Source organism: Pteronotus mesoamericanus, unplaced genomic scaffold (assembly GCF_021234165.1).
Source record: "Pteronotus mesoamericanus isolate MK-2021 breed Mesoamerican mustached bat unplaced genomic scaffold, CSHL_Meso_final contig_202, whole genome shotgun sequence".
Classification (NCBI taxonomy): domain Eukaryota; kingdom Metazoa; phylum Chordata; class Mammalia; order Chiroptera; family Mormoopidae; genus Pteronotus; species Pteronotus mesoamericanus.
The window spans coordinates 5,434,228-5,678,020 of NW_026555086.1; the positions used below are offsets into that span (position 1 = coordinate 5,434,228).

General features: G+C 40.6%; 3 protein-coding genes, 1 non-coding gene and 2 pseudogenes across 14 annotated transcripts; 4 read left to right on the forward strand and 2 right to left on the reverse strand.

The window, feature by feature from the left end:
* Window positions 1-61,070: 61,070 nt before the first annotated feature.
* On the forward strand, window positions 61,071-174,426 carry CHD9 (chromodomain helicase DNA binding protein 9). 7 transcript variants are annotated; one of them, XM_054570331.1, is made up of 40 exons: window positions 67,424-67,500; window positions 74,314-74,359; window positions 76,256-77,874; window positions 98,354-98,685; window positions 108,528-108,639; window positions 112,235-112,381; window positions 113,283-113,351; window positions 113,435-113,490; window positions 114,130-114,247; window positions 116,255-116,341; window positions 116,545-116,682; window positions 118,651-118,772; window positions 121,903-122,146; window positions 126,078-126,254; window positions 128,010-128,153; window positions 128,268-128,523; window positions 129,589-129,799; window positions 131,645-131,840; window positions 133,734-133,901; window positions 134,577-134,756; window positions 135,483-135,593; window positions 136,748-136,944; window positions 137,399-137,598; window positions 142,329-142,488; window positions 142,924-143,013; window positions 145,958-146,061; window positions 146,546-146,663; window positions 147,272-147,329; window positions 150,093-150,135; window positions 151,251-151,470; window positions 153,917-154,119; window positions 156,229-157,137; window positions 158,304-158,467; window positions 159,215-159,487; window positions 160,221-160,389; window positions 162,608-162,747; window positions 163,036-163,257; window positions 165,883-166,011; window positions 168,741-168,845; window positions 170,986-174,426. In XM_054570331.1, the coding sequence occupies exons 3-40, from the start codon at window positions 76,417-76,419 to the stop codon at window positions 171,877-171,879; spliced, it is 8,724 nt and encodes a 2,907-aa protein (XP_054426306.1). In that variant the 5' UTR covers window positions 67,424-67,500; window positions 74,314-74,359; window positions 76,256-76,416; the 3' UTR covers window positions 171,880-174,426. The 7 variants fall into 7 exon arrangements, with proteins under 7 accessions (XP_054426307.1, XP_054426308.1, XP_054426305.1 ...); XM_054570332.1 differs by lacking the exons at window positions 67,424-67,500; window positions 74,314-74,359 and adding an exon at window positions 61,071-61,122 and having other exon boundaries at window positions 158,307-158,467; XM_054570333.1 differs by lacking the exons at window positions 67,424-67,500; window positions 74,314-74,359 and adding an exon at window positions 61,071-61,122 and having other exon boundaries at window positions 158,307-158,467; window positions 159,215-159,439.
* LOC129068241 (uncharacterized) lies at window positions 105,401-105,499 on the forward strand (annotated as a pseudogene).
* A 4,934-nt stretch (window positions 174,427-179,360) lies between the features above and the next one.
* Window positions 179,361-238,247, forward strand: RBL2 (RB transcriptional corepressor like 2). Of its 3 annotated transcripts, none has more exons than XM_054570337.1 (23): window positions 179,361-179,698; window positions 181,819-181,949; window positions 183,327-183,527; window positions 184,354-184,418; window positions 187,541-187,669; window positions 191,032-191,192; window positions 191,286-191,350; window positions 192,451-192,637; window positions 195,468-195,622; window positions 197,624-197,733; window positions 198,426-198,529; window positions 200,646-200,783; window positions 201,838-202,002; window positions 202,511-202,622; window positions 203,796-204,065; window positions 204,274-204,554; window positions 204,642-204,818; window positions 208,245-208,316; window positions 208,904-209,006; window positions 209,603-209,808; window positions 210,413-210,577; window positions 215,744-215,915; window positions 237,691-238,247. In XM_054570337.1, the coding sequence occupies exons 1-22, from the start codon at window positions 179,459-179,461 to the stop codon at window positions 215,912-215,914; spliced, it is 3,408 nt and encodes a 1,135-aa protein (XP_054426312.1). In that variant the 5' UTR covers window positions 179,361-179,458; the 3' UTR covers window position 215,915; window positions 237,691-238,247. The 3 variants fall into 3 exon arrangements, with proteins under 3 accessions (XP_054426312.1, XP_054426314.1, XP_054426313.1); XM_054570339.1 differs by lacking the exon at window positions 237,691-238,247 and adding an exon at window positions 218,047-219,355; XM_054570338.1 differs by lacking the exon at window positions 237,691-238,247 and adding an exon at window positions 216,059-216,684.
* Window positions 188,288-189,774, forward strand: LOC129068213 (isocitrate dehydrogenase [NADP], mitochondrial-like; annotated as a pseudogene).
* On the reverse strand, window positions 217,121-226,595 carry AKTIP (AKT interacting protein). Of its 3 annotated transcripts, none has more exons than XM_054570341.1 (10): window positions 226,505-226,595; window positions 223,979-224,089; window positions 222,350-222,555; window positions 220,154-220,218; window positions 219,964-220,064; window positions 219,423-219,511; window positions 219,249-219,347; window positions 219,049-219,156; window positions 218,206-218,266; window positions 217,121-218,042 (listed from the first exon to the last, which is right to left on the reverse strand). In XM_054570341.1, exons 2-10 carry the CDS (start codon window positions 224,018-224,020, stop codon window positions 217,935-217,937), a joined length of 879 nt encoding a protein of 292 aa, XP_054426316.1. In that variant the 5' UTR covers window positions 224,021-224,089; window positions 226,505-226,595; the 3' UTR covers window positions 217,121-217,934. The 3 variants fall into 3 exon arrangements, with proteins under 3 accessions (XP_054426316.1, XP_054426317.1, XP_054426315.1); XM_054570342.1 differs by lacking the exon at window positions 226,505-226,595 and adding an exon at window positions 226,045-226,064; XM_054570340.1 differs by having other exon boundaries at window positions 217,122-218,042; window positions 226,480-226,595.
* On the reverse strand, window positions 221,249-221,414 carry LOC129068242 (small Cajal body-specific RNA 1). Its single transcript, XR_008528918.1, has one exon. It is a non-coding gene; the product is annotated as a small Cajal body-specific RNA 1 (non-coding RNA).
* Window positions 238,248-243,793: the final 5,546 nt, after the last annotated feature.

Consider the following 243,793-nt stretch of genomic DNA (forward strand, 5'->3'; position numbering starts at 1 on the left):
TCAAAAATGACAGAAACCCAATTCAAACCACTCTCAGCAGAAAAAAAAAAAAAGGAAAAATGAGACCGTATTGGTTTGTGTGAACCATCTAGGGCAAGGGTGTCCAACCTTGTGGCGGCCCTGGGCCACACTGGAAGAAGTAGAGTTGTCTTGGGCCACACACTGGAGACACAAACACTAACAAAAACTGATGAGCAAAAAAAAAAAAGTCCGTACATAATTTTCATGCTATCCGCCACCACAGATGAACAAAAAGCCCTCCCATAATAACCCTAATTCTGCAGCGGCCCTTTTGATAATCTTTTAAAATCATCAAGCAGGTCCCAAGTTCGTGATCACTAATATAGAAGATGTACATATCTAAGTAATTAAACTTAGTTTAAAACTTAGTAATAAAACTAAGTAATGTTTTAAGTAAATTTACGATTTTGCGTTGGGCCGCATTCATAGCCATCCTGGGCCACATGCGGCCCCTGACCTAGGGGTATGGTAGCTTCTGGCATGGCCGAATCCAGTTGCCCAAAGAAGTTCATCAGGAATGTGTCTCTCCTTCTCTCATCTGCAGCTTTATTCTCAAACAGGCCCTTCCCAGGAATGGAAAAATTGCTACTAACAGGTTCCAGGCTTACCTCCTACAATTTTATTTACTCTAAAAGGAAGAGAATACTTCTCTCCTAATCGCTTCAACAAACAGTTTAAGGGAAGACCCATTGAACTGTTTCAGGTCAGAATGAGACAGGCAACTATTCCCTTACCCCTTCAGTTCTGGCTGGTCAAATAATTCAAACAGCACATCAGATTAACAGGAGAAAAATCAAAATTTGAATGTGTATTCATGGGGGAACTCACATAACAATGAAAATTCCAAAGATAGTGAGGCAACACAGGGTACATTAGACATTTTTGGACAAAGGAAAAAACAGGGGACATGAATCAGGACAAGTGGCACTGGGAAACCGAGACAGATAGTTAAAGGGGCAAGCTGTTTACAGCGATCTAGTACATCACAAAATCCTGCTTTCCCTAACCAAGGACACTTAAGAGTAGATGGCTTAGACCGTGTCTGGTTGGCTCATTTGGTTGGAATGTAGTCCCAATAGGCCGAGGCTGAGGGTTTGATCCCCAGTTGGGGCAAAAACAAGGGTCCGCCAATGAATGCGTAAATGAGTGGAACAACAAATCAATTTCTCTCTCTCTCTCTCTCTCTCTCTCTCTCTTTCTTTCAGTCTCTCTCCCCCCCTTTCTTTTCTATAAAATCAATATTTTTTTTTTAAAAAAAGAGTAAATGGGTTATGCTTCTCCCCAACCAGAGGGTAAGTAACAAATCACCCTACTCAAGGAGATAGATAGCAGAAATCCAATTAGTGCCATTTGTGCCAATCACACCCAAACATGGATGAAGTTAAGGGAATAAATCTCATTTTGGCACATCAGCATAGAGCTGACAAATATTCTATTGAGATCCTCCCCTAAGACCTCCCCTATACCCCCAGCCTTTAATACCCTCAAGACAAGGACCCCGGGCTGGCTCTTCCTCCCAGGAGCACGCCCTTGCCTTTCTTCCCTCCCAGGCGGGCATCTCCTAAACTCTAAGGGTCCCCATGAGACTTGCAACCAGGGGAGCAGTGGGCACCTCAGCTCATCCTGGGCTCGCCCCCTGACCCTGTCTCCCAGGCCCCCTCTTCTCTGACCTCTCAGTGGCCCCACCTGGGCTCTCCTGTGGCTTCTTTTATCCCAAGTTCTTCTTTATTTCATTATCCCCAGATTTAATAAATACTCTCAAAATCACCTGGACAGGCAGGCCAGCCTGAGACGGGCCTGCTCCAGCTCCAGTTCCTTTCTGGGAATAGTATAACTGAAAAACCCAAGGGAAGAGGTAAACGGATACAAATATAGATGATTGATTGATGATTGATAGATAGATAGATAGACAAGAAAAGAAGGAAAGAAAGCCCTACAGATGGAAATAGAGAGAAGATAGGTGTATAGATAAGTTCACTAGCAAACCAACTTCCTCTTCCAGGACTCTGGGCAATGGGCTGGAGCAGTGACTTTCACTTTACGGGCAGAGTCTACGCACGCCTGTCTTTAGAGAGGTTCCCGCTGTATTTGAGAGAACATAATTCTGGCCACTTTCACCAGGGGCTCAAGCCTCAGAGGGAAACAGATGAGTGACACAGGGCCCATGGAACAATCAGAATCTCCTTAAAGAGAAACTGGGTGCTCTTTCCCTTTACAGATTAACCCCCTGGCACATTCCAGCAGGCCTGCCCCAGCTGGAGGCAGATGAAGAATCCTGTTTCTCAAAGCCCTCGGAGAGCTTGCATTTAATTACATACGCATTTTACATCATCCCAGGAAGGAGCGAAAAGAAGAGCGAAAAGAAAACCGAAAAGAAAACCGCCCTGTTTCTGAACTTCTAAGGACCTGGAGCCTCCTTAACTTGATTGTCTAAGAAGCTGAGTGAGGTCTGGCCCTCAGAGGGTGAAACGAGCAAGCACCACCCTGCCTGGAAGCCTCACCCCCAGCTGAGAACTTTTCCCAAAAGCCCTGAGCAGGGACAGCGTGAGCAGCTTCACATCAGACCCAGTCCTGTTTGGCAGGGTGAATTTCCATTAGGAATGAGGAGGAAGAAAAACAGAATTGTCTTCAAAAAAAAACTGTAAGCAGTTACCAGGGCTTGGCCTAGCCCCAGTGAGCTGTAGAAAGAGGCCGCAAACTTCCTGACCGCCAGCTGCAAGCCCAGGCGGGTTTCCTGGCCCGCGGAAAGTGCGCCACCCCCAGGGAGAGCCGGGCTCTGGGCCAGCCCGGGGGGCCCCAACCCCCGCTTGCTTGCGGGCTGCGCTGAAGCCAAAAGAAGCTTTGTAGTCAGTGTTCAGGCTGTGTCACTTGCTGCCTGTCCTCCCTTCTTTCCTCCCCTTGATCCCAGCTGTCTTGTCATCTCAGAACAATCGTACTCGCTTTCTGGGGTCTTATGGCTAAAAAGAAGGGTCCTTTCGCAGAGCTGGCTGCCTCGCTCTTCCTCCCCTCCGACCGCAATAAAAATAAAACGCAACCCCCCACCAATGCATCACCCCACCTGCAGCTGGATGACTCCTAGCTGACCAGTCGCCTACGTCTCTGCAGGCAGGTAGGTTCGAACGAGCAAAGAGAACAGGTTCTCCTGAACAGACCAAAGCTTTGCCACCTGAAGCTGCCTTCAGGGGATATTGATTTTATGCTGTTTATTAACAAGCAAGACTCAGAATTTTTCAGCCCCTCTCCCCCTTTCCTGCCCAAGAGATTCCAACAGAGAAACCTACTACAGGAGGGAGACCTTAGGAGGCTGTCTTGGCCTAATTTGAATTAAGTTTGGTGACTGGAGGGCTTCAGACCAGGGCCTGTTTGCTAGGCGCACCCAGGGCTCCCCCTTGTTTCTGAGTTGGCCGGCGAGGATCTTCCTGCGGAGATGTGCCCCTCTCCCTCAACTACCTGTAAATTGCCCATTCTCACTTCTGAAATCTAACACCCTGTCCCATTCCCCCCTCCGCCTTCCTCTTTTGTCCAAAAAATATCTCATAGACCCAAAGCCGCCTCCCTGTCTTGGAGATTTTCATGGGATGAGCATGCCCATGTGAATGTGCATGTATTAACTTTTGATTTTTCTCCTGTCAACTTGGTTTTTAGCCCAGTCTAGAAGAGATTAGAAGGTGGGGAGGGAAAGCATAAAAACATTTTAGCACACACACCCCCCCGCAAAGTCCTCACTAGGCACAAGCTGTACCGGGAGCTGAATTCCCAGTACACAGGGGAGACCCCTCCTCCACCCCCAACTTGACACAGGACCCAGAGGTGGCGAACAGCACGCGTCCAGGGGCCCTGCCGCTGGGGGTCACACCCGCCGGGAAGGTCCCCAGGCCTGGCTGGCCGTACTCAGGTGAGTCCCTTAACCTCGTGGTGCCTCAACTTCCTCACCTGTGAAATGGGGGTGGCTGTGGGGGCGCCGCCGAACCCCCATGCAGAGGCCCCAGCACGGAGCCCAGCACCCTGGACAGGCACCCACGACCCCCCCCCCGACTTCCGTGCTCTTCCTCGCACCCCCTTCCCTGCCGATCCCCTCAGCTCAGACCCCCGGGGCCTCTTCAGATGTTCTGTCTCATCCTTTATTTGCAAACATGTCTGTTGGGTTTCAAATGAAAATGCTTTTGAGTCGAATTAAACACAAAACACATGCGGGGGGTGCGGGGGATGAGAGGCTGACAGACATGTTAGTAAACAGCGAAATATTTTCGGAGGCTGGATGCAGAGCTCAGATGCTGGAGGGTTCGAACTGACAGATTTTTGATATGAGGAGACACACGAATATTAGCAGAGGGACATTTTCATGGGGATTCAAAACCACCAGGAACACACATCTTGCCTCCCTTGTCCCACCAGCCCCTGGAGCTCCGCTCGCTGAACAGTCCCGGCCTTGTCACCTCCCATTGACATGGTCACAGCTGAAGCTGCTTGTTCCCATAATTCATTACTAATTCTCCAACTTAAATATTAGATTATTCCTGCAAACAGCTTGGGGCGAGCTAAACACAGAACCTCCCTGTTAGGGACATTGGCCATTCAGCCAGCTTTTCAGAAAAAGAGAAAAGCCACACCCCCGGTTCAGGGTGACGACCGCAGAGCTTTCCTGGTTCTGACAGGGAGGCCGATGGGCTCACCGGACAGTCACAGCCCAGCCACCAACAGTCCCTGGATCCAGAACAGTCTCCTCCGGGCTCTTCCGCTTCCAGGAGCTGCAGGCAATCCCAGGACGGGTGGTCTGCTCTGGTCCTCTTGCTCGGAGAGCTGGGGAGATGGGGTTCCTCAGGGCCTCACCTTCCTCCCAAGCCCGCAGAACAAGCCTGCGAGGGAAGGGGATTTCTGGGGGACGGGCTTTCTCTCTCCCCTCCCCCTCTTCAGGGCTTCTCGGGACGGGGCCTGTCTCGGGCTTCAGGGGCCAGTTCCAGGAACGAGGGGACGCATCTCAGCTCTGAGGCTCAGGGGCTCCGTCCTTCAGGGGGGCGTCTTTGCTGTCTACTCCATCAGCGCCGGCCTCCAGGTTTGGCTCTTCTCCTGAGGGCGGCTCTCCGGGTGTCCGGGGCTCCCCCGCCACCGTGGCGGTCTTGCTGGAGTGGCAGCCCATCTCAGTTGGACGCAGTGGGCAAAGGCCCTGGGATGTGCCCCGAGAGGCAAGGCCTGTGTGGCTGGTCCTCAGGGACCAGGGTTAAATAACTTCCTGGGAGCACTGTTGAAAGAGAACCGGCTCGGTTGCTATGGTCACAGGGGACGCAGGGCCCAGTTTGCATAAAGAGCCCCCAGGGGCCCGCCCCACCTGTGGGGTGGGCAGGGCCTGGAGCGCTGCCCTTCCGGGCTGACCCAGCTAGCTGCACCCTCGTGCCACAGAAAGAATTCCCTTTTGTGTAACCTTTAGCTTCTTTGCAGATGACAACCTCCCACCTAGCTACCTGTAAACAGCAGCCCTTTTCTTTGCACGTAAAGAAAGCCTTGTTACTATGCAACTGGTCATGGCTACTTTCCCCGTCTAGGGTCACATTCAGCTCCAGGACTCACAGAGGCCCTGGGTGGAGGCTGTCCCCTTCCCTAGAATGTCAGCTCCACCCAAGGAGTCCTAAAACCATGGACGCCAGGGGTTACCCAAACATGCAGGTGACTAAAAGAACTAGCAGAGCCCCGATTGCCGTGGCTCAGTTGGTTGGGCGTCATCCTGCAAAGCGAAAGACCTAGCAGGTATTGCATGCTTCTCTGTGCCAAGCACAATGTATGTTCATGTGTGCTTGGGGCAACCTTCCTGAATCCTCATTTAACAGAAGGAGACACTGAGGCACAGAGACTGGACTGGGTAGTTTGTTTACGGGAGTTACTAACAGTCAGGAAATTGCAGATCTGGGATTTGAACCCAAGTCAGTCCTGTGGATTCCCTTCTCCCTGTGACTATGCTAATCTTGCCTCCTTTAAAGGCCCCATCACGCAATCGTCACACAGCAGCACAGGTACTATCAGCTGGTTAGACCTGTCGTTGCTCTTTGAATCTGAGACGGGTGCGTCGAGGTTTTCAAAGCTGTAAACGAATGATCTCTGATGCAAATGCTTCTTGAGTGAAGCTTGCAGGTTGTGCACAGCAGTCAAAGGTGACATCAGCCTTAGCCAGGCAGCTCAGCCAGTTAGAGCATCGTCCCGAGATGCCAAGGTAGTGGGTATGATCCCCAGCCAGGACACGTGCAAAGATTGATATAAGCAAATGCATAAATAAATGGAATAACAGGTTGATGTTTCTCCCTCCCTCCCTCTCTCTCTCTTCCCCCCCCCCCCGAGTCTATAAAAAAAATTATTTAAAAAGAAAGTGAGATGGACTCCCATCCGCTTCTGGAGGGCGGTGCACGCCGGCCTCTGCCCCTACACAAAGTCTTCACGTCCTCCTCACACTCAAACAGTCCTACAAGGAAGTATTGTTAATTTCACCTTAAAGGCAAAGCCACCGAGTCCACAGTGTTCAGGGCCAGTTGCCTGCGGTCACTGCCTGCTAAGCAGCCAGCTCAGGATGCTGTCTCCAAGGCCTGTGACCTCCAGCCTCCCCCTCTCACGCCACCTCCACTGCCTCTGGTTACTGTGGGTCCCCTCCTGGACCTGACCACTCAGTGGTCTGCAAGAACGAGGGTACAACTCCCCTAGGAAATCACCTTTCTTCAAATGGACGTCTCACCCAATGAGCTGGCAAAGCAACAATTAGACGTTATGACGCTGTCAATTTACCTCTCCTATATGAACACCAAAATACAATTTAGAGGTGTCGGGGTACCTTTCAATTAAGAAGCCCTACTTGGGGCAAATCCTCATGTGGCTGTTGGGAACCTAGGGCAACAACTCTCTTGTGAAGTTTCCAACTTGACTGTGTCATCCCAAGGCAGCCAGCAAGAGGCAGGCAGCAGGGGCCCAAGGAGCCCGGGGAGACCCTCAGGCTGGGCCTGGGTCAGGTTAGAGGCGCGGTCGAGGGGGAGCAGAGGGGGGTCCTTTGCTAAGTGAACCTCATGAGAAGCCTCGCCCTCCCTGGGACCCGTGACAGAATTTGCAGTTCCCCGTGTAAGATTAAAACATGAGCCCCTTCTTCCAATATTACTAAGACTCTCAAGATGATAACATCAGATTTTCAATGAAACGCAGGGCCCACAGAGCCAGCCCGGCCCGCTCCAAACCTCTTCCTCGACCCTCCCAGAAGTAGACTTGCTCCTGCTGAGGGCTGTTAGTGGCCAGAGGCTGCGCTGGCTCTGCCCAGGGGACGTTGCCCTGAGGATAGAGTGAGGCCAGAAGCAAGACAAGAAAAGAGAAACGGCAGGCGGGGGGAGACAACCCAAAGATGATGAAACCTCAAACATATCTGCCGCTTGGAACAGCTTCCTCAGCTAATACTACCTGCAGAACATACACACAAAACCATTAACAGAAAAGCACCCCAGGAGCACTACTGACAACGCCATGCGTCGGCAAGGCCGCGGGGCGGCAGGAGCCCTCTGCTGGCGGGAATGCAGCGCAGTGCGGCCTCTTGGGAAAAAGAGTTCGCCAGTTGCTTAAACGTTCCCTTACCGTAGAATGTCTGCCTGTGTCAATCAGCTCAGGCATGGCCGTAACCAAATACTGCAGACTGTGGGGCATCACACCACGGGCGTTCACGTTCTCCCAGGCCTGGAGGCTAGAAGTCCCCGTTCAATGGGCTGGAAAACTTGGTTCCTGCTGAGTGCTCTCCTCCTGGTTTGCAGACAGCCAACTTCTGGAAGCCTTTCTCCTCTGTGCTCACACAGAGCGCTCTGGTATCCCTTCCTCCTCTTTTAAGGATGCCAGCTCAGTAAGATTAGGGCCCCACCATTCTGACCTGATTTAACCTTATTACCACCTTAAAAGCCCTACCTCCAAATGCAGTCCCTTTGAGGACTGGGGCTTCTGCATGTCAATTTTGGGGCTGGCGGACACGTTCAGTCCCTAACTCTACCCAAGGGAAAGGAAACCTATGTCGGCACAAATACTTGTACATGACTATTCTGAGCACCTCTGTTAATAATCAAAAACTGGAAACCACCCAAAGGTGAGTAGAGAAATAGACTATGGTACATTCACACAAAGGAATACTACTCGGCAATAAAAAGAGACAAACTATTGATACGGGCAACACATATGATGGATTTCAAAGACATTATGTTGAGGGGAAAAAAGGTTACCTCTCAAAAGGTTACCTACTGTTTGATTGCATTTATGGGACATTCTCCAAAAGACAAAACTGTAAGGATGGCAAACAAAATGTGAGCTAAAGCAGGCGTTTGGTGTTCAGTATTCTAACTGTGGCGGAGTTACACAAAGCTATGTGTGTGCTGCAACTCATCGAACCGGTCGCCAAAATTGTAAAAAGTCAAATGTACTGAATACTAACTTAAGAAAAGCTTTTAAAATTCTACAGATCATTCAAACAAAAATATAAATAAAAGCTGTTTGCCAGGAGCCTAGGGGCTTATTTTGCCATCTGGTCCTAGCTTTTAAGATCATTTAAAATGTTTTCTCTCCTGCTTCTCATGCAAACAAACAAGCACACCTGCCCCTAATTTAGCTCAACAGCTGTTTGTTGAGCCACATGATACAAGGTTCCATTTTGGGTGTTGTGCAGTTTCCCGACTCTCCCTGAATTAAATGAAGGAGACCTGGACACAGAGACAGAAAGGGCTGTGTGCACAGGGTCACCTTATGGCTATGACTATAGAGCAAGAGAGCAGCCGGCCCAAGGAACCCTACAGAGAGAGAGCCGGGTGCACAAACACCTGACCTCGCTCTCCTCCCTCCCTCTGGCCTCTCCTGGAGCTCCCATTGGCCAAGTCCAATATGAAGGCAGTGGGCACAGAAGGCTTTGGTCTTGCCCACCAGCCTCCCAAGAAGCAGAGAGTGAAGCGGGAGAGTGGATATGAAGAACCAAGCAAGGCTTCTCTCACAATCCATGTGGATCCTGCTCTCCAGGGACATAAGATTTGCTGGGGGAGGCAAATCTTCACAGGGAATTAAACCATGAGGCAGGACGCGGTTAAGTTCTTTTTCAAAAAATTTATTTATTGTTTTAGAGGAGAGAAAGATTGAGATAGAGAGAGAGAAACAATGAAGACTTCGCTGTACTAGCCAGCGGGTGTGCTAGACGCTGCTGAGTGAGCATGTGTATTGCGTGGCCGTCGCATTCAAAATGACTGAGCAAGTAGAGCAACGACATGAATCTGCGTCATATTTTATGTTAAGCTTGAACATTCCTCTGCAGAAACTATTCAGACGTTTCAGAAGGCCGCAGCTATGGGCAACTGGTGATTGGCAGCTTCATCATGACAACGTGCCCGCTCACGCATCACGTCTTGTGCAGTTTTTTTGTAAAACATCAACTCACCCAGATGGCTCAGCCCTCCTACAGCCCAGATTTGGTGCCCTGCGACTTCTGGCTTTTCCTAAAACTAAAATCACCTTTGAAAGGGAAGAGATTTCAGACCGTTGATGAGATTCAGGAAAATACAATAGGACAGCTGATGGTGACTGGGAGACCTGTGTGAGGTCCCAAAGTGCCTACTTTGAAGGGGACTGAGGGGTCATTGTCCTGTGTACAATGTTTCTTATATCTTCTTCAATAAATGTCTCTGTTTTTCATATCCCATGGCTAGATACCTGCTGGACAGACCTCATATACAAGACAGTCACCCTGCTAGGACAGCTTACAACATCTGGCAGGGGCTGCAATACCACTCATAACCATGAAGTGACAGACTTACTTTTGCCATTCATAGATACACTGTGATCCCAAAAGTCAAGTTGCCATTCCATCCACAGGGCCAGCCTCATAAGACCAAGTGCCGTTCCTGGGATGGACCCCAGCCTCTCTCCTCCTGGTCTTTTTCGCGTTCCTGCCTCCTTCCTTCGCTGCCCCTCCTTCCGCCGGGTCCTGATGCCACCGGGCCCGTGGAGCCCCCACTTTTAGCTCCATCCACTTTGGACAAGAGAGTATCCCCACACTTCTTAACAGACCATCAATCTAGAAGATAACTAGGCCCTTTCCTATTAAAAATAGGTTACATCTCATACCCTAAACATGAACTTATTTTTAAAAATTCTCTTTCTGAAGGAAAGGATGGAAAGGGCAAGAGACATAAAAATGGGAATCGCTTGTTCACCTGCCCCATATCTGAAACACAGTGTCCTGTACACGGCAGTTGCTCAATAAGCAGTAGCAAAGGGCTCAAAGGCAGGTGTGACACAGGCAGGCCACCCAGATTCAAGTCCTTGGCCACACCTAACTCTTTCACCTCGGACAAATTACATAAGCACAATAAGTCTCAGTTTCCTCATCTATAAAATGGGAAAGATAATAGTACCTATTTCATAAGATGACTGTGAGGCTTCAACTGAATAGGCAGCCTCCAGTTCTTAGTGCCCAATATATTACTAATAACAATAATAGTTATTATTGTTGATGACCTTACTTCGACCTGTCAAACACAAGGCTGTCCCTCAAGGAGATCACCTATTTCCTTGGCGAACCTACAGAGAAAACAAACATGTTGATCCCTGTGGTTTCCAAAACACTGTGATCAATGGAGTGAGCAAAATGCTAGGAGAACTCAGAGGACAAAGTCTTCCGGAAGCCTTTACCCTCATCAGGTGATGCCTGATATCGGGATCCTGGAGGTGGCAATCCAGGACTTTGCCCAGGTGTGCTTTGCGCACAGTGTGTGGGGGCGGCAGAAGGGGGCTTTTGCTGTGGCTGGAGCAAACGCAGTCTGAAAGGGACTCAGAGACACTTGGAAGTGACGGAACGGGAAGTGCACCTGTCAACTGGTACTCGCCACGGGCTGTCGGCATTTCCCTGACCTATTCACCATGACCAGGGCACTAGCCTGCCGTGAGGAGGCTGGGGCTCGCCTGTCTCGTGCACACAGACACGCACAGATAGCATAGGAGACACAGACACACAGCACAGACACGTTGCCCTTTACCCTTCTGGGCACTGCCCACAGATGATTCCTCTCCTCCCTCCTCCCCTGCCCTCGTTTGACCAGATTACACCGGTACAGAGAGACCAGAACTGAAGTAGGCAAGCACACAGGTGGGGGCGGGAGGGTTGCCCAGGCCTCATTTGCACACTGTCTCTAATCTTTCCGCTGGTCATGTTCTCAATGTCACCCTAGAGATGAACTCCCAGGACGCAAAGGAGGCACCCCCACAGGGCTCTGCAAAACTTGTATCCCACCAAAAGGCCACTCTGCCTTTGGTGCCCTATAAATTGACTTTCTTAAGATTTTATTTCTTTTATTTATTTTTTTTAGAGAGGGGGAAAAGAAGGGAGAAAGAGAGGGAGACAAACATCAATGTGTGGTTGCCCCTTGCAAGCCCCCAACTGGGGACCTGGCCAGCAACCCAGACATGTGCCCCATCCAGGAATCAAAACAGTGACCTTTCAGTCCGCATGCCAGCGTTCAATCCACCAAGCAACACCAGTCAGGGCTGAATTGATTTTTTAAAACTGTGACTCCTGTATTTATCCTGTGAAAAGCTCAACTGCATTGCATTTGTGTGTGTTAAAAGTGTTCATTTGTTACATTAAATTCCGAACGTAGCAAAAACAGACATTTTGGAGTGTTTTGGTTTTTCATTGTATCCCTTGTTTGTAGAAAAATGTCTGGGTCATAGTAGCTATTCAGTTACCATTTGTTACACAAAGAAATAAATAAAATGTAAATACTTGACAGGGTCCACCATTTTTGCAATAATGTTGTGGCATGTCCTCATTAAAAAGATTAAAAACAAGACAAAGTAAAACAAACAAACAAAAAACATTGGAAGGCTCAAGAAAAGGAGGTGGGTGAGGGTTCCCAGGGCTCTGAAGAAGCATGACAGTGGGACACCCCTGGACGCTGCACCTCACTGTCACCTGAATCTTCAGTAGTTAATAGGTTCTCAGCTTCTCAGCTAAAGGCAGTTCTAACACCCTTCCCCCACCTACTCCCCACAACGACTAAGGGGGTGGCTACTGGCATTTAGCGGCAGGGAGTCAGGGATGCTAAATGTCCGTGCTAAATGTTCGCTCCAGCGAAATAAAAGTCCGTGGTGCCCAGGCGAGAAGCATTACCTGGGTTGCCAAATCCTAAGGGACCCGTGTCTCCGGACTCCACACAGGGTCTGACTGAATGTTTGTTTAGCGGAGATCAGCCAGAGACGGGAGGGCACAGGGTAGGAGGGCGGAGTGGGGGTGGGGGTGGGGGTAGGGGTAGGGGTGGGGTGGAGGGAGGGAGGGAGAGGCAAGGGGAAAGTGTTGCTGGCAGGGAAAACGCCTCCCTGGCTTGAGAGAAACCCAGTCCTTTGCGTGTTCTCATGTTCCCTGCATATTCCAAAGAAAGGCGGTGCCAAACTGGGGTGCACTGAAAACTTGTAGATGAAAGGCAGGGTCCCAGCGTCCAGCCAGGAAAATCCCAGGATGGATCCCAGGCCAGGACCAGGACCTGGCTGCCCCTCCGTGCCCCCCAGAGAAAGCGGCAAGTCCCGGTCCCAGGGCCCTCCGGAGGGTGATGGTGCTCCAGCCCCGCTGAGATTTGCGCCGGGGGTTCCTGGCTTGCGGGAAAACCACCCACGTGGGAAGCGAAGGCTGCCTCTCAGCCCCGGACGGGGCGCTCGCCTCCTGGCCCCAGTCCCCGCACGGCCGCGCCGTGGCCACTAGGTGGCGCTGCGCTCCAGCGGGCGCCTCACGGCGCAGGGGGAGACGACAGCGGAGCCCAGCGACAGATCCAACCTGAGCCTCAGGATTCCGGGGACGGGAGCGCAGCGCCGGCAGCCAAGGTAGGATCTCTGAGCCCCGGGCGTTTCCCTTGAACTTGGTCGGGGTGGGCAGCGTGGCGGCCGCCGAGCGCTGCGTGCGGTCGGCCGCGGGAACGAGGAAAGTCGGAGCGGCCGCACGTGCTGCTGCGGACCGGGACCCGGAGACCGCAGTCTCCAAGCTGGGCCTAGGGGCAGGGCGAGCGCCAGGTCGCTGCACGCGCGCCCCGAGCGCCGAGCGCCGAGCCCTGGAAGGGGAACACAGGTCCTGGTGCTAGGGCGACTCCAGCTGCGTGCTGGCAAGGTCCAAAGCCCGTTTCTCAAACTTGGCTGCACACTGGACTCGCTTGGGGATTATTTTTTAAAAAGTCTGGCGCCCCAGAGACTCACAGGTAAGCGGCCTGGGTCCAGGCCTGGGCATCTGGATATGTAAACGCTTCCAAGCGATTCCCAGCGGCAGCCACGTGTGACGACCCTTGATGGAGAGGGTTGGAGAAAACCCCAGGACGTTTGTGGTAGCCCAGAATGCTGATTCTTCGTCTTTCCTTCTTCTTCTTCTTGAATGTGCCTTTTAAGCAGGAAATATCTCCGCCGTCTTTGAGCTGTCAAACCCAAGATAACAAACCTACACCCTCCCGCCCAACAGGGCTGGTTTGAAAGGGCTGAACTTGAAAGTGGGTAGAGAGCAGACAGACACTGGTGTAGGATAAGAGAGGAGCCTCGTGGCGGAGCGTGTGGCGGGGTGTCTCCTTATCCTGATCCCTCAGGAGTTCAGGGGGCCGGCTGGCGCTGCCCTCATCATTTTGGTTAATGTTGCTGAGCAGTCAGAGCAAGGGCTGTTATTGCTAACAAAAGGGACCCCGCGTATTTCTACTACAGCAAAGCGGTGACCAGCGTGGGCTTCGTATCTCCAGGGCCAGCCCTTCCTTTTTTGACCTTCCAGAACTCCCTCAACCACCCTTACCCCATCTGCAAAATGGGTATGCCAGTATGAAATTCTTAGAGTTGGTGTGGGAATTGTTAGCAAGAAAAGGTCATGTGTGCTCAGGGCGTACCTGTGCCAGGTACTGTGCTACATGCTTTCTATGTATCGTCACGTTGACTCCCCACCGTGACCTACGAGGTAGGACTATAATTACCGCATTGAGGCGCAGAGAAGCCAAAGAACTTGCTCAGGGTTGCATAATATTAAGAGGCAGAACCTGTATTTGAACCCAGGCAGTCTGACTCCAGAGCCTTGTACAAAAGCACCGGAACCTGCTCTTTGCCTTGTTGATGGAGGGACCACAGAGTGCACTCAGCACAAGGCAGGCTCCTGTGCGGTGTGTTCTCCGCCACACTAGCTCTCACTGCTGCCAATGAAGTGCTTCCCCCAGACTGACCCATTTGTTCATTCTAAATGCACTGGCCACTGGGAGCCCATTCCCTGCCCGGCAGTCTGCCAGAGGCTAGAGATAAAATGGTACAAACAAACAAACAAAAGACAAAAACAAAGGGAAACCAGCCCTCAGGGAACTCACACTCCGGAGAGAGAGAGAAAACGTCCAGAGGACCCTCCTTGCCCCCAGATTCTGTATTTACAAATTCTCTGAGTTGCTAAAACATAATTGTAACCCCCGAGTTAGTATCCGCAGCACTTTCAGTCATTCATGGGTGTGCGTAGAGTGGCAACAAACTTGAGTCCCCCAACACGCATGTCCCCAGCTGAAGTTCAAATGGGATGACAGTCTGCCTTCTCTCTCATATAGTACACGTCCTTGTAGTCTGTTTAGCGCCCTTGTTTTCACTTTTTGGGTACTTTTTGGTGCTTTGGCTGTTTTAAATCGCCCCTGGGTGCAATGCTGTGCAGTGTCTCTCAGCGCAAGGAGGCAGAGATATGTCTCACAGGGGAATCCGCGTGAGGTGAGCTTTGTTCAGGCGTGAGTGGTAGTTGTGTTGGCTGTGAGTTCAATGGGAATGCAGGAACAATATATATTAAACAAGGTGCCTTTAAACAGAAAGACACCTAAAAAAAGGCTAGGTATTGATCTGTTGATGACAATGTGACCCGAGGCTTGCAGAAACCTAACTCAGTATTTTCCCTAAGAGCGATGCATGATGGTTCATTCATTATTTGCTAATTCCGTGTTCGCGTCTACTGTCCAAAACAGAGCTGCGAGGAATGATGAGACTCGCTGGTTGCTAGGCATTGCCGCGTGTACAACGAGAGTCCAGCATGATGATGGAGAGGCTTGCGGAAGGGGCCTGCCGTAGGTTGAGGGGTCGGAAAGGCTAAGGAGCAGCCAGGTGGGGGTGGGGTGGGGAAAGAGTGTCTCAAGGAGAAGAAGCAGCATGTGCAAAGGCCCAGAGAGAGCCAGAAGCTTCGCAAGGCCAGGGAGCTCAAGGGAAGCAGACGCAGGGAGTATGGTGGGAGCGCAGGCACAATAATACAATAATATTCTGAAGGGAGCAGCTGGGGCCAGGCGGCACTGTGCTCTGTGGACAGCTCTCATTTCATCCAATTAGCACAGCCACCCTGGCAGGCTGGGCTGGATCATTTCCGCCTTCGACAGATGATGCAATTGATGCTCCATGCACTTAAATGACTTGCCCATAGGCTGCTGGTAGGCAGCAACCCTACCCTCTCATCTTAATCTAATGTTCTGAGTGTTGATCAGAGATCTCAGGGCATGGCTGTGGGCTGGAGGTTTGGTTTGGTTTGGTTGGTTTGGGCTGGAATGCGTAAGTAAGGGCCTGCTGAAGCTATCAGGCGGAGATGGAATCACCTGGATGGGCTTCGGGCATAGTGTGGAGGAGGAAATTTCTCATGTCTTTTTAAAATAGAATTATTTCTGGTAAAAACATGAATGCCTTAGCAAAACAGTCCTACATACCTGCAGGGGCCGGGATGAACGAGGGTGGTCACGAAAATGCAGGAAAAGGAAATGTGAAGGTCTCTTCCAAACTACCCGCTGAGTCCTAGGCAGGGCAGTGGGGCTCTCTGTCCATGGAGCAACCAGGTCCCAACCTGCCCCTTGTCCCTGCGGGATAATGATCTTGTTCAGGGGCCGGTAAACTGTTTATCTAAGGGGCTGAATAGGAGATGTTTTGAGCTCTGTGGACCACACGGTTTCAGCTGCAAATATTCAAGGCCGCCGCTGTAGGGTAAAAGCAGCCACAGACCTACGGAAACAAGTGGGTGTTGCTGGGTTTCAATAAAACTTTATTTAAGGACACTGATATTTGGGTTTCATATCACTTTTCTGGGTCACAAAATGCTATTCTTCTTTCAATTTGTATCAGCCATTTAAAACCACAAACACTGTTCTTAGCTCACAGAATGTATACAAACAGGCTGTGGTCCATAGTTTGCTGACTTGATCTAGAATCGTGGGACCCGAGGGCCAGAAAAATATGAAAGGAATGCCCATCTGGTTGGCTACCCGGGCCTTCAGTCTCCCCTGAACGTTCGCAGCCGCTTGCCGAATGCCCCAAGGACACAGAACTGGCTCACCGGGCAGCTCCTCCCGGTGTCAGAAGTGTAGGCTGTGCCACAGTTGGAGTTGCCCCGAATGCAGATCATGAGGGTTTGGGTGCCAAAAAGTTGTTTGGGAGGTGACCCCAGAAAGCTCAGTGAGAGTGACGTGAACCCGGGAAGGCAGGGAAGCCAGTAAAAAATGTCGATGAGTGAGTTACCACTAGGGCTCCTGGGCTCTGTCCCTCTGAGGACCCTTGCAGAGGTTGTGTGACGCCCAAAGAGGCAAGGAAGCTGAGCTATGTCCTGGACTCCCATCCCTTGTTGATGGCAGGTCACTACACACACACACACACACACACACACACACACTTCCGGTCTGCTCTGCCCGCTCCCTGGAGTGAACTTCCCAGGGCCAGAAAATGCCTTCACACAGAAAGATGGGGGAGGCAGCCAGTGCACCCGGAAACGGGAGGCGACCTCCGGGGGTTGCCCGTGAGTACAGGTGGGCTACGGAGCATGTCTGGTGGCTTTCTAGGGTGCTGTGTCACTGGGGGCTCTATGAGATGACTTGCTGTGGCATAGAGTCCTGGCACCAAAGCACATGGCGTCACAGACAGGTAGAAAGGACAGGCACCCCCTTTTAAACCATCTCTTTGATTCTCCCGCTCCAGCCACAGCTGCTGGGTCCCCGGCACAGGGCCCCAGCCACACTGGCCTTTCACTTCCTTGAACTTGCAGACTCTTCCTTCTGACTACAGTCAACAAAAGGAGTCTCCGTGAAGGGCTAGAATGTTCCCGTAAGACTTGCTTGTCTTCCTCTTTACAGAAGAGGCAGCAGTCCCCAAACTCCGGGCATTGAACAGACAACAGCAGCTCAAATTCAATAACATTGTTTTGTTTTATGTTTATTTTTACAGTTGTCACCTATACAGGGCAAGCATTGCTGGCTTTGCACTTACAATAACAATATAAAGTTGTTTTTTAAAAAATGAAGTTTATATAAATAATGTGTCTATTTAAAATACCCTATGGGGAACCATGGGTGAGAAGATTTGAAATAAGGGGGTGTTCTGGGGCTCCCGAGGGGTCCTGGGGCCCTGGCTAGCTCTGGCTCTCTGTCTTCTTCCCCGAGGACGCCTGGATGATGCTGCTGCAGCTGCCTGCGTTTCCCGATAGACGGTATTTTGGATGGGAGGGAACTCAGGGCGCAGCCTAGGGTCAGGCTGGCCGGGCAGAGGGTGGCAGGGTTATTCTTTGGGTGTTCTGGAGGGCACAGGCGCGGAGGCAGAAGCCTGCCATTCTTCCAAAGTTGCGTAGCTTTTGTATCTTCCGTTGCTTTAGTTTGTAAACTAACCCCATAGAAATAACATAACTAAAAACTACCAGGGGGAACCTTCACTGATTGGTTTAAGAGATTAAAGCTGGAACTAAAGAGTTAAAGAGTTTAGCCTTAATTGATAGAGCAAAATGACTAATTCTTGTGGAAAGCGGTTATTCAAAATCGTGAAGCTTTTGAATACAGATTCCTTTCCTTTATCACCAAAAAAAAAAAAACCCGCTTGATTTCACTCATATGTGGAATCTAAAGAACAATATAAGCGAACAAACAAGACAGAAACAGACTCACAGAGACAGAGAACAGACTGATGGTTGCCAGAGGGAGAGGGTATTGGAGAGGAGGGCAAAAAAGGATGAAGGGTTTAAGAAATATCAACTCATCATTACAAAGCAGTCATGAGTTGAGGGGTCCCGGCCAGGTAGCGCTCTTGTTTAGAGTGCTCTCCCAGGGCTCCGAGGTTAAGGTTTTGATCCTCAGTCAGGGCACACACACAAGAATCAGCCAACGACGCATCAGTAAGTGGAACAACAAATGGACGTTTTTCTTTCTCTCTCTAAAGAACAATAGGCATGGGGATGTAAAGTACATCATAGAGAATATAGTCGATAATATTGTAATAACCACGTACGGTGGGTATTGGAAACGGTGGGGGGATCACTTTGTAAAGTACGATTGTCTTAACCACCACGCTGTATGCCTAACGCGAATACAGGATGATGCCGAGGTGCGAGCTGTAACTGAAAAATAAAATTAGACAGGCAATGTGTGAAAAATATTAAATAACAGTAAAGGTGGCATGAGGACATAGTAAAAAGTAATAGTCGTCACCCTTATTGAGCCCTTGCTGTGTGCTGTTCTAAGCACTTTACAGGTGTGATTCAATTCCTCCTCGCCACAACCGCATGGGTTAAGTGCTGTTGGAGGGAAGTTAAGTCCCAGTATCAGCTGAGAGACAGGCGCAGGGAAGTCCCATACCTAACCGGCCCACACTTCCTGGCCAGCCAATGGGCAGCGCCGGGGAGGGAACCCAGGTGGCCCTGCTCCTGAATCTGTGTTCTGCACCTCAGGGTTCCACTGTTTCTCATACATTTGAAAAAGGAAAAAAAGAAGTGAAGGTGCTATTTGAATTAGAGGAAAAGAGCCTTCAGAGGTTCCCCTTTTTTTCTAGCCAAAATGTCTCCCCGGATCCCCTGCCTGTCGGTTCAGGGTCTCCTGTGGAGCCCTGGAGAAGACATCCGTTCCCTTGTGTCGCTCCTGTCCTTTGATACTTGAGGACAGGGACCGCTGGCCCTCGCGGACCCTCGTGGATTAAACAGCGCCAGTTTCTTCTGCTTGTTTTTGGTGTCTTTCCCCAAGCGCCGCATTTCTTTCTTCCTTGTCCTTTCTTACTCAACAGAACTTAAAAGTTATTTTTGTTGTAGCTTTTTTTTTTTTCAGGCCTCCCACAGCTCATTCCGGGCTGAGGGTAAATGGCTGTGGTTGGAGTGATTGACGTGGCAAAGAGCAGCTAGAGAGTGGTGTCCAGAGAGAGGCTGGTGACAGAGAGAAGCCCTCCCAGCCAGCCTCCCCGGGCTGGAGGCTGGCAATGCTCAGGCTCGGTGGGCTGGGGACGGGCTGGGGACGGAGCACGTGTTGCTAATCAGGCTGAAAGGAACAGACTAACCAAATTCACAGGAGCCCGGTGAGGAAGCCAGACCACAAATATATTAAATCACGAAGAGACAAGCACTGCGAAGCAGCCTGGAAACTTTTGTGTCAGCTTGTCAGCATATTCTCCCCCTCCACAGCAAAGTCCACATGGAAAGCCAGATTCTAGCTAGAAGGCTGGTATGCATGGAATCAAAACAAGGTGAGCAAGAGGAATGATTTGAATAGTCAGGATAGGCTAAGATTTCTATATCCTCTGAGGGATCCAAGAGTCCAGAAAGGCAGCAGCTTGCTGGTCTAATTCCCCGTCCCTGCGCTCATAGTAGACATGACTAATCCATTACCACACCTTTGCCTTCCTGCTGTGCCCTGGACCAACCTTGAGATTCTTATCGTGAGAGTATTGTGGCCCTGAGGGGTATGGCTCAGTTGGGCACCATCCCACAAAGCGAAGGGTCACTGGTTCGATTCCCAGTCAGGGCACATGCCTGGGTGGTGGGTTCAGTCTCTGGGGAAGCAACAGAGCCACATTTTTCTCACACTGCTGTTTCTCTCCCTCTCTTTCTCCCTCCCTTCCTTTCTCTCTAAAAATAAATAAATAAAAATCTTTCAAAAATAAAAATAAAAGAAGAGCATTCTGGGAAGCCCTGGCCAGCCCTCTGAGCTGCCTCTAGTGCTCAGTTGTCCAGAACTCCTACTACTCTGGACAACACGGGGCACAAAGTAGACACTCCGAGACCCCCTCTTCTGCTTTTCTCTGCGCTCCTCTCCACCTGATATTCCTTTCGCTTATGTTAATATAATTGGCTGGGTTGGTTGTTGTTTTTTTTTTTTTAATTCATTGTGAAGTCTTGATTGGATTTCCAGGCCTTCCTCTTCCTGCTTTGTCCAGAGGCACATCCTGTCCTGTCCTTAAGAACTTTTGCAGATCAATAATCACGGACGTCATGTGTGCATTCTGCCGATCTTTCTCCCCACCTTGTGGGGTGACTTGCTGTGTTCCTCCCAGTAACAACTTCTTGCAGCCAAGAAGCGGTTTGCTGGAATGTTTCGTTCCTGTATAGAACTGGTTGGGTCACAATTGGAACCGGTGACTACTGTTATCATCCAGGTACGCCTGAGGTCTGGGGGACCCGGGCCACGAGAGGAAGCTGAAGATACCACATGCAACAAATCCTTGAGTTTCTGCCTGTGAGCATGGGATATGCTTAACTGAAGAGCTAAGAGTCTTGTTATTCTGGAGCAAACAGACCTTTTGGCAGCCTTAAAAAATGTACATTTTGTATGTGACCTCTCTTCCCACCCATATAAAGGACCTTGACATCCTTAAAAGAAGGTCAAACGCATGCAGAGAATCCGCGGCCCCTGCGGCCACTGAGGGACGGGACGCCCCCTTGAGTTTCTCAAGAGGAAAAGCAGGTCCTGGGCTGAGGGGGCTGCCCCGTCAGGCAGGGGGACCCGGTTCTCCCGCCAGGGAGGCTGCCCTCTGATAAGCCAGGCGCAGTCTCTAACGTCAGGGAGTCTGACATAGGCGAGGCACACGCTGTCCTTGGTGTGACCTGTCTTCCTCCCACAAGGTACAGCTGGATGTGCTGATCCTCAGCCCATCGACAGGCAGGGAGGGGGCCGGCTTCATTCATACCTGTTACACCTGCACAAATGCACACCAGAGGGCCAGGGGGCCGAGGGGCAACCCAGGAATTTGTTTGTTTTCAATAGACTGGTTTTGGGTTTTTTTTAACAATTTAGATTTACAGAAAAATTGAAATGATCATAGAGTTCCCATACATCCCACACCGAGTTTCTCCTAGTATCAACAAATCCATTTGTTATGATTAACCAACCAATATACTGATGCAGTATTAGTAACTAAAGTGTATTCAGATTTCCTCGGTGTTTATCCAATGTCCTTTTTCTGGTCCAGGATCACACATCACACTTAGTTGTCATGTCTCCCCCTCGGGTTCTGTTGGCTGTGCCAGCGTATCGGGAGTTTTCTGTTTTTGATGACCTTGGCAGGTTGAAGGAGGGGTCAGGTGCACTGGAGAACGCCCCACTCCTGGAACTTGGCTGGTACGGTGCTCATGGTCGGCCTGGGGGTATGAATTTGGGAGAGGCAGACCGCAGAAGTAAGGTGCCGTTTTCATCACATCATCTCAAGCATCCGCGCTATCAACAGGACTTACCGCTGTTGACGCTGACCTTGATCACCTGACAGAGGTAGTGTTTGTCAGGTTTTTCCACTGTGAAGTTACTTTATTCCCAGGTCCATGCTGTTCTCTTGGAAGGAAGTCACTGTGTACAGCCCACGCTTAAGGGAGTGGAGAGTTCTATTCCCCCTCCTTTTGAGTAGAGTATCTACGTAATTTATCTGGAATTCTTCTGCATGGGAGATTTGGCTCGTCTCTCTCATTTATTATTCTTTTTATTTATAATAGTATAGACTCATGGATTTTATTTTAGACTCTGGGTTATAATCCAATACTGCTTTATTTTTTTTATTGCTCAAATTATTCCGGCTTTGGCCACTAGGAATGGGGTTTGTTTTAAACCAGCTCCTGAGGTGCTCCGTGGACGTGTCAGTGTTTGGGAGCCATGCAGGCCTGGGTTCACGTCCCAGCTCCACCAGCTGCTGGCCATGGTGTGTTCTTGCCAAGTCACTTAATCGCTTGGGCCTCAGTTTTCTCAGCTGGAAATGGAGCTAGTGTTTCTACCTAACACTTAGGGTCATTGAATGAGATGCACATAACAAATCCCCTATAAATAGAAGTTATTATTATTAGTTTGGCATGTAAATTCCTTCTGGATCTGGTTCCAGAAGGTTGCAAATCAAATCTGGGTTTGCCTTTACAAGACTTACCTTCCCGGAGGACAGGCTCCCCTGGCCGATGTGTCTGCCCCCTGCCACCTTCCCCCCGCCCCGGTCTCCTCCTCTCCCCTGCCAACCCAGCGTCCTCTCCCAACTCCTGACGCTCAGTCAGACCACACTCCAGCCACACAAACGACCACCTAGAGTGCCCGCCACCGGTTCACACATCTGCACATCCTCATTTCCTCAACCCCCTTAAACACCACTTCCTCTGCGACGTCGCCCAACAGCCAAGCAAGAAGTCTCCTGTCCCCCGAACGACCAGAGCACCTGCCTAGCCCACTCTTGCCTGACAGCGCTTATCACTTCAGACCCTGCTGCAAGCAAGGCGCCCTGTCCGCCTCCTCCCCACCACAGTCCTTGGCTTTGTTCAACACTATCCCGCCTCCACACGCTGGGCTCCCCACACCCATCTGCGGTCTCGTTTGCACCTGCGGTAAGTTTCAACGAGACAAAGGAAGTCGGGGAAAGGCCGTGGCCTGGGTGCCGCCCGGGCCTCACTGGATAGAGAGGGCGGAGCACTTGGGGGGGGGGGGCTGTGAGCGGCTGACCCTGGCCCATCTCCGCACGTGTGTGTTTATAGAAATATAAATAAAAACATTTCTATTTTTATATATTTGATTATGGTAAAATAGCCATATATACTTACATATATTCAATTATGGTAAAATATGCATGGCATAAAATTTACCATTTTAACCATTTTCTTAAAGAGCTTTTAAAAATATTTTATTTATTTTTGGAGAGAGAGGATGGGAAGGAGAAAGAGAGGGAGAGAATCATCATTGTGTGGTTGTGTCTTGCACACCCCCAACTGGGGACCTGGCCTGCATCCTAGATATGTGCCCTGCCTGGGAATCGAACCGGTGACCCTTTGGTTTGCAGGCCAGCACCCCACACCAGCCAGGGCCATTTTAACCATCTTTAAATGTTCAGTGGCAGCAAGTATACACTTACATTGTTGTACAAACAACCATCCATCCATCTCCAAAACTTTTCATCTTCCTAAGGTGGAACTCCATGCTCATTAAACAGTGGGTTTAATTGTTTAATTAATTTTCATGTCCACCCTGTTCCCTCCTTCCTCCAGACTCTGGCAACCATCATTCTACTTTTTGTCTGTATGATTTTGACTTCTTTGGGTACCTTACATATGCGGCATTGTATAATATTTGTCTGTATGTGACTGGCTTATTTCACTTAGTATAATGTCTTTAAGGTTCACCTGTGTTGTAACTTGGGACGGGATTTTCTTCCTTTTTAAGGCTAACATCTTATTGTATGCGTATACAGCATTCAGTTTATTCTTTCACCTGTTGGTGGACACTTTGGGTTGCTTCCACCTTTGGTTATGTGAATAATACTGTAAGGAACACAGGTGTACAAATATCCCTGCTTTTAATTTTACGGGGTATATACCCAAAGCAGAATTACTGGATCATGAGATAATTATATATTTTATATCCTGAGCCATTACCATATCATTTTCCGCTGTGGCTGCACCATTGTACATTCCCACCAGCAATGTGCAAAGATTTCTATTTCCCCACATCCTTGCCAACACTTGTTTTCTGTTTGTTTAATACTAACTAGTCTGATAGGATGGCTTTGTGATTTCGATTTGTGTTCTCCTAATAACAAGTGATGGTGAGCATCTTTTCAGGTGCTTAGTGGCCAGCTGTATATCTTCTTTGGAGAAATGGCTATCGTGTTCTTTGCCCAGTTTTTAATTGAATTCAGTTGTTTGTTCTTTTGATGTTGAGTTGTTGGAGTTCTTTATATATTCTGGCTATTAATTCCATATCAGATATATGATTTGCAAATATTGTCTTTCATTCTGCCTTTCCACTCTGTTGATATGTCCTTGGATACACAAAAGTTGGTTTTTTTAAAATTTTGATGAAGTTCAATTTATATAGATTTTTTTTTTGTTTTTGTTACCTGTGCTTTTGGTGTCATATCCAAGAAATCATTGCCAAATCCAGTGTCTTGAGCATTTGTTTCTATTATGTTTTCTCAGAAGGGTTTATAGTTTTAGATCTTAGGTTTAGGTCTTTGATCCAATTTAGGTTATTTTTGTATAAGGTATAAAGTAAGGTCCAGCTTTATTCTTTTGCATATGGATATGCAGTTTTCCCAGCACCATTTGTTGAAAAAACTGCCCTTTCACTATTGAATGGTTTTGGCACCCTGCTGAAAATCATTTGACAACATATGCAAAGGTTTCTTTCTAGGCTCTCCATTCTATTCTGTTGGTCCACATGTCTACCTATATACCAAATACACAGTGTTTGGAAAGCTCTACCTTTGTAGTAAGTTTGAAATAAGAAAGCTTGAGTCCTCCCACTTTGTTCTTCCTTTGCAAGACTGTTTTGAGTCTTTGGGTTTCTTGAAATTTCATATGAATTTTAGTATGGATTTTTCTATATTTGCAAAAATATATAATTGGGATAGAGATTGCATTGAATCAGTAGATCACTATGAATAGTGCTGACATCTTCATATTAAATCTTCCAGTCCATGAACATGGGATGCCTTTCCATTTATTTATATTCTTAAAAATTTCTCTCAGCAATGTTTTGCAATTTTCAGTGTTCAGGTCCTTGTTATTTGATCTCTCTTCCACTTTTTGAACCTCCTGCCATATTTAAAAAATAACAAAATATATATAACAAGACAAAAGAAATACAAAATACGATACTAGAATGCTGGCCAATTTAATTATATGACCCTCTCAGTGTTTCTTGGGGACAGCCTATATAAACGTGAATAGGATTATATGGTGTCCCAAGCCTAACTTTCAGTCCCTTCATGCATGTGAGGTCCCCCTGTCCACTCACCCCCACTGTGATGGGAGGAAAGGGCCTGGTGATTTCTCTTACTGGCCTAAGAGTGGGCACAGCATAATATTTCCTCCAGTGGGTGCTGCTGAGAGATCCAGCAAAAGCCTGAAGGCGACAAAGTCCTGATCAAAGCATCTCCCCAGACTGTGATGCGGAGAACATCAGACCCCTTTGAGGCCTCAGGTTAGAAAACCTCAGAGCCCAGGGTCATGGCGACTTCCCACCTGGAGCAGAAACAGCCACGCAGCGGAGCAGATGGAAGCAGACAGCCAGCAGACTCTCTCCCAGGCTTGCCAACCCATGGGGATTTTGCTGGCTCTGGTTCTGGGCCACAGCAGTCTCAGTCTGAGGGGCTGTGTGAGGACAAAAGGTGAGGGAGCACAAAGTGTGAGGTTCCAGCCCCTGCGCAGGTATTTCCCATAACCCCTTGGATTGCTCCTCAACGGCAGGTCTTTCCCCTTCCGTCATTCAACCAGCTCAGGGCTTCCTTGACCTGTCAGTGAAACTCCATTCTTTTGCAGGCATTGGGTTTATTTTGCTGCTTCTTTTTTTTTTTTTTCTTTCTTTTTTTTTTTTTGACCTCTGGGAACACACACACACATGCATGCATGCACGCACACACACACACACCATTCTGTATCACTCCAAATACAGAGTTTATAGGCTGGAGCGTCTGGAGACACAGTCTGCCTCCTTTTCTCTCTTCTTCCTTCCTCTTCCTCCTCCTCTCTGATAAGCCTGTGGCTGTCTTGTTGCCAGCCAGAAGCCCCCTCTGTCACTGGGCCACTGTTCCACTCCAGCTGCTGCTCCTGCAGGTCCCAGCCAACTCCTATTTCCATAGCAACTGAAACTCATTTTTCCATCCCTGCATTTCCACTTTGGAAAGGAAACCCATAATAGTCTTTTAAAAGGAAAAAAAAAAAATACTGAGCTACATCTGGTGCAGTCAACTTGGGCTGGAGAGAATTCTCCCGACTCCCTTGAGCCCCCAAAGACCCTCCCTTACTTCCCTCTGCCCACCTCCCCACGGCTCCTGGCTCAGAAGCAGGTTTGAGGAGAAGTCTGTGTGGGTCCTCTCTCTCTTTAAATTAATGCAAGATGACCCTGTGCTCTGCCAACCCAAGACAGGGAGGAGGTTAGAGACTCAATTCCATTGCATCAGGTGATGCTAACCTGCGTCATCAGGGGTGTCTGTTTATTTACCGTCCTCCTCCCCAGCGAGGCCAGAGGTTGCCTGACTATGTCATTATGTCATCTCTGAAGATGAGGCTTCCCGTCTCCAACACTCCAGACAGCAGATTTGAGCAAGATTTGATGACTGCAATTCCGTGTGGTGGCCTGGACGGCATCACACACACGACAGCCAAGGAATGTGACGTCAGGGGGCCTGGGAAAGTTCTCCCCTCTCCCGTCTCCTGAAGACTTTCCTTACTGACCTGGCCCCTCCCTGGTGTCTGAAATGCCAGTACTGGCTGAGATGCCATGAGGCTCACAGGCCACTTGCCATTAAAAATGGAGAGTGTGTGCTAAGTTGGGGCAGCTTGCACGCTTCTACCCCTAGCACAGTGGCCTGCACATAGTAAGCGCTCAATGAATGTTTGTTGGGTTGAGTTAGTCGTCACATTCCGAGGTTCGACACCTAACTCTCCAGTCTGACATCTGGCCAGCAACACTGCTGGAACTGAACTCTGGCGAGGCACATTTTGGCAAAAAGGGATTTCAAAAATTTACTATGAAGCACTGAATAAAAAAAAAAAATCATCCTCCTCCTCTCAACCAGCCCGCAGCGCCATGGGTAGAGATGACTGCGAGTCACATGCACAATGCAGGAATCAGTTTCTGGTATAGCAGCTGGTTCCTACGGCTGCTCAAAACACAATGTGTGATAGGAAAACAAGGAGTGTCATCAAACACCTCCGAGGAGGAGCCACTGTTTGTCTAAACATGGGTCTTTATCTACAACACGCCCTCCCCACCCCCGCCTGCTGTCCACGTGAGCTGGGCTTTCTGAGTTACTGGGGATGTGCTTTTGAACGCCATGTGGGGGAGGAGCCCCCACGGTCTGTTCAGCTCTGGCTATGAAAAATACAAGCTGCGTTTGACTGAATGACAAAAAGAAATCTGTTGAGCCAGGAAGCGTAGTAAATACCGTGACTCTGTGCAAATGTGCACAGCCCGAACAGCTTTTTCCAGTCTGGAAAAATGAAGAGATTTGTCTGTGCAAAACCAGCCAAGTCCCCACCCCTCCTCCCTCTCCACCCTCCACCCCCACCGCCTGGCAAGGCCTCCCACCCTGCCCCAGACATTCAGTCATCAGCTTTCATCCTTTGTGACTTGCTCTGCCCCAGGAAATAGCATTGCCCAGGCTCCTGGGAGCTACGCCACCAGCCTCTCCCAAGCGTCTTTGAGGGACTGGGTTCACCGGTCCTCAGGGTCCTCAGTCCTCGGTCCTCAGTCCTCGCTGACATGGCTCACAGCAGCATTGTGCAGGGGGTGAAGCAAGTGCCTGGTGTCTTCTCTTCCCTTGCTCGCTCCCTCCTTTCTCCTCCCCTCCAGTCGTTCCCCTTTTGCTTTGAGAGAACTTTGATCTCATCCCTACTTTCATAAGACAGTGTTGAGAGGGAAGACTTGCAAAAGGTCAGGGTTTCGCAGTATTTGCTTTAGGCCAGTGCAGGGGGTGGAAGTGGAATGGGAACTCTCCCAGTGACTCAAAGAAGCCAGGCCCAGGACAACCTTCGATGGGTTCAGTTTCTAAATGGGAGGGACTTTCAGCAAAAAGCTGGGTCTGCATCTTGTCTCGAAGATACATTTGCATAGCAACTATGCAGTTTTTTCTTCGGTGGTATGTTTGGGGGAGATCGGGGTCGGGGGCAGCAAACGGCAGCCCACTGGAGCACAGCACGGAGGCAGCATATTCAGCCTACAGGTCTGTGGATGGGAAGGACGCTGGGACTGAGGTCGGAAGCAATGGCTTTGAACCCTGGCCCCTATGAGCCGGGAGAACAGCGGCTGTGTTGTTCATCGGTATGTCAGCAGTGCCAGCACCAGCCTGCCAGCAGCAGGTGCTCCGTTTCTGTTTGCTGAGTCAGTGAATGAATGAATGAAGGTATGAATGGGCCTCTAACCTTGGATGCACTTCCTCTTTGACCCTCAGTTTCCTCCTCCGCGAGAAAAATAATATTAAAAAAAAAAAACAAAAAAAACTAACACCCTGCCTAGTTCACTGGTCAGTGTGTGCGCGTGTGTGTGTGCCTGCATGTACATGTGAGAGAGAGAGAGAAAGAGGACAAAAGTATGGATGTTCCTTGTGCTCTGTAAATTATAATTTAAAAGTCAGTTTGTCTTGGGTTCTATGCTTCGCTCTAATGTTTGTGTCCTTTATCAGGAGGAAGGGCTATATTTCACAGTGTCCCCTGCATACTTAGTTCTCCACCCTATATTCTGAGTTTCCTAAGGGCAGAAGAGCATTTTCAATGCTTTTATAACTGAGCGGTTTAAATCTGAGAACAACGATTTTTTTAAGGTTCTCAGCCTTGGCTTAATGGTGACTGCCATGTTGGTCCTGTTAAAAAACAAAATGCAGCTGAGTAAACTTGAAGATCTAATTGGCTTTATTCAACAACTTATGAATTGGGCAGCATCTGGCCTAGGAAGCAGAAAGGAGCTCCCAGGAGCTGAAGAAAATGGAAGGCTTTTGCAGGCAGAAGAGGGAGCAAAAAGGAAGTTCTGACCAAGATTGGATCGTTTGGGAAGGTCACCTTCCTTTGGGGTGAGGGCTGGGGTCTACCATGCAAGTGACCTCACTAGTGCCAAGCAGGTAATTCCAGAGGGACTGGTTAAAGGTCGCATTGCTGAGATAGGCTGCAACTGCAGTTAAGTCTCGGTTTGCTGAAGCGGGACTTAGCAGAAGTGTCTCCATTTTGGGCTGTTTCTTCTCTAACAGCCCCACACTTGGCTCCAGAACTCACCTGAAGTCCTCCGCAGGATGGAACTTGCCTGAGCTCAGACCGCAGATTTTATCAAACGCTAGAGGGAACGCAACCTCCAGGTCTTCGTCCGTGCTGTTCCTTCTGCCCGAGACACTCGCTTTTCCTTTTCCTTGTCCACTTCCCGCTCATCCTCCGGGTCTGAGGCCTCCCTTCCTCCAGGAGAGGTTCCCCCACGCCTCTCCTCCTGGGCCCCCAGGCCCACTCCCCTCTCCACGTGCTTACCCCACTGAATCGCAGTTGGCCATCCACTTGTCTGTGCCCCTCTTAAACTGTGGGCCCCCTGGGGACCAGGATGGGGTGTTTCTTGTTCACTGATGGAATCCCAGTGCATGTCACAGTGCCAGACACTGAGCAGGGGCTGAATAAGTACATATGGATTCAATGGAGAGCAACAGTGTGTTGGGGAGATGGAAGGGAGAAAGAGACTGGGGTCAAAAAGGGTCTCTTAAGAGACTGTTGTAATTACTGAAGTATAGATACAATACTTCTCCTTCTACCAAGATGGCTTGCAACAAACTAAGCATACAAATGACACACGCCCGAAGGTTCATACTCACACTCTCCTGGCGGTAGCCACTTGTGCAATGCACTTTCTCTTCCTCTGAAATGTCTCCTGTGTGTTCATCCCCTCCCACTCGCCTTTCCCACTCTGTCTGTGGGGAACTGCAAGAGTGAGAGAGCCTAACTGGTGGGCTCCAGGTCACGTCAGGGGAAACAATTTGGTTATCATACCTTGGCCTGAAACCTCCCTTCATCTCTTTCTACACTCTGTGCCACAACTGTAGGGAAATTCTATTTATTTTTATTATGTACAATTCAGGAAGGCACCTGAACTTTTAAAAATAGCTGAGTGCTTGGTTCCACCAGCGCATCAGGGTCCTGCCAAGGGAATGTGTTTTTTGGCAAATTGCTCCCAACCCTATGCCTTAGTTTCCCTCTTCTCTCTCTCTCTCTCTCTCTCTCTCTCTCTCTCTCTCTCTCTCTCTCAGTGATGAGGAACAGAAGCTGTCCTTGAAGCACACCATGTTTTGGGGGGAGTTATAAAGGAGCTACTCAACCACACAGAGTTACTGGTCATGATTTTGTTGAGTATGAAAGAAAAGAAGAGCTCTGGCCAGGTAGCTCAGCTGGTTAGAGCATCATCACAATAGGCCAAGGTTGCGGGTTCAATCCTCGGTCAGGGCACAGAAAAGAATCAATCAATGAACACATGGATGGGTGGAGCAACAGATCAATGTTATTCTCTTTCTATCTCCCTTCCTCTTTCTCTAAAATCAATTTTAAAAGAAATTTTAAACCCTGGCTGGTGTGGCTCAGTAGATCAAGCGCTAGCCTGCAAACCAAAGGGTTGCAGGTTCGATTCCCAGTCAGGGCACATGCCTGGGTTGTGGACCAGGTCCTCAGTGAGGGGAACATGAAATGCATGCACACATTGATGTTTCTTTCCCTCTCTTTTTCCCTCTTCCTCTCTCTCTAAAAATAAATAATTTTTTAAAATAATTTTTAAAAAAATATAAAGGAAAAGTACAGGTCACTTGATTCTTGGATGGGCAGGTGAATTTTAAGTTGTTTGGAAGGTGGCCAGAGGCTGAAGTGACACCTTGGCCTTATCCAGAGGCAAAGTTCTCAGCTGGCCACATGAACTGGCCTTGGAGAAGAGGGGATGGGAGGGTTGTTGGTAAGGGCCCAACCGGCAGCAGACACAGCATGATAAAGTGACAGAGGCAGCGAGCGGCCCTACTTCCTTGAAGGCCTTTCCCTCTGGGCCTTCATCTGCCCTGCCCCCGGCCCCTGGGCCTGGCACTGACTCCATCATGGTTGCAAACGGGGGTTGCACTCGGACTGCTAGGCAAATTTAATTTTGCTCATAACGTCAGCCTTTGCAATGTTTCTCATTTACATCTGTCCCCAAATTGGGAGACTTCATGTACATCTCATATCTGTACGTATTCGGAAACGTGGATGATCTGGCAGGCCGGGGGTCACATTCTTCCCCAACAATAAGAAGCCAGTGGCAAGTGGCTGCTGCCCCTTTCAGGGAGGACTTGCTCTCTCCAGTCCCCAGCGCTTCCTACCAGCCTTGGCTCCTCAGGCTGAGACCAGTGTCAGCTGCCTTCTGTCAACTTACCCACCTGCTCAGGCCATTTGTGTTACCTGCTGGGTCCCAGAAGGCACCTGTAGGTCTGTGGCCTCTACCTGGACGAGGACCTGCTGTCCCCCAGGCCCTTGGTGACGCATCAGACAGCCTTGCCTTCCTGCTGCCGGGTGATGGTTATGTGCCCAGGAGTTCAGGACTGAGGGCTGGGCTTCTTCAGCCTCTAAGGGTTGCATGGGCCTGATCATGAAGAAATACGAGGCCACAGGCTAAGGGGCAGGCACAAACCTGTCCCTCCCTTTCCAGATAACACCCTCCCACTTCAGCAGAGACCTTCTGGGAATCATGCCTGTGACTTTCTCTTTTTTCTCTTCCATTAGTGACTTTCAAGAAGGACATTGCAGACAGCTAAAGAAGGCGGCGGCCCTGTCGCAGGCCTCCTACAGGATCAGTTTTTGGGGGGTGGGGATCGGGGCTTTCCTGCGATTTGTTCTCGCACCTGGCGAGCTTTGATCTCCCAGGTTCCTGAGGTGCGTTCTCCTTAGGAAGGAATCAGGCCTCACTTAAACTTGATCATGGAAATCACGGTTCTCCTTGCCCTTCTTTCATAAATAAGGAAATTGGAACAGAGCTACGAGAGGCTTTTTCATGCACTTTAGGAAAGAATGAGCAATGGAAAAAGGAAATTGAGAGCTTTGGGGAGTTTATAGCCGAGGAGCAATTGAGTTTGAAATAGGAGCTGGGAATCCATATGTCGGGGAGGAAAGAAAAGAAAAGAACAGCCACACGCACAGAGCTTCAAGGGTAAGGGAGGAAACAGTTATGGGAAAGGGGGCAGGGAAGCCCACGTGGGTCTCCCTTTATCAGACCCACATGTTCAGGCACCAGTTCTCAGGATGCCCATGAAAGGGTCCAGAGCCTGCTGAGCTAGGCTCAGCATTTCCTTAGCTACGCGGGAGCACATGAAGTTGGTGGCTGGGAGCTTTCCACGGTGCACTCAGGAACTCCCTGAGGCCCTCCTTGGGTCTGTGCCACACCAGTCAGTCTCGGCTGCCTCCAGGCGAGACTTGGACGTGGGCAGGGTGGGCTCGGCTGGTACCCAGCCCTGCCTGTCAGCCCTCGTCCAGCAAGGGCTGCCTCACCTGCTTCTGCTGCCCCTTGCACCTGGCTAACCTTGGGTTCAGGAGTTGGAAGCCCCAGGCTCCACTCTCAGATCTCCCTGGCACAAAGGACTCAGCTTCCCTGACCCTCAGTTTTACCAGCTTTAAAATGGGGAGAAAACATCTGTGAGGTGCATGTAAGATACGCATAAAGGGCCTTGCAACGAATAAAACATGAAACGTGTTTTTAAAATTACTCATCACACTTTTAAAAATCACTATGGGAAATTTCAAACATACACTCGAGTAGGCAAAATAAACCCTATGCAGGCATAAGCTGGTTCTCCTTGCCCTTCTCAACAATGATCAACTCACAGCCAATTTTAATTTCATCTGTATCTCCACCCACTTTTCCCTGTACTGCATTATTTTGAAGCAAATCCCAGATAACTGTATTGTTTTGTCCCATCTTCAGACTTCTATGGCTGACCTGCTCACTCTGTCAGTTGAAACTTTCCCAGTCCTCAGCTGTCCCTGTTCTCCTTCCATGGTGTCACATCCACCGTCCCTACCATGCACCTGCTGCCCCAAGGCCATTGTTCCTACGAAACTGCCATGACTGATAGTGGCTCAGGTTCTAAGCTCTGATGCAAGGCCTGAGATATATTTGCTTTTTACCAGAACCCAGTATCTTGAGAGAAAAGAGTGGGGCTCTAACAGGGGGACACCGAAACATCAGTCCCTGGAAGGAGGAGAAGTTATCGGACAATTTTGAGACCCCCAGGCCCTTGGCATTGAGTGTAAGCCGTATGAGAGTTGACAGAGCTCCTCCTCCTCCTCTTGGCGTTTTCCCTCCAGACAGAGGACACGCAGGGCAGAGAAGGATGTCTTCCGTCAGCCGTGGCCACAGGGGTATCAGGGCACTTCCTTCCTGTCTGCTGCTCTGCTGCTCACTGAAGTGTGCAGTGGACCTGTGAGTATGAGGCTCAAGTTCATTCCCACGTCCTTGCGGAGCAGACTCCAATCCCGCCTCCACTGCCGACATTGCATGGCTCCCCTCTGCCTCCAGCTCTCTTCGTCATCCATGAAGTGGGAGAGCAGCAATTCTTGCCTCATAGTTGTTGGAAAGATTGAGGTAGTGCCGCATCTGTTAGGATTTTCTTAGTAGCAAGGGACAGAAAGTCCAGCCTAAGATGCCTTTGATTTAAAAGAGAATTTGGGGTCTCACCCTAAGCTGAAAAGTCCAGGGGTCCTGGTAAGAGGGTTCTGCACCCAATTTCCAATGTGGGCAGAAGGGGGAGGGGTTTCGTATCACCAAGGAATTCTCTGAGGCACCAGCTGGGTGTTCTACACCTCAACTCAATTCTGACACTGTCGACCTGGAGAAAGTGTCAGATCGTACAGGTTAAGGGCTCAGTCCCACAACACTGCACTACCCCACCCCCGCCCCAAACACACACAGTTCACAAGCCAATTGCAAGTTCGGGTTGTCACCTGTGCATGTGCCCGATCAGCTATAAATCAGAGGTTCCCGCGATCCCCACCTTGGGTTGGATTAATTTGCTAGAGTGGCTCACAGAACTCAGAAACTTGTCACTTACTAGATTACCGGTTTATTATGAAAGGATATACCTCTGGAATGGCCAGAGGATAGAGATGCAGAGGGCAAGGTGTGGGGGAAGGCAGAGGAGCGTCCACACCTTCCCAGATCTCCGCGTGTCCCAGCTCTCTGAAGGCCTTGGTTTTGAGTTTTTATAGAGAAGGCTCTATCCTGCAGCACGCGTGATCAAGTCATTGGCCATTGGCTACCGAACTTCGCCTCCAGCCCCTCCCCTCCCTGGAGGTGGAGGGGTGGGATGGGATTAAAAGTTTCAACCCTCTAGTCACCTGAAAGTCTCCTGGAAGCCAACCCCATCCTTCAGTGCTTTCCAAAAGTCACCTTATTAACATAAGGTGGGTTTGGAGAGCTTGAACCAGGAACTGTGGATGAACGTCAAATGTACATTTCTTATTATAAATCACAACATCACAAGTAGACATGGCTGGGTTCAGGGTTCAAATGTCAACAACAGAACTGGGTTTCTCTCCATGTTTTGGGTTTCAACTGTATTTGAGGGGTTCCTGTTGTAACAAGATAACAGTGACAGTTTTAGCCCCCAAAACCTTTCAGGGTCTCCGGAAAGAATGTCGTTCTCCGAAGGCCTAGCAGAAGTCTCAGGGATCACATGACCTGCCCCGGAGCAATCGCTGTGGTCAAGGAAATGAGAGGCACTTCTTTGCTTCCTCAGTTGTCATTGATCTACCTGGACTGAGGGGTTGGGGAAGGGCCAGTGCCTTAGAGGGAAACTGCAGAGGGGGTTGAGCATGGCCACCAAAATGAAGGTGGAACCGTGCAGGTGACAGAACGGAAGATGCTGGCTCTAAAGACTTAGTACGTCTGTGCGGACATTACTGAAGCGCATGAAACGGTAATTCCCTTTCTATCTCGTGGAGGATTTTTTATTTGTTTTCAACTAAGCTCCACGTATTTAATCTCATACTAGTCCTGGAAGGCAGAGTACAGGTATTGCGTTCCCATTTTATAGAGGAAGAAATCAAAGCACAGAGCAGGTAAGGACTGTGCCCCTGGTCACACAGCAAAGGAACATGGCTGTGGCCTTGAGGCCCCCAGAAACGTGCTGGCTCTGCTTTTCCTGGCCGGCACACTGGGACTGGGCACCGGGAGACACGGGGCATGGGTTCGGGCCTGCCATGGGGTTCGAATCCGCTGCTGGGGTTTGCCCCGGAATAAACTGTCTAGCCTGGCAGCAGCCGGGGTGGGCCAACCACTCGTCGCTGATGGCCTGGCAGGTGGTGAGGGAAAGAGCTGGCACGCAGGCCTAGACACTGCCACGCAGGCCAAGACGCTGCCACCTCAGGATCACCCTCGTGACTGATTGATTCCCTTTGCACTGAGAAGCTGGGTACATGACATGGTTTTTCTGTTCCCAGAAAATAATCCCAGTCCAAATAAAAAAGGGGAGGGAGGAGGCAATGTTAGTTGTAGGGCTGACTTTTCCCAAGGGACGTTGGTCCAGGAGCCAAGAGTGTCCTTTGCCAAAATGGAAAGAGAGCAGAATCCTTGGGTCGGACGGGGGTGGTTTGGCCGGAGCTCTCAGGATCCTCCCGAGTGGGAGTGCTGGGATCTCCAAAGAGCTTTCCAAAAACCAGCACCTCCCCCAACCCCACCCCGCATCCAGGTTCCGAACATGTTGACAAAGAGGCACAGGAATGGCAGAGCGCCAGAGCTCCACCTGAGTGACCGCTAGAGCCAGCTAGCGTGGCGGCCGTCGCTTAGTGGGAGAACAGGACTGGCTTCCTGGCCGAGCTGGAAGGCCTGAGCGGAGCAGATCCCCCTGGACGGCCTTCCCACGGTTTCCAATCAGATAAGTCATTCCATTGCCATGGGCAGTGAGAGTAAAGACAAAAGGCGTGTTTAGGGAAAGTCCCTCCTCGTGGAAACCAGAAGCTGGGAAAACATGTGACCTTGGCCAGTTATTCGTCTCTCTGGGCAGCAGCCTCTTCTTGGGCAAAACGGGCAGAATAACAGTAGCTCCCTCCCAGGGAGGCAGTGAGTGGGAATTCCAGGGGATAATGGGTGTGACAGCTCTGGCACGTAGTGATCACTCAGGAGAAGCTGGCTGCGTCTGTGTACAGGCCGCGTTCGTGGCAGGTGGCCTTGCTTTTCCCTCCAGCACGAAGCCCAGGGCCTTGGGTCGCGCTGTGCTTGTGTGCCTATTGCTCTTTCTCTCCAGCTGTAAAAATTCATGAGGATGTGGGGGGCGGGGGGCGGGGGGGGGGGGGGGGCGGCAGGCAGTGGCTTTTCGGTTCTTGGCTTCTTCCCAGGTTGTGTTCTCCCACTTGGGGGTAGGGGGATGGCAGACATCCTCTTCACAGCGGTGAGCGCCACCTCCCCACCCCCATGCCCTGTTCCAGCAGAGCCTGGCTCAAAGTTCAAAGCCAAGGTGGCTTTGTTGAGTAATTCGGTGACACTGCCCGCCTGCCTGCCATCTAAGGGTGTCTCACTCCCACACACCCATTTGCTGAGCATCTGCTGCCCTGTGTTTTGTGGTGTGGAGGCTGGGAACAGGCACGCCGCCCCAGCTGACCGCGGCGAGGCTGGGCTTCCTTCCTTTCCGCGCTGCCCTTGGGCTCTCCGGCTCACACTCGGCCCCCTCAGTGAGGTTTCAGATCCGCTCCGCTCCCAGGCTGGTTGGCGCTGACTACATCTGGATTCACACCAACCCCTTCCTCCTGGGGGTTCAGAGTGTTCTTGGAAGGAAGCCTGGGAGGGGAAAGGCCTTCCCCAGCATTCCCCATCCAGTGGTTGGCTGACAGCAGCGGACCGAGCTGCCAAGAGCTGTGGAGTCAGGCAGCCCTGAGTTCAAATCCCTGTGTGACCTTGGGCAAGCTGCTCTCTCTGCTTCAGTTTCCTCATCTGTGAAAAATGTGACAGTCACAGGATCTGCCCCATGGGATTGGGGCCAGGGTTCGATGAGGTGCTAACTGTGGAACACGCACCCCAAGTCTGCACACCGGGTGTGCTTGAGAGATGGCAGGCCTTGGCCATCACTGGGGGATCCCCCCTTCCTGTGGGTGCACTCATGGGTCAGGGGCTGAGCGCCACCTTCTTTGGCCCACCCTGCCTCCCAGGTTCACCCCCTTCTGTGGTTACCTAATGTGACACACTCTTGGGATGGTATGCAAACTCCCTTTGGGTGAGGACTCTGTCTCATTTGTCTTGTAACTGCCATGCTTAGTATGGTGTCTGGCAAAGCACTCAACGTTTGGAGTAAATAAGTGACAAGCAAAGGAGCAAGGGAGTGCCTGGTGGGTAGCATCTGTTCCAGAACTTTCTGAACTCTGTCTAAGCTGTTCTTCTTGCCCCCTTTTCCCCTCCCGCCCTCCCTCCCTCTCTTCCTTCTTTCCTTCCTTCCTTCCCCCCTCCCTCCCTCCCTCTCTTCCTCTCCCTCCATCCTTCCTTCCTTTTGACCTTCCATCTTCAGACCTTCCCTTCTTTTTTCTAAGTGGAAATAGCTGCCTTCCTTCCTTTCCGTGTGCTATCCAAGCTGCCAGAACATCCCTTGAGAGCCCTTCACCCAGCCTGAGAGCTGCAATTCCTCTTTCAAATTGAGTCTGTCCCCTGACTCATTCATTAAAATGCATAGGGCATGTGACCAAACTGCATAATGAGCCTCTCCCGAGGAAGGCTCCCAGGCAGGGAGATGCTGCCAACTGCAAAGGCAAATACTTCCCCCCCAGCCGCTGCTCGGGCTCATTGGCCGGCGTGCCCTTGGAAGGCCCCCCCCCCGCCACCCCCGTCCAGTAAATCAGCCAAGCCCTGGAGAGCTGCAGCCTGGCTCAGGCTGTGCAGTCTTGGAGGCTGTGTTGCTTTGGAGAGTCCAGCCCATGACCTTTTTTGCAACCTTCCCCCAACCCTGCTTCGTGGAGTTGTTCATTTATTGAAATATACTTTTACCGACACAAGTAACATCTGAGTATATTTTTATAAAAATCCAAACAGAAAAAAGGCAAGCCCCTGTGATAACTCCCCAGTACTGTGACCCCTACCCCTCTTACCATGTAGCTCTTGACCTTCCAGGGACCTTTGGCTGCTCTGTAACAGTCCCCCCTCCCCTGACCATGCCCCAGTGAAGGGGACTTGTGGGCCCAAACGCCCTTTCCCCCTCCTGAGGCCCTACATCAGTTCTCAACAGAACAGTCAACATGCATTATGGACCCTTTCTCAGCCCCGTTCCTAGCAACTCCCCCCATGCCCTGCGTGACCCCCGCTCACCCGGCGCCCTCCCCACCCCCCAGTTAACCTCATCCCTACCAAAGAGCCCTACGGTCCACATTTAGGAAGCAGATCCTTCTTTTATCAACCAGATCCTTCCCTAATTAGAAATGTAGGTTTCACTGTCTTCCGGAGGCATCTGCCCTTTCATATTGGAGTCTTGAAGGGTGACAAGGGTGTCAAAATCCAGGGATTTTTACGCGGTCTCCAGCGCACAAGTGACACAGGAAGGCCACCTGTGCTCCACATCGGGTTGGCGAGCCTCTCTGACCCCGCTCATTCGTACCATGTGGGCAACAACCTGTTCTGCCAGCTGTGTGGCCTTGGGGAAATCACTAAGTTCCCCGAACCCCATGGACCCCCCTGCAGAATGGCAGTAACACTGGAACCTCCTTCCCTGAGTTGCTGTGCAGCGTAAATGGAATTATCTATGTAAAGCCTTTAGCACTATGCCTGGCACACAGCAAAGGTGCAGTTAATGTTAGTAATTATCATCATCATCATCATCATTTTTACTCCAATCTGTAATGCTCCATTCATTCAAGGGTGTCTTTATTGAGCACCTACTATGTGCCAGGTGTGTCCTTGGTTGTGGGCATCGAGCAGCAAAGGGAACACCCAGGGTTCCTGCCCCACCCTGGGGGGGCTAATGTTCTCATATGAACGAGCTGCACCTTTCTGTGTGAGGAGCCTTTTGTTCTCCAGTCTGTCCTGTGGTCCTCACTAATGCCCTGAAGTCGGGCAAAGACAGTGGTAGGATTGTCCCGACTATAGAGAGAGAAAGCTGAGGTTAGTCGATTCATAGAAACCGCCCAGCTGCCCTTCAGACTCCAGTTTCTGCGGTGATCGTTCTGGGTGTGGGGGTGAGGGGCCTGTCAGTCCGCCCCGCCCCCACCGAGCCCTGCCCCTGCCCCCGCCCCCTGCAGGGGCACAAAGAGAGCTGGGACTGCTGTCCACAGGCCTCTGAGAGGCCCAGTTAGGTCCGTTCACCGCTTCAACCCCTGGGCCTAACCCAGAGCTCCCCTGCCTGGGGGTGCCGGCCTCAGGGGCCCGTGGACCCCGGCCGTGGCGGCAGGCAGCTCAGCCGTCTGAGAGCACTCCCCTGGCCTCCCCACAGAGCTGGAGAGAGGACGGCTAAGACCAGGGGCTCAGTGACCCGTCTCTGGGCGGCGCCCAGAGCTCCCAGCTAGAACGAGGTTCTCTGGCCACGCCCAGCATCACCCCAGTCAGGACTGGGTGGGGTAGGGCTGGTCTCGTGTGAGAACAGCACACCCAAGAACTGGAGGTCTGTCCCAGGGGAAGTGGCCGGGCCGGGCCTGGCAAAGACCCAGGGAGAGGGCACTGAGGGCCAGCAGTGCTCAGAGAGACCCATGAGCGGAACAGGGCTCCGCCGCGGGCATTACCCCCAACCCCAGTCGGTGGCAGGTCACCACGCCCCTCCGCCCACAGGTTTCCAGCTGCGCAGCAGCCCATGACGACAGGGCCTGCACTTTGGGCTCTACTCTGCCCAGTCCTGGTGGGAACACACACACCCTGTCCTTGCCAGCATCTCTCTTCCACCCTTTCTCTTGACAAGCCCGCACCAGTCCCGCAAGGAGAGGTTCGTTTCCTTTTCTATTGAATCCAAGCACCCAGGATTGTTCATAATCTTTGATTCATGGCATTCCTACCCCTCAGCTGGACTTTGTGCAACATGCACCTGGTTGTTTTTTATTTATCTGTTTACGTGTTTATGTACAATACAGTAAATGCTTGTGATCGTAGCCCTCGATTCATCCCACGTGGGCCTGCCTTTCCCAACCATTTGCCTCCCTCGCTCCATCTTGAATCTCGAGTTTACCATTCCTTCGCTTTTCTTAAAAAAAAAAAAAAGTATTTCATATGTTTTTCTAAAAGGCATATTGTTGAGGTTTTCTTGTTTTTACCTTACTTAAGAGAGCAGCCTGCTGTGTGCAGCCTTCTGGAATATACTTTTTTCTCATACTGTCATATTGGTAACATTCATCCGTTCCGCAGCATAGAGCTATGGTCCGTTTGTTTTCACTGCGGTACCGTAGTTCGCGCTATTGTGTTCCGCATGTATTTACTTGTTCTCCTGTCAGTGAGCATTTGGGTTGTGATCAGCTTTCCACCATTTTGAATGTGCTGAGCTGAACATTCTTGCGCATGTCTCCTGGAAAACAATAGGAACATAGCAGTTTATAATCCCGCCAGCAACAAACATACAGGTCCCTTTGATCCACATTCTTTCCCGCCCCTGGCATTACCAGACTTTTGCATTGTTTTCCAACTGAAGAGTCATTAAATAGTGCCTCACTGTGGTCTGTTCCTTTACATCAGTTTCCCAAGTGTGGTTTACAAGGGTCCCGGGGCCATGGCGATGACCCCATACATGACTGCCAAGTCTCTCCCAATTGGGACCATGTCACTGCCTTGTTCCGCTCTGGGTCCCCAGTACCCAGCACGATGCTCGATACCTGATCATTCCCATCATTGTCATCATAATAACAACAATAACAATAAAGAATGCTTATGGAGTGCTTACTAAGTGCCAGGTGCTAGGCTAACTAACACCTTTACTTTTACTAGCTCATTTAATCATTCCAGAAACCCTCTAAGGCAGCTCTACATTACCCGCATATAAAAGATGGGGAATTGACCTTAGGTATCTTTCCCAGAATCACACGCGTGCGGCAAATGAGGGAGCCGGCTGAACCCGGGCCCCTGATGCCCTAACCTTATCCACTTTATCTAGGCGTCTAATAAACCCTGGTAGGAGGTGCCTTTGCCCGCCTACAACCAGGGCAGGGTCACATGTCATGACACTTTCACCTTTCATTGTCTATCAAATATATATACAATGTACGTACACTTTGGCTATAAACAAAGCTTAGAGGATTTTCATAGTTTTACTCTCTAGTCAAATGTAATTCATGTCATTTATAGGCAGTTATAATTCCTTAGTAATCATACAGACTTGAGAGCTCTCATTGTGAGAGAAAGCTAACCTACAGGTTGTTCTCAAATGTCATGAGATGTTTGTGAGTTCCTTCTTTACGGACAGTCCCCTTAACCCTGCTTTCTCTTTCCCTCTTATCAAGCTTCTTTCTAATATACCGTATATTTTGCTTATTATTGTGTCTATTACTGATTCAAAAGGGCAGGAATATTTGTCCGCTTAGTTCTGTCTGTCTGGGATTGGTTTAGCGCTTGTGTATCCCTAGTGCCTAAAATTGGGCCTGGGACAAGGAAGCAGCTCAACAAGTAATTGTTGAGTGAATGGAATGAAGGTATGCTTCCAGGAAGAAAGGAAGGAAGGAAGGAAGGAAGGAAAGAAGATAATGAACCAGTGACTCCTAAATTGAATAGTTAATGAAGATTGGATGTATTATTTTAATTTTCTGGTTTCCATTTTCATTTTGAAGCCAGTTATTTTTTTCATGTTTTGGGTTTCAAATATTTCTCTAGGCCCGAGGTTTTGTGTCTGTATGTCTAAAGTATGGAACAGTCCCAACGATCCAAAACAATGTTTTGTTGCCTTTCTGTATCTCTTAAAAACCGCCATCAGCAATGAGGAGGCTGCCTCCGATAAGCCTGGCAATGAGGCAGGAGGTATTCAAAACAAAACAGAACACTCCTGGCAGCTATCGTAGAGCAATTTTTCTAGAATCTACATCAGTGTCCAGGTCCAGCTCACCCGAGGACACGTGCCAAACATCTGACAAGTGCAACCAGCCCGAACCCCTGGCTGTTATTCTCATTTCCAAACTGGGGTGCACGAGGTAAAGGCGGGGATCAGGAGCCGTGCCTTCTCAGCAAGCGTCTGGCTCCGTTCTCAGAGCCCAGAGCCCAGAGCCGGGCCAAGCGAGTAATTATAGCTTCCCTCTGTGGTGCACCGGGCAGGAGGCTGGTTTAATAAAGGAAGCCTGCTGTCTGTCTGCAGCCTGGCTCTGACTCAGGGAACCAGGGAGTCCCAGAAGCGCTACCCCCAGAGGGCGGTGAGCAGCTGGGAGGTGGGCGGCGAGGGTGGCCGGCGCGCAAGGGCCAGAGGCCCGAGGTTCAGGAAACTCCCTGCTTGGCCTGGAGGAACCTGCAGCTGGAGCCAGAGGAAGTGAGGCCCAGACCAGCAGCTGCTGTTCTAGCAACTGCAGCCACTGCCGCACCCTTGAAAGGAGGCCCCTGCCGTGCGGAGACGTAAAATAAAATGGGTTAGTCACTTTTATATTCAAAATGGGTTGGGGGGGAAAGAAAAAGGAATTACCTCGCCTAGGGATGGCTGTGCTTGGTACGATACAGCAGTGGCTTTGGTTTCTTTGAGGGGGGGCTGGGTGGATGGAGTGAGGAGCGATCTGTTCGTGTGATTTCCCCCTGTGTCGGGGGAGGCCGCTAATTAGGTCTTTCCAGCCACAGAGACAGTTTGACCTGGGCGTGGCTTCAGCTTCACTGAGGGTGACAGCCACTCCGGAGTGCATTTGTATTCCACCTTCGGTAGGTCATCGGAGGTCATTTAATCCTTCCTCCCGTCTCCAGCAGCTTCTTCCCTTGACAGTCTGCCAGACAGAATCAACTTGGCCTCCTCCTCCAGGCCCTGTGGGCCAGGAGATTCCGGTCCCCACCCCTTCCCTTCCCGCTGAGTCACCCACCTCCCAGTCAGGTGATCCTCCCCTGGGCCCTTCTGAGAGCACCTTGACCTATATTCCGAACTCTCCATTACAGCCGACTCGAATTGTCCTGAGAGGGCCCGCCAGGCCAGCGGGCGTGGGGGTATGGAGTGTGCTGCTGGCCCCCCAGGCAGCGGGAGGGGGCGCTGCCCTCTGAGAACACCACCAGACAGGCCTGGAAATGGAAAGTTGGGAGTCTGGAGGCCGAGGGGGGGGGAGGGGGTGGCGAGTTGAGTCAGCTGGGAATGCTGACAGCCACTGGGAGACACAGGCTTCCCCCCTCCTGCCCCAGGCTCCGTGGCTCCGTGCCAGGCCCTGACTGAGCAGGCTGCTGGGGACAGCAGTGAAGGGCAGGCGCGATCCTGCCTCCAGGGCTGGCTGATATTGCTGCCCACAGGAAGAGGAGAGGTGAGAAACCCTGCTAATCATGGGATAAATCTAGATGGCTCATCCCTACCGGGACCTGCCCCGTCCGTCCACCAAGGAGCAAGTTCCTAGCCCAACAGTGTCCACAGAATGACCTCCGCTTAGGCCGTCTGTGGGTTCTTTGTGCAGTTGCTTCCTGTGTAGTCTGAGTCTTCTGGACATGAGGGTAATGAGGGTGTGCGGAGAAGAGAGTTCAAAGGGAGGTGTTCAAAATTAAATTTTCAGCCTCATCCTTGGGCTTCAAGCCTGTAACTGAAGATTAGTTAATATAGCCTGTTGAATCAGACAGGGCTCTGAACTCGGCATCAGGATTCAAAGCCTAGCTTTCCCAGTTAGTAGCTCTGTTTCCTTGGCCAAGTCACTGTAAACCTCAGTCCCCAACCTGTCTTATGGGGATTTTATTTTATTTTATTTTACTTTTAGATTTTATTTATATATTTCTTCAGAGAGGGGAAGGGAGGGAGAAAGAGAGGGAAATATCCCTATGTGGTTGCCTCTTGTGCGCCCCCTACTGGGAGCCTGGCCCACAACCCAGGCCTGTGTGACCATTTGGGTCACTGGTGCTCAACCCACTGAGCCACATCAGCCAGGGATGTCTTAGGGGGATTTTAATAAAACAACCCTATATCACGTGTCCTGAACGTTCGATCAGGTGATGTGGGTAAAAGTATTATATTAATTATATTTAATTATGCATGACTATAGGATATTCTTTTCTGTAGATTGTTAAGTCCCTCCTCCTGTCTGAGAGGATTACTTTATTTGCTGAACATCCCAAGCACAGAGGAGCCTGTCTCTGGGTGTGTGTCTAGATGGAAAGAGAGAACTGTGGCCTCTGGCTGCATTCTGGTCTACCAAGTCTAACAGGAGGCCCCACACAGCACGTTTACGTACCTATCAGCCACAGGTTACTTGTACATCTCTTTAGTTCTTTCCATCAAGAAGAGCTGTGCATTTATCATCATTTGGATAAAAATCTGCAGATCGGAGTAAAGTCCAGTTTTCTTTTTTTGTCTTTTTCTTTATTTTTTTATTTATTTACTTTTGGAGAGAGGGAAAGGGAGGGAAAGAGAGGGTGAGAAACATCAATGCGCGAGACCCATCCATTGGCTGCCTCCCACACGACCCCAACCAGACAGGCCTGCAACCCAGGCATGCGCCCTTTCTGAGAATCAAACTGGTGACCCCTCAGCTCGTAGGCTGGTGCTCCATCCGCTGGGCCACACCAGCCAGAGCAAGTCCAGTTTTCAAATCAGAATGTAAAACTTATGAGGTTAACTGCCAGGTGCACCATCGGTGCAGGTGGGATGGGTGGAAGGGTAGCAGGCAGGAAGAGGTGGAGGGAAGAAGGAAATAAGGTAACTTCAGGAGCAGAGTTGGATTTATCAGGAAGCTAATTAGTTTTAAGCCTCTGAGTCCTTTACTTGAGCGCATCTCTTCCAAAGCCTGGTACCTAATTTTTCATTCATGCCTTCCCCCCAGTATTGTATACACTCCAGGCCCTGCCACACCTAGATCTGCTCCTGGATGGGGAGCTCTTGGAGAGACTCAACCCTTGTTCTGGTTTAAGATTCAGAAGCACAAAAGAAATGCAAGAAGTGCGGGAATGTGGCATTTGCGTTTCACCTGCAGTTTGGGGGAAGAGCCACAGTAGTCCAGGCAAGGCCAAGGCCCTAAGGAAGAAGGAAAGAAGGAGGAGCCCAGGGAAGTGCAGGATTATTGTGCCCACTCCAGCTGACTTCCGGAACCCACTCCGGCACGGGGGCTCTTCAGTTTCCCGGTTTCAACCTGGTTGCGCGGCACAGCGCAGGGCAGTGAGAAACGCAGCGGCTGGAGGTCTGGACCTCTCGCTGGTCCTGGCTCATCCTCTCTAGTCTCCTTTTCTGTCGTTGTTGTTGTTTTCTTTATTTTATTTTATTTTTATTTTTTTAAAAATGAGTTTAGGGAGAGAGAAACATCGACTTCTTGTATGTACTTTGAACCAACTGAGCCACGTGGCCAGGGCTGGCTGGCTGGTGGCTTGCTTGCTTTATTTATTTATTTGATTGTTTGTTTGTTTGTTTGTTTAGATTTTAATCCTTAATATCTAACATTACTGCTTTAAGGAATTCTCTTCCCTCAACCAGGAATAGAATGCTAATTATATGAAAATATATGTGTAAAAAGGGTCATTTTCCTGGGGGTGGAGGGGAAAGCAGTGACTTGTAGAATATTCAAGTGTTTTCTTTTCATTATAATTAAAGTCTTGGTCATCTCATTTATGAACCCTGTAACTTACATACTTAAACGTTATTAGACAACCACTCGTTGGGTGGCTTTGGCAGAGTTAATTAACCTCTTTGGGCCTATATTTCTCTACATTTAAGATAATGGTAGGTGATTTCAGAGTGCTTCCCGTGAACTGTCCTGTCTACCAATGTATTTCCATGAGTACCGTGAGTACCATGCCGAATAATAGTCATTGTTATGTTAATAGCAAAAATTTACATAGTGCTTATGGATGAGAACACTGAAGTACAGAGATGTTACCCCATTTCCCCAGGTCATCCTGGCAGCAAGTGGCAGAGCTGTGAGGCAGGCCCCGGCAGTCTGGCTCCAGCATTCCCCTTCCTCCGTCACTATGCTCTTAATAAATAAATATATTTTCTAAGTTAATAGACTATTTTTAGAATGGTTTTAGATTTATGGAAAAAACTGAGCAGGTAATACAGAGAGTTTGAGGAATGAAGCGAATCAAGAAATGAATGTCTCTTGATTGAGAGAGACCATGATTCATTATCCAAGGTACGCAGGAAGAGAACTCATCTCTTCCCTGAAGTGTGTGACCAGCATGTTATATAGGTTATTCCATTTAATTCTCAGAATATCTCGTTAAGCAGGTGGCACTAAGTAAGGCTCAGAGAGGCCAAGAGACACACCCTAGGTCACACAACAAATGAAGAGTTGAAAGTTCTGATATGTCTAATCCTAAAGATCACAGTTGCCACTCGGAAAACGGCATAATTATCATCAAAATGTAATTTGTCTTGTCATTATTAATCTAACATTTGTCTCTAGTACCTTGTAGTTTTAAAAATGTTTTGTATGCATTTTTATCTTTTGGGACTCACTACAGCCCAGGAAGGTAAGAGAGGCAGCAGTTATGATTCTGTTTTATAGAGGAGGCTACTCAGGCTTAGAAAATTAAGATCAGCCCTGGCTGGTGTGGCTCAGTCAATTGAGTGCCCGCCAACCAAACCAAAGGGTCATCAGTTCGTTTCCCAGTCTGGTCACATGCCTTGGTTGTGGGGCCAAGCCCCCAGTGAGGGGCATGCGAGAGGCAACCGCACATTGATGTTTTTCTCCCTCCCTTCCCCTCTATCTAAAAATAAATAAATAAAACCTTTTAAAAGATTAAGATCGTATGGTAAGTGTGGATGTAGAATGAGGACTGAAACACACATGTTGGTTTCCCCTCCTTCTCATTAAGCATCTATCCTTTATGAACCACCTCACTGAACTCCCTCATTGAACTCTGACTCTTGTTAAACCCACACAGAGGAAACACTTGGTTATGAGTCCTCAAGGGACTGCCCCTCTTCCCAGGGGTTGGGCCGAGAGAAGCCTTCCAAGATCTAAACCTTGCCTGCATATAAGACCTTCCCTGCCTGTTCAGCATTTTATCTGCTCTGTGTCCAGAGCGTGGAGGAAAGGGTTAACTGTGACATTTTCTTCTCTCCCCACATATTTTTTTTTAAAGACTTTATTTATTTATTTTTAGAGATAGGGGAAGGGAGGGAGAAGGAGAGAGAGAGAGAGAGAAACATCGGTGTGTGGTTGCCTCTTGCACGCCCCCAACTGGGGACCTGGCCTGAAACTCAGGCATGTGTCCTGGCTGGGAATCGAACTGGTGACCCTTTGGTTCACAGGTTGGCACTCAGGCACTGCGCCACGCCAGCCAGGGCTCTCCCCATGTATTTAACCAATAGAGGGAGGGCTTGGCCCTTTTTGGTGGGAGCAGGCTGTGTCAAATTCTGATGGCACAGTCAGGAACTGCATGGCCCATGTCAGAAACCCGCTTTAGGAAGGCAGCAAACAAGGATTTCCACTCACCCTCCGCTCTCGGGCAACTATAAACCATACCTCGTGTGAAGCAAGCAAATGATCTTTGGCATTTGCCCTTCCTCCACAGCCTCTTCTGAGGTGCCCAACTCATGAGCCCAAAGCAGCATCATTTTCCTTTTTAACTGATATTATTTAGAAGAAAAATTTCAGAACTACAGAAATGGTGCAGGAAGGTTACAATGAACTCTCTTTTCTCTGCCCCCTCCCCCAGATTGAGAAGAGTGTAATTAATTTTTTAAATTATATTTCATTTTGTTTCTCTTTAAAGTATGAGTTTTGTTTCTTTGGGTAGGAATTACATTTGTCTGGTTCAAAATTCCAAAGGGTAGTCAGGGAGAAGTCTCCTCCAAACCTTGTTCCCTATTATCCAGTGCCCTTTTTTAGAAGAAGCCACTGACTGATTCAGTTTCATGTGTTCCCTTTCAGAGGTATTTCATGGGTATACAAGGAAATATAGTTGTATGTGTATATACTTGTTTTACTTTTTCCCCCTCATGATAGCATACTCTATTATTCCATACCTTGGGTTTCTTATTTGACATAATTCTAATTTTCATCTTTAAAATATGGTTTTATTGTATTCCGTTGTATAGGTGTTCCAAAACTTGATTAACTGGGCCTCCCAGATGGTCATGTTGGTTGTTTCCAAACTTTTGTCATTCCTGGCGGTATTGCAATAAATAGCCTTGTATGTGTGTTGTGCGATAGGATAGCTTGCAGCTTTTTGTAGAGACCAGAATTGAGATTCTCCTGTGAGACTGTGTCCAGGAAGTTTCATTAAGTTCAGGTACTTAGAAGGTGGGTCATTCCTTGTCTCTATTATACAGGGTCTGGCAGAAGTAAGGCCTGCTTGAGTGTGGTTGGTAGGGAATAGTACAGGTGTAATAATTTATCGTTTTAATTTGAACATTTCATCTAAAGTGTCACATGATGTGCTTGAGTGTGATACTGTTATGTTACAGAATTACATGTCTATGATTTTGTAGTAAAATATTTTGTAATCAAAAAAGGGTGTTATTTGTGCTGGACCCTGTATCTAGATAGTCCTTCGATCTGGGGGCTGGTAACCTAATCTTTCATCCCCTGGGTCTTAAAATTTTCACTGGTAATATTTCTGGTCACAGTGGTGACAAGAACTTCCCTCACTAGGTTATTTTCTGGTGTTGAAATGGTCTGTTTCTTACTGTTCTGCTGGGTCAATACAAATAGCAGATGTGTTGGCACCATGAGCCTAAACTTACCTGGGATCCATTAGTCACCATGTGTTCTGACCTTGGTGCCAGGTTAGAACACTTGAACTAGAAAGTCCAGGCTTCATAATCTGTGTATTTGGGAAATAAATCAAAGTTTCCCGAGTGTACTGCTTGATGAAGCCAAAGAACCATAGTAAAAATGTATAAATACCACCTCCACCACCACCAAAAACCCGATAAACGGCTCTTTCTGCAGCTGGGAGGCAGAGCTGCAGAAGGAAGGAGCCAAGAACAGCCTCTGCTTCTTTTTCAAATGAGGTCTTACTGCATGTATTTACGAGGAAACATTTCAGATAAGACCTAAACTCCATCGTTGTTAGCTTAGAGGGAAAGTGGAAAGGTTTTTAACCCAAAGGTGCAAAAGCTACACTACATGCGCGTGTGCACACACACACACACCCCACCACATCATACAATTTACATATGGTATGGTTACACCACAGCATTTTGAGGAAAAAAAGTCATCTTATATTCAACTCCTGCTTCCCAGATGGGCTACCCTACATCTATTCTAGATTCAAAAGGAGGCAAAGGAGAAGAATTTATCTCATCCTTGAAAAGACAAGGGTGGGCAAAAGTAGGCTGATAATGATAATAAAGAAAGAACACAAGAATAAACTCTGTTTTGTGTATTCACAATGGTAGACCTACTTTTGCCCACCCTGGTATTCAGGAAAGGATATATGTATATTCTTTCCAAAAGGTCCATATACATAAAGGAAAGACATCGAAACTTCTGAGCTCCTTTCCAGCTCTAAAATATGTAGCCATTCTTATCATCCAGAACTTCTACTTTGTAAATTAAAGTAGCTATCTCTACTTTGTAAGTGAAATAAAGTTCACTTACGAGCCCTGGCCAGTGTGGCTGTTAATCACTGAGTAATGATTGCCCTGGGGCTGGGCACTAATTTATTTATTTTTAGAGAGAGGGGAAGGGAAGGAGAGAGAGGGAGAGAAACATTGATGTGAGAAGTTGCATCTAGTACACGCCACCACCAGGGACCAAACCGGCAACCCAGGCAAGTGCCCTGACTGGGAATCCAACCAGCGACTTTTCACTTTGTGGGCCTGATGCCCCACAACTGAGCCACACCAGTCAGGGCCAAGTTCATTTCTTTAACAGACCTTTATTGAGTGTCTACCAATGACCAGGTGCTGCTATAGCACTGAAATTGTGGTGGACAGATAGAAATCCTTATCCCACAGAGCTTATGGTCTAGTAAAGACAGCGGGAAATAAAGACATGAGACATAGTATATCATGATACTAAGTAATGTTGAGAAAAATAAGTCAGAGAACACAATTGAGAGAGAGGAGGGCCACCCACAGCCTCACTGAGAAAGTAGCATTTGAACAAAGTCCTGGAAGAGGAAAGGTGACTTAATGGTGGCTCTTCAGGTAAAGGAAATAAACCTCCTCTTCTTGTATAAGGAGGGTAAGACTTTTGCTACCCTTCAAATGTTCTTTTCACCCACTAATCAGGAGCCCTAAACTTCTGTTATGAGTAACACACACATGTAAGTTAAAATGCTAAAATAAAAATATACAGTTATCAACTCTTAAAGGCTTTGTGCGCACCTGTTTGGTGTTTTTGGGAGCCTCCAGGAGAGAGGAGAGGAAGGGGAGGAGGGGGAGCTCACAGACGGTGGCAAGTGCAGGGAGGGAGCATGCGCCCTGAGGGTGGAGGGCCCCAGCCGAGAGCAGCTGAACCACACCTTGAGCATGTCTCCTACCTGCCAGCAGCGTCCAGTCCTGGGGATGATCGGGGGCTCTCGGCCCCTTCCTCGTAACCCTAGTGCTGAGTGACAGTCTGGGGATGAGGGAAACAGCCTGCTGTGGGGTGTACAATGCATCTCCTCAGGGCTTCCAGGGTGTTGGGGAAGTGCTGGAGACAGTGGTACCACGGGGGAGGCCGGAAAGACAGTCTGGGGTCCGTGGCTCTATCAGTCTAGGGTTAACTTAACAGCCCTCAGGAAAGCAGAGGCGTCAGGACGCTCGGGAAGTTTCCTCCTTCATCAGTGCAAGAGAGCAGCATTATTTGGGATGATATTCACCTCATCTTTTGAAATTCCATAGTACCCCCTCCTGCCCCCCGCCCCGTCCCCATCTGTATCCTAGGTTTGTTTACTTTTGTTCTGGTAAGTTCAATTCTCGAAAATGCTTCTAGAGACATAAATGTTTTAGACCATGTGTCACAGACTCAAATGCTTACAGGGAAACGACAATAACAGACACAAGCAGATGCAAACTCGTGGGGACTGGGACCAACAGGGCAGGGCTGGCCTCGCCTCATCTCCTGGAACTGTTACCTGTTGGGTGTGAGAGTTCAACGCCCCTAGAATCTCACTTTTCAACTGAAGCTGGAAACCCACATTTTTAGGCAGAATCTTCTGATTTTTAAATGTTGGCAACTACTTCAAGACAGGTGGATGCGGTGTGTAGGCTAGTGCAGGTATGGTATGGCATGGTAGTTCTGGTATGAACAGGTAGTTTGGTTCATTATGGAACATGATAGTAGGAAAGGTAGGCAAAGGAAGGACATCTGATCAACCTGACAGTTTGAGAAGGTAAATATTTTAGGAAGCGGGCCTCTGCCAAGTTGACCCCTTTGCCAAGGTCCTGCCTCCTGTGTTTAGCCAATGGGTTATTCTGGAAAAAACTAGCAACATTCATATAGTCCTGGTGGAGGAGCTAAAAAGCGCTGAACTGAGAAATCACAGGCCTAGCCGATTCCCTTACATACTCACTGTGCAGCCTTTTATAAATCTCTCAGCCCCTCTGGATTTAATTTCCTCATCTGCAGAATGAGAGGCTGGACTTCAGGGGCTTCAAAATGTGCCCCTCCAAGCTCAGGAAGTCTTCCGAGATACCTCTGAGGGGTGGGGCAGGGTGAGGCAGGGCGGGACCCCAGGGCTTTCAGAAAGGCAGCTCAGCTTTCTGTTCTGTGCCCCCCTCCCCTTTGGGGGCTTCTGCTTTTCTGTTTTAAATCTTGAACTTCTGCCAAAAAAAAAAAAATCTCTTTGAAGAAAGAGTTTCCTCACTTTCAAAAAAAGTTTCAAAATCACTGAATTAGTTCATCAGCTCTAGTGTTATTATAAAGGTTTGCAAACTCTAGGAAACCTACAGCTAATCTGTATAATAGTCTTTTCTGCTTTTGCCTACTGATGCTTGTCTGGTTAGAACTGCAGCTAGTTCCAACCTCAGGCATAAATCAAATCAACAAGTACCCAGCAAATATTATGGGAAGATTCTGATACATGAACCGGTTCAATAGCTTGTTTGGGGGGATTTTCTTTCTTTGTTTTGGCGAACAGATGTGTTCATTTTGTGATATACTGCTCATATACAATACACTATAGTCATATTTGCTTCTTAAAAACCTTTCCTGATTCATGTGATCTGAGAAATTATATTAACATTTCACCATAATCTGCAACTTCCTACTTGAACAAATCTGAAAATCACTCAACTGACTTTTAAAAATTAGTTTTATATATGTATGTGTGTATATATATATATATATATATATATATATAAAGTCAGCACAAACTAGGTTATCAATAAACTAGGATATATGTATATATCTATCTATCTATATATATCATATCTAAGCTTCAGATTATTAACCCTGCAAAGGAGATCTTTTTGTCTTAGTGTATATTTTACTAATAAATAAGGAAAGTAAGGCTAGGTGAGGTTAAAGACTCACCTGGGCTGAGTAGGATGCTAACGCTGTCCCAGCCTGTGTTCTCTCCCAGATAACCTCTCAGGTTGCTTCTAGCCTGGAGACATTAAGAGGCAGGAATCCTCCTGTTTTAAGTTGTCCTACCATCCATTGCAAAACTGCTTTCAACTTTCAACTCTCTGGCTCCTCTTTTCTATTCACAACCTTGAATGGTAACTTGTTAACTCACAGTTTGTTGCCCTAATCTTGACTGAGAGAGGGCCTCTGAGTTTAAGGAGTCCCTTCCGTGACCTAGACCTCTCCCGTGCAAAATGAAAGAACTTTAGATCTGGGGGTGGAAATGGGCTTTGGGGAATGAATAAGTGGACTTTTCCATGTTCTGTCTGCATGCGGCTGAGCTGTTTCCACTGAAGCAAAGGAAATTGCTTTACCTGTTTTCTGGTCTACCTACTGTCTGGTCTAAGGGGTTTAGTTTCCTTAGTGGTGGGTATATGCCAGGAGTGTGTTACCAAGCAAGTCTTGATTGTGGACAGTTTTTTGTTCAGCACTTTGCTGGGTATATAGTATACCCTAGGTTGATATTTCTAATTACGGTAACCACTGAAATTGTTTTTTGTTTATTAATTGAAAGTTGACCTACAAGCCCTGGCTAGTGTGGCTCAGTTGGTTGGAGTGTCAGCCTGTCCCCGAAGGGTTGCAGATTTGGTTCCCGGTCTGTGTGTATACAGGAGGCAACTGATTAATGTTTCTCACATTGATGTTTTTCCCTTTCCCTTATTTTCTCTCTAAAAGCAATGAAAAGAAGTCCTCAGGTGAGGCTAAAAAAAATAAAAAATAAGTTCACTTACAAGACAGAAAACCAGTAATGTTCTTTCTTAAAAAAGAGTTAATTTATTTTTAGAGAGAGGGAAAGAGAAGGAGAAAGAGAGGGAGAGAAATATCGACATGTGAGAGAGACATTGACCAGCTGCCTCACACATGCACCCCACTCGGGTACTGGGCCTGCATCCCAGGCATGTATCCTGACTGGGAATCGAACCAGCAACTCTTCACCTTGTAGAACGATGCTCAACCAACTGAGCCACACCAGTCAAAGCAAGAACAGTAATTTTCATTTGCATGCTGTAGCATTTTTAGAGAATATTTGTGAATGTATAAGAAACAACAACATGAGGCAGGTGCCCTAGGTATTAGGATTCTCATTCCACAGGTAAGAAAAATTGCTGACCATTCATTTATTTGGCAAGTGGTAGAGCCTGGACTATGACTTGGGTGTTTCTACCTCATCCTGTGTCCTCTCCATTTTACTATAATCATAGTCATTTAGCATTTCAAACTGGAGGGGAAACCAATTGACTTTCATCATGAACCTAGTTTTTGTTAACATTTCTGATGGCGACTTTATTTATTTATTTATTTATTTATTTATTTTATTTATAGAGAAAGGGGAAGAGAAGGAGAAAGAGAGGGAGAGAAACCTCAGTGTATGATTGCCTCTTGTGCGTCCCCTACTGGAGTCCTGGCCCACAACCCAGGCGTGCGCCCTGACTGGGAATTGAACCGGCAACCCTTTGGTTTGGTGCTCAATCCACTTAGCCACACCAGCCAGGACTCTGATGGTGATTTTGAAAAAATAATTTAAAAAAACCCAACGCTTTATTAATGACAGAGTTTGAAAAAAATCAATAATCATTATTTTCCCTTAAAAAAAAAATAGAGATTCAAGTTATAAATAAGACCTTAAAGCTTAGAGTTTGTCATAACCAAAAAGGCAGCGTTTCTGAGCCTACCACAACTTGGCCTGTCTCCTGCAGGGAAGATGGATTTTTGTATTCTACTCTCTTCTGGGAGCATTGCTTTTTGTTTGCTTTGCAGCTCAGATACTTTGATTGATTGATTGTCTCTAACTTCCACATCTAAATAAAGGTGTTTGTTGATGACTTTTTTTTTTTTTTAACTAAGGAAGAAAGAAGTGTGCTGGTATTTCCCCCATTTAGTTTGAGGTTTTCCGAACAGGTACTGACAGATGAACCTAGTTATTCGAATGCATTTTCTTGTTCCTGAGAGGTTACTTTTTCATCTGGTTTGCACATACTTCTGGCTCTTTTGTGATAAAGAAGCAGATATATAAAAGCCACAAGAGTAGTCTGAAGAATGCTTTGGGTTGCCCCAGACAGAGGTGACAGAGGGAAGGACTCACCCAGAGGAAGGACTCACCTAGAGGATAAGAACTTGGCAGTCAGGTCACTATTCTGTCCTGTGTTGCTAAAAGCTCACCCACCTTGGCTGCACAAGCAAAGACCTTCTAAACAAACTGGTGCCTGAGACCCGTCACCCCTAGGTCAGGGTAGGATCTCAGCAAATGTGATTTGTAAGTTTCCCGGGTGATTCTAACATGCAGGAAGACTTGAGAATCTCTGAGAGAGGCTCCCCGTGACTTGTGCAAAACCAGGCAGGATAACCCCAAACAACAGCAGTTCTTTCTGCCGGCACATTGCAGGTGTGCTGGGTAAGCATTCAGTGTAAGATACACACTTACTAGCACCTCTGTGCGACATGCTGGGGATACTTTCAGGATCCAGACTGAGCCTGTGCCTGCCTCCAGGTGCTTTCTTTCAAGTGTGCGGAGACAAATAATAACACACAAACAGGCCCGTGATGAGTGTTAAGAAGGAAATAAGCAGCCATTATAGGTCAAGGAAGGCCTCTCTGAGCAGCAGCTGTTTTTCGGCAAGATTCACAGGAGCCAATGATAAGGCAGAAGGACTAGAAGGCAAACAGGTCTGGAGACAGGAGAGTGGTTGGTGTGTTTGAGGAACAGAAAAGACTGCAGTCACTTTCATTTATCTAGAAATAGGAGGGGCAGCGAGTGAAGCAAGCGAGAACCTGACACCTCGAATAGTTTACACAAATTACTCAGTGTGTTCTTGCCAAGGAGTTACGCTCCAAAAAAGAAAACACCGAGAGGTAGCCACCAGTGGGCTGAGCAAAGGGGGCTCCACAAGATTTGCCAAAACTGCTGACGATGAGAAGTTAGGCAGTCCTATGAGACGCTGAAATAAACCATGAAAAGGAGAAAAATCAATGACCTATTTGATCTGCAGAGGACTTGGCCTAATTCCTGAGTCTTTTATCTTGTTACTGACCATGACTTGAACACAGCCTATCGGTATGGATGAGCTGGCCTCATTTTGGAAGACATTCAGCTCTCTGACATACAATTTTTGAGGCTTCTACCTAACCAAACTTTCTGGAAGGTGGATTGTTTGCCAAACATCTCTAATAGTGGAGAAGTCATATCTGTGCCTATAGGAGACCTAAAAATGTCTATGATTTGCTTGTTTTCAGAAACACAGGCCTAGTTCCTTTCCTTGTTGTCACAAGAGACTTCTACTTAAATTGGACAAAGTCACTAACTGCTTAACATCTAATGGTAACTGGGGAGTGGGGGGCGGGGGAGATGGAGGAAGCTATACTGATTCATTTTCAGTGAAATTTTCTAAGGTTCCTGTGCTTTTAAATTTAAAAAAAAATTTTTTTTCAATCATATATCCTGGAATTAATTTTCTTGGTTTGGCATGTCGTTGCTCATCCTACATAAAACAAACCATGGGGTTCAATGCAAAGAAAAAAATATATAATTAGTATGCATTCTCAGCCAAAATGTCCAAGCATCCCAATAACTCCCCAAATGCTTTAAATATGAGATATATCCTGCTAAAATGGGAGTCTTTTAAAAGATGACCTTAATAAGAAATTAAGTCCTTCTTAGGCAGTCCATACCAGGCAAGGAAAAACTCACCTGGCTAGTACAAAAAAAGAAAAAAAGGACTAGGATAGTTGCTAAGGTATTTGTTTTATTTCTATCAACAATACATGAGCTTTAGAAGCTCTTCCCAAGGCATAAGTAGGAGTGTGAAGTCTGGACAGTGGGTCCATGGAAAGATGGTGACCAAATTATAGTCATGCCTATAACTAATGAGGAAAAAACAAGTCAAGAAATATTCAGAGGAAACCTGGTGCAATTTTCTCCTTTTTGAAGCTTAAACAGGACAAGATGGATTTAAATTGCACCAGGATGGATTTCTTCTTGAAATAAGAGGCCCCTAATGTCTAGAACACAAACCAGTTGATTAGAAAAATACATGTCTATAGTTTCCATCAGTTTGTAGGCTACATGGTATAGATGGTTTTTAAAAATACAACAATTATACTACCTGAAAATTAAGGCTATTACCAAAATTAATAAAAATAATTAATTTGTGGATATTGACATCACAAAATACTTTGCCATGAGGCCAAAGGGCCCTGTCTATCTTGTTCATTGTTGTATTCCCAAAATCTAGAACTCTACCTGACTCATCACAGATATGCTAACTATTTGTGGATAAATCTATTCATTAAGCAGCAGCTGCATTTCATGAATTTGATTCCTTTTTAGGTGTGACTTCTCCAAGAGCGCTGATATGATGCAAAGAGAAGCAGAGGTGCAAAGAGAGGGGTGGGGTGCTCAGGGAAGTCTTATCAAGGTAAACAACAAAAACCTTTTTCCTGAAGATCTTTTAAAGATTAGGATGAGCAACTGTTTATAAAAGCAGACCAGTGGAAAATAGGAACTGTGAAGCAGGATCGCGCTTTGAAGTACATTCCTGGCTAAAAGCAGGGGATAAACTAGATAAAACTTGGAAACTCTAAGATCTGTCCCTGATTAAATAGGCCTAAGAGTAGGAGTCTGAGAAACGGCTGCTTGGCTGAACAGATCCTTTGGCTGTTGTTATGATCAGCAGCCTCTAGATTTGAAAACAGTGCTGAACATGCTTTTAAGTGATCTTTGAGGTGCTTTAAGCCACAGATGAAAGCCTACCTATAGCTCCTTTTACTCTTTGCTTGAACAAGAGCCTAAAAAGGAAGGCTAAAGAGCTTTCTAGTGATATCCCCCACTCCTGTTCTAAAAAGAACTTACATTCTTCACTGGTTACTAGACCGTATCACATACTCGATTTGCAAATATTGTCTGTCGTTCTGCAGGTGTGCCTTTCTCTACACTTTCTTAATGGCGTCCTTTGATGCACAGAAGGTTTTCTGTTTTGATGTTCAATTTATCTATTTTTTCTTTGGTTGCTTGAGTAAACACTTTTAATTTTAATGAAGTCCAATTTATTTGCATTTTCTTATATTTTGTGTCACACATAAGAAATCATTGCCTAACCCAAGATTCTGAAGATTACTCCCATGTTTTCTTCTTAAAGTTTTACAGTTTTACCTCTTACATTTAGGTCTATGGTCCCTCTTGATTTATTGTGTATGGCATGAGGTAGAAGTCTTACTTTATTCTCCAGCACTTGTATATCCAGTTGCTTTTCTTGATTTAAATGCCTTGGCACACTTGCTGAAAATCATTTGACCATAGCCAGTACTATACTGTTTTGATTACTGTAGTGTTGTAGTAAGTTTTGAAATAAGGAACTACGAGTCCTCCAACTTTCTTCTTTTCCAATGTTATTTTGACCACTCTGTGGGCATCACTTCTGCAGGTCTCACGGAGGTAGGGTCTAATCTTTGGTTTTACAATTTTAGGATTTTCTTTTTTAAAAAAGACTTTATTTATTTATTTTTAGAGAGGGAAAGGGAAGGAGAAAGGGAGAGAAACATCAGTGTGTGATTACCTCTCACGATGCAGCCCCCCAGGCCCCCAGCCCCCCAGCCCCCCCACCCCCCCACCCCCCACCCCCCCACCCCCCACCCCCCACCCCCACCCCCGCCCAGGACCTGGCCTGCAACCCAGGCTTTTGCCCTGACTTGGAATTGAACCAGTGAACCTTTGGTTCACAGGCCAATGCTCAATACACTGAGCCACACCAGCCAGGGCCAGCTTTAGAATCTTGATTATACCATTCCCTCCCCCGAAATAAACAAGTATCAGAGCACTGGTTCATTTTCTCAAACTTGCAAAATGCCAAGTTTGAGGTATACATTTTGGGATATTCCTTTTCTGATTACTTCAATCAAAATTCCTTTACAGGAAGTTTCTCTGTACATGGTGCCAAATTAAATACTAAAAGGTTGCTTGATACAAATGAAGTTGGAAACTAAGGCTAAAGCAGGGATATAGTATAATGGTTAAGACTTAGAGGTTTTAGGTCCAACTAGTTCTAGGTTTAAATCCCATCTCTGCCACTGAATGGTTATGTAACCAGGGCATGACTTGGGACCCTCTTCACCTATAACATGGAAAAAATAATCCCTTTCTTATACAGTGGTTGTGAAGGTAAAATGAAATACCAAGGAAGCCTTAACCTAGTGCCTGGGACTAGTTAGATTTCAGTAAATGGTACCTATGGGGTATACTTGCAAGTGCTTTATTCAGGGTGTGGGGAGCCAGTCTCTGTCATAGCACAGGCTGCCTAGGGACCTGGAGAACATAGCTACCACCTGACTATAGATGCTCCATTGCCTGATGGGAAATTTCGCCAGTGTTGCTAGATTCTGTTGTTGATGATATAGAATCTTGTCAACTGAAATTTCAGAGTAGCATTTGCTGGTCCAGCCTGTAAATTCTGGGATTTAGAGCCACCTTTGCAACAGCTTCTCAAGGGAGGTGCATATCCAGAAAACTGTTACCAAGAATATCACTAAGATTTAAGAAATAAGGGAAAATCAGTCACTGAGCAGTCCAAATAATGCTGCAGAAACTTATGTCCTTAACCCACAGGAGAACCCCACAGAAAACCTTCACTTAAAACCTAAGAGTCTAAACTAATAAAAGTTTATTTAAGTTCATAACAGAATAGAAACATTAAAAAAAAAGGATTTTTAGGTAGAAAACTAGAGAAGTGTCAGCCCAATAGTGATGAAAGAGACACATGCAAAAACAAAACAAAACAATAGCCAAATATTAGTTTAAAATGATGAAAACAGCCTTCTAGAGGCCATTGATTATGGAGGACAAATAGATCTACATATTTTTTGAGTGCATTCATTGATCATGATAGAACACCCCAATGCTTATAATGATGATGATCCTTAATCACCAAGTTTGAGTAATTTTCAAAGGGCTGTATTCAAAAATACATTATTTTTCTTGAGGAGAAAAGTCCCCTAAAATAGCTAAAGATTTCATTTATATGGGATAGCTTCTTCTCTTAAGGTGCCAGATAAATGAAATGTTTCTGGCCTTCATTTGGACTCAACAGGTTAAATTTGCAAACTAAAGCAGCATTTAAATAAGTAGTATAGGGAGCTGTTTCTGTGCATTCTTATCCTAGCGTGTGGTTGTTACTAAGTATCCTTGAGGGAGATCAAAGCTGCAATTGTAACTTCTCTCTCAGCGGGGTTTCCTCCCAGCCCTTTCTCTATCACAGTTAAATAGAGTGGTGTCATCTACTCTGGAGGGCCATCCTGGGGAACAGAAAAAAAAACAAAAAAATGAAATTATTGGAAGCTGATTCCCATTCCATTCTGGCCAGGCTTAACTGAGCACAGTAACATTGCTGTCGGCTTCTTTGTGGAGACTGAAATTCAGGGGGTTTCTTGTCAGCTGTACAGGTGAATTTGAAATATCGCCCAGGCTAGATCGGACTCGGTAAACACTTTCACACGAACTTAAGGTAGGCTGATTGAAGTTCCGACATTCCATTATTGCCTCTCTCTCTCTCTCTCATGCTAATATGGATTTTCAAGTTTTAATTAAGTACCAAAGCCAGGTCAGGGCCTGAAAGACAGGCCCATAGAGCTGTAGAGCTGGAAGGCTTTTTAGAAAATGTGTCCTGTTTCTTCATTTCACAGAAGGGAAAACCGAGGCCTTGGCACACGTTAGGATTTAATGTAGGTCACCCAGCTGATTCGTGACAGAGGGAGAGGGAACCCAGCTGTCCCCACGCCTTCAGAGAGCAGTGGTTTTCCAGTACGCCCCCTGCTCCTAGACCAGAGTCGCTCTCTTCCTCTTGTTTTTTCTCTCTTCATTTGTTCTTTCTCTGCCTTCATAGGTGTGCAATTCAGGACAAGGGGAAGGCGAGGCTTCGGCCCCGGCTCTCCAGCCCTTGACCTGCCGGCTATGTCTGTGTCTAGGTCCGGGCTGGGGGCTGGGTCTCCCCATAGCCTGGTGCCTGTGCACGGCAGGTGCTGGGCACCTAAACTGAATACCCGCATCATAGCAGCGGCAATGTCCTCACTCTTGCTTTCACAGCACAGGCGAGTCACTAAGGTCCCCTAGCGAAAGGACAACGTGGGGTCGAATCCACGGCTGTTTGCAAAGAGGCTCTGGACCCCTTCGTGGTTCCTCAGCGGACACGGGCTGGCGGGGAGATGCCCGGCGTGTGAATGACCTCGGGATCGGTGCCGATCCCGCCACGGGCCAGCTCTGTCCGGGGCGTGCCTGCTGGGCCTGACGTGGCGGCGGGGCCGCGGGCAGGGGAGAGGCCGCCGGGAGGGCGCGGCCTGACGTGGCGGCCGCGGCGGGGTGGCAAGGGGAACCCGGGCCGCTGCACTGCCCCGAGCTCCGGCCAGAGGGCGCCCGGCCCCCACATTTCCCCGCCCCGAGGCCGCCAGGGTTCCAGGAGTAACCGCTCCGGCGATTGGGTCTGTGGAGCAGCGGTGCCATGTTGGAGCAGGGCGACGACCCCGCCTCCTGCCGCCCTCCGCCTCGTGTCGGGCCGGGTCGTGATGGGTGGGGAGCGGAGAAGAGGATCCTCCCTCCCCGGTCGCCCGACTCGACTGGAACGCCGGAGGGAGCTGCAGCGGTCACGGCCGCCCCTCGGGGTGCGGGCCAATCAGCTGCGCGGGCACAAATATGCAAATAAGGTGCCGGTGCTGCCGGAGTGCTGCTCGCAGGGGCTGGTGGGGTCGCGCCGGGGGAGTGCACTGGGCCAATCAGGAGGGTGCGTGGCGGCGCGGGGGAGGCGGTGCCCCTTCACTCCTCCCTCCTCTCCCTCCCGGCCCCGCGCTGACAGGGGGGCCTGGCCGCGCCGCCGGTAAGTGCCACCGCCGCCCGTCGCTGCCACCCGTCGCCCCAGGCGAGGGGAGGGAGCCCGGGGGCACCACGGGGCAGTGGCCGCTGCTCAACTGGTGGGGAGTGGCGGGGGCGGGTTCTGTCAGCCGGGTGGTCGCCGGAGGCCGCCCCCGCCCGGCCAGCCGCGCGTGTCAGTCTCGGTCGAGGCGGGGGGCGGCGGGGGCGCCTCAGCCATGGCGAAGCCCGAGAGCCGGCGGGCGGCGGTGAGTACGTGCCGCCGCCGCTTGGCCGAGGTTGGGGGGTGGGGGGTCGGGGCAGGCCGGGCCGCGCCGCCGGACCAGAGGGGCCCGCGCCCGGGGACGGGAGGGCGCGCCGGGAGGCCGGGGAGGGGGCGCTGCCCGCACGTGCGGCCCAGCCAGCCCGCGGCCCGCCCCGCGCCTGTCATGGCTGCGGGCTGCTGCCCCCGCCCCGCAGCCCGCAGCCCCCGGGGTCGGGACCCGGCCGCTGTGCCTGTTGCGTCGGGAGGAGGTGAGGACAGGGTGGGCAGGGTACCCCTTCCCCGCCCCGTGTGAGGTCGGGGCCTCCCCGTCCCTCCCGAAAGCCGGGCTTCCCTCCATCCTGCAGCCTCTTCCCCCGCCCGCCTCCTTTCTCGCCTTCGTGACTCATGACAGGGCGTCCCGGGCGAGCGCTGGGTGCCCCCTTGCGCGGGACGCCCCCGGCGCTTCCCCAGGCCTTGCGTCCCGGGTTACGACCTCGCTGCCTTCTCTGTGATCCTTCACCCCGAGGGCCTCTCCACGTCTGCAGCGGCCCGACCCGCCGCGGCTGCCGCTCTCTTGGGCTCCGGGTGTGGGACGTGATGGGTGGTTCCAGGGCTCTCTTCGCGGACATCCATCCTGAAGCCAAGAACGACCCGGAAAGCCTGGGTGTCTCACTGGCATGTCGCAGTCACCAGCTCAGTGCTTTCTGTTTGTTCCTTTTTCTTTCTTTGGTTTTGTTTTGTCCTTTTTCTTTCAAGAAAAATAAAACTTCAGAACAAAGTAGACAAGAACTTTTTTTTTTTTTTTTAAGTCTGAGTCTGGGATTTGACACTAATGTGACTTTCATTTATGTGAACTACTCGTAACTACCTCAATTCCCCCGCATTAAATAAAGTTGATCTTCATTAACAAAATCACTATGACAATTTAGTTTTTCAGTTTTGCATGCTACTTTTCACCTTTTTCTGATTTCCAATCTCCAGTTCTACTTAACCAGCTATGATCTTGAACAGAAAAGAGGGTTTGTCTTGTGTAACGTTACCCCGCTCAACTCTGTGCATGATTGTACAAGTACTTTTTAAAAGGAGTACTAGTTCTAGAAACACACGCCTGTATAGAAGAAGGTGAACGTAAGGGGGGATTCCACGTTGAAGAGGGAGGGCTGTGGAGTGTTTGTGGGTGGTGGTTTTGCAATGCAGACGGATGAACGTAGTGTTTCTTATTTTCTGTTGGATTTACAGAACTTGAATTTAAATGTGACTTTTTCCTAATAGCAGGTAGCAAGCACATATGATGGATAATTGATGAATATTTTTAAATGAAAAATATCTATTGCTCCAAGCAGGCTTGGCCTTTGTTTATATTCCAAGACTTTTCTGTTTCTGTTCCTTTTGCTAGGACACTTCACATTAAATTGCTATAGTGTATTACAAAGCGTTCGTCTTAGACCTTGGGAAGTTTCCTTTGAATTACTGATCATGTAATATAGTCATGTAATTTTCTGGGAAGAACAGTTGCTCCCAGATTTAGTTCTGGCAGCTTTGTCATTTTTGAAAACTTTTTAGGAGAGTGGCTGTTGTAGAGTTAAAAAACAAAAACCTTGTTATTGATTAACTAGAAAAAGATGATGTCCTAAGGACATAGGAAATAGCATTAGGAAAAAACACTGTGCTTGTGTAACCAGTAAAGCAGGGATGTCCAACCCGCGACCCATGGGCCGCATGTGGCCCAGGATGGCTATGAATGTAGCCCAACACAAAATCATAAATTTACTTAAAGCCTTATGAGATTTTGTGTGTGTGTGTGTGTGTGTGATTGCGTGTTACAGTGTATTTAACGTATGGCCCAATACAACTCCTCTCCCAGTGTGGTCCAGAGATGCCAAATGGTTGGATACCCCTGCTTAAAGCCTTCTTGGACGGGGTGCTTTTTGGAGGCTGAGGGAACTTTCTCCTTACCTTTTTAGTTCCTGTGGCTGGTCATATAACTCAAACAACATACAGAAGATTAACATAAGAAAATCAAGTTCTAATAGCACATGGGAAAGACACATAAGCATGAAAATTTCCAAAGACAGTGAGGCAAATATTTTGGACAAGGGAGAAGTGGGGGGAGGCATCTGGAATTTCAAAGGGAAATGGGCAATTCACAGGTAGCTCAGAAAGTGGCAAACACATTCTTTCTAGGCAGCTCAAACAATGGGAGAGGGGAATCTAGTGAACAGATTTTTGCAGGGATCTCTCCTCTCTACCCATACTTAATTCATATGTGCTAAAGTGAATATGCGAAGGGATTTATGCTAAGGTTCCCTTCCTGAAGGTTTTTTTTTTTAAATCTTAATCTCTTAAAGAGGGAAAGGGGGAGGTAAAAAACTCTACCTGAACTTGTTAGGTTTGTTTTCAGTTCTAAATAATGTGCATGCCAGGGTGGCACGTCCTGGGGAGATTCTTCTGCCCCCCAGCCCCACACTGTGTAGCTGTAGTCAAGTTTCTTAACCTCTGTGAACCTTAGGTGGGTTTTTTTTTCCTTCAGTTTTGCAAATTCATTGATTCTCAGTATTCCATGCAACATGCACTCTGAAATACAAAAAATTGTATCCGGACTGAAGTGTAAGAAAAGGTAGATGTTTTAAAACAAATTGTGTGTGTGTGTGTGTGTGTATTTGGCCTTACTTGAAAAGGTTGTTTCTAAAAGAATAACCTCAAGTTGGCAGGTATGGTTAAAGATAGAAAACGGTGTTGTCAATGGAAAAGCCCATGATGAGATTAATGAAATAATAAATACCTAGAAACTTTTAAATCCAAACCCCTTACCTAATGTAACAATGTCTTCTATAGGGCTTAAACTAGACCTTGGCACTTCACCTATGGAAACAAGTTAGAACTGAAGGGAAGAGTTTAATATAGACATTTAAGAGGCAGGAACTGAAGTAGCATTACAGATTTAGTAGTGAAATCTATCAAAGCTTCTGTCAGTTGTAAAATAAAAACTTGGATACGTGTGAACACTTTAGATTTTCTAAAGGGTTAAATATTAATCACTGATGTAATAGGAGGAAAAGATGAAATCCTGGAGAGGTCAGAGACTGTAAAGGAAAAATAAATAGGACTGAAATTAATAGATCTGCTGGGGATATTTCATCAGGTATCAATATAGGGAAGAACATAGGTGAGAATACAAAAACTTGAGATGGATGGTTAGAGTGAACATGTATTAAGAAAAATAATAGAGCATGTTGTCAGATATGTTTGAAAACTTTAAAGATTGTTTTCCTGAGGAATCCTGAGAGATTTATGGAGACTGGAGAGATGGAATGATTTTTTTTTCTTTGTAACCTTTTAAATGTTTTGTAGCTATTGTGGCCTTAACATGATTAACATGTCTTAACACAATATAGATTTCCTACTTGATAGATTTAGCTTTTTTACTTACTTATTTTGTGAATATAAATTGCCACATTCCAGTTTTATAGCTTACCTTCTGACACTTTGTATTGCTCTTTGCTTTCTTATTTGGACTTCGCTCTCCTGAATTCCACCTCTCCGAATTTTACCAGTCTGGGGATACTCAGGTCAAATTCTACCTTGTGAATAAAATCATCTCTTGTCATTGTAACCCTTAAGGATTTCTCCTTCCCATGAGATCATAGCATTATTACTCGTCTCACTTATTTGACATGTACAACTTCTTGACATTCTTTCTATTGCATTGCCTTAAAGTTTGCAGGAACACTTTTTGCTGTCCCTTAAAAAGCTGGTCGAGTGACAGTAGGAGACCTAGAGAAGGAGAAGCTACTTTCAGCTGTGATTTGTTCTCTGGACTCCAGGTTATTCATATCTATTCATTCATTAAAAAGACTTATTAGCAAATTCCTTTATTAATCAATTTATTATATGTAATATAACATTTTAAGTGAATTCTGTCTGTGTAGAGTCTACAGTTTAATCATGGAAATTGATAATGAACAAATAAATACACCAATATAAAATTACAACTTGGGATGAATTCAATAAAGGAAGGTAACAGGGTGCTATGAGGGAGAAAGATGGGTGGAATTTTAGATCGGGTGGTAAGAAAAGGCCTCTATCAGGTGGTGGTATTTATGTCAGATGGTAAAGAAGAAGAAGCCAGACAGGGAAAGTTTTCTGGAGGAGAGAAAAATATGTATGAAGGCAAGAAGCACTTGCTATATTTGAAGAAATGAAAGAAGATTGGGGTGGCAGGAGCATAGTAATAGAGGAAAACCACGGAAGATGAAATGAGGTAGGTAGGGAACAGGCTGTATAAGACTTGGGTTTTACTAATGAAGGACATTACAATCATTGAAGATTTTGCAGCAAAAGGAGTAATATACTTTAAATTTTGAAAGTATTGCTCTGAGGTTCGATTGGAGAAAAGCAGGAGTGAAAGCAGACATTGAACTATTACAGTTGTTGAAGTAAGATACGATGCTAGCTAGAACTAGGGTAGCATACCTACAGATGAAGGAAAGGGATACGTGTATGTAAGTGTAATTTGATTTGATATAAAGAGAAAGAGGATAGAGGAATGGCGGGGAAATGGCAACTTCATGTGTTAGAGGAAAGGTGTCAAAAATGACCTTCCGGTTCCTGGCTTGAGGAACTAGATAGAGGATGATGAGATTTACTGAGATGAAGAAAGTGGGAAATAATGTTTGGCAAGAAAGCAAGTTTTGAATACTATCCCCAGACAAGTGCATCAGAAAGTGGGGACTGCCTTTATCTGAGTGACAGGTGCCTCAGGATAACACCATTCTATGACATATTCGTAGTGTGTGTTTTGAGAGGAAGAAGCAAGCTTCATATTTATGTTAGAAGAATTGGTAGATGAAATGGTGTTATCATTTAACACTGCATTTCAGTTTCTAAAAGTTTGTGAATATTAAGATAAATTATATTAGACGTGAAGGTTTGGGGAAAAATTAACTTGAATTTAGTAGTCGATGGGTTTACCTATTATTTGGGTGGTAATGCGGAATACAAAAATCTTACAGTTTTGATGTTCTCAGGAAAGGAGCACCCTTTACAGTCATTAACTTGTAGGCAGCCTGATATTAAACTTATCATTTTTAATGAGACTTCTGATGCTTATGAGTGAAAATTATAGCTCAGGTAATTAGTTGCTATTATTTATTGGCTACAGATACAGATGTTTGTTATAATTTGGCATTATTAGCTGAAGTTAACTAACTAACTGTTAAGACTTTTTATTATACTTAAAGGTTTTTTTTTTTAAACTAGTAATTTTAAACATTGTTATTGTGACAAAGGGGCATGGTTTGAAATCTGAAAAAAAGAAAAGATTATTTTTCTTGTCCAGTGGTCATTTCAGTTTAATTTACCTGACTAAGCAGCGGCAGTATAAAGCATATTAAATTTTATTCTATTGGAAATCAATGGCTGTGCATCTGAAAGATAACTGCTAATGTATCTTGTTAGTTCCTTTTATAAGAAGAAGGAAATAATGGTTGGGATAATGATTAGGTGTCATATATTTTGCATAAAGTTTGTCTTAAAATTTTGTGCTTTATCACAGTTTGAGAAAATTAAAAATCATTCATTTCTCCCCCCTATGGAATTAATGGACTAGAATTCAATCTATTTCTATATGTGTATTTTTCAGTTATGTTATCTTTGCAGTCTTTGTCTTTAAAAAGGCAATTGAAAATTTTTCTTTTATTCCTGGAACTGGGCAGCTTTACCTAACACAAATCTAGTATTAGGAAATATTTTACTTCAGAATTTAGTGAATTCACTGCATATCCAAATATAAGATTACTCTTATGACTTTTGTGTTGAAATCAGTAGTATACAGAGTTTAATTATGTACTTTCAGAGACCAGTCTAAATTTGTTTACCAATATTTTTATGAGTGACATATACTCTAAATGGTGATTTATAAATATTTACTTATATGCTTCATCTTATTCAAGTTAACTTTTTAAAATTTAAGGTATAATGGACCTTCAGAAACATAAATCATAAGAACATATGACTTATTAACAAGTAAACACATCTCTGAAACCCCCCTGCCCAGATCAAGGGTATAATATTGCTCTTGGTACCCTGGAAGACCTCCTCATAGTCCTTTCCAGTTACCATACTATTTCAGCCTTCCCAGAGGTAAGCATTATGCTGCCTCCTAAAACCAGTCGTTTTTCTGTTTTTTAATTTTATGGAAATGGGATTGTGTATGTGCTCTTTTGCTTTATATTTTATTTGATATTAATGTGTGTTTTTCCACCCAGGACAATTCATTCTCATTGCTATTAACTCTAAGGTATGATGGACATGTTTTCAGTTTTGGGCTGTTATGAATAATACTAATATGATCATTCCTGTTCTTGTTTCTTGGTGCACATGTGGAGTGTATATTACTATAAGTGGAAAAGCTGGACATAGGTTTGCGTATGTTCAACTTTAGCAATAATGCCATATAGCTTTCTAAATTTGTTCCAGCATACACCCCTTTTATCAGTACTTGAGAGCTCTGATTCCTCTATATTCAGTTATGTGGTTTGATTAAAATACCACTGTATTTGAAAAATCTTGTGCCCTATTTTATTTTTATTTTTAGAGTGAGGGAAAGTTGGGGAGAGAGAGGGAAAGAAACACTGATGTGAGAGAGAAACATTGATCCATTGCATCTCTTGCTGCTTCTACATGCCCTGATGGGACTGAACCCACAGCCTAGCCATTTTCCCTGACTGGGAATTGAACTTTTGACTTTTCACCTTGCAGAATGATGACCAACCAGCTGAGCCACATGGTCAGGGCTTGTGCTCTTATTCTTAATTTCAAAAATTGAATATTTAATGATGATAGCTATTTCTGCATGGATGAGACAAAAGATTTTCAGTTCAAAAATGAGTACCCATGTTGTTTGTGACTTTTGAATTACAGCAGTTTTATATTCTCAAGGTTATAGTCCAACAAGAGACACTGTATTTTCTTGATCCTTAAAAATGTTTGGTTTTATAAAACAGAGTTAATAGTACACTATTTTAGAGGGTATGGTTTGGAAAGAAGAAAATGTGTATCTATAACTTCATCAAAGACATCTTGAAGGAAACAGATGCTTTTGGTCAGAGACTTCAAGGAGGGCAATTAGATGCTACATGGTCTCATTAAAGTAGTGGGGAAATTGGGCTTTATATCTTTATTTTATACCAGTATTAAGAAAAAAGTAAAGGAGTAAATTAATAGTAGTCAAAGGAAAATGGAATTGGGTTTCTTAAGGAATTGAATGTAAAATCACATTTTAGAGAATATGTTGAGGAAGATATGTCAATATTTGACTGAATTTGAAATGCTAAGTAAGTTGATGATAGAAAGAGATCACGGTATAGAAACTGGTATCTATTAAATCATCTTAAATAAGAAAATCAAAAAGCCATAGGAAAGAAAGCCCAAGATAGTGTAGTGTCTTAGAGGCTAAGAGAATATCCAGAAGGCAGAGGGGTTACTTGAACTGAGTTTGGAAAACGTTTAAACAGCCTTGTACTATGGGCCAAGCAGGGTGGTAGGTGGTACCTGAAATGAGTAAGTCATAGGCCTTTTTCTTTTGAGCATTCAAAGGCTAATAGTATATGATAGATGGAGATGCATAGATGATTGGAGGCTTCGTACAGAAGATAGCATTTGAGTTTAGCTTCTGCTTTGCTTAGTAATGGCAGGTGTTTCTTAGTGGTCATAGATGGATTCAGAGAATATTCAGATTTGTCTAGAAGATTATTATTCGTATTAGAAAGTATAGTTGCAGTGATTTTATGGTGTCAGAAACTAAAGTACAAAAGGCTAATAGACAAATGGGTTTTTGGAAAATGGAGGCAGTGGATCACTTATTTTCACTATTTGTCATTGATCAGAAGGCTAGACATAAAATGGTTATGCTTGTTCAGTTTTGTTCAGGTAGGGGAGGACTGCTGATACCTAAAGGTAGAAGGGAAGCAGGCAATTCCAAAAGGATGATTGAGAGAGATGGGATGTGTGTGGGTCTAAGACCTTCAAAGGGTAGATGGAATGGTATTAAAAAGTGAAAGATTGGTCTTTGGAGAAGAGTCCTGCATCCTCTTCTGTGAAAAACTGGAAGAAAAAGGGAGAGATGCAAAGGCAAATACATGGATTCTACAAAGACAATTGGTGAAATTGCAATTGGAAAGCCTGAGAAGGCAGTGAGGCAAAATTGTCCTGAGGTGAGAATGGGGAAGTTAGGATTGAAGGCCTTGGGAGAGAGAACATAAAATAACTGCAAAGAGATAGCCTAGACATGGGGGGAAATTAGTGTAAACATTTGTAAGCAAAAGCAAGGACCACATTGAAGGTCAAGGTTAACATTAACCTTGTATTAAGATACTAGGCATATAATAAATGTTACAAGCATTCAGAAAATAAAACTGAATTGGACTGAGGCCTGGGAGATAAAATCTCAATGGTTATGTGAATATAGTATGGTGGGCTGAGTGAGTGGAAAGGGTTGGAGATTATTAGCAAAAGCACCTGACTGAGGAGATCTGGAGAAGCTGAGCAGTAATGGGAGGAGTTGAATGAATGACTGACTGTGGGCTCTTGGGAAGTCAGAAAATACATAAGTCTGAGAGAAAAAGCAACATTTCTTAGGCACCTAACTATGGTGTAGGAACTTCTAATGTATTGGGTTAACCCAAAAGCTTGTGTGTTCTTATCTGTAAGATGGCTCTAGTAGCATTTAGTTGCCTTTAACTTCATTTGAAACAAATTTGTTAGATTGTATTGTGACGGTTGTCATATCAGCATGCATTAAAAAAAAAATCAGAATTGGTGAATTTTTGTGTAGCCATGTTAAGATTGAAGATGGAAGAAAAACAACATTTTTGGCATATTATGCTTTATTACTTCGATAAAGGTAAAAAACATAACTGAAATGGAAAAAAGTATTTGTGCAGTGTATGAAGAAGTCTCTGTGACTGGTGGGACCTATCAAAAGTGGTTTATGAAGTTTCGTGCTGGGGATTCCTCACTGGATGATGCTCCACGGTCCAGTAGACCAGTTGAAGTTGATAGTGATCAAGTCAAGACATTAATTGAGAACATTTAATCATCATTCTACCATGTGCGAGATAGTCTACATACTCAAAATATCCAAATAAATAAAGTTATTGGTGAAATGAAAAGTGTGTCTTTTATTTTATGAAAAAAGTAAATGGACTCTTTGGCCAACTCAGTATTTCCAAACCCTGCAAAAACCCTTCAAGCTAAATGGTGATAATCAAGCTGGTCTCAGTTTTTAGTGTATTTAAAACTTTGGAAACTTTCAAATTTAGATCAATTTCTTATTTTTCATATTAATTGAAAATTATTTTGCTTTAGAATATATATTTATACTTAATTTAGTTGTGCATATAATTCAGGACTATTTCAGTTAAACGACTTGGCCTGATTCAGTAGCAACTGAGGAAACTTGTAATCTATTTTCAGTATCAGCCAAAAACTAATTGTCCTCAAACATTTTTTACCAAGAATAGAGGTGACACTGTGTTTTAAAGATTTTCATTTCTGTGAGAGTCAAAGTAAAACTAAATTAAATGTGAATGCCAACAATATGTAAGTAATTGAATTTAGTAAATGGCTATCTGCATAGGGAGATGTTAATATAAGCATTAGATGGTTGCTATTTAGATGAGTAGTTTTCAGTTCTTTTAACCAAGGAATCCTTTGTTTTTTAAAAATCCTATTTGAAAGCTCAATTTGTAAAATAAGAATATTCAGGGTGGAATCTTTTATTGGGGAGGAAATGGGGATAGGGAGGTCTAAAGCCTCTCTTCCTTTGCTGACAGTGAAAGAAGCACAATTTGAAAACAGTGTTTACACATTGGTTGATATAGATTATTTACAATGCTTCTGTAATACCAGTACTGTTACGATCTCCATTTCACAGGTGAAGAAACTGGCCTTCAAAATGACTAAGTGATTTATGGAAGATTACACAGTTAATATGAGATAGAGCTAGGATTCCAACCTAACCAGTCTGTTTTCAGAACCTGTACTTTTAACTACTTTGCTTATAGGGCCCTTTGTAGGGTGACTTACCAATGAAAGCAGGATTCTTTGGGGGATAATGGAATTAAACTTTAAATTGCATCACTGAGCCATTTGTGTGTGTGTGTGTGTGTGTGTGTGTGTGTGTGTGAAAATATAACAATTTACTGTTAACATTTTAAAGAATACAGGTCAGTGGGGGAATTCTTAAAGTAATAAAATTGAAATGTTGCTTAAAAGCATGCTTTGGAGTCTTAACTTTTGGAATAACTATTAAAGATCAAGAGGTTTTGTTTTGTTTTATGTTATAAAATTTTTTAATTCTTGAAAACATTGGAGTATTCACTATCTGCCAGAAATTACACTAGTAGATGTTAGGGATACAACGAGGAGTGAGAATCAACCACTGCACTTGTCACGTTCAGTAGGGAGAACAGATAAGTAGACCAAGAATAATAGCACAGTGTGCAAGGTGTGGAATACAAAAATGATTGCTTACCATTTTGAGGGTCGGTGGGTGGGTGTGTGGGGGTGTGTGTGTGTGTGTACAGGCTTCTGAGAGATGGTAGAACTTATAGAGGTTAAGTGTAATCTCAAAGACGGCACTTTATCAAATGAAGGAAGGTCGGTGATGGGAAGTGATGTTGTAGGCATTGAGAACTTCCTGTACATATTAATGAAGATGTGAGAAAATTGGGTGAATTTAGAAACAGGCCTCACTTGAGAAAGTTACTTTTGAGAAAAGGATGGAATGAAATGAAGTTAGAGTGTACACAGCAAGTGCAAAAGTCTTGAGGAAGGAGCATGCCTTGGCTCTGTGTGTGTGTGTGTGTGTGTGTGTGTGTGTGTGAAGCTGTAACAGAAAATTTGCCATTTTAACCATTAAGTGTACAATTCAGTGGTATTTCCACTTACAGTGTTAAGCAATCATCACCACTATCTGTTTTGAAAGTTTCTAAATTTTTTCATGACCCCAAACAGAGACTCTACTTATTAAATAACTCCTTACTTTCTCTTCTCCCTAGTCCCTGGTAACCTCTAATCTTTGTCTCTATGAATTTGCCTATTCTAGATATTTCATAGAAGAGGAATTGTACAATATTTTTCATTTGTGTCTGCTTCTTGTATTTAGAAATGATTTATTCATGGCTCACCCAAGTTGTAGCATGTGTCATCAGAACTGCATCCCCTCTTTGTGGTTAGATAATCCATTTTATGTATATACCAGATTTTGTTTATTCATCGGTTGATAGACACTTGGATTATTTTCAGCTTTTGGCTCTTGTGAATGAACATTTGTGTATAAATATCTGAGCCCCTGTTTTTAATTTTTCGGGGTGTATAGTGTATACCTAGGCATAGAAATGCTGGGTTACATGGTACTTCTATGTTTAACTTTTTGAGGAACCGCCACTCCTTCCCACAGTGGCTGTACCATTTTCCATTTCTCCAGCAACATGTATGGGTTTCAGTTTCTAAATATCCTCCCCAACATTTGTTATTTTTCATTTTTTATAGCATCCCTAGTAGGTATGAAATGACACCTCATTGTGATTTTCGTTTATATTTCCCTAATGACAGATGATGAGTTTTCATGTGTTTATTGACTGTTTTTCTATATCTTCTTTGGAGAAATGTGTATTAAAGTCTTTTGTCCATTTTAAAGTTGGGTTGTTTGTCTTTATAGGACTGAATTGTGAGAGTTCTTTATAAATGCCGGATATTAAATCTTTATCAGATATGATTTGCAAATATTTTCTCCCATTTCCATCTTGTCTTTTCATTCTCTTGATAGTGTCCTTTGATGCACAACTTTTTAATTTTTGCGCATTCTAATTTATGTCTTTTCTCTTGTCCCCATGCTTTTGGTGTTATATCTAAGAAACCATTGCCAAATCAGTCATAAAGATTTGCCCTATGTTTTCTTCTGAGAGTTTAATAAGGGTTAGATTCTGTGTTCCTTAGATTGCATATGTATTTTATCATGAGTTTTTCATTTCTACAAAAACATCATTGGGATTTTGATTAGAACTGCACTGAATCTGTAGATTGCTTTCGATATTATGGTTGTCTTGACAGTATTAAGTCTTCCAATCCATGTACACAGAATGTAATACCTTTCATTTATTTGCATGTGCTCTAATTCCATTTAGCAATGTTTTGTTGTCATCAGTGTCCGTATCTTGTCCTTCATTAAATTTATCCCTAAATATGTTATTCTTTTAATACTATTGTAAATGAATTGTCTTCTTAAATTTCCTTTTTGGAATGTTGATTGCTTTCTTATAGAAATACAGCTGATTTTTCCACATAGATTTATATCTCACAGTTTTGGTGAATTTATTTATTAGCTCCAACCATTTGTGTGTGTGTATTTATAGTTTTCTAATAGATCTGTGATCTTTGAATAGAGAGAGTTGTACTTCTTCCTTTCAAATATGGCTGCATTTTACTTATATGTTACCTGTTTTTTTTCTGGCTGGATCTCTAGGACTATATTGAATAAAGTAGTGAAAGTGTCTTGTTCCTGATCTTGAGGCAGAAGCTTTCATTCTTTTACCATTGAGTTTGGTGTTAGCTGTAAGTTTTTCACACATGGGCTTTATCATGCTGAGGAAGTTCCTTTTTTTCCTTTTACTGAGTGTTTTAATCAGGAAGGGTGTTAGATTTTGTTGTCCTGCTTTTTCTGCATCTAAAGATGTTTTAAAAAGGTATTTCATTAATTATAAAATAAAAATTTGAAGTGGTATAATGTCATGGTTTAATTGGCAGCATTTTTTTTCTTTTTATCAATTAATTGATGATCCTTATATTTTGCATATTGGATTTGATAACTTCCATTGTATTTCTTTTGATTTTCCTTTTGCTAATCATTATTATACAAAAACAGAGACATTGCTTTCCTTATTAATGCCTTAGGTATACAGAGATGTTCCCTAGTCTAGAGTCTGAAGATGAATAAAAGGTATGCTTCAGAGAAGTGATTTAACCTACATTATTATTATTATTTTATTATTATTATTAGGCTACTCTTTTTTTAGTTCAGACTGCATAGCTGTCCATCTGCTTGGTCTCACAATTATAAAATCTGAAAAAATTCTTTTATGTATTTCACATTTTCTGAAATCATATTTGTTAAAGCTCTTCGATACCATTGTGATTGATAAGTTCATTTCTAGGTTAAATTAATATAGATTTTTATAGTTTTTACTCCTAAGGATTTTTCAGAAGTATTTCTCCAGCCCTGGCTGGTGTGGTGGCCCAGTGGATAGAATTCCAGCCTGTGAACCAAAGGGTTGCTGGTTCAATTCCCAGTCAGGGCACATGCCTGTGTTGTGGGCCAGGTCCCCAGTAGGGGGTGTGTGAGAGGCAACCACACATTGGTATTTCTCTCCCTCTCTTTCTCCCTGCTTTCACCTCTGTCTAAAAATAAATAAATAAAATCTTTTTTTTTTAAAGTGTTTCTCCATTTAAATAGCAGCCATTTTGTTCAGGAAATTTACATTTCTTAATATAAACCTCAAAAATAAGAGCTATGAAAAAGAGTCTTAGGCCTTTGCTATTTTTTTAATAAGCTAATATGTAGATGAGCAATAACCTTCATTTGTAGTTTTCTAAACGAGACAGTGGGAGACAAAACCCTAAATACCTTTGTTAAAAATGTTTGGAATGATACAAGCCTGTAACAAAATTGGCTGGCCATTTTATATTAGCAAGTAATCTATTAGATCCTTCCCACACATATCGATTATGTGTGTATGTATAAAAGTACTTATTTTTTCTCTTGAGACTATCGTAAGACTAGTTTATTGCTTAACTCAAGTTTCTGTTTGTTTTTGCCTCACTTGATTGTCACTACACATTTATTTGCATAGTTTAGTAACTATAATAAACACGTGTTCATTCCAAGTGATTTAATTGGGGGGAATTTAGTGGCAGTGTAGTGAATATAACTACTGACAGGAAGGTGTTTGGTTTTGCTACATGGATGTCTAAATTAGTTGGCTGTCCAGAAGGCTGATCTTTCATGGTAGGTGAGCAAGAGGACCATGGTAGCAATATGTAGGGACATCCCAATATATCACATGTCTGTCTTGTTTGTCAGTTTATTAGATGGCTACCTTTTTAAAAAGATTTTATTTATTTATTTTTAGACAGAGGGGAAGAGAGCAAGAGAAACGTCAACGTGAGAGAGAAACATCAATTGGTTGTCTCTCACATGCGCCCCCACCAGGGACTGAACCCACAATGCAGGCATGTGCTCTGATCAAGAATCAAACTGGCAACCTTTTGCTTTGTGGAATGATGCCCAACCAACTGAGCCACACTGGTCAGGCTAGATGGCTAACTTTTATTTCATTTGGGTCAGCTTATCATGACCCCATGTAGTTGTTCTCTTGAATCATTTTTACATGTCGTATGAAGTAATAGACTTATCGGCTCAAGAGGCCTAGAGAAAAAGACTATAATGCTAATTTGAGAGGATCTCATGTCAACTTTCATAAAAAGACATAACTTTGAAGTGTAGTACGTATCTATTTTATACATTCAAGAGGTGCTGGGGAGTGATGGCCATTTCATGGTTTGGGATGGAGTCTGACATACCATTCTCAAGTTAAGTTTACATTCCGTTATAGTATATGAACTTCAGAATAAAGTAGTGTAAATTATTACTCTTAAATGCATATAGCCACGTCCCCTGCACCAGCATTTTTTAATTGTAGAAAATAATGAGCTATTTACAATAAATTATCCTACCAGACAATGCACTCTGAAGATGTTTTTTAAATCATATATAAACTTTATAGAACTTAAATGAGTACTCATTATTAAACTTCAATTGCTTTTCTTATTTTTCTAGGATTCTGACACTTCATGACATGTCATTATCTAGAGCGTGATGAACATTGACCAGTTTCGGATTAGTTGATGACCTTTGGAAATGATCCAAAAATATCTTCTACCGAGAAGCTGAATATACATTTGGAGTGAACAGTCCAGATTGTTACTGAATTTTTCAAGATGACAGATCCAATGATGGACTTTTTTGATGATGCCAATCTTTTTAGTGAGACCTTAGAGGGTTTGTCAGATGATGCATTTGTACAACCAGGACCTGTTTCACTAGTTGATGAATTGAACTTGGGTGCAGAATTTGAACCTTTACACATAGACTCATTGAACCATGTTCAGGGTACTCCAACACATCAGAAAATGACTGATTATGAACAGATAAATCAGTTTGATTCAATGAAATTTCATCAAGTTAATCAGTCTTTTGGTAGCCCAGCAGAACATGTGCTCTCTCCACACTCTCAGTTTAATTGTTCTCCCATCCACCCCCAAAACCAACCCAATGGTTTATTTCCAGATGTAGCAGATGGCAGTCCAATGTGGGGCCATCACACAGCTTCTAGCATTACAAATCAAAATGGGTCTCCTTTTCACCAACAAGGACATTCTCACTCTATGCATCAAAATAAAAGCTTTGTGGCACACCATGACTTTGCCTTATTTCAGGCCAATGAACAACACACACAGTGTACTTCACTGCGATCACAACAAAACAGAAATAATCTTAACCCAGGGCAAAATTCTCTTAGCCAGTCCAAAAATTTTATGGATGTTAATGTTTCTGGTCCACACAGAGTCAGTGTCAACCACCCACCACAGATTACTAATGCATCTACTTCACAACAGTCTCTTTTGATGCAACAATTTTCTCAAACATCAAATCCGTCAGCACACTTTCTCAAGTGTAGCAATCGGCAAGAAGGAAATTTTAATGGACCTTCTCCAAATATGACTTCTTGTTCTGTCAGTAATTCACAGCAGTTTTCTTCACATTATTCCTTTTCTAGTAATCATGTATCACCAAATAGTCTTCTTCAGTCCTCAGCAGTTCTTGCACCCAATCACACAAATCAGACTTTATCTGATTTTACTGGAAGTAATTCCTTTTCACCTCATAGGGGAATCAAGCAAGAATCTACTCAGCATATGCTAAATCCCAATACATCATTGAATTCAAATAATTTCCAAATGTTGCATTCATCACATCCTCAGGGTAATTACAGCAATTCAAAATTATCTCCTGTGCACATGAACTTCCCAGATCCTGTTGACTCAGGAACTCAAATGGGCCATTTCAATGATCATGTAGAAACTAATGGCTTCTCATCTTTAGAAGAGAATTTACTTCATCAAGTGGAGTCCCAAACTGAGCCATTCACAGGACTTGACCCAGAAGACCTCCTTCAGGAGGGTCTCCTTCCCCAGTTTGATGAATCAACATTTGGGCAAGATAATACAGGTCATGTTTTAGATCATGACCTTGATCGGCACTTTACTTCACATCTCGTAACAAGGCCTTCTGACATGGCTCAAACTCAGTTTCATACTCAGGCTCGGAGTTGGCATTCATCGCTTTCTAATCATCAGCATTTACATGACAGAAATCGCCTATGTTTACAGCGACAGGTATGTAGCTCTTATTTTGGTGGTTTGGGGTAGGGTGGGCTTTTCACTGAATCAGTTTTACATGACACAAATCAAAATTGGTCAGACAATACTATTAAATGAATATGCTTATTTTGACGTAGATTTCTGTTGCTGAGACAGTCTTATTTGAAAGTGATTCATGGACGTGCTCAAAGCCATGGACTTTTTACATTTAGAAAATTTTAAGGTTTTAAGACCTTGGAAACTTTCGGTTCTCAGGCTGCTAATCAATCCACTGAGCCATACCAGCCAGGGCTAACCTTTGGAACTTTGACTTATGATTTCCTTTAACAGAAAGATTACAAAACAAATGAAAACTTAACCATAATTAAAATGAACACAATAGATTGGGAACATTTTATTGCATACATAATGGACACAGGATTAATATTCCTATGAAAAGCTCATGCAAACTTTTAAGAGCTCAGTTGATAACTAAAGCAATATAAGCTGAAATTCACAAAAGAATAAAATTTGGAAAAGACTATGCACCTTTAATAATTGCAGCATGGTTTTATTTTCACCTAAGAGAAAAAATACTTTAAATGTAAATACTGAATGCTGGTAAATTTATGGTGAAATTGGAACTTAGAAAGGAATTGGGCAGTATATTTGAGTGCAAAATAGTTTATTACAATAATCCAAACAACAAAAGTAATATACACAAAGATATTTATCTTAAAGGGACAACTGATGACAGCATAGTCTATTATCATATCCATATTAAATTTAAATTAGGCATTAAAAAGGTTGAGGACTAACACTAAGAATATGTTGATAATAGAGTAAAAGCATAATTCAAAATTAAAATCATAGTGAAGTGGTTAAGAGTGAAGGCTCTGGTACCACACCACTTGGGTTAGAATCTTGACTCCTCCTATCACTTAGTAGCTGTGTGATTTTAGCCATTTATATAATTTCTATGTGTCACTTGCTTCATCTTTAAATGTGGAATAAAAATAGGATCTACTAGGGCTTTGTAAGTTAAAACATGTAACATTGCTTAGAACTGTGCCTAGTATATTGTAAACACTTAATAAATGTTTTCATAATTGTATTTTTAATATGCATGAAAATGTGCTTGTGAAAAATATCAAAAGGAAATGGATTAGTGTAGTGAAATTACGCTTTTCTTTCGTTTTCTATAGTTTTTGTCATGAGACTATATTACTTTATATACTGTAAGACTGTATTTGATATCATACTTTATCATTTCCCTGAAATCTTTTTAAATTAAGGATTCATAGTACTTCAGTACCTTGGTTACCTGTGAGATTGGGTGAACAATGAAATATGCCACAGTTCTTGAAATTAAATATTTAGGGACCATTTTCTCATTTCAAAGACTTGAAGTATTTGAAAAAGATAAAATCTTTATCCTTTCCTTTGGGTTGATTTTAGTTCTGTTTCAAATGGTATTTTCATTACATTTTTAAAAATGTCTAGATAGATTTTAAGATACTTAAAAGGCACTTGTAAACCCTTTCTCTCCCCTTCTTTTTGTGGCCTGAGTAGATTATGATTGTGCTCCCTCTGCTGGAAGAGGATCTAGCATCTTAGTTGGACTCTGGGAAAAACCTCTACATTTGAGTGTAGCGCCATCTATTCACATTATACATGTAGATTTCCGACTGATTTGACTAATCAATTTGTATGGCATATAATTGAAGTTAAGAAACCTGAAATTTATTAACTTATTTCTTTTTTAATTTTAATTTTTATTGAATTTATTGGGTGATATTGGTTGACAAAATTATATAGGTTTCAGATGTACAATTCTACAACACATTATCTGTACACTGTATTGTGTGTTCACTACTCCAATATTAGCTTCTCTCTATTTTTCTAAGGCCTTGTCTTCCTTTAAATTTTTTTTTAATTCATGGTTTTTAAAACATTCTGGCTTTAAAAAGAAGACTCCCTTTAATAGATTTGAAATGAATGGAAGACAATTATAAATAACTGAAGTAGTCCCTAACACTAGTATAGACAGCAGGGACTGAGAGAAGTTCTTTCCAGGCCCATCCGGAGCAACCTTTCCCAAGTCCTCTTATTCTGCACTGATAGATCTAGGCGGCTTTAATTAAATCTCACCTTTTTGTTTCTGAGTTTATTACGTGTTCAAGATTCTGATAAAGGGCAGTCCGTTTAGAATACTTTTTTGACTTACTGGGAGTCTGTTCTCAAGTTTCGTATTGTTTGTATTAAGAGTGGTATTTGGGAGTTGCTGATTGTGGGAGTAAAGAGGAGAAATGGATTGGTAGAGGAGGTAGGGGATTATTACTCTGATTATGATGATTGTGGATTGCATATAGCTTTTACATGCACTGAATTAGTGGTTACATGTCCTAAATATATGAAATTCAAATGATTTAATGTGTGTAATGTATGACAAATTTTGGCAGAACATACAAGTTTTGTGCCTGTGTCCTTTTTGGCATGTTATGGATGGTAATGGTTACTACATAGTCCAAATGTTATATTAACGAGTTCTTGTATTAGTATGGTGCTTCCCCAGCTTCTAACGGGGAAAAGAAAACCCTTTTTTTAGGTTAAAAAAAACTTTTAATTGCAGTAATTTCATTTCAGACTAAATTAACATTATTAAATATGTATAGAAGTTAAAAGATTAAAAATAATAAAGTGGCAGAATTTTTGGTTTATCAACATTTAACAAATGACATATTTGTTATAGCCAAAACAATATACAGGGTGGGACAAAAGTAGGTTTACAGAAGTAGGTTTGTATAGAAAATAATAAACAATAAATAATAACAAAAATAAACTGTTCTGTGTACTCACAACTGTAAACCTACTTTAGCTACACTCTGTATTCTTTAGTCTGTTGTTTGAAAATTCATGGGAAGCACTCTATTTAGACTTACAGAAAACTTCAGTTAGAATTTTGGGTATGTAAAGAATACTTCTAATTCTTGCTATTTCTTATTCCTCAATGGAGATAGCACAGTTGTTGATATAATAATTTCAGGTGTCTTAGAGTACCCTGATGTCTTTTGTCAATTACAATAATAGTGAATATTGCTGAGAACATTTCTTATATAATTGACTCTAGAATATTACCACATAAAAAAGAGAAGAAAATAAGTGAGATGATACAAGTGTTTCTAAATGTAACTGCTTAGAAAACATAATAGAGAAAATATTAGCTTATTTTTATCTCTAATTTTTATTTTATTTTATTTTGTTTTTTTAATAAAGATTTTATTTATTTTATTTTTAGACAGAGATGAAGGGAGGGAGAAAGAGGGAGAGAAACATCAATGTGTGGTTGCCTCTTGGACACACCCTACTGAGGACCTGGGCTGCAACCCAGGCATGTGCCCTGACTGGGAATTGAACTAGTGACTGTTTCCCTTTGGTTTGTAGGCCGGTGCTCCGTCTACTGAGCCACACCAGCTAGGGATCTAATTTTTAAAGCAAAGGAATTTTGAGAGGTTAATAGTATAAACTTTTCATTGGTCTCTTATTAAAATACTTTCTGCTATTTCATATTGTAAATTTTTTTTTATTTTCATGTTTATTTGTGAAGTGGAAACATCATGGAGCACTATAATCTCAATGTTTATAAATTAAATTTAATATAAAGTTCTATAGCTATGAAAAATACTGTGGGATAGCTGAAATAGCAATCAAAACAGGAAATAGATTTGAAGAATTTAAAACAAAAAACCCAGGAAATAGAATTTTGGGATGTACATAATTATTTATAATTCCTTGTTGGCTTTTGTTCTCTAATGAATTTATTACTTTATTTACTACCACGGAGCACATTTTAACATATTAGTTTTTTCTGAAAAAAATTAATACATGATTATTATTTAAAAAATGGACCATATGAAGACAAACAAATGAAAAATAAGTTACTTGTAAGATCACTACCAAAAGATAATACTGTTGACATTTTAGTGTGTAGTCGACATTTTTACTTTTCCAGTGAGATTTGTTGTCTCTCTCTCTCTCTTCTCTCCTCCACCTAACATACTTTTGCACTTTTAAGAAACAAAGTTAGGATCATATAATGCTGCTTGGCAAACTTTTTTTTTAATGTTCCAATTAATATGTTGCAGATATTTTTCATGTCATTAAATATTTTTCCAAAAATAATTTTGAATGGCTGAATAGTTTGCCATTGTAAGGTTACTAACGTGCCATATAAAAGTAAGATTATTACTGAGATCCGGAACAATCTGAATCAAGATAATTAAAATACTTTTAAACTTTTCTTACATATATGACCATAATAATTCAATTTAAAGTAGGTACACAGTAACTGCAAAAATTATAACACTTAGAACACTTAGCTTGTGCCAAGCACTGTTCTAAATACTTAACATATATTAACACTTTGATTCCTCATAATTGTTCTTTCATTTGGATATGGTTATTTCCTTCAATTTTCATGGGAGGAGACTGAGGTAGGGAGAACGTATCCCAATTCATACAGCCAGTGTGTAGACAGCCAGAGAATTCAAAGCACATTTGACTCCATTATATATATTCTTAACCACTTTTGCAATACTTCCAAGTACGTTAATGCATTGTAATATATAATATACTAAATGACTTTTCCGTACTCACCCTGCCCCTTTCTCAAAAATCTACCTTACTGATGAGGCAAAATCTTGCTTTAGAACCTTTAAATGGAGAAGATTAGGCATCTCATATTTCCCGGCTATAATGGCAAGTGGCTTATCTATTACCAGAGGAAGAAACAACCCCAAAACATAACAAAAATAAAAAGTAAGCTGAAATAGCTATTGCCTCCAAAATTGTTTTGACATTTTTTATATGGTTGTCTTTAATATGATGAAAACTAATGCCCAAAAAGTAAACCTGATAATTATCTTCAAATGTTTGAAAGAATTTAGAGATCAGAATGAGATGTACCAAGTGGAAGTCATAGATAAACAGATTGTCATACAGTATAAGGAAGAAGAAATAAAGTGCTTTCACTGGAGGTAGGGAGATAGAATGACTCAGATAGTTCACAGGAGGAATTCTTACAATGGATGGAAAATAGGCTATATTGGTAGGTTTGTCTTGATTCTTAAGAATCCATGGTTGTAATTTTGGATTTAAATGTATGCACATATCATTCACATTGCCTGTTTAGCTCCTAAGTGACGATTACAAATAATGAAGATAAAGAAATAGGACAAATTCTCTACTGTCAAACAATGTCAAGGAATTATTTATTATAGATGAATAAATTTTTCAGATGCTTAAAATACATTCTATTAAGTAGCAAAACCTTTGATTATATGGCTCTTTTTTTTGCTCCAGAAGGTAATGATGATGATAGAATGCTCAGTTAGGAAAAGATAAAGAGAAATCTTAGATTTTTTAAAATAGCTAAGTCTTATATGTTCAGATTTGTGATGCTATTCTTATACCTCCAGGAATTACCGTCACCTAAGTAAGAATCTGTTGGAACACATTAGATATCTGAAAATTATCTTAAACATAGCTAATTTTGTGTGTAATTATTTTTAAAAAGAGAAGAAAATCTATGTAAAACTAAAGAAAGCAATTTGTTATTCTATTCTCATACCCATTGAACTTGGAGGATCCCAAGCTCTTTGCTAGTTCTTTTTTTATGTCATAATTTTTCCTAAGTCAAAAAAGCAACAGATTTATGAACAATTTAAGACCTTGTTAACTCACTTGTACCTAGACAAAAAGGAAGAGAAAAACTACCTAAGTAATACTTAGATTGCCCCCTTAAATAATTAAAATTCTTATAAAGTACTACCCCTCTATTTATCCATATTTGTTTAAGTCTTCATGTGTTTGGCATGATGTTGCTTATAAGAATTTTCAGAATTCTTAGTTGTCTAAGCCAAAATACAAAATAGAAATTCTGTATAGGAATTAACCTTTTGGTTGCTTTTTCTTTTTCAGTTAAAAAGGGGTAGTTTTTGGTTTTGACATTTCTGTCAAATCTTCTGGATTAAAATGTTCTATCTGAACTGGGAAATTTGTGGAATATTAACTAGTTCTAATGATCTTTATGAAATTATGTACTACTGTATTATAGAAGAGTTGAGCTCTGCACTGCCTGCCAGGGATCAGAGTAACAGAAACTCTGGTTCTTAACAGTAGCTTTAAGGCTATCGATCTGTAACATGCATACTTAACAGTGAGAGGTGGACAGGAAGTAAGATCCAGGGATGGGAAGGGGCATTAGTTGGTGAGAAATTTGTGGATTAGTGCAGTATGCAAAGAGCATGACATTCAAGCCGAACTTCAAAGTAGGTCTAACAAAATTCTGTTGTCTTTGATTGATGAAGTGTACTCCCAGATCCCTTCCGAACTCTCAGTCATTTCCTTATCATTATAATTTCTGAAATTGAAAATAATGTGTTAGGGGCTACTGAGCCATCAAACTTTATTCCTATAATGGTAACATGAATATAAAATTTCTTTGGAATACTTGTATGGGTGATCAGGTTTCTTTGGGTAATTGGACTGAAATGATTTTAAATTAAGGAAATATTTTAATACAATAAGATGTGGGTAATATATGGAAAAATAGAGTAAGCACATAGGAGGCTTGGACTGCAGTTTTCAGTTTAATAAAATCCACAAATTTCCCAGTTCAGATAGAACATTTTAATCCAGAAGATTTTACAAATGTCAAAACCAAAAACTAGCCCATTTTAATTGAAAAAGAAAAAGCAACCAAAAGGTTAATTCCTATACAGAATTTCTATTTTGTATTTTGGCTTAGACAACTAAGAATTCTGAAAATTCTTATAAGCAGCATCATGCCAACTCTGCAAATAATACCTTGCAGATTTATTATGCAAGTAACACCTACCAATCATGCAAGAACATTCTTTAAAGCGAGGTGTTTCCTACCTGAATATATGTTTGTATATGTGAAAAACAGTACAAATTTACTTTGACCATTTAATGAAATCATAGAATTTTAGAGCCGGACAAGATTTTACTCTATTCCCATATATAAAAAGCAGAAATGGCGTTGGAGAGGTCGTGGCCTACTTGCTGCCACATAACTAGTTAGCCGATTCCCTTTACAGCTTAAACTCTATAGTAGTGTTGAAGGGTGATCAGAAATGAGAGTAATACCACACTATGGTCAGACACATTTAATATATGCTCTGTTGTAAAATACTGTTATAACTGGTTGTCTCCAAATTGAGAAATAGTTTTTTCAGAGTTTGTTGTTGGTGTTGTTGTTGTTGGTGTTGTTGTTTTGGGGGGTTTTTTGGGTTTCTTTTTTGCATGTGTAGCTTTCAGTGTCTTAAGGTTGAACTATATCTTTAGGGTTAAAAAATATGCCATTATTTAATCTGTCAAATGTAAGTTTAAACTGTATATGTGAATGATTGAATTTTATGTTATATCTGTGTTTTGGAAATGTTGCATTTTACTGCTTTTGGTTGTTCAGTATTTACTAAATGTCTACCAGGAGTAAGAGATAATGCTGGGCACTGAGTTTGCAAAATGAGTAAAATGAGACCCTTACCCTTTGAAGAACTCAGACTGAAAATTGTCTTCCTTCCCCATTGGTCTATATTAGAATTTCAGAGCTGTTCTCTTTGCATTTCTGATTCAATTTCAAATGACAGTGGTTTCCAGCATTTTCACTTAGCCCTCCAGCTTAGTGATTTGGGATGAGTGATTTACAAACAAAAAATTAATTTCCTTGACCCATCTATTTAAAGAAAATTCTCCTAAGTTTCTGGATTAGTTCTTTGTTTCATAATGTGTTGGTAGTCTGTAGCTCTTTGATTCTTCATATACATATTATATTTGTACACGTAATATACAACTAAGGTTCAATTGCTTTTGTAAATGGCAGAGCCAAGAAAGCAGAGCCTTTTCTTATAAGCTTCTAATCCACTTTAATTTATTACAAACTAAATCTATCGTCTGTGTCATTTCTGAGACTGATTTTACTGATTTATTTTCCCCCCTCAATATAGTTGATATTTTCTGATGTTTTGCATGCTAGAAAATTTTTGAATCGGTGGCAGACATTGTGAATTTTACTTTGTTGAGTGATGAAAAGTTTTATATTCCTATAAATATTCTTGAGTTTTGATTTGGAACATAGTGAAGTTGCTTGGAAATTGGTTTATCTTTATAAGATCTATTTTTAAGCTTTGTTAGGCTGAACTAGAGCAGTCTGTATTCTAGGGCTAATTTTCCCTCAGTAGTGACACAATAGCCACATGAGTTCTCTGTCCAGTGCCTGTGAAGTACAAGGTGGAAAGATGGACTATTCTAGGCCCTAGTGCGATATTGGCTGCTTTCAGGTGGTTTATTTCTGGGCCTTGGGGAATGGTAGTGCTGTTCAATAACTTATCTAAAGCCTCCAGAGGGGCCCTTCTGAAGATCTCTGAAGGTCTTTCCTGTGAAACTCCCTTCTCTCCAGACCTTTCCCTGCATACTAGCCTCTTTGGCTTGTCTGGATTTCCAGCTGTCTCTTCAGCTCAGGGGTGCTGTGAGATTTCCACTTGGGTTCTTCTTCTCCCTGTCCTGCGGCTTAGAAACACACCCCTTGCCGGCCTTGCTCATCTGTTGCCCTTCTTTCAGGGATCACTGTCATGGGTTGCCTGGTGTCCAATGTCTAAACACTATTGTTTTGCATTTTACCTGATTTTTCAGTAGTTTCAAGAATGAGGGTAAATCTAGTTCCTGTTGCTCTATCTTGGCCTTACTTGGAAGAGTTATAACACCATGTTCATGACTGCATAATAATTTTTAATGCAGAAGACTGTAATTTACTTAACCAGTTTATTCTTTTTGGGTACTATGATGAACATCTTTGTATAATAAATTGTGTACCCATGATTAGACAGAGTCTTAGAAAATCAAGGTAAATGTACAAACTTTCCTTCGAAGGTTTGTACAATTATGAATAATAAAAGTACAAAAACTGCCCATAAATATTCAGCAGTTATCCTCATGTTTATGGCTTTACATGTATTTTCTCATTTAATCTTCAAAACAACTCTGAGGTAGATTTTACTATCCTTTTTACAGGTGAGAACTTGAAGGATAAGATGGTTAAGTAGCTTGCTCAGGGTCATACTGCTAGTAAATGGCAGACCAGGGACTCAGATACAGACAGCAGGACTCTGGGGCCCACACTGCCCTCTGTGGCCTGAGAACAGTGATTTTGCAAACCGGTGTGCCACAGGAACTTCTGTGGCATGCAATACCTGACTGCTTAGTCAGGGGCACTGACCTCTTTCCCCTTAGACTGTCAATTAAAAAAACAACCAACACATCAATAGCTGTCTGGAGTGAATGAGTCAAAATTAAACCTATTTTTTGGTCAGTCTGGGAAAAAATATAATATATTCTGGTATGCCCCAGAATTTTCATAATTAGTTTGTGTGTGCCATGAAATGAAAAAGGTTGACATTTACTGCCTTAGAGTATGGGAATATTGAAAACGGAAGTGACCTGTAGCCATGTATCAGTTACTTATTGCTATTGTAATAGTCTATCACAAATTCGGTATCTTCAAAGAACACAATTTCATTATCTTACAGTCCTAGAAGTCAGAAATCTGAAACCGGTTTCACTGGGCAAACATCAGGGTATTGGCAGGGATGTATCCCTTTCTAGAAGCTCCAGGAGAGAATTCCTTTTCTTGCTTTTGCCAGTTTATGGAGGCTGCCCACATTGTGTGGCTTGGGGCCCCTTCAAACGTCGCCTCCAGCCATGGTTGGTACAGAGTCCTCCTCTCATTGCATGACTCTATTATGCCCCCCGCTCCCCTGACTTACAAGGACACTTGAGATTACATTGTACCCAAGGACAATCTACCACAAGCCATGAAGCCAATTAGAAGATATTTAAAGAATTAATTAATAAAGACCGGTTTTTATGACTTTTTGACCTCACATTATAAAAAACATGTTTGAGTGTCTTAGAAGAAAAATAATTTCTGCTCAGTCTCCTCTCTCTGCTTCTCGTGCTAAGAATTATTTAGTGGTTTAGAGTAAAATTATTCAAGTGGGGCTATTTGAAACTTATGGTTCCAGATTTTTCAATAATGTATGAGTATACTTAAATGATTTAAATAAGCTCAACAATTTTTGAAAAAAACAACAAAATTTTCACTTATTCAACAATTATTTAGTAGCCCCAGCCCTATTCCAGGCATTGCACTGGGTACTTTTAATATGTTATCAGATTTTATCCTCAAAATAATCTTATGTTGTTACTGGTGATATCTTAATTTATAAATGAAAAAAAACTGGATTCAAGGTACAATAGCTTGTAAGTCGCAGACCTAAGACTTGAACACAGATTTGAGAAAAATAAGTATTGAGAAAAGATAAAAAAAGTCATGATTTTGTTATATATAATCCAATGTTTTTACTTGTTTTAATAGTAATATTGATTATAAAATAATTTTATACAATTTCAAGTTAAATCCATAAGTCATCTTAGATATTGGAATATTGAGGAAATCAGTACTTCTTTGAAAAAATCAGATAATCTGATTTACAAAGTGTTAACTATATTTCATTTTGTAAAAATGCTATTGACTTTATTGCACTATATCATGTGCTTTCAGCACTTTCTTAATGTTACTCATGTGGTTGTATCACTTACTGAATTGAACCATAATGACTCAAAAGTTGAATTCATGACTTTCTGTCAACAGACAAATGAGCTGTTTATGAAGGAGAGGAATTAGGTAGTTTTCATCTTTGTTTTTGGCATTAGTCATTTGTTTCTCAGTTCCAGTGTTGGACAAAATAAATCTTTTGAAAGTCAGCTTTTACATGTAAGTCTCTTTGATTAAGTGGGAAAAGCACTGAATTTGGAGTCAAGGGAACTGGGTTCAAGTCCTGACCCTGTCATCTACTATCATAGTAATCTTAGACAAGTTACCTTAACCTAGTCAGTTCTCTCATCTGTAATATGCATATATCTATATTGCTGGCATTGCTGATTAATAAATGTGATAATGAACAATGAATTTAAGAGTGCTTTGCCATAGCAGGTATGGCTCAGTGGCCTGAACGAATGCTGGCCTGTGAACTGAGGGGTCACCGGTTCGATTCTCAGTCAGGGCACATGCCTGGGTTGCGGGCCATGTCCCCAGTTGGGGGGGTGGGGTGTGAGAGGCAACTGCACACTGGTGTTTCTCTCCCTCTCTGTCTCCCCCACTTCCCCTCTGTCTAAAAATAAATAAATAAAATCTTTAAAAAAAGTGTTTTATAAATTGTAAAGTCAGTTTATTGTTTAATAGTAATTTTTTACTCTGTTTTGTTTTTAAATTTTTAGAACTAGAAGAAGCTTTAATCATTAATCAAGTTTTAAAAAGTTAACAGTTTGTAGAGGCCCAGATATAAAGTTTATATAGCTTTTTAGTGACATGGTCTAAAAGAGATTCCTTAATCTCATGTCATTTTTTAAATTCTTTTCTTACATAACTGTTTCTTAACTTGCATTTATGTAGGCTTGCCCTAAATTTGTGGGTCCCAGGAAAACAGTACAAATGGAAGCTCTTATACATAAAATCAGTAAAGTCTTAAAGAAGGATATGTTCTCTTCTTCTTCTTTGACAAAGAACACAGGCTTGATTTTAGAATTCTTAGACTTTCTGGAGTTCCACATCCAGAGTGTGGCAGAAGTGGGCCACTCCACATTCCATTTTCACCCTGGTTCCATCCTGCACCTCCAGAGGTCTCATGAATGCATGTAAACTTCTCAGCCTACATACCCAAGCTCCACCTTTCCCTCTCCTTCTCTCTGGCCTAAGCATGCACATACGGGCAATATGTGTTCCTTGCCAAACAAGGAGTTCCTTGAGAGAACAAACCTAGGGAATAGAGGTCGGCATCCTCTGCAAGTGGAAGTGAGGCAGTTTTAGGTAGAGAATTCTTCTGGCGCGCATGTTCTAGGAAAGGGGAGGGGTAGTACACCCTTTTGACGCACTGGGGAGTGGTGTGGCAGAGGACCCAGATTCCTTAAATTGTGCAGCCCAAGGAGGGGACCCCTCTTGCCTGATCTGAAGGAAACTTTTCTTTTAAGCAGTGGCACAGATTTGTGAAGTTAGTTGGTGAAAGCCGGTCATTTAGTGAGGGTTATGGATAGCCTGTCAATGATGAGAATGATTTTCTCTCCATGGAAGTCATAATCGCTGCCTAATCAATTAGGTTCACTTTCTACCAGTTCAAATATTATTGCTTTATGAAATACTTTAGGAGTTTGTGGATGACTGTATAGTTTAGAATAGTCTTAAAAACAAAACTATGTTCTTGGAATTCCAGACATGAAAGTGAAAATGTCCTGTGAATGCATTTTGTGTCTTGCCAGTCATGAGCTGTTAATTACTATGGCAGTGACCAAGACAAGCTATTTTTTTGTTTTTAATGAAAAATATTTAGTATCTAGAAAAGTAAATAAAATGAAATAAGTAAATAAAAGAATAGTAAATAAATGTCCTTTCATTTCAATAGTTGTTAACATGTTGCCACATTTGCTTTATTTTTATTTATAGATGAATACACAGGTTTGTTTTTGGCTATATGATTTGAAGGTAAATTGCACTCATCATGAGAATTTACCTCTAAATGCTTCATCATCGATCTCCTAAGAAAGAGGAGATTCTTTTAACCACTGTCACACCCAGGATAATAATTCCATGTATCATCTAAAATCTAATTCATATGTTAGCTCCCCTTTATCCATAATTTGACTTTCTACAGTTTCAGTTCTGCGGTCAACCTTGGTCCAAAAATGTTAAATAGAAAACTCCAGAAATAAATACTGTGTTTTCCATGTATAATGCATACTTTTTTGCCCAAATTTTTAAGGGAAAAATAAGGATGCTCATTATACCAATTCTGTATCTATGTAAATGTTTTTAATTCTCTTATTTATGCTTATGAGTTAAAAGTGTAACTCTAGAAAGCAATAATGATATCCATATACAAAGTAATACCCTGGAATATGACAGTAGGTTTTATTTCTAAATGTAAATAAGTAAAAAATGGAATTAAAAAATTAAAAAGAGTTTTTTTTCCCCCTGAAAGTTTAGGCCAAAAACGTGGGTGCGCATTATACATGGCAAAATATGTTAGTTCATTAGTTTCAAATTGCACACCATTTGGAGTAGTACTATCAGATCTCTCGCAGGCCCACTCTGTCCCACCTTGTGGGACTTACATCATCCTTTGCAAAGCTGAAACCCAAATATAAATGATGGAACTGGGATTAAAACCCAGGGCTGACTGACTCCAAAGCCCGTTTCCTTAGTCACACCATTATGTCACGAGTAGCTTTCAATACCACTGGTAATTTAGGGACTGATGAATTCAACAAATTTAGTGTTGTCACTCAGTAGTGAACTTGGGTGCGGTATTGTGGTTTTAAAAATACACTTTTATCTGGATGCAAAAGGTGAACTTTTGAACAATACATCATTGAAAAAGCCACACAAACTGATATAAAATAGCAGGTTAAATATTATATATTTTAATATCATGTATGGCTAAATAAAAAAATTTGTCATGTATTCAGATATAGTTATTGAAATCATTTACTGACCTTAAATCTAAAAATTTGATCCTATTACTTTTCTATACATAATCATTTCTTGCTTCCCTAATTCTTTCAGTGTAATGTCCAGGTATTTTAGCATGACTTATGACACTTCTGATGATCTAACCCATTGCTTTTCAGTCTTTATTGCTTATCATTTTTCCAACATGCATCTAGTTTTCTTGTCATGCTAATCATCATTTCATCTGTAAATATTTCAGTTTATGTATCTAATATGCAAAGATTATAGTATTTAAAACTGCACAATCAGTTTGTCACCTAAAAATAACAATAATTCCTCCATAATCATATATCCAAAGTTAAAATTTCCTTAGTAGTTTAATAAATGTATTTTTACAGTTAAATTGTTCACATCAATATCAAAAGAAGGACCAGATATTACAATTGATTGATGGGTATTTTAAGTGTACCTCTTTTTTCTCCTATTTTCTCATATTTAGTCTTAAGTCTCTTTTAGTCTGTAGTTCCCCTTCTTTGTTTTGTTTCTTACAATTTTTTTTGCTAAGGAAACTGAGTCATTTGTAGAGTTTCCCACATTCTGGATGTTGCGGATTACATCCCCATGGTATCTTCTAACAAGTTCCTTTCTCTGTGTTTCCTGTAAGTCATATAATAATTTTTATTTTTAAAAATACAGAACTTTTATGAATGTCTACTGTTTGCCTGAACAGCTGTGTGGGTGATTAAGATAAAGGCAATACTTTTCATAGTATTACCTTTTTAATGTAAAATTCAAGATTTATGACACTAAAAAAAATTAACGTCATGTTAGCTACAAGTAGAAACCTGGGTACTGCACACATCACAAGACGAAAGTAAGCCTTTTATTGTGAGCATGGCGGTTTACAGGTGTGAAGAAAGTGAAGTAAAGTAATTGCTTCACTTTAATCAAAAACTATGAAAACAAATCTAAGGGTAAAACTCAGAAGAAGATTGACAGGTTATAATATGCTCTTGGAACAATTTTTGCCCTTTTTTTTCTTTAAAAGCAAGTCTTTATTGGTAGCTTGTGGGGGAAAAATTATATGTAATAAATAAAAACCAAAATAAGTCACTGCACTAATGTTTGATACATTCCTGAAATTAACTACAAATTTATTGTTTTTGGAAGTTGGTTTAATGTGAATTTTTAAGTAGATAATTATTATGATTCTTCCTGAGATTAAAAACTAGCACGCTGGCTTACTATAAACAATTTAAGGGAACTAAAATACCTTATAAGTTAGCTTTATAATATCAAATTACTATGAAATACTTTGCGTTTGACTGCAGAGCTTTTAACCCTTTCCTTTTACTACTCTTTCTTGGTACTCATCTTACACATTCTGGTGGTTTCTTTTTGTTTTCCATCATTAGATCCTCTTCATCTGCTAGCTCCTTAAACTTGGTCTTTTGGGGTTTCACTAGTGGTTCTTTTTGTTACGTCCTCCACATTGTGTGCTCAGTGTTTGCCCCGCCTATTCTGTTTTATTTTTTCTTCCAATGGAACCTTCATCTACTTCATCCCAGTCCTGAAGCCCATGAATCCTGTCTCCTGAGAAAGGCTGAAAGATTTTTGGCTACACTGCAGTTTTATCTATGTTGTTGAAAATTCCTTGTTCTCTGTTTTATTCTTACTAAGGAATTATATCTGTTTTATTATTTGAGACCTTTTAATCCTTCATATTGTTTGAAAAATATGTATATACTTTTTTCCCAACAGAGGAACCTACGCTCTATAGTAGATGTAATCATTCCCCCCTTCTTTTTGGAAGTTTACAATTTCCACTTAAGTCCATACACTGGTGATTCAATAATTTTAAGTATTTGTAAACAAGTATTTAAAATAGATGAATTCGCTAATGCAGGTGTGTGGCAGGGAGTAGGTGGGAAAATTATTTCACCAGAAGGGACGAGACCTGAGTCCCCACTCAGATTTTAACACCTTTAATTTCTTGCCAAAATTTCTTTGCTCCCTTTTCTCATGAAGGGAAAGAGGAAAGCAGGTGGTATGAAAACTTTCTAATTTTGTAAGAGTTAACGTTTGTAAGGGCTAGATGCCATCCTTTGTCATTCTGTTTTGTTTTACTTTTTAATGCTTGTCTGGATCCACTAAATTTATATCACATCTTGCTATTAGGCCATGACCTGTAGTTTAAAAAACACTCATACCATAAATCCTTGAGTTTCCTCAATATTGAAATATGTCCAGGTCTTCTCTATATTCCTCATGGTTGTTATCAAAATAATTAATATAGTACATGATACCATCTTTATGTTTTGCTATAATTTCTTTTTCTTAGAAATTTTGGACGTGCTATTAATATATGTGCCTTTTCCCTTTTTATTTTTTTCTTATTTAGCATATAGGCTCTTTGGGACCAAGGGCTTTGCCTTTATTTTTCATTTAAAAAAAAAACACTGGTATTTTGAGACTGACAAACTCGAGAAAAATCACAAGTGAAATAAAAGATATTCTTTCACTTTGTAAAGAATTGGAGAGTAGAGTGCAAGGCTGATGGTCCATCACTCGCAGAGACTTTCATATATTTTCTGTGGATAAGGGAGAGTATTTCCCTACATAACTGCAATGTAATCATAACAAGTGAGAAATTAATTCAACGGGGCTGTTGGGACTGAGAGGAGGAAAACAAAACTAAATACAACTAAGTAGCTTTGACAGAATTTGATGAGTGCTCATATATGGGAAAAAAGAGACTGTAACTTTGAAAAAACCTTTTTGTATGTCATATGTATGTGTGAATTGGGAAGTGATCTACATATAGTTACTTAACTAAATTAGTTAACACCTCATCATTGATGTTCTGTGGGAACATAGTTTTAAAATATTGTATTCTAATAGAAGAAATATTTGATCATAGACTGTTGTCTACTGTTAAGATTTAATGTTAAATAATTAGGATTTTGTGTCAAATGATAGACTCTACTGGAAAGTTTTGTAACAGTGAGATATTTTGGAAATCGTTCTACATTCTGTGGATATAGTATCAGTGAGTTAAGGGTATTGAATGAGAACAGCATAAAAATCCATGTCTTATATTCCTACCCTGACTTCTCTGACATTCTAGTTCCAAATTTCCTGTTACTGGAGCTCTCCATTTCAAACTCAGTGTGAAAAGAATTAAACTTGTCATGTACCCTTCGTCAACTAGATTTCCTGTTTCTTTTACCTTCCGTACCAATACTTATTCTAGAAACCCAATATTGACTCTTTCTGCTCTTCAACCATACCCCTCTGTATCTAGTTGATTTCTACATCTTGGAAAGGGAAAAATCCTAAAGTTCATCCTAGCTTTATTGCTAGTATCTCTGCAATTTTGAGAACGTCGCTTTCTTTTGCGTTCAAATTAATCCTTGTAAATTATAGTATTTGAACCAAATATGATAGAATGGTTAAGAGCAATGCTTTCCATAATGAGGCTCTCTGCCTATTTTTTTCTTCTTTTTCTCATTTGAGGACATACTCATTAATTTTTTAGAGAGGGTGGAAGCAGGAGCAGGGAGAGAAAGAGAGGGAGAAAGAAACATCGATGTGAGAGCAACATTGATTGGTGGTTTCCGGCACACACCCCAAACAGATCAAACCCACCATCTGGGCAGGGACCCTTACCACAAACTGATTCGGTGATTTAGGCAGCTTAGGTGTACAAGACAAAGCTCCAGCCCACCGATCCACTCTGGCCAGAGCAAGGCTCCCAGCCTTTTAATCCCTGCTTCATCTTTCAGGTAGCTTTATGATCATGGGCCAGTCCCTCCTCAGCTATGACAATGAGAATAACAGTAGTCCATCTCTTACAGGATTGTTTTGAAGGTTGAGTTACTATATATGTAATATTAGTAATAGTGCCTGGCACACAGTAAGGACTAAATAAGTGTTAGCTCTTATTATTGTTATCATTATTATTTTTTGTTTGCTCTTAGGGTTGTTCTCTCATTTTGTAATTCTCCTCTAAGAGCATGTCTCTCATTTGTCTCCATTATCACTATAACCCTATTATCATTCAGGATTAAATTGGTTATTCTGTGTAAAATGCTTAGAATACCGCTGGGCACTTAATACAGTAAGCACTTGATAAGCATTAGCCCTTATTATTGGTTATTGTGATTTTTTACATAGATGACCTCTCAGGTCATTCAGATCCTGTCCTTGCCATTAGTCGTCAATCCTCTGCCTTTAATGTTCTCCTCTGCTGTCCAGATTGGTCTTTCTGGTACACTGTTCATATAATGTTACTGTTTTAAAAAACCCAATTTTATTTATTTATTTTTAGAGAGGGAGGAAGGAGGGAAGAAAGGGAGAGAAACATCGACTGGTTGGTTGCCTCTTGCATGCCCCTACTGGGGACCTGGCCTGCAACCCAGGCATGTGCCCTGACCAGGAATCCAACTGACGATCTTTCAATTCACATACTGGGGCTCACCCCACTAAGCCACACCAGCCAGGGCATGTTACTCTGTTTTGAGATTTTTGATGCCTAAAAGGAAAAAAAATTAAAGGATTGTTTGATAGCGGTATCAGATGACTTGCCAAGACCAAGTGAAAAAAAATAGATAAATAAAAGAGGTAAACTTCAATTTTGAAGCAGTGAAAATTATGTTTTAGCAATTTAAAGGCACTGCTTATATTTTTATGGAAGGAAAAGTTGTGGACTTGTTACGTACTTATTTTTTAGTAAGGAACTAAAACTAGAATTTTATCTGAAAAATTCAGTTAAAATAGAATATGAGAAATAAAGATCAGAAAGATTTTATGAGATTTTTATTTTAGGAAAATTAATTAATGTATTCAAGTCTAAGGAGAATGTTAAGTGTAGTTAGTAATTCCTTATAGCAGCTCTCGTGTGTTCATTTAAAAATTCTTTTTAGAATTTAAGTGAAAATAACTTCTCTATTTTAAAATTAACATTGTTAGCTTATTGTTAGAAGAATCATAAGAGACCTTATCTAATTTCTTAAAGAGAAGTCACTTGTTTTGTGTTCATTTGCATGACCTGCTCTTTAACCCTTTGCTTACCTTCAGCTATTTTTATATTTTGAATATTGTAGAGTACCATGGGGAAAAGTGTTGTTCTCCAGGAAAAATTTGAGTTGGATTTGGTTTTTTAATACTAATAGCTACATAAAGCTACTTCACCACCGTTTTAGTTTTCAGGTGATTTTTAAAAGTTAGGTTTTTAATGTATATTTTTAAACACTTGGCTGCAGGAAATGGCAGAGTGAGAGTTAATGTGCTACATGGAGGGAAGAACAGTCCATTGGGGGTTAAATTGCAGAGTCTAATGGAATAATAACTGGTAGCACCATCTGCTGGCCTACTTCCGCAGAAGGAGTCAGTATTTTTAACGACATCTCTAATATTCATGCTGATGCATTTTGATGCTTTGTGCATTCATTTCTTTCTGTGCTTTGTTGGAATCTGGCTATCTGCTTATAGCTGTTGAGGGAACTCAGCTTTTTACGAGGAGTTTACAGCCTTTTTCACATCTAAATAGGATGAACAGTGGAGATAAACTTGCCAAGGCAGAAATGTGTTGATCAATCACAATGTGTGTTTGTGGAGGGTTGTGCATCTCTTGGTTGCAGCTTGCTAAATAGGCCATTTAGGAATCTTCTTTCAATGCTTTTTTCTTGAGCACTGCCTGGGGTGGTGAAAAAGCAGAGGGCAAGCCTTTGTCTGACGCCAAAAATGTCTTCAGTGAAGAGGCCAAGAGGAAGGGTAAGTGAAAGCCTGAATGAGTGGGAGGAGGAGGGGTTCTTTGGGCTAAAAGGCTAATGGGATTGAATAACCTTCCTTATTACTGGCTGCTGCTGCGGGAGTCGTACTGCATCGCCATCTTGAGCTTGTTGCTGTTTTCTCGAGTCTTGGTTATTTGTTGTAGCCTGTAGGCCTTAAGGTGGCATTTTAGTGAGCGATTCTAAACCCTCCTTCCTCCCCCAGTGCCGCAGCACTGCTCTGAAACCTTTGATGAGGCAGGTATAGAAAAGATATCCAGTGAAGTACACTGGAATCAGCATGAAAATGTGTTTGGAAATTCCTGGTGGTTTTTTCCTTTGCTATAGTCAGAGGCATGTTTACGGGTAAGAACATAACAAAACTGTGATCTAAGTATATGTGGATGAATGCGTGTTTGAAAAGGATATTTAAAAAATGCTGTTGATCTGCTTCCTGTGATATTGCTAAAATATTAATAATTTTAACGGAAAACTATAAAACTTGTTTCTTTTTCAGAATTGCTTGAGCAAAATAATTATGATATACAAAGAGAAAAAAACATTTAACTCTTTCACAGAAAAACTAAAACTTTCTCTAATTTTAAGTATGGGAATGTCTGTTTACTAACTAGCTATGTTGCTGCATAGATTGCACATTAAAATGATTTTAATGAGTTCAGGCTCTAGTTCTAGTTTCTTGTAAAGCAGAGGATTTATTATCTAAAAATCATAATAAACTATAAAGAGTAGTCATCTTATATTAAAATTGCTATTTTGAATATTAATAATTTTCAGAGTCCTGAAGTGAAGAAAAAATACCTTTTTTAATATTTCTAAATATTTACAGGATAAAATTTGAATCGGCCGTATTTACAGGGCAATATTTGAATCAACTAACTAATCAAGAATGCTATGAAAATACCAGTGAATCTATATTGTCCTTCTTAAAACTTCATTTTTAAAAGCAGTAGTTGAGCTTTTTATTTTATACCTACACTAATTTCTAGACTAGCAAAATGTTTTGATTTTAAATTTGTAACACTCACATATTTGGTCGTGTATTTTACTTCTTTAAGCCTAATTTAAAATTTTCAGATGTTTATGTTAATTTTTTTTTTATGTACTCTGGTATGTTGTATAAACAATATTTCGGTTTCTTTAGCCTCCATCTTCCAAGAAGAATGATGGTTCTGGGACATATACTAAGTTGCAGAATACCCAGGTGAGGATCATGTCTGAGAAGAAGCAGAGAAAAAAGGTGGAATCAGAAAGCAAGCAAGAAAAGGCCAATCGGATAATATCAGAGGCCATAGCCAAAGCAAAGGAGCGTGGGGAGCGCAATATTCCACGAGTCATGAGCCCTGAAAACTTTCCTAGTGCTTCAGTTGAAGGAAGAGAGGAAAAGAGAGGTCGAAGGATGAAAGCCAAGCCAAAGGACAAAGAGAGCAAAAAAACAAGAACTTGTTCTAAGTTAAAAGAGAAGACAAAAATTGGGTAAGTTGGTTGAATCAAATTTAATTCCTTTGTTATGTGTGCCGTGTTTACTCCCCCTTTGGAGTTTTCATCGCTTAGATACTATGTATACTCTGTTTCTTTTTTGAATGAATTAGATAATATTCCAAGATCTAAATTTTACCATCCTGTGAACATTGCTTTTCTTTTTTACATTAATATTAGTAAAAAGAATTTAAAAGGAAAATGTTTTATATGTGTGTGTGTATGTGTGTGTGTATATATAAAACAGAAAAAGAAAAACTAACAAAACCAAACCCCCCATATAACTGTTCATTTCAAATTTACTTTCTTTACAGAACATGCATTACATTGTTTTATAAGATTTTTTAACCTCTTAGTTGTACTCCACTGGGCATCTTGTACTTTGAAAACGTAAAATACAATATTGTCTCATAACCTTGGACTAAATGGAATGGCAAGAAAACTAAGATTACTTTAGTCACTGATAAGCAGCCCTTTACTCTCACGGCCCTTCTGATTTAATCCATGTAGTAAAGAGGCCAAGGGAGGATTAATGTTCCAGGAGAATTATAAGGACAAAGAATTGCTCTAGGAGGATACATGAATCCTAGGTATTTTTATTTTACAAATTATCCAATACTGTTTCAAAAAATAAAATGTAATAAATGTTATTTGTTCTATATGTATGTTTGTTTTGCAGGTAAGGGTAAAAACCTAAGGCCAGTGTAGATTAGAATTGTTTTTATAGGAATATTTGGTTATTTTGTAACCTTTGTATGAAATATTAGGTAAAGTATTTAGTCTTCTTTTTTTCCACACAAGAAAGTACCCAATGAAGAAAGAATTCCCCTATAATGAAAATCTTCATTTCCTTTAGAAGTTATTAATACACTATGTAGATATTCAGAACTAAAACAGTTTTATAAAAAAAATTAATTCTCAGCATTTTAAATGTAACCACCAAACTGAATTATAGTGTTAGGTCCTGATGCCTTTCTGTCCGTATCATTAAATAACATGGTTTCTCTTGCAATAATAGAGCAATAATTAATATTATTGATTTTGTATTTTATTTGCAGACAGCTAAAATGCAATTTGAAAGATAATTTTCTACTCATATTTAAAGGTTTTGCTATGAAAAAGTGTCTTATTTTTCCAGTATTATGTCTAATTTTAATTTATGAAACCCTGTATTTAATCTTTTAATGTATTGAAAGTTAACAATTAAAGTAAGAGATATAGACAAAGTACTATATTTTTGAAACTAGTAAAAAACAACACATAAAACGAGGAAATTTGTAGGTAAACTTGAAAAGTTACAGCAAGTTTAAATCTGGGGGTTGGGGGATCACTAGAGACAACAGACAGCAGAAGTGAATTCGTTTCAAGGAAAGAAAACAACATACATCAGGGGAAATCAGAAATAATTAAATTATAGTAGAGAAACAGATTTTTGAAAGATGTAAATTAATAGGGAAGGAACAGTGATTTATTGCAGCCGAGTATCTGATTCATTCTGTGATGTATTTTTGTTAGAAATAGGTTATTAACAAGAAATTATTTTAATACACAGCATTGGTCAATTTAATATTTGTTGCAGAGATAGCATTCATGAGAAAATAAGGTGATAATTGTACTGGAAAGATATATATATTAATATTACTGATTATATATGTTAGATATCTGGCAGTATATTGAGTAGTTGATAAAACTATTGATAAGACTGTCTGATAGAGCACTTTATAAATTGTAGGCAGGTAAGTAAAATTGAAGCTTGCCTTATATTGTTATTAAGCTGTTAGAATAAAACAATTCCTTGGTCATCTTTTATCAGACAAAGGTTATTGTCATTTTGGCAGAAAATGTATACTTGGAAATGAAATCCATATACAACCTAGAGTTGCTATATTAGTCATTAGAAATATTTTATGTCTGTGCTTTCCAATAAGCCACTACATTTCATAATTTTGAATTTGCCAAGTTTTTAATTTCTGTGTGAGTCATCATTTAAATAGCTTAGTTGCATCATTTTAATTAATAGCATTTTGTGATGTAGTAAACATTTTCTTGTAAAATTTTGGATGACTAGGGTTGTTGCTAATCTCAAATGATTGATATCAGTTAAATTAAAGGGAATATATTCTGGAACTTAACTGTCAATAACAATGTGAAACAAAAATTTTAAAAGTAACTAAATGTGTAAATAAGTTGTAGTTGACACATAGTCAGAGTTGGTGTTTATTTAACACACATGTTTGATTTGATGTACTCTAGGAAGACTAATCTGAAGAAAACCAACAATGCCTCTGTCACCTATAGATTAAATGTTTTAACCATACAGGGAGTAGAGTGTCCTTTTCAGAGTGCTTTGATATAGTCTCACTTAATCTTTACAGCACTTCTGTGAGTTAGATTGGGCATGCAGTATCATAATGTGGTTAAATTCTTTGGCTTTGGAGCCAGTTGCATTTGTTCAAATTCCAGTTTTGTTGCTTAGAAGAATTGTGATCCTGAACAAATACCTAACCTCCTTCACCTTTAGTTTTTTGTACATGAAAATGAGGATAATGATAATACTTGCCTTCTAGTATTATTTTGAGGATAAAATGACTTAATAACATTTAAAGTAAACAGAACAGTACCTGTAATATATTAGATAAATGTTAGCTATTGTTACTTTTTGAAAACATACACAGCATATAGCTGTGTAAGGAAAAATGCAAGGCCCGGAGCCACACCCCTTCTTCTAGCCTGGGTTCTCTCTTCAGTAAGGCTCTGTTCCTAAATAAGATCAGTTAAAAAAAATCAGACAAACAAAAACAAAAACAGTTGCTACATGTTAAGAGGGATAACAGGTTAACTTATTATTTTTTTTAAAGATTTATCTTTAGAGAGAAGGGAAGAGAGGGAGAGAAGCATAATGTGGGACAGAAGCATTGATCCCTTGCTTCTTGCATGTGCCTTGACCTGGAATCCAACTGGCGACCGTTTGCCTTGCAGGATGATGCTCAGCCAACTGAGCCACACTAGTCAGAGCAATAGGTTGACTTATTAATGGCTTTTTTCATATGAACATGCCTGTGTTTGTCAGGTTAGCTAGAGGAGCATTTAGTACAGTTAAATTTTGTTTGAAATATGCCTGAAGTTTGAAAAACTTCATATGTCCATAGTTATGTGGAAGGGTATGGGTTGAAATAGAAGGGGCAGGTATAAAATAAATAGGTGGGATAGGAAATAACTCTTTTCTACTGTAATATTTTCATGATCTTGGTAGTCAGGTTCTTACAGGCTGCCTTTCAAGTGGAATAGCAGGAATTTATTAAGTAATAGTAGGCACATAAGAGATGCTCCATGAAAAGAATGGAATGAATTTTATAGAATGAATGCATGAGTAAAGGAGTGGAAGTTTAAATATTAAAAGATAACAAATGGTTGAATTTGATTTGTTAAATCAAGAAATGGAAATGGCAAGCTAATCCTTCATGAAACCACAGGGATATAACTATGGCTTAGTAATAGTAAAAAGTTAAATTCTAAAATAAAATTTATTCTGAGGCTTCCAGTAGAATTGTCTTAAGCCTATTCAGTTTTAGATTATGTAATAGAATATTACATGATGAAACATTTTTAAATACATGGTTCATAACTTTGACAGTTAAATTATGTTTCCATGTTGTCAGTTAGAATTTACTTCCTCTATGTTATAGATTATCAGATATAAGTGGAATGTTTTTGATACTTAATTTTCTTGTGGCCCTCTAAATTTAATCAGTAATGATCTTTCTTAATTAAAGTTTTCGTGAATTTATTGATAATTATTCTATTATAGTACTGTTAGTTATCAGGTGCTAGAAGTAGCTTTTCTCTTTAGTTAAAGCAGAAACATCTAAATTAGGAAATACTTAACAAACTCAAGTAGAAATTAATGATGTTATAAAGAAAAACAATGAAATACTGAACTGAATAATCTCAAAATTATATTGCACCCTTTTTGGCTATAGTCATTTTTGAACCCCCAAAAGGGAAGAAGGAAAATAACATTGGTTAATTAACACATTTTTTAATTAACTACCATCATATACATATATGTGTGTGTGTGTAGTTTTTAAATGGAACTAACATGTATGTTCACATATATATCTATAGAGGGGCATTTAGTCTAAATAAAATATGAGGAAAATAATGATAATAAAATCTGAGGGAAAAATAAGATGAATTCAGAAATTAGAAATTATCACTTTATACTTAATGTTAATAAAGTGATAAATGAGATCCTGATTGCAAGTACTCAAGATAACAGGAATTTAGTATCTATTAGGGTAAAGGGTAAATGCAGTAGTTACTTAATTGTTTCTTGGCATATGATAAAAACAGTTTGAAAAAAATGTGTATAAGTTTATTACGTATTTTTAATAATCATATGCCATTAGTATAGTCTGTGTAAGTACTATAATTTTTAAATTCCCAACAGATAAAATGTTTCATTGATTTCATTCCTAACAACTAAACTTAAACTCAGTGAAAATCTGAAACGGGGGAAGAGAGGAAAAGGGGACTAAATGGTAATAGAAAAAAATATAATAAAGGTTATATATTTTTAAAAATCCTGAAACATATTCATCTACAGAAAATGTTGATATATACATTATTAGTATACATTTAATTAAGATTCATCGTTCCATTTTTAAGATGTATACCTTTACATAAATTATATTTGTAAGGTTTATCATTAGCAAACAGTGTGCTTTATTTCATTGAATCTAAGATGCCATTGATTATGACAGTTATTTTATGTGTTACTAATAAAGAAAAAATATTACCAACTAAGACTATGGTATATTGTTGATTATTAGATGAATTTTGATATCATAGATGTTAATATGTGAAAAAATGTGTATTTTAGAAGCACTGAGGTGAAGTAGTTGATTTTAATGTTCCTTTTGTCAATAATTTTGAACATAAACACCATTTTCTTTTTTAAAGAGAAAATGTTTTTAAGAATGAAAATTGAACTGTGCTAATACTGAATGCCAACACAATTGAAAATAAAATTAAAAAAAGAATTAAACTGTGCTGATACATATGTATAGACAATGATTAATCCTCAGCAACTTTATATGGAACAACTAAGTAATGATGTCCAACCTTAAACAGGAAGTAATTTATAATCCAAGTTACCCAAAACTTACAATATAATGTTAATTTCACAAATTTAAGGTTAACTAAAATACAGAGCCCTTTTAAATCTCGATTGTTTTTTTTCAGATGAATTTAAGCTGGAGTCTGAGTTGAACCTGAAGCAGGAGTAAACTTACCAAATAAAATGTTTCTTTAAAAAAAAGTTTATATTTGATAACTCCTAAAATAGTCCCAGCGTTTTTCACTTGGCTTGCAAACAAATTATAATGTGCATGTATTTTTGCTTGTTCCTTCACTTATGATAAATTGGATGCATTAATTACAACAAATGGACTAATTGGATAAGATTCATTGTTTGTCCAATTATTGCAATGAGACAAGCAACAGGGAGCAATTACAGATTGACACTGTAAACTGCAGCTTGTGATACAGACTTTACTAATAACATGTGGGCAGGAGTTAGATGAGTGCATAAATTACATCTGAAAATCAAATACAGATATCAAGTATAAACATAGAGGTTTTCTGGTGCCTTAGACTTATCAAATGAATTAACATTTCAAATTTATATTTAGTTTGTAATTTTCCTTTGCTGTCTGAAACAAGGTATGTTTTGATATTTAATTTTTATAGTAGCCTGAACTTGTGTTCCTGAAGTTTGCTAACATACCTCTTTAATGTTTTAACAAACCAAAACTTGCATGAAGCCTTTATTATTAATATAATCTGTGGTGTATTTTTGGTTTCTTTTGGTGATATTTTTAGCAATAGGAAACTATCAGTTTATTTCAAGACTATATCAATGAAATTTTATTAGAATTAATACAGTAAACTCTTTGTGATTCATGATGGAAGACTGGAATGTTCTTTGGTAATTTGGTATTTTACTTGTATATTTGTGGGGTTTTTTACTTTTGGATCATCTGATTTCCTTCAGATAACATTTATGGCTATCATCTGTCATTGTAAAGGCAATAGAGATTTCTGGTTGTTGAAAAAACTTTAACCTTAATAATCCACTAAAAGATAATATAGTTTCATATTTTTCTTTATTCATTAAACCATGCTTATTGATAACAATATCTGTTGACTGGTTAAACTACAGTGTCATTTTAAAATTAGATTTTAAATGCAATATACAGATTATTTGTCATAGAAATGTATACTTTTAACTTATATCATCTCATTAACTAATTTCATCTGAATAAATTTAATTAGAAAATAAATAACATCCACTTAAAAATCAAATCAGTAAGATATGTTGGAAATAGTAGACTAGGAATAAAGAGACCATATTGTCTTTTACTAAACTGGTGACTTTGGCAGTTTATTTCGTCATTTAGAGTTGAAGTGTTTCTACTAGGTTAGTGGCATTAATATCTGCCTTGCTTATTTAAGAGTTTTTCTCAGGGTCACCTGAGATATTGTAGGCAAAAGCACTTTCATATTTTAAGTGTTCTATAAATACTAGTTTTCTTATCCTGAATGTTTGTTCCTAGAACATTCTACACTAACTATCCTGAGCAAATTGTTCTCAAATCTGGTGGTGCATCAGAATCCCTTAGGGAATTTTTTAGAAGTCTGATTGGATCTCACCTGCTAGATCAGATAACTGGAGGCAAAGGAATATGGGCTTGGAGAAGTCTGGGGCCAGGTTGCTTTCTGTAGGCTCAAGATCAACCATCCCACATAGAAAGAAAAAAAAAAAAGAATAGATTAAATTAAATCTTCCAGGGACAGTATGTAAAGGAAAGCAGGCTGGAGACAGATCTTTGAGAAATACCAAAGTTTAAGAGTTGTCAAGGACTAAATCCTGCTGAAAACCAATATACTAACAGTAGGTGGAGAAAGAGGAACCAAAGAAGTTTAGCAAGAACCAGAAGAATAAACATAGTGTCATGGAGCCAAGGGTGCAGAGAAGGAAAAGGTGATTAATTATATGTTGGTAAATAAAAATTTAAATTTCCTTTGGATTTGGCATTACAAAAGTCATTTGTGGCCTTACACCTCAGGAATTTCAGGCTTTTTGGAGAGAGGTATTGATTTCTATCTCTATTCTTACTATCAGTGTGACTTAGAACAAGTTATATAACTTCTCTAAGCTTCAGCTTCCTTTTATATAGAATAATAATCATTTGCCTCAGATTGTAGGAACATCAAAGTGAGATAAATGTATGTAAAGTTCAGATTATAGTGGTTGAGAAATGAAACTGAAACAGTCAGAGATGATTTTTTTTTGACAACTATGGATGAGATGAAGGAAGGATGAGATCATGTGGTGTCTAATAATACATATGACCTCAAGGGAGTTTTTAATTTTGGGAAGGAAACCAGAGTAAGGAAAGGACCAGAAGAGAGAGGAAATGGCCAATGAAAGTGGTTAGAGGGAATGAAGTGTAACTGTGGTTGGTTCCTTAATATCTTTTTGCACTTTTATTTCCTGGTTCCAACATGAGCTATATTTTTACCCTTTATTTACTTCACATACTCAGGAGAGTGCACCTGCGACAACAAGTAAGAATTAGTCTGTTAAAGGTGGTAATTATACCAATACAACAATAACCTGCAAATAAATCATTCTAGAATTTTTCTTGTCTCACATGTAACCATCTAGTCAGTAACCAAAACCTACTGGTTATGCTTCCAAAATAAAAAATTGTCCTTTTTTTTTTTTAATCACTTCACCATGGCCCTACCTTGCACTTTTCATCGCTCACTTGAATTGTCATTTGTCTTATCCCTGGTTTCCTTGCCTTGCATTTCACTTCCTTCTGGGTGCATTGCTCTCTTATTTAAGATTCTTGTGCCTCTCTCCCAGTTTTATTGAGATATAATTGGCACGTAACATTGTATTAGTTTAAGGTGTACAACATTTGATATATGTATATATTGTGAAATTGTTATCATAAGTTTAGTAAACATCATGTCACATAGTTAAAATTTTTTTCTTGTGATGAGAACTTTTAAGATTTACTCTCAGCAACTTTCAAATATACAATACAGTATCATTAACTATAGTTTCACTCCCGGCACTTCCTCTTTTAAAATCTCATATTTTTTATTTGCTTTTTAAAAAAAATACTCATTTGATGTTATCTCAGTGCCATTTGTTATTAGTGGTCAATAAGACAGATCCTTCTTAAATTCTTGCCCTATGGAGCTTAAAAACTAGCCTTCAATCACAACATTAACTCCTTGTGTGCCAGCAAGGCCTTCCAGGACCTTTGCCCTGTGTTGCTCGTCTGTTTTCTTCCTCCTGCAGTCCTCTCCGTATTCCTGACACGCTCTCTTCACTGCTTATTCCCATTCTTCTGTGGTGTCCCCACCCTACCTGGACTGGACCCTACCTCTTTTTTTTACTACCTATTGAACTCCCTTTTGTCATTCAAATCTCGGATTTCAGACTTCACTTTTTCTCTAAAGCCTCCTTTACTCTTCAGTAAACATAAGCACTTCTTCCTTTATGTTCACATTACATTCAGTGCTTAGTTCCATTTTAGCATTTTAACTGTGATTATATTCTAATAATACTTTAAAGTTAGGAACTCTTTCTACTTTCTCTTTAAATTCTAGAACCTAAGACAGTGCCTGGAATATAACAATTAGACATAGTCATCTTTAGTTGAGAAATTACTATGTGTCATGACTTTGCTAAGATGTGCCCTACGTTGTCCCCCTTAGTTCTCAACAGTAGAGGTAGCTGCTATAATATCCCTATTTTTTAGGCAAAGAACTAAGGCTAAAAGAGATCACATAATTTGCCCCGTGTTTCACAAATTGGTCAACGATAGAATCAGGTTTCAAGTCTGTACAATATAATTTCAAGTGCATGCTCTTAACTTCCAAGTTCTCCCACATGAATAAATAATCATTGAAAATTCCAAATTTTCAGTGTTTGGAATATAGATAATCTAAAATAGAATTTTCCTTATTAACAATTAGCATGGTTTGTGAATAACACAGTACTTTAAGATCATGTCCTCCCATCTGTTGAACCACATTAGGAAATGTGGGAGCTCTATACTTCTACCTCTGATCAGGAGTGAAAAAGGAAAAACTCACTTTCATTTAAGATGTTTGTATTTCATGTGTGTATGTAATGTGTAAATATCAATGTACATATATATGTACATACATATGAGAGAGAAAAATAGGCAGCCTGTTAATATTAAAAAAACAAAAAAGTCCTTACTCCTTAGGAATTTATAGTACATCTAAGATAAGCCTTAACATAAATGAAATTGTTAAAGAACAACTAATTTTTAAAGTGTTTTATATAAAGGAAAACTTACTATAGGTGGGATTTGAGGACATTAAGTGTAATTTGAATTTAGTAAGAGGTAGAAGGGGAAAAAACCCTCATTTCAAATCTACAAGATAGCAAAATAAATGAATTATTTTCATTATAAAATACTTATATGCAGTTATATGAAGTGACATTTTCTCCCATAAAATTTTTGAGCCTAAGAAACAACTGATAGAACTTGACTACCTTTCTATGCTTAAAAGTACGTCAAGTAAATATTAATTAGTGTTTGCTCCAGTAGAATACAGTTTTTGTCTTGAAAATGTCATTATGGATTTTATGATAATTATCACCTTTGGTTGAACATTTAAGTGATGTAAAATGGCATAAAGCTTATCATAGCAATCTTAATTTGACTGAAAATGAAAAAATGTGAAAAGATCTTACTTACTGTGTACTCTTCCTATTGAAACAGCAAACTCATTATTACATTGGGTAAGAAACAAAAAAGAAAGAATGAGTCTTCAGATGAAATATCTGATGCAGAGCAGATGCCACAGCGTACATGCAAAGAGGAAGACTCTCAAGTGAGTATTAAATTTTTTTCTGAGATATGAAGCACTGGTAGAATTATTTAGATAGCATAATATTGCTGTATAGGTATTTATACTGTAGCTTAGTAGTAAAAATACATATTATTGTATAGCAGAACTTATATGACAACATTACTACAATATGCTCCTAGCAGTATTACAATAGAATGTTAGACCTGGGGCGAATTTACATATCCTCTCAAACCCCTCATTTTTCAGATAATGAACCTGAAGCCCAAGAGTTTAAGTAGCAATCCAAAGTCCCTGCTGGCTTTGAGCATGGAGAAGTATCTAGCGCTCCCCTGTGCTTACAGAGTGATTTTGAATGAACTTAATGATGGAGATACTAATTTTTAAAATCACCTACAATGATAGAACAAATGAACTGAATCATTCATAGATATAATTCCTTTGGTCTTCTTCTGTCAAAGAGAAAAATAAACATTTGTATTAAAAATCCCCTAATGTAGACAAAAATACTGTGCTTTTTGCTTTTTTTTGAATAGGTGGATATTTAAAATAACCTTGTAAAGTTATAAAAATATATATATATAGTGAAGGTCATAATAATTCAGGCCACCCTCTGCTCTCTAATAACTAAAGTATTGCTCTAGGCCGTAGGGGTGGTGGCAGTTGTTGAATGATGGGGCCAGAAAGCCCCTGAATGGCCTTTCTTCTTCCTCATGCAGCTTCTTATCCCATGGGGGAGTAGTGGCTCCAGGCTCCTGGGCTGCTGCGGGAGTTGAGGTAAGGGCAGTGACTGAAGCGCCTCATATTTACATGGCCTGGCTTTTTCTTCACATGTGATCCTTAGGTAAACTTACAGTTAACTTATTCAACATGAGAAAATATAGTTTCATTTTTACTAGAATAATGCTGGCCATTTTTACCATTATGTAATAACCAAGCAGTGAAACGGTAGACTAGGTTAACACACGTATTTCTTCCATACCTTTCGCTAGAGTGTTAGTTTCCTTTCATATGTGTTGCTTTAACACAAAAAACAATTAAATGGGAAAGGAAGGAAATATTTTCTAGTAAACACTTATAAATCTATATTATTGCTATATTCCAATGTATCATTGTGTAAATTGTGGAGAGATCCATACAGCTCTCAACTCTTCAGCCGGTGGATATGAAGGCTTAAAAAGTAACTCATGTTTAAGATTTGGAGTCAAGTGGAAATCTAAAAATATAAATATGATATTTGATTTTTTTACCTTCAATCTCAAATAGAGTACTTCAGTAGTCTGACTATATTTAGACTTAATTTATTTAAAAACCCTGAGCAGATTATATTAGGATTATAGGAAACAAGTAATATGATATCATAGTGAAGTCATTTAAAAGGATAATATTCCTGAATTATGTTATGTATAGGACTATAGACTGATCTGTTGTAGCCATTAAGACATAAGAAGAAAAAAGCTAGAAAAAAGAAATTTGAAGAAAGAATTTGTCATTATTTTAAATTATGGTTTGAAAAACATTATGGAGGAAGAAAGCCAGAAAAATCACATTAGCCAAAAATGGGGACATCAAATTAGTTTTTATATTTTTAAAGTAGTAGAGCTAATGTAGAACAAAGACAGATAATTGATGAGAGTAACACCTTGTTTGGATTTGCCTGATATGTATATAATCTAGTATAATATAGTTTATGATAAAATTAGCTGTAATCTTATAACTCAGACATAATTTTTTAGATTAATGAGGTCTTCATAGGATTAGAGAGCAGTTTATAAGTGGCCCTCATTCTCTCTTGGGAGGAATTACCCAAATGTGTACTTCTGTTAGTTCAGTGGATTCTTTCAAGCCACTTATTTACTGTTTACTAAAGACTAAGTGAAGCCTTTCAAAGTACTAATAAATGCATTAAGTGACTAGAAAGGGAACTAATGCTGAAAATTCCTTACAGAACCTTCTAAATGTATACTGGGTTATTCTAAACTTCATTATTGAGCAGATTTGTGCCAAGCGAGACATGACATTGATAATACATGTTACTATTAGAATAATAAATGTCTCATCGGTTATTAATTAATACTATTCTTAAACATTAACACTGTATGATGCCCAAAATAGAAGCCTAAATATCCCTTCAGCCTACTATTAAATTAGAGAATCTTAGTATTTTTTCCCCCAGGAAATAATAAATATTTCGTATCTTTCACAACAGGAGGTAGGAAAATTGGGTTTCTAGAAGTCCTTATAATTATTATATGCTACCTTCCTGTCTCTGATATTAACAAAAGAGGTACCTTGAGTTTTGAAATGTAAATAAATGTCTTCTTGGACAGGAGATGGTAACTGAGGCACAGAGTTGTCTACTGCACTTGGCTGAGCTAACTCACCATATCGGTTGCTCTTTCTCTAAATGTAGCACTAGTCTCGAGAAAGAGGCAGAGGCGTGCTAAAGGCCACTGGATGCAAATAAGTTTGTCCCCATACTGCTCATGATTCAGCCATTTTTGCCATGGCTATGGGAGTATGAAAGACCTACCAAATTGAAGACACTGTCAGAAATCAAAAGGAGAACACGTGGTATATTTGCTAGTTATATTTTGGGAGGGTATCTTGGAAATTACTAAATATACAAAAGAAAATGAAATAGAAAAAGAAAGAAGGGATAGATTTACCAGATATTGGGCAATGGAGAAGCTGGCTGAGATGCCTCCCACCCACAAGATGTAGGGAGGCAAAAAAATACAAACCTAAGTCCTTTGGGATTTTCATGTAAATGTGAGAGTTCGTTTTTTATAGTGGGGACATCAATTATTAGATATTTAGGGAGGTAAGTAAAGCCATGTGTATTTGACACCTAATTTAAAATGATAGATTATTTAAGAATTATGTAATACTTATTTAAAGGTTTATTTCTATTTGTGATAGTGATGTTCTTTATTGTTAAGGAAAGGTAGTAAAGTTAGTAAAACACTTGTTCCTCCTTCGTTCACATTTAATTATTTCATTGATTTACTACTTTATTTTGTGTATTTTTAAAAACATTTTATGTTATTCTGTTTTAAATATAACTTCATTAATTTCATGACAAATATTATTTAATTTCTTCTTCTAGCTTTAGGCCCCTGACTAATTATTTAACCAGTATTCATCTACTGGACTTTTTAGGTTTTGGGCAAAAACTGTGAAGGTGTTAATAGTTTAATATATGCGTTGCCTGAGGTGTGAAATAGTTAAATAAAACAGATACCTTTTTACTCTTCTTAATAATAGCTTCTAAAGAAAAGTAATAAAGTAATTACTAATTACTAATAAAATATATTTTGCCTAAGCCATGGCAGTTAAATAATACAAAATCTTTTCGTTCTTAACAATTTCTAAAGAAAAGCAATGAAGATATTACTAATTCTTGTTATTTGAAGCTTTAGTAAGTAAATCTAAAGATTGTAAGCCTGTGGCCAAGGGCGAATGATAATCATCCTTTAATTAAATGGAAGAACGAGGAAAGATGAATGTATCATACAATTTTGAAAATATAATGTACAAAACTGCCACACTGGAGTAATTATTTTAAAATCTTCCCTTTAAAATGTCATATATATATGATCCTTGTGGTTCATTACAGAAAAGAAGATCAAATCGACAAATTAAAAGGAAGAAATATGCAGAAGACGGAGAGGGGAAACAATCTGAAGAAGAGGTTAAAGGCTCTATGAAAATAAAAAAGAATTCAGCTCCTTTACCTGGTGAACAGCCTTTACAATTATTTGTGGTAAGACAACTTTGGGACTACGATGACAAAACATTTTAAACCAATGTAAATTCTTTAGAATACTTTCATTATTTTTCCTCCTAAAACCTGCTGCAACTTTTCTGCCTGGATTCCATATTGTAGTTAACAGAACCGTTAATCATTCAAATCAGAGAGCTAAGGATTAATTCACCTCCCAAATATATATTCTGAAACTCCTCCAAACTCCGTCCTTTCTGCAGAATATTTCTAAGTTAGAAGCCTGATGATAGTACATTTCTGCTGACATTTCTAATAGTTTCGTAAGTCTTACAGAAATAACTATGTGTTCTTAACACAGCATATGAAATTCTTTGTATGGATTTTCTAGCCGTATCTTCTGCCACTTCTTTACAAGTGGTCTTTCCACTGGTTTTATGGCCATGGTGCCCAAATGCCCTATTTTGACACCTCTGTTATTGCATATGCTTTATGCATTGCAATATGTCCTGTTTTTGTCCTGTTTGTAGGACAGTTTTTTAAATGTCCCTTATCTAGATTGTGAACAACCACGATTTACTCAGTGAGGTGGCACCTTGGGCAAGTACTTAACCTTCTCTATGCCTGAGGTTCCAAATCTGTAAAATGAAGGTGATAATGGCACCTACCTCATAGTGTGGTGTCAAGGATTATATTAGTTAATATACACAAAGTGCTCAGAATAATGCTTGTTACATTAAAAAGCACTATGTGTTCACTGTGATGAGGCACATGATTTTGAGGACAGTGACAATAATTCTTGTTTCTATTTGTGTGTTTCTAACATTTGCTGCCTGACACATGTGCTATGTAAATGTTAAATTTTCATGTATTCATAAACACATGAGATGAAACCTGAAGGAAGTTTCAGAATGTGCCATTATTTTTCCCTCCCTTCCTTTAGGAGAATCCAAGTGAAGAAGATGCTGCAATTGTGGACAAAATATTATCTTTTAGAATTGTGAAAAAGGAAGTAAGTGATGGCACATTACATTTTATACTTTATATTCAATAGTCTGATAATAAAAATTGTAATTATTGATTTTATTTTCTTAGATATCACCTGGAGTGATGATTGATACAGAAGAATTTTTTGTAAAATACAAGAATTAGTAAGTATTTCAGTTAGAAAAATAATAGAAGGATATTAATTTAAGTATAAATTAATATATTGAATATTTAACTATATTAAGTTAAATTGATTTTTACCTGCATTGTAAAAGTTTTATTTATTATTTCATGAAATTAACCATTTAAAATGAGAAGACTGAAAACCGTTTATGTTAAAATTGAATTATTTTTCAGAACACAATTATTAACATCAAAATGCAGGAATCTATAAAATATGCTTTTACAAATTAAAGAACATTATTTGTTACATTGTATTTTTGAACATTTCCAAATTTTATTATTTCAGTGAAAATGATTTAAATAAAATTACATTGGTTTCAAAACATGTTACCTTTCTGATCATGCCAAAACTATTATAATGAAGAAATAAACTATGAATCATATCTCGTTACCCATGTGATTCAGTGTACCATTCCGTTAATAACAACTTGTAAACCGTAGACTACAATCTAGGGTATAGTGATCACCATGTCTATTGACATTAAATGAAAGGATGAACTACCTATTTATAAAGTGAAAGATAATATTTTGCATTGAATTTTATGATTAAAAATAAATCTAAAACAACAAACCATGGTTTTCTGTATTATTCTAATATGTTGCCTTTATAAAAATTATAGCTCCTATCTTCACTGTGAATGGGCCACAGAACAGCAGCTTTTGAAAGATAAAAGGATCCAGCAGAAAATCAAACGATTCAAATTGAGACAAGCACAAAGATCACACTTTTTTGCAGACGTAAGAAAAAAATAAATGAAACGGTTGAATTCTAAACACATGTAGTATTATTTATTAAAACTTTAAGTATTTTTATATTGTTTCTTAAGCTATAAACTTTAATACTGACTACAAATGCTACCTACATAGAGTATTTTTCCCTTTTCCCAAATTTAGCCTGAAAAATAGCTGAAACAGGAACACAGATAATTCATAATATTTTATATTAGTATGTATTTCAGTAGAGTTGAATGTGAGTGTGTTGATACCTCAGAATTTATCAAACGAAGTTAGTCTAGTAATGGTAATGTAGCAAATAAATGGAAAATAAGATTTTTCAGTACATGAAATATATTGCATATTTTCCATACCAGCTTTCAATGTACGAACAGGACATCATTAGAAAAATTCACTTACCTTTCCAGGCTTTACTAAATAGTCTGCTAAATCGTCCTTTCCTTCTCTAATTTTTTTCTTTCAATAGACATTTTTAAGAGCAGTTTTAAATTTAAATTTTTAAAAAACTTTTTAATTGGAAACATTCTTAGACTTTTTATTTTGAACAATGAAGTTGTCAAAATTATACAATGATTTTGCATGTACATTTAAACTAGATTCCCTAAATGTTAACATTTTACCATTTTTGCTTTATCATTCACGTTCGTTCTCTCGCTATGTGCCTTTTTCACATGCATATACATTTTTTCTAAACCTTTTGAAAGTAAGTAGCAAACACTTCAGTATTTATTTTCTAAAAACATTTTCTTATATGTATAATAACAGTATAATTAACATTGATGTACTACTATCTCAGCTGTAGACTTTATTTATATTTCATTAATTGTTCCACAAGTATTTTAATAACAAAAAGTGTGTGTGCTTATTCTGGTTCAAAATCCAATCCAATATCACACATTGTATTTAGTTGTCATGTCTGTTTTAATCAATCTTACTTTGTTTCTCATTATTTGGACAATTTTGAAGAGTATAGGTGATTTATTTTATAGAATGTCCATAAATTTTGAGTTTTGTGAAGTTTTCCTCAGGATTTAGGTCATGCATTTTTTTTTTAAATCCTCACCTGAGGACATGCTTATTGATTTTAAAGAGAGGGAAACATCAGTGTGAGAGAGAAACATCAATTAATTGCTTCTCCTATGTGCCCTGACTGGGAATTGAACCTGCTACCTTTTGGCTGACGGGATGGTGTTCCAGCCAACTGAGCCACACAGGGCAGGTCATGGATTTCTTAAGAGACTGTCAAAAAAACGATGCAGTATTCTCTGTGAATCATAGCAGGATGCACGTTATACCTATTTCAGTAGTATACTTTACAAGTTAGATGTGATGAAGCAGTGAGAATGAGGAAGAAGGAACCAATTTGAGTTATAGTTAGGTAGAATCTGTATGAATTGATGACTTGTTTAGATGTAGGAGATTAAAAAAGGAGAAGAAAGCTAAGATGACTTCTCCATTTCTGGCTTGTGTAACTGGGAGGAGGGCATTGATAGGGTGCTGTTATCATTAATCCAGAGAGAAATTACAGCAAGAAGTATAGATTGAAAAAATAAATGGGTGCAGTTGAGTTTAGGTAGCTGAACTAGAGAGTCTGCATTGTTAGGTAAGTGCTTGAGCACATCAAAGGGTGTTGGATACAACCAAAGATGAACCTGCAGGTGGAATGATTGGTCTTCAACTCTTAAACCTGAGCAAAGAGGTAAAAGAAAGGAACAGAAGCTGCTTTTTGGAAAATTTTAAAGAACATATCTTCTGGAGTAATTTACTTACCTGGAGTACCTTATTTTTTAGTGTTTTTTGGTTGGATTTATTATATAGAATATGATGTTTCATAATATAGACAAATATCCTAGATATCTTTTGGAACTTAAAATGGAAGTATTCTAATAAAGGGAAATTTAACTGAAATCAAACTTCTGTGTTTGTTCTATAGTGAATAACTAGTACATTTGTCTTTATTTCACTTTTATCTTTATATTTTTGTCAAATATTGTTATTTTTTAATTTTAGATGGAAGAAGAACCATTTAACCCAGACTACGTTGAAGTAGACAGAGTATTAGAAGTCTCTTTTTGTGAAGATAAAGATACTGGTGAGGTAAATATTTGGTAAAAAGATTTTTTAAGTAAGTAAGAAAAACCTAAAATTTTCTGATGTTAAAATGTATAATTTTTTAAAATTTAATCATCTAAAATTACAGTGTTTCCTCAGTTTTTATTGATGTAGCTTAATAAATATATTTGAACTACTTCTAACTATTCTTTTTCAAAGTGGTAAAATGAAAAAAATTCTTCTTACAGCCTGTTATTTACTACTTAGTAAAGTGGTGCTCACTACCATATGAAGACAGTACCTGGGAACTAAAAGAAGATGTAGACCTCGCAAAAATAGAAGAGTTTGAACAATTGCAAGCTTCAAGACCTGACACAAGACACTTGGTATGAACATATGTTACCAAACTTCATAAAATCTTAGCACTTATTTATTCAGAGGGTTTAATATAATCTTTGAATTTTTAGTTTAGTTTTTGGTATACAATTAATACTGTATTTTAAAAATGCTACTTAGTACCATATGTGTATATTAATTTAGTTAATCCTCCATTAGTGAATATTACAGTTTTTGCTATTATAAACAATGCTACATTGAACAGTGAGCCCTTGTACAAGTTCACATAAGACAAATCAGAATTGTAACTGTTTGGTCAGAGCATATGTGCATCTAAACTTTTGATGAGTATGTCCTTCCACATTTCTCCCTGGACAAGTTTTGAATATTTTTACTTCATCTATGAATATAAAAACTTCCCACTACACTTCTCTCAGGTCACTTAAAAATATTACAAATATCAGTTTCAGCTCTAAGCAGAGTTATTAATGCTCTACTATTTTTCCATGACTAACTAAATAGTTCACCTACTTCCATAGTAGCTTTATTTTTATAACCTTTTGTACAGAATATTGTTAAAGACCTATGGAAATTAGGTACATTGATTACTTATTGGCTACATGCAACTCTTCCCTGCTCAGAAAACAAAAAGAAACAAACAAACAAAAAGAAAGCCTTGAGTAGGTTATTGATATTTTTAGAACAGAAACTGTAGAATTCTATAAGGCTATGGCAAGGTGTGATATTGCTAATAATTATATAATCTCTTTCATTTCTTTTTTAAAAGTATATTTTATTGATTGTGCTATTACAGTTGACTCATTTTTTTCCCCCCTTTATTCCCCTATGCCCTGTACCCCCTCCGTCTAGCACTCCCCCCTTAGTTCACGTCCATGGGTCGTACATATAAGTTCTTTCTTTTGCATCTCCATTTCCTATGCTATTCTTAACCTCCCCCATCTGTTGTACCTACCATTTTTGTTGTCATGTGATTCAAGTTTGGAGATCCAACCAAAAGAAGTTCACAAAAAGGAGATATTATGATTTTATTAAATATTTTGGCCTGTCCTCTTTCAAATAGAATTTGGTCATAGAAATTTGATACTTCATTGAAGAGGGAGTTTATACATTAAAAGACAGGAACAGATTACTTGGGGATTAACACTGGAGTAAGGAAGGCTGCATGGAAAATTTGGAGATGTGATATAAGAAAAAGAGATGAATTCATTAGTCCATGGAAGAGATCATATTGTTTTTATAATAATTTTGGGGGGTATTCTTATATTCTGGTCTTATCTTCCAGTTATAGTCCGTCTATTATTAAGGGAACAGCTTTTCACCTCCATTTTTATTGACTTCTGTATGTGTTCTTGAACTAGGAAACAAAAGCATTAACTAGTTCAGGTGGGAGTGGATCAAGGGGGTGGAAATGATGTCTCGAGTACAGTGTTGAGTAGCGGTGACAGCGGGCATCGTTGCCTCTTCCTGGTCTTAGGGAAAAAGCATGCCATCTTTAACCATTACATATGATGCTAGCTTGGGCTTTTTTTTATAGATGCATCTTATCAGTTTGAGGAAGTTCCCTTCTGTTCAAAATTTAAAGAGAGTTTTTATGAGGAATAGATGTTGGATTTTTCAAATCCCTTTTCTGCATCTATTGAGATTATCATATTTTTGTTTTTCAGTCTGCTGACCAACATGGGTTAATTTTGAAATTTAAACCCTCTCTATTTTTGGGATGGTCACATACTATTAGATCCCATTTGCTGAAATTTCGTGATGTATTATTGCATCTCTGTTCTTGATTGATGTTGGTCTGTAGTTTTCTTGTAATGTCTTTGAATTCGGTATCGCTCATAGAATAAGCATGCCTTTTCAGTTTTCTGAAAGTTTGTTCAGAACTAATTTGTTTTTAGATGCTTGTCAAATTTCATCATAATGCCATGTAATGTTCTGCATTGCTTGTGAGATGTACAGAAATGAAAAAAACATCATTCATTCCTTGTTTTTCCATTAAGGATCGTCCTCCCTCTAATCTTTGGAAAAAAATAGATCAATCCAGGGACTATAAAAATGGTAATCAACTCAGGGAATATCAACTGGAGGGACTCAACTGGCTCTTGTTCAATTGGTACAATAGGTATGTAGTGTCTTAGAGAAAATTTTAGCATGTTATTTTTTTTTACATGTGCCAGAATATGTTGGTTACAATGGGTGGTGATGTTGTTATATTATTACTGTTTTCAAGTAACTTGCAGTTACCTCAAGAAAATTTATAATTTAAGATTTTGACTACAGTTGCTTTTTTAAAATGTATATCAACCAGAACAGAATAAAGTTGATATGTTGTATAGTAATTAAATTTGAAATATCTTTCTTAACATGAAACATCTGCTATGTTTCAGAATGTTTTTCAACTCACCAGTCTATGCTCCTGTTAGCCATTAATTGAATCTAGTTAGTAAGATGTGAGCAGTTGCATCTGTAAGAATTAGCTAGGTCTCTAATTAAGTTTTCACAGAAGTAGGTTGTCACATGATAAAGAATAGAACACAAAATATGAGAACCTAATAATCATTATTCCCTTTTATTAATTATTTATTTTTAAAGTTGTTCAGAATGCTTTATTGTACATTATCTCACTTTTTAAATTGAGATGAAAAATAATTGCAAAGGAGTAAAAATGGTACTATGATTGAGAGAGGTATAGTAGTGTATACAAAGGAGCAGATGAAGGCATTATTATTGGTAACAATAGCAAAGTTTGCCGATTTTTATTCAGAATCATTTTTTTGTGTGTTTTTACTTCTCACATGAGTCTTCTGAGTGGTTACACCTGGTCATGGTGAAATATACGACTCAGTCAATGAAGTCAGGTTGACCTGTTATCCCATGCAATGAATGTTCTTTCCCCTGGCTTATAGTTTGTAAATATTTATCATCATGTTCTGCAAGAGAACCTTCCAGGTAAAATAGGCAATAAAATATGTGTTTGCTATACCTCCCTTATCAGTATCCTTTCCCCTTCCCTAAATTGCTTGTTTAAAACACTCATCACTTTCCTGAAGCCCACAACCCTGCCCCCCTTGTTCTCAGTACGCGATGGCTTCATGGAGAAGCTTAGGGTTGACCAGTAAGTGAACTCATTCAAATCCTTGCCTGCCATGCAAACGTACGAATGTATCTCCAGCCATTGCTATTCTTACCTCTATCTGCATGTATCAGAAGTTACAAGGTTCCCTCCCCAAGACCAAGACTAATGCTGCCACCTCCACTCTTAACATGCATCTCATCCAGGTTTAATTCAGTTATCATCCTTTGCTCTTCTATCTTTAAGCCATCTCTGAAACTGGTGCTGTCCCTTCAGTCTGTAAACAAATTTGGGCTTAACCTGTCTATAAAAATGCTAAAGAAAAGGATAAAACTTCACACGGCTCTGTTTCTCCTTCTGGCTCCCTCAAGTCCTCTTTGTTACTTCCTGGGAAGAATACCTGGCACAAGCCCTTCCCATGCCCTCCTTTCCAGTTCTCCTTAGGCCTGTCATCCAGGTTTGATGCTGTATCATCTCTGAAACTTTTAAATTTCCAGTTTACAGGATACTTCTCAACCTAATTTGTTGTCTTTGCTTTATTGGATAACAGCTGCTACTACTTCCTCCTTTAAACTTCCCCCCCCCCATGCACACCCCCAACAGCTTCCATAAGGTGACTCTGCTAGGTCTCTAGTACCTCTGTGACTATTCCTTCCAGTAGTCTTTGCTCGTTCTTTTATATCTGCCTGCCCTTTCAATCTTGGGGTGGGTTTTTTTGCCCAAAATTCTTTTTCCTCTTTTCTCATCTTACATATCTGTTCTTCCTAAACCATATTCTGTATACCTCTATGCCTTCACATATCAATAATGCACTAATGATTTCATACTTTCATCTCTAAGTCCTTGAACCCCAAACCTATATTTCTTTTTGTTTCTTGCTACTTTAAGGTCTATCCCAATGATTCTTTAAACTCAACAGATTAAAAATTAATCTTATCATTTCCTGTTTTCTTCATACCAAATTTATTCTTCCTCCATATTTTGCATCTCAGTTAAGAATAATAGAATTCATCTAGTCACCAAAACTGAAAGAAATCTGGCTGTCATTATGCACCCTGTATACTTGGTTGGTCACAGATCCAAATCCTTCTAACTCATAATTAATTTGGAATCAGCTACCCTCCCTTAGTCTCAGGGTCCACCCACTCTTTCCTGCGTTATTGCAGTACTTTCTCAATTAGTGTCACAACTTCTAGTCACCTCACCTTCTAATATCCACAGTGGCATTGAAGCAGACTTCAAAATTCAAACCTAATCTCATCAGGTTTAAAAAAAATTTTTTTTAATTATTAGAATGATTTATATAACCTTATGTACATATGCTTCTTGCTTATCTCAATGATATCCCCTCCCTTTTCCCTTCTCTCAAAACCACATTAAATAACATGTGGTCTCACGGTGGATCATGTGCCTTATACTTCTTGGCTGTGCTCTCGGGCAAAACACTGACCTCCTCTCTGAAAGCAGTCTTCTTGTCTCTGATCTCTTCTAGCCAAAGGTGGACACTTACTCCTCTAAACTTCCATAATCAACTTAATATTGATGGTTCTCAACCAGCCATATATATATCATCACCATCTGTGGAGCTTATGTGAAAAATTGCAGCTACTTTTATCCTACTCCACCTTGAATCAGAATGTATAGGATAGGGCCCTGAGTATCTGGGTTTCTTTCAAACACTGTAGGCTCTTGTAGTGCACAGCCAGAGTTGAAATCCAGTGCTTTGTTTATTCTTCTGTGACAGCACATTGCATGACTACTTATTTATTATTTGCATGTCTGCTTCTCTAATAGATACAAGCCCCTGGAAGGCAGAGAACATGTTCTATTTCTTTTGTATCCCATCTTCTCATACTGTCCCTGAGATATAGAAGGTATTTAACAAATGCTTCCTGAATACAATATTTAGTCTGCCTTGTGCTTGCCATTTCACTCTTAAAAAAAAAAAAAAAAAGTCTATCGGGTGGTGTCATTATTTTGGAGCTACAAAAATTTATAGTTTTCTCATTTCAGCATTATAATAAAATTGTAATTTTTGGCTTACTCTGCACTCGAGCAACTTTTACATTTTTATAAATGCTAGTGTTTTAACTTGATCATTGATGATTTTTGTATATCTTTAAAGCTGTTGTACAGAAAAACCCAATGTCTACTTGTATAATATATTTGTTTATTTCAGACGAAACTGCATTTTAGCAGATGAAATGGGTCTTGGCAAAACAATTCAATCAATTACATTCCTCTATGAAATCCTTCTGACTGGTATAAGAGGACCTTTCCTGATTATTGCTCCACTTTCTACTATTGCAAACTGGGAGAGAGAATTTCGTACGTGGACTGATATTAATGTTGTGGTTTATCATGGGAGCCTGATTAGCAGACAGATGATACAGCGATACGAGATGTACTTCAGGGATGCCCAGGTGTGTTATTGGTCATTTGGTTTGTTGTTTAATGGTCAGTTTGTAACACGATAAGCATTATACATTAATTACATTCAAATTTAGGATAGATTTTAATTGCCTACTTAGCTCTTACTTCATTCTCTCTATTCATCATACGTGTTTTACAATAAACTTTAGTAGCTAAAGAGAACAATGACATAAGTAGTTGCGTTCATGCTGTAGTTTATTATAAAGAAGTATTCTGATTTATACAAATGCACAAATCTGTATCTTTACTTTTTAAAGTAAATAATTGTTTTATTAGTTGTTTTAAAATACACATTTAATATAGAATTATAAAGGTCTCTTTGGTCATCCTCCAGTTTTTTCTTCTTCTCCATTTTTAAAGTTTAAATCTTCAGCAAACACCATGGGTTTAAATGTCTGTTGAGGTGAAATCTCAAAAAGCTTCCCCTTTGTGTTCACTGGATTTTGATTTAGACATTTTAAAAAATTTGGTTTATTGTCCTTAGCTGGGTAGCTCAGCTGGTCAGAGCATCATCCCAATAGGCCAAGGTTGCAGGTTTGATCTCCAGTCAGGGCATGTGCAAGAACCAGCTAATTTTTACATAAATACGTGGAAAAACAAATCAATGTTTCTCTCTCTTTCTCTCAAATTAATAAACAATTGGGTCAGTTTGTTTTATATTCATATCGAAGCATACAGCTATGTATTTTTTTCTTTCTGGATTGGTTATTCTAGTGCTCCAGGAGTTTTATGGCTTTGTTCCCCTCTGTATCTTAGAAGCCCATTTCTCATTTTACTCTGGTAATATACTCTTTAGGAAGTGATTTCGTATTTTTCTGCTACATACACAGGTTATAAAATCAAGAGATGACATTATAAGAAAGAATTTCCTAGCAGAAAGTTTTGCAATTTTGAGGGGTAATATGACTTTTTTGAGATAAAAACTTTTGTTAAGTAAGAAACAAAATGAATAAAAACACATTTCACACAAAATTGTACTTTTTAACTAGAAAAGGTTTATTGCCTGGCACTCTACCTCTACTTCAATAGCACCTTGATTTTTTTTTCTTTTACTCATTTTTTTTTGTTTTTATGAGGATCATTACAATTTATGGCCAGGTCATGTGATATGATATGGGTTGAAGTAAGGTAATATTCATAGCTTTGTACTTTCACCTCCCAGTTATAATAGGTTTTCTACCTTTTTGAGGCTGAAAGTGAATGAATGCATTGCTTTTGTTCCTTTAACCTCTTTTCCCCTCCTACTTCTGTATTTGAGACAATTGTATTTCTGTCAAAATTTGTATTTTTGTAGATTAAACATCTACAAAAACGTTTAATTATTCTTCAGTTCTGTGGAAAACTAGTACCTTTGCACCTTTGGAGCCTATGAAATTTAATTAGGTTATTGTTTGATTTTCTTTCATAATGTTTTATTATTCTTCATCATACATTTTAGAATTTTAGAGCTGTATGGCATTCTAGAAATGAGTTAGTTCAATGTTATTTTTTTACAGAGGGTACAATTAACATATGTTGACTGTAAGAGATTTTAACAGGGTTACAAGCTTACAATTTTAATATGTTTCATGAGTTTGGTATTAATATGATAGCCTAAAAGCTGAAAGATTCTTCATGTGTTGTAAATATTATATATTAAACGTTATATTTTTATGGTAAATGTTATACATTCTAGAAAAATATCTAAACGGTTTAACATTTCAAAAGATAAAGATTTCTCATGTAATGAGATAAATCTGCACTTCATATATAGAAAAAAACTTTCATTATCTCTTTTAAATGTATTTTAATATAAATTATTTGAATATTTACTGCTGGTTTTTTCAAGTTATTAAATAGCCTGAAATCACACTAGTAGTAAAATTATGCTCAAATTTTCTGAATTGCCATAAGAAGAATAACACTAATAACCACAAACATTTTTTAGTATTCCCATGATGCAGGCATTATGTTACAGGTTACATACAGTATTTCACTTAATCTTTGCAATGGCAACCCAATAAATAGTTAATAGTATTATTATTCCCATTTACAAATGAGGAAACTGAGGTATAAACAAGTTACTTAGTTTCCCTCAAAGACACAGAGCACACTGGGAATAATAAATCCAGGTGAATTAGACTCGAGAGCCTTTATTCTTAAGCAATGTGGTATCAATTGTATTTCAGGTTTTAGCACCATATAAATACTATAGACTTATACTTTATACTTATTTTCTACTACAGCTGTTGTTCAATTTACTGGTCAGTGTATGTAATCAGTGTGAATTAATCTAAGTTAATAGGAATTAAAATCCTGTCAGAACACATTATCTTTCTTAAGCCTTCATTTCTCCCTAATTCCTAATAATGTATAGTTTTCAATCCCACTTAAATATTCTCTTCACTTGGATTCTATTTCTGTGGTCCCGCCTCTTCCTTCTGAAGCCCCCTTTATTGGCTTTTTCTAATCTCAGTCTAAATGCAGGGTAGCCCAGGGCTTTGTCTTTACATGCTTTTATACCTATACTCATCCCCTCAGAGGATTCAGTGGCACAATTTAAGTACCATCTATACCACTGCAAATTTTCAAATCTATGTTACCAATTCTAACCTCTTTTCTAAAATCAGGAGTCATATCCAAGTGGCCCTTCAACTATTCCACTTGGATATCTACCAGGTGTCTCAAACATAACGTGTCCAAACCAAAGTCCCGAATTTCCTCATTGTACTAAACAGCAATACCAACTTCTAGTATTCAAGCTAAGAATTTTTAGAATGAAACTTGAATTCTTTATCCCATTTCACAACTGTCCATTAGTATATCCTTTACCTCTGGATATATTTCAGAATATATCCAGAACCGAGCACATCTCATGACCTGCAATGATTCTCTCTTGCTTTGATTACTATAACAGCCTCAAAAGTCAAAAGGGATTCTTTTAAAATTATGCCAAATCATGAAACTTATTGACAAAAGCCCTCCCCTAGCTGCTTGCTCAGAGTAAAAGCCAAAGTCCTTACTACACCTTGCAAGTCCCTAGATAACCTTATTCCCTCCACACGTTGGATGTCAACCACTCCAGTTTTCTTGCTATTTGAATACTGCCAAAGATATTCCTGCATTAGGGCCTTTACACTTGCTACTTCTGACAAAAGTGCTTTCTCCTCTAGATCTCCAGGCATTAACATGGCTTCCTGCCTCATCTTCAGCACTTTCTTCAAATGTCACCTCTCAATAATGACCTATTCTGTGTAAAAAATTATAGCGATCACCTCTGAGCTCATACTTCCTGATTTATATTATTTTATTCCTCTGCCCTTATACTATTCTAACTTAGTTTTGTAACATTTTTTAAAAAAATTTTTGTGTTTTTTTAAATGCCTATAACCTGCATTTATTAACTAGAATGGTAAATTCCACTTGGATAATTATTTTTGTGTGTTTCGTTTACTGCTATATCTCCAGCAACTAGAACAAGGTCTGGCACATAGACACTCAATAAATATTTGCTGGATAAATGACTTAGGTGGCTAATTTTGATATGATCCCCTTATTTGCTATTCTATGTGTGGACTCATGGATGTAAGTAATTAACATTAATACTGAAATTTCATTGGCCAGATTTTGTGTTGGTCACTTCTTTCTTGTCCTAAAATTGCTAAAACTCTTAAAGTATTATAAAACATTTTATCAAGGAATACTTATGTGGATATAATTATAAATTATGTAATTGTGTTCGCATAATTTTTTAAACATTCTTAAAAACAGCAATCTATTATAATTTTAATATTAAAACTCATTCTGAGAGTATATAAATATGTATAAAAATTTTAGTGGAAAATACTTTATTGCAGATGTCATTAGATGTAATTTTGTGCAATTTAAAAATTATTGTCAAGACATTCTAGCCAATTATTGTATTTGATAATAAATTTCTAGGGGCGTATTATTCGAGGAGCTTACAGATTCCAAGCCATCATCACTACTTTTGAAATGATTCTTGGAGGTTGTGGAGAGCTTAATGCAATTGAATGGCGATGTGTAATCATTGATGAAGCACATAGGTTAAAAAATAAAAACTGTAAACTTCTAGAAGGTCTGAAACTCATGAATCTGGTAAGTAACATTATTATGACTTAATTCAGTTTCATAACTACATAGTAAATGATCAGATAGAGTCAGAGAGCTAATGCTATATACACTTATGCCTTTTTAAATTTTAGAGTACAGATGTATCTAATTTCTATCTGTGGTGGTTGAGTTTTTTTGGTTTGTTTTTGTTTTTGCTTTAAGTCAGGGGTGTCCAGGCTGCACCGTAGCCCAGGATGTGTGTGAATGCGGCCCAACACAAACTCATAAATTTACTTTAAAAATTATGAGATTTTTTTTTTTGTGATTATATGTCGTCATGTATTTAATGTGTGGCCCAAGACAACTATTCTTTTTCCAGTGCGGCGCAGAGATGCCGAAAGTTTGGACACCAAGGAAAAAAATCTTATGTGTTTTCTACGACTTAAAAATTTATAGCATTTTCTGCCCTGGCTAGTGTGGCTCAGTGGATTGAGCACCAGCCTGCAAATCAAAGGGTCACCGGATCACTTCCCAGTGCAGGACACATGCCTGGGTTGCGGGTCAGGTCCTCTGTGGGGGGCTTGCGAGATGCAACCACACATTGGTGTTTCTCTCCTTCTCTCTCTCCCTTTCCCTCTCTAAAAATAAAAATTTTTAAAAATCTAAAAAAATATTTATAACATATTCTTTCAAAATGCTTTAAAAGGGAAACCTCTTTAGAATGTACTATTGAAAAGAAAATAGAATCATAGCTTCAACCCATGAATTCCTTGTAGAAGTCCCTTTACCAAAGTTACAGTATTATTCAGATCATTTATCTTAGAGCAATAAAGTTCCTACATGATTGCACATACTTGGTAAATGTTGGTTATAATTCATAAATAGGATTTTAAAAAGTCATAGTCTTAGTGTGTATTTTTACTTCAAATCAAAAAAGTTTGCTTTATCAATTTTTTGATTTAATTAAGATTGCGTAATTAGTACATGAGAACTTGAAGAAATTGACATATCCAGAACTACATATGGTAAACAAAGTGCTCCTTTTTACTTCTCCATCCATGCCCACCCCCAGTTCCACTCCTTACCCCCAGGACTGGCAGCTTGAAGTATATCTTTCTAGACTGTTTACTAGTGCATATGCACAGATGGATATATGCGTATGTTCAGATACATATACAAATGTTTAGCTAAGGAATTTAGAAGTATTGTCAAGTAGAATTTTAAATAATTTGTATTATTTCCAATAAAACTGTTCTGTTTATTTCATTCTGTTACTATTATGTTTTATGTATAATGCATTTCTAGCTCAGAAGCATATTCCAATCAATCTTTCACACTATTAGATTGCAGCCTTAATGATTTGAAAATTTGTTTTTTTGTGCAGTAAGTCAAATGATCCACCAAATTGCAAAGAATGCACACAGTTTTGTGTACAAATTACCATACCAAGAATGGCTGAATACAAAAGAAACAAATACCCTCTCTGTTCTTAAAAGTCCATTTAGTTGAGAAAATCTAAAGTGTGCTTCTTCATTATTTAGAACTTTACTTTTAAAAGGATGAATGAGTAAAAACAGCTTGTGAAGTACAGTATTATGAGAATGATACAGAATTTTTAGAAAGTGATTGAGAATTAAATTAATGGAGATTTGTGGATAGAGATTTATTTTTGAGTTGACTTGATAATTTTTATCTGAAAAACATTTGCTTTTCAATCGCTGAATATTTGATAACCTATGTCAACTTTCATAAAGTTTTTGTATTGTGGTATTTGATGTGAATTTTTCTTTCTTTATATAGGAACACAAGGTGCTTTTGACTGGCACACCTCTGCAAAACACAGTTGAAGAATTATTCAGTCTTCTTCACTTTCTAGAACCTTTAAGGTTTCCTTCTGAGTCAACATTTATGCAAGAATTTGGGGATCTGAAAACAGAGGAACAGGTAAATGTTTGGTCTTTTGTGAATAAGTACATCAGATCTTTTATTATTGTAATTATATGTGTTGAATGTGCATGTATGTTATATATATATATATATTTTTTTTTTTTCTTGCAGGTGCAAAAACTTCAGGCTATCCTGAAACCAATGATGTTGAGAAGATTGAAGGAAGATGTGGAAAAGAAGTTGGCACCAAAGGAAGAAACCATCATTGAAGTGGAACTTACTAACATTCAGAAGAAATACTACCGGGCTATTCTGGAGAAGAACTTTTCATTTTTAGCCAAAGGAGTGGGGCAGACTAATGTACCTAACTTGGTCAATACCATGATGGAGCTTAGGAAGTGCTGTAACCATCCCTATCTTATCAAAGGTAGCTAAAATGATGGCACACAAGTACTTGTTCTTTTCAAGAAATACCCATGAGTAAAACAGACACCCCAGCAGTTTAGCTGTAATGGCAGTTACAAAGAAAAGGCACTGATTCTGTAACTTCACTCTGGTGTTCTGAGGGTTTACAAGTTATTCAGAATTGGGGATACCACTTCAGCCCAGGATCCCATATTACCATGTCTGGTTGTAGTATCAGGATTTGAGCTCAGTCTCACATGGACTGGAATTTCTCCTTCAGTTTAATCATTCTCAGACCCAAACACAACAAAACCTGTCTTTGGGCCTCCACGCTTACATTTTTTTTCCTGGTATTTTTCTAGTCCAGTTAGTGTCTCTCAATTTTTGTGCTCTCACATTACTTTTTAAGATCTTGTCAGGTTCTGTACTAGCCTTCTCTGTACAGTGTTTGAGCCTTTTCACTTGTTTCTGGGAATATACTCCCAAGACAAGTTATTTCTTACCCTCATAATGAACTCACTTGCAACCCTGGTCCTCTACTGCTGACAGGCTGAGGGAAGGCAGCGAGCTTTTAATGCTGATCTAGACTCTCTGGAGGAAACATTCATCAGTGACTTAAATGTTTCTTGCTTCCATAACCAGCAGGATTGCCATAGGCACATCCAGATTATGATCACCTTTCAGTGATGGATCGCTGTTGTATTGGTGTTTCAGTATTAGAAGTTTGTTTAAAAGTATGTGTTTATCACGTAGGTCAAGACCACATTTTCATTAATATTTTCCCCTAAAAACATTATTAAATCTTCAGTGAACACAAATTCATATAAAGCATATGCAGGTGTCTGGAGAGAAAAAAATGATTCCTAAGACATCATCTGTATTCTCAATGCAGTTGTAGTCTGGTGCTGGTGAGGTTTTAGCCACAAACAAAAATTCTAATAAAAGTAATTTATTACCTACCATCAAAAATTTTTTAGTGTGTTATGCAAAGGTAGAAGAGCACTAATTCTGATTTTTGGAAAAAATAAAAGCAATTGGATGTTGCCTTTATTTGTGCATTAATGCCATGTCTTCTTATGTTTGACAGGTGCTGAGGAGAAAATACTGGGAGAATTTAGAGATACATATAATCCAGCTGCTTCTGATTTTCATCTTCAAGCAATGATCCAGTCTGCTGGTAAATTGGTCCTTATTGATAAATTGCTTCCCAAAATGAAAGCAGGGGGTCATAAAGTGCTCATCTTTTCTCAAATGGTACGCTGCCTTGACATCCTGGAGGACTATCTTATACATAAAAGGTAAGGCATAGGATTCATCCACTGAATTATTCTGTGATTATGCTAAGTGTATGTGGTTAAGGTTTTTGCAGCACTGTACTGTAACCCAACTTTCCTCACGTCTTTCTCTTCATCTAGGTAAGAATCAATTTTAAATCTATCAGTACAGATTGCTTAGGATTATATGTAAGGTGTTTTCCTAATTTATGTTGCGATAGTTGGCAAGGCTAAGGAGAGTGATCAAGAAAACTATGCAAACTGACTATTTGTTGACTTAGGAATGTATTTATTAGTGTACATGTTATTTGATCTGTAAACTTTGCAGTCTTGAGATTTTAAACAAATTTAGAACCATCATCAATATGGAAGAAATGATTCAAGATCCTTTTCAGATCTATTTCATTGTTACAGTTAGAACCTGAATTTTCTGCACTTTGATGCCTGTTATACACTGTCTAAAATTTGTTATGCTTTAGTCTTGTGATTTGCTTAATATGGAGTTTTGCTTTGGTTTTTTGATTCATGATAGATAGTCTTAAATATTGTCTAGAACAGTGATTTTTCAACTGGTGTGCTGCAGGAATTTTTAAAACATGCAATATCTGACTGTTTACTCAGGGGCGCTGACCTGTTTTTCCTTAGATTGTCCAATTAAAAAATGACAACAGCCAGCACAACAATAGCCATCTGGTGTGAATAAATCAAAATTATACCTATTATTTTTGTCAGATTAGCAAACAATATTTTTTGGTGTGCTGCAGAAATTTAATTAGCAATGTATGTGTGCAATGGGATGAAAAATGTTGAAAATTTTCTGGTCTAGTCAGTATGTACTTACATAAGATATTTATCAGAGCTTTGGTGATCTAATGAGATATTGACATATTTATATAAAAGGGAACCTGAAGATTGACCTGTAGGTTTTAGATCAGTGGATTTTGACTTGAATAGATAAGTAAAGGTCTATACAGTTTATATTATCAGATTATTTTTTATTTCTAGTGACATTTCTACTGTCAGTGTTCCACTTTTTAAGTCTCATTTCAAAAGGTGTATTATTCTCAGTTTTATACCATCTAAGTACAAGAAAGATTAAATTGATTTATAAGATAAATCTCTGGAAAACCTCAAATTTCTTTAGTGTCAAAAGTAACATTACTAGAAGTCACCACCGCATTTCACAGGTACTAGAGACATCAGTGGAGCTCCTGTGGAGACTAGTAAACAATATGTGGAAAGAAGCTTCTCATACCAGAGGAGGTGTAGCAAATTGGGCATATTTTTATCCCAATATTCCTATATTTTTCTTGTTCCTATATTTTTATGTATTTCATTTTTATTGATGCCTAACAGTTTTTGAGTTCTATGTTTAATGAAGAGGGATAAAGAAAGTTAAAAATTAATCACTTGACAGTAATGATGAGAAGGAAATAACATTTTAGTTTGCCCCTGGTAGATTTATAGTTGAGAGACTAACGTGACTGACGCAGAGGGGAATGTTGGTAGGCTTCTTATAAAAATTTTTATGAAAGTTTTAGCTTTTTATACAAAAAAAGTCATTTATTATAATGAGATCAGCAAAGTAGTTTTTATGGATTTTTTTTCATTCCAGCTTCTAAACATGATAGTCATTATAATGGTATTTTACCTAAATACCAGGATTGTAGAGATTCTGAATCTTTATATTACTTTGTACTTCATTTGTAATACCAATACCAAGAAGTGTAAAACCCCAATCGGGCAGTAATTGCTTTTTAATTTTATAATAAATGTCAAGTTGCAGGAAAACAGACTTTACGTTTGATAGAATGTGTCTCCATTTTTATTATATCTCTCCATCTAAATTTATTGCCTTTCTTTTGATAGATATTTATATGAACGTATTGATGGAAGAGTCAGAGGGAATCTTCGACAAGCTGCTATAGATCGATTTAGTAAGCCTGACTCAGATCGATTTGTTTTTCTGCTGTGTACCCGAGCTGGTGGATTGGGCATCAATTTAACTGCTGCCGATACATGTATAATTTTTGATTCTGACTGGAATCCTCAAAATGACCTTCAGGTAAATAAATTCTTCAACTAAGAGAAAGACATTTATTTTTAAAATTTTATAACTATTTCTGACCATGTGCCTCTTATATTTTTATCTGGACAAGCTAACATGTATGTTTCCCTAAGTAATATCTATGCCAAATAAAACAGGTGAGTAATTTAATTTTAATGACAATAAAATATAATACACTGTACTTATATATCTTACTAACTTTTAATGAATACACCATTTAATTGTTTAAACTGTATTATATAAATTTGAGAGAGGCCTAAAGTTTAAAAATAACTTACATATACTAAATAAGATTATCAGAGTTTTATTTCCTTAAAAATAAATATTTTCTTTTTCAGATTTCAACTTCTCAATCATTATATAAGATAGTATACACAGAATTGAAACAGAATATGTTGTTTATGAAACACTGTAGAAATTTAAGGTATTCATATAAGTTAAGACTGTGAAATGACTTTGAAGAAATAGAAATATTAGAGTGATGAAAGAGAGTCAAAGTTTGCAGAAGATAAGCTATGTGGGAAGGATGACAAAGTGAACTATAAGAGAAATTCGTCTTTCTTTTTAAAGATTTTATTATCTTTTAGAAAGAGGGGAAGAGAGGGAGAAGGAAGGAGAGAAACATCTGTATGCTAGAGATACATCCATCCATCTGTTGCCTTTCATGTACCCCCTACTGGGGACCTGGCCTACTACCCAGGCATGTGCTCTGCCTGGGAATTGAACCAGCAACCCTTATGGTTCACAGGTCAGCATTCAATCCACTGAGCCACACCAGCCAGGGCAATATATGGCCTTTTATATTTTCTCTAGTCCTGGATCAAAGTTATTCATTCACAATTCTGACATCCAATGGGCACAAAGTATATATGGGTAGAATAAAGATGTCTGCAAAGGGTATAGCATCAATGCCATCTATACATTTTAAAGTCACAATTTATATTTTAATCTGAGGATCATGTAAAGATGAATACTAATTTGGAAGAAAGACCACTGACACTTTTGAAACTTTAGAGTCAATGCCCTGGCTGGTGTGGCTTAGTGGATTGAGTGAACCAAATGGTTGCTGGTTTGATTCCCAGTCAGGGCACAAGCCTGGGTTGTGGGGTGGGTCCCCAGTAAGGGACATGCAAGAGGTAACCACACATTGATGTTTCTCTCCTTCTCTTTCTCCCTCCCCCTCTCTCTAAAAATAAATAATAAACAAAATCTAAAAAAAAAACACTTTAGACTCAAAATTTACTATATAAATTTTAAGTATAGCAGGAACCCATGATAAATTTTAAGCCCTTCACCCACCGCCACCTCCACCCCTACCACCCCCACCACCCTACCCATACAGCGAAAAAAAAATTAAGCTCTTATATAGTCTCTAGTTTCTCTACTTTCAATAGGTCTTCATATTAGATAATTATTTCTTTCTGTTTAATTCAGTTTGGGTCTCCAGAGTTATTCACCTTAGTTTTTAGTCCCCTCGCTTAATTACCCATTTTAACTAAAATGTATTGAAAAGGTTGTTGATAATTTAGGTTTAAAGGTTGAGTTGCCAAACAGCTAGAATAATCTATTCGTAGACTTGATGTTCCTGTCCAAAGTTATATTGATGACACCTTCTTTTAAAAATAATCATTCTTCAATGTTTTATATTATCTGAAATATAAGATTAAATTTTAACTTGTAGCTGATGTGGAATCATTTCTTATTTTACTAAGCTCTACTTTTATTGTTAGGAAACATTCATTTATAGCTAATTCAGTAGCAAATGAGTCTAAAAATTCTTACCTACTTTGGTACTCCATCAAGATACTACACTATTAAATGTCTTTTATGTGATGTCTGTTGTGCCGTTTTGTGAAAAAATTTGAATTTATGACTTTTCATTTTTTATAGGCCCAAGCTCGTTGTCACAGAATCGGTCAGAATAAAGCAGTGAAAGTCTACCGACTAGTAACCCGTAACTCATATGAGAGAGAGATGTTTGACCGGGCCAGCCTGAAGCTGGGTCTCGATAAGGCTGTGTTACAGAGCATGAGTGGCAGAGAAAGTAACGTTGGTGGTGTACGTATATTTCCTTTGTCACTTGGAATTTTTGTTCTCATTTACTTTAAACTCAGGGTATTATTTCATTTTGATCCCTACTGAACACTAAATAGATGTTTTTTTCCTATGGAGGTATTTCAGGATAGCGTGACTTTTAGTTAATACTTTTGATCTTGTTTTGTTTGTATTGCTAATGAATTCTAAGAATATGTTTTCAAGGAGATTTTTTTGCTCTGCTTTTAGTATGTTTGCATTATGACATAGCAAAATAGAATTTGTAAATTTTTCTGCATCTTTCTATTCATTGTTTTTAATAGCTTTTATTGTCAAACTATTAGTGTTGGCTTTGTCTTGTAATAAATAATTTTTTTTGGTCATTTCTTCCATCAAGATAATTTTCTTCTATCTTGTGCTTATAACAACTATAGAATCCTAGTACTATAAAGAACCTTTACGGGTAACCTGCCCCATAGGCTTTGTTTTAACTTCAGATATTTTAGGCAAATGGCAAATCACATTTTGAAGATAGTAAAGAATAGTCAATAATTTGAATGTATTCTCTCAGGGAATTCTCTCTTATGTACATCCAAACACCAAAGTTAAATATGACCTTGCATTTGACATCCTTTAGGTATACTTTCTCATTTTATGGGCCTAAAGAAAATTTTGTTCCCAAAATTATTTTCTCCTTAGATTCAACAGCTTTCCAAAAAGGAAATAGAAGATCTGCTTCGAAGAGGTGCTTACGGTGCCATTATGGAAGAAGAAGATGAAGGTTCTAAATTCTGTGAAGAGGATATTGATCAGATTTTACTACGTCGTACAAAAACTATTACAATTGAGTCAGAAGGACGTGGGTCAACATTTGCTAAGGTAACAATATGCAGAGGGTAAAACAAAATTTGTGTCTTGACATGAAGTGTTAATAAATATCAATCTACCCTATTTGGGAAAATAATTTAAAACTTTACTAACTCCTTTGATACCTCCCCTCCCCTCCTCTCCCTTCTCCTCTCTGGCTTAGAACTAAAACTAGTCATTATTGGGTAGATATACCCTGGCTGTAGCCTTTTTCCTGAGAAATCTTCTTTACTTTGGAATCCTTTGCTCTACCCAAGTTGTCAACACATTGTGTACATGTATTTTTCCTTTGTGCCTGAAATTACCTGAAATATGGTTAATTAAAAAACAAAAACAAAAAACAGCCCTGGCTGGTATGGCTCAATGGATTGAGCACCAGGCTGTGAACCAAAAGGTCGCTGGTTCAATTCCCAGTCAGGGCATGTGTCTAGGTTGCCAGCTGAGAGGCAAACCATCGATGTTTCTCTCACACACTGATGTTTCTCTACCTCCCTTTCTTTCTCCCTTCTACTCTCTCTAAAAAATAAATTAAAAAAATATTAGTCATAGAAACCACCTTTGTTGCTTTAAGCAGATGCCATTTTATGTTTCAGACCATTGCATTTGAGACATTGTTTGAATGTATGTGTTCATGCTAAATTTCAGATTCTATTCACAGTAAGTGCTTTAACTATGCCTTGATAGATTTTTTTCCTATAGCTTCAAAACATTTTGAAAAACTGCCATTCTTTGTTTCAGGCGAGTTTTGTGGCATCTGGAAATCGAACAGATATATCCTTAGATGATCCCAACTTCTGGCAAAAATGGGCTAAAAAGGCAGAAATAGATATTGATACAATCAGTGGTAGAGTAAGTATTTCTTTCCCTTTTAAAAAAATATCTGTTGGGATAATTTTGTAAAATTAAAATATTTTAAGGATTGAACTGTGTACTTAACAAAAACTAAATTTATCTGCATAAGTAAATTGATGTAGGATAGTAGAATGATCACGTTTTGAATCAGACACTGCTTCAGTTTCATACTTGTGATAGATGTAATGATAGGTTATAATACAAGGAAAGTTTAATTTGGGGTATTATTTATATCCTTAAAATCATAATGTGTTTTAAAATTTTTTTAAATGTCTTTAAATCATGTGTTCTTTTTATTTTGCTCTTTATTTTTGTTATCTTGGTGTCAGATCCCATTAATAGTTATCCATTCAGTTGTACCTATCTTGTACACAAAATATTCCATCCTGAAAAGTGTTTATTTATTTCCTTGTTAGTCTGACCCTCAAGATTACGGATTCCTTATGAGCAAAAGGTGTCGTACTTACCTCTATATCTGCAGCCCATAATGTAGTGCTTAACTTAGAGAACTTTCTCAGTAAAGGTAAAGGCACGTTAACTTAGGTTGTTTTGAATGAATTAAACTAAATTGAGCATAGTGAGTTTGTACACTTATTACCTTGCTTTTTGCATATTAGAGTAACTTTTGGAAAGCATTGAAACATGTTTCTAGATCAGTAAAAATATTTATATCGTTTGACCAATATTTCTAGTCTTAGAAATTTTCCTTCTTTTGAATTTATCTTTAGGATAAACTTAGATAACAAAGGTTTACATTAGCATTATTTATGTTAAACATTTAAAACAATCTACATTAAATTACGAATCAGGTGAAGAAAATCATGATCCATAAATCCAGCTTAAAATATATTTTATGGTTATTGCAGATACATAATACAGTAACTTTTATATTATTATAAAGCCAAATACCAAATTCTTTTTAATCCTATTACTGTAAATATATAGAATTATGTTTGCATGGTAATAAGGATTTTAGAGGACTATAAAAATTTTTAGATTTATTTGGTAGGTTGGTTAAATTGTTAGTAATTTCTTCTTCTCACTTTCTATAATTATAAACTTTTTATACAATTTGAAAGGTGAAAATGTAAGACAGTGTTATAAGCCCAGTAGTAAAAAGGCCTTCAAGTAATTGCTGTTAAATTTTACAGAACAGCTTGGTTATTGACACTCCAAGAATTAGGAAGCAAACAAGACCCTTCAGTGCCACAAAAGATGAATTGGCTGAATTATCTGAAGCTGAAAGTGAAGGAGAAGAAAAGCCCAAACTCCGGAGACCCTGTGACCGATCCAATGGCTATGGAAGAACTGAATGCTTTAGAGTAGAAAAAAATCTACTGGTTTATGGGTAAAATATTATTTTTAACATTTACTGTTAGTTGTCTGCTCTGTAAAGTTAAGGAAAACACACACTACATTCTAGTATATTTTTTACCTTGTTAAAAATCTATAAAATCTATTTTTAAAGTTTCCTGAATTTATATGTTCAACATGTTTAATAGCAGAATGATAGGACCTTCTTAAGTTTTAAGTTATAAATGTATCACTAAAGTCAAACCCCTTGTCCTCAGGTTTGCACATTTAGTAATACAAAAGGAATGATGTTATTCTTTAAGGAATAAAATATACTAGAAATTACTATAGCATGGCTCTGCCTTTTACTCATGGGGAGAAATTTTATTAGGTAAATCCTATTAATGGCAAAATGTGTTTCTTGCAGTTTCCATGCCTTTTATCCATGAGATGTGGTTTTCTTTAGACTTTGACTCAATAATAATGTAAATATATCTCTTTTTAACCAGATGGGGCCGATGGAGAGAGATTCTTTCTCATGGCCGTTTTAAAAGGCAGCTGAATGAACATGATGTAGAAATAATTTGCCGAGCCCTCTTAGCATACTGCCTTGTTCACTACCGAGGAGATGAGAAAATTAAAGGCTTCATATGGGACCTGATTACTCCAACAGAAGATGGACAAACTCGAGAGCTACAGAATCATCTAGGTAAGAACATCCTTGTTTTTAAAATTTATTTTTATTTATATAATTCTAATAATATTTAACATAGTCCCCTATAAAATATTGTAGCATTAGTGTTAAAGAACCTTTAACCACCCCCAATTCAAGTGCCAACTTAGAAAATACCAATGTTGTCAGTTTTGTTGGGTTTTACCTTTTCTTGTCAAACATGTATAGGCTTACAAGCTGTTGACCCAATAGTATGTCTTAGGGGTCTTTCCATTTGAATTCATGTAGAATTATCTTATTTTTTAAACTCCTACTTACTAATGTATGGATATGCCATAATTTCTTTTGCATCCCCTTTAATGCTGAACATTTACAACATTTTCAATTTTAGACAATTGGAAAATAAGTTTCAGTGTAGATCCTTATACATTCTTCCTTGTACACATGAGTAAACCTTTCACTAAAGTAAATGTAAAGAAATAGAATTGTTGGGGCGTGTGTCTGTGTATCTTCAGTACCTAAAATGTGGTCTATGGATTAACAGCATCAGCATCTCTGGTGGGCTTCTTAGAAATGCAGAATATCAGGCCTCAGTCTTCTCAAATCACAGTCTACAGTTTAACAGTTCCTTAGTAATTTGTATGTAATTAGAGTTTGAGAAACATAGACACACATTTTAAATTTTCATAAATACTTTAATTTGCTGTCACATGTGGCTTCATCAATTTACTGGCCAATCTGAGGTATATACAAGTATCTTTTTCTCCACAGCATTGCTAACAGAACGTTCTTTTCAACATAAAATAATTGAATTTTCTATAAAGATTACTGTGCCCTTAAATTTGTGTTAAATTTTGTTATATTCAATCAACAAATATCTGTTAAAGCTCCTGGTACATGCTTCTTGCCCCTGGTATTGGGAAGATAAGAAGAATTGAGGTAGACAAGATCCCCAAACCCATGAACCTTACTGTCTGGCTTGGTAGACAGATATAATAAGAAAGTAGGTAAATCAATGAAATAATTAAAGATTGTGGTATGTACTATGAAGTAAATACAGCAAACGCTGAATTGGAGGACACCAGGAAGCATCTATTTTAGAATAGGGTGGTCTTTGGAGACTTGTCAGTGAAACTATTAATGTGAAGAGCTGGCTTCCAGTAAACATGGAAGAGCCAGGAAAGTATAATTTCACTCTTTCTTGACACTCCACTTATATGTCAACAAAGAGAAAAAATTTAGGCTTGATAAATTCTACAGGCTAAAGTCCTATTTTCTTTAACAAATAAATAGTGGAAGGGGATGAAGTGCCTAAGGTATCTATTAACTAGTAGTTTTCTCAACCATACATGATTTTGTGCCGAAATGCCACCTGCACCCTAGTTGTCACAACTTTCTGCATGTTACCAGCCTGTAGTGGTGGAGGCCAAGAGTATGCAACCAGCTCTCACAATGAAGAATTGTGCTGCTCAAAATAAAATATACCTGGTCCCGACTTAATGATGTTTGACTTATGATTTTTAGACTTTACGATGGTGCAAAAGTGATACGCATTTAGTAGACACTATATTTGGACTTTTGAATTTTGATCTTTTCCCAGACTAGTGACATGCGGCATAATACTCTTGTAAATGCTGGGCAGTGGCAGGGCTTATAGCTTCCAGGTGGCTATGTGGTCACAAGGGTTAACAGCCAGTCCTCTTTCTGGCCTGGTAGACAGATACAATAAGAAAGTAGGTAAATTAACTAAATACTTAATAGTGCTAAATAATACAGTCCTCTGGAGTATATGTATTTATTATGTTAGATGATTTTGCCCAGCTGGAAGTTAAAACTAACTTAAGTGTTCTGCTCTAAGGTAGGCCAGGCTGAGCTACGGTGTTCAGGAGGTTAGGTGTATTATATGCATTTTGAACCTAAAATGGGTTTATCAGGACATAACCCCATGGTAAGTTCGGGAGCATATGTAGTGCTGAGACAGAAAAGCCCTACTGTGACCTAAAGGAGATTTAAGAGTCCTCAGCCAGTTGTAGTGTCTGGTCCATATTTGGATCCTGATTAAAACAAAAAACCCAGTGGAAATTTTAAAACTATTTACAATAAAATAAAATTTAAAAAAATAAACAATAAAAAAATTAAAAAATAAAATTATGTTTATTAGATCATTGTAAATTTGAATACTAAATATTAAGGAAGCATTGCATTTCTTAGGGCTGATGATGCTATTATGGTTGTTTATTTGAGGGAAAGCCTTATCTTTTATATATGACTAAAAGAAACATTTATTAGTAAAATGGTTAATGTATCAGATTTACCTCAAAATAATTTGTGAGGTTAGGAAGTGAGCCAGGCAGGTATGGTTGAAACAAAACTGGCCATGAGTTGATAATCATTGAAATTGGATGATAGTACATGATGATCCATCACATTATTCCCTCTATTTTTGTATATGTTTAATTCCATAATTAAAATAAATAGGCATAAACCCTCAAAAGGGGAGAGAATGGGAGAGGAAATAGCAGCATAATTTTGGGATGTAGGAGCAAATAGATTAGTGTAATTAAGCAACCAAAGAAAACGGAATCTTAGGTAAACAGTAGGAAAAGGCAACAACACACTCATGTGCTGCACATGTAATTGAAAAGGTTCAGGAGTTTGTGACATCAGGAACCTCTGAAAGTGGGCATTAAAGATAAGGGTTTTGATTAAACGTTGTTTATCTCCGGCCGGTGTGACTCAGTTGGTTGGAGCGTCGTCTGTAAAATGAAAAGTCGTGGGTTTGATTCCCAGTCGGGGCACATGCTAGAGGTAACCGATTGCTGTTTCTCTCCATCTCTCTCTCCCTCCCGTTCCCCCTCTCTGAAATCAGTAAGCATGTCCTTGAGTGAGGAATTAGAAAAGTTGTTTAAAAGGGTGTCTGATCCCTAAACGCCCTCTTCAAGTCCAGGATGAAGACTGACTGAAAGTTTATTCTCTGAAAAGGATAAAATAGGGGATGTTCAGGGGGCATTTATAGTTGAGATATGGAGCTACCAAGTAGGGATGAAGTGAAAACTTCTGTATATTGGACAATACTGTACTCAAAGAGGGAATCTAAGGAATTTTCTTCGGTGAAGCCGACTAGGCCAAAGCCTAAAGATAACGACAGGAAAAAATCAGTGAGATTACCCTTCAGTGAGTCTACAGCACACTCAGCTCTGTACACTCAGAATACCTATTAACTTCTTGGTCTGCCATTCTTGAATATGAGAAAATAGCCTAGGATTCAGATGTCTGAGGAAAGTCTCCAATATGAAAGATAAAGAGTAAAAAGAAACCCATACGTCGAACTTGAAGTCAATAAGGACTATAAAAGGAGAAGATAACTTTTTAAAAAAATTATCAGTAATAGCTTCAAAAATATTTCAAATATATTTTAATTTTGAAAGAAGGGTAAGGTGTTATGGGAACATTCAAAGCACAAACAGGCCTCTTTTAAATTATAAGTTACATCATAAGTATCAGAAATGAAACAATAGTATTTAATGATGTATGTGAGATCATTTTGTTAGGAAAAGGTTTAAAAATATGGAATGTCTACTGGTTTTATTAGAAAAATTTAAGTAAACTATGCTTTTGAGAGGGCTGGAATGCAAAACAATGTTATCATAGAACAAAATACAGTTTAAGGTGGTAGGCATTCATTGGTATTAAAACAGAGACACTACATAATAAAAAGATAAATCCATAAAAGAAATATGAACTTGAATACATCAAACAAAATAGTTTCAAAATATAAAGGAGAAACCCACCAAAATTTTAAGGAGGAATGGACAAATCTACATAGTGCTTCTGTGCATGATTGGTGGAACTTCTAGCTAGCAGAATATAGCAAGGAAAAGATACATAAGGTAAGAATTGAAAGGAGGAATCCAACCTTCTTGAGTACAAATTGTGAAAAATTGTAAGCAAAATAACTCAAGCATCATCGAAGATTAATATGAGGTGTATAGTCATAGATTTTTACAAAGCAATTAAAATGGATGGATTAGAATCTCTTGAATCACCAAGTATAAATCTCAAAAAAAGTAAGTTGCAGAATTACATGTATAATACAATGTTTGAAAACTTACATACTAAATATTTCTCCAACATATGAATATATGCATGTAATAATGCAAAAGCAAATTCAGGGTAGTGAGCCTCTCTGGAGAAAAAGGGGTGAAGTGGACTTCAGCTATGTATTATTTGCCTCAGTAAAACTGTACAGATACAGGATATGCTAACATTAAGAGTGGAAATCCTTTATTTTATTTTTGAAGTATATTACAATGAAAATGTCAAAGAAATGAAATGAATTTACCTCTCTTAAACATGGCTAAATGTAGTCCATGTTATTAGTAAAGTTAGTTTTGAAAATCCAGGCCAAAACTTACTATTTTGTAACTAGGGGAGCAAAGTAAAGCACAGGGAAAGGGTTCATCTTTTGGTTTTTACATTTGAAAAAAATGATGTGTTTTGAAACAAAAAGGAAGTGAGTCATTCATTTGAGATAGAAGAACTATTGGGGGCAGTTGTCTTAATACCTGTGTAAAGTAATCATATCAGCCAACCCATGATCTTGTGATTGGATCAGTGTTGTTACCTTAATATTTTAATGATCTCTGTATAGCCTGTACGGACCTCTGAAAGTCTCCAGAAATTTCTTACATTGAAAAAAAAACCTTTCATATTGCAGAACTTTATACGTATTATCCCTGATTTCACTGTCCTTCTCATTTTAACAGGCCTGTCAGCCCCTGTACCCAGGGGCCGAAAAGGAAAGAAAGTAAAGACCCAAACGAGCTCCTTCGATATACAGAAAGCAGAGTGGCTTCGAAAATATAATCCTGAGCAGCTACTTCAAGATGAAGGCTACAAAAAACATATAAAACACCATTGTAATAAGTAGGTAGTGGGGGATTTTAAATGCAGCACAGTAGAAGTTTATTTTTCTGAATTTATTCACCTGAAAGCATGCTGCTTTTGAGTACAGAGACAGTGTGGTCTAGGACCGACCCTAATCTTAATCTTTCAGGGTATCTTCCGCAAATCATGGCACCTCTTGTGTCACTGTTTTCATCAACAGAGAGAGAAATAACACTGGCCTCCAAACGATCTCATTGTCTCTTACTTGGATATTAAATAATGATGATTGTGAAGATTTTGGACAAACCTATTTTATATATATGGTAGTAATGAGATTTATTTAATCAGAACTAATTATGATTTTCACTATAAAAATTCCACATATAAATTCTTTTCTAATTTAAACCCTATGTATGGATTTTCTTTAATTATTAATGTCTTTGTGTCTTCTGACTTTTTTCCTCTCATCTTTAGGGTTTTGCTTCGGGTCAGAATGCTGTATTATCTAAAGCAAGAAGTCATTGGAAGTGAATGTCAGAAAGTTTTTGATGGAGTTGATGCAAGGTAAATGAAATAACTAGTTTATATTTTTCAGTAACATGGTTAGGCAAAAAACTGTATAATTGCTGTAGTCACTCATTAGTCAATGAAATTCACAAGAATAAAAATCCACCAAACTTCGGGAATGAACCCTTACCAATATGAAACCTTCTCTTAATATCATCTTTACTTTTGTCACTAAGTTAAAACATAGTAAGAACAACAGCAGTGTAGTGGTTTCCTGCCACCAAATCTGAAACTTAACCTTTCTGAACTCATTTTCTCCTTTAATTACAGTGGAAGAGGTTTTATGTTGACTTTTATGTCCACGTACGATCTGTCCAACACCCGGGTCTCTCAGCTCCCTCACCCTTATCTACAGCCAGCTTTTCTCACCACTACACATCCATATTTGCACAGTCGTGTATTTAATCTTGTCATCCTCAATAACAACATTACTTCTGAAATTTCAAATATCACTTCCTTCCTTCAAACTTTTTTTTTGCTCTGATTCTCTAACTTCACCCCCGTGTTTTTCATCTAATCGCTCACCACCCGTCCCCGCTTTCACACCCCTTCCCGCATGACGTAATCTATATTCTCTCATCCCGCAGCTCAGTCGCTAGCTCAGATTCTTTGCCTGCTTTTCCTTCTGTTCTCCATACGTGGCTCAGCCCCAACTCAGGATAATCCGGGATGCCCATTTAGTTCTCGCCTACACCTCTGCAGTCAAACATTGCTGGAGAAAATCACGTAAACTGCTAGAGTGACTCATTCCAAATCCATGATCATGGATCCCAAATGAGATTGATCGCAAACCACCGTGACTAGTCAATTCACTTCTCTGTCCTTTGAGAGGACCATTCTACACCTCACCCCTCTAACCATCTTCTCACCCTACTACCACTACTCTCCAGTAAAATCTCCTATAGATTTTATTTTTAGCTTGCTGCTTGCTGTTTTTTAGTGCCTCTTCTACCTGCCTTAAATGCCTTCACATAGGACCTCTCTTCTTGGGTCTTCTCATCTTTTCTGTGGCTTCAGTTTTTATTCGTATACTGACATATTCCAAATCTGTCTCCAGCCCATATCGCTCTTCTGAACATCAGATCCGCATCCCTCAAATGTGCCATGATTGCTAATGTCTCTAGCCCTTTGAATTCTTGCTGGAATATTCTATTTCTCCCTTTTATTGCCCAGCTGACATCAACTCAGCCTTTCCTGACCTCTCAAGTCTGGATTAGGCACACACCTAAAATACTCTGTCACAACACTCATCACACAGTATGGCAAGTATGAGTTCACAAGGGCAGAGCTATGTCTGCCTTGTTATTGCCATTATTGGCACATAGTGAGTGCTGCCTAACTATGTTTTGTGTTTTTTTTTAATTGTGTCTTAAAATTTTTTTGTATTTTTTTCTATTACAATGTTTCCCCCTTATACCTTCTTCCACTCTTAAGTATATTTTGAATAAATGACCTAGCCTTTGGAAGTTAAAAGCGGCTTTATGCAAGGGATAGGATGTGAGCTGAATTAAGGACAGAAATCAGTAAGAGGAGCATATGCACCTGCCTATGGTCCATTGCCTAGCAAGTTAATGGATACTCACATGCATATGGCAGTTACATGTTGAACATGACGCTTGTCCCAAGTGCTTTTTACTGGACAAGCAGTTCTATCTGTTGGATGGTGAGGGGAACTATCTGACCTACATTCTTTCCCTTGGAGATCTCATTTCCAATGTTCTTTTCTCTTTATGTTTCAGTGCTTAGGCTTTGTTTAGCTCTGGTGAGGAACCAAGAAAAAATAAATACCTTCTTTAACTGCATTTTTCAGTTTTTGCTCTATCACAGGAAAATTACTTTTCTTCTTTTTCTATTTTTTTACACTAAGGTAGAAAACATTGTGATTGTGACCTTTCTGTTTTTAAGCAAAATTAGATGTAATAAGATGCTCATTTTAGTATAGAATATTTTCTTTAAGAGTCTAGAGAAAAGTTTTGGTTGATTTCTCCACACTCCTTTGGTTAAAAACATATTCTGCTGGCAAAACACTTATGAAAGGTAGAAAGTAATTTCTTACCCATTTTTTATGTTTATATATAAAAATGAAATCTGTCTTTTTATTGACAGCGTCTTTTGTTTTAACTATATTAGTGGCTAAATATTGGGTTCTTGTGAACTAGCCCAGGAATATATTGAGCATTTGTTAGTTTATTTCTATAGTGAAAGTTTGAGTTCCCAAAGACAACCAATTCACTAATGAACTTTTACCACACAACTTAATTATGAGTAGGAAACTCCCCAATTTTGAGTGATGAGCAATGTAACAGGAAATTATGTTTGCAAAATTTTAAGTGCCAGAGTTATTTCATATTCATGATAATAGCCAAGTTACCAAAGCATCATGGACATATTATGGTTCTTAGTACTTACTGTATTTTCATTTTGTGGCATGATATTATTTACATACAGCATAAAATAGCACTTGAATGTTTTAATCAAATTATGAATCAAAAACTTGCCCTTTTTTTCAGTGTGATTTTTCTTAGCAAAAGCAGTCGAGAAGAGGTAACTTCTTCTGGAGCCTATTGCAATTTATTTGCCCTTTTAAGGCTTCAGTCTCATTACATACAAAGTGAAATACTTACAGCAAATGATTTTGTAAAGATGTTTGCTGTCACAAGTCTCTACTTTCCAGTGCAGCCCCTTATTTATATCTAAGGGAAATCAGTGGAAAGATGATTATTTAAAAGTAAATCTTGTTGAAACTTACTTCTTTTGTTGAACTTAAGGATATTAATTCATTTTATGGTAACTGTTGATATGCGCAGTTTTGTGATTTTAATTTGTAGCAATTGTGGAATATAAAAAAAAATTATAATCCTTTACAAGCTAGGTAAAAATTTTGCCTCCTTTTTGATCATTTGTAGTAATTCATAATGCCATGTTGTGATTTTTTTTTAAGTGACATTGATGTTTGGGTCCCAGAACCAGACCACTCAGAAGTTCCTGCTGAATGGTGGGATTTTGACGCTGATAAATCACTCCTTATAGGAGTTTTTAAACATGGTAAGTGAAAAGTAAGGTTGGTGGAGTCTTTTCCTATGTATAGAGTTATTCAACTAGTTTTGTTTATTGATTTCCACTTACAGCTTTATTCCAGTCACATTCATGTTATTATATAAATCATAGACTACCAAACTCTGTCTGTTAGTCACAACATTTCCTCATGGAAAGAGTGACATGTGAACTGCCCATCCTGAGCGTAAGTCTTACATGACTGTGCCTCTTAGAAAGAGTTCTTATGTCAAGTATGTTGTGTGTATGTGATCAATTTTTCCTCTCTTTCATTTTAACAGGTAAATGTAACCTAAATGTTCAAATATACATAATACCATGTCATGTAATGTTTGTGATAATTACTAGAAAATGGATTATTTTAATATATGGTCCCTTTAGTCCAGGAACGTCATCTGCCACAAATATGAGGGATGATTGTATTTATGTATCTTTCTTTTATCTTTTCTACTTTGATCATTGGTGATCTCTCCAGGTTATGAGAAATACAACACTATCCGAGCAGACCCGGCGTTGTGCTTTTTGGAAAGAGTGGGGAAGCCTGATGAGAAAGCAGTTGCTGCAGAACAGAGGGCGAATGATTACATGGATGGGTATGTGAACCTCAGAGTCATGGATTGTCCACGTCCCTGTCAGCATCAGCAGATTCTGTGTCACCTTGAATGATGTAGAAATAACAGAATTGGAGTTTACAGTCCAGAAGAGCTAATGATTCTCTTGTAAGTTAGCACATACCCAGCAACGTAGGATCAAGGAAGAGACTGGACCTGCCCCAAACCCTTTGTTTTGATGAGTCCTTTATTTTTCTATTCTTAACAGTTATGGCCATTAAGACCATAAAATTTTAGGGGCATAAGAGGACAGAAAGCCACGATGAAGAGAAATAGAGTGTTGTTCATTATACCAGTTTTAAGGACTTTAATATCTTACCAACAGAGGAAAGTAAGACTACGTTAAGGTTAATAATTCCACGTTTAAAAGTGAGCATGGGAGTATGAGTAAATTAAAGCTGGATTTTTTCTGATGTGCCGTATAACAGTCTTTATGCTATGGCATAGTTTCCCTGGCTAAAGAACAGACACTTCAGTCTGATTTTTAGAACACACTAAAAAGTCATTCCCACAAGACTCCATTTGTTTGTCTTGTCAAAAGAATTTTAAGTTTAGTACAATTATTATTGCTTTTGTTGGTATTTTAACAGAGATGTGGAAGATCCAGAATACAAACCTGCCCCGGCTATCTTTAAAGATGATATAGAGGTATGCTTTGGATCATATTTTAAAATCCTCAATTTCAGTTATTCTGTGGTTTCTTTGCTTTCTCTGTTGTGTGCTTTTCCTTCATGTTTTCATTACACATAATTATTTTCCTCATAAGATTCATTAGTGATCAATTTTGACAGATACCACAAATAATCATTCAGAATTTGCCTGATCTCCCCTTCTAGACAAGTTGGAGGCTGCTTCAGACACATGGATGGAATGGGGCTTACCCACATGCTGCACTTGTAGGAGCTAAGAAACACAGTGTCCAGGGTCAGAATCCTAAAGCAGAGTAAGAACTAGATACTAAAATTATGCAGCAACAGATGGGTGCCACACCAACACGAAGAGGTTTGCAGTACAGGGTGGAGCCTAGAGGAATTCTGAGCTGCAAAAGCATAGTGCTAAGTGCTCTATTTATATCAAAGCAAAAGGAAGGACGAGGGTGGCAAGAAAATGCAGAAAACAATCTGGAGTGGAGGAGATGGTGTTAAAAGAGATGAGGAATTTCTATAATATTTATAAGAGGTTGGTAAAAGACTAGATGATGCTATAGCTGTCAGGATATGCTGGTCTTGGGTAGCCACGGGGCTTTGATATTAATAGCCTATATGAGAACAAGAGACCAGGCTTGGGCCACTGTGTGTCAGTGAGAAGTAAAACCCTGTGTAAAGTCAGAACTCTCAGAGGACAGTACTTCTAACCAACAGCACAGAGATTTATCTCACCTTGGCCTTTGGGTAGAGGAAAATTGTCTCCCCTGACAATCTATAGCCATAGGTCTGCCCTCTCTTCAGTTTACAGTTTGATTTTTTTAACTTCATCTCCATAGTCCAGGAACACCCAGACCAAAAATGTAATATAAAAAGGGATTGAGTACTGATGAGAAAGTCCTCCATAAAATGAGGTTAAAATCCAAATATTTAGATTATACGAGGAACAATTTATCATGACTTACTGTTAGCAAATACAACAAAGACCAAGATTAGAACTCTAGGAACATGTGATGAAATAGAAATGAAGTACATTTTTAAATGATTAAATACATAAAAAGGACAAAAGAAAGATAAGGTATAATTTTTTTTAACTAGGGACACAAATTATATATAACTTTAGAACTAGAAAATATAATCAATGAAATTTAAAACTGGAGAAGCAGATTAGACACAGCTCATCAGAAAAGAAATGATTTATTTAGAAAATAGATATGAGGAGATTATCCATAATGTAGTATGATGAATCAGTTTGGGCCAATCAAGAGAGAGAAACAACATTAAATTGATGGGAAAGTTTAATGTAAAGACTCACTGATTATTTTGGGTGGCAGGTTGATGTCATGAGGGATTGGCCCGTAAGAAGTAAAAGAACTAAAGAATAAAGGAATAGCCACTACTCCTAGGGCTGGCACAAAGCATCCAAGGAGGGGCTCTATCCCCTGAGATTCTGGCCTTTTTGGTAAGGGATTGGCCAAAGCTCGCTGGATTGCAGAAATGTTGCTGTGCTGTTGCACTCATGTAACTTGGGGGACATCCACCCTCTAAAGTTGCCAAGGAAGTTTTTTTCTAGGGAAGTGTATCAGTGGAGATACTCTACTATAAAACTACCCAAGGGGGAGGTTTCTTGGGAAGGCTGCTAGCCAGCAGGTGCAAAAGAAGCTTCCTGAACTATAGAAAGTAACGCTGGGGAAGCGGTGTGTCCCATGTGAGCTGAGCAGTAAGGGAGCTCACAGTGTCTCTCAAGCGCCCACTGCTGACAGAACTGTTACTGACAGAGCTTGACCATGCTGGCCGGCTAAGAAAAGAGATTTAAGGAGCCCAGATCCATTTTCTTAGGGCTAGGAAGAGGCATGAGAAAACAGTAAACTTAGAGATGAGGCAAAAAATCTATAACCAGCACAGTAGAATACATAAAAAACTTTTTTGAGACAAAGAGAATAGCATGGTAATGTCTTTACAGTGTGTGTAGTAGATATTCCAGAAGGAGAGACCTGAGAGTCTATGGGAGAAGCCCTATTTTAAGAGAGATCAGTGGAGAATTTTTCCAAACTTGATAACAAGACATGAATCCTCAGACTGAAGCAATAACGTGAATTTTGGCAGGATAAGTAAAACTAAATCCACTCTAAAAAAATCTGAGTGAAACTGTAGATACACCAAACAAAGAGGAGATGTTAGAATCAACCAGAGAAAAAAAAAGACGTGCCTACAAAGGAATGATAACTCTAATTTTAGGCTTTTCTAAAACAATACAAACTAGAAGTCATAGTAATAAAATCACCAAAGTTATAAATATGTTTATAATAATGTTGAGATACCTATTTGAAGATACTTTGTTGACAAATATAAATTAGGTATACAGCAAAAGAAGACTGTTTATGACTGAAAAAGAAAAAAATTGAAGGTTTTCTAATAACCACATATGAGAATGAATAAATTACCTGAGTTGATATATAGAACAATAAAAAAAAGAACAGTCGTAAATAAAACCTGAGGCGTATTTAGATGAAGGGTGGAAGAAAAGAAACTGACCTAAATGTAATTATAGGAAAGGAAATAATTTTAGTAATGACTGGCCTAAATGTAAAGACAATAGAGAAATATGAAAGGGTGAGAAATAAGAACAATGAATTATAATTTTTATTGCTAAATTATTGAAAGTTTTCTTGCATAAAGTTCTATAATAAAGAAGTTTGATTTTCTTTTTGTCTTACCTATATTTTGACCTAATTATCCTGTGACAATTTCTATTCCTCTTTAAAAGGATGATGTTTCCTCACCAGGAGATCTTGTTATAGCAGATGGAGGTAAATTGCATTTAATCTTTATTTAGTATTATTAGAAATTAATGTTCTCATGATACCATGAGATCAAAAGCTAATAAATTTTTATAATGCTTCAAATGTTTATGAAATTTTTGTTGGAGACAGTTGTGATCATGATTGAACATACTAACTAATCAGGAATTTCACAATATTTTTAGCTTCAAATCTTTATGCAGTGACTCAGTATGTTTTTATAGAATAGAAGTTGGTATTTTTATGGCTTGATTATTAAACTTGAATGTTAGATCTCATCATTAGTGTTAATTCAATAATTCTTTCACCTTGTTATTAGCCCATTAGGGACTATTCTTTTCACTCAGTTTCTACCAAGCTTTTCTGTACAGGGTCTTCTCCTTTCCTTGTGATATCAGGAGATGAAAACAGTCACTGGAGCACACTTGTTACTTTTGGGGAACCCAGGGGAATCATGCCTCACCCTTCCATATTCCACTAGGAACAGAAGAGTACATTTGCTTAGCATGAATGATTACTGCTTGATTATGGTACATATAAGTATAATATTACACCCTGGAAACAGAGCCTGCACTATATTAGGTGTCTAAAAGCTTAAAAGTTGCAGCATTGCAGCATTGTCATATTGAATTTTAAAAATATAAATTCCTCCCTAATGACTTGTAAAATATTTTTACTTTAATGAAATTGAGATAAATTTAATACAGAATGGATCAATTAGAAGAGTTTACAGTATTCTCATGGATTTTAGTTTGACTTTTAAGTTAAGGCATGGAGTATTCACCAGCCAATAAGATATATTAGACCTAGTGATGCAAGAGTTCTCTTTTCTGTGTAAGTAAATTTATCTTTAAATAGATAACATTGTGGTTCTTTACTCTGCGGTGACCTACTTTCTTTAACGTCTCTTAAAAGATTGTTGTAATATTTTTAGAGCTATAGTTAAACTTTTTTGTGATGAGAAATTTGGTTTGGTTTTTCACATAATCACATTGAAAGAAAAAAGTATTAAGGTAGGGAAATTTTGCTACTTTTGTAGGTTTCATTACAGTGTGTTGAGTTTTGTTTTTAATTTTACGTCTTAGTTTTTTTTTTTCAATTGACATGAGTTTTTTTAAATATAGATGGCCAAATGATGGAGGGCGATAAAGTTTATTGGCCTACTCAGTCAGCTCTAACCACACGTTTGAGGCGTCTTATCACTGCATATCAGCGCACTAATAAAAACAGACAAATCCAACAAATACAACCTGCTTTCTCAGTGCCTGCCAGTATAATGCCGCCCCTTTATGAAGAAGCCACTCTTAATCCAAAAATGGCAGCCAAGATCGAAAGGCAGCAAAGGTAAGACAACAGATAGTGTTAAATATGTAATATATTGTATCCAAATACAGTTCTTCATTCTGAAGGCTGTTAGGATGTGATAAATCACTTTGTGAAAAGTGCATATAGGTAAAGGAGTTGGTCAAACCAAAATGCTTTATGCACATATACATGTGCATAAATACCTAAGCAAATATGGTAAAATTAATAAAGATCAGTGTATTTGTTGGCTACTAGCCATACTTTTCAGTTAATCATTGTTTTGTCGTGTTTTTGAACAGTTTGGTATGAAAAAATGAAGGTACAGAGCAAGCTCAGGAATCATTAATGAAACTTTTAAATTACATAAAATAAATTCTATTCAATCTTATTTTACATTGTGATTTTTATGAAATATTGTATTAGAGTCTATGAAAGAAAAATCCATCCATGCTTTATATACAGGAGGAATCCTTGAAACTGTTATGTCAAAGAGGAGCAAACGGTAGTAAAACTTCTTACAAGAGACCCTGTTAAGAAAATAGGGAGGCTTCTCTCATCCCGAAAGCTTTAACTTCTTGGAAAGGCAAAGGAGACAGCAAAGACTAGGAATGTTTAGCAGTAACCTGCCTTCCTTGTTGTTAAACCTGGGTCCTTGCATGTTCTCTGGGAGATGAATCTTTTTTTTCCCATTTACTTAGTCTGAAACTTTAGGTTTTAGCTATTCTAGACATAATCTTCAAATTATAATATCACTCTAAGTAGATACCTCTATCACCTCTGTAACCATTTATCTATCATTGCAAAACAACTCACCCCAAAACATGGTGACTTAAATCGACATCAGTTTTTTATTTCTCACATTTAAGTGGTTTGACCAGGTAGTTCTGCTTTTCCATGGTGTTGGCTGGAAGGTTCAAAGAGGCCTCACTTCCTTGGCTGTTAAAAAGTGTCACTTCTGCCACCTACTGTTGGTCAAAAAATGTCACAGGGCCAATCACAATTTAAGGGAAAGGGAAGTAGATTACAATTCTCCATGGGAAGACTGGCAAAGAATTTGTGGCCATCTTTCTTCCCCCCATAACCTTTCCTCTTAGTCTGTAGGATCTGGGTTAATCCTCCTAAGATACTGGTTTTATCATGATACTCGATGACTCCTTATTTCATAAAGGTATACAGTCTGACTTCTGAGCCTCATTTGAAGAGTCTCTGCAACCTAGGCATGAGCATGTGTTTCTAATTTTATTCGCTACTGTTCTCTCATCCAGAACGTCCTCCTGACTTTTGACTCAACGCCTTGCCTTATGTTGTTCCTATCACCTGGATTCACCCTTTCTCCTACTTTAGCCCATACTTTGTCCATCCTTCAGAGATAAACGCGTGTCCAAATTTTTACTGATTTTTCTTCCTCAACCAGTTTAGCTGACAGTATTGTGTTTTATGCACTCTTAAACCACTCAGTAAAAAAACTCATTTGTCACAATAAGATACTGTAATGACATTTATCTTTTCCTTTCTATGTCTGCCTAAGTTGTAAATACTTTGAAGGTAGGAACTGTGAATTGTTTTATGTGTGTGATCTATGTAGTCTTTCAGTTCATTTTTTTTTCACCTTTCCTGCTTTTAACAAGCAGGTGCAAGGTTCATATGACTTAATTGGTTTCCCAGACTGACAGTTTTTACATCATCATTACATTAGTCTTCTTAATATATTACTATGATTAAAAAAAAATCACCTGTTAATGTTTTTCAAAGGACTTTCTCATAGCTTTTTCTAATTTGCACAACTATAGTTGTGTCAGTTAAATATTACCAATTAGGTCTCTTTTAGGAGTTTTTAACTCACTAGAGACTAGTTTTAGTCAGGCATTTACAGCATTTCATAATCTGACCCCAACCCTACCCACCACTGTCCCCAATATGGGCCATTTTCTTGTCAATCTGGAATATTCATCATCCCCCCAAATTAAAGTTTTCTTCCTACTTCACTTATTCTGTATCTGCTTCCTAACATGCCCGTCCTAACCTCAACCTATGCCCTCTTAACTGCCACTCCACGACAGTTTTCCTGATCACTCTAGTCTGAACTAAGCCTCCTTCTGTGCTCTTCTCAAGTTCTTGGTTTCCATCACTCCTAAAACTTTGAAATACCACCTTATGTTATAAATATAGTTGAAATGTTTTATCTCTTTTTCCTGAAGGAAGGGTCATCATGTCTTATATAATCTTGTATCCTATGCATATTTTCTCACATAGTCTATGTACAAAAAACCATTATTGTCTGAAGGAAAAGAAACATGGTTGGATGGAGGAGTCAACTAGCATTTTAAAATGTATTTACAAGGCAGTAACCCTGGATTTAATTAACCCTTTAAAGAGTTAGTTACTTTCAGTGTTTTAAGTGTTTATTATAGTCATTATCTTCAACATTAATAAATGTTTGTTTCAATAACCCATGTGGCTTTCTCTTCGATCTGCTTCAAAATAGATGGACAAGAAGAGAAGAAGCCGACTTTTACAGAGTTGTATCTACATTTGGAGTGGTGTTTGATCCTGACAGAGGCCAATTTGATTGGACAAAATTTAGAGCCATGGCTAGGCTACATAAGAAAACTGATGATAGCTTGGAGAAATATTTGTATGCATTCATGTCTATGTGTCGCAGGGTTTGCCGTCTTCCTTCCAAAGAAGGTAGGTATAAAATTTCCTTTTCCCCCCCATTTTGGTCAAAATCATTAAAATTTTTAAATTTTCTTTTTCTTTTTTTAAATAAAATTTACTGGTGTGGCATTGGTTAATAAAATCAGAAATTTTCAATACTAATTAAACATCAGTAGTTTTTCAGAATTGTAAATAAACTGTATTTAAAGGTCTCTTATTCCTTAATCCTGTTAAAATGAGATCTAAAGAGAATCAAGGTACACATCGAGTTTTTGAGAAAATGACCAGTGTTTATGATTTATGATTGGGGGAGGTGGAAGATGAAGGAAAGCTTTTGGTAAACAGCACTAACTTATATTTTTAGTCCATCTTATAGGAACGCTGCTAGGGGGCTTATTTATATGAATAATTTTGCAGACAATGAGGCCTTCACTCAAAAGATAGTTTAAAGAGCTTTAGTAAGATAAGATCACCCAGGGCCTTGAAAAAAAAGAAAGAAAAACAACTAATCACAGGTACTAATGGTCACGCAAGGATCTGTTCTGAGGGGAATTTCATGTTGTTTGAAACTGTGGCCGGTTCTCTCAGTAATGCTGTATCATGAGCAGCTGTCTTCACTCTGTGTTGAATACGATTTCTGACTGCTAAGTCCTACTCCTATTTCATAGTAAAAGTCTAAGTGTATTATATAAAAGAACTTAAATTTCATGTGAGTTCCTTTCCTTGTTTTATTTCCGGGCAGATTTGTCAGTCCACTGAATAGAGTAACCAATCACTTGATTTCCCAAATACCAGATAATTCAGAGTAGAATTTAGTGTACTTTGAAGTCTGTTGTAACTGTAAATGAGTTTTAAAAGACAGGTAAGGCACAGCACTGTGTCTCCTATTTATAGTTGCCAAGAGGCTCTTTCTTTTTTTGTAACTTCTTAGTTCCCTTCAACAATATAAAGCTATGTGAATAAATTCATAATAAATTTTGATTCCAATTGTTTTTAAAAAAAGAGGAAAGGGTTAATTAATAAAAGATTATTGAAAACATAGCTTTTTCTTGTTAGAAATGTGAGTGAGGGTTCACTTAGATCAGTTTCCCAAACTTTCTCAGTTCACAGTGCCCTTAATATCTCAGTAATTTTTCATAGACCTGAGGCCTTCTAGTTCTGTTTAATGAATAATTAGGTCCAGACAACTTAGTTTCTATGTTTTAAATTTAATGTGATCCCAATAAAAATACCCTAAAATTGTTAAAAAAAAAAAAAAAAAAGTTTCTATGTCCTGACAGTCTAGTAATAGTTTGAAAACATGGCATAAATTGAATGAAAAACAATATTTTTATTTTTTAAATAACCATAGTTACTTACTAATGAGATGTGTGCATCTTTTTGGCACTGTACAGCTTCTCAAATCTTGGAAGTAGAATGGATACTCCCACTCTTTCTTGCCGTTCCATATTGATTTTTGCATAGTCCATGATTTCTTTTTAAGTTTTTATTTTGAACTACTTTGAGATTTTTCAGGAAAATTGTGAAAACGATTCAGGGAGTTTCTATATATATCTCACTTTGCCAGAATCTCTGCTCACAAAGATATGCCCTCATCAAACAAATAAATGTAGCATGTCAAAACTGAGCCATCTAAAGCTAGTAGTTTACAGAGTGTTTGACAAATGTCCCTGTGTTTCCCTTAACTTTAAGAAAGCCCTTTGGTGTCCCTGTGAGTTCATAGCAATGCCCTGAGTTACCTCAGTGCATTTAGACAAATGTAGGCTTACATTGTTCAACAGTTTTAATTTGTATTTATAAGTGCTTTCAAGTAAATTTTTCTCTTTTGATTAAGACACAGAATAGTAAGTCATGGTTCATGGGGAATTTCATAGAAGTAGATTCCTGTTTATGTTAACATATTGAACACTTCCAAAAATTTTTAATGTTTTACTTTGTGTAGATCTAACTTATATATGTTATATGATTTTTAGTAACTCGTTTTAAAACACATTTCTCCTCATTTAAAAATATTTAAAAGAAATTATGGAAACTGTACAATGATACTGAATAGAGGTACATTTTAGAAGTTGCATTATTTGTTTTAAATCTATAAGGAAGTATTTTTGAGGTTAATATTTTTGTTCTGCCTTAATATAGAATTGGTGGATCCAAATATTTTTATTCAGCCAATCACAGAAGAACGTGCTTCTAGGACTTTATATCGCATTGAACTTCTAAGGAAAGTAAGGGAACAGGCCCTACGCCATCCGCAATTGTTTGAACGTTTGAAACTTTGCCATCCAAATCCAGACCTACCAGTCTGGTGGGAATGTGGCCCTCATGATAGGGACTTGCTTATTGGGGCCGCTAAACACGGGGTGAGCCGAACAGACTATCACATCCTTCGTGATCCTGAACTCTCATTTATGGCAGCACAAAGGAACTACAGTCAAAGTAAGATGGCTCATTCAAGGACCTCCACCCCACTTTTACAGCAATATCAAGCTGCACTTTCTGCTTCTCCTCTTACCTCTATACCTAAGCTCCTAGATGCTAAAGGTATTATTCTAGAGGATATGAAAGTTAAAAGTGAAAGCCTTAAAGAGGAGCCTCAGTCTTCTGAAGAAGAATCCATGTCTTCTGACGAAACCAGGACACTAATAAAGTCTGAGCCAGTAAGTCCAAAGAACGGTGTTTTACCACAGGCTGTTGGAGACCAGAAATCTGGCGGAAAAGGTGAAGCAGACAGACGCATGGTTGCAGCCAGAACAGAACCCCTAACTCCAAACCCAGCTTCCAACAAACAGCGCGTCCACAAAAGAGGGTCGGAATCTAGTTCAGATTCTGACTCTGATTCTGAGAGGTCCTCCTGTTCTTCCAGATCATCTTCTTCCTCGTCTTCCTCCTCTTCTTGTTCCCACTCTCGATCAGGCTCCAGCTCTTCTTCATCCTCCTCTTGTTCTTCAGCATCATCTTCATCCTCTTCCTCCTCTTCCTCCTCATCATCATCTTCTTCATCTTCATCAGAAGAAAGTGACAGTGAAGAAGAGGAAGTTCAAAAGCAAGGTATCTGCATAAGCTCTGTCGCTATTTTAAGACAAGTGAAAAAGAAAAGAATTGGTTCCAATAACTTAAGCTTGTTCAAAGCTGTTAGCTGAAACCTTATGTCTACAGCTTTTCTTAGAGAAGCACTATTCAAAAGGAAACTAAAATTACTGGTACAGGCTTCCTATTGACCATATTTTGCCATGCATAATGCGCTTCTGTGTATAATGTGCAGCCATGTTTTGTGTGCATTGTGTATGCCGGATTATTAGGCCCATTATTACACCCATGCATGTGTAATCGTTATATCCAAATATAATGCACATCTTTGTTTTTCCCTCAAAAATTTGGTCCCAAAGTGCCCATTATACACAGCAAACTACTGTGATATTTAAGGCATTGCCAAATGAGTTCGTTGGAGGAATTAGAGATTTTACACAAAATTTTTATTTCTTTGTTACTGTCTTAAATTTAGTATTATAGTTTTACTGGTACATGTTGATGAGTGAACAAATGAAGATAATATTCTATAACAGCCATCAGGATTCTATGAGTAAGCAACCACACCAATAAGGGTGTCCTAGGCCCTACTTGGCAGCTGCTACTCAGGAAGATACAGGATGGAGTGTACAGCTTGTCAGCAGAGGAGTGGGGTGCTCGTGTCCTGCAGGCGTCCTTGCAGCGGTCTGGTTCAGCTGCAAGTGAGTTACCATCCAATGGGTGCAATATGCACTCTGGCTTACGGAGCCACCATACCTCACAGGCACCAGGATCTCCTGTAACAGCTCGACAGGCTTAAATTTTAGGGTTGCCACATGGGACATGCCCAGTTTTAAAAAGTCCTTTACTTAGAAGGCTACAGCATTCTCATCAGGTATTTATGATTCTCCCAGTCCACAGGCAGTCTGTCAATCAGGAGCTTATCTGTGTCAGGGAAACAGACCTAGAGAGTCAAATTTTTAGGCCTAAAAGGATGTTCTGTTCACTCTTTGTCCCCAAACTCCTTAAGGCCATTTATTTCGCTTTAATGCTGATTTTTAAAATATTGAGTATTATATTCTACCTGAATTCTTCCTTTTTTTTTTACTACTTTTTCATTTTCAAATATATCGCAATAATTATGAGATTAGAAGTATATGTAAAACTGTTTTATGCAGTCTTTTTTAAGCAGCTCTTACTGTTCTCAGCAGAAGTTACCCCCCACATGAAGGCCTATGACGAAGAAAGTGTTGCGTCATTGAGCACTACCCAGGATGAGACCCAGGACAGCTTCCAGATGAACAATGGCACTCCTGAGTCTGCTTACATCTTGCAGGGTGGCTATATGCTGGCAGCTTCATATTGGCCAAAGGTAAGTGAGTAGTTTCTTGTTGAAATAGGTCATTTTTGGGTATTTTTCTATATTGCTTTATTATGTTGAAAAACCGGACTCTAAGATGTAGGATAACATTTTGGTGTCAGCATTAAAAGTATCAATTATTACTATTGAATAAATTAGATCTAATTAAATGTGTATGTTTCTCAACAAAACCTTAATAACATTTAGAATAAAAGATAATGAATGCTTATGCTCATAAATTAATATTCAGTGCTTCTTTATGAAATAAGTGCTTTCCACCAAGTCTCCTTGAAGAAATTAATCATAGCAAGTTGTGACCTGTGGTAGGTTGCGGGGAGGTCCTTTAAGTGCATATACAGTCAGTGGTGGGAGTTCAGACTGGAGTAACACAGTTCTTCCAGTGTGTGACTAGGCTAGTGTAAGACTACTTACCTTCATGGGGGAGGTTGGGAAATGAAGGAACAGAGAACTCTCTTTTATGTACTTCTGTGTTCTTTGAATTTTTTACAAGGAACCTATATTTTGTAATTATGAATACAAAAGTGTAGAAAAATATCTCCATAATATTTTTTAACTTCACCAGTGGGAACTTATACTTGATAATCTCTTATAGAATTGTAACATGTGTGTGAGAATATGTATGCATACCAAGTACACATATATTGTTCGGGTTAGATCCATTAAGGCTTGGAGCCATTTGCTCTCCAAAGGCCTAGCCTAATTATTAAAATTGTATTTTGATGCGGTGTGATTTCCCAGGATCGTGTGATGATCAACCGATTGGACAGTATTTGTCAAACAGTTCTGAAAGGGAAGTGGCCTTCAGCTAGACGAAGTTACGATGCCAACTCAGTGGCTTCGTTCTATACCACAAAGCTGCTGGACAGCCCTGGCGCAGCCACAGAGCATAGCGAGCCCAGCGCGCCCACTCCACCAGGTGCCGGGGTGAAAGAAGACCACGATCAGTCAGCACAGATGTCAAAGGTGAAGAAGCATGTGCGAGAAAAGGAGTTTACAGTGAAAATCAAAGACGTATGTTTATTTTTATTGCCCTAGGGCCTGATTGCGATTGTGGTGTGCAGCATGCTTTTCCTGCAAATGGCTGCCTGCTCTTACTCTTACTTCCTTCACATACTTGTTTTCTGGCATTGGGATTATTTTCCTTTTGATATCCAGGTTATTAAACTTGAATATTCTACTAGAGGGATCATAATTAAGTATGTTTCTCTACCTATACTCCTGAAAAAAGCCCTTCTCCGAACAAGATGCTTTCTTAAACAGTTTGACAATTTCTGATTGTTGGGGTTCTTCTATATAATCTTTCAGTGGTATGTCAGAGCACTTTCTATTTAAACATTTAGCATGCCCTGTTTTCAGTAACCTCTCATTTTTCTGTATGATTTTTTAAACAAATCTGATTAGTCAGTATCTTAAACAAAGGTAATATTCTCTGAAATGTCATTTGAATGATGTACATAGAGATGACTTTCCAAAGCTGAAAGTGTTACAATGTACTGGTCATATGAAAACCTTTGTTTTGCTCATAAAAGTGTATTAGTACCTGGTTATTTTTAAATTTAAGATAGAAATTTTAATGTACATCATAGACATTGTTTTAATGTTTTCTTCAATTGATTTATGAGCAATGAGAATGTAATGTTTCAGGGGTTTTACCTCACTTTTTCTAAATAAAGCATTTCTCTTAATATCCTGCAATGAGATTTTTAACATTGTTCCTGTCTTAATAATGGCATTTGTTTCACAGGAAGGTGGTTTGAAGTTGACATTTCAGAAGCAAGGGCTGGCTCAGAAAAGGCCATTTGACAGTGAAGACTGTGCTCCGGGGCAGCAGCAATACCTCGCTCGACTTCGGGAGCTCCAGAGTGCGTCCGAGGCCAGCCTCGCCAGTTTCCCGAAGTCTGTGCCAGTATCAGGTGAATATACTGGTAATGATTGCCTTCGCCTGAACTATTTCCTCTCATTTCCAAACCTCTTTTATTTATTCTTGTAATAAAAATTCATTGGTCCTTTAATGTTGGGACCTTTCTTAAATCCTTAATTAATATAATTTTTAATGTAAATAAATATTGGAACTTTATGATATTTTAAAACAGAGAGGCCAGTTTAGTTTTGGAAGCTTATATATTTGGGTCAAAATATCACTTTATCAAGTAGCTTTATTCAGATAAAAGTTCAAATAGCATTTCAATATAAAAACAAATTATGAATTTAAAGAAAAACACCTAAATCACAAATTAATGGCAATTGATAAGAGAAGTTAAAACAAGCAGTTTCAGAAAGACTTTAGAGGCAGTGTAGTTCAGGTAGCTACAAAATAAAGAAATAGTTTATGACTGATCCCTGAAATGTAGTCTTTCATTCTCATGGAATGCTTGCAGAAACAAGATTGTTACTGGGGAGACATTTGTGTAAAGTTCAGAGCCTGCTTAGAAAAGGTGAATCTAAATTACGGGCAATATCAAAAACGGAGTTTGGGAGGGATTGGGGTTAGTGGTCATGAAGGAATAGGAATTGATATAAGACATTTCATTCATACTAGAATAGGAAGTCATGAGAAGTTCTTATACACAGGAAAGTGTTTTTTAAAGTGTTACTTTAAGAAAGTCTATTATTACAGCTAAAATGTAATGCAGAAGTATTTTGAAAGAATTTAAAAATCATATTACATTAATCTGATTATAATAAAATTTACTATGTTGGCATAATGAAACCTTTTGTGTGCAAAAATGACTTTTAATTATTATAATTAGTTATTCCTTACCATATGAATTAAGGGATGTTTTTGAAAATGAGATGTAGGAAGTTAAGTTATTTCTGGATTAATTCTATTTACTTTTAGAGAGGTGGGAAGGGAGTTAGAAAGGGAGAGAAACATCAATGTGTGGTTGCCTCTCGCACGCCCCCTACTGGGGGCCTTGGCTTGCAGGCCAGCACTCAATCCAGTGAGCCACACCAGCCAGGGCATGGAGGTAAGCAATTTCTCTAAGCTTCCACAGCCAGCCAAAGGGCAACGCTTTTTTCAGGATACACAGGACTTGCTCAAAAACTTCTCTGTGAATGGTTGAAAATATATTTTATACTACAGCTGTCAACCATTTTAAATAAAGCTCATTCTTAGTGAAATTTTTCTATTAATAAGAGAATTCTAGATTGTATAGTAATCTTTAAAGAAAGAAACTATGTCTTACTCATATTTGAACCATTATAATACCCTGTACATAGCTATTTGATAAAAATTTGTTGACATGAATGAATGCGTGCAACAGTTTAATTCATATACCACTTTTTGAAATTGATTTTAGAGAAGAGGAGAGAGAGATTGAGAGAGAAACATAGATTTGTTATTCCACTTATTTCTATCATTGGTTGATTCTTATATGTGCCCTGACCAAGGAACCCGCAACCTTAGTGTATTGGGATAACACTCTAACAAACTGAGCTACCTGGCCAGGACTCATTTATATGCCTTTCAAACATTTTTTATTTTACTGAGTGCCTAATGAAATGAGCAATGAGAGAGGTCAGTTTAATTTGGTAACTAAACAGTGGTGATCTTCAAGAAAATGTATTAAGTAGGCTGTGGCAGAATGGACTATGGGAAACTGAGGGATGAGTTCATTGTGATAAAGAGGAACACAATGGAGACATGCCTTTCAGACATTTTAAAAGTTGCAGAAAGTCCAGAAGAAGTTTATTTTTTGTTTGCTTGAGTTAGGCCATGTTTTTAAGTTGAAATGAATCTAATATAGAACAAGACATTTTGGCACAAGAAAGCAAAAATAAATTATAAAACAAACATTTAGAAAAGGTAGGAATAAATGGGTTCAAAGAAAAGGGAAAGTTTATCTTGTGCATGAAAGGCATGCTTCTCTCTAATAGGGGAAGGAAGTGATTATAAGTGAACATCTGGAGGGGGGGAAATTGAGTAAATAAATAAATAGTTGAATGAGGCCGCTAAATTACTATTCCCTGAGTTTTTAAATGACAAATCAGTGGAATTTTCAGTCTTGAAAATGCTTGATTTAAGATATATAAAATTGAACTAAAACTTCCATATATTTAGAAAAATGATTGTTTTTATTGTTTAAGAACTAGGTATTGATCACTGTTTTGCATTTTTAATTTGATTAGGTACTTCCATGCAGTCTACCCTTGGTGCCAATGGAGTTATATTAGACAACCAGCCTGTAGTCAAAAAAAGGCGGGGGAGGAGGAAGAATGTAGAAGGTGTCGACATCCTCTTTTTTAACAAAAATAAACCACCTAATCATGTAAGTAAAACAATATTTAAAACCTACTGATCTATGAATGCAAAACTCAAAACATGTGAAAATTTATGTTGTTGTTTTGTAGAATAATAATTAGGAAATTAGAAGTACACTATGTCGCTACTTCTCAGAATTTAACACTGGACAAGATCCATGAAAATCTTACAAATGAAAAATTTTGCAGACTTTTAAACAACTTTTTTTTTTCTCTTCAAAAAGAATTCCTTTATTGGAACAAAATTAGAATGATCAAGCATGGGTATAAAATTTTCATTTGGTGTTTTTCTCCAGGTTACTTTGGGCTTAACCACCTCACAGATTACTACAGGGATAAACCCAGCACTGTCGTATTCTCAACCTCAAGGAATTCCTGATACAGAAAGTCCGGTTCCAGTTATTCACCTGAAAGATGGAACAAGACTTGCAGGCGATGATGCACCGAAGAGAAAGGATTTGGAAAAATGGCTTAAGGAGCACCCAGGTTATGTGGAAGATTTAGGAGCCTTTATTCCTGTAGGTGACCCTTTACAAATCTTGGAATATATTATTTCTATGATTTATCAGACATATAATGATGAATTTTAAATTTTCATCTGCTTATATTAAATATGTATTCTGCCCAAACTTAGAAAAATTAGCCAAAAAGTTTATTACAATCTTTCCCACTGTATTGTTTACTGAGCGCATAATTCTGGATACATACCTCTCTTTAAATATTTATTGAGTCAATGACTAAAAAAATGAAAATTTTCTGAAGTCTTAAAGGTATTATGTAAATGCAGTGATTATTTTATTAACAGAAAAAAGTAATTACTTTTTTTTTTTTTTTTTTAATGAAAAGGAAATGCAAAAGCTCCAGTGCTTAGAATGGGACTGTGTCTATAATATCCAGGGTTTGGCAGAAGTAAGGCCTGCTTGGGTGTGGTTGGTAGGGTAATAATATGAGTATAATAATTTATAGTTTTAGTTTGAACATTTCACCAAAAATGTCATATGGTGTGCTTGAGTTGATATTTTTATGTTACAGAATTACATGCTTATGATTTGTTATAAAAAAAAAGGCGTTTTTTTGTGCCAGACCCTATATATTTTAATATATTTGTGTCTGTAATATATATTTAGTTCAGTATTTTACATGAAATAACCTATTAGTCTAAAACAGAGACACTCAGTCTTAGTTTTTGAATTCCTCTCATACCCTAAGTTTCCTCAAAGGATAACGTGAACTTTAATTCTTTTGTTTTAAAAAAAAAGCCAAATAAAGCTCTTAAAATTCTGAGGGGAGGGGTTTTCACTAATCTGATGGGCAATCATGGAATGAACATTGCAATTCTAAAAATAATGAGAATTGGTAGTTTAACACAGTAACTTTTCTTAACAGGTTATAAAATAATATTCATTCATTCAGTAAGTTTTTATTGAGTAGCTATTGTGTCCTAGTTGCTATTTTAAAGGATTGAGGTTAAAACTGAGCAATATAAAGTTCTTGCCCTCATGGCATTTACACTGTCTCTAGAGGATTCTCTTTCTTTTATCACTGCAAAGGGATTTTTATTAATTTTTTAAACTTACATCTGTTTATTATTTTTCACTGCAAATTTTATTTCATAATGTTTTATATAACTTTATTAAGATTTTAATAACATTTTTAAAGGTGGCATTTATTATAGTAAAGAATATGAAACTAATTAGTTTAATTTCCAAAGGATACTTTACATTAACACTTTCTTGGATCTCATGTTATATTATGATATATTTATAACTAAATAATTATAACATGGTATATATACTGTAACATAAGTATGTATAAAATGCCATGGAGGCAAATAAAAGAATAATTACTCGGGGCAGAGTAAAGTATTTGGGGTAAGATGGAAGAATAATAGAGCTGACACATGACTGATGAATGATAAAAGAATTAGTGGGCATTTGACCAGATTATTCCAAGACAAGGATATACTAGGCATTATAAAACCATTATGAAGATAATTAAACAAGGATAGGAGTATAAGGTATATTCATAAAACAGCGACTAGTCTCAAGTTCCAGATTATGTGTGGCAATATTTGGGGTAATAGTAGCTCAATGGAAAAGGCTGAAGTAGGTCCTAGCTATGATGGGACTGGTATGCCATGCCTAAGTTTGAGCGTTAGTCTCATGGAGTGTTCTGATTGGTTGGTAATAGCTACACACTTCAGGCCTGCTTTGTTGACAGTTGCAGAAGTAACCAGCATGATTTTATTGAGTTTTTATTGCCAGAAATAGCCACTTTCTGGCTGCATGACCTTGCGGGAGATAAAGTCTCTGAGCCTGGAGTCTCATTTGTAAAGTAAGAATAAGCCCTGGCTGGGGTGGCTCAGTGGATTGAGCGCAGGCCTGTGGACCAAAGGGTTTTCCGGTTTGGTTCCCGGGCAGGACACAGGCTTGGGTTGTAGGCCAGGTCCCCAGCAGGGGGCGCGTGAGAGGAAACCACATATTGATGTTTCCCCCCTCCCTTCCCTTCTCTCTAAAAGTAAATTAGAAAATATTTTTTAAAATATATCTTTGAGTATTGTGAAGATTATATGAGAAGAGATATGAAAGTATGTCAGTGAGAGGAATAGAAATGAAAGCCACATATATAAATCATGTCAGAGCCCAGAGAAAATCTGATGTTACAGGTGAAGTTTATCAGGAAAAGTAAAGAACTCTACAACTTATAGGAAGCTGCCCCAGCATTATTGGTAACTTCTTCAAGCAGTACCTGGAGAAGTGCTGTAGTAAGAGTATAGTAGTCTTTGAGGTCATTTAAAGAAGGAACTAGCAATGTCTTCATGTCAGGAGCCTACTTTTGTCCAGAATAATTGTTAAACGTGATCATTATGATGGCTTAGAATAATGTTTAAATTTATAATTGGAGGAAAAGATGCATGCAGTGATTTTGAAATTTTTTTTAGTGACTTTTGTTATATTAAATATAAAAATATTTAAAGATTAATGGGTGGATTCTTCAATATGACATTGAAGACATCATGTGGAAGAAATGTTATAACATATGATATATCTTCATTATTCCTGGACTAAATTACCTTAATCACCTCATTTGTACTATTTGCCCATGTGAAGATTTTGAGGCTCTTTCTATGTCATTTGTTTTAGAGAATGCAGCTCCATGAAGGGAGGCCCAAACAAAAAAGGCATCGTTGCAGAAACCCCAATAAACTAGATGTTAATAGTCTCACTGGGGAAGAACGTGTTCAACTGATTAACAGAAGAAATGCCAGAAAGGTATAAATGTATTTGTTTTTCTTGTATATGGATTCAATACTTGAGAGATCTCTGAAACAGTGTTCATTGTGCAGTGTTTTCTAACATATCTGAAAATGGTTAAACCTAGAAGATTTGTAGGAAAAGGCATGGACAAAAATTTCACATAGTCTGTCATGTATTTGGCTAAGCTATTGAGTGATATAAGCAAGGCCCTTTACGTAGCTGTACCTAAGCACTGGCACTGCGCAGTAGCACTGCATCTAAGGCAGTGGTTCTCGACAGGGGACACTTTGGTCCTCCAGAGCAATGGGTAATGTCTGTAGGCAATTTTGGTAGCCACAACTTGGCAGTAGGAAGGTGGCTGTTGAGGGAATGGGGGGAAGTGCAGGGGAAGGATGCTATTGTCCTCTAGTTGGCAGAGGCGAAGGGAACCGATAAACTTCGTACAGTGCTTAGGACAACCTTTCACAATTCAAGTCCAAATGTCTGTAGTGCAAAGGTTGAGAAACCCTCGTAAAAAGGGATAGCGCTCTCATCATAGCCGTGATTTACATATTTATCACTGTAATTTTACATTAGACGGCTATACAGTGCCTTGTTCTATCAAAATTGGCATATTATATAATCTTTTGGTAGATGGAAATAAAATGTCTTAAATTAAGGTGCCGTATAGACTAATGGTACCCCTGTGCTTATCTTGCTTTATTGATTGAATGGTAAGATTTAGGCTTTTCCAGTCTATTTCCAAACAAATGTGGCTCAATATTTGTTTCCCCAAATTGTTTGTTTTAGTGTTTGGATTGGTATATGTCTCTTTTACCTCGAAAAGTAAATGGCAGAACACTGTGGTATCATTTTTAAGTTTATAGCTTGAGCAAGCGACAAAATAAAGAAAAACTGGCCTCAGAGTAGGAACAGTAAATTTCACATTGAGTTTCTTCACTTGGAATTAAATTACCTCACATAGTTCATGTTAATTTCCTAGCTCTCTTTTGCTCTGGCTAAATCACCTCACTGGTAATATAAAAATACATTAAATTCTTTTAATTTCTCAGAAGAAATCATTGGAATTGGAAGAAAACTTTAAAATGACAGTTTTAATATTGTTGTGTGTGCCAACTCATTAAAATGAATACTGAAATATAATACTATTTTCTTCTTTAGTTTTATAGAGATAGCTTATTTAGCTTTGTTAGTACTTTAAAGTGATGCCATCGATGTCTTAGGGAAAGAACAAGGTGACATTTTAGTAGCATTTTATTAATTTCATGCTTGCATAGGTTGTGTTACAAATCATCGCACATATAATGAAAATGAAAATTAACATTACTAAGTATGGATAAATTTGTTTTAGACAGTTTTAAGGAAATGGACCAGTTTTGTATTTTGTCATGTTTAACATTAAACACTAAATATTATTTTTAATGTGTTAACCTGATAAGGGGCCTGTTCATTTCCCTTAATTTGTAGAGTTCTTTATTGTCCTGAGTCTCTAGAGTGTAGAGGCTTCACAAGTCATGAGTCGCTAAGGAAAAGAATCTACCTGCTAAATTCCCCATCAACCACCCAGAGGGCCTGCAGTTTAAATTGGAGCTTAATGAAGGTGATACTAAAAAGAGAAGGGACCAGAAACTACAAAGACTAATGACAATAGGAAATACTAGAGAAGAATCTTATAGGTATTATAACCGGCCATATTAAACTTTGCATATATCCTATCAAGATGTGATATGTATTCATTCAAAGAGGTGTGGAAGAAGAAATTACTCAAGGAATATCTAGACTCCAAAGGAACATTAAATTAGTAGGTCCAAGTCATTTAAATTTAAATCATTCAAATTGCAAAATATTTTGTTTCAATTTTTACTGTTATATATATATATAGTTTTTATTTTTTTCAAATTTACGTATTAGTAGTTGGTTATATCTCTTTTCACACACAAAGGACATGTGTATTTTTATATTTTTAGGGAGTCAACTTATATAATATTGTAGATGGGAGCATGGGTTTTTTGAGACCTGAGTTTGAAACCTGATGAGAATACTTACTAACTAGCTTTAAGTAACATATAACTTCTACGGGGCTTTGTTCCTTCATTTGAAAAATAGAAATAATACTATCTCAAAAGTATGTAGTTAGAACTAAAAGAAATTATACATTTAGCACAGGACTTGGCATGTAATAGTAATAGTAACATATACTTATTATGTGCCAGAGACTCTATACTAAAATACTTGAATTATATCATTTTATCTTCAAACTCTATAAAGATACAGTGTTGTTATTCCCATTTTACAGATGAGGAAACTGAGGCTCAGGAGAGACTTATTGATTGGCTTAAGTTCTCTTTTAACTTAATAACCTATCCAGCATAGTAAGTGCACAGGAAATGGTAATTATTTTGCTGTTCTAGTTGCTCTACATAAAACATTAAAAATTTCCATTTCCACAAGTTTATACAGGGGTGGGCAAAGGTAGTTTTACAGTTGTGAGTACATGAGTCACAGAGTTTATTCTCATATTATTTATTATTGTATTATTTTCCACATGAACAACTGTAAACCTACTTTTGCCAACCTCTGTATAGCATTTTAACAGAGTTCTGGTAGTTCTTTTTAATATAATAAAGATTGTCAAAAGAATATGTATTTTAAAGAAATAAATGCTGTATAAACTGAATGAAAGCAAGATGAGTCTCCATATTTAATAGGGTTTTTAAATGTCTAATAGTCTTTTTTGTTTACAGGTTGGAGGTGCTTTTGCTCCTCCTTTGAAAGATTTATGTAGATTCCTGAAAGAAAATTCAGAATATGGAGTTGCTCCTGAATGGGGAGATGTTGTTAAGCAATCTGTGAGTATTTCATAAACACTAACTCAGACATCATTTTTAAAAATTAGATGCCAGCCGTGGCTGGTATGGCTCAGTGGATTGAGCCCTGGCCTGCAAACCAAAGGGTCGCTGGTTCAGTTCCCAGTCAAGGCACCATGCCAGATTTGCAGGCTAGGTCCCCAGTAGGGGCCGTGCAAAATGCAACCACACACTGATGTTTCTCTCCCTCTCTTTCTCCTTCCCTTCCCCTCTCTATAAAATTAAATAAATAAAATCTTTTAAAAAATTAGATGCCACTTAATTATATCAGATTGAATTTTAAGATAAGAATCAAAAAAATAGTACTTGCACATGTGATAGAACTTTTTGGTTCACAATTTTTATTTTGTATATACTGTTAACGAATTTCTCAGATGCTTGTTGAATTAGAATGCAAAATCAATATATACTAGTCTGTTTTTATTTTAACCTCTAAGATACTACTTGAACAGTATCATAAAAAATAATCACAGATGTGGGGAAAGAAATACATAAAAGGATATTTGTCATGGTATAGTAGGGAAAAATGGAAATAGGCTAATGTCTTACCCATATATTTAGGAAACTATGCAACTATTTTTAAAATTGTATCTTAAAAGACCATATGATGACAAGGGAGAGAAAATTCACAGAATGTTAAATGGGATAGTAATTAAGTTTTTGGAATAGTGAAGCCAAACCATGTGGTAAATGCTGAGTGAGTAATAGCTATTATTTCTATAGGTGTCCGTATGAAAAGTGCAGGATATAAAACTATGTTTAGTATGATTCTATTTTATTTTAGAAAAGAAGGTGGGGAGAATTGTTGAATTTGCATATATGTACAAAAGATAAATGGAAGTACACATCCCAAGACATTACCAGTGGTTATCTCTCAATGGTGAAATTATGGATGAGGTTCTTTTTCTTTGCATTTTTTATTGCCTTGTTTTCTGCAACAGACCCTAACGCTTATTATATAAATACAACAAATAGTTGTTCCATCTAAGACAAAATTTAAAAATAACTGCATGAGAATCTTGTAAACCACTATCTAGAGCTGAACTGTCACAAATGGTAGCCTCTAGGCCTGCGTGGCTATTGAGCACTTGAAATGTGGCCACTCTGAATCAAGATGTGTTGTAAATGTAAAACACTGGCTTTGGATTTTGAAGACTTAGTTTGGAAAAAAGAATATAAAATATCTCAGTAATCTTCACAGATTATATATTGAACTGATATTATTTTGCTTATGTTAAATAGACTGTATTACTAAAATTAATGTCACCTAATTCAGTTTTACCTTTTAATGTTGCTACTAGAAAATTTAAAATTATACATGTGACTTATATTTCCACGGTACAATGGCTGGTCTAGAGGTTCTAAAGTCCTAAAACTTCTAGGAGTTTTGTGTCCAAAAAAACATGGGCGGATGATAAGAAAGTAGTATACTGTAGATTGTTTTCCATTTCCTGGACTTGACGCTTCCCAATGGCTGATCTAGAGGTTCTAAACTCCTAAAACTTAGGGAGTTTTGAGTCCAAGAAAATCATGGACAAGTGATAATAATGGAGTATAGATTGTTCTGTCCTCCATTGTCCTGGACTTGGTGCCTCCCAGCCTTCAGGTGCTGCTGCTGCAGTCCTGAGCCAAGCGATTTTGCCCCCTGTTAAGTATCTTTTTCAGCTTGGCTGTATCGTTTATTCCCAAAGTGACAGTTAAAAGATCCATATGAAGCATCTTATTTTAATCTTAACTTCTTATTTCCTCTGTCCTTTCCTTATTTTATTGTTCATCCAGATTAGAAGAGGGGCACGTCTTTAGTCTTCTGCAACATTTGGTGGAACATATAAGGGTGTGGGAGTAACCCTTATGAAAAATTTTCTAGAAATATTCTACAAACAGATGCCTCCCAGTACGGAGGAAGGCTAGAAGCCTGTTTCTGCTCTCTTATATGATAAAAGGAGAGGTGCAAGAGCTGTTTCAAGTCACTACTTAAAATAATATGAAATTAGGGTCTCTCTTGCATAATTGATTATATCATACAAAGTTTATTAATAATTATCTATTTTTAATAGGTTGCTTGTATCACAAGTTAATTTCTATTGATTTTAATATAGCTATTATTATTGATTTTTTTCAGGGGTTTCTTCCAGAAAGTATGTATGAACGTATTCTCACTGGTCCTGTTGTGAGAGAGGAAGTAAGCCGGCGAGGGAGACGGCCTAAAAGTGGAATTGCGAAGGCCGCGGCGGCGGCGGCGGCAGCGGCGGCGGCGCCCGCGACTGCCACCAGTGTTGCAGGCAGTCCTTTGTTAGCCAATGGATTACTTCCAGGTATGGATCTCACAACTCTTCAGGCCTTACAACAAAACCTACAAAACTTGCAGTCACTGCAAGTAACCGCAGGGTTGATGGGAATGCCTGCTGGCCTTTCTTCTGGAGGAGAAGCTAAAAGCGTGGCCACCATGTTCCCCATGCTGCTGTCAGGAATGACTGGATTACCAAATCTGTTGGGCATGGGAGGACTCCTGACCAAGCCTACCGAATCTGGAACAGAAGAAAAAAAGGGAAATGACTCTAAGGAGCTAGAAGGAAATAAGGAAAGGACAGAGAGCCAAAATTCAGAGAATGGTGGAGAAAACTCTGTGTCAAGTTCTCCTTCAACATCCTCTACTGCTGCATTAAATACAGCTGCAGCTGCCAACTCGTTAGCTCTTAACCCACTATTACTCTCTAATATACTTTATCCAGGGATGCTTCTCACTCCAGGCCTTAATCTTCATATTCCAGCTTTGTCCCAGTCCAATACTTTTGATGTACAGAAAAACAAAAGCAGTGACTTAGGCTCATCTAAGTCTGTCGAAGTAAAGGAAGAAGATTCCAGAGTTAGCGATCAGGAAGACAAAGGGGGAACTGAAGCAAGCCCTCTCAATGAAAACAGCACAGATGAGGGTTCAGAGAAAGCCGATGCTTCCTCTGGATCTGACAGTACGTCGTCGTCTTCCGAGGATTCAGATTCTAGTAACGAAGACTGATCCCCAGACTATGCTTAAATTATGAACTCGTTTTGGGTTTTTTCTTTAATTATTAACTGTAAATACCCCAGTGTGGAGTGCATCCATAACTTACTGACCGAACATTTCAGTTATTTGTTTAGAAGTGCAGACTCCTTTCAGAGACGTTTTGCATGTAATATTTCTTAAGATTCACAAGTTTCTGAACTCGTATGTACTATCAAATCCATAAAGGTGTAAAATTACAACAAAAGGCATTATAATTTTGTTGGGGGTTAATTTTATGAAAATTATGCTCAATAAGAGTTGTATATTTAATATATTTGCAGTGAACACAGAATACTTTATGCATATTACTGATTTAATTTGAATATAGTTTTACAGCCTCCTTGACACCTATAATTTACAGATCAAAACTCAGCAATAATTTGGGCAGCTAATGAATGTCATGAAAGCTGTAGAATCTACATCACCATTCATTGCTTTAATTACATGAAAATGCTCTAGTGTTTTGATGCACTGCTGATGTTTCCAATTCAGGTACAAGTGTGTTTGAAAGAAGAAATAAATTTCCCAATCAGCCAATTTAACTGGCTACCTGTTACCTCAGCTGAGTTAGTTTAGGAAGTTTACATTCATTTCTAATTCTATACTTGTTTTCAGGGGTTTTTTAAACACATCCTCTATATCATGTTAATCTGGCAAGAAATATGACTTGCTTTTTGCTAAGCTTAACTATGATATTAGTAAAATTGAGTCATAAAATAATCTTGTGTCATGTGACTTTGGCACCCTCTAGACATACTTAGTTTTAACTTTTCAAAGTTTGGCCTCCTATTAGAAATAACTATGTCTCAGATGAGTAATGTCTGTTTCCAGGGTTCAGAAAAGGCAAACTCATGAAATGCCACTGAAAAGAACTTTCAACACAGCATACTTTATGTAAAACAAATTGTTTGTTTGCTTTATTTGTGTAGATTTCTATTTGTGTTTTACGTTATGGTAATATTCCAAAATGAACAGATAATAGTGGTAAAGTAATATGCAAACAGTTTAAATTTATCTTGAGTTTCTTCTAGGTGTAAACAGACTAAATGTTGCCCAGAATCAGTGTTGGGTGTTCAGTTTATATTAAATATACTGAGTCGCCCATATTGAAAATGCACTTTGAATAATCTCAAAAAAATTGAGTTATACCTGTAAAACACAAAATGAAGCCCAAGGCTTCTGATCAATTTCTTAGAGCCCTTTACCATGTAAAATTTTCTGATATTTGATTTGTGATACAATTTCTCCTTCTAAAGCTGCTATTATTCTGACAAGGTAGAGGTCCAGGTTCACCTGCATATACATATAAAAACAATTAGAACTGAATTGGATGTAAAATACTACTTATATCCGAAGGAGAGATAAACATTAGCATTCTTCTGGTACTTGAATAAATCAGTGATAAAGTTTGCAAGGGGATAAATTTAGGAGGGGGGAGTACTCCACTTCTCTTCCACAGAAAAAATAACTTTCAGTGTGTTTTGAAGATAGAACTCTGTTGCTTTGTCATGAATTAAGCAATTATATTGGATTTCACAAGATACTTACCAGTGAATTATGTTTCTGTATGTAAAATAACCAGCCCCTTATTAGAGAGACAGTGTTATATGTATTTACAAAATTATGTACGTTCCGTTGGGATGGTATTGATTTTTGTATTTTTCCAAAATAGTACTCTGAATTGATAGTCCTTTATGCAATGTCTTAGCAATAGTCACTATAATGCCCATCCAAGAGAAGTGGGTAGTAATCCTTCATCATGAAAATGATATATTACATATTTAGTCTCTTCCCTTTGCAGTATTGCACTTTTGTTTAATTAGAATACACCTATGAGATAGCCAAAGTTTTTCAAAGACATTGAACTTAGGTTGCTGGTGGAAAATTTCAGCACCATCCCTATTTCTCTTCCCTCACTCCACATCTACCCACGTGATCTTTATTCGTTTCTATCCCCAGTTTAAAAAAGAAAAGGAAAAAAAGCCCGAGATCTTGTCACTAAAATCTAATTTATATCAAATGTATGAGATAAAGTATTTTCCTAATTAATGCTCAAATGAATTTGGTTAACATCTCTTTCTATGTAATAAGGCAATTGCAGTTTTAAAAGTATTAAGGCTAATATTAACTTTAAACATTCTCTTGGGTTTCAAGATACTTCAATTTATTATTGATTGGGGGAATATTATCCAGGTATCAGGTTTAAAAAATGCAGATATGGTTGTATAAAGTTAAGGGTTATAAGGAAAAAAAATCAGTAGAACTACATAATACTAAAGTTGCAGTTGAAAGGATATCTAAGTATGTGTTGGTAGTTACTAAAAGATTATAGCTGTTATTGCCTTGTATTTATAGCCCTTGTTTCAGGTTTCATGATACAAGTCTTAGTCCAATTTTTCTTTTGGACATTTGCAATATTTACCGGTTGTGTTTTGTGTAGTCTGAATTTGTTTTCTGTAGTTGAGCAAACGTCTTAAAAAGTCATTTGTAATTTATTAAATTACTTTCTATGATGTTCTATAGAGCAAATGGAAGTTTAATTATTTTTTATTAAACATATTCTTTGACTACCCACGATGTCAGCCTCTGTACATGACAATACTTCTTTTTGAATTGAATTTTTATATAGCTAACTTATCTTGAAAGTAATGAAAGAAACTATAGTCCTAAATCTTTAAATGGAAATTATAATTGGGAAGAATTTTTAAGAGACAGAATTTGGTAATAATTATATTCACAATATTACTATTTCCTTAAGTTTTCTTCTCTGAACCTTAAAAATAATCCAGAAAGACTCAGAGATATACCTAACCTCTTAAAGGCATTCATTTAGAAGTCATTAATTATTTTTTCACGTGGTCTTAGGAGTTTTCCAATTCATTGCCTTTGTTGATAGTGTCTTTTGTAAACGTGAAAAATTTGTTTTTCCTCTAATTACCAAAGTAAAACAGTGGAGTCTCATTATACACTCATTTAACTTGAACACATTCAACTATACTTTTATGCTTAGAAAACCTCTCTTTCTTTTTTCGTACAATATAGCATGTAAACACAAGCCAACTACTTCATCTAGTGCTCACCCAGAAGACCAGTAATCTACCCTGATGCTGGAGGAGGAGCCGGCCATGGTGGATGTTTTTGAGAGAAGATACACTATAAACTTATGTGTTCTGTATTTTGTGAGCTGTAGGAGGGAAAAGAGTGATATTTGACTACAGGTAATCTTCACCTTATACAAGAAATTTAGAACTTAATTCCTATATAAATGTAACTCCAGTACATAAGCTATTTATTTTTAAGTGCAGAAAAACACAAAAATATTTAAATCATTCATAAACCTACCCTGAGATAAAAAATGTTGTTGGTATAGATTTCCAGTCTTTTTTCTATGTATGTTATATACCTGTGGTAGGTTGATTAGTGTCCTACAAAAATTTATGTCAACGGAGAACCTCAGAATGTGACCTTATTTGAAAATAGTGTTGACAGATGTAATTAGTTAAGATTCTAACATACTAGATTAGGGTGGGCCTTAAATCCAGTGGCAGGCACCCTTGTAAGAAGAGGAGAGGACATGCAGGGAAGAGCGTTATGAGACCAGAGGCAGAGATTGGAGTGGACACCAAGGGTCACCAGCAGCCACCAGAAGCTAGAAGAGCAGCATGGAACAGATTCTCATTCAGAGCCTCCGGAAGGAACCACCCTTGCCAACATCTTGATTTTGGACTTCTAGCCTTCAGAACTGTGAGAGAATAAATTTCTGTTTTAAGCCACCCAGTTTGTGGTAATTTGTTATGGTAGCCCTAGGAAACTAATACATTTTCCTATTAAATCAGTATTACATGGGGCATAATATTTACTCTTCAGCCCCCAATATACTGACCTATGTCAATAAGTATCCTGCAATGTGATTTTTAATCTTAACAATTTAGTATTGGCTCATACTGTTGTATTTTATTTAACCAAGTACTTAAAAATTTGGGTTTAAGACATTTGGGTTTATATATGCATTTTTTTGCATCTATCCCTAATGATTTCCTTTATCCCTAAAAGTGAAAATACTTCCTTTATTTTTAAGTGTCTTGATTTGTGTTGCCAAATTTATAAGGATACCATTAGTTGCAATTTATACTACCATTAGCAGGGTACATTTTGTGAATGTTCATTTACCCCAAATCCTTACCAATACTGTGTATTGTCCTTTGAAATAACTTGCCAAATTAATAGGCAAAATAACATCTTGATGAATTTTTAAATCCTTTTTCTTAATAAAAACCAAGACAAGAGTATTACGGAAAATCTGGGGGAGGGGAGGGGAACTAGGGAAAGCACAAAGTAAACAAAATCCCCCATAATGCTGTACACCCAGATAATTGTAAACTGTCAGGTCATTTTTCTTTGCAGATACATATTATATATTATTTTAATAAGAATGGAGTTATACTGTACATACCATTTTTGTAACCTTTTTTTCATTTACTATATCATGATTATCTTTCCATGTCATTAAAGAATCTTCCAAAACATTTTTAAGGACTTTCTCATTCTAATATATAAACAGTATAATTTATTTAATATCTAATTATTGAGCTCCTACACACACACGCGCACGCACGCGCTTAAGTTTAAGGTCTCTTGTGATGCACTCCTACACCTCCTGGAATTTATTATTTTTTTTAAATTTACAGTTGACAGTTAACTTGTTCTAGGTCTCTTTCACCGATGAGCTCACAAGCTCTGTGAGGGCAGAGAGCATGCTTGTCTCATTCCCTACTATATCCTCAGTGCTTGCCAAAGTGCTTGACATACAGTAGGCACTGGCATTTGTCTGAGTATTTGGGTGGATGGATGGATGGCAGACTTTCTGGCTGAATGAATGAGTGCGAGAGGAATAATCAGAATCCAAGACCCAAACCTCTTAATAATTAATATTTTTTAATTGAGGTAATTGACATAGTATTAATTTTAGGTGTACAGCATAATGATTTGATGTATGTATATATTGGGAAATGATTACCATAAGTGTAGTTAACATCCATTACCACACAGAGTTACAATACTTGTGATGAGAATTTGTAAGATCTGCGCTCAGCAACTTTCAGATACACAATAGAGCATTGTTACTTACAGTCACCATGCTGTCCATTATATCCCCAGGACTTATAATTTGGGAAGTTTGTAACTTTGGACCACCTTCTCCCATTTTGCCCCCATCTACTCCCCCCACCATATCCCACCTCTGTTCTCTGTATCTATGTGTTTGTATTTTTTATTTTGAGATTCCACATGTGAGATCATACAGTAATTGTCTTTTCTCTGTTTAAATTATTTTATATATATGTAATGCACTCAAGGGCCATCTGTGTCACAAATGGCGGGATTTCCATTTATATGGCTAAATTATATTCCATTTGTGTGTGTGTGTGTGTGTGTGTGTGTGTGTGTGTGTGTGTGTTTAAATTTTTTTCTTTATCCATCCCTTGATGAACTCTGGTGTATAATTTATCTCTATGCTACTGTGAATAATGGTGCCAGGAACATAGGGGTGATTTTGTTTCCCCTGGATAAATTCCCAGGAGTGGAAATGCTGGACCATATGAAAACTTATGTCATGCAAAAATATACACATGAATGTTAAGAGTAGCTTTTCTCATAACCACCAAAAACTAGAAACAACCTGGATGTTTTCAACTGGTGAGTGCATAAATAAATGTTGGGCCAGTTGTCGTGCAACTGATAGGACTTAGCAATAAAAAGGAACAAGCCACTTACAGAAGCAACAGCCTGGATGAATCTGAAAGGCATTATGCTGAGAGAAGCCAAATCAAAGATTACATAATGTATATTACATCCATATGACATTTTGGAAGATAGGGATGCTATGGGGACAGAAAACTGATCAGTGGTTTTCTGGGGCTGTGTGAGGAGGGGTTCACTACCAAGGGGCACTAGGAAACGTTGGGCGATAGAAATGTTCTGTATTTTGGTTGTGGTGGACATGATAGTATTCGTCAAAATTCATAGAACTGTACACTTAAGAGCAAATTTCACTGCATGCAAATTACATCTCAATGAATCTGACATAGAAGAATAAACAGAAGAATACTTAAAAATTAATTTGTACATACATTTTTGGTGACAGGAAATATGAAAGATCAAGAACAGACTTTCAAGCACAAAAGAGGGTAAAATATTTTAGGAATAGTGGGAATAAGGTAAATGAGAAAGGGGAAAAAATTCTAATAGTTAAAGTTTTGTAAATGTACTTTTAAAATGGGTGATAGTATCAAATATTTAGAATCCATTGGCTTTGAAAATAATGGTATTAACAAGAAAAGCATTATTTTAATAAAATAGTTATTCGATAGTTTATCACTATAAATTTTACTTCAATTACATTAAATTTTACTAAAATTGGTAGAATTTTACCTGTAAACCGGTTTTTTCATCTGGTAAAGTGTTGATGGTGTCCAAAATAAGCAATATCATTATTCTAAAATTTAGGTATCACCAGCCTAAGTATAAGGAAAGTACTAGAATCTCTTATAAACTCATTTACAAATACGTATAAGGCAGTTGTATTCCACCTCTTTGCTTGCCCTGGATCACCTTCTGTCAGCCCGTAAAAATCAAACCCGACTCGAATGAGTGAATTTTACTGCAGGTTTTATGCACTGGGTTTCGTTTGGTTTCGTTTTCCCAGGTCCTCCTCCCTGCCTCCAGGCGTCCTCACCTTTACTCCAGGCTCCTGCTCAAGTTTCACAAAACTGGCTTTTGTCCCAGTATTTATTTTCCTGCTTTTACATTGCCTTTCCGCTCCTCAAGCTTGAAAATGTTGTACACTATACTCGTGTAAACCAAAGAAGACTGGAAATAAAGTGATTCAAGTCTACAGATAGGAAGAGAAAGTAAAATAAAAGTAAAGCCGTAAATTTAACTGGGTGACTGAGGATAGTACAAATATGTCACGGTGAACACATATTGGCCTTATTGTGGGGAGCGGGAGAAGGAATTACTGCTTAAAGAAAAAAGTCCAATTTTTATTTAAGTGGCTCAAATAAAATTTAAACTCAGGAAAAACTAGAAATTAGAAACGAGGCCAAAAATGAACCTCGGTAGGCAGACCCTATTCTTACTTTATAAATAAGGACACCAAGGTGATGATGAGTCAGTCGTCTTTCTGCTTAACAGCTTGGATATTAAACAGTCACACGTCAATGTTTCTTGGATGTTTTCTTTTCGATAGAGCCCTGCGGAATAATCTCACTATGAGGAAGTACTTAAAATTTAGAGAAGCCCCTTTTATTTCATTCAGGTGAGACTACGCGAATCGATTTTTTAAAAATCATTTTTGACCCGCTTGCATTTCCGGCCCGGACTACATTTCCCGGCAGGCCGTGCTCAGAACTACGGGTGCCTACGTGAGGTCACGCACCGTCAGCGCGGCGCAGTTCTTATAAGCGGCCGACGGGCGGGCGCTTCGCAGTTTGAATGGCTAGGGGCCCAGCCCCTCTGCACACCTGAGGACCGACCGATCGTCCAGGGTTGCGCTATGCCGTCCGGAGGCGACGAGTCGCCGCCGCCCCCACCACCCCCTCCGGTGGTGGCCAGCTCGGAGGAGGAGGAAGAGGATGAGGGAGAGGCGAGGGGCGCCGCGCCGCCGGCCCGGTCGCCGACCCCTCAGACCCTGCAGCGGTTCGACGAGCTGTGCTGCCGCCTCAACATGGACGAGGCGGCGCGGGCCGAGGCCTGGGACAGCTATCGGAGCATGAGCGAGAGCTACACGCTGGAGGTGCGCCCGCGGAGCTGGGGCTGGGGAGGGAGGCGAGGGTCTTTTCGGGCCGGGCGGTCGCGCCCGTCGCGGGAACGGGATCCCGGCTGGCCCCTGGTCGGGCGCCGCGCACGGACTCTCCCACGGGCCCCGGGGTGGGAAGGAATCCGCTCTGCGCACCGCAGTCCTGGACTTCTGGCTTTCGAAAAGCTCTTAGCGGCCCTGAAGGCGACTCCTGCACTCCCGCTGTTCCCTTTGAGGGGTCCGAATGGGGAACACCTGTTGCCCTCAGGTAGCCTTCCCCCCCACAACCCGAGGCTGAGGTCGTGCTGGGGTCGTGATTACGCGTTTACGACCACCTGGTTGGCAGAACGAACAGGTGCAGTTGTCAAGACCGCACGGATTCGGGGAGGGACTGGCTTGCGAGAGTAACCCGATTTTAGGGCTCCGGTCTCCCCCTCCAGTTTCTGGTCTGCCGAACCAGATCGCCTTTGTGCAGGCAGCGCCGCGCTCCGTGTCGGGCTGTGTTTATGTCCGTGCGAACAGGAGGAGTTTTCTGCAGGGCGGAGGAGATGGGCTTTCCGCCCACCTGGGTATCGACGACCCCTTTAGTCTCTAGGAGGGCGGCCCAGCGACGACCTTGATCACCTTTTGGTCGCCGCAGGCATTGCGCTGGACTCTCAGAGTCCCTGAGATTTAGGCCTGTTGTGTCCCTGCCTCCGGACGGGGCCTGCCGAGGAGAAAAATGCCCCTCGTAGCCAGTGAGGCTCCGCGCTCGCAGGCCCCGCCCCTGGATGGGCCAATGGGAAGCGACGCGGAAGTCGGGGTTGTTTACCAGCTGTGCCGCTGCCCGTGGGGAGCCTTTAAACAGGAAGCCACGTGACTTTCTGAAGTGGTTTTACAGGTTGTGGGAAGAGCAGGGCAAGTAGGCTCCCGTTGGGAAGGCCGAGCAAAGGTATTTCACCTTAGGGGATGTTTGTCCCTGGGCCGCTGAGGTGGCTTGTTTTTAGTTCTTCTTCCATTCCTAGGACTTTAGTTCAGCTCTCTCCGCAGTGTTCTGTGCCTCGGAAGGAAGACAAACGAGTCCTCTGGTGACTTCGGCCAAGTTGCTTAACCGCCCCAAAGCCCCATTTTGCGATAGGTGAACCTGGGAGGCACTCGAGCGGCCGTGGCTGCGGGGCGCACAGCGCTCTCCACACGCTTAGGGGTCTGGCGGCCCAGGCCGCGCTCCTGACTGGCCCCCAGAGGGGCCTCGCGTCGGGCCAAGAGGGCTCTCCCTGCTGCGGGGCGCGAGGGCCTCCGGATCGGCTCAGCGTCACCCTCGGGGTAGCCCTGGACGTTACACAGAACCAGCATTTTCCCCCTGCAGTTGAGGCCTCTCAACCCGTAGAGGTTAAGTCGTGAAGTCCAGTGGTGTTAGCAAGTGACAAATAATAAATGGCTAGTAACTTATTCTTTAGAATATGTTTGATTATTTAATTTTCTTGTGACTTTGGTTTCAGATTGTTAGCTCAGTTCACCCAATAAATGCGTGAATGTTTATTCATACATCGAATAGTTTTTGATCACTGTTCTTTGCCAGACACTGTTGTAGGTGCTGAGAATAGATCAGTGAACAAAACTTCAAAACCCCCCCTACACTTTGGAGCTTGTCGTCAGGTATGCTGTAAAAGAATGTGACATTTAACACAAAATAATGGTTAGAGTTTCATCCTTTGATTTCTTGTTTTTCCTGTGCCTCATACTTGTAATTCTCTCCACCCTCAGATAAGAATATGGAGCCTCTGTGACTCCTCAGTAATTTGCCCCAGGTGTTCTACTCCCAAGTATCTACTCCTCAGGGTCTCTTCCCAAGGCATGTGCCCTGATGGAGCCTGGTGGAATCCATTGCCTTTAATGATTGCGAAAGTTACAAAATATTGCTTTGATCTGTGCTGCTGGTTAACCGAGTTCAAAGTGAGGGAACCCAGACTCCTGCCTCTCAGCGAAGAATGTCGTCATCAGAAGAGCACAAGCAGTAGGGCCCTCATTGAAAATGCAGTTCCCCCCCAAACACATAAATGTCACTTTCAGTTTAAACATAAGAATGTTTTATATTGAAATATACAGCTCATTAACTAAATATCAATTTTCTTTCATAGGGCAATGATCTTCATTGGTTAGCATGTGCCTTATACGTGGCTTGCCGAAAATCTGTGCCGACTGTAAGCAAAGGGACAGTGGAAGGAAACTATGTGTCTTTAACTAGACTCCTGCGGTGTTCAGAGCAGAGGTAACTATGTTAGTGTTTGAAACATAGTGTGAGGAATAGAAAAGTGCAAGTAATACAGTCTTGGGCTTCAGTTTACTTCCATTTGAGAAGTTCAACTTTAAATTTTTACCTGTGGGTTCAAGATTATTTACTTTTTGGCCATAATGGACTACATGGATTAGGAACAAGGTATTGGGAGAAGGTATCGCCAATGCACATAACTGAGAAAAGATTAGTATCTAGAGTTATATAAAGAACTAGTAACAAATGGTTAAATAATTGACAAGCAGCTACTAAAAAAAATGGGTAAATAATATGATTCCACAAAGGACAAAACTCACACAATAGACATAGACAAAAATGTTCAGTCAAACTAGTAATCAAGGAAATTCAAGGTAAAAACAAGACGTTTCATTCTCATTAGATTGCAGAAATTTGAAGTCTGATAACACCAATATCAGTCATTATATAGGGAAACAAATTCTATATTGTCTGCATTGTTGAGAGTATAACTGGCAGAACTACTTCAATGGGAAATTTGGTAGGATCTAGTTAAATTGAAATGGATGATTCTCTGACTCAGCAATTCTACTTCTAGGGGTAGTTGGTAAAGGAACTCTTGTGTGTACAAGAATGTGTTCATTACAGCATTTGTGGTTATAATGAAAAAATGAGAAACCTCAATTTCAATTGATTGGGGAATTAATGCAAAAAATGGTAGTTCATATGAAGGAATATTTTTTGCAATTAAAATGAAAAAATGAGATCTACATGTATCAACATTAATCTTAGCAAGATTATTGCATGAAAAAGCAAGTTGCAAAATGCTACTTGTACTATGATACTATTTGTATAAAATTTTAACCACATGTGAAAAAGATACTGGATACTGTTAGACTACAAATATATCCATATTAGTAACTCTAGTAAGTAGTAAGTATAAAGTAAGTATAAGTAAGTAAAAGGATGGGAAAGATTTAGACTAACCTTAAAAGGGTGCTTATCCTTGGGGAAGAAGAGTGGGGAATGAGATTGAGGAGGAGCACAAATGGGAACTTGGGCTGTTTCTCTAGAACCTGAAGCAGATAGGGCCAAATTTTTTCACTATGTTAATATTTGTCAAATCTGGCAGTTGGATACATGAATGTTGGTTATGTTACTCTGGTTAATTATTATTATTTTAAATTTATAATGTAAAAAACTTCAGGTAATTTGAGAAAAAAAGTTGATTAGGAAAGCAATCAACCTGTAGGAGATTAAGTGATTCAGGGGCATGAGTTTTGATTTTATATCACTGTCTAAAATATAATTTAATGAGTTAATTTTTATTTACTTTTAATTATTTTTTGTGTACTTGTGTTAATTTAGAAATTTTTTCATTTTTATTTTTAATATTAGCTTAATTGAATTTTTTAACAAGATGAAGAAATGGGAAGAGATGGCAAATCTCCCCCAGCATTTCAGAGAACGTACTGAGAGACTGGAAAGAAACTTCACTGTTTCTGCTGTGATTTTTAAGAAATATGAACCCATTTTCAAGGACATTTTTAAATACCCTCAAGAGGAGCAGCCTCGTCAACCAAGAGGAAGGAAACAGCGGTATGTTTTTATCTTTGTTGGTTAGGAATACACATTTGTCTGTCTGTGTCACAGTTTTGATCCCTGGGTTTTTGTCCCGCAATTTATTTTGCTAGCCTTAAAAAAATGAATGTGATTTCATAAATAATTTATTTTCCTGATAGCTTTCTTTTAATAATAATTTCTTGCTTTTCATTGTATGTTGGCCATGAAGGGCTTGGCCTCCTTCATGTTGCAGAATGTGTGGGATCTCTGTCCACATAAACTTGCACTTTTCATTTAAGCAACCAAAAATGCAAAAGTCAGAACACAGATATTTTCACCAAAATTAATGGGTATGGAATTTGACTACTTGGTTTTCTTCTATTTCCTATTTCTTTCATTTTATTTGTGTTATAATAAACACCGATTATTTCTATTATTTGAATTTTATGTCTAAACTGAGTACTAAATAATGCCCATGGAGTGGCTTCTCTCTATATTTTGATGTTTACTATCAGTGAAGAGTCGAGAAGCTGGATTGGGGGAGACAATGGGAAGCTGAAGCTGTTCTGAATTTGTGCTTTCCAATCATATCTGCAAAAATCTACAAACTTAACTTTGATTCAGTGATTTTTCATTAATGGACAGTTGTTAAGAAATTTCTTCTTTCTAAGATGAGGTCTTTCGCTGGCTCCCCGCTAATTCCTTACATATGTGGTTGAAGTTGAACTCCTTGCACATTTTTCTGGTGAAGTGAATCTGCTCTGATTTTCTCTGTGGGTTTTGTTTCTCACCTAATTTATAGTTGTTTGTGATGTCTTTTTCTAATTCTTCTATTGTCTCCTGGCTTTTTTCTCCTCCAAAGGCGACAGCCCTGTACCGTATCCGAAGTTTTCCATTTTTGTTGGGTGCTTTTTATATATGCAAAAGGTAAGAAAAGAGTAACATTTATTTAGATATTAGTTTATTTAAATGTATCCGTATTATTGTCAACCTATAATGTGTCTCAGGAAAAGATTCTTACTGAAAAATTTGCCAGTGGTTTTATTTACAGATTCTTTAAGTATTGCCATTTTGTTTAAAAAAAAAAAAAAAGGTCTTTTGCATTTCTTTACAAGATCCAAAACTTCTGTTATTAAATGGAAATGTTTTAAGTTTTGTTCTTATACAATATCTTTTCCACCCTAACCTATTCTTCTGAATTATGGACTTAGAAACATCAGTGTTTCTGTGCTTCTATCTTAAGCTGTATTTTTCATGAGACAAGTCTTAGCTGAGTGGGACTGATCATCCTCAGTAGTTCAGATTACTTTCTGCACCTTATTCATGTAAATAAGCTTGATCAAATGCTTTGAGATACTTTTCTCATGTCACTTCACCTACTGAAGGTCTGAATCCAGTGAAATACCTTTTTTTTTTTCTCTTGTCTATATTTCTTTTTAGAAATGATTCTTAGTAATCAAAAGAAGAAAGTTACATATTGATAGTTAGCTTTTTTCCTAGAGACTATATAGAATGCCTTTGCCATTGAGATAGCCTCATAAAATGCAAAGTTAAAATTTTTAAAAATCATAGAACTGCAAGGAGTTTCATAAATAAGAGATGATTATTACATCAACCAGCCTAACTTATTTACTTTAAAGGTAAGGCAGCTGAGCCCCAGAAACTAGCTGCTAGAAACATCTAGGACTTGAACCCCCTCGATCTCATAGTTCTTGGTTTCATGCTGGAAGTGAAGGCTCTCCAGCAAGAACATGTCACTTCGTTGGTCTTGCTACTTGATTTGTCTGATTAAAACTGGTACTTTTTAGTTAGCTAGTTGAAAGGGCATCCTTCCTTCCATGAGCTGCATGCTTCATTGAAAAGAAGAATCTGTCTTCTGTCAAAAATACGCAGTTAGATATTTTACTTTCCATCACTCTGACATATGTCTTTAGTGGAGACACAGGTGATGTGATCACAGCAGGAAAGAAACTCTTAGGCGCATGTAAACTGTTTTCTAGTGGCTGCTATGCTTGCTACCACTTTTGGCTGATGGTGGCAGTATTATATATATGGTGTTAATTTTTGCCATCTGTGAGCAGGCATATCTGACCTTTAGGATTTTTGTTTTGTTTATATCTTTTATGACATATGTGTAATTGGGAGTAAATGTATTATATAAATTATTTTAAAAGAATTTTATTGTCCTTAGGTTGATTTTGGCCTCATTTGATAAACTAGAATGGCATATTTTTTCATCTCTGCAGTTAACTGAGTTTTATCTTACTATTAATTCAGTCTGAAAGTGCTTGATCTGAGCAGCCTTTGAGTTCCCTCACAATCCAGGACCAGGATCTTTCAGGATTCTCTAGGGTATTTTCTCATACAGCAGTTTAATCGGTTTTATTCAGTTCTTGATGTAGTTATTTGGTGGGAGGTGTACTCCTTTGTTGACTTCCTATGGCAAATGCACACCAGGGACAGGTTTGGGCTTGTCCTCATGAGGGTCTTTGTGGCCTGAAGACCAATAGGCGCCACTCATTGTTTTGTATAAGAACCCACATCTTCTCATCCTGATAAGGAAGCCAGCTCTGGAGGTAAAACAGGTTATTTTTGTTGATTAAAAGATGAAATATCTCACAGGGAGATGTGTTTGTGAAGTTAGGGTTTGAAATGTGAAGTATGTCATGTAGGGACAGTCCTGGAGTTTAACTTAGATTATAATCTTCAGGGGCATTTCGGCTTTTTGTTAGAAGTTGCAGTGCTGAGGATTTTTGCCTTGTATGGCAAGTACACACCAGTGACAAGTTTAGGCTTGTCAGTGTGATGGGCTTTGTAGCTTGAAACCATTAAGTGCCACCACTTCCTGTTTTACATTTGAGGAACCAAGTATATTTTAATATTAAACATATTTAGAGTAGAACCAAGCAGATTAGTGTGGTTATATTAGTGCAGTATTTAACCTGTTAGTCATCAATTTCCTTTCTGGCAACAGAAAAATATTTTTTCTTCTTACTGTGTTTAAGTTGATTTATCGAATGTGTTTATCTATACAAAATAGAATTATTCTGATATGCTTGAGGTCAGTGGTAACTTTCTTTGGCAGAAAAGAGAGAAAAAAAGCCTGAAACAAACCAGTGTGAATGTGTATTTTTGTATGCATACAGTTGGGTAGGCATTAAGTGTGAAAATGTCAAGGTTTAGAAGTAATTATCCTGCATATATGTTCATTATTTAAACTGAATTCATCTGATGTTATAAGAATGTAACATCAATATGAAGCATAAATATGCAGTATTTAAAGAAAAAGGGGATATTCTTGAAATTATAAAGCTAGAAATATTTCTTAATTTCTAAGAATAATAAAACTGTTTAACTGCCTGTAAAAACTGTTTTCCATGTTAGACTTAAAACAGTACTGCAGAAATGACATGTTTCTATAGGTTTAAGTTTTGGTATCTTTTTTCTTCATTATTGAGCATCCACAATTTGTGGGATACCAGCTCTCGATCTTAAATATCTTTAATTGTAATCCTGTTGCATTAATTTGTATTAGCTTATATTCTTATATAGGAAAGTATTTAAAATGTTACTGTTAGGCGTCTACTTAGAGGCTATGGTCCTTTAAAAATACATACATAAAACATGATACATGAGTAATTTTTTAGCTATTTACATGTATTTCTACTAATTTTCTTGACAAATATTTTTATATAAAACAATTTCTTACAGTTTGAGATAATTTATGAAGTCGTGTTCCAAATTTTCAGAGGAAAAACCAATTATGAGAAAATTTTGGTCAGCTACTTGTCATTTCATGAATGCTTATTTAATGAATACGGAATGAACAAATGACATTTTTAGTAGTTTTACTTTTCATTAAACTCTTAGAAATTTATTAAACTATAAGAGTAATATTTCAAAATGTGAATTTGCCAAAGCACGTTATGTGGCTCTTGAGTCTACTTGGTACAATGTTGTATAATGTCATTTTAATTAAAGGAAGAAATTATTTTTAACCTTGTAAAGTTGATGCATATTTACCTCTCTAACTCTTTATAATCCTGTAGGTAACTTCCCAATGATCAGTGATGATTTGGTCAATTCTTACCATCTTCTGCTATGTGCTTTGGACTTAGTTTATGGAAATGCCATTCAGTGCGCCAACCGTAAAGAACTTGTGAACCCGAGTTTTAAAGGTAAGTTTGTAAATCAAAGATTATTAGACAACTCACATTTCTACATTATGTTTGCTCTTGGGAGTTTTGTACATAGTATAGATTTCTTAGCGTTAGAAACCGTGCTTTGAAAAGCGCCATCTTTATGGCTTTCCAGAGTACTTATATCTAGGGGTCTCTGTAACAATACATATGAAAAAAGCAATGGCAAGTATCACAAAGTTTAAAGTCTTACATGACAACTAGAAGTTTCTGAAATTGTATATTCAAGAAGAAGAAGAAGGAATTGAGAAATCTAGAATAGCAAAGACAAGCCCTGACTGGTGTGGCTCAGTGGATTGAGTGCTGACTCGCGAACCAGAAGAGCAAAGATGACATTAAATAACACATGGTATTTTTCTACATCGGGAAGCTTTGTGCCTGGCACACTGATAGGGGTCAAATGGACTTACTAAAAGAATCTTCATTTTAGACTTTTTCCACAGAGGAGTAGTTATGGTTCTAAAATAAGGAAAATGAATTCGCAGGCTCTTAAAATAAAAGCAGGAAATGGCCAGGTTTGGTCAGTCCACCACCAGGCAGCTGGAGCAGTGTCCAGCACTCAGATCTTGCCTGCCCGGTTTGTTTGCATGCCTGCTCAGATGCGGGCTACCCGCAGGTTGTACTCTCATTTGGCAGAGCCTGGGGCTCCAGGGCCAGCCATGGCGCCACTGTGTCGACAAGATCAGGGTGGTCAAGCCGATGCTGGAGATGGACAGCAATGAGATGGCCCGTAGTATCGGGCAGCCCATCAGAGAGAAACTCCTCCCACCCCACATCGACATCCATCTCAAGTATTTTGACCTGAGGCTCCCAAACCTTGACCATACCGACAGCCAGGTCACCATCGACTCCGCATGGGCCACCTGGAATTAAAGTGTGGCTGTCAGGTGTGCCACCATCACCCCTAATAAGACCCATGTCGAACCTTCCTTTTCCTTGGCTGGACCAAGCCCACCACCATTGGCAGGCATGCCCATGGCGACTAGTAGAAGGCCACAGACATCATGGCCAGGCAGGCCAGCACCTTCAGGATGGTCCTCATCCTGAAGGACAGCGGCAGGACTAAGGAGTGGGAGGTGTGCCAGCTCTCCACCAGAGGCACAGGCACCAGCATGTACAACACTGATGAGTCCATCTCGGGTTTTGCACACAGCCGCTTCTAGCATGCCATCCGGAAGTGGCCACTGTCCATGAGCACCAAGAACACTGCTCTGAAAGCCTAGGATGGGTGCTTCAAGGACATCTTCCAGGAGATCTTTGAGAAGCACTATAAAACCAAGTTAGGCAGCCCTGGATAGGTAGCTTGGTTGGTTAGACTGTTATCCTGCTACTCTAAGGTTGCAGGTTAGATCCCCACTCAGGGCACAAAGAAAAATCAACCAATGAGTGTGTTAATAAATGGAATAGCAAATCGATGTATGTTTCTCTCCACCTCCCTTCTCTTCCTCCCTTTCTTTCTCTCTCTCTACAATCAATAAAAATTTAAAAAAATAAATGACCAAGTTAGGTAAGACTATAATCTGGTATGAGAACCAGCTCATTGGTGACATGGAGGCTCAGGCCCTCAAGTCTTTAGGTAGCTTTGTAGGAACCAAAACGATGGTGAAGATGTGCAGTTGAACATCGTAGTCCAGGGCTTTGGCTCCCTTGGCCCGATGACATCTGTGCTGGTCTGCCCACGTGGGAAGACCATTGAGGCTGAGGCTGCTCATGGGGCAGTCATCCACCACTATCAGGAGCGCCAGAAGGGCCAGCCTTCCAGCACCGACCCCGTCGTCAGTATCTGCCCTGACATGTGTGGCCTTGACCACCAGGGGAAGCTGGACAGGAACCAGGACCTCATTAGATTTTCCTCGACCCTGGAGGAGATGTGCGTTTAAGAAGTGGAGAGTGGAGCCACGACCAAGGACCTGGCAGGCTGCATCCAGCATGGTCTCAGCAGCGTGAAGCTGAACGATCACTTCCTGGACGCCATCCAGAGCGACCTGGGCAAAGCCCTGGGCCTGCAGTAGCGAGACAGATAGCATTGCCCGGCCACTGTGGAGGCCACCTGTCCTTTGACACATGGTGGAGGGTGAGCCTCACAGACCTCTCGGAAGGCTTTTCTAGGGGACTTTTTTTTTTTTTATCAGCAAGATATTTTAAAAAGTATCTCTGCATTTCCTTTCATGGGACATGAGGAAGGAACAGTGTGTTTTTACCTCAGCCAGTCAATGTGTTTTGTATAATGTAATTTATATCCCCCTTGGAACACATGGTGCCGCTATGTAGCTACTAAAATCTCTTCACACACACACACACACAAGCTGTATGGAAATGATAATTATTTTGGCAGTGCATTTAGTAGGCTTTAAAGAATGTAATTTCTGTGAATGATAAACAGAAACCAAATTATGATTTACAAAGAAAATATTAAAGTGTTTATAGAACTAGTATACAACAGTGCTGCAATTTGAATAATACCATGGTAGGGTTCTGAGTGAGTGTCAGTTTTGAGGGGTTACAATTACATAGAATTTCAGCTTGTCTGACTTTCAAAGTAGATTTCTTAAGTTAGTGGAGCTAGTTAAGTTGCTCCTGGTTTAGTAAATTTACTGTTCTTGGTATTCTGTCTTTTCTCCCATTTCCTTCCTAACTCCATTTTATATTTGTATATAGCTGCTTTCCTTCATTTTCCCCTTTTATTTTTTTCACTGAGATTAGGCCAAGATTAGCTGTAAATTAATATGACAAACATGTATAATTCAGTTAAAGTATATAAACAGGTTGTATACTTTGGATAGTAATTTATTTGAAGATTTTATTTATTTTTAGAGGAAGGGAAGGAGAAAGGGAGAGAGAGCATTAATGTGTGGTTGTTCCTCGAGTGCCCCCTACTGGGGACCTGACCTCAACAGAGGCATGTGCACTGACCAGGAATCAAACAGGCTACTCCTTGGTTCGCAGGCCGGCGCTCAGTCCACTGACCCACACCAGCCAGGGCTGGATAGTAATTATTTTAAATGGTATTTTTTTATTTGAATATAAGGCTTACTTGCAAAGTAATGTATTTGTAGGTTTTAGATCTTATAGCATAATACTAAAGTTACTCTTCAGTTTTTTAGCCATTTTTAGATACATGATTGAAAAACTAAATCTTTTGAGTAGTGGTACACATTACCTCTTCTTGCTATTTTTGAGGTACATTTAGAGTGAATTTAGGCTCTTCTACACTGTTTCCTATATATGCATATGGTAACTCATATGCTGATTAGACTCTGCAATTTTGTATTTTAGTTTATTACAATTTGGTTTAATGACTGCTACCTGATATCCCTGTCCTGTGCTTCTATACATCATAGGCCTGTCTGAAGATTTTCATGCTAAGGATTTCAAACCTTCCTCCGACCCACCTTGTGTCATCGAGAAGCTCTGTTCCTTACATGATGGCCTGGTTTTGGAAGCAAAGGGAATAAAGGAACATTTCTGGAAACCCTATATAAGGAAACTTTGTGAAAAAAAGGTTCGTAAGTCATAAAGATGTAATGTGAAAATAATGTGGGAAAGATTTGATTTAATATGATGACTTAAGGAAGGACCTTTTCTTTCATCACAGCTCCTTAAAGGAAGAGAAGAAAATCTTACCGGATTTTTAGAGCCTGTGAACTTTGGAGAGAATTTGTGAGTACTTCTGTTATAAAACTATCTTAATGTATAATTGTGTGCTTAGAAAACCTCAGAGATTAGTGTTTTTATAGTTTGTACCTTGGAAATTTAGAATGTGTTTTGTGGAAGATACAAAGAAGTAATAAAAATTCCTATCAACTATTGCTCTAAGAACAATTTTAAATTTATTAATTTAAAATTTTGTACTGTGCCCTGGCTGGTGTGGCTTAGTTGGTTGGAGCATTGTCCTGTAAACCGAAAGGTTGTGGGTTTGATTCTCGGTCAGGGCACATGCCTGGATTGTGGGTTTGGTCTCCAGTAGGGGGCATCTGAGAGGCAACCAGTCAATGTCTCTCTGTCATACTACTGTTTCTCTTTCTCTGTCTCTATCTCCCTTCCCCCTTTCTAAAATACATAAGCATGTCCTCAGGTGAGAATAAAAAAAAAATTGTATTGCTGTTCTTAAAAGCTTTAATAGTTAAGCCTTTGGATCATAATTTTTGAAATAAAGAAATTCTTTTGGAACTGTACAGGTGAAAAATGATGCAGGAGTACTGAGGTCTTCAAAGGCACCTGGAGCAGCAAGGAGGGATGCTTAAACTTCTCACCGGACGCTGTGCTCCCCAGGCGGATTAGGGCAGTGTCCCACTCGGGCACTGCCAGCAGGGTGTGCTTCTGTGCAGTGGAGGGGCACAGTGCAGATGCTCTTCAGTGTTTATAATCAACAGTGACCCCACTAAAGTTGAACTTTCACAAAATTAATAGAACTTGTAGTAAACAAAAATATGAAATAATTAAGTGGATCACCCTGACTAGTATAGCTCAGTTGGTTGGGCTGGTCATCTTGCAAAGTGGAAGGTCACTGGTTTTATTTCCTATCAGAGCACATGCCTGGGTTGTGGGTTTGGTCCCTGGTCAGGGCATATGTGAGAGGCAGCTGATCAGTGTTCCTCTCTCACGTCATTGTTTTTCTCCCTTCTTTTCTCCCTCTCTTCTCCTTTCTCTAAAAATAAAACAATAAAAAATATTTTTAAAATAATTAAGTAGACTACAACATGACCTGAAATGGCAGTTCTGAGTGTATATTTTACCTTTTTTTTTTCTTCTCCCTGTAGTAAAGCCATCAGTAAGGCCTATGAGGAGTATGTTCTATCTGTTGGGAATTTAGATGAAAGAATATTTCTTGGAGAGGATGCTGAGGAGGAAATTGGAACGCTCACCAGGTGTCTGAATGTTGGGTCAGGAACAGAGAGTGTTGAAAGGGTGCAGATGAAAAACATCTTGCAGCAGCACTTTGACAAGGTAAGCCTTGCCTCGCCAGGAGAGTAGAAATGCAAGGGTGCGCTGCCGAGGTCTGTTTTAGTTTGGCAATTGTGTGTGCATTTACTTGCTTCCATTGTGAGGAAGAAAATTCTCATCATACCTGCCTTACATGAAAAAGTTATCTCAATTTTTGTGTAGTGATTTAAAGTTTTCAGCTAGATCTGAGACAAAAGAGAATTTCATACGAATTTAAATGAACGTTCATGCTGCTGATTGTTGGTTTTGAAAACATGGGCCAGTAATATGCAGCCTTTACATATTGAAAATAGAAGACATTTAGAAAATGTTAATTGACCTAAATTGATGTCTTTATGTAAGAGAATGGAGAAGCTCAGAATCTGTAGGCTTGAAAATCCTTGTAAACTGACTTTGGGGACCATGGGGTGTTAGAGCATGCAAATACGTGGGGTGATGGAGACTAAGAGCCTCCCTTCTGTTGTGTGTTTTAACAGAAAACACACAGCTTCTGACAAGTGGCTCTGGAGACACTGGGTTTGGAGCTAGGGCGTGAGAGAAAGAAAATGGTGATGACTTCATCTGGGTGAATGGTATCAAGGTCTTAAGTGATCTAGCCCTGTCTCCTCTCTGAATTCCTCTCCTGCCATTTTCCTCTCTGTCCATTCCACCTGTGCCACAGTCAGCCTCCTTTTTCATTCTTCGGGTGTGCCAAGTACAGGGACCAGCAGAAGGGGCCTGCTTGAATGGGATTGGTAGGGGAATAATACGAGTATAATCATTTAGAGTTTTAATTTGAGCATTTCACTTAAAATGTCATATGGTTGCTTGAGTGTGATATTGTGATGTTATAGAATTACATGCTTGTGATTTTATAATAAAAAAGGGATGTTACTTGTGCCAGAACCTGTATACTCAAACTCAGAGCCTTTGCCCTTGCCATTTCCTCTGCTGGAACATGTTTCTTCAAGATATTCATGTGATTGACTTCCTAACTTCATTCAGGTCTCTGATAATCTGACTACTGTATAAAATAATGGCTGACATCTCCAACCCTCAGACTTCCTTTCCCTCTTACTTTTGTATTTATCACTGTCTGATTGTAGGCAGGTAGAAAGAAAAGAATTGTCTGTCCGACATGGAGAGAGAGGTGAAGATAATTGTTTATTTGTCTCCCTGCACTAGGTTATAAGCTTCACGAAGACTATGACCAGTACTGTATTCAGTGCCTGGCACATAAGTGTTCCATGAGTACTTACTGTTAACATTTATTGAGGAGGAAGAGCAAGTATGGGGAAAGAAATCAAGAGTCAAGATTAAGAGCCTATTAAGTTTGGGATTCCTTTTAGGCATCTCAGAGCAGTTGAGTAGGCAGTTTCGGTAACAAGAATGAGGTTTGCTGCAGAGGTTAGGGCCGGGTGTGTGTGTCCTGGAGCCTTCAGGGGACTGTCATTCGGTGGCCTTTAAAGCCGTGTCTGAAGAGAGAGAACCTAGCACTAATCTGAGTTAGAGAGTAAATGAGGCCTGAAAACAGAGTTCTGGGCCACTCCAAAAATTAGGAGTCTTTACTTAGAGAAGGACCATCTTACTGTTTTTTAAAAATACCAATTCAATGTTAATACATGACTTAGAGAAAGGCCCCTCTTGTTGAGAGTGCACAGGAAGCTTTAAGCTAAGAGCTTAAACAGCCCTACCAAGGAGCCAGTGCCGTGGTCATCGTATCTCGTTCCCTTGTGGAAGCGCTGCTCCCTGCAGGCCAGGCGGGGAGATGCTGCTGTCACTTCTCCTGCACTCGCCCCTGGCAGCAGGGCTGTGCCCAGGAGCAGGGAAGAAGCTGCAGGAAGAGCTGTCTGAGGCAGGGGAGCCACCTTCCGAACAAGCATAGTCAACCTTAATGTTAGGTCATTTTATTGACCTAAAAAATACATAGAATTAATTTCTTTGAAACAGAATGGCAGTCTTGACTCTACTGTTTAAGTCACAGAAAAAGCATATTGATTTATTTTTGGATGGTTAATTTCTGTGCTTTTCTGTATTTCAAACTTGAATGGTTCTGTTGCCAGACGAAATTTTTGCTAGGTGTTTTTACAGCTATCTCTGGAATAAAAACATATGTTGGAAAATATACTTTATCTTAAATATTAAAAAACACTCTTAAGCTATCTTAACCTTTAAGGGTTTATTGGGAAAATTAGAAGAGATGTCTATCTAGTCATGCTTAAATTCTTTGACATGAAGTCATGTGTTTTTTATGTTTATATTCAAGAACATTGACTTAAACTTACGTGAAGCTCTATCTACTTTAAGGGGAAAAAACTGTGACAGGGAACAGTGAATACAGATATAGGAGGGGCAAGAAGGCCATTCTGCGTCAGGTTGTATTCTGCATTTAGCAGTGTTCATTTTATCCTCTCTCCGAAGCTTGTTTGATCATTTAGATGGACTTTTATTAAACCATGGGTTTCATTTGGGCATTTACAAAAGGAGCTGTAGATGCTAGCTGTTTCTCAGTAATGCTTTTTTTAAGTTTATAATGCTTTTTTTTTTTTTTTTTTTTTTGCCTTCATGCTTAAGTTTTAAAGTAGGGATTATAGGGAAATATGCTTTATCTTCAAGATTTAACTTTTAAGAAACAAACTTTTTAGTTAGCTAAAATACACATTGTCCTTCCACACATCTTCATAGGGAGAGTGGTGGCTTTTAGTGGCATTGTCTAAATTCTAAAAATGGTGATTTTGAATCACTAAAATTTGTTAATACTGTAAAGATAAAGTCTGAATGCCTTTAATTCTCCTTTGTGAAGTAATTGAAAGTCTTTCTGACCTGCAGTAATGTTCTTTTCTTCCCTTTTTAGTCTAAAGCACCTAGAGTCTCCACACCACTTACAGGTGCGAGGCACATGAAGGATAATGGCCCTTCTGTGACAGCTACGCATAGCTTGAGTCGTCTTCACACCATGCTAACAGGCACCAGAAATTCACCAAGTGAGAAACTGGAACATATGCTAAGGTTAGTTTGAGCCTTGCTTGCCTTCTAAGAATTGGCGGTTGATTGTTTCCTAATTTTTTATTTTAATTTTTCACTATTAGTGCCGTCATTTACTCATTAATTCATATTGTTTGTATGCTAAGTACTGCTATTAGTTTGCAGATGACATAGCAATATAAGATGTATAATTAGAAGATGATAATTTTTCGTCAGTATCTTAGTCTGTCCGGGCTTCTATAACAATACCATAGACCAGGTGGCTTAGAAACAACAGAAATTAATTTCTCACAGTTAAGGAGGCTGGAAGTTCAAGTTCAAGGTGTCAGTAGATTCAGTGTCTGGTGAGGATCACTTCCTTGCTGTCTTTTTGCCGTGTCCTCACATGGCTGAAGGAGACAAAGAATCTCTCTAGGGTCTCTTTTATGAGGGCACTAATTCCGTTCAGAAGGACCCCACTCTCACGACCTAATCATTTCTCAGTTACTCCAAATGCCATCACATTGGGGATTAGTTTTTGACATGATCTTGGACACTGGGGAGACAAATATTTAGTCCACAGCATTCAGATACTCTTAATATAGTACAGGAGTCAGTTACTAGTAACACAGGACACTATAGAATAAATCACCGAACAGTCTGTTACCAAGTGTCTGTCTTAAGATTTCAGGGAAAGTGGGGACGAGTAGCGATGGTAGTTGTCAAAGGAATTCACAAAGAGGGTTGGGCCTAAACAAGTGTCTGGAGGGTGGGTCATAGTTCAAAACATAGACAGCTATATTCTTAAACAACTTAACACCACTGTAACTTTTGTAAACTCTATAAAACACCTTTCTCCCGAAAAGGTTGTTAGTCCTAAAAGTGTGTGATTTGATGACATAGACCCTGTAGGTGCCCATTTTATTTCAGGTGATAGGGTGTACGAAGGCCCTGTATACACATACTAGTGATTCCCCACTCATAGCTGGACTCGTTAAACACCAAGGCTGACTAATTTACCTCCATGTTTTCATGAGGGCTCCTTTTTTCATAAACTTGATTGTGATTAACACCCAGCAGGCTATGTCTGTCCTCTTCCTAAGTCGTGTTGTTTAAATGGATCTTGTTTTTACAGAACCACTATACAGAAGCATTTTATGAATATATTTTAGAAGCCTGATATAATCTCTGTATCTTCCAAATCTTTTTATCATCTCTTACCAGATATAGCAGCTTCTTCCATCTTAAATACTGTTAGTGATATTTAAATACCAGTAGATACCAGGAAAAACCAAAAGGTCCTATTTTTGTAAGAAAGTACCTGTGTGTGTTTATAAATAAAATTGTGTATGTATATGATATTCAATAGCTATCTCCAGCAGGATTACAACTGATTTTGATTTTCTTTATAATTTTCTAAACTTTCTACATTTTTACAATGAATATGTGTATTTATGATCAAGATAAAAAAAAAATTGTAACAAAAAGCCCACTTGGTGATAATCTGTATAATAGTTCTGCATTGAACATATATTGCCCTTATAGTAAAAAAACAAAAAATGAAAAACAAGCAAAAAATGCCTATGAAATAAATCTGGTCTGGAGGAAAAGATGTAGAATAGCAGTGATGGTTTGTTTATATGAGTGTACGGTATAGATGATATACCCCTTCATTCTGTTTTCTTCCAGGAGTTTTAATGAGAGTATACTGCCCCCTGGGAAAATAGTTGGGAGCAGTTTTGTTTGCCATTGGTGACTACAGATGTATAAGGTTGGGGGGCCAGTCTTGGCCATCAAACGGGCACTGGTTAGGGTTGCTAAACTTACTGTGGTAAAAAATATGACTTGACACAAGGGATTGTTTTCAAAATGGTAATGCCATCACCTTGATAAGATGGGATCTCCTAGATCAACTTCAGGAGTGTGTAGTTTGTGTTTAGCGTGTTCTGTATTTACAGGTTAGTAAAAATACAGAGTTGTAAACAGTTTATCACTTTGTAACTCAACCAGACCTTTAAAGTAGATAATTTCTTACTATTTTTTTAGGACATGTTCTAGAGATCCAACCCAGGCCATTGCCAACAGATTGAAAGAAATGTTTGAAATATATTCTCAGCATGGTCAACCAGATGAGGAATTCAATTATTCTGCTAAAGGTGAAGCTTCATATTGTATTGTTCTCATCTTGAGGTTTAACTGCATGAAGTCCTTTCTTGGTAACTGAGTCAGAAATTTGAAAAAAAGATTTATGCTTTTAAAATTGAGATCTAGAATACGATGGTTTAATTTTTTGGTCAACCAACCTTCTCAATAAGAGAAATTTTAGACTGATGTCTTCGTTATGTTGAACTCCTGGTACTTTTTTGTTTGGGAAATCTTTAGTTTTCATTTGTAGACTGGATTTTAAATATAGAAGTATAGTGGTTCTTTTGAATATTAAGAACAAGAACAGAGTATAGCTCTCTGTTCATGCCCAGACCTGTGCTACGAGTTGTTTGATGTTATTAATTAAAACCTCAAATATGAGTAGAATAGTAAACCAGACCTTTTGGCATGGAGCTTCCCTGTTCAAACATACCAAAAAAAAAAAAAAAAAAAAAGTGAATATGAATGGAATGCCATTATAGTTTTTTATGGGAAAATTTCATTTCACAGTTTTAGAAAACTATAACTTGTTACCATGAAAAACAGAAATTTAGGGATGATTGAAATAGCAGTAGGAAGTGCATATAGGTGAAATGTTGTGTTGGTTTTTAAATTATATTTTTTGGGTAGGGGTAATGAACTTTCATTTTTCACGATATTTGTTTTCTTTGCATGTGATTATAGTTTTTTATTGTTCACGCAGAAATGGCCAGCAGACATTTTCGTTTTGCAGAGATGCTTTACTATAAAGTACTAGAATGTGTTATTGAGCAGGAACAAAAAAGACTGGGAGACATGGATTTATCTGTGAGTAAATAACCAATGTATTGATCAGCACTGTAAAATGTAGTTTTCTGTCGGCCCTAACCACCAAAAAAGCCCCCACAACAACAACACAGGCCTTTATTGAAGAAAAGAATGGAACGTGATTTTGAGGGAGTAAGACTCCCCTGAAGGTAACTTGTGTTCTGAGCTCTCACCGCCAGCCCCTAACACTTAGCGTCCCACTGCACTGGGCCATGTGTTACAACTTCCGGTTTGGGGGGGCAGCACGGCTCCAGTCAAGGATGAAAACATTCCGAGTTTTTAAATAACAGAGATTTTATTCAAGCCTTATATAGCAAGAATAAATTATTGATTATTTATTCTTTAATAAATATTAAATATTTATACTTATAACAAATATTTAGGTAGGACTTTAACAAATATTCAGCCATTCCTCTTTGGCTAAGAGAATTATTTTTCCTAGATTTTACTAGTCAAGAAATGTACATTGATTTTAAGCAAGTGCTATTTACTTTTAATTTCACCAAAAATATATTTTTTAAAGATTTTACTTATTTTTAGAGAAGGGAAGGGAGGTAGAAAGAGCAAGAGAGAAACACTGATGTGTGAGAGAGCTGTTACTTGGTTGCTCTTGCACACCCCCACCGGGGGCGCCTGGCCCGCAACCCAGGCCCGTGCCCTGACTAAGAATCAAACCAGCTTGCAGGCTGGCACTCAGTCTGCTGAGTCACACCAGGCAGGGCTCCAAGATCTTTTTAACTAATTTTTTAAATAGCGTTCTGCAGAAAATTATAAAATTGACTAATAATTGTTCTAATTCATATACCTATTTACATTTCCTAGATATAAAAATATGGCTGTAGGAATTTAAAAAGCTATTTTGTGACAAGTTTTCAAATTTTGAAACACATACAGAAGGAAAACATAGCTATAGTTTAGAGGTTGATAGTAAGCGGCTATCTGTATCCTCACCTAAGAAATTTATTTAAAATTTTTTATTGTGTTAAAAGATGCATAAAATTTACTGTCTTAGCGTTTTTAAGCGCACAGTTCACTAGCAGTAACCATTCACAACGTCGTGCGGCCCTCACCGCTAACCATCTTGAGAATGTTTTCATTGCCCCAAGCTGCTAGTCTGCCCCCGTAGCCAGTGACTCCCCATTCCCTCCTCCCTGCAGCACTGGGCAACCTTTGTTCTACTTTCTCTCGGAATTTACCTATTTTAGGTACCTCATCTAATCATGTAACATTTGTTGTTTGTGTCTAGTCCGTTTCACTTAGCATAATGTTTTCAAGGTTCATGCATCTTGTAGCATGTGTCAGAATTTTATTCCTTTTTAAGAATGAATGACGTTATACACACGCCCCCCCCCCCACATTCATGTGTACATACTACATTTTGTTTATCCATTCCTCTGTTGATGGACATTTGAGTTTCCACCTTTTGGCTACTGTGAATAACGCTGTTATGAACATTGATGTACAAATGTATATATCTGAGTTTCTCCTTTCAGTTCTTTTGAGTATATGTTCTGAATATTAATCCTGTACCAGATATGATATGCAGATATTTTCACTTCATTGATAATATTTTTTGATACTCAAAAGGTTTTAATTATGATGAAGTCTACCTATTTTTTGTTCTTGTGGCCTATACTTTTTGTGTCTATACATTTTTAATTCAAAAATAATTATGTACAGTTTTGGAAAATGATAATTATGTACAGTTTTGGAAAATAAGGGGGGGAAAAAAGGAAATGTGAAAATCATCTGTGATTGTGTCACCCTGAGTAAATATGTTGACTTTTGGTCCATGACCGTCTAGTCAAGTCACCTGCCTTCCTTCCGGCCATGTTTTTGTGACAGTGGCCTCTTTTGAAATACTATTTTGAAACATCTTCCCAGATCATTATTCTTCTGAGCATCAGAATGTTATGTATATTTTAGGGATGTAATCTTTTGTTAGCTATATTTCATAATGTGTAAGATTTTTAAAATTGCTATAAAATGGACTTATAAAACTTAACTTCATAGGAAAAAAAATAAGCACATACTTCTCTCTAACTCAGAATAACTTGACTGGGTATAAAATGTCTTGTTCAAGTAGGCTAATGTTTCTAAATATTAACTTTTGTAGGGGATTCTGGAACAAGATGCATTCCACAGGTCACTGGTGGCCTGCTGCCTTGAGGTCGTCATTTTTTCTTATAAGCCTCCTGGGAATTTTCCATTCATTGCTGAAATATTTGATGTGCCACTTTATCACTTTTATAAGGTATTTAAAAAAAATCTTATACTATGAGGGAATGGTAAATGAGAACATCTTCCTGTTGTCAGCCATCTAGTTCATTTCAATATCTAAGTACTTTCCTTCTAATTTTAATTACATATTTAATAATTTCTACTCTTTGGGGAGCAGAGAAGAAATAAAGTCTTAAGAAGTGTATAAATTCTTTTACTATGAAGAACTATTCTCAGTAAAAGCTTCATTTGATTCCCTTTATTTCATAAAGGTTTTTTAGAATACTTTCATTTTATGAGCTTAAGAAAGTTTTTTTAAAAATAGAAAACATATTGCTAGGTGATCTTGTACAGCAGTCTCTCTTTTTCTTTACTTTATGGAAAGTAAATAGTATTAAATATCTTTCAGAAACAAAAGTTGTCTTTCACATGAGGCACAGAGTTATGGTATTGATTGGGTAGTTGTTTCCTTAATATTAATTTACTGTATGAATTTATTTAATTCAGATTCAGCAGCCAAAACATTTTTATAGTGGCATAGATTGAAAGTTCACAGTTTTTTTAAAAGATTTCTGTTCATAAATTTTATAGATAGGGGAAGGGAGGGAAAAAGAGGGGGAGAGATACATCGATGTAGGAGAAACATCAGTCTGTTGTCCGTTGTACACACCCGCACCAGGACCAAACCTGCAACCCAGGCATGTGCCCTGACAGGGAATCAAACTGGTGACCTTTTGCTTTGTGGGATGATGCCCAACCAACTGAGCCACACCAGTCAGGGCTACAGTTTTTAAATGTGAAATTTAAAGAGTAATGTTTTCAGTCTCAACAGATAAGACATGTTCTTTCATTTAAAAATTTTTGAAATACAGCACTATAAAATGGTTTTATATAACTCATTCATGCAGTTTAAATATTCATAAAGACTGTGAAAGGAAGAGCAGCTGTTTCAAAATAGTATTATTTAAAGTTGTAATGTTTTATAAATTGTATTTATAATTATGTAAAAAAAAGTTTACCCATTTTTTATACTTAAACAATTAAAAAAAAAAATTGCTCTTAACCCAGAGCATTTTTCTTTATTTCAGGTGATAGAAGTATTCATTAGAGCAGAAGACGGCCTGTGCAGAGAGGTGGTAAAACACCTCAATCAGATTGAAGAACAAATCTTGGATCACTTGGCATGGAAATCAGAGTCTCCACTCTGGGACAAAATTAGAGACAATGAAAACAGAATTCCTACATGTGAAGAGGTTTGTGAAAATATCTTCACATCTTTCCATAACAAAAGTTCAGCAATATCTAGTCAGATCATAATCCTTTGTCACAGGGAACAGTTAAACTTAGAGTTGATGTGAAGCAGGGTGGGAGCGTAGCGTCTGGGTTCAATATGGCACAGTCACTCCTGTATCTAATAGGAAACAAGAATCAGAAATAATTTGGGATTGCCCCAAGTTTCCAGGGACAGAGTAAGAATTTGGTGTTCTGTCTTGATTTCTTAATCAAGTTTCTGTATCTTAGAATGCTTGCTTCTCTCATTCTCCAAATCATTAAGGAATATTAATTTATATTTATTATCTACTTACTGGGTTTTGAAGTTTTTGAGCCTTCCAGAATTTAACTTTAATATGAAAATGGAAAAGACAGCTGATAGATGGAATAACCGATGAGCCAAGATAGTTTTTTTTCTTAGATTATAATTGTATTTTTTATTATAATGCTTGTTTGGATATTGGTATTCTGTGTAAACAATCTTTATAGGTCATGCCACCTCATAACCTGGAAAGAGCAGATGAAATTTGTGCCACTGGCTCCCCTTTGACTCCCAGAAGAGTGAGTGAAGTTCGGGCTGATACTGGAGGACTTGGAAGAAGTAAGTTTAAAATACTAAGGCAAATATTGGAAAGCCTAATATCTGAGGATTTAAATTCCACCTAAATCTGAAAATGAAGTTCATAAGGCATATATAGAAGAAAATATTCTGTACATTATAGTGCCACATGGGTGATGTATTAAGTAATGTGTTTGAAGACTCTTTAAGAACACAGGGAAATGCGTGATGTAACAAGTGTCTTTTAGAAAAGCATATTCTGTATTGATGTTTCCTATTTTTAAAGTGTATGTTTATATATTTGTATTTATTTTACCACAATTTAAAAAAATAATATACAAAAAACCATTGAATTCTTACAATTTTTAATGGGTGAAATGTATGAGAATTATATCTCAATAAAGTTTAAAAAACTAAACTTAATTGGATTCAAAACATGTTATATCCATTCTTTCTGAAGGACATTATTGAGTTTTAGTAATTTTCTTTTTTAAAAATTTTATTCATATATTCTTTGAGGGAAAGGGAGGCAGAGGAGGAGAGAAACATCGATGTGGAAGAGATACATTGGTTGCCTCTCGTGTGTCCCCAACTGGGGACCTAGCCTGCAACCCAGGCATGTGCCCTGACTGGGATTTGAACTGGCAACCTTTCAGTTTGCAGGCCAGCACTCAATCCACTGAGCCACACCAGCCAGGGCAAGTTTTAGTAATTTTCTGTATGTGGACAAATCCATAACACTGAGGAAATAAATGCTCCCAGGTGGTACTATAGGAATATCAAATCCAGCATGTCCCCTTATCAAGTAGCAGGTTTGTAGTAAAAATCACATTTTACATTAGTATTAGGTAGATATTGAATATGGTAAAAAATATAATGGAAAAATAGAATAATGCTTTAAATTGCCCCTCACTCATCAAGACCCTGTAGTAGTGGAGAACAAAGCCTAGTTTGATTTAGCAGGAGAGGTAAAGAAGGGAGTACTATGAGACAAATAGAGAAAAATCTCTCTTTACATTTTGCTCATTATAGCGTTCAGTTGAATTTGTATTACTTGAACGTAGCTATGATGTGACTCCCGTAATTTTTGTTTGCTTTTAAGTTATGAAGTATTTCCAACACTAATTAATTTATGAATAGTAGTGACAGCTTGGATGACGTCAGATTTCAGTCTCCCTGAGTTCAGTGGCTTGTTTGATGCTCTCTTCCCCCTAGGCATAACATCCCCAGCCACGCTGTATGACAGGTACAGCTCCCCGACAGTCAGCTCCACCAGAAGACGGCTCTTTGTTGAGAATGATAGCCCCTCTGACAGAGGAGCATCGGGACGCATGCCACCGCAACCCCTAGTCAATGCTGTCCCTGTCCAGAATGTGTCTGGGGAGGCTGTTTCTGTCACACCGGTTCCTGGACAGACTTTGGTCACCATGGCAACAGCCACTGTCACAGCTAACAATGGACAAACTGTGACCATTCCTGTACAAGGTAAGGAAGGCAGAGTTGGTTAGTGAGATTTTTTTGTGGCATTTACTAGAAAGTTACCTGATATTTGGCTGGAATAATAATATGAAAGAAGTGTTTAGATGAAAAAGGTGTTAGGAGGGGGGCAGGAACTGGAAACCCCTGCCTGTTGGGAGTACAAGGTTTTTGTACTGCCAACATTTCCTTATGCTTTTTTCTCTGTAACATACAGGTATTGCCAATGAAAATGGAGGGATAACATTCTTCCCAGTCCAGGTCAATGTTGGGGGACAGGCACAAGCTGTGACTGGCTCTATCCAGCCCCTCAGTGCTCAAGCCCTGGCTGGAAACTTGAGCTCTCAGCAAGTCACAGGAGCAGCCTTGCAAGTCTCTGGCCAGGTGGCCATTCCACAGATTTCCCCTGGTGGGCAGCAGCAGAAACAAGGTCTGCCTTTAACCAGCAGCAGTGCGAGACCCAAGAAGATCAGCTCTTTATCACTTTTCTTTAGAAAGGTAATTGTTCATGTACCTTTACCAGGTTATAAGTTTGGGAAATGTGTTAGAGAAATAAAATGTGAAATGTTTTTGTTTCTCTACTAGGTTTACCATTTAGCAGGTGTCCGCCTTCGGGATCTGTGTGCCAAACTGGATATCTCAGATGAACTAAGGAAAAAAATCTGGACCTGCTTTGAATTCTCCCTAGTACAGTGTCCTGAACTTATGATGGACAGACATCTGGACCAGCTGTTACTGTGTGCCATTTATGTGATGGCAAAAGTGAGTATTTTGGAATATAAAAGAGAAAAGATGCTACTTCCTTACTCTCAGAACGACGAACGTTTTTAACAGCTTCATTAAGATACAGTTCACATCCCCTGTAAGTCACTCATTTGATATATCTCAGTAGATTTTAGGATATTCACAGTATGTATAACCATCACCACAGTCAATTTAAAGACATCACTTTCCATTGTATGACTACATAGTATTTTGTTTATCCATTTTTCAGTTAATGGATTGTTTCTACTTTCTGGCTATTTATGAACATTTGTGCACAGGTTTTTGCATGGATGTTTTCATTTCAGTGTACGTTTAAGAGTGGATTGCTAGATCACATGGTAACTCTGTTAACCATTTGAGGAATTACCAGATTGTTTTCAGTAGACACTGCACCATTTTACACTTCCACCAGCTATAATGAAGGTCCTGATTTCTCTACATTTTTGTCAGCACTTTATTATCTTTGTTTTTTTAAATACTTTGAGGTAGAATACGTGTAACAGAATTAGCCATTTTTAAATGAACAATTCATTGGCATTTAGTACATTCACAGTGTTGTACACTCACAATTTCTATCTAGATTCAAAACATTTCCATTCTTGCAAAGTGAAACTACTTACTAATTAAGTAATTTCTCTCCTTTCTCATTTTCATTAGCTCCTGGTAACCACCATTTTACTTTCTGTCTTTATATTAGACTATTCTAGGTGCCTCGTATAAGTGGAATTGTGCAATATTGGTCCTTTTGGGGCTAGTCTCTTAGAGTCATGTATGTTGTAGATAAGTGATAATTTTCTTCCTTTTTAAGGCTGAATAGTATTTCCTTGTATGGATATACCACATTTTTTTCATCCATTACATCCATCCATTGATGGACACTTGGGATGTTTCCATTTTTTGGCTATTGTGACTAATGATACTATGAACATGGGCATACAAGTATCTTTTTGAGTTTTGGTTTCCATTCTTTTGTGTATATGCCCAAAAATGTAGAATTGCTGGGTCATATATTAGTTCTATGTTAAATTTTTTGAGGAACTGCCATTTTGTTTGTCACAGCAGCTACACCATTTTACATTCCCACCTTGCATGAGAGTTCTAATTTGTCTACATCTTCGCTGACTTGTTTTCCACTTTTTTTAAATTTTAGCCATCCCAGTGGATATCAGCTGGTACCTTACTGTGGTTTTGATTTGTATTTTTCTAATGTCTAAAGATCTTGAGTGTCTTTTATTGTATGTGTTGTCCATTATCTGAGTTTTTGAATCTGGCCATCCTAGTGGGTATGAAGAACTGTCTCATTGTGGCATTTCCATTTCTCTGATGACTAATCATGTCAACCATCTTTTCATTTGCTCACTGCTCATTGGTATGTCTTCTTTTGAGAAATATGTTTAAAATCCTTTGCCCATTTTTGAATTGGATTGTTTGCTTTTTTGTTGTCAAATTGTAGTTCTTACGTACTCTAGATGCTACTGCCTTATGAGATATATGTGATTTGCAAATATTTTCTATTATTTTATCTTTTCATTGATATTATTTGGAGGATAAAAAATTTTAAATTTTTTAATATATAATATTTTTTAGGTTTTATTTTTAGAGAGGGAAAGGGAGGGGGGAAGGGGGAGAAACATCAGTGTGTGGTTGCCTCTCAAGCGCCATCTATTGGGGACTTGGCTTGCAACCCAGGCATGTGCCCTGACTGGGAACTGAAAGGCAACCCTTTGGTTTGCAGGCTGGCACTCAGCCCACTGAGCTGCACCAGCCAGGGCAAAAATTTTAATTTTGATGAAGACTTTTTTCTTTTCTTGATTGTGCTTTTGGTGTAATGTCCAAGAATACATTGCCAGATCTAAAGTTGTACAGATTTATCCTGGTTTTAAGAGTTTTACTGATTGATATTCATACATTAAACCAACCTTGCTTGCATTCCTAGTGTAAACTGTACTTTACTATAGAGTCATAATACACAGGGAAGCATTTCTCCTATATTTTGAGAGTTTGTGAAGAATTAGTAGTCTGTCTTTAAATGTTTGGTAGGACTCAGCAGTGAAGGCACTGGAGCCTACGCTTCTCCTTGTGGGTAATTTATTGATGAAGGACTTGCATGTCATAAGTCTACTTACAGTGTCTATTTCTTCTAGAGTCAGTTTTGGTAGTTTGTGTCTTTGTTGGAATTTGTTTATTTCCTCTGGGCTAATTTGTTGGAGTACAGTTGTTTATAATATTCCTTTATAGTCTTTTTGTTTTAATCTCATTATTTTCTTAGTAATTTGAGTCTTCTCTCTGACATTTTATCATTATGAAATGTCCCTCAGTAACTTTTTTCTCTCTCAGCAACTTTCAAGTATGTAATAATTGTACATTGTTGTTAATAACAGTCACAGTATAATGTGCACTATATTAGATCCCTAATCCCTAGAATTTACTTATAAAAGTAAGCTTGAACCTTTTGAGCAACATCTTCCCAAACCCCCACATATACTTACATCTTATCAATATCAGCTTCAATTTTATACTCACTTAATTCCAGTGAGATATAAGTGTGACTTTTAATAGCTGTTTCCTTTTCATCCTTTTGGTGGTAGTAGTATAACACACATAGTATCTGTAAATGTCATAAATTCAACAATGCACTGTTTTTTTTTATAGTTTGACTTTTAAAGGAGTTGAGAGGAGTATAGTGTAAAAGTGTAAATATTAAAGCTTTGTTATGTTGACTTTATCATTTCGGATTCTCTTTGTTGGTTGCTATGGTTTTCAGTTGTCACCTGGAGTCATTCCTGTAGTCCTACCCTCTTTGTGTTTTTTGCAAACATATCATATTTCTGTATGTTATAGGTCCAACAATGTTATATATGTGTTGTTTTGTAGAGTTGTGAGGAGACATTTTATATTGTCTTTAGAGTTACATAATTATCCTTACCAGTGGTTTTTTTTTTTCCATATTTGAATTACTATCTGGAGTCACTTGCTTTTAGTTTGAAGAACTATCTTTATTTCCCTTTAGTTTCTGAAAGCTCTTTGCTGAACATTGGCTTCTTCAGTTTTGCTTTGAGCACTCTGAATGTTCTCCCACTGCCCCTTTGCCTCTGTAGCTTCTGATGAGAAGCTGTCTGTTATTTCATTGGATCCCTAGTAAGCAACACACTGTTCTGTCCCTCTAGGGACATTTTCAGTTGTTACTGTTTCATTCTAGGTCTTGGTTCAGGTACTGCTCAACTATCTCCGATGTTGCTGAACATTAAATTTCAGTAGAATTCCTTCAATTGTTGTGTGCCCTTAGGACCATTTCCAAACTTTAAGGGACTGGTTTTTAACTATAATTTACACCAATTTCAGTGTTGGGTAAGTTTATTGTACTCCATACAATATTTTGCTGAAAGTCAGTTTCTCTCACAAACTACTTATTCTTTTTTCCAGGTCACAAAAGAAGACAAGTCCTTCCAGAATATTATGCGTTCCTACAGGACTCAGCCACAGGCCCGGAGCCAGGTAAGTACCTTTCGTCTCAGGGCTGAAAATAAAGCTTAAAGACTTCGATGAACACAAAAAGTTAACCAGAGTTGATTCCATAGCCTTGTCTCCAGACTAAGCAACTCAGACTTAACTTTAAAGGAGGTCTTTACCTTTAGGAGAAAAGAGGACTTTAAACTAATGATATGAAGTAATTGACTTCTAATTAAATTAGGAACTTGTTTGGTTTGTCACCTGTCTGGCTTAGGAAACATAGTACATTTAATCAGATTAATTTTAAAACTCATTTTTACTTTTAATACTTTTAAAGAGGTAGGTATGTGAGATCTTTGTATTTGGCTTAGAATGACTTGATTTTATCATTGGGTACTGTTACTGCTTTTTCGTATGATAGCAGTACTTGGAATGTCAAGCCGGACAGACTCTGGTATAAACCCTGGATCTGTTATTTGATTCATGACCTCGGCTGCCTTTATTAACCTCCCCTGAGGAGGGTAACTATTATACATGGGGTGGTTGTGAGAATCAAATATGTCAAGATCATATATTCTAGGAGATGTTTAATAAATACTAATTTTTATCTCCTTGTCATGGTCTCTCTAAAGGTGTATAGAAGTGTTTTGATAAGAGGGAAGAGGAGAAGGAGGAATTCTGGCAGCAGTGATAGCAGAAGCCATCAGAATTCTCCGACAGAACTAAAGGACAGGAGTAAGTGCGATCTTTATGAAGATGTACATAATCAAATTAGGAGCTTCTCTTACTTTTTAGGCCTAGAATACTGAGGATTACTAAATGAAATTACTAAGGAAACTTATTGACAAAGGATGTGTTGGAAAATAAATAGAATTCTAAACTTAGCAGCAAAGTTGTTTGTCCTTTATCCCATAGGTTTGAGGCACCCTGTGTAAAAACATTTTTCCCCAGGGGAATTAGAGGTTTCAGGCAGGAATTTGTTGGCCTGAGTTTCAGAAAAGTCTGGCATGTCAACTGAAACCCTGCTATGGAAAGACCGTCCCTAAATGTTTCTGTGCCCACTGAATGCAGGACTCAGGTCCTAGAGAGCGTGGTGTGACCTACTGGTGAGCCCTGCTTGGCGTGCTGGCCCACGCTTACGGCCTGGGGGTAGCATTAGTACTTAACGGAGTGCCTGTGCTTTGCTCCCTTGTATGGAGAATGAAGGGCCCATTTGTTGCCATTCCACAAGTGCAGCAGGTAGCTGTTTCCCTTTATCCTACTGATTTTTGTTTAAAAACAGTCTGCATCAGCAGCTTCCTGTTTAACACCGTTTGTTCCACCCGCTGCAGCCAGCAGAGACTCCAGCCCCGTCATGAGGTCCAGCAGCACCTTGCCTGTCCCACAGCCCAGCAGCGCCCCGCCAACACCTACTCGTCTCACGGGCGCCAACAGTGACGTGGAGGAGGAGGAGAGGGGCGACCTCATTCAGTTCTACAACAACATCTACATAAAACAAATCCAGTCATTTGCCATGAAGTACTCACAGGCAAACAGTGTAAGTTGGATGGGAATCATTTCATTACTTTTTTTTTCCACCTGAAAGGGATGAGGAATCACTTCTCTTTGAACTGCTCCATTTGTAAACTAGTTTTACAAACAATTCCCATTTAATTAAAACGGGTGGAAGTCTAACACAAATAATTTGACTAATACAAGTTATATTGTGTAGCATTAAACAAGCGTAAGATGGTATTTGGAGTCCCTGTAGTGTAGAGCAGTATGAGAGAGAAGGCACGGGTTCCAGTTGTCTGAAACTCAGCGGCCATGGGGACCTTGCAAGTTACGTTGCTCCGTGCCTTTTGTTTCCTCCCACATAAAAAGGGAATGAGAGCAGTCCCCAGCTTATGGAGTGGTTTGAGGATTAAATGACAATGTGCTAAAAACGCTTAAGACACTGACTGGCACCAAGTAAGCACTTACATGTTTGCTGTTTGTGTGGTTTTCTTTAGGTTTCCTTGTTTGTCACTGTTGAGCATTCAGAAAGCTAATGGTTTATTGTATCTCAACTCTTATAATAAAAATAACCACTTTCAAAAAAAACCAGGTTAGAAATTTTGTCTAACTTTCTTAGAAATACTGATTTTTTTTTTTTTAAACAGGCGGATGCTCCTCCACTCTCTCCCTATCCATTTGTGAGAACAGGCTCACCTCGCCGAATACAGTTGTCTCAAAATCATGCTGTCTACATTTCCCCGCATAAAAATGAAGCAATGCCTTCTCCTCGAGAAAAGATTTACTACTACTTCAGCAATAGTCCTTCAAAGGTGAGCCTAACATATCTCTTGGCTTTTACGAACTCCAAAATGCTTAGGATTCTAGAAACAGGATTGATAAGAACTGTCAGGGAAAAGTGAGCAGTTAGGCCCTGGCTGATGGGGCTCAGTGGATCGAGCACAGGCCTGTGAACTGAAAGGTCTCTGGTTCGATTCCCAGTCAGGGCACAGGCCTGGGTTTTGGGTCAGATCCCGGGTTGCGGGGGTTTGTGAGAGGCAATGGATCGATGTTTCTCTTCGTCTCTTTCTCTAAAAATAAATCTTGAAAAAAGAGAACAGTGACCAGTTAAGTCCCTGTGGAGCAAATATCAGGGGTTTTGAGGGAGAAGTTTTGAGTTGGAAATCCATTAAGAGATTTGGATTTCTTTTCCTTTTTGTGCATTTCTAAATTCTACTGTAAATCTGGGATTTTGTGTTTATTCCATTTGTAAAATTTTTGTTAGGGAAAGGAAATTTGGATCTCTAAACTAATCACTGAGAATCTGTTTCTGTGACAGGCAGTGTCTCTGTCGTCTTTGCTTAAGGCGAGAACTGGACATTGTGTCCAGTGCACTATGAGCCATATTAGCCTAGCTGTGGGGGCCTCAGTCTGTGACAGGGAGGGAACCTTGAGTCAGGTCTTCATGGATGAACAGTTGCTGAGACGTGGAAGGAAAGGTTTCAGGAAGAATACCTGAATAAGGAACGCAACTGGATCTTAAAGGCCCTGCTGTGATGTTTGCATTTATAAATTGCTTAGAAAGAAACACAATGGCCTGGACTTTTTTTTCCCACCGGGGCGTATTTTCTTACTGATGAGAGAGAGATGTGAGACAAACATCAATTGGTTGCCTCCCATATGCACCCAGACTAGGGGCTCACACCTGCAACCCAGGTATGTGCCCTGACTGGGAACTGAACCCACAACCGTTTGGTGTATGTGAGGATGCTGCAATTGATGGAGCCTCCCGGGCAGGGGCAGGAAAAGATGTTATCATCATGACGTGCAGCTGATGGGAGGGTACCGCTAGAGAGAGAAGGAAACTATGAAGACACAGGTCAGCCAGATGCAGTGGATGCTCCATAGAAAAACTCAGCTATAAAGTACATTTTTGGGAGAAGTGGGAAAATTTAACATGGACTTCAGTGTTAGTATTTTTTAAATTTCTGTTAAATTTCTTTGGTATTGATGATGCTACTGGGTTATGTAGGAGAATATACTTAAAGTATTCAGAGGTGAATTGTTGCAGTGTCAGTAACTTTCTTTCAAATGGGTCAGCTAAAAGGTTATAGGGAGAGAGCAGATGAGGTAAATGTTGATGATCAGTAAATGGACAGTCGGTATACTACTTGTCCAACTTCTCTGTAAGCTTGAAATCATTTAAAAAGTTGGGAAAGCAAAAAATCTGTTAGAAAATATAATGGAAAAACTTTTCCTATAATAGCAAAGTATCATATGCCTTGTAATAAATTTTTGTAGAAAAATAATTTAACTTGAACCAGATTTTAAAAGACTGGAATAAATGAAGATATACTAATTAATATTTCTGAATAGGAAGACAAAATATTAAAAAATGGAATTTCTTCAAGCTATTGCATAGGTTTACTCTAATGCTGATAATATTCACGGTGTGTTGTGAAATCTGGGGACAAAATGGCTATAGTCCCACGAAGCAATTGGAGTTAGATGAAATGACTGACACTTCCTCTAATATATTTTCATCTTATAACCAAATAAATGAAAAAAAAAGAATGTGTCAGACATACTCATTTCAAAAGAAGGCCAAAAGAGAGAACATGGGGAAAAAGCAAACAAATAGCAATTAAATGTAAGTGGTCTAAATATACCAATTACAAGGTAGAAATTGTTAACACTGGGTGAAAAATCAAAGTAGTACAGAGATATATAGTTTAAAGGGTTATTAACCCAGATGCCCCATTAAATGCATAAGTAAGATGTATATTCACACGATGGAATATTACTACAATAAAAAGGTACTACAAAATGAGTGAGCCTCGAAAACATGCTAATGAAAGAAGCCAGTCACAAAATGATAAATATTGTAGGATTCCATTTATACAAAATGTCCAGAATGGGCAAACTTACAGAAGCAGAAAGTAGTGATTACCTGCTGCTGAGGGGCAGGTAGGGTGTCTGCCGATGGGTACGGTTTCCTTCTGGGGTGACAGAAGCGTGGTGAATGTCATGGACGATTGTATTACCCTGGGAACGCACTAAAAGCCATGATTTGTACACTCTGAATGGCTTGACTTACGTGGTGTGAGAATTACCCAGGTAAAGCTGTTGTCTTTTTTTAAAGGATAGAAAAAGTTATACTCTAACTAATCAAAAGAAATCTTAGAATGCTACATTAATGCCATTAATATTAGTATCTGAAGAGCAAATACTATCAATAAGAAGGTCATTTCCTAATGATAGAGAGGATATACAATCCTAAATAGGGGGAAAAAAGCATTTATAGTCAAGAGTTTAATATAATTGATAGAACAAGTAAGAGAGAAAATCAGTGTAACGACATTCCAAATGGGAACATTATCAACCAAATGGACTCACTGACATTTATAGAACATTCCAACAGCACCAAGTGCACATGGCACATTTACCAAGATGGACTGCATTCTGGACCATAAAACAAGCCTCAGTAATTGTAAAGGATTCAAATAATGTATTTTCTGACCGCAGTGGAATTAAATTAGAAATTATTAACAAAGGTATCTGGAAAACACCCAACTTTTTGGAAACTAAATTGCATAATTCTATGAGTCAAGGAAAAAAATAAATTGGAAAGTATTTTGAACTAAATGAAAACCTAACATACCAAATGTGTGGAATGCCACAAGTGTGAAGAGGGAAATTTATAGCACTAAGTTACCTATATTGGAAAGGTCTCAATTTAGGTCTCAAATTAGTGACCCTAGCAACTAGAAAAAGAGCAGTAGTCAATGAAATAAACACCTTAAAGCAGAGAAAATTAAGGCCGTTACATGTTAAGGGCTTTTTTGTTTTGTTTTAGAAGATAAAATTTGATGTGTCTCTGTATTGACTAAGTAGGAAAGAAAAGACATGTTACCAATATCAGAAATGAGAGATGTCAGTACAGGACCTATAGACAATAAAAGTATAATGAAGGATGAAAACCAACTTTGTTCCATTGAATGTGATGGAACACGTTTGTATGGTTTTTTTTAGGTTTCCTTGTTTGTCACTGTTGAGCATTCAGTTATCAAAATGAAATAGATGAACGTAAGATGAAATAGACCAATTCCTTGAAAGACAAACTTCCAAAACACTCAAAAAGACATAATCTTAATAATCCTATTATCTACTAAACAATCCAATATTCACTCATGATAAAACTCCCAGGAGACTTCCTCAACCTGATAAAAATGTGTATTTAAAAAACCTATAGCTAACACATGTAATGGGGAAAGACAATGTCTTCCCTCTAAGATCAGGAAGAAGGCAAGGCTGTCTGCCCTCACCCCTCCTGTTCAACACTGTCACCGAAGGTCCCGGCATACGTAATACCACAGGGCAAGAGAGGGAAGACGTACGGATGGAGGAGGAAGAAAACCATCTCTGTTCACAATTTCCTGCATTGAAAAACCACAAAATCTACAAAAAGTTACTGGAACTAGTTAAGATTTCAAAGCCTATGTGATTAATATGCAAAAACCAAGTGTATTTCTATATACTAGAAATGAGTAATTAGAAGGATTTTTTAAAACACTATAAATAGCATTAAAAAGTTGAATACAGGTAAAGTCTGATGAAAGATGTGCAAGACTTGTATCCTGAAAACTACAGAACCTTGGTGAAAGAAATTAAAGACTGAGAAAATGGAACATATATTCAAGAATTGAAAAACAGTATCAGGATCTCCATTTTTCTCCCACATGACCTATAAATTAAACAATTCTTGTCAAAATTCCAGAATTATTTGTATAAATTAACAAACTGATTCCAAAACATAGAGAAATGCAAAGGGACTGGAATAATTAAGACAATTTGGGAAAAACCTGAGGCACTCACAGACTTTATAGTAAGTCTGATTTCCAGACTTACTATAAAGCTACAGAATCAAGACTGTGGTGCTGGTGAAGGTAGACTTCCAGGTCGGCAGGACAGGCTAGACCTGGAAGTGGACCACACATACAGGGTGGGGCAAAAGGAGGCTGACAGTTATGAGTATGGAAACAGTTTATTCTTGTATTATTTATCATTGTATTTTCTAGAAACGCAACCTCCTTTTGCTCCACCCTGTATGTGGCCAACTGGTTTTCAAGAAAGGTGCAAAAGCAATTCAGTGGAGAAAGGACAGTCTTTTCAACAGACAGTGCTGGGACTGGGAGTGAGACACACGGTAGAATACTATGTGGCAGGCAGAGATGTGCTCTTCTAACCAAATATACTGATGGGGGAAGATCAGAGACAGTTTCCTGTGACAAGTACACGTGAATGTGTTCAGTGTGCTTTCCCTGAAATGTGGACAGTGAAGCAGCGCATGAAAAAAATTTTTTTACCAAAAAAATGACCATAAAATAATGTGATAAACTGACTTTTGGGGCTTTGGAGAAACAATGTTAAAGCACTGAAAACGGATCCAGTCTCCAGCAATCTGGCAGTGTTTCCTTAATTCTCCCAAGAATAATACATGACTATTACATTCTCGATCACACTAATAAATCGCTTATGAAGAATGCTATAGGGAATTACGGCTTACTTCTCTTGTCAAATTCCAGTTGAGAATGGCTGCTAGACTTAAAAAAAAAAAAAAAAGGCATAATACTACGTAAAGTCATACTTTTAAAAAAGAAAAAGAAAAATGGGAAAATATGGAATCAAATGTGGAATAGAGATGTCATGATCTATAACTTGTAAAAAGAAATCGCAAATTTGTCAACTCTCACATTTCAGAAAAGTATACACGAAATAACTCCTGGAGCTCATTACACAGAAGTAATTTCCTTCAGCCCCAGTTAGTGATCAGTCTCAGCCAGCTGAGAAATGAAAGTGGAAGGCTGTATAACTTAGTTATTTAAGATGTTCAGACTCTTTAAGGTAAACCACTTAACTCATTTGAGGTACTTCGCCTTAACACTGAATTCCATGTGCTAGCATTTTAAAGTTTTTATATCTATTTTCTCTCACTGTAGAGACTAAGAGAAATCAACAGTATGATACGGACAGGAGAAACTCCAACCAAAAAGAGAGGAATTGTTTTGGAAGATGGAAGTGAATCACCGGCCAAAAGAATTTGCCCTGAAAATCATTCAGCCTTAATACGCCGTCTCCAAGATGTAGCTAATGACCGAGGTTCCCACTGAGGTTAGTCTGCTGTATTGAAACTCTTTTTCACAAACTGTTTAACAGCATCATTTAATGCATGCTAGATTATGGGGCTCTTTTCCTTAATCTTTCCAATATCCTTATTTTTACTCATTCCATCTGCCTTTTTTCCTACCACTCAGTGCTTGCCATCAATGCTGCTTAGAATCCAAACCGGGATTTTTAACTCTTTGGCAAAGCTTTCCCAGGTACTGTAGAGAACAGAGCATGCCGAGATAGTGTGCGCGGCCTCTGCTGGCCTCCCCAGCAGCGGGACTGTGCTCCAGTCATTCCTGCCCGTGGTGTGGGCTGCCTGGCTCTCATGAAAAGCAACACAGAAACTAGGTAGTGTTCTAAAACACCTGGTAGGAGTGTGAAAATTTTGCATTTTTGAAGCATAGCAAGGGAGCCCCGACTCCTGGCCCACGTCTCCCCGTTCCCTCTGTGTGCTCTCCCCGCCCCCGTCAGGTGTGGTGCAGTGTGACAGTGCTTGACTGTTTGGTGTGCAGTGTGTGCGTGAACTTGTATACAAAGTGGCACTTTAGGGCTGTAAAAAGCATGACTCCGTAATGCAGATTTTGCTGTATATTGTGATGGCACTTTCTACAATGTGAACTTTATTAAGTACAAAACTTCTAGGCTAAACACTCAGTATCTTCTTTGATGCTTTTGTACTTTTTTAAAATCGTTAAAGCCCCAGTAGCCACCTTTGGGGCATGTATTTTAAATCCTGCAGTTCCCCCCGCCCTGCCCCCAATTAATAGGGATCAGCTGGCTAAGTGAAGATTTTAAATCAAGTTGAATTAAGGGAATTCACATTAAAAATTATGGCCTTTTCCTTTAGGAGGTAGTTATCCAAAAGACATGTGTCTACAAAGGTGATACATGTTAAAATACCTTTGGGTGTGTTCCTGGCAGTTTAAAAACGTTTAGGTTGGACAGTTTAGATTTTCATGAGTACATAGTACCATTCATACAAATTAGAAAAGGTTATTTAACAGCTATTGAATTCTCTATATATACCTTTATTAGTCAGTATTGTTCCAGCAGTTTTTAAGTTGAATGAATAACCTTATTAGGGAGAAAATTCAATTGTAAATTGAATCAGTATAAACAGAGTTACTAGGTAACTTCATATTTGCTCTAAAAGAAATATGGAACTTACACTGTTCAGTTAGAATAGTGTTCTGCAAAAATATTTATAAAAACCTCTCCAGATACTTACTGCTACTGTAATTTTATATGAAAATAAGTGTATTTTTCAATAAAGCATTTATAAATTAATCTTTGTTTAGTTATACTGAGAAAAGGGTATTTAGTTTCCTGCATAAATGACAAAGAACCATCATTTATTGGTTTATTTTGTCTCTACGAAACACATTAGTCATTCATTGCTTAAATATTTGACTTCATTAGAAACCGTTTTAACACTTTTTATCCCTCCTGCCATAAAAATACAGTAAGTAATTTGCTTTGGAAAAAAAACAACTATGAACAAATGTTCTGGTTTCTTCCCACGCCCCCACGTGTGCCTCAGTGGCAGCAGCTTGTAAATCAGTACGACAGCAGGCTGAAGACTGAGGCTCCGATGGTCTCCCACCTAACAGCGCTAACAAGCTACGCAGCCTGCTTTCCCTAGGCCCTTCCTCTCCACACCCTAACATATGTACAACTGAAACTGCTGATTTTAAAATCATTAGATAGTGCTAAACTCTCTCTACCCTATTTTAAATGAATGCCACTTACCTTTAACTTTATATTCAGAAAAATATTTAAGCCTTAAGGTCCCCAAGAATTTGGAGTACTGAACTAGATCACCACCCTAAAGACACTTCTGACAGAAGTAACGCGTTACTGGAGAGGTTTCCAAAACTTGCCTTTAGAACCTAAGCACACACGGACCACGCTGGTGTCGGTCACTGTTCACACAGTTTACTCTGCAGCAGTCCTGGCCGCTGGTCGGCCTGAGCGGGGCCCGAGGCCACAGGGACGTGCACCGTGCACCGGGCTCTCCGGCTCTTAAGTAGCTCCTGTTTTCTCTTCCTTACTGAAAGGCTGCACTGAGCCAGGCTTTACCCACGACAGGCCGGCAACGTGAACACTTTTATTGTGCTGTTCTTCGGGCTTCTAGGCACAATCAAAACAGACATCAGAAAATGACGGATGAGATGTCAGCCTTGTACACGTGCATTTCCCAAAAAGTTGTTCGCATAGAATGAGTACTCCCCAGTGAAGACACTTTGGAAAGCAAACAGTGAGTTAACTATTTGAAAAAAGGCTATGTGCTTACTTTCTGAGTCAGCATCTTCTCTCTGGCTTCGTCGTGCACAGCAGGGTTCCATGGGGAAAAGCTTAAGGAAGAGGAAGATTTAAAAACTGTTTGCAATTAAATTTGTGTAGCATCCATTTTTCTTAGTACCTAGGACAGCTGCCATAACAAACCTAACGAGGATTTAAAGAGTAGGCTTTAATTAGCTATCAACATGTAAGTTTTAGACATTGCCTGTTCTTGCACGTAACTGCCCTTTACAGAGCGTTCTCCTTGGGTTAGCTCAGTCAGGCTCGCAACAACCCCGGAGGTTCTGTTATTTAAAATGAAGAAAGTGAGGCAGAGTAAAACTGAGTGACTGCTCTGGGTCACCAGAGCCCGGGCAGCAGCCAGCCAGTCTGTGTGCAGAGCCCTAGCGCTCAGTCACCACCCGTCCGGTCTCAGCACTGCCCCCGACACTTGTCCCCAAGATCAGGTATCGCAGCGCTGCAGGAGCCCACCCCTGCCACTAGGCACTCGCCCGCCGTCCCCCAAGTCAGAGTGTCGATGGCGCTGTGGCCGTTTCAGAGGGACTCCCAGCTAAAATGGCCCCCTGTGGAGGGTGGTCCTGGTGCTCGAAAGAGCGCTGTGTCAGGACCCTGAGGAAGCCGATGTCCCTAAATAGCTCGCCATTGGCACAGTGGGCCAGTCCATGTAAGGCTTTTTGTTCAAGAAGAGAGCCCCCAAGAGGCATCAGAAATCTTGCTTACAACAAGGGTTGTAGGCTAACAGATTACATGCTCTCCCTTTAAAGCCCATTCTAAGACCAAAACATGGAAACACAGGACCGCAAGGCATGGTGCATGTAGAAAACAGACCACTTACTTAATGGCATAGGGGTCTTCTATCTTAGGCTGCTCGAACAGCTGGGCCGTGCCTGCCTTGACACTGTCAACCACTTTACTTTTAAACAGGTGAACATCTTTTTCATACCTGCATTAAGAGTTTAAATCAAAAAGTTACCAACATTATCTACTTCGCTGCATATTCAGGTTCATCTTAAGTATCAAAGTAAAGGAGCGTACAGGACGGCAGCCTCGGGGTTGAGGGGGCTTGCTGTGTCGATCTTGTAGAACACCCTCCTCGCGTACATCAGCACCTGCCAGATGTGGTTGTGGTTCCGCCTGCAGGGAGACGGGGCTCGTTGCTGAGGCGTCCTCTCACTGACTTTGTCACTGGAGGAAAGCCTTATTACTAACCTCCATTTTGCAAATGCTCTCTTCACATCCAGTTCGCCTGAGGTGGGGTCAACTAGCGGGTGAAAGATGGGAATGTCAAACACCAAGCGCTGTGTGGGGAGAGAGACACACACCTCTTAATGGAGGCAGTGGAGTTAACGGGCCCCCGTAGACAGCGGTGAAAAGTGTGTCAGGACAAGACGGCCACGTTGTCAGGGAGCTGCCTCAAGAGCGAGACCTAGCTATGTCACGGCTCTCCTGGACATTAAGTTTCGCAGTAAAGGGGGAGTCTCTACTCCAGCACAGCCGCCACCCTGCACGCCCTGTGCTGCGGTGTAGCCTCCGCACCCCGTGCAGAGGGGCACGCAGGGCTCCGGGCGGAGGCCGACAGGGCAAATGACCCAACAAGGCCCAGAGATCCCCCGAGAGGCTCCGCAGTAGACAGGCACTTTAGGGAACGAACCATGACAGTGGCCGGTCAGGAAGAGCACAGGGAAGCTGTGAAGCCCTCTAGGCCCCCTCACTGGCCAGCACATGAAGCCAGGCTGTGGCTCCTACTTACGGGACAGTCACCATCGGGGTAGTTATCAGGGATGTAAACTGTGAATTTAAATACACCATCTTGGTAAAGTCCGTGCCGTATGAATATTACTCCAAACCACACTGTAGGAAAAAGTAGAACAGTTAAGGTCCATGTCTGTGTCAGAGGCAGCCAACAGGCTGTAACTGTTATAAAAGGAGCAAATCCTTACTTAATGCAGAGCGGTAAGATGGCTGCACATAGACGCCTGGTAGCCTCTGCTTCACAACCAAGGTACTGCAACAGAAGCAGCAGAACAGTGAGACGGTGTGGCTGTGAGTGACACGGACAGCTCGGGCCGCCCCCCACTCATCTTCTGAGAGGCAGGACAGTCCCCACAGGGGCAGCTGATGCCCTAATTCTGCAAGCTGCCCCTTCACTGGCTTCACCCCAAAGGGCCCCAGATGAAGAAATTCAAGCCAAACAGGAATAAAACAGCCTGGAGGCGATTCTGACAATGCAGCACGATTTATGTGGTGGACAGTAAGTTTGAGGCAAACGAGAGAATTGGTAAAGTTACTGCTTTTGTGATTGTAGAGAATAGCACTCACCCACACACATTCAAAAGCCATTTTAAACACAACTTTAGGTAACTGAGAATAAAATTCCATGGAACTGCCCTCACTTAGGTGTCATCTTAAGTGAGATGACCAGTCCGTGCAACAAAAGGCCACGTTTAGTTGTATGTGCAGTGTTGGTGCACAGGGCGAGGCACTGGCACAGGATCTGCTCCTCCGCGTGTACCCCACGGCGCAGGCACCTGCACTCTGGGCCAGGGGTGGGCAGTGGTGGGTGCTGAGATAGGGAAGAAGGCGCAACACACGAAGGCTGCAGTGGCTCTTCGGGGACCTGGTCACCCACGGCCATGCTGCGTTGCTCCTCGCCACTGAGCTCCGAGTCTCAGGCAGGCGGGCCGTGACAAGATCTTGGAAAGAACGATGTTAAGCGAGGCCCTTGAAACACACTAACCTGCCAATCCTGAACTTTGAGAAGTAGCTTATGGGACCTTCGCTGAAAGTTTCTGTTACCTGTTTGCCATCACATTTATATCATTTTAAAGCAGTTATTCCATTTTTAAGTCACTAAAATTCAGTGTCAGCAGCAGCATGGCCGGCAGATGCACCTATAAAGGGACCACTGCTCCCCAGTGCACTCAGCCCTGCGGGCCGGGGCCTCGGGGCCTCTGGCCAGCACAGCATTAGTGCAGGGGCAGCGGGCTCACGCCTGCCTTTACAACAACTGCAGATACAAAGGAATTTTTTTCCCCAGTTATGCCACTGCGTTATAACTCAAGAGTGTGTCTTTACTCCCGGGCTTAAAGGACTCGTGGCTTTGGTTTTAGTATTCCACCCCTTAAACCCTATGGTCACAGCACATCACGAGCCTTTGACACAAGGCTAGGATGTAGATTGCTCGCTTAGTATCAAGTGCTGTGTACAAAGGAATTTTAAAATAATTGAAGTTAAGAATATGCCAAACTTCCTGCCCTTGTAACAGACTGGTTAACTCAAAGGCCGTCGGCACTCAGTCACGCGGAGCCCTGGGCGGGCCGGGCGCTGTGCCACTACCGGCTTTCTGCAGCGCCCTCTCCTCGCCCCCCGCAGACACGTGCAGCTGCGGTCCACGTGTGGCTTCTGTGCCCAGTCAGCTTCCCCTGCACGGAGCCCACGTCTGTATGGCATCCCTATAATCGCCTAATTCAGCCTTGGGGGGTCCTACAGACTAAGGCAGGTCCCCTTTCTAATGACAGTCCCTCAAGTGCATGAAGTCTCCCCAGTTCTCTTTCCCTCAAAGACTGACACCCAGGGTCTGGTTTTCTGACCTCCGTCTACTGGGACCACCGCCTCAGTCTGTCAGGTTGCCTCTTAAAAGATGGTCCCCAGAGTGGAGCGCAACTCTCCAGCTGGGTCTGACCCAAGAGAGAATAGATGGCCACCCTCCCACTGTCCCATCCTTTACGACCACCTTTTCAGGGGGTGGATTCTTCACTTCATAGGAACAAAGACCGAAAGTAAGGTCTTGACCTGCTACTGCCAGTGCTTAATCTTACTCTCCCTCCTCTTGCCATCCAAACAAACATGGAAGTTAAGCGCACATTTGCCTTTAAATATTATTTTCCCAAGCTTTAAGAATCACTGCATTTACAAGACAATATTATAAACACTACTGAGACCTCAGTTAAGACAGACTGTGTTGCTAGTGATAGCCTCCATCTTTCTTATAAACATTAAGGCTGATATTGGACGGGTATGAGTTTGAGCTTTACGATTAAATGGCTATTTCCTGAGTCCAGTCCATCAAAATAAATTTCATTCTTTACCTTCAGTAGTCATTCAGAATGTAACCGAATAGTCTGTTAGGAACTTACAACTCGGCAAGGAGAGAGTACTCCAGGTAGAAGGGTCCGTAAGAAGCATGTGTGCCATTTGTTGACTGGGCTGCTGGGGCCGGGGACGTAGGCTTAGTTATAGGCAAAGCATTTTTAGGAATAGAAGGCAGCTGTTTCTTTGGAGCCGTGCGTGGAGGGCTGGTTTTCCCATCCCCTGGTAGTGTCTTCTCTTCACCATCAGATCGCTATTTAAGAGGAAGTGGTGAGAACATTTGTTAGGATGATTCTTAAATTGCAGCAGTACATGTGATCTTAGTCCTTGACCTAAAAGCTGGTATTACTCTGTTACAAGGATATTCTAGCATCATGATCAAGATGACTTGAAAAGCCTTTCAGCAGGAGGGCCATTGTAATGAGCAGAATGAACCCGAAGCAAGACTAAAGCTTTAGAAAACTCTTGTTAGATGCATCCTATAGAGACGAAAAAGCCAATATTTACAAGGTTTAAGTGAAATAAAGAAATCATTTATCCTGGTGGCCCCCAAAAGAGGGCAAGGGGTTACTAAACTATCAGACAACCGGACAGGCTAGAAAAACCCCTGGGCAGTAAGGTGCCGTAGGTGGTCAGGTGCAACACAGCTCAAAATCAATAGAGATGGTCCTGACTGGGGTGGCCCAGCGGGTTGCGCAGTGTCCTGCAAAGCAAAAGACTGCAGTTTCCGTTCCCAGTCAGAGGACATGCCAGGGTTGTGCGCATTAGGTCTCCGGTTGGGGGTGTGCGAGAGGCAACTGATTGCTGTTTCTTTTGCACATTGATGTTTCTCTCCCTCTCTTTCTCCCTCCCGTCCCTTCTCTCTAAAAATAAATAAATAAAAATCTTTAAAAAAAATTTTTTTTTTTAAATCAATAGAGATGACTGAAATTAGTCACTACCTAACAGCACTTGGGTTAGAAACAAAGGAAGCTAGTATCTCACTAGCAATGGGTCTTTGATTTTGTTCCTAATGGATATGTTTCTACATTCAGATTCTCCCCAGCACGAGCTGTCATCAAAGTAGAGATAAAGATCTAAATGAGTCAGAAACTAAACTCTCCCATCTCATAGGTACATTCTTGGCTCCAGTACAGCAAAGGCTGTTTAATTAGCTATATTAAAAAAGTATGTCACGTGCATAAAAAAAGATGATTAACAGCGGTGCTCTCACAGAGGTGGAATTACGGGTTATATTTATTTTCTTTTTGTCTACACATATCCGGCCTCCCTAAAATGTATTGTTTTTGCAATTAAACATTTTATTTAGAAAAATTAAACCAGTGTCCTCAAGTCTGACTTGACCACATTGGACTAGCCTTTCCCAAGGCTTTTCTAACCATAGAATCTTGCAGTTTAGTAAAAAACTACTACAGTAGCATGTGACGAATTTCATATGTAAATATCACCTGTCAAAATAATCTTAGAATCATGATAGCCAGAATGATTCTATTTGAGGTGTGATCTCGGTCTCAGAAACTAACTTTAATCAACAAAATAATTATTTCCCAAAAGTAAAACCTGAACTAGAGAAACAAGATAACCTTGTTAAGATGAGAGGGCGACCTCAGCATGAATTATTTTGGCCTCTGTTCTGATGCAACCTGTTTCTCACTGAATTTATCAGCTATACCTACTTTGCGTCCAGAGCTTGCAGACATGCTCCAGAAAGGGTTCATAACGTGCACACACGAAAAAATTCAGTGGTCTGCGTCATCAAACTCTTCTGTCCCCCAGGTTCACTTTACCTGAAAATGAGATGGGAAAACAAACACCATCACCAAAAGTTAAGACTACTGAAATAATTAAGAACTAAATCTGACATGCTCAATAGAGATACGATATAACATTATATAATACATAGTTATAAAAACCTAGGGGGGAAAGTGTTTTCATGAATTGTTTCCTTCAATACCCTCTCCGTCTTTTGACTCCAAATTATTTCCCACCTTTAAATGTCTGCAGGAATGTAGATGCCCAGTGCTTGGCCAGGGTTCATAATATTCAGTGACACAACTCAGCTCTGGTGCCAGAAACGCAGAAGACATGGACTGTAGCAGTTGCTATTAGCATAACATGGAGGCACTTGACTATTGGGAACACCAGGTTCAGAATGCACTGTGCCCACACAGCACACAAAAATCTACTACTGTTTTCAGGGTTACAGGGAAGTAGAGATCCATTTTTAAGTGTGTATTAAATTACTTAAATACAAAATGACTCTCTGGCAGGAATAAGAAAAAATTTGAGGGAAGGGGGGGCATGGAAGACAGAGGGCTAACAGGGTCCTGTTGGGACCATCCCCCCAGAATGACCTTTATTAAGCTGCTTGAAGTGTGGAAACTTTAGGATTGGCCATTCAAGGATTTGCTGACCAATACATACAAATGCAACAGAGGAGTGTAAAAGATTTCACAAACACAAATCTTCCACTAAAGCTTTAAGCAGTGGATAAGAAAGCATGTCTCTAATGTCACAAAGTCAGTGGGCCATTTACTAAAAATACAGAGGAAGAGAAGCAAAAGGAGAACAGCAAGCCCATCTGTAAGAACGGCAACTTCTCTGCTCTGGCCATTTCCCCCCATGAAAAGCAGAGCTCCGTCTCTGAATTCCTGTGTTGCACCACTCAGAAGGCTGAAGGTGAAAAGGGTCAAATTTAGCAACATTTTAATAAATTCACAAGAAGCAAATCATTAAAAGATCATGTACCAAATGTGTCCCTCATCAGCAGATACGTGTTTTCTGGCAAGCCCATGACACCCACAGAGGGTACCAGATCTCCCATACCCTGCCAGTGCCAATTATGGCTGACATGATGCCACCCAGTAATTAAATAAATCAAAGGAGTGAAGATCTTGGTTCTTCCATGGACCTGTTGACTTATATCCAGTAAAGAGCAACTTAGTACTAAAAGTTCTCTGCCAATCTGTCTTCAAAGAGAATTATGATACAAATGAAGATGCTTGGGACACCAAAAATGTGTCATGTTTGGCTCAAATGAACATAGCACTGGTTTCCAGAGCCAGGCAGTGCGCAGCCCCCCACTGTCATCTAGGGCAGGCCTGATGTAACAGGGGACCTCTGTCCCCTTGGGACACAGTGATCACCACCATGTAAATTTGCTGGGGTGGATCAGTCACCTCTAAGGTCCCCTCCAAGTCTAAAACGTAATGATTTTGTGACTTTGCCTTTAAGAAATAAAAGCTGCCCCCAGTTCCTCCTATGTTTCAGCAGGAGGTATACTATTTACTGCAGCAACATCATCGCCTGGGAATTACTACACCATTTATTAAGCTGTCTCATCTACCCAGGTGCAGTGTAGCACCCTCCAACAGGAGCGACATAGATAGACGCAAGACCTAAGACACGTACTAGTCATTAGGAGACAATTTAAAAATTTCCAATTAGGCCATATAAACAAGAACTCAGGATCTTGGACCCGCATGAGTGACCCGTACATAGCGCGAGCCAACACTCAAGAGACGGCGCCGCTTTCCTCCTACGCGCCACAGTCCCTACATAAGCACTACCTTAATACATCACCCCAAACATCCTTAAATGCCACGATAAGAGAAGACGGAACAGTGCCCAGAGAAAAGACAGGAACGGCCTGTGTTCGGCCCGGCCCGCTGGGAACAGCCAGACGGGCACCCAGAAACGGGGCGGAAACCCATTGACGCGCACCCAGAGAATCTGGACAAACCTGTCTCGACGTGAAGTAAGGCAGGGGCCGTGTCCCAGCTTTACGGCTACCTCGAGACGGCCCGGGTCCACGAGCCCCTCTAGTGGGGGGCTGAGGGTCTCCAAGACTCGGCCCACCCACACACCCTAGGGTGCAGGACAGCCGGACGTGGGGATAGAGCCAGGGAAGGCGGGATCTGAATGGGGCAAGCCCCCTTCCTCCTCGGGCGAGCCCGGCCCAGCTGCCAGAAGGGCAGACCCCAGCGCCGGCCGGAGCCCCACCTCGGCTGCAGACGCAGCAGGTGCCTGCAAACGCGGACAGGTGCCCAGCCCCGCCCCCAAGTACCAGCGCGGCTGCCATCGCTATGGAGGCAAAAGCGCCCAGCAGGGCAGAAAAATGCCGGCCCGAGGACGCTGGCGGCCAGGTTTAAGGACTGCACGACCCTCACATACGTACCCGCCGGTCTGGCACTGCACCTCACCTCAGTGCCTTCAATGCAGTGCTCCGGCCTGCTGAGCGCCCTCGCGGACCCACAGCATCTCCGGCCGCAGCGCCAGCCCGGCCCCTGTCTGCTCCCCTCTTCGCCCCGCCCTACTCTTCGAGTGAAGATCCGCCCCCTGCCTGACACCCCTGGTTTCCGACGCTTCCGCCCAGCCTCCTGGCAGCAAGTGGCTCTCGAACCTGTCTGTCAAGGACGTTTTTCCGGGGGCGTTGAGTATATCGCCCTTCGTCCTGCCAATGAAATCTCCTCCGCTAGGGTGGGGCACACTTGGCCCGCCCCTTACGCAACAGCGCCCTCGAGAATTGTCAAATCCTGGAAGTATAGGCCCGCGAGGCGGACAAGCGCCTGTACATAATTGGTCACAGCGTCAGCCAGTCACCACAGAGACCCACCCACGTGTTTGTGTGCCGCCGCTGCAGCCTTTCGGAAAGGCAGTGACTGCGGGTTTTCCAAGTCTGCGCCAGGGCGGGGCCTGGCTTGGTCCCGAGTCTCCGAAAGACACTCCCGGGGCGGTGGGTCGCTGGTGCGAGTGACCATCCCGGTTCACCAGTTACTTGACTGCTGCTGGCAGCGCCGCCATGCCACTGAACCCGCGTGGACCGAGAACGAGAGGGTCTGTCAAGTTGGGAGAACCTGGAAGGCCGTTTCTGTAACATTGAGGAACACCAGTTCTCTACGTCAAAGAGTAGAGGAGATTGGATACCGATCATGGGAACCTAACACCCACGTCATCCCGCGACGGTAGCCCTGCCAGAGGAGCTTTGAAAAATGTATGTGTGGACCCTGGGAAAGACGACACCTACTAACAAGGGCTCCTGGCGGCCAACTGGACTCATTTAAAAGCAGAGCTTGGCAGCCATTTCTACACAGGGACCTGTCAACCCAAACCGCACTTCGAGGGGAAGCCTGCAATGAACTGCCTGCCTGCTCTGTGTTCCTGCCATCTGAGTTAGCTCTTAGAAAGGAGGTTCTGGACCTATTTCACCCACCAGCCAAACTTAATCCATTCTGACCAATCAGGACAGTACTTTTTGGACCAATCAAACTGTAAGGATTTGGAGTCCTCATTTGCATGAAGACAGACCAATCAGGGACCAGGGGCGGGATTCCTACTTACCATATTTTGCTGTATACTGTGCACCGACGTTTTTCTGTGTGCGTCATACACGGGACTATTTTACCCATTATAGCCGTGGTATGTAATCATTATACCCGGCAAAATATGGTACATACGTCAGCCCCTCTGTGTCTGCCTTTCTACCAAAGACTGAAAGAAGGCTGCGTTTCACCACCTCTTCCCAGCGCCACCTTGCTCTTCAAAGCCCTGCTGTATACAATTGAGGTGTTTCCTTCACCACCACATCCCAAATTGTGGATTCCTGTTGGCACTGAGTTGGCACCGATGACCATTGGTTGATAAACATATCGGATCCAAAATTTGGGATGGGGTTGGGAGGACAAGTGACAGGAATTTACATTTGTCACTAATTCTGGTGCATAGTTTGAACTTTGAGAACCTCTGCCATGACACTGTAGCTTCTGGTCCTTGGATTCTTCATTTTTATGTATTTTTACCTCATTAGCCTGGACTTGGATCTGGAACACCGTTACCAACTCAACACCACTCGAAAGCTTTCCACCGACTAAAGAGCCATTGCAGACTGAGTCAAGGCTGAACTCAGCCCCACCTCCAAGGCCCACCCAATGCCGGCCTCTCTCTCGCATTCCCATGTTATCTCCCATGCCAGCCCCCAGACTAATTCTGAGGCTGCTGCCCCGGCTTTCACGCCTCCAAGCCTTCTCTTACGATGGTGCCTTCTCTTGAGATTCCCATCCAACCTCTGTCTAACTCAGCAGTTTACACTCAGAGGAGGAGAAATATTCTCTGACCAGCTTGTTTGTTCAATCTTTGGTTGCCTTTGAAATGCTGGTAAAATGGCCTTCTTGTTAAATGGCAGGCAGCCAAGCTCTCCAGATGTTAATCCCAAGGGTACGTTCTGAAATCCAACTCCCTCCCCCAGCCGGAAGCACTCCTAAACCACTTCCTTTAGTCCAGTTTGAGTACCTGTAGGGATGTAAGCTGCAAGCAGTGTACAGAGGCAAGCAGGGAATACTTTTTGCTGGCCACAGGTGGTCCCCCTCGACACCTCTCTGGTTTGCAGGCTCATCATCCTCTCCCAAACTCTTTTTCTCATCCCACTCTCCACTCTGTTCTTGGCAATCTCGCCCCTTCCCCAGGCTACACTAGGGACTCATATTTCTCCAGCTCAGGCCTCTCCACTGAGCGTCCAGTGCAGGTATCCAACTGCCCACTCGGCCCTGACACCTCTGACACGCATCAGTTAGAACCCTTAGAGCTGCAAATACCAGAAAACCCAACTTAATCTGAGTTATGTGACAAGGGGCTTTCTCTCACACGGCAGGGCAAGCCCCAGGCATGGCACCCCTAGCTCCCAGCGCTGCTTTACTTGAAATCCCTGAATCTATTTCTAGGCTGGCAGCAAGATGGCTGCTGCCATTCCAGATATACCCAGATGTGGTGACATCTAACAAAATGAAAAGATCTTTTTCCTCCAGCACTCTCTTTTGAAGAGCAAGGCAACCTTTCCCACAATCTCCCTAGAAGCAATAACCCTGTTTCAGTGACCATAAATGAGTCACTGGGTCTCCACCCATAATCAATCGGGCAAATGGAATGTATGCGCCATGCTTGGCTCTGGCTGATCAAGATTTACCCTGGTTCCCTGGACTTGGGACAGAGGAGTGGCATGATCAGATCTGTATTTGAAAACAGTGACTTTGTACGGAAAACAGGTTGTAGGGCCAAGACAATAGGAGAGAACTAGGAAACACTTGCAGTAGTTCAGCAAGAGGCAACTGCAGGAATATGGTGGTGGAGATGGAGAAGTGAATGATTCCAGAGACGGTGAAGAGGTGGAATGGACAGGACTTGGCCATGGATCAGCTATGGCGTAGGGGGGTGAAGACAAGGGCAGGTATCATGGCTGACACTGGATTTTTGACTTGAGCTACTGGGTGAATGCTGAGGCCATGCACTGAGATGAAACAGTGAACCGCCTCGATTATGGGAGGTGGGAGAGGGGCTAGTTGCTTTGGATAGACAATGTTCGGGGCATGTCCGTAGGTACTGCTGCTTGTGTGCCTGGTACCCATTTACCTCTTCTTCACTGCGGACAGAGCCTCGGTTTCTGTTGAGTCCTACCCCTTAGTGGTTCCCCGTCACTCTTTGATCAGAGACCAAACTCCTGACAATGGCTATGGGCCAACACCTGTCTAGCCCCACTTGTCCCAGGCTCCGACCACTCTTCATTGCTTGGCGGCAGGACGCCCTCCTGTCCTGCCCCATCGCTAGAGGGGGGTCTTTGCACTGGCTGTTTCCTCTGCCTGAGGCAGTCTTTTTTCACCCCCGCCCGCAGCTGCAATTCAAATGCCGCGTCCGTCCGTCCGCAGAGCCCTTTTCTGTTCACCTGGGAGATGGCTCTGTGTCTTTCTCCCAAGCTATACCGTACGCGCCAGGAGGCAAGAACCATGTCTGTTTTGCTCTTTGTGATTTCCCCAGCATCCAGCCCAAGGCCTGGATGTCGTGCCTATGTGGTGAATGTTTGACAAAGGAAAGACGGAAGCAGTTTAAAGTATATTTAACACACCTACCAACCTGCATGCCCCACACTCTGCACCAAAAAAATAGCTCTTTATGAGGGTGGTCTATTCAGAGGAAAATGAGCTGAGGAGGCAGCCTGGAGGTCCCATATTCTTGAAGACTAAAACAAAGTGCTGAGAGAGAAAACCGACTGATCCTAAACCTTCCCTGGAAAGCATTTTCGATTGCTTCGTGTGACATTTGTTATTTGAGTTTTGGGAGCGTATGTGATATGTGTCTAAAGAGTGACACTTCTTGCATCAGGACCGAATAGATATGTGATCTCTATGAGTATTCAGGCCACCGGCTCATGTTCTAATCACCAAAACAGTCACCCAACCCATTCTTCTTGCTGTGTCTAGGAAATCAGTTGTACAAAGCAGATCACTGATTTATTACTAAAGGGAGGCCTTCACAGAAGGACCATGGGGCAAAATAATGGTCAGGTGAAACGTGTTTGTATTTCAGATACGTGCAAACACACAGAAGCCAGTATTTCCATCCTGATCCATTTGCCCCAAATCCTTTTGTGAAAGGAAGATTCCTAGATGGTGTGGTACTTGTATCACTGATTGCCCATGCTGCTCAAGACACATGACCTGATTGATTATATAGCTGCGCATTTATTGTAATATGGCAGAAAAAGATAATATCAAAACCATGATCTTTATGACTAGTAATGTTTAGGATGAGACCACAGTTGGCATTTAAGTTGTTTTAAGTGAATGGATTTAATGGATCTTAAGTAATAATCCTATAGTTAACAATAATCCTCAGGTATGGCAAGCAACCCTGAATTTTTGACAGTGACTGAAGTTGGAGAAATACTGTGTGGAGGTTGATTTGGCTTCTGTCCTGTCTACGTCTCCACTGATCATTACAGTTCTTGCTCATCCACATCTCAAGTGTGCTTCCACTTTTTGGTTGTACCACGTTTCCCTCCGTAACTCCTGGCCCTTGAATAAATTAGTGAATGGATGGTGAGACAGACGAAGGCACGGGTTACAGAATACAGCATCTCAGGTCTAAGTCAGAGTAGCTGATGGGCTGCTGTGAGTATTTATACCTTGAGGAAAAACAACCAATATACCATGTTGCAGCTCATAGAGGGCTGGAAGAGAATTGATTTTCTTTTATAATCAAACAGCACTTTGAACATGGCATGACGCTACAAATAACCACCCGCTCCCTTAGCATGCTGATAACTACCCCACTGGCCAGGAGAGCAATCTCCTCTTTGATTGCCCTTATCTTTGCAAAACCACCTCCCTCTGTGGTTTCAAAGCATTTGGAAACACGATAAAGGCTTAAGGTTCGCTTTAGCTGGAGTGGCAGGTTCAGAAAAAGAAAACCAAAGAGAGGAAGCAACAGTCATTCACTGATAAATAATTCAGGGCTCGCTGTGGGAGGGCACTGTTCCCCACGCAGGCCCCTTCCTTCCTTTCTTCCAATTAGATAAACTGGGATTCATGAAGACAAGGCGTCTTGGCCTCGTCTGCTACCCAAAGCAAATGACATGGTCGCTATCATTTACCCCAACTTGTCATTATGAAAATTTTCAGTCATATGAAAAAATAGAGTACGATGACCATCCTTGTACTCACCACCTGGATTCAACAATGCACAATGGTTTTGCCATATTTCCTTTTCCTAATTTTTTCCTCCTGAGTCATTTACAAATTTGTTGTGGTCGTCATGAGCTTCGCTTCTGGAGGACACAGTGCGTATCTGCTAAGCACAGGGACGTCCCCCTAGAACTCCAGTTCTATCACATTTGAGAAGATTCTGTACATTCCTAGCCTCACTGCATGCCCACACCTACTTAAACTGTCCTAATTGTCACATCATAAAAGAGGAGCTTTTATGGTTATTATCTTCCTCAGCTAGGAACCAAGCAAGTTTCATTGACTGCAAGTGGTGGTTATGTCTCCTTAATCTGCTTATTCCAGGACAGCCCCCCACACACACACCCGCGCCTCCGCCGCCCGACATGGATTATCTGAACAGACCAGGGTGTTTCACGTTCGGGATTTCTTGCGGTGTTGTTTAGCTCGATCCTCTGTCCCCATGTTTCTTGTAAACGGTAAGGTCTGAAGACGTGGTTAGAGTTGGCATTCCTAGCGGGGTGCTTTGTGGATGAGGGGGTGATGGTTCCCTGAGCTACTGATGCAGTCGAACTGCACTCTAGTGATTGCGCATCGATAGTAAGAAACAGCAGCGTGCCCTGTGCTGGCACAAGCCACTTGGATATCTGCTTCTGTAGATACTGTAATGAAGGCAGGTCCGGCTGCCCCACCGCCACAAAGGCCAATACTCGCGCGGCAGGTGCTGATGGAAAGGAAAGCGGTTTACTTTCAGGTGCCGGCCACCTGGAAAATGGGGGACTCATGTCTCAAAGTCCTTCATCTCCAAGCTACGTATTAGAGTCCACGCTTACAGAAACCAGGCCAAAGGAACAGCGGGGCGGGTGACAATTTCCCACTGTTACAATATTAGTAAATGTTGATGTTTTCAAGTGGGCATTTTGGCTGTTCCTACTCCGCTCTCTAAAGGCTGACTGAGTGTCGATGACTTTGTTGAGGCTGACTTGTGGCTGGCCCTCGAGACCGCCTGCTGGGCATTTAAAGGCGAGTCCAGCTGATTCAGGTGGAGAGGAAACGTGGCTCAGAGGACACTAGGTGGCGGGCGGCCGCTGCCGTGCTGGCAGATGTGAGTGCGGGAAGCAGCGGAGCCTACCGACGCTGCTTATGCGGCTCCCCTATCACCTGCGGCCAAGCCCAGGCCTCAGGGCCCCGTAACTGGTGCACTGGCAGCCTCAGCAATGTTCGCTTCCTCCCTCTCTACCCCTACCCCCGCCGCGCCCCCGCCACCCCGCCGTGTGACAGTTTACCAAACATTCCTTAATTGTGGGGAAGAGCCAAGACAGACCGCAGTCACTTGAAGGAGCACTGAGGCCAGGCGCACGGCACGCCCCGTGCACAGAGCCCGCCCGTCCAAGCCCCGTGCTTCCTGCAGGGGCTCGAAGCCAGGGAAGGCTGCCGGTGTTTAAATAACGCAAAGCGGGGGAGTCCACCGGTAACTCCTCCTAGTGGGGTGGTCGAGTGCCCTCTGGTGGGCAGAGGGAAGAATGCATACAGCAAAAAGATTATTTGAACAGTTTCTTAGAGAGTATATGGACATTTTTATTTACTTTTAGAGAGACGGGAAGGGAGGAAGAGAGAGGGAGAGAAACATGTATGTGCAAGAGATTCGGTTGCCTCTCATGCCCCCAACTGGGGACCTGACCTGCACCCCAGGCATGTGCCCTGACTGGGAACTGAACCCGTGACCCTTTGGTTGTCAGCTCAGTCCACTGAGCCACACCAGCCTAGGCAGTATATGGACATTTTAAACAAGGCCATGCTCTTAAAACAAATCGTGACCTGCATTTGCATTCCTGAAACATTCATACCTAGAAGAATTTCATGTTTCCCTTAGACAAGGTGATTTACAGCCCCCACTCTGGTCCCTGGGCACTGCCTATGAAAGGTCAGGCCACACACCCTGAACACTGAGTCTCATAGGCGACTCCCTTGCACCCAGCTTCACCCTCCACGGCCACACCCCTCCCACCTCCATCAAAGGCAGGACTTGGAATCTTCGCTTCCTAAAACAGAAGGGACTAACGACCTTTCGACCCGTCTCACGCGCCAGGCTCCCCAGGGGTGGTGTTTCCGGCCCCCGGCCCCGGCAGGGTGCCGGTTCTATCCCCCCAGGGGGCGGTCTGGGGGGAGGAGGGACAGGGAGCGATTGGAGAGGTGAGGGCTCAGAGTGACAGGCCAGTTATCAGGCCCCCAGAATGCCCCCGTGATGAGGGACGAGGCTGACCAACTGGGGTCTCTGACCAGCTTGTGTCTGGGTAGAAATGCAGGGGTGGCGGTGTCCCTGGGGAGCCACCCACTCCTGGTGAGCCAGGTCCCTCCAGAGTTAGCCTGTCCCCAAGGGCCATGCGGCCAGCCTCCCGGGACCGAGAGTCACTGCATGCACCGCACCAGGCGGCGGGGCCCTGGCTGCACGGTCAGGCCCCGGCCAGCTCCTGCCGGAACGCGGACGCAGGCCCGCCGGGCTCCGCGGGGGCTCCAGCTTCCAAGGGGGTTTGGGAGCCGGGCCCCAACGCGGACCAGCCGCCACCCCCATCGCCCCCCGCTGAGGCTGCGTTTCCTGGGGTCTTCCCGCCTTAACTCACACAGGGGTGCCGAGGCCAGGGGGAGGGTGGTGCCCTCTGCCAAGGTCACTAACTCTTAGCCAGTTTTCAACAGGAAATGGGCTGATTAGAGGGTGTGTCGCTATTGCTTCCCGACAGATGAGGAGAATTATCACAGGACAGTAAAATGCAGAGAGGAAGAAGAGCAAGGGATTGTGTTGCAGAGCAGATAATCCCAAGGTGTTCACAGCCACGACCTCTGACCTCTCACCTGGGTGACCCCACTGCCTCTTGGCCGGGTTCTGGCTTGGCTCTGGCTTCCCTCGCCTCCCCTTAGTCTGCTATTAACATAGCGAGCACATTAAGCCTCAAATCAGGCTGTGTCACGCTCTGCTTGACACTGCCAATGGCTTCCCACCTCCTGCAGACTGAAGGCCAATAAGATGCCCGGTAACCCAGGGGCTGCCACCCACACCCTCTCTGACTTCATCCCCTGGCACATCTCCCCTCCTCACCCTGCTCTAGCCTCCAAGGACTCAGCAGCTCCTGGAACATTCCAGGCCCGCTCCTGCCTCAGGGCCTTTGCACTTGCCCTTGCCTCTGTCTGGAACTCCCTCCCCCAGCTTCCCTCTCACCGCTTCAGTTCCTCCCCAGCCTGCAGGTATGTTACACTGTGGGCTCTCAGTGCTGGTACAAGAAAAGCGGTCTGGTTAATCATTTTGTTCTTAAATGTTGTAAAGAAGTCTGCCCAATCTCTGCCGATACCAAAATAATGCAATTGCCAAAACAATTATTTTTGCGACACATGTATTGCATTTTAAAATGATAAAATGGTGAGCTGGCCAAGACATAATAGTGAGTAACTAGATTTACTTTTTTCATGGTAGGATTTCATTATATTGGGGACTAGGAATTGGTATGTAACAGTAAAATTTCCATGAACACATATGCAGCAAATATAGTTCTATGATTTCTTTTTATGTGACATAGTTTCCTTTAAAAAAAATGCTACTGAGGCATGACTGACAGGTAAAAAGCTGTACCTAGTTAACGTATACAACCTGCACTTGGAGATAAGTATATACCCCTGAAACCATCACCATAATCCATGCCATAAACATACCTGTCACCTCCGAAAGATTCCTCCCACTGTCTTTTGTACGGTAAGAACGCTTAACGTAAGACCAACCCTTTTAGCAAATGTTTAAGTTTACAAACTTACACTCAAAAACGTGCTGTGTGGCTGGCTGCACGGCCCCCGGGACGCGACCCTCTCGGAGCCGGGACTCTGTGCCCTCCGGCCAGCACCGCCCGCCGCCCCTCCTCCAGCCCGCAGCCGCCTGCCGCTCTGCTTCTGTGAGTCACGCGTTTGACTGCTTCAGATTCCACACTGAGTAAACTTTCTCCAGGTCTGGCTTACTGCACTCGGCAGGCCTCCCGGGGTCCCCGAAAGCCAGGGCTGACCAATCGGAAGCTCCCGTCCCAGTCCACTCTCCACCACCCCACTGAGTCAAGTCAAGTGCTGTCTGTCACGGGATACAAATCGGCCTAAGGAGCCTTCACCCTGGAGTTCTGGCCTCTGGCAGAGGTCTCAGGTTCAAGAGACTCGGGGACTCCTCCCCGGACCCCACCTCCAGTGCAACTGAGTTCCTCCTGTCTCCCCGAGCCGCCCCATCCCAGCAGGCCAGGCCACGCCACCACGACATCAGCTGCCTGGGGCCGTGAGGGGCGGGCGGGGTGTGGGCCACCACTTCTCAGCGTCAGGGATGCCAAGAAAACAGGAAACGGCCGGGCAAAGGGCCAAGCTCTCCGCAGCCATGGCCTCCCCACGGGTGGAAGAGGCCCCGCCAGGCGTCTCCATGGACGCTGCGGCCTGTCTTTGCTCGCAGCGTGCTGCATGCGGTGGCAGGAGCCTCTGAGCCACGGGCGCGAGGCGAGTGGGCCGGGGGTGACGTGACTGTGCCAGTCAAGCCAAGCAGGACCCAGGACTGGATCCCGAGCTGCTGTGCACTGTGGCCGGGCCGCACGCCTGCCCCTTGCGGGGCTTCCAAAACCACACAGGCCGGAGCACAAGGCCCAGCTCCCAGTTCACAACCCCCGCCGAGCAGCCAGAGACTGCGCACCCACGGGCATCCGGGCCAGCTGAGCAGCCTCTCTGGACTTGGGTGGTGGCTCCGAGGAAACGAAGCTAGACGCACGGAGGAAAACCTGGAAAACATGCCCTCTTCCTGTGAGGGAAGACGAGTAGGTGTATCTAGCGTTTGACTTCAAAAAGCTTGCACTCTGGTCAGAAACACGACAGGCGCTTGGACGGGCCCTGCTGGGCTCTGTCACGGGACAGGACAGTGCAGGGCCACCATGGCCCCTTACCTAACCTGACATGTGCCTTTGGGCTGGCGAGAAACCCAGGACAGCAAAGAGGCCTCTTTTCGATTAGGAGACAGTCCCCGTCCCGGCCCCTTGCTTTGGCTGAGAGGCTCCCGAGGGCATCTGTGACCGCTCGCGTCGGCTCAGGAGAAGGACCACGTTTTATTATTATTGCTGAGCTCCCTGCAAACCCCTGGGCCGAGTGCCATCGTTGGGATCACAGCACGACTCACAGAAACGAGAGGACAGCACCCCGAGGACAAGGGGTCTGTTGATCAGTTGTGGCCTTCTGTGTGTTTTATCCCTTTTCTTGCCATTCTGCTGCCTCCACCTGATGCCAGAGAGGACCTCTGTCAACGACTGGCGGAGCCGGTGGTGGCGAGTGCGGTGACACCCGGGGAAGACTCTGCACAGCCTCTGGGAGGCCTCGACGGCCAGGGTGCGACTCGCCCGCTGGGCGGGTCCCTGCTCTCCGCTCCGCTCACACCTGAGACGTCAACTGCGTGTCACGAGAAGGCCACACGGAAGATGGGTTTCCGCGCAGGACAGTGTGTAACAATAAGCACTTCGGTGACACCGCATCTGGTTTGACAGCCACGGGGACAATGTGAAGAGTCTCCTATGACAGCAAAGACTTGTGCCCATCCCCTCCCTTTTGCAAACCACACGGCCAGCGAGCCCAGCCCACAGTGGAGGGAAAGGCAGGGACAGCGGGCGTTGAAGACCTCGCCCGCCGCCTGCCCTGGCGATCCCGGCCGGACTGCCGCGGCCACGGCGCTGAAACAGCCGCTCTTCCTGCTCGCTCCCAGCCGCTGCACTCACCTGCCCCGGCTGACCTCTCACACCTGGATGATCTCTGACCCCTGACGCGGGAGACAGCTGCCGTTCTGAGGGTCTCAGGGTTTAACCCACAGGCAGGCTGACGCTGACATCTCAACCTGAATTGTCTTTCAGCTCCTGAGCCGAAGGCAGGCAACCCTGACCACCGCGCCTTGCAAGCGGTTCTGGACGAAGAAGCTGACCTCGGAATTCTTTCTCCTCAAGCCCTGAAGAAATGATTTCTTACCTTTTGTGCACCTCTGACCAATCAGCTCCCAGCACGACCCCTGAGACCTCCAGTTCTTTCTTCTTAACCCTAAAGAAATGATTTATCTTTTGTGCACCTCTGACCAATTAGCTCCCAGCACTACCCCCAAGACCTTATAGTTCATTATCCTTAACCCTAAAGAAATGATTTTCTTTTGTGCACCGCTGACCAATTAGCTCCCAGCACAACCCCCAAGACCTTATAGTACTTTCTCCTCAACTCTAAAGAAATGATTTATCTCACCCTTTGTGCACCGCTGACCAATTAGCTCCCAGCACAACCCCCAAGACCTTATAGTTCCTTCTCCTCAACCCTAAAGAAATGATTTTCTTTTGTGCACCGCTGACCCATTAGCTCCCAGCACTACCCCCAAGACCTTATAGTTCATTCTCCTTAACCCTAAAGAAATGATTTTCTTTTGTGCACCGCTGACCACCCACCCCCAAGACCTTATAGTTCATTCTCCTTAACCCTAAAGAAATGATTTTCTTTTGTGCACCGCTGACCCATTAGCTCCCAGCACAACCCCCAAGACCTTATAGTTCCTTCTCCTCAACCCTAAAGAAATGATTTATCTTTTGTGCACCGCTGACCCATTAGCTCCCAGCACAACCCCCAAGACCTTATAGTTCTTTCCCCTCAACCCCAAAGAAATGATTTCTCACCCTTTGCACACCTCTGACCAATCAGCTCCCAGCACGACCCCCACCCCATGATGTCTTGTGATTTTGCTCTATAGATTCTGTAACCTTCAGGCCACAGAGGCGAGTTTTTCAGAGCTCGGGCTGGACCGCCTCCAAACTGGCCGATTCTAATAAATGCCTTTCTTTACTGCAAACCCGGCTCATGCATTGTTGGCGGAACTTCATTCCTGGGGTTCTGTGCCACCTCCACGGGCAGAGGGCCGTGAACGGTTTCTGCAAGATCCAGGCTCCGGCGCGTCTCTGGCTGGGCTGTGTCTGCGGGTCGCTAGCTTGGCAGCGTGGGCCTCCTGCAGGGCGGGGCCGTGGGCCCAGGGGGCTCCCTCCCACACGCAGGCACACGACAGGGGCAGGCTGACCTCGCACTGTGGCTCCACCCCGCCCGGGGCCCCACGCGTTTCCAGATGCCCCCACACTTCCAGCAGCACCCCCCTCCACGGGTCGGAGTTCATGCCTCACCTTCCCCGTGGTGACGCCCTTCGCGAGGGCGCACAGCCACCTCCTTCGGCAGCGGGTCACCCCTCGGGTCCCCCCACCCAGCCCGCTGCTCCAGCGACCTCGGGAGGAGCCAGGCCAAGGTGGCCCCCAACAAAGGCCACAAAGTCTTTCTGCTCCTGAGAAGACAGGAAAAGAGCCCCAGGGGGTGGGCGGGGGCTGCGGGGGTGGCCAGGAAGCCCTCCCCAGTCTCGGGCCAGCTGGGACGGCGGCCGCCCTCACCGGAGGGGCCCCCGCCTCCCCACCTATGAAAGTGGGGGGCCGGCCCTCTTGCCCCCTCCAGCTCTCAGCTCTGGCTCTGAAGTCCGCAGTCAGAAAGGACTTTGGAGATGACACAGTGCAATCCTCCAGGAGACGCGGAGGCCGGGGGAGGAGACGTGAGGTTTCCCATCTCACTGCCCATTCGCCGCTCGCTGGTGGGGCGCGTGGAGGGCGGGGAGCGGGGCCTGCGGACATGTGCACACGTGTGCAGGGGGCACGATGGGAAGGGGCCGAGAGGGTGGGAGGGGACAGCGAGGTGCGGAGAATGACCCTCCCCTTTCAGTTCACCCCAGAGACTTTTCCTGACTTCACAGGTGGAACTGAAGATAAATGGATTAGCCAGGTGACTAATCCTGTATTAAAAACTTTCTGAAAAATCAATTTGAGAGAGAATATTTGGGCAAATAAAATATGATCGACTGTGTCAGAATCAATCGATGCCCCTTGGTCTGGTAACAGCCTCTGACCCATGGCCCCCAGCTCCCCGCCCGCGAGAGGCGCCTCGGTAATTGGGCCGTGGGAGGCAGCCCGGCCGGAGGGAAAGGCATCAAAAATGATGTTTCTTCAGCTGGAAATTAATTTATTTGCTGACCAACAAAGACCAAAGTAATTTCAGAATTTTAAGGACGGCGAGGCATCGTGAAATTGTTTACGCTTTTCTCACCGCCCTGACATTAGACACGGAACCTGCTTGGAGATGGAAAAGGGACGGTCCCTGGGCACGACGCTCCCAACACAGCAGCGACGGGTGGCTGTTTGGAGGGGACCCGTTTCCGAGCGCCGGGCGCTTCAGGAGCAGAGGGGACGGAGGGATGTGAGAGCAGCGCGGGAAGCCCCAGGGCTTGGCTTTTCTGCCCCGGACTTGCCGCGCGCGCAGGAACCGGGGGAGCTGAAGGGAGGCAGCTTCGGCGCCGAATGATCAGCCTCAAAAGACGACCAAGTCCCCTGGGGAGATGACAGAAAGACCCGGGCACCAGAGAAAAGGGGCGGCGGGGGCGAGGAGAAGGCGCAGCTGGCCCCGCAGGGAAGGCGGCGCCGGCCTGTGGGCCGTGAAGGACTCAGACAGGGCCACGCGGCAACCAGGGGCATATATAGGCTTTAATTAGTTTACTTATTTTAAAGAGCCGGGGAGGGAGGGAGGAAGAGAGGAAGAGAAACACCGTGTAAAATCTGAGAAGGGGAACCGCTCCGACCCCGCCGGCTCCTCCACTGGTCCCCGCCCACGGCCCCCTCTGTGCTGTCCACGCTCGCTCGCCGGGCGCCCTCGCCCAGCTACGCACGATGGCTCCCAACCTGAGCCTCCAGCCTGCCCGCTCCCCGAGCTCCGTCACCCACTGTTGACTCGCGTCCTTCCCTCGGACGGGGTCGCCTCCGGCCCCACAGCCGCCGGCTGCGCCACACTCGTCTGCCCCCGTGGGCCTCCCCTGCCGTCCCTGGGTGGCCAGAGCCCTGGAGTCGCCCGGCTCTGCCCTCCCGGCAACTCGGGGGCGCCACGACTTGCACTGTATTCTGAATCCAACTGCTTCTCACCACCGAACCCGCTTCCGAGTGGCTGAGGCCAGCCTCCCGGCTCCCCGGGGCCGCCGCTGGACCTCCTCGTTGGCCCCTCCCTGTCTGCCCTGCCAACACGGCCACCGGCGTCCTGTGAAAGCCCACCTCAGGCCGCGTCCCACCTCTGCTCAGACCTCCCAATGGCTTCCCTTCTCAGCAAAACCCAGAGTCCCTGCCGCATCCGCCAGGACCCCACACGACCCCCGGCCTCCCGGCCTCCCACTCTCCGCTCGCTTATGGGGCTCCAGCTCACAGACCGGGCGCTCTGCCTCTGTGTCGGGCGCAGCACCTGCCCCCTGCCCCACCCCTGCCTTCACGGTCTGCTCCACGAGGGCAGGGATGTGCATCCCCAGCAGCTCGAACAGGGCCTGGTGCGTGACAGAGGCCACCTAAGTACCTGCTGAGTGAAGGAACGCTCTGTGGGGCTGGCTCCCCGGCCGCGGTCGTCCGCCTCCCTGCGTGTGTTGCCCTGTCCGCGCGTCACCCTCCGAGGCACCACCGAAGGGTTTAAACCGCATCCCTGCTCATCGCGCCGCCTGCCTGCCCGTCCCACCGGCGCCGTGACTCACCCGCAGAGGCCCGGCGCCTGGGACGTGCCCAGGCAGGACGGAGGGGCCGTGAGGTTCCCCCTCCCTGCCCCAGCTCAAGGGACCTGCGACCGGTAAAAAGAAGGCTGGCCTCGCGGCCGTGGCAGAGGAGGGGAGGGGACGGGGAACAGAGAAGCGGCCGACACCCTCCTGTCCTGCTGGGACAACCGCTGCCAGCCGTGGCCGCACCCACGCCGGCTCTGCCCTCCGCCGGCGAGCTGGGGTTCCTAGACTCAAGTGAGCACCCAAGACAAAGGGTGTGCATTCAGAATTACAGCCCTTTAGTCCTTGAGGTCCAAGGGAGCAACTCGGAGGAGGAGGAGGAGGAGGAGGAGGAGGAGGAGCAGGAGCGCGGACATGAACGCCCGCCTCTGGCTGCCCTGTGGTGCGAGCTGAAACCCGTGGACGGACGGGGTCCCAGTAGCGCCTGGCTGTCCGTGGCCCGTGGAGCAGGCCCAGTGTGGGTGGGCGGAGCCCCACCCCCCTGGCCTGTCCCCAGGCGCTGACACTGGTGGCTGGCCGGGAAGGCGCCGGCTGGAGTCCTGCTCTTGGCCGCACACTGTCCAGGGCGACCGACTGACGGGGGTCACGACCCCGGCTCTCCCGGGGCTGGTCTGCACCAGCCCTCTCTAAACGCCGGTGCCTCTGGAAGGGCAAGGACAGCCAGGGCCCAGGGCGCCCTGGCGACAAGGCTGTGGCCCCAGAGCCTCTCCCGGCAGCACTAGCTTGTTCCTGGGCCTTCTCTTGGCGAAGCCCCTTTTTCTCCGCATCCCACCCCGCGCCGCCTTGGGCTGGACCTGGTGCACCCCGAGCCTCCCACACCCCAGCCTCCTCCTGCCTCGGTGCCTTCCTTTCTCCATCAGCAGGAGGAGCGTGAGGGGGACCCCTTCTGGTGGCCCTGCAGACACAGAAGCCCGTGGGGGCACCGTGGGTACCTGCGAGGCTGCCAGCGGGGGCTGCTCCGCGGGAGGGCGCCCCGGGCGCGAGCCCGTGCACAGGCCGGGCTCCGGCTCACAGCTGCGCCGGCCAGGCTCTCGCTCAGCCACAGCTGAACCAGCCCCGCGCTTGTCTGCGCTCCACCAAAAAGCGTGGATCCCGTGTGGCAACACCGAAGCCTAGCCGTGAACACCTCCCACATTACCGGCCCCAGTACGGCGGCTTCTCCCAGCCACACCCACAGGCCCTGTGTCCCGCAGGGGTGAACCCGCAACCCCGGCCCAACGCCAAGCTCCCCAGATGCCGTCTCTGTACGCAGGCCTCGCCCCGCCGCGCGGCCCCACCCCGAGGGCGGCAGGCGCTGGCGTGCGGTGCCAGGGGTCTGCACGCCCGCCTGTGGTCCGGCCACCATCAGGGGCGTCCTGAGGTGCCGAGGCCGTGCACTCTCCTCCCCACAAAAATCGTCCCCGGGAGCCCCTTTGATTTGCAGGGAGATCGGGGCTTCCAGCTGTGCTTCCTGTCAGGCCGGCCCTTTGAACAAGCTCACTCCATAATTCAGAGTTTGAATCTCGCTTTAAATGGCAGTTAAAAATTGTCTGTGGCAGTTCACAATGAAATTTAGCCTGACAGCTTGGACATAAAACTAAAAATAAATGACTTCACATCCAAATAATAAGTAATAACAATGTTAGCCTGCATAAGAATAGCAGGGCTGGATTCAAATACAATATTAATTTTAGGAATATGAGTGACTGGGGAGAGACAGAGGCAAAGAAACAAACCCTTCATATAGCAACCGTCTCCCCTCATCCCCCAGGCAACTGGCCGCCCGCCGCCGCCGCCGCACGGCAATTATGCGGTGTAATGGAGGCAGCGCAAATAAGCAGAAAGATTTTATTAAACCAAATGAGCAAATCATCTGCGTATTATTGCGATTTGATTGACACTGACAAGTGTCGAGCCAGCACGGAGGTGAATATGATGAAGCAGCTTGCAGCAAAGCTCTTGATAATGTTACTCTTGATAAAGTTGCCTGGCCACCCTCTCTAAGTAAATAAAGGGGAGAGAAGGATGACGCATATTAATTTCCCCCGTTTGCAGCCTTCTAGAGGGCGAGGCGGGGGCAGAAAAGTTGCCACGGGTTCGGCGGGTGGCATTTTCTATGAATACCGAAATTGCCTCCGTGATTCGCAGAGACTTGACGATAGTATATTAATATTAAAACTAAAGGTCATTCCACATAACACTTAAGCTGCCTGAGCTTCAACCTTTATACCAATAACAGACTCTGGAAAGTAAGTGAGAAATATTTGAATACTCGGGAAAAAAAATTTTTTTTTTTTTTTTAATTTTATTTGGGAGGCTGGCTGGCTTCCGTGCGCTCCGGCGGCCCCTCCCCCCCTGCCTTCTCCCGGGGCAATTACAGGGCTACCCGGGGG

Excerpts from the sequence above, each read along its gene's own strand:
- CHD9 (XM_054570330.1), top strand. The coding sequence starts at position 76,417 with ATGACAGATCCAATGATGGACTTTTTTGATGATGCCAATCTTTTTAGT. Across the intron at positions 137,599-142,328 it reads AGAGCTACAGAATCATCTAG|GCCTGTCAGCCCCTGTACCC; the intron begins GTAAGAACATCC and ends TCATTTTAACAG. Across the intron at positions 146,664-147,271 it reads GCGAATGATTACATGGATGG|AGATGTGGAAGATCCAGAAT; the intron begins GTATGTGAACCT and ends GTATTTTAACAG.
- RBL2 (XM_054570337.1), top strand. The coding sequence starts at position 179,459 with ATGCCGTCCGGAGGCGACGAGTCGCCGCCGCCCCCACCACCCCCTCCG. Across the intron at positions 191,193-191,285 it reads GGAAACTTTGTGAAAAAAAG|CTCCTTAAAGGAAGAGAAGA; the intron begins GTTCGTAAGTCA and ends CTTTCATCACAG. Across the intron at positions 210,578-215,743 it reads TCAGCAATAGTCCTTCAAAG|AGACTAAGAGAAATCAACAG; the intron begins GTGAGCCTAACA and ends CTCTCACTGTAG.
- AKTIP (XM_054570341.1), bottom strand. The coding sequence starts at position 224,020 with ATGAACCCTTTCTGGAGCATGTCTGCAAGCTCTGGACGCAAA. Across the intron at positions 219,512-219,963 it reads ACCCCGATGGTGACTGTCCC|CGCTTGGTGTTTGACATTCC; the intron begins GTAAGTAGGAGC and ends CTCCCCACACAG. Across the intron at positions 218,267-219,048 it reads GAAGACCCCTATGCCATTAA|CTTTTCCCCATGGAACCCTG; the intron begins GTAAGTGGTCTG and ends CTCTTCCTTAAG.